Raw genomic sequence first — 255,705 nt, 5'->3', positions numbered from 1 at the left:
TGCCATTCTCAAAACTGAAAATTTCAACAAGAGTTAAATGACATGAGGAGCTTTGGGGCTTTTGAAATGGACTCTCTTGGAGGAGGGATTTTATCATTTTATATTTGGTTTATGTATTTACTTTGGAAACATATTGGCATATGGCCAGGTGCTACAACTTTGAATGCGAGATAGAATTGCAAGCCACTATATTTCTACTCTTAGAACAACATTCACTCAGTCAATCAACTAATATTTATTGAAAACCTACTATGTGCCAAACATGTTTAAGACATTGAACATTTATCAGTGAACAAAGCAGACAAAGGGAACCTGTGCTCTCCAGGATCTTACATTCTCGTAATGAGTAATGGATTATAAACAATTATTGTGATAACAAGTAAGTTACATGGCATATTAAAAGACTCTAAGTACTATGAGCAAAGTGGGTCTCTATGAAGGGAATCAGATTGAAGGAAAGGAAAAGAGCAGGGAGTGGTTGCAATTTCAAATAGTGTGGTCAAGTAAACTCTCACTGAAAAGATGTGGGAAAGACATGGAGGAAAGAAGAGCATTCCAGGAAGGGAACAGCAAGTGCAAAACCGGGAGCCAAGAGCTTGCTGATGTACTTAAAGAACAGCAAGGGCTCAGCATAATGGAATGGAGTGAGTGAAAGGGAGCATACTGTCGATTAGGTAGGGCAGGGGTCAGCAAGCGACAGTGTGGCCTTTGTAAATGGAGGTATACTGGAACACAGCCATGCCTTTACATATTTTCTTTGACTGCTTCATGCTACAATTGCAGAGTCATGTAGTTGAGACAGAGACAACCTGGCCCAGAAAGACTAAAGTATTTACTGTCTGGCTCTTTATAGAAAACTTTTCTGACCCCTAGTGTATGTAGGGTCTTATAAGCTATTGTAGGAATGTTGGCTTTGGCTCTCAGAAAAATGAGGAGCCCTGGGAGGGATTGAGCAGAAGGGCAAACAGGATCTGACTTACGTTTTGAAAGGATCGTTATGGTGGCTGTGTTGGCAAATTTTAGAGAGGCCAGGGTGGGAGCAGGTAAGCCAGTTAGGACTGTGGTTCACAAGGTACACTGGAGTGCCCCCTGGACACCACAGCAAACTCACCAGGTGTAGCAGGGTATTTTAAATTTTTGAAGGATTTACAGCAGTACTTGACATCTGTTAGATACTGAGTCAGCTTCTACCTGGTGGGGAGTCCAAGTGTCAACATTAGGTCATGCTATATTCCTTTCAGTGTTGTCATATCTTTGTGAAGCTGGGTTTTTGACAGTAGCTCTAATAAAGAGCAAGCACAATTTGGAAATCAGCGTGGTTCAGGAAATGATGCTTGCAGTATCTGATTTAATTCCAAGATTTGAGATGTTGCACAGTGCCCGACAGTCACACATCAGCAAGTAACTGTGGTTGTTTGAAAGTACAATAAGAATATTTTTCTTTTAATTCATGTGTATTATTTTTTGAATGTCTACTTAGTTGTTGCGTCATTGTATTATTGTACAATGTATTGCTTCATTGGAGCATTTTCCTGAGGCTGCTCTAACAAAAGACCACAACTGGGTGGCTTAGAAAATGCAGAAATACATTTTTTTTATAGTTCTGGAGATGGGAAGTTTGAAATCAGTGTCACTGGGACAAATTAAGGTGTCAGCAGGACTACACCTTCTGGAGGCTCTTGGGGGAGATTTTGTTCCTTGCCTCTTCCAGCCTCTGCTGGCTGCGGGAAGTGCTTGGCTGGTGGCTTTGCCTCCATGGTCACATCACCTTCTCCTCTTCTGTCTGCATCAAATCTCCTTGTGCCTCCATTTGATAGGGACACATGGGTTGCATTTATGGCTCAGCTCACCCTGATAATCCGGGCTAACCTTCCCACCTGAAGACCCTTCATTTAATCACTTATGCAGAGACTCTTTTCTGAAAAAAATAGTAATATTTACAGATTTCAGGGGTTAGCACCTGATCTCTTTGGCTGGCCATTATCCAGCCTACTACAGGCATCAATATTTATTAAATTGTTGGCACCAAACTACTTAATAAATGGGACTATTGTTTTTTATTTTATTTTATTTTTGCCTAGAGGTAAGATACCAAGTGTTGTGTAAATCTACAAAGTTTGGGAAACTCTGAGCTAGGAGGCCATCCCAGTAATCCAGGCAGGAAATGATGGAGACTTGGTCTGGATTGGAAATGGAGGAAAGCGGTCAAAAGTGGACAAGTTTTTGATACAGCTTGAAGGTAAGGCAGATGGAATTTGCTGATGTTCTGGATGTGTGGTTGGGGGAGAGAGGAGTCCAAGAATTTCAAAGGTTCCTGGACTGAGCAACTGGAAAAATGGTATTACCATGAATGGAGATGAAGGAAACTGTGTATGGACCAGTTTTTTGTATTGTGTGTGTGTGTGTGTGTCTGGGGAGGAGGCAGATGGGAGATGCTGTTTTGTGCATGTTTAGAAAAGAAGACAAAGAGAGAGGAATGAAGAAAGGAAAAGGTACACACATTCCTGACCAGCGGCTGTGTACAGACTCTCCACCTGCCCCCAGGCTTGGTCCACCTCTCGCGGTGGCCAAATGGCCCTCCGCCCACAAGCCGTTTAGGTTGCTGTGTTTTGCCTCATTATTAAAAAATGGTCTGAGCCAATAGAGACGTGAGGTGCCATATTAGACAGGAGACCCACGACGTCTTGTCTGGCCCCTCCTTCCCACACAGAGGGGACACTATGAGGGTGGGGCAAATGGGGCTCTGCGGCTCTGCTTTGGGGAACTGATAATTCAGGGCCCCTAAATTTAAAAAATAATTATCGAAGGATGGAGCAGAATTTAAAAAAGATAGAGGCAGAGACATAGTTTTAAAATTTCCCCAAACCCTCTCATGGAAATAAACCAATCCAAACCAAACGCCCATGGGTAGCATTTACCTTGAAACTAGAAACCCCGAAGTAAGCGGGTGGAGCAGACAACCACCACCTGGCATAGGCCTGCCTGTCCTTAGCATCTGCACCAGAGGAAGTGTCAGTCAGGAGGAAGCATCTGATGGACATGAGGGCAGTAGCCCTTCAAAATACCAGCAGTAGTCACCGGAGAGCACTGTTGCCAAGTTGAGATAGCAGCTGAGACTGGAAGGGGTTTTTCCCAACCACAACCTGAGTCAGTACAAGGGGCCATGGAGAGAGTGTAAAGGACTGGAGCAGTCTAGGGCCTCTATACCTTGACACTGAGCACTAGAGCTCCTTTCCACACAGAGGGGATACTGCTGGGGGGAACTACAGACTACAAAGTGAAAATGTCCTGATAAAGTCGGGGAGAGGGAGAGAGCCAGGAAACCTCAGAAGGCAAGCCCCATGCTCCTGAATACCACTAAAGTTCTATGAAGTTAGAAAAGGGGCCCTTAACTTCAACTCCTTTTCTACATGCATTAAAACTGATTTTACCTAAAAATACATAACTGGGTTGAGATCAAATCCCTTACAAAGGAGCAGAATAGATTTTCTCCACCCATGATACAGGTGGGAAAAGACAGGCCCACAAAACAGATCAAAACTGCTATTTCAAAATGAGCTAAAAGACCTGAGGAAAAACATTGCAAGAGATGAAAGGACATGGGGGAGGAGGGAATGGGAAGTTGTTATTTAAAGGGGATGGCATTTCTGTTTGGAATGATGAAAAGTTCTGTAAATTCTGGTAAAATCTGCTCATGGGTGTTTGATTTCAGTTGACCTATTTCCATGACAGGGTTTGGGGAGATTCAAAAACTGTCCTACTCCCTCCATCTTTCTGAAGTCCTGCTCAGTCTTTTGACATTATTATTATTATTATTAATCCTCACCCGAGGATATTTTTTCCAGTGCTTTTCAGAGAGAGGGAGAGAGAGAGGGAGGGAGAGAGAGGGAGAGAAACATTGATGTGAGAGGGACACATTGATTGGCTGCCTCCCTCATGTGTCCGACTGGGGCCTGGAGCTAGGGATCGAGCCTGCAACTGAGGTGTGTGCCCTTGGCTGGAATCGAACCTGGGACACTTCAGTCCACAAGCCAACACTCTAACCACTGAGCAAAACAGCCTAGGGCTGACATAATTATTTTTAATTTGATGGTAGTGATGGTTTCATAATGTCGTGAATGTACTAAATGTGACTGAATTGTACAATTTAAAACTGTTAAAATGGTAAATTCTGTATTATCATCTTACCATAATAAAGATAAAAGAACAACATAAATAAGAATTATTTGAGATGATCAAACTCGGGACAGAATTAATAATAATAGAAAAAAAATGTCAGAACTCTTGAAGACTAAATTAATATAATACAAGAGTGCATTAGTGGGCCTGATGCACAGATATTGAGAAAGTGGTGATTTACCCAGTAGGGTGGGCCTCCTACTGCAGCAGTTCACTTGACCTCTGTTATCAGCTGCCCTAAGGATAACTCTAAACCCTTGCTATTTATCTGATAGATTCCCCTGATTTGTACTCACCTTCCTTAACAACAATCCTACCTGGTGAAGGCAACCCAAACCTTTTGGAAATGTGTCCAGAATATGTTTTCTAAAATAGTTACCTGGTGGTCATGAGACATAAGGCCAGCCTCCACGAGAGACATTTTCCATTTCTCCTGGCCAACCTAAACTCATCTTCTGCCATCTTCCTCTATTCAAATTTTACCCTTTTAACCTTAACCTCAGACCCTGCTTCTTACTTCTGCCATTTCCCCCCCTCCTGTTTCTTTTAATAAACCCATAACATCTCTCCCCTTTGGGCCTTTCTAGCCATAGACAAAATTCGTTCCTTTTTCCTCAGTCTTACACCTTGTCCCTCATTCACCCAACTTCCAATTCTTTTGCCCTCATGAGGCTTTTGATCCCCACCCCACCAAAGAAAAACTAGTTAACAGCATCTCAAACCTCAAAAGGCTTCTTTATTATTCATCTACTAATTCTATTGCATTTATTTATTCATTTTTAAGCTTTAAAACATATCAGAATAGAGAAATTTACATCTATCTATGGGAAAATAGCTGGTATCTAGAGTGCCACCAATATTACTAGCATCTCTTATTTTGCATAGCCGTAGTATAGAGAAATCTCCATTTCTTTTTCCCTCTCGATGAAATACTGCACTTTCCCCAAAGAGGTGTATTTGGCAGCATTCTCCCGCTCTAGTTGAGCCTTCCTCTTCATGGCCTCTCGCTCTGGCCTCTGCTCATTTGTAATGGGCATTGACATGACTGGCCCAAGAACATCGGGTTTCCTCCATGGAAGGGGTTGGCGGGCAAAATCCTGGAGTAGATATTGGTTTGGAGGCTTGGGTGGGGTCCAGGGCTTGGTCACAGCAGGGCGAACAGGCTCCCGCTGGAAAGAAGCGCAAGTTGACGTTTTGTAGGGTGCAGGCCGAGAAGCAGCAGACTGAGGGACACTAGGCCAGTTAGGGTTGGTCCAACCTGGTCTGGCTGGGTTGGTTGAAATTTGCTGTGCTGGTCTGGCAGGACCTGTCAAAGATGCAGGAGTTGGCTGGGATGAATTGGCTGCAGTAGGTTGAGCAGAATTAGAACCAGGCTGGGCAATGTTGGTCAAACCTGGTTGGGCTGGGTTCATCAAAATGGGCTGAGCTGGTCTTGCAGGACCTGTTAAAGATGCAGGAGTTGGCTGAGATGAATTAACTGCAGTGGGTTGAGCAGAGTTAGAACCAGGCTGGGCAAGGTTGGTCAAACCTGGTTGGACTGGGTTGGTTGAAATTGGCCGAGCTGGTCTGGCAGGACCTGTCAAAGATGCAGGAGTTGGCTGGGATGAATTGACTGCAGTAGGTTGAGCTGAGTTAGAACCAGGCTGGCCAGGGTTGGTTGAAATTGGCAGAGATGGTCTGGCAGGATCTGTCATCGATGCAGGAGTTGCCTGGTACGAATTAACTGCAGTAGGTTGAGCTGAATTAGAACCAGGCTGGGCAGAGTTAGCCACAGCAGGCCGACGTGCCAGAGGCTGTGCCCTGCGAGGAACAGGTCGAGCTTGAGGCTTGTCCAAGGTTGGGAAAACCAAAGGTACCAACTTGACCTTCCCAGGAGGTGGCAGCTCATACTCAGATGGAGATGAGCACTCTTTTTCAGCACTGCTCTCCACTTTCTGGCGTTTGACTTGAGTTTTCTCAGGACCTTTGCCCTCATGAGGGGTATCCAGCCATCGTTTCATAGCTAAGGATGGTTGGGAGCCTTTGGGGTTGCTTGAGTTCCCCAAGGTCCGAGAGGAAGAGAGTTCAGTTTTCTTATCAGTCTTCTTCCCCAGTGCATGAAAAACCTGCACAGACTCCAGCATGTGCATACCTAGGGAGCTCCGAGGCTTTTTGAAGTTCTCTTGGGTCAGCTCAGGTTGATTTTTCTTCCTCTTCATCTTGGGAATGGTTGGCTTCTCCTCTGCTTTGGCTTTGTTCCCTGACTGCTTACTCTCTCCAGCTTTCTTGGAGTTGTTTTCTTTGGTTCTTCTGGTCTTTTCCTGCCCATGGCTCTTAGTTTTGCTGATCTTACTGGGGGCAGCTTTCTGAGGTTTGCTGTTAGAAAGCTTGGCTGTGTTCTCAGGAGCCCTGTCACTGGCTGCAGCATTGCAAACAGCCACTTCTCCCAGGAACATGCAGTCTGGGCTCTCAGGCTTGATTTTGGCCTTAGGAGCACCACTGATTGGCTCAGAGGCTTTATGTTTGTTCTTCTCAGTTTGATCAGAGGGAGCCTTTATGCCACTTGACTTTTTCTGCACCTCGTTCAACTGGATGGGTCTGGTGTCTTTGGTTTTGATCACCTTGGGACCTTTGGATTGATCGAGGTCATCCAAGGAATTTAAGACCTGTGGGAGTTGAATATCCTCCACCAGTGTAGCGATGTCTGCAAAACCATCATTAGATTCAGTCCCATTCTCAAGTGTGCCTTGGCCCTTAAGACTCAGGCTCTTCTTTCCCAGACCAGCATTTTCACAACCAGGCTGCTCCTCTTGGCCAAGGGGATCAATGCAGGCCAGGAGCTGGTGAATATCAGGGATTTCTAAAGGGAGTAGTGGAGGATCTTGGTTTTCTGTTGGGATCTGGTAGGCATCCAGAGGCTCTGAAAGCACAGTTTTAATATCATCCAAATTCTTATTTTCTTTCATTTCCTGACTTGGAGCTGGAGGCAGTGCCAGGAAAATACTAGGACTCTGGACTGGAGCTGCCGTTGCAATGTCCCCAAACTCAGGTGGTGGGATACTCTCAAGGATCTGAATATTGCTGCTGCTGCAGGACTTGGGGAATTCTGGAGTCTGTGGGAGACAGAATGTTTGGCTTGAAGGTTGCAATCCCAGGGAAGTCTCCATCCCCAGGGAAGTCTCCGTCACTACAAAGGAATCAAGGGGAAGTCAGTCAGTCCCTGGTTAGTAAGGTGCTCTTGTGTCGCTAGCAATGCAGCGATCATGCACCTTCCAACAATGGGAAAGGCATTCCTACTAGCTCATCTGAAGGATCATGGGCAGTGCCCTGTGCTAGGAGATAGGAGGCAACTGTTCTAGTTCTCACTGGTGATCATCTGATGTCATTTTCATGGTATTCTTTGTATTTCACAAGGTTGTGGTAAGTCAAATAAAAAGTAAAAGTGATTTTTTAAATGCTCCACAAGTCTAGCATTGTTCTTACCGAATCTTTCTAATTCTCCCCACTTTCCTGAGGGAAGAACAACACTTCACACACACCAGGGCCTAGGAGAAGGAATGGAGCTCTTCCTGCTGGAATCAATAAGCAAGGACAGATTCTTAGCCTGCTTGCTTTGGGCAAGATCTTGGAACACAAGGTCTTAAACCCTGGTGTAAACTAAGGACGTGAGGGAAAGTTAAACTGGCACTGTCACAATAAGAGTTTGAAATTCCTTCCAAGGAGAATAAGGCAGTAAATCAGGGAAGGGAGTTCATTACTGTATGGTAGGACAGAGGGACTAGTCAGGTAGGGCAATGAAAAGTGTGGGATCCCTCAGCATGCTCTTGGGGTTCTCACACATGCAGCATACATGGCTGTTATAGTGTCTGCCTTTCCACCTCTATTAAGTTCTCACAAAGTCTGAAAATGGAGAGCACTGACTGTGGGCAGTAGTTATAGGGTCACAGGACTTAAATCTTATGTGTGTGTGGACTTGCCACTTCCAGGTGTAGGTTGACCCCATATTTGAATGCTGACCCTATTTCTCTTCCCTCTTGCTGTTGGTACTCACCTTGAAAACTGGTGTCTGTGATGGGCTGAGCAGGCACAGAATAGTAAATTGCAGAGGTCGAGGCTGGTGGCATCACATTTGTGGGCTGGACCTCCTTTAGCACCATGACCATTTCTGGTTGAGGGGCAGAGGCCCTGCTCTCTGTGTAAGACATAGAGCCATAGGATTGCAGGTAGGGACCCCGCTCTCCAGAGAGCAGAGGCCTCAGTGTGCCTTGATTATAGTAATACACCTGACTTCCTTCCTGGTAGGGAAGTGACAGGCTATGTCCCTGATTTGGAATCTGAGATGGTGCCCCCTGAACAAGGCTGGCAGAAAGGGATGGATACAGAGGGACCATGTTACCAGCATCTGTGGTTTTACTGTACTGGGATGCCATAGACATGGAAGAAACAGCTGTGTCCTGGTCAATGACAGTCACAGCGAAGTCTCTGAGTGACGACGACTTCTTTTCAGTGCCTCCTGTGAGAGCCCACTCCAAAAGACCAGGATTGGAAGCAGCCGAAGTGGAAATCTGGCTCTGGCCAGTCACTCCAGACAACATAGTTGTGCTAGAATGTTGGTAAAGGTAGGCACTGCCCATTAGTGGTTGGAAAGAGGTGCCAGAAGCTCGTGGTAGTAGCCATGCTGAACTGACGGCTGGAGCAGAGACTCTGGAGAAATTGCAGACGCTTCCTGCTAGGGAGGTTGCATTGCTCACTGCAGGCAGAGAGAGCTGCAGAGACTTTGAAGCTCCAAGTAAAGGTGGATTTTGGAAATTCTCTGTAAGGGACAAAGAGGGTGATGAAGAACTCAGAGGTTGAAAACCACTCACTATGTTTATAGAATTGCATTAACTTAAGATTGGTACTATCAGAAAGTCTCTAATACCAATACTCACTGAAGTATCAGAAATCAGTGTATGCTGGTTGTAAGTGCTGGAACAGTTTTTTACTTTTGTGTATGAACTGCTTGTGCTCCCAACTTGGGCAAAACTGTGCAGAAGACTCAAGTGGTGTGGTTCATACATTGCTCTCTAGGCTAGAAGCTATCGCTCCCTGCCTTATGTTTCCCTTGAGCCTGCACTAGTATTGATTTCTATGCTCTTCCTTAGAATTGAAGCATTTTAGAACCAGGATTCTTTAGGGAAACCTCTGTTCTAACATTCTTATTTTATGAGTGAGGAAACAGACTCAGAGAGGTCAGATAGACCTGTTCAAGTTCTCCCATTCTGTCAGTATTATTTCCAGGTTACAAAACCTAAGCATCCTGACTTTCTTGCCAGGGCTCTGCTCTGAGCATTATTCTGCCCCAAACTGGGAGCAGTAGAGCTTCTAATATAGGGGTCCTTTTGTCCATGAGAAAACAGTACAGCTCTTGCCTTTGTAATCTTCAAGACCCCATGTTGCCTGCACAGTTCACATGCTGTTCCCTCGAACTCGCACATGGTTCAGTGCAGGTGCTAAATTTAAAGGGTCATTCTTACTCTTGAAGCCTGGTTTCTGATCCTACCTCTAAATGACTATCTGAGAGAGAGTTTCTCCAGAAGTGCTTTTTGAAAGAAAAACATTATTTAAACTCTTTGAGCTTTGGGTTACTCATCTATAAAGTTGTTTATAATAATAACAATAATAATTCATATATGAATAAATGATATATTACATATACTTTATATGGAAGAAGATGAAAGTTCTGGAAAGATGAAGAGAAAAATCATGAACAACATATCTCAGAACTGCAAGGAAATACATAGACATTAATGAAAATTGAGGCATTGTAGCAAGGATCAAAACGTAATAAACTGGCCAATGAATGAAGTTCTATTTCACACATGCAGTGTTATAAGAATGAATTTTGCCTATTCTATTTTTGTGAATACTATAACCAAAAACAACCCACAATACACGGTGATTTCGAATGAATTCCTAGCAATACATATGAACAGAGAAGCTATATCAGTAAAAACTGCATAAAAAGCCATAAACGTGGATGTATAGGGAACCCCAAAATATATAGACAGATATTTCAGTAAAAATATAAAGCAGAGAGCAAAATATATGTAAAGGAATTCCATTATTCTGCTCATTCATGTTCTTCTGAATATTACCCAGCAAGTAACATATTAAGTCTAGTAGAAATACAGATTTCGGTTAATATAACCACATAACAAACAGTGAAGAACACTAAAAAAGTATCCTGAAAGTTTATATATTTATCTTAAAGCCTAAATTACATTCTTCAACATCCAGGGAAATGTTGTACCCAAAGCCCTAAAAAGCATCATTGCTGGAATCCAATTAAAAAATGTTTACTGTAGAGACCTCACAAAATTGTTTTTAAGTCAATTTGAAGTTAGAGATCTGGGGCTTCACTTTTCCTTTTTCTCCTTCGGTAGTGAAGCTCTAAAAGGAGATGATGGCTGCTTCTCAGTGCTCTCTGTGTTCGGGAGAAAATAACTAAAGATGACGAGCAGCTTTGACTTGGAACATACTTGTCACCCAAAGGGATTAGTCTTTCTGATTCAAGTTAGGATATGCCACTTTTTAAATTTTTATTTTTAATAGAGAAAGCATCTACATAGTTCAAAAGTCCAAATCAAGTGAAACACTGAATATTCTGTTTTCCTCCTGTCCCCTAGATAACCACCTTTATTAGTTTCTTGTTTATAGAAAACATTTCTAAAATACATTTTTAAATGTTTATACTTAAAAGTGTCAAGTGCCACCCATGTTCAGAGAGGCAATAGAAAAACAGAGACAATTGAATATGACTTTTTTGATAAGCTGCTTTGCCTAGTGATACCCCGTTCTGGCCTTACTTTCCTTTCTAGGCTATTAATGTAAGCATTTGCTAAAACCAATGTTATTATGCCCTACTCTGAGCACATTTCACCCTGCGCTTTCTGTTTCAATTTAAAATCTTTGGTTCCCTTCAACATTCTATTGCAAACTACCTTTTTTGCTCTTGAGAGCTCTTCCATGCTCTCCTCCTCATTCTTAGAGTTTCCCCTCCTTCATGCTTAGGTTTCTCCCTCCCTCTTGGTTTCTGTTGGCCTGTGCTGATGAAAACAATCCTAAACTTTCTTACACTGAAATACTTTTCCCCCAGTAGTCCAGTACTCTCCTTCCTCTCTCCCTATTTTCTCAGTTCACCTAGTGTGGATAGAAAACTCCAAAAACACGTGAATATTACTTTTTGAACAGCACTAAACTTAAAATCCTAATGTTGAAACATTAGTGGCAGGAGACTGTGTATATGTATAGCTAGTTTTCTACGTCACCTAGGTTTTCTCTGTTTCTGTTGAAACACTCTCCAGAAGTCTTGATTTCATTTTCTATATGGGTGTCCTTTAAGACTCAATATTAGAAAAGAAAGGGATTAGAGAGAACAACCAATCTGACATCCTAATGTAACAGGAAAAAACAGGTTTTGTGAGAGAGTCAGTGACTTGTCCAAAGTCACACAGGTAGTAAATGTCAAAATCAAAACTGAAATGAGGCATCCAGATTTCTAGATCAATGCTTTTCCCCGCTGTTCTATGCTGTTTTGACTCTACTGATAAATTTAGGGGCAAACAATATGTAATGAAAACCCTTAAGGGTCCCTTTCCTTACCTGACATGGTCAGAGAAGAGGAAGTATCAACTGTAGATGCAAGCGATGAGGGTGTCTGAGTGGCTGGAGCCAGAAAGCGCATGTGTCCAGTAGGGAAGGATACTGGTCACACTGGTCACTGGTCACTGGTCAGTTGTGATGATCCAAATTTATTTACAGACACTCCATGGAAACCCCAGATTCTAACTGGTGGTGGCAGGTTTGGTGGGAGATTGATGTCACAAAGCAGGCAGTTTAAAGGGATGAGAGAGCCAATAGGGAGGTCAGGTTCCCAAGAAGAAGGCAGGATAGGATGGAGGGAGCAGTTGGGGAGCTAAACCATCACCTAAATGGTTGAGTTCTGGAGACAGATGTGCTAATTGACAACACAGATATGATAGTCTCACTTTCCCCAGGCCCTTGTGTTAGGGAAATAATCTCAGTGTTTATTATGGTCATTAGTTAATATAATTAGCTAGTGGTTACTTATATTCTCTAGATTATATCATAGAACATGTATATTTATCATTATATGTACTGTTAATATCCTAAGAGAGAAGGGAAAGGGACATCTAGGTTGCACAATTACAGTTGTGAATCATATCCGCCCACCTGATTAGGGAATTTACTGCAGCCTCTGGGGAGCAAGGGAAGGGATTACAAAGCTCTTTTGGGGATTTGGCTAGAGGGTAAGGTGAAGCCTGGTGAGTGCCCAATGTGGAGAATGAGGCGGCCCAAGGCTCTTCTCTTTTAGCTCTCCTTGGACCCCACCTGCCTTGGGCTGGGCTGGCCTGGGCCAGGCTGGACTTGAGCTCTCTTCTCTGTTTTTTCCTTCTTCATTGCAAGCATGGTCTCTAGACAAGCTTTGATCTTGCATTCTTACACTCATGGGTGTTACTTGCTGTCCACTTCCAGCAGCAGGGGTCTTCTTTTCAGTGTCTGGTGTTTCCCAAAACAGACTCTTCCCATTAGAAGCAAATACCAAGGAGCTGGGAGCCAGCTGACTGCAAACCTTTCCTGTTCCAGTGTTTGGTTGCAGTTGGTCTGCCCATAACTTGCTACCTCTGCTTCCAGGGCCACATAGGCATGCTGCCGTCCTGCTCTTTCATATATGAGGGGCAGTCACCATATTATCCTTTTTCCTTCTCACATAACATGTATCCAGCGTGGCAGTTACTGCAGCCTCCTCCCCCGTTGCAAACAGCCACTGTAGAATTTTTGGCCTCAGAGTTCTCTGCCTGCTGTACTTGGGTGAAAGGCCAGGAAAAATGAAAAGGCGAATAGTTAGAGAAAGACAGGACATTCATGGAGAGCCAGGAATAGATAAGAATTAATAAATAATACAAGAATACAAGGATAATCCCTGTTTCATGTACTCACAACTGTAAACCTACATTTGCCCCACTGGTATATGGATTAAGCTGGTTTTATGGAGGAAATCTGTGCATCTAATCATTTTTCTTGATGGTAAGCTTTTAGGGGTGCCCAGATCAGTCTTCCTGGAGCCTTTTTAGTGCCAGTGAGTAGGAAGTGTATGACACAAGATGCCAAGAGCCCATAAGAGGGCAGCTCATAGATGGAATCTCCAAAGAGACATATTTCATTTATAGGCCCACTTTTCCTTTTATGAGATACGAGTTTTTCCAAAGATGGGGGATGATGCTTATCTGAGAAGAAACACAGTGAGTGGTGTTGCAGTTAGAGATATGGCTTAAACTTTTAAATTTTTTTCAAGGTTCCCCCCTAAGCTTCATATCTCAGATCACCAACTTCCATGATACTAGTATGTAACCTGAGGCTAACAGTATATGTTAAATATCTGCAAGCCAGACCAGTCTCTTTTCTTTCTGTGTTCCCATGGAAATCAAAAGAATCCATAGCTACTGCAGGATAAGATGGGTGGTGCAAGACTGAGGAAAGTGTGGTAAGATGAATTCTGGTAGTAGTAAAATGATTACATGTTGAAATACTCAGTTCCAACGTTCAATTCTATCTAGACAAACCTTTTATTAGGCCCTTCCTGGCTCTCAGCCTCTATAACTATTTTCTCTCCATAGTTCCAGCCATTTAACTATAGCTTTTGGGTTCAGCATCATCTTAACCGCTAAAAGAATATCAAATGCAGGGGGAGGAACATAAAGAAGTTTAGTCTGACAGTCTGAAACTTATCATCAAGCTCTATCCTGACCTAAAGTCCTCTTTTTGTAGTCAGGGTATTGTCTTGTCCCATAGATCCACTTCCTGCATTTTGTACCCATTGGGATAAGTAGGACTTTTATTGATGAAACATACCCAGTCCATGTATCCCTGGATGCTTTGTTACTGTCACTTTAATTTAAAGGCTGGAATCCCTCAAACCCCTGCCTGGTACTTGGGACTTTCCCAAATACTGCTAGATATTACGTTGTCAACTACTTAGCTGTCTGGGTGCTCCAAATATCCTTTGCTCCTATGTTCTCCATTCCAGTGTACTGCATACCTATTGATGCATTATTTCACCTCATGTGGGATTCACTCCCATCCAAAGGCTTTATTCTTTGCTAGTTCCCATACTTTCTGGAAACCCTATTGAGCCTAGGTCTGGATTTTCTTGTATCAGCTATTAACTGAGTTTGTTCCCACCTCAAGCTTGTGTCTTTTAGTGAATTGAAATTACAAGACCAATGTTGTTTTTCTAGTTTCTGATAGATATATGTCACATTTTGTATATTGTCAATCTATGGATATTTGTACCAATAATACTTTTTGGCCACTACATTCTTATTGTATATATTTTTAATAAATTGCAAATGAATATGTTATGCTTTGGTACCAAATTTGAACGTGGCTAATTGTACATTTGCAAACTGTGCTGTGCTAATTTACATATCTTTTTCAAATAGCAATTTACTAATATTAACCTATTTTTAATTATGTGGAAATTTTCAGAATTGTAAATGCTGGTGGATATAAACTTGGTTAGAATATGATTTTCCCAGAAATGTTAAAACTAGTGATCTTTTTACCCATTCATTCATTCATTCATTCATTCATTCATTCATTCATTCATTCATTCAATAACTCACCCTTCTGATTCTCAGTTTACCGAGACCTCCAATGGTTGTGAACATTAGTAACAGTCTATGTAAGGTACTTTTAGAAACTAGAAACTAAAAACTAAAAAAGCAAAATACGTTTGCTCTTTTAATTATCTACAATTTAACCTGGAATTTGGTATTTTAATCTGCCTTCAGACCTACTCTAGGACATGCAGTCCTTTGCTGTTTTACTCGTAGCTGAATTGAAGAGTTTTCTAACCGATCAGACCTCTATGCCTGATAGTGTGTGGAAATCTTAGATTTGAGCTCCACTCTCGTCTCTCAGTTATTTTTTTGGCACTAAAAAAAATGTAAATACATACTTCCAAGCCCCTTATAGGAACCCAATAAAAATTTCACCGTGAGAGTATAGGTTAACACAATATTTTTCGAGAGTAATTAAAAAGTGTCCTTCAAAATTTTAAGTTTGCATATCCTTTATACCAGAAATTCTACTTATAGGAATTTGATATGGTTGTATACATGTTTATGATGTTCACATTGCAGCCTACCTGTAATAGAGAAGAAAAAGCTGCAACCAACCGGAAGTCCATCAGTATTGGTCTGGTTATATAAATAATGGTGCATGCTATCAGAGAAATACTATGCAGCCATTAAAAACAATAGAACTGATGTACACATAAAATTAGTGGGAAAATTATAAAATTTTGTAGCTATATTGTAGAATATATATAGTATGCTTTTTTTCTATAAAATAAAGGACATCCATATATGTACAAAAATTTTTTATATACACTGTACAATAAGTGTGAATGGAAGCACTTGGAAAATATCTGGGCGGGCCTCACTAGGCACCGGGGGAGTGGGACTTAACCCTTCATTCCTCGTGCTGTGGTGTTGAACTCTGCAGGGCATGTGCGTGAACTAATGGCCCTGTGCTACCGGCCGCCAGCTGAGGGGGGCGCCGTAGCACTAGAGTCCTGTTCCCTGATCGCGCTTTTCAGTCAGCCCGCCGGTGACGTCATCACCACGGGCGGCGGCGCGTGCGCATTAGCAAGGAGCCGGGTGGGAGGTGGAGCTGCGTAGGCTGCTGTGTAGGATTCTCGGGTGGAGGAGCTTGTTTTGGCTCCCGCAGAGTTGGAATGGCTGCTTTGGCGCTCTTAGCGTTGGGTGGGCGGTGTTTCGGGGCGCACATGAGCCAATGGCACCGTGCCCGCGGCGGCTGGGGCCGGGGACGCATCCTTTCTGGGCGTTCGTCGGCCGGGAGGAAGGGCGGGAGCCCCATCCCGGTAAAGGTAACCTGCCTTGGCCCCCGGGCGTGGCCCTTGCTAGTCTTAGCTCCAAGGCCTGGGCTTGCTCTCCTAGTCTCTGCGGGTCCGCGGAGCCGCGCCCTGGGCCCCTCCGCCCCTTGCTGTCAGGCACCGACCCTCTCGGTGCTCCGCCCACAGGAGCAGAGGGGGACTGTCCGTGCTCTTATGCTTTCGCCCATCCTTTTATTTTTATTTATTTATTTTAATATATCTTTATTGATTTCAGAGAGGAAAGGAGAGGGGGAGAGAGAGAAACATCAATGATGAGAGAGTTGTCATTGACCGGCTGCCTCCTGCACGCCCCCTACTGGGGATCGAGCCCGCAACCCGCGCATGTGCCCTGACCGGGAATCGAACCACCTTCGCCTGGATCCTAGGTCTACGCTCAACCGCTGAGCCACGCCCAGCTAGGCTATTTTTATTTTTTAAATATTTGTTTATCTTACTGATTTTTAGACATTAGAAAGGGGGATAGAGAAAGAGGGAGAGAGAACCATTTATTGGTTGCCTACGCACGAACCCTTACCGGAGATCGAACCTTAGACCCAGGCCTGCGCCTGGGCCCAACTTGAACCTGCCACCCCCCTTCTGCTGCAGGACACCACGCTCTCCAACCAACTGAGCCACACCGGTCAGGGCTTCTCCCATCCTTTTAAAAGGGAGGCTCTGACCATGGCTCCTGGAGTAAAATGCAGAGGGCCTGCTTTTTAACATGGGACTTCAGTTTTGGGGACCTATTAATTACCAAAATAGTCTCCCTTCCTGAATTAGTGTTATTTTGGCACAGGAGTAAAAAAACCTACCAGTACCTTTGAACTTTTAACCAAAAAAGTTGCTTTGACTTGTTTCCAGGAATGACAAAGGACATACTGTTGCTTCCTAACAGACCTCATTTGAGAGATCTTTTTCTGTAAGTCCAAATGATTAATGTTGAGACTTTGCTTATATGTGCAGTGAACACTTTTATTCCTCCAGACCTTCCTTTCCTCCACCTGCTACCTCATTAAGTCCCCTTCATTTTATCTCCCAAAAATATTTTGAATCAATTTCTCTCTGTCAGCAGCCTAATACAGAACTTGCCTGATCGATTGCAGTTAGGTCCTCACTAGTGTACGTATATCCATCCACTCTTGTTTCCTTTCAATCCATTCTTCACATAAGAAATCCTTTTAGTAGGCAAATTAGAACATTGCTCATAAACATCACTCAGAAACATTGTTTCAAGAGTAAAAAACTCTTTACCATGACCTTTAAGACGCTACCCTGTCTAGCATCTGGTCTGCTTCTCCAGCCTCAACTTACGCCACTTTTCCCCTCACTTTCTATGCTTCAGATACACTGAATCTACCTTAGTTAATTCTAACTCATCTGACAGAAGTCAGCCAAATACTACTTTTCACTGTGACGCCTAGCATTATTCAGTGAAGTTCACAGTCCCTTTTCTATCAGGTTTTCTTTTTACAATATGAACTCTAAGTTCCCAACTGATCGAATTTGATGGCATCAGTTGTATGGGGACTATAAATAATTGTGAAGTGAAAGAATTGAGTTTAAACTGTGTCAGTTGACAAGTATGTATATGCCACCATAGTATTTAGGGTGGGGCTAGGTTTCATCAGGGATACAGAAGTTCTGGCCATCTCTGGTGTTAGATATGCCTCATTTGTTGAGACCTTTGCATTGTTTTGTTGCCTTGTATCTGTTTTCAAGATGGGGAAACAGGAAGAAGGGAAGGACAGGGAACTAGGCAGGGTTGAATAAGTGGAGCAGCAAAATGCTAAGCAAAGAGTAAAGGGGATGGAGGAATCTTTAGTCTGTGCAAGGGAAAAGGCTCTGAAAATTTGGCTAACAAAAAATGTATTAACAGGCGAAAAATCTCCCAGTTGGACAGAGGATGCCTGGGACTCATTTCATTGCTTGCAATGATCATTTGAGAAAGGTAAGCAAAAATTAATTCAATATTCTTTCAGAAATCTGAATTCAACGTGTAGAATACTGATTCTCAATCCTGTCACACTCCATTTTCTTTTTTTTATAGCACATACTTTGTATTTCACCCTTTGCTATCCTGAAATCAAATTCATAGATAAAGCAACCTACCTCCATACTTGATTTTAAAGGAAAAAATGAGGGTAATGCTCTATATTACAAATTATTATTTATATTATAAATAAAATATTTGTAATAATATAATATAAATATTATTTACATTATATATTATTTCTATTACAAATAAAATATTATTTATATTACAAATAAAATTTGTAATAAAGTAATGTATATTTGTATTTCAATATTTAAATATTTAGGCATGACTATACTAGAAATGAAGAAATAGTCATTTACTTGCACCTTGCATACAAAAAACTGCAAATGCTGACTCACTTAGGTGGGTCATATTGCCTCAGTGGTAGGAGTTTCCATGACAGTAAACAGCTCTTAGCAGATTTTCAAATAAAACCCAGTTCATTCTTTATTTGGTTAATAAGGTGATTACTGTCCTGGAAAATTCACTGTACATTAAAACTGCAAAAAACCCTGTGTGTGTGTTTGTGAAGTGGAGTTAGTTTCTAAGGCTTAGGTAATTGTGAAAAGTTTCTTCACCTATATGACTGTTGAGTAGGACGTTCAAGAGCTATTCAGGTATGAGACCCACTTGTAGGACTGTTCTCTGAATTGGACAAGATGTCTAGCATCCGTGACTCGACCCACTAAATGCCAGTAGAGACCTTTGTTCCCATCATCACAACCAAAAAATGCCCTGGGTCAGCAAGTTTAGGATTTCAGCATGGAAATTCTGAAAATTGTTTTTGTTTGACCTAAGAAAGGAATAGGTGGGGAAAGCATTTGACCTATATAAAAAAGTTGAGAAGAGATTCCATGTCCCATTAACTGCTTAGCATAGCACGGATTAGTATCAGTAAAAGCTCACTTTGAATGCATTGGGAATTTATTTAATTTGTGACTGATAGGTAGGGGTTTCTTTTTTGACTACTATGTCATTTCTCTGCATCTCTGGACTTAAATATTAGTTATTTCATAAAGATAAACATAGGGTTCTTATTCACATCCACCAACATGAAGGATAGTGTTAGACATGATAAATACTTAACAAATCTTTGTTGAGTGAACGGAGTCCCCACCCATATTTGCAATTACCATGGATTTTCTCCTATATTCCTCATCCTCTCTGCAGTTTTTCTAACTCCTCAAGTCCCTACTCTGTGGCCTCTACAAGTGGATTCCTTGCCTAAAAGTACATCAGCAGGAGAGAAAACGAGAAGACTCGTTAGTTTCCTTTCCTCCACTTGCCTCTCAAGTTTTCTAAGTTGTCTCTTTTGCTGCTATACCTCTGGAACACACAGATGGATCACGTGGGAGGTGTTAATTATTTTTAGTTGCAGAGGAAGCCAAACACCTTTGTTTGCTTAATAAACTATTTCAGCATCATGACACGAAAAGCCTCGGTAGATATTTGATGAATTCTTGGGCAACTTGGCTTCATTTTGAAAGCCTCTTTCTTTGAAAATTTGTATCAGAATGTCTTATACTGCGTGTGGTAGTTATTTTATCTGTTCACTTTTATATGTGAACAACATGTTGAACCTGACCTTAATGAAATGCTCTAACTCAGCTACTCCCTGTCTGTGTCTAATTAGCTCAGCCAAGTTGCTACCTTTCATCTAAGTGATGGCTCATGCAGTTTTTCTTTGCCTGCCACATTTAACACAGATACAAGAGTTGTTGCTAAAAGGCTCGTCCTGGGGAACTGTTCCCCACGATACATCAGGAAGGCTCACTTGTAAGGAAATTGGAGCAAGACAGCTGGTGAGGCAAAAAAGAACAAGCAGTGGCAGGTATGGGGATCCAGCTAGTCTAGGGTTTCTAAGGAGTTCTTTGGAAGCAGTTTCTGAGGAGGACATTGCCAGCAGAAGTGCCATCATATAAACACTGCCACCTTCAAATACTTTTCTTTACCGGACTATTCCCTCTGTCCCCTTCCCCTTCTATTTCAGTTATCAGCGTGGCTTGTTAAAAACTAGGCTTCATTTGCTATCTTGTGTCTCATTTTTTCTTCAACACACTATAGTTCTGGCTTCTGTTCAAATCACACCATTGAAAGTCTTCTGGCTGAAGGGACCAGCAACTCCCTTTTTAAAAGGTCTTAGTGTAGTCCGGCTGGTGTGGCTCAGCGGTTGAGCACTGACCTATGATCCAGGAGATCACGGTTTGATTCCTGGTCAGGGCACATGCCTGGGTTGCCAGCTCGATCCCCAGTGTGGGGAGTGCAGAAGGCAGCCGATCAATGACTCTCATCATTAATGTTTCTATTTCTTTCTCCTTCTCCCTCCCTCCCTTCCTCCTTTTTTTTTAAAAAATATATCTTTATTGATTTCAGAGAGAGGGAGAGAGAGAGAGATAGAAACATCACTGATGAGAGAGTTATTGATCGAGCCCACAACCTGGGCATGTGCCCTGACTGGGAATCGAACCCCGATCACCTGGATTCTAGGTCGACACTCAAAGGCTGAGCCACGCCCAGCCGGGCCCTCCCTCCTTTTGAAAACAATAAAGTTATATTTGAGAAAAAAAAAAAGTATAAAAATAAAAGGTCCTAGTGTTCTATTTAAGCTTTTAAAATTTATTTTTATTTAAAAACTCATATGAGTAGTTTAATATTCAAATAGTTCTACCAAGATTACCATGAAAAAGAATAGTCCTCACCTACCACACAGCAGTTTTCTGAGCTGCTACTGAAGGGTGAGATGATCAGAAGTGTGTAGTAGTCAGTTCCCATGGTGGGGAGCCTTGATTAATGGGACACAAAATTCAGGAGGAGCCTGCCAGGCTAATTCCCCCTCCTTTTCCCCTTCTGTGGGCTACTCTCAGGCACGGGTTTTCCTTTCCAGCCTTCCAGAGGAAGTCCAGCCAGCTGAGTGAACACACAGGCCAAACCAGCCCTGTGCCTCGGTTCCAGCTCCATGTGAAGTCCGCCAGTGAGGTGATCCATTGTGTCTAAATGCTTTGCATCTTTCCTTGCTTCACTTTCCTGCTTTCCTCACCTGCATCTCCCGAGTAAACCACCAGCACTTTAATACTTGCTTCAGGCTCTGATTTCCAGAGGTTTTGTTAATCTGTCAGAGTCATAGTTCTGAGTCATAGCTCTTTCCTGATTTGACATTGAGATGCTACACATATTTACACCTTTTAGGAATTCAGAAATGTCAGTTACATCCACGGTAGCAGTTTTTTAAGAAGTACAGGTTATTTGCCCCACCACGTGTATATGGAGTAAGCTGTTATAGTTGAGAGTTAAGTAGTTGAGAAAGAAGCAACCTGGCCCACAAAGACTAAAGTATTTACTGTCTGTCTCTTTATAGAAAACTTTTCTGACCCCTAGTGTATGTAGGGTCTTATAAGCTATTGTAGGAATGTTGGCTTTGGCTCTCAGAAAAATGAGGAGCCCTGGGAGGGACTGAGCAGAAGGGCAAACAGGATCTGACTTACGTTTTGAAAGGATCGTTATGGTGGCTGTGTTGGCAAATTTTAGAGAGGCCAGGGTGGGAGCAGGTAAGCCAGTTAGGACTGTGGTTCACAAGGTACACTGGAGTGCCCCCTGGACACCACAGCAAACTCACCAGGTGTAGCAGGGTATTTTAAATTTTTGAAGGATTTACAGCAGTACTTGACATCTGTTAGATACTGAGTCAGCTTCTACCTGGTGGGGAGTCCAAGTGTCAACATTAGGTCATGCTATATTCCTTTCAGTGTTGTCATATCTTTGTGAAGCTGGGTTTTTGACAGTAGCTCTAATAAAGAGCAAGCACAATTTGGAAATCAGCGTGGTTCAGGAAATGATGCTTGCAGTGTCTGATTTAATTCCAAGATTTGAGATGTTGCACAGTGCCCGACAGTCACACATCAGCAAGTAACTGTGGTTGTTTGAAAGTACAATAAGAATATTTTTCTTTTAATTCATGTGTATTATTTTTTGAATGTCTACTTAGTTGTTGCGTCATTGTATTATTGTACAATGTATTGCTTCATTGGAGCATTTTCCTGAGGCTGTTCTAACAAAAGACCACAACTGGGTGGCTTAGAAAATGCAGAAATACATTTTTTTTATAGTTCTGGAGATGGGAAGTTTGAAATCAGTGTCACTGGGACAAATTAAGGTGTCAGCAGGACTACACCTTCTGGAGGCTCTTGAGGGAGGTTTTGTTCCATGCCTCTTCCAGCCTCTGCTGGCTGCGGGAAGTGCTTGGCTGGTGGCTTTGCCTCCATGGTCACATCACCTTCTCCTCTTCTGTCTGCATCAAATCTCCTTGTGCCTCCATTTGATAGGGACACATGGGTTGCATTTATGGCTCAGCTCACCCTGATAATCCGGGCTAACCTTCCCACCTGAAGACCCTTCATTTAATCACTTATGCAGAGACCCTTTTCTGAAAAAAATAGTAATATTTACAGATTTCAGGGGTTAGCACCTGATCTCTTTGGCTGGCCATTATCCAGCCTACTACAGGCATCAATATTTATTAAATTGTTGGCACCAAACTACTTAATAAATGGGACTATTGTTTTTTATTTTATTTTATTTTTGCCTAGAGGTAAGATACCAAGTGTTGTGTGAATCTACAAGTTTGGGAAATTCTGAGCTAGGAGGCTGTTCCAGTAATCCAGGCAGGAAATGATGGAGACTTGGTCTGGATTGGAAATGGAGGAAAGCGGTCAAAAGTGGACAAATTTTTGATACAATTTGAAGGTAAGGCAGATGGAATTTGCTGATGTTCTGGATGTGTGGTTGGGGGAGAGAGGAGTCCAAGGATTTCAAAGGTTCCTGGACTGAGTAACTAGAAAAATTGTATTACCATGAATGGAGATGAAGGAAACTGTGTATGGACCAGTTTTTTGTATTGTGTGTGTGTGTGTGTGTGTGTGTGTGTGTGTGTGTGTGTGTGTGTGTGTGTGTGTCTGGGGAGGAGGCAGATGGGAGATGCTGTTTTGTGCATGTTTAGAAAAGAAGACAAAAAGAGAGGAATGAAGAAAGGAAAAGGTACACACATATCTGACCAGCGGCTGTGTACAGACCCTCCACCTGCCCCCAAGCTTGGTCCTCCTCTCAGGGTGGCCAGATGGCGCTCTGCCCCCGAGCTGGTTAGGTCGCTGTGCTTTGTCTCCTTATTCAAAATGGTCGGAGCCAATAGAGACGTGAGGTGCTGTGTTGGACAGGAGACCCACAAAGCCTTGTCTGGCGGGTTAGACAGTGGTGATGGTTGCATGAGTTTGTGAATGTACTAAATGTCACTGAATTTACAGTTTAAAACAGTGAATTTTATAGTATGTAAAGTATATCTCAAAAACCTTTTTATAATGCAAATCACTAATTTACCCATGATGGTGATTCCCATCTCTCTCCTTCCCTATTCCATTCTCTTTCATGCCCCCCCACTCTCCCCCACCCTCACTTCCTCCAGCATCTTCCCCCCCCCCCAGGCCTTCCAAGGAGCCCCTTTGAACTGACTCCTGCATCCTACAGCTGTTCCAGTGATGACCCAGTGCACACATGATCCTGTTGCTCTTGCTCGTGGGAATGGACTCTTCCAATGGATTTTTCTCATGGGCTTGGCTTGATGGCGGTGTTTAGACAAGGTAGCACACATGGCCCTGGTCATGGAGGAGGCCCTGACTGGCCCCTTAAGTTAATACTTATAACGGCTTCTCCTCAAGTTTGATGTCATCTACAACTAACCTCCAGGTGCTGTGCTCTGAAAGCCAGGCTGGCCACCTAGAGACACTTGCAAATACTGAGGACTTCGGAGACAGACCTCCAATTGAGACTTTCCTCCACCACATGCAGTGTGACCTCAGCACATTGCTGAACCTCAGGACTGAAGTGGCTCAGTGATACTCGCCTTGTGTGATGTTGTAATGTTGTGAGGTTAAATGAAGTAATGCATTAGTGGACCTGGTTCATAGGTGTTGAGTAAATGGTGATTTAAATCCCACGCCCTTGTCTGGGTAGGCCCCCTACTGCAGCAGTTCACTTGACTAGGCCCCTGTTATCAGCTGCCCTCAGGATAACTTTAAACCCTTGTCAGTCGTCTGGTAGATTCCCCTGATTTGTACTCACCTTCCCCAACTACAATCCTACCTGGTGAAGGCAACCCAAACCTTTTGGAATCTGTTTTCTAAAATAGTTACCTGGTGGTCATGAGACATAAGACCAGCCTCCACGAGAGACATTTTCCATTTTCCCTTTGGGCCTTTCTAGCCATAGACAAAATTCCTTCCTTTTTCCTCAGTCTTACACCTTGTCCCTCATTCACCCAACTTCCAATTTCTTGTTTTCATGCAGCTTCTGATCCCCACCCCACCAAAGAAAAACCACAGTTAACAGCATCTCAAACCTCAAAAGGCTTCTTTATTATTCATCTATTAATTCTATTACATTTATTTATTCATTTTTATTAAGCTTTAAAACATATCAGAATAGAGAAATTTATATCTATGGGAAAACAGCAGGTATCCAGAGTGGCACCAACAATCCCAGCATCTCTTATATTGCATAGTCGCAGTATCAAGAAATTTCCATTTCTTTTTCCCTCTCAGTGAAAGACTGCGCTTTCTCCAAAGAGCATTTGGCAGAATTCTCACACTGTAGTTGAGCCTTTCTCTTTATGGTCTCCTGCTCTGACCTCTGCTCGTTTGTGATGAGTGTTGACATGACTGGCCCAGGAACATCGGGTTTCCTCCATGGAGGGGGTTTGTGGGCAAAATCTTGGAGTAGATACTGGTTTTGAGGCTTGGGTGAAGTCCAGGGCTTGGTCACAGCCATGCGAAAAGGTTCCCACTGGAAAGAAGTGCAAGTAGATGTTTTGTAGGGTGGAGGCCTAGAAGCAGCGGACTGAGGGTCACTAGACCCGTTAGGGTTGGTCCAACCTGGTCAGGTTGGGTTGGTTGAAATTTGCTGAGCTGGTCTGGCAGGACCTGTCAAAGATGCAAGAGCTGGCTGGGATAAATTTACTGTAGTATGTTGAGCTGACTTAGAACTGGGCTAGGCGGGGTTGGTTGAAATTGGCCGAGCTGGTCTGGCAGGACCTGTCAAAGATGCAGGAGTTGGCTGGGATGAATTGACTGCAGTAGGTTGAGCTGAGTTAGAACCAGGTCAGGCAGGGTTGGTTGAAATTGGCCGAGCTGGTCTGACAGGACCCTGTCATAGATGCAGGAGTTGGCTGTGATGAATTTACTGCTGTAGGTTGGGCTGAGTTAGAACCAGACTGGGCAGGGTTATCCACAGCAGGCCAACATGATGCCATACTGTGGCCTGTGAGGAACAGGTCGAGCTTGAGGCTTGTCCAAGGTTGGGAAAACCAAAGGTATCACCTTGACCTTCCCAGGAGGTGGCAGCTCATACTCAGATGGAGATGAACACTCTTTTTCAGCACTGCTCTCCACTTTTTGGCGTTTGACTTGAGTTTTCTCAGGACCTTTGCCCTCACGAGGGGTATCCAGCCATCGTTCCATAGCTAGGGGTAGCTGGGGGCCTTTGGGGTTGCTTGAGTTCCCCAAGGTCCGAGGGGAAGAGAGTTCAGTTTTCTTATCAGTCTTCTTCCCCAGTGCATGAAAAACCTGCACAGACTCCAGCATGTGCATACCTAGGGAGCTCCGAGGCTTTTTGAAGGTCTCTTGGGTCAGCTCAGGTTGATTTTTCTTCCTCTTCATCTTGGGAATGGTTGGCTTCTCCTCTGCTTTGGCTTTGTTCCCTGACTGCTTACTCTCTCCAGCTTTCTTGGAGTCGTTTTCTTTGGTTCTTCTGGTCTTTTCCTGCCCATGGCTCTTAGTTTTGCTGATCTTACTGGGGGCAGCTTTCTGAGGTTTGCTGTTAGAAAGCTTAGCCGTGTTCTCAGGAGCCCTGTCACTGGCTGCAGCATTGCAAACAGCCACTTCTCCCAGGAACATGCAGTCTGGGCTCTCAGGCTTGATTTTGGCCTTAGGAGCACCACTGATTGGCTCAGAGGCTTTATGTTTGTTCTTCCCAGCTTGATCAGAGGGAGCCTTTATGCCACTTGACTTTTTCTGCACCTCGTTCAACTGGATGGGTCTGGTGTCTTTGGTTTTGATCACCTTGGGACCTTTGGATTGATCGAGGTCATCCAAGGAATTTAAGACCTGTGGGAGTTGAATATCCTCCACCAGTGTAGTGATGTCTGCAAAACCATCATTAGATTCAGTCCCATTCTCAAGGGTGCCTTGGTCCTTAAGACTCAGGCTCTTCTTTCCCAGACCAGCATTTTCACAGCCAGGCTGCTGCTCCTCTTGGCCAGGGGGATCAATGCAGGCCAGGAGCTGGTGAATATCAGGGATTTCTAAAGGGAGTAGTGGAGGACCTTGGTTTTCTGTTGGGATCTGGTAGGCATCCAGAGGCTTTGAAAGCATAGTTTTAATATCATCCAAATTCCTGTTCTCTTTCATTTCCTGACTTGGAGCTGGAGGCAGTGCCAGGAAAATACTAGGACTCTGGACTGGAGCTGCCATTGCAATGTCCCCAAGCTCAGGTGGTGGGATACTCTCAAGGATCTGAATATTGCTGCTGCTGCAGGACTTGGGGAATTCTGGAGTCTTTGGGAGACAGAATGTTTGGCTTGAAGGTTGCAATCCCAGGGAAGTCTCCATCCCCAGGGAGGTCTCCATCACTACAAAGGAATCAAGGGGAAGTCAGTCAGTCCCTGGTTAGTAAGGTGCCCTTGTGTCGCTAGCAATGCAGCGATCATGCACCTTCCAACAATGGGAAAGGCATTCCTACTAGCCCATCTGAAGGATCATGGGCAGTGCCCTGTGCTAGGAGATAGGAGGCAACTGTTCTAGTTCTCACTGGTGATCATCTGATGTAATTTTCAGGGTATTCTTTGTATTTCACAAGGTTGTGGTAAGTCAAATAAAAAGTAAAAGTGATTTTTTAAACATTTCACAAGGCTAGCATTGTTCATACGGAATCCTCCTAATTCTCCCCACTTTCCTGAGGGAAGAAGAACACTTCACACACACCAGGGCCTAGGAGAAGGAATGGAGCTCTTCCTGCTGGAATCAATAAGCAAGGACAGATTCTTAGCCTGCTTGCTTTGGGCAAGATCTTGGAACACAAGGTCTTAAACCCTGGTGTAAACTAAGGACGTGAGGGAAAGTTAAACTGGCACTGTCACAATAAGAGTTTGAAATTCCTTCCAAGGAGAATAAGGCAGTAAATCAGGGAAGGGAGTTCATTACTGTGTGGTAGTCTAGGGGGACTAATCAGACAGAGCACTGAAAAGTGTGGGATCCCTCAGCATGCTCTTGGGGTTCTCACACATGCAGCATACATGGCTGTTATAGTGTCTGCCTTTCCACCTCTATTAAGTTCTCACAAAGTCTGAAAATGGAGAGCACTGATTGTGGGCAGTAGTTATAGGGTCACAGGACTTAAATCTTATGTGTGTGTGGACTTACCACTTCCAGGTGTAGGTTGACCCCATATTTGAATGCTGACCCTATTTCTCTTCCCTCTTGCTGTTGGTACTCACCTTGAAAACTGGTGTCTGTGATGGGCTGAGCAGGCACAGAGTAGTAAATTGCAGAGGTCGAGGCTGGTGGCATCACATTTGTGGGCTGGACCTCCTTTAGCACCATGACCATTTCTGGTTGAGGGGCAGAGGCCCTGCTCTCTGTGTGAGACATAGAGCCATAGGATTGCAGGTAGGGACCCCGCTCTCCAGGGAGCAGAGGCCTCAGTGTGCCTTGATTATAGTAATACACCTGACTTCCTTCCTGGTAGGGAAGTGACAGGCTATGTCCCTGATTTGGAATCTGAGATGGTGCCCCCTGAACAAGGCTGGCAGAAAAGGATGGATACAGAGGGACCATGTTACCAGCATCTGAGGTTTTACTGTACTGGGATGTCATAGACATGGAAGAAACAGCTGTGTCCTGGTCAGTGACAGTCACAGTGAAGTCTCTGAGTGATGATGACTTCTTTTCAGTGCCTCCTGTGAGAGCCCACTCCAAAAGACCAGGATTGGAAGCAGCCGAAGTGGAGATCTGGCTCTGGCCAGTCACTCCAGACAACATAGTTGTGCTAGAATGTTGGTAAAGGTAGGCACTGCCCATTAGTGGTTGGAAAGACACTGGAGAAATTGCAGACACTTTCTGCTAGGGAGGCTGCATTGCTCACTGCAGGCAGAGAGAGCTGCAGAGACTCTGAAGCTCCAAGTAAAGGTGGATTTTGGAAATTCTCTGTAGGGGACAAAGAGGGTGATGAAGAACTCAGAGGTTGAAAACCTTACTCACTATGTTTATAGAATTGCATTAACTTAAGATTGGTCCTATCAGAAAGCCTCTAATACCGATACTCACTGAAGTATAAGAAATCAGTGTATGCTGGTTGTAAGTGCTGGAACAATTTGCTACTCTCATGTATGAACTGCTTGTGCTCCCAACTTGGGCGAAACTGTGCTTAAGGCCCAAGTGGTGTGGTGCATACATTGCTCTCTAGGCTAGAAGCTATCGCTCCCTGCCTTATGTTTCCCTTGAGCCTGCACTAGTATTGATTTCTATGCTCTTCCTTAGAATTGAAGCATTTTAGAACCAGGATTCTTTAGGGAAACCTCTGTTCTAACATTCTTATTTTATGAGTGAGGAAACAGACTCAGAGAGGTCAGATAGACCTGTTCAAGTTCTCCCATTCTGTCAGTATTATTTCCAGGTTACAAAACCTAAGCATCCTGACTTTCTTGCCAGGGCTCTGCTCTGAGCATTATTCTGCCCCAAACTGGGAGCAGTAGAGCTTCTAATATAGGGGTTCTATTGTTCATGAGAAAACAGTACAGCTTTTGCCTTTGTAATCTTCAAGACCCCATGTTGCCTGCACAGTTCACATGCTGTTCCCTCGAACTCGCACATGGTTCAGTGCAGGTGCTAAATTTAAAGGGTCATTCTTACTCTTGAAGCCTGGTTTCTGATCCTACCTCTAAATGACTATCTGAGAGAGAGTTTCTCAAGAAGTGCTTTTTGAAAGAAACACATTATTTAAACTCTTTGAGCTTTTGGTAACTGATCTATAAAGTTGTTACAATAACAGTTATAATTTTTACATGAATAAATGATATATTACATATACTTAATATGGGACAAGATTGAAGTTCTGGAAAGATAAAGAGAAAAGTCATGAACGACGTATCTCAGAACTGCAAGGAAATATATAGACATTAATGAAAATTGAGGCATGTAGCAAGCATCAAAACATAATGGACTAATGAGTGAAGTTCTATTTCACACATGCAGTATTATAAGAGTGAATTTTGCCTATTCTATTTTCGTGAATACTATTAACCAAAAACAGCCCACAATACACGGTGATTTTGAATGAATTCCTAGCAATACATGTGAACAGAGAAACTATATCAGTAAAAACTGCATAAAAAGCCATAAACGTGGATGTATAGGGAGCCCCAAAATATATAGACAAATATTTCAGTAAAATTGATATAAAGCAGAGAGCAAAATATATGTAAAGGAATTCCATTATTCTGCTCATTCATGTTCTTCTGAATATTATCCAGCAAGTAACATATTAAGTCTAGTAGAAATACAGATTTCGGTTAATATAACCACATAACAAACAGTGAAGAACACTAAAAAAGTATCCTGAAAGTTTGTATATTTATCTTAAAGCCTAGATTATAATCTTCAACATCCAGGGAAGGGTTGTACCCAAAGCCCTAAAAAGCATCATTGCTGGAATCCAATTAAAAAATGTTTACTGTAGAGATCCCACAAAATTGTTTTTAGGTCAACTTGAAGTTAGAGATCTGGGGCTTCACTTTTCTTTTTTATCCTTTGGTAGCGAAGCTCTAAAAGGAGATGATGTCTGCTTCTCAGTGCTCTCTGTGTTCAGGAGAAAATAATTAAAGATGACAAGCAGCTTTGACTTGGAACATACTTGTCACCCAAAGGAATTAGTCTTTCTGATTCAAGTTAGGATATGCCACTTTTTAAATTTTTATTTTTAATAGAGAAAGCATCTACATAGTTCAAAAGTCCAAATCAAGTGAAACACTGAATATTCTGTTTTCCTCCTGTCCCCTAGATAACCACCTTTATTAGTTTCTTGTTTATAGAAAACATTTCTAAAATACATTTTTAAATGTTTATACTCAAAAGTGTCAAGTGCCGCCCATGTTCAGAGAGGCAGTAGAAAAACAGACAACTGAATATGACTTTTTTGATATGCTGCTTTGCCTAGTGATACCCTGTTCTGGCCTTACTTTCCTTTCTAGGCTATTAATGTAAGCATTTGCTAAAACCAATGTTATTATGCCCTACTCTGAGCAGATTTCACCCTGCGCTTTCTGCTTTAATTTAAAATCTTCATTCCATTGCAAACTACCTTTTTTGCTCTTGAGAGCTCTTCCATGCTCTCCTCTTCATTCTTAGAGTTTCCCCTCCTTCATGCTTAGGTTTCTCCCTCCCTCTTGGTTCCTGTTGGCCTGTGCTGATGAAAACAATCCTAAACTTTCTTACATTGAAATACTTGTCCCCCTATAGTCCAGTACTCTCCTTCCTCTCTCCCTATTAGTTCACCTAGTGTGGATAGAAAACTCCAAAAACACGTGAATATTACTTTTTGAACAGCACTAAACTTAAAATCCTCATGTTGAAACATTAGTGGCGGGAGACTGTGTATATGTATAGCTAGTTTTCTACGTCACCTAGGTTTTCTCTGTTTCTGTTGAAACACTCTCCAAAAGTCTTGATTTCATTTTCTATATGGGTGTCCTTTAAGACTCAATATTAGAAAAGAAAGGGATTAGAGAGAACAACCAATCTGACATCCTAATGTAACAGGAAAAAACAGGTTTTGTGAGAGAGTCAGTGACTTGTCCAAAGTCACACAGGTAGTAAATGTCAAAATCAAAACTGAAATGAGGCATCCAGATTTCTAGATCAATGCTTTTCCCCGCTGTTCTATGCTATTTTGACTCTACTGATAAATTTAGGGGCAAACAATATGTAATGAAAACCCTTAAGGGTCCCTTTCCTTACCTGACATGGTCAGAGAAGAGGAAGTATCAACTGTAGATGCAAGCGATGAGGGTGTCTGAGTGGCTGGAGCCAGAAAGCGCATGTGTCCAGTAGGGAAGGATACTGGTCACACTGGTCACTGGTCACTGGTCAGTTGTGATGATCCAAATTTATTTACAGACACTCCATGGAAACCCCAGATTCTAACTGGTGGTGGCAGGTTTGGTGGGAGATTGATGTCACAAAGCAGGCAGTTTAAAGGGATGAGAGAGCCAATAGGGAGGTCAGGTTCCCAAGAAGAAGGCAGGATAGGATGGAGGGAGCAGTTGGGGAGCTAAACCATCACCTAAATGGTTGAGTTCTGGAGACAGATGTGCTAATTGACAACACAGATATGATAGTCTCACTTTCCCCAGGCCCTTGTGTTAGGGAAATAATCTCAGTGTTTATTATGGTCATTAGTTAATATAATTAGCTAGTGGTTACTTATATTCTCTAGATTATATCGTAGAACATGTATATTTATCATTATATGTACTGTTAATATCCTAAGAGAGAAGGGAAAGGGACATCTAGGTTGCACAATTACAGTTGTGAATCATATCCGCCCACCTGATTAGGGAATTTACTGCAGCCTCTGGGGAGCAAGGGAAGGGATTACAAAGCTCTTTTGGGGATTTGGCTAGAGGGTAAGGTGAAGCCTGGTGAGTGCCCAATGTGGAGAATGAGGCGGCCCAAGGCTCTTCTCTTTTAGCTCTCCTTGGACCCCGCCTGCCTTGGGCTGGGCTGGCCTGGGCCAGGCTGGACTTGAGCTCTCTTCTCTGGTTTTTTTCTTCTTTGTTGCAGGCATGGTCTCTAGACAAGCTTTGATCTTGCATTCTTACACTCATGGGTGTTACTTGCTGTCCACTTCCAGCAGCAGGGGTCTTCTTTTCAGTGTCTGGTGTTTCCCAAAACAGACTCTTCCCATTAGAAGCAAATACCAAGGAGCTGGGAGCCAGCTGACTGCAAACCTTTCCTGTTCCAGTGTTTGGTTGCAGTTGTTGTGCCCATAACTTGCAACCTCTGGTTCCAGGGCCACATAGGCATGCTGCCGTCCTGCTCTTTTATATATGAGGGGCAGTCACCATATTATCCTTTTTCCTTCTCACATAACGTGTATCCAGTGTGGCAGTTACTGCAGCCTCCTCCCCCGTTGCAAACAGCCACTAGAATTTTCGGCCTGTAGAGTTCTCTGCCTGCCGTACTTGGGTGAAATGCCAGGGAAAAATGAAAAGGCGAATAGTTAGAGAAAGACAGGGCATTCATGGAGTGTAGAGACAGACAAGGTGAATGTGTACAGGATAAAGGAGATTCATGGGGACTTTTTAGTTTCTGTGAGAAAGAAGTTGACACATTTTGGTTGCATTGTGCATTAACAACAGATATATATATATATATACACACACACACACACATATATATACACACACATGTGTGTATATATATATATATGTGTGTGTGTATATATATTTACATTAGGTTGTGCAGCAACTGCCATGAATTCTGTTCCCTAAAGGGAATAATCTTAAATATAGTTTTCACTTTATGTATTACCTTATTTATATCATTCATTGGTGTGTGTTTTTTAGAATATTGATTGTTTTTATGCTCTGTATCAATGCTCTGGTTCTGTCCACATGTTTTTTCCTAGTTGTATCATTAAAAATTCTACCATTGCAAGTCATATTGCATGTTTTTCTTTTGCTGACTTTATTTACATAAAGCATCATTAACTTGACTTGATGGATTTTGTGGAGAAACTTAAAAGTGGTGTGTGAAAAAGGCATTGTGATGAGTTACACTGTGCAGCCAAGCATAAGGAACAGATAGATGTGTGCACTCAGCCCGACTTGGCCTGTGTTGCCTTTTTTTGCCCCCTGGTTAGTGCTTTTTCCACTAATCACTCTTGTGACGGTGAGTTATGGCTGAGTTGCTAATGACTTATACAGGGTGGATCAAAAGTAAGTGTACAGTTCGTATGGAAAATACTACGCAACTAATAAATATTAATACAAAAATCTGTATTTCATGTACTCACAACTGTAAACCTACATTTGCCCCACCGGTATATGGATTAAGCTGGTCTTGGGGAGGAAATCTATGCACCTAATCATTTTTCTTGATGTTAAGCTTTTAGGGGTGCCTAGATCAATCTTTCTGGGGGCTTTTTAATGCCAGTGAGTAGGAAGTGTATGACATAAGATGCCAAGAGCCCACAAGAGGGTAACCCATAGATGGGATCTCCAAAGGGACATTTTATTTATAGGCCTACTTTTCCTTTTATGAGATATGAGTTTTTCCAAAGATGGAGGATGATGCTTATCTGAGAAGAAACATACTGAGTGGTGTTGCAGTTAGAGATATGGCTTAAACTTTTAAATTTTTTTCAAGGTTTTTTCCCTAAGCTTCATACCTCAGATCACCAACTTCCGTGATACTAGTATGTAACCTGAGGCTAACAGTATATACTAAATATCTACAAGCCAGACCAGTCTTTTTTTTTAATTTTATTTTTCTGTTTTCCCATGGAAATCAAAAGAATCCATAGCTACTGCAGGTTAGGATGGTTGGTGTAAGATTGGGGGAAGTGTGGAGATGTTACTGGGGCGACGAGGAGACCTAGGTTCTTGTCTTTTTGAGGGAAAGATTTCAATCAAGAGACAAAGTGTAGAAAGCAAGCAAGAATTTATTGACCGCAGCAAAAACATACTCAGGACAGTGAAACAAGGACCATTGCTCCCGTTGCAATTCTCATGGAGTCCCTTAGAGGTTAGGGGATACAAGCCTGTGGGGGAAGTAGAGGGGAAAGGGAATGACATGGGTGTGCTCTGTGTAGGGACAGAGGGCTGGGATCTTCATTTTCAGGGGTTTTAAAGACTGGGCGTTTAGGGAAGGTCTTAGGGGAAAGTCAATAGAATAATCATCAGCTCTATGTTGATGTACCAAAATGAGATTTATTTTACCAAATAATACCAAAGTATTCTCTTAATTTGTCAGTCTTTGGGTGTGGTTGGCAAATGGCACATAATTGGGTTTCTGTTATCTGTCTCCCTGAGTAGGGTGATTTAAGCTATTTACTATCTGGTTGGGGAGAAGTGAAAACCATATACTCTTAAGTATCCTTGGTTTAGGGAAGATAGAATTTACTAGGTGGCTGCAAACTGCTGTTTAATTATCTGTCTTAGTTTCCCCTATCCACTTGTCCTGGAATTTTCTTTCTCCTTCTTCTTGGCTTCTTGCTATGCTATAACAGATAAATTCTGGTAGCAGTAAAATATTTACATGTTAAAATATTCAATTCCAACATTCAATTCTATCTAGACAAACCCTTAATTAGGCCTTTCCTGGTTCTCAGCCTCTGTAACTATTTTCTCTCCATAGTTCCAGCCATTTAACTGTAGCTTTTGGGCTCAGCATCATCTTAACCGCTAAAAGAATCCTAAATGCAGGGGGAGGAACATAAAGTTTAGTCTGACAGTCTGAAACTTATCATCAAGCTCTATCCTGACCTAAAGTCCTCTTTTTGTAGTCAGGGTATTGTCTTGTCCCATAGATCCACTTCCTGCATTTTGTACCCACTGGGATAAGTAGGACTTTTCTTGATGAAACATACCCAGTCCATCTACCCCTGGACTCTTTGTTACTCCTGATTTTTAAATTTAATTAAAGACTGAAGTCCTCAAATCCCTACCTGGTACTTGGGTCCCTACCAGATACTGCTAGATTTTATACTGTCAACTACTTAGCTGTTTGGTGCTCCAAATATCCTTTGCTCCTATGTTTCCCATTCCAGTGTACTGCATACCTATTAATGCATCATTTCACCTCATGTTGGATTCACTCCCATCCAAAGGCCTACTCTTTGCTAGGTCCCATACTTTCTGGAAACCGTTTTAGCACCAAATTTGAATGTGGCTAACTGTATGTTTGCAAACTGTACTGTGCTAACTTACATATCTTTTTCAAATAGCAATTTACTAATATTAACCTATTTTTAATTATGTGGAAATTTTCAGAATCGTAAGTGCTTGTGGATATAAACTTGGTTAGAATATGATTGTCCCAGAAATGTTAAAACTAATGATCTTTTAGCCCGGCTGGTGTGGCTCAGTGGCTGATTTGTCGATCCATGACCAGGAGGTCATGGTTTGATTCCTGGTTAGGGCACATGCCCAGGTTTTGGGCTGGATCCCCAGTACGGGGTGTGCAGGAGGCAGCTGATCAATGACTCTCTCTCATCATTGATGTTTCTATCTCTCTCTCTCTCTCCCTTCCTTGCTCTCTGAAATCAATAAAAACATTTTTAAAAAAACTAGTGATCTTCTTACTAGTGATCTTCATTCATTCATTCATTCATTCAATAACTGACCTTTCTGATCCTCAGTTGACCTAAATCTCAAATGGTTATGAAGATTAGTAACAGTGTATATAAGGTACTTTTGGAAATTAGAAACTAAAAAGTAAAAAACCCAAAAAACTTGTTGTTATAATTACCTACAGTTTAATCTGAAATTTGGTATTCTAATCTGCCTTCAGACCTACTCTAGGACATTGCTGTTATTTTCTGTTTCACTTACAGCAGAACTGAGATTTTTCTAACATACGGATCTCTACGCATGATAGTGTATGGAAATGTTAAGACTTGAGCTCTACTCTTGTCTCTCAGTTATTTTTTGTCATTTAAAAAAATGTCAATACATACTTCCTGGTACATGATAGGAACCCAATAAAAGTTTCATTGTGAGTGGGAGCATAGGTTAACACTATTTTTGGAGGGTAATTAAAAATTACCTTTCAAAATTTTAAGTTTGCATATCCTTCATACCAGAAATTCTACTTATAGGAATTTGATATGGTTGTATACATGTTTATGATGTTCACATTGCAGCCTGCCTGTAATGGAGGAGAAAAAGCTGCAACCAACCATCAGTCCATCAGTATTGGCTTGGTTATATAAATAATGGTGCATGCTAACAGAGAAATACTATGCAGCCATTAAAAACAATAGAACGGATGTTCATTTAAATTGGAAAAATTATAATATTTTTGTAGGTATATTGTAGACTATATAGTATGTTGATTTTGTATAAAATGGAGAATATCCACATTTGAACAAATATTTATATACACTGTACAATAAGTGTGAATGGAAGCACTTGGAAAATATCTGGGCGGGCCTCACTAGGCACCGGGGGAGTGGGACTTAACCCTTCATTCCTCGTGCTGTGGTGAACTCTGCAGGGCATGTGCGTGAACTCATGGCCCTGTGCTACCGGCCGCCAGCTGAGGGGGGCGCCACAGCACTAGAGTCCTGTTCCCTGATCGCGCTTTTCAGTCAGCCCGCCGGTGACGTCATCACCACGGGCGGCGGCGCGTGCGCATTAGCAAGGAGCCGGGTGGGAGGTGGAGCTGCGTAGGCTGCTGTGTAGGAGCTTCCGGTGCAGCATCTCGTTTTGGCTCCGACGGAGTTGCACTGGCTACTTTGGCGCTTTTGGCATTGGGTGAGCGGTATCTTCGGACCCACATGAGCCAATGGCACCGTGCCCGCGGCGGCTGGGGCCGGGGACACGGCTTTTCTGGACGTTCGTCGGCCAAGAAGAGGGGTGGGAACCAAATCCCGGAAAGGTAACCTGCCTGGGCGCCTGGGCGTGGCCCTTGCTCGTCTCTTCCCCTCGGCTCGGGCTTCCTCTCGGGTCGCGCTGCTGAGCGGGGTCGCGGAGCTGTGGGCCGGCCCGCGCCTCGCGGGGAGGCCCGACCCTCTCGGTGCTCCGCCCCCGGGAGCAGGGAGGGACGGTCTGTGCTTTTCTGATTTCTTCCATCCTTTTAAAAGCGGGGCTCTGGCCGTCGTCGCTCGGGTCAAATGCGGAGGGACATGATGGGTCTGTCAGTTTTGGGGGCCCATTACTAAAATAGAGTCCCCCTTAATCACAGAAGTTGTGGTATTTTGACACAGAAAATGTTAATAACAAGTACCAAGTTTGAGTGGAAAACACCACCAGTACCGCTGAACTTTTAACTGAAAAAGTTGGTTTTTTATTGTTTCCAGGAAAGACAAAGGACATACTGTTGCTTCCTCACAAGTCTCATTCGAGAGATATTTTTCTGTAGGTTCGAATGATTAATGTTGAGACTTTGCTTATATGTGCAGTGAACACTTTTATTCCTCCAGACCTTCCTTTCTTCCACCTGCTATCTCATCAAGTCCCCTTCATTTTATCTCCCGAAAATATTTTGAATCAGTTTCTCTCTGTCAGCAGCCTAATACAGAACTTGCCTGATGCATTGCAGTTAGGTCCTCACTAGTGTACCTATATCCATCTACTCTTGTTTCCTTCCAATCCATTCTTCACATAAATCTTTTTAGTAGGCAAATTGGAACATTGCTCATAAACATCGCTCAAAAACTTATCAAAAATAAAAACAAACTTTTTACCTTGGCCTTTAAGACTGTCCTTTCTAGATTCCAGTCTGCTTCTCTAGCCCCAACTTGTGCCACGTTTCCCTCACTTTCTATGCTTCAGATACACTGAATCAACCTTAGTTAATTCTAACTCATCTGACAAGTCAGCTCAAATATTACTTTTCACGGTGACGCCTAGCACTACTAAGTAAAGTTCACAGTCCCCTTTCTATCAAGATTTCTTTTTACAATATGAACTCTAAGTTCCCTACTCATCGAATTTGATGGCATCAGTTGTATGAGGACTAAAAATGAACTGTGAAGTGAAAGAATTGAGTTTAAACTATTTCAGTCAACATGTATCTATTAATGGCACCTTAATATTTAGGGTGGGGCTAAATTTTATCAAGGATACAGAAGTTCTGGCCATCTCTGGTGTTAGATATGCCTCATTTGTTGAGACCTTTGCAGTGTTCTGCTGCCTTGTATCTGTTTTCAAGATGGGGAAACAGGAAGAAGGGAAGGACAGGGAACTAGGCAGGGTTGAATAAGTGGAGCAGCAGGGAGAAAGGCTAAGAGAATTTGGCTAACAAAAATGTATTAACAGGTGGCAAGACTATCTCCCAGTTGGACAGAGGATGCCTGGAACTCGTTTTATTGCTTTCAAAGTTCCTTTGAAAAAGGTAAGCAAAAATTAATTCATTATTCTTTCCAAAATCTGAATTCGCCGTGTAGAACACTGATTCTCACTCCTGTTACACTCCATTTTCTCTTTTTATTGCACATACTTTGTCTTTCACCTTTTACTATCCTGAAATAAAATTCATAGATAAGTACAGCCTACTTCCATATTTAATTTTAAAGAAAAAAAATCAGTGTAATGCTCTAACTGTAATACAAGGAATAAATAAAAGAATTTATAATTAAGTAATGTGTATTCACATTTCAATATGTAAATGTTTAGGCATGACTATACTAGAAATTAAGAAATAGTTTTAGTTACTTGCACCATGAATGCAAAAACTGCAAATGCAGACTGACTTAGATGGGTCATATTGCCTCAGAGGTAGGACTTTTCATGACAGTGATCAGTTCTTATCAGATTTCCAAATAAAAACCAAGTTCATTCTTCACTTGGTTAATAAGGTGATTACTATCCTGGAAAATTGAATATACATTAAAACTGCAAAAAACAATTTTTGTGGGGAAAGCATTTGACCTATATAAGAAAGGTGTGAAGAGATTCCATGTCTCATTAAACTGCCCACCATAGCATGGATTGGCATCAGAAAGTGTTCACTTTATTATTTATTTATTTATTTATAATTTATTTATTTTTAGAAAAAGTCCACTTTAAACATGTTGGGAGTTTATTTAATTTGTGACTCATAGGTCAGGGTTCCTTTTTCACCTATTGTGTCATCTCTTCATCTGTGTACTTAAAAATTAGTTATTTCATAAAGATAAACATACGGTTCTTATTCACATCCACCAACACGAAGCATAGTGTGACATATAATAAATACTTAGCAAATCTTTGTTGAATGAATGGATGGACTCCCCTTTCATATTTGCAGCTACTGTGAATTTTCTCCCTGTATTCTTCTTCCTTTCTGCAGTTTTTCTAACTCCTCTAGTTCCTACTCCATGGCCTCTAAAAGTAGACTCCTGAGGTTTTACAAGGTTCTCTGCTTAGCCCCTTGCCTAAAAGTACATCAGCAAGAGAAAAAAAACAGGAGGACTCTTTAGTTTGCTTTTCTCCACACATCCACAAATCTTTCCTTTATGATGTCATTATAAAAAGCTTCTTCTAGCTTTGTATACTTGCGATTTCATTCAGTGTTGGGATTGATAAGACACCACAAAGCTGTATAACCACTCCCAATGTAGTACCTATTCATTCAGTAGAATTAGGGAGATGGATTATCCCTGTGTGGAAGTCAGATGTGACATTGGTTTCCTGTGTGTTTATGGAAGTCACCCAAGGAAAAGTCACCTCCATACTTGACAGTCATTTGTTAAGCACACTGGAATATAAAATAGAATATGTTAAGTGTCAAATGCCATGCAGGAAATACCTAGGATTTCAAAACTGGGAGAAATGATAACAGGGTTAATCAAGGAGGGCCTCCTAAAGGATTGTGACTTACTTATTTATCGAAAATTAGTTACTGTTCAGATTGCTGGAGATGATCATTTATCCATCAGCTTAAAGTGTTCAAGAGACTGGAGAAATTGTATGCCTTGTTGTAATTAATTTAGTCTTTAAAACTTTTATAGTATTATGTGGAAGACTCTACATCATAAATATGTTTAATCTTCCTAAGTTCATTCATAAACTTAACATTATCTCAAATGGGCTGAATCTAAAACTCAGAAAAATAAACTTAAATAGCCAGGAACATTCTGAAAAAGAACAATGTTGAAATGGAATCTTCTAGCCCTACTAGTAATTAAGCCACATTAAAAGTGTTGCTGGAGTATGGGACGTTTTTAGAATAGTGAAATTACTCTTTGTGATGCTATAAGGGTAAATACATGTCACTATAAATTGGTCAAAACCCAGCTCTGGTCAGGTGGCTCAGTTGGTTGAAGTATTGTCCGTGTACAACATACCTAGGTTTTGGATTCAATCCCTGGTCAGGGGCACATAGGGGAGGCAGCTGATTGATGCTTCTCTCACGTTGCTATTCCTCCCTCCCTCCCTCCCTCCCTCCCTCCCTCCCTCCCTCCCTCCCTCCCTCCCTCTCTCCCTCCCTTTCTCCCTCTCTCCCTCTTCCTGTCCCTTCTTCCCTCCCTCCCTCTCTCTAAACATATCTTCCGGTATTTAAAAAAATCGGTCAAAACCCATAGAATTACAATGCAAAGAGTGACTCATAACGTAAACTGTGGACTTTTAATTGATAATGATGTGCCAGTGTTGGTTCACTGATTCTAACAAATGTACCACACTGGTATGGAATGTTGATGTTTGGAAAGGCTGTGTGTGGTGAAGCAGAGAGGGTATAAGTGAGAAATCTCTACTTTTTGCTCAGTTTTAGTGTGAACCTAAGAGTGCTCTAAAAACTAGTGTATTACCCTGACTGGTATGGTTCAGTGGTTAGAGCGTTGGCCCAAGCACCAAAGGATCTTGGGTTAAATTCCCGGCCCCAGTCAGGAGGGGCAAGAGACAACCCATCCATGTGTCTTTCTCACCTCAATGTTTCTCTTTCTCCCCCCCTCTTCCCCCCCACCCTTCTCCCTCTGTCCCTCCCACTCTCTAAAAATCAATGGAAAAATATCTTCGGGTATGGATTAACAAATAATTAAAAAATAAACTAAAACTAAAACCCCCCCAGAAAACCTAATGTATTTATTTAAAAGCAAAACAAAACAAAAATATACCTGTGTTATTGGCACTTGAATAACCAATAAGGCCCGTGGAACAGAGTACACAAATAAGCCAAATACATAAAGACTACTTAGCAATTACAGGCATTCTCCACATATATACACATTTAAGAAGTATTATAAGTGCCCTTTTATAGGCACTTCACTTGGAGCTGGAGATACCATGGGGCAAAGTTGACGTGGCTTGCCTTTTGGGAGTTTACAGTCTGGTTAGGAGACCAATGTGAAACAAACACAAGTAGATATATAGACATGAACTTATTTTCTTACCTCCAGTCTGTCTGCAAGAAAGGATTGTAATATTGCTTGTAAACTGCAGAAAAGTGAAAACTTTCCTTTGAATCTTATTGTATGTCTGCAGCACGGGGCTTGAATAAATGGCTAATATAAGAAAGGATTTTAAACACACCTTTTTTGTTTATTATTTCATTCTCTCTGACAGAGTTTTGAAGGGAGACTTGCTCCAGAAGAACGCTTTTCCCCCTTGGATCTTTTTAACAAAATCCAAGAACAGAAGGAAGAACTTGGACTAATTATTGATTTAACATATACTCACCGCTATTATAAACCAGAGGTAAATGGAAATCTTAATTGAAAAGAACCTTCTTTCGGATACTATAATATTCATAGTAGTTAGTAGTTATCACATGCTAATATGAATCCATGACTTGTTTTATGGGTAACAATTGAAAAGGGGAACCAAGTGGTTTCCTTAATTTAACATTTCTAATTGCTGTCTCAGAATGAAAGACGTGAATTAAACTCTATTTGTCAGTAGGCTGTGTATGTGCTTAAGAAATTCTATAAGTTTCCATGTTCTATATTTTGAAAATGTAGTAGACTCTTAGGAAGAATAGTAGTAGCCTAAAAGAAAAGAAAGAAATATTCATTATGTCTTTGCCTTTATTTTCAGCAGTTGCCTGAGCAAATGTAAGCATTACAGTAAAAGACAAGTTGTTCTCAAAGTTGTATGCTTTTCCTATAATCTTTCAATGTAATACAGAAACCCGTATGTTCTGTTGGCCCATGTGGCATATCAGTGGGAAAGAATTATCTTCCTTCTGATCAGTTCCATCGCCTTGGGAAATATTAAAACCTGATTTTTGTTAATCCTTGTGTAGCAATTAGCCACATACCTTAACTTAGTTAATCTGCCCAACAGTCCTCAGCTAATGTGGTAGTAGTACTGATATCTCCTACTGAGTGCTTACTCTTCACTAAGCTCAGAGAATAAATGATACAATTACTAACTTTACAGATATGAAACAGGCTCAGAAAAGAAAGAATTAAAACTTGAATTCAGTTTTTCCTCTTTTTTTGTGAAAAAATATACATAATATTTATCATTTTAACCATTCACAAACATTAAATACATTCACAATGTGTGTAACCATTACCACTGTCAATAACCAGAACTTTTTCATCATCCTCAATGAAAGCACTAACGATTAAACAGTAACAACCTAATTTCCTCTCCCCTCAGCCCTAGCTCGCTCGGTCTTCTATTTTCTGTCTCTATGAATTTGCCTGTTCTAGGTACCTCATATAAATGTTCATACATTTGTCTTTCTTTCTCGATTATTTCACTAAACATAATGTTTCCAAGGTTCATCCATGGTATAGCATGTTACAAAATGGCATTCCTTTCTTATGGCTGAATAATCATGAGTGTATATACTATATTTTATTTATTCATCTATTGGCAGACACTTGGACTGTTTCCACCTTTGGTTATTGTGGACTATGCTGCTATGAACATGGGTGCACAAATATTTGTTCAAATCCTGCTTTCAATTCTTTTAGATATATATAGGTAGGAGTGGAGTTGTTAGATCACATGGTAGTTCTATGTTTATCCTTTGAGAATCTGCCGACTATTTTCCACAGTGTCGTCTTGTTTTGAAACAATTATCATAAATTTTAAACATATATAGTAGTAAACATAATACTGTGGGTGTTTGTTGTCCACCCATAAATTCACTCAGCTTTTGTATTTATCAACGGATACGATGTTTCATCTATACTTCTACCTGTTTCTCTCCATTCCATATTATTTTGAAGTAGATCCCAGATATATCATTTTACCTTGTACATTTTTGGTATGTATATGTATATTTAAAATATAGGACTTTATTCCTTAATATCATTTTTTAATATTAAATATCTAATCAGCATGCAGATTTGCAGTTGTCTTCTCAATCTCATTAAAAAATTGTTTTTAAGGTTTGAGTTAGAGCCAAATAAGGTCCACACTTTGCATTTGATTGTAGGTCTCTGAAGTCTTATTTAATCTATAGGTTCTCCCTCCATATCTCTCTTACTTTTCTTTAATTTCCCTCCTTGAATTTTATTTTTTGGAGAAACTAGGTAGTTTGTCTCACATGATTTTGATGATTGTGTCCCCACGTGTTGTTAACATAATCTTCAGTCCTTTTTTTAAAAAATTGTAGTTGGACCTAGAGGTTTGATCAGATCCAGGCTTGGTTTTTTATTTTTGTTTTAATTCTTTGCAAGACAGTTTCATAGGTGGTGATGTGTTCTTCCATGGAGACATATAAGTGATTGCCTCTTCCTGTAATAGTAGCAGTCACTGATGATTGATACCTAAATCCATTAATTCACTTGGGACTTCAAAAATGCTGAATTGTCTTGTTCTTTTTTCATTTATTAGTTGGGTATATTTTTAACAAAAGCTTTCCCCTCATCAGCTATTTGGTTGCCCAGTTGTAGAGGCATGATTCTTTCCTTTTTTTTTAACAGTTTTCAAAATAATGAATTGATTCACCAATATCCTCCAGTGATGACTAGTTAGATTTTATTTGTTTGTTTGTTTCATTAGGGACTCCATTATAGTTATTCTTATTGCGGCACAAACTGAGGTCCTATCTTTGGCTAGTAGGAGCTTCTCAATGTGGCCCCTGACATGTCATGATGATAGGACATCAGTTCATTTACTTTTTCAGTTGGTCACATTTAGGAAATGTGTTTGTATGGTTGTTTTTTTGGATTATAACTTTGGATCAATTTTTTATTTTTTATTTTATTTTTAAATTTGATTTTTGTTTAAAATATTACAGATGTCCCTTTTTCTCCCCAATGACCCGTTCCACCCCGTCCCATCCCCCTCCCCAGTCCCTCTCCCCACCATTGTCCGTGATCTTGGGTTGTGCATATACACACATAAATTCTTTGGTTACTCTCCCCCTCCACCGACCCGCCCTCCTCCATCCCTCTGACATTCGTCAGTCTCATCTATGCTTCCATGTCATTGAATCTATTCTGTTCATTAGTTTATTAAGTTCTTTAGATTCCACGTATAAGCGAGATCATGTGATGTTTGTCTTTCTCTGCCTGGCTTATTTCACTTAGCATAATATTCTCCAGGTCCTTCCATACTGTCCCAAAGGGTACGAGATTCTTCTTTACAGCTGCGTAGTATTCCATGGTGTGAATGTCCCACAGCTTTTTTATCCACTCATCTACTGATGGGCACTTGGGCTGTTTCCAGATCTTAGCTATTGTAAACTGTGCTGCTATGAACATTGGGGTACATACATTCTTTCTGATTAGTGTTTTGTTTTTGTTTTTTTAAATACGTTTTTATTGATTTTAGAGAGAGAGAGGAAGGGAGACAGAGAAAGAAAAACATTGATTAGCTGCCTCCTGCATGCCCACTACTGGGGATCGAGCCCGTAATCCAGGCATGTGCTCTGACCAGGAATTGAACTGATGACCTTTATATAAAATATGTCACAGGTTCATACTGATACTTTTCTGTTACATTCAGAAGTACAGAATTTTCATTTAACTTTTTCTGGCTTTTATCAATATCTACTTTCTCCCACCAAGTTCTCAACAGTACCTGAAATTTGCTCTATTTCACAATTGAATTCCAAGTTCTTCTGACTCTATTAAACTTAAATCTCTTGAGCATTTTTAAATAGAAATAAATTCTGACTTTGTAAACTCAAAAAAAAACACAAAAAACTTAAATCACAGCTGCTTTATGGCCCTTGAAATGTAAAATATTAGGTAGAATTATTTATGCAATTTTTAGTTATACATGCATTCATTCACATGAGTTTTGCATACCTGTTGACTAATGAAAATCAAGTGATGCTTCTTGGTTGAAGCAGCTTTGGAAAAAATGGCTCTTTTATCAGAATTACTAATATGCTAAGTTTATTACCTCTTGGTTTATATTTTGGCTCTTCTAATTAATTTTTAATTCTTTCCCTGCAAATGAAATAATATACATTTTAATGGTTTTTCCTTATAGGACTTACCAGAAACTATTCCTTACTTAAAAATTTATACAGTTGGGCATCAGGTGCCTGATGACGACACTATTTTAAAATTCAAACGTGCTGTTAATGGGTTTTTGAAAGAAAATAAAGATAATGGTGAGTTCTTTTTTTTCTTACCTGAACTTCGGTGTTCATTTTGAATTAGGTTGGGGATTTTTAATATTTTTAACAGTTCCTACATTAGGCCTATTGTATATGATAATGTGGACATATCAGATGGTGGTAATAGCGTAAGATGTATGTTCTTTTAAGGTTACAAATAAATAATTTCATTTGGAAAGTGTAGTGAGAAATATGAACTGAACTAGCTTATCTCTCTCTTTTTTTTTTTTTTAGGTGTTTGAATGGGAAATATATAATAAAATTAATATGTTCTTTTGTGTTATTTATTGGTTAAGAGGTGAGTGGTGGGTGGAAGAAAACATTAGAATCTCTACATCTTAGAGTGGGTAAAAGAGAAAACAGAAGGCAAAGGTTTAGAGTGAGACAGACCCCCTACAAGCAAATAAAACGGAGTGGACTAGTGGGATTGCATCCTTCTCATTTGTACTTAAAATATTTCTGTTGTTTCTCCACTTTGGGCACAAGTAAAAAAGGTCATGACCACCTCTTATTCTTAGTTTTAAACAGGAAGAACTTAAAAAGGCCTGTGTTGTTGTTTTTTCCTGCTTTAAGATCTACTTTACTCTGTTTGGAAGCAGATCTCAATAGTGTCTCAATTTTAAAGAATCAGTTGCCTTTTTCTGGTATCTAGCTATCAGAAGGAACATGGTGTTTGCCACATTTTAAGACTGAGGTTTCTTTTTTCCTTGGAAAGCCACACACCCATAGGACAAAGTGTTCATTTTGTCCACTTTATTAAGTAAATCTGACATGTAGCAAATATATATGTTTATATGTATTTATATATATAAACGGAGTAGAGAAGAAAGAATAGAGATGGGTATGGGAAAATAGAGGATGGGAAGAGAGAGAGAGATGGGATCAGTGGGTTTTAAGATACATTTTCAAACTTACCTGATTGCTTAATGTAGGCATTAGTTCTTAAATATCTTAAGCCCTGGTCACAGATCTCCCCTATACTTTAAATCTTGAGAGACTGGACTTTTCCTGTGATAACCACAGCATCTACAGAGGAGGTAAAATTATCTTATTTGTATAAACTGTACTCAAAGAAACATTACCTCTTAAGGTGTTAGGGTGAAGCTGCTGGCCTACTCACTGTGTCCAGGCTCCTTTGTGTGGAACTGTTACACAGTGTTCTATCTGTTCCTGTGAGAGCCAGAAGATCCATATGAGTGCATGAGAACATGTTTGTAAACCTTGATCATGCACACGTTACACCAAGTGTAGTGTGCTGTTTAGGCTCACCCATGTTGGTGGTCTGCTTGCGTGGTGCTGACATCACTGTGTCCCGCAGTGCTCCCTGCCATAGTGGTCTCCATACCTGGCTTACAGTCCATTTGTCTACCTGTGCTGTAAGCCCCTCCCACAAATACCAGGCTCACTAATGAGGGGGAGATCCTACACAACCCAGTCCCTAGACCTGGTGGACTCAGAAAATAAATTGATTCAGTAAACACTTGAGAGCCTTTTGGGTTTATTGTTAGGGTACGGGGATTTATTTATTTAGTATTTCTTTTTTAACCCTTACTTGAGGATATTTTTTCCATTGCTTTTCAGAGAAAGTGGAAGGGGGAGGGGAGAGAGAAAGAGAAAGAAACAGAAACATTGATGTGAGAGAGACACATTGTTTGGTTGCCTGCTGCACGTGCCCAACCAGGGCCAGGATCGAGCCTGGAACCGAGGTACATGCCCTTGGCTGGAATCGAACCTGAAACCCTTCAGTCTGCGGGCCAGTACTCTTAACCACTGAGCCAAACTAGTTAGTGCTAGGGTATGGGGATTTAGAGGTGAATAGTAGTTCTTGTTTTTCTTTAACTCCCTTTTTCAATAGTTAAATTATTTGCTGATGAACATTCTATATTAAGACAAATGAGTTTGTCTCAGTGGAGTTTTACTGTAAGTACCTGACCAGGCCTTCCCCAGTTTACACTATTGCGTCTAATTGGGGCTATGCGGAATTTCCCAGGACAATGAATTTTGACTTTGTATTAGATCATCCTTTATAGTATGTTGCTGAAAAAACACCCATTTCTCTTCACAGTTATTTATTTTCAGGTAGTGATAGTGTGGTAACTAATAAATGTTACTCTTCAGAAAATTGTATCACTTTGTTTTTAGGGTATTTATTTAACTCTACATTCCCTGCTTTATAGACAGACTTATTGGTGTCCACTGTACCCATGGTTTAAACAGGACTGGCTACCTCATCTGCAGGTGAGTTGCCAACCCCAAGAGGCAGACCATGTCTAAGTTATTTTATTTAAATAGTAATATAAACTATTTGTAAAAATGCAATCAGTATAGAAATGTATGAAGTAGAAAGCAATCTTGCCCCCACCCAGAGATTACCACCAGTAATAATTTAGTATATGTTTTTGCAGACTTTAAAACTGCAGATACAAGCATATACGTGTAATTTAATGGTATCATATTTAGACATTCTGTTTTATAATTTAATAATGGTGGACATCTTCCTATGAAAGTATTTGGAGACCTCATTTTTTTTTAAAAGGCTGCCTTTGCTTACTCATAGACATAAGAATCAGAAGATTTTGGTATTATACAACATTGAAATAATGAACATTCCTCTATGAACATCTTTGAAAGTATATGCTATTGTCTCAGAGATAATTTCACTCAGAATGGAATTTCTGAATCAAAAAGTTTATGCCCTTATGCTCTTTTGTGAATGTTGCTACAGTGTACTGATTTGTGTTGTTTATTCAAAGAATATTTATTGAGCACCTGTTACATGTAAGCACTCTGCTGGCAAAAAGACTTGTGAGGCTTTGTGAGCAAAGAGACTTGGCCTGTGCTTTGTGGATCCTAACAGTCTAGAGAGGGAGTAGCTATTCAAGTATCACACAAATGCATACAGAATTACAACTTTGACAAGTGCCAAGAAGGAGAGGGACATGGGATTAAGAGAGCATATTAATAGGGAGAATTTAACCTCATCATGGAGATTAGAGAAGTTTTTCATGGAGAGGTTTGTTCTGATATCTGAAGGAATAGCGGGTCTTAACAAGATAGGGGCATCGGGGAGAGAATTCTGGGCAATGAGTTTGGAACAGTAAAGGAACAGTAAAGTCCCTGTAACAGGAAAGCATATGCTGTGTTGGAGGAACTGGCCAGGGAAGCTAGGCCGTGGGGGAAATAGGGCATTAAAATAGAACTGGAAGACTGGGTAGGAGCTAGATCATGCAAGCCTATGTTTAAGGTTTTAGACTTTATCTTAAGAGTAATAGAAAATCATTGAACTCTTTCTTTGAGGGTTAGTGTAGAATATAATTAATTTGCATTTCAACCTAACATTTTGGTACTGAGTGGAGGATACACTTCAGGGGCACTGCGTGGAAGCAAGTAGACAGGTTAGGAGGCTTTTGTAGAAATTGAGGCATAAAGGTGGCTTGGTCCAAGGTATGGTGGTCATTTTGGTGAAAAGATGTGGATATATTCTAGAGATATGTAGTAATATTGTTAGGATTGGTGGTAGGTTGAAAATGAGGGTAAGAAAGAATTTGCTGGCAGTGATGGTGACTCCTAAGTTTCTGGCCCATACAATTGATTAAATAATATTTTTTAGATATAATATTAATATTTCCCCCCCAATTTGTCTTTCGCTTTTTGTTGATTCCTGGTAAATACTCTGTCATACTTGTATTTTATTGGATACCTTTTTAACATCTGCCAGTTTGGTTCTGTATTTTCTGTTCTTTTATTAAGTAATTAAGTTGTTGTATTAATGTAAGTAATTTTATTAATAGGTTTTCTAAAGTTGGCTCATGCTTGCATCCTTGGAATAAAGCCTTTTTGTGGTCATGGTATATCGTTCTTTAATAATTACTGGATTAGATGTGCTGATATTTCTTAGGATTTTTATATCTATATTTGTAAGTGAAATTGCACCTTTTCTGAAAAATCTTTATTTTTATTTTTATATATAAATGACTCAAAGTATGTTGTTTTGTTAGATATTTGATTGATGTGGAAGGCATGAGGCCAGATGATGCCATTGAATGTAAGTATGAGGTTATCACTGTTTTTCCCTTTTTATAAAAGTTGGAGGTGGAAATGTAGATGAATTTCTCAAATTTTGGAAAAAAATGTTTGTAATTCATTTGTTCTGACATAAGATAGTTTTTTGCCAAAAGTGTATTCAGGGATGTATCTGGAAATATTGAGATATAACAGCCTGAATAATTAGTCAGTGGATTTCAGCTCTGATTTGCTTTCTCTGGAAAAGATTTGCTTTTTGTACAGTTATTTCTAACAGTTATTCCACTCCTCAGTATTCAATAGATGCCGAGGACATTGCATAGAAAGACAAAACTACATTGAAGACCTTCAGAATGGTCCCATCAGAAGGTAAGTTGCATTTTACATGTGAAATTTGTAGTTAGGGAGATCTCTTTTTATGTCATCAAGTTACACATAACCCATTCTTCTTGTAGCTTGTTTACTTGCTCAGGGAAACCTAAACCAATAGCAATGGAGGGGAGGATAGGATTGTGATTTTCATGGGCCAAAATATAGACACTAAATTGGCTACTAAATATGGAGACCAGTAATGTATGTAAAAAACATTCTCTTTGAGGGATCGGAATTCCAGTGTATCCAGATCAAGTGGTTTTGAATACTCACCATATATGATGGAACCAGTCCACACCTCTAATAATGCTGTTCACCAAGGACCTAGGAATAACGTGCATTGGACCCGTTACCCAACACCTTCTCGGCATTTCCACACCCAGACCCAAGATTTACAGCAGTCAGTAAGGTATCTCTGCTTTCCCTTTTTCTAGACTTGAAATAGAAGTGAAGAGTATTATAAATTAATGCAAACACATTATAATAATGGTGAGGAATTGACGTTTTCTTGCTGATCAGTGTTAACTAGGAGGTATTGTTTCTTCATATTTTGCATTTAGGGCTGAAAAATCAAGTATAGGATGGAGAATTGGTGAGTCTTCAGAGGCATTTGGGAAAGGGACTTAGAAATTTTCATTGTTTCTAAACTTAGTTTAAGCCAACAATTTGATGTGACTATGAAAAAGGATCTTGCATTCCTTGGCTATGTTAATGGTGGTATCATTTTCAGAATAAGGAAGGTTGTTATTTAAAGAGATAAGCACAAATTATAGGGAAAATAGTAAAAATTCCAGTAGAGAAATTTGCAAAGGATTTGAAGAGATAAATCACAAAAGTATTTTCACTTGGGAAATAGGAAAAAACCTCAGGACAGTTAAAATAGCAAGGTTCTGTTCTTGCCTATTAATGTTTTTTGATAAAGAAGTCCAGTGGTTGTTAGGCTGAACCTGGATTTTCATTCTTGGTCTGCCCTTCACTAGCTGTGTGATCTTGGGTAAGATTTTTAAATTTCTATTTTTTCATTAACTAGATGGGAATTTTAATAATACCTACCTCAGAGGGATTGTTGTAGACTACTACATGAAGTAAAAATGTGCTTTAGCACATTATAAACACTTTCAAGATGATGTTAGCATTTTTATTTTTTAATTTTTTAATATATCGTCCTTGATTTCAGAGAGGAAGGGAGAGGGAGAGAGAGAGAGAAACATCAATGATGAGAGAGTCATTGATAGGCTGCCTTCTGCACGCCCCCGACTGGAGATCGAACCTGCACCCCAGGCATGTGCCCTGACCGGAAATTGAACCAAGATCTCCTGGATCCTAGATCAATACTCAGCTGCTGAGCCACGCCCGGCTGGGGGATGTTAACATCTTTAGAAGATGTAAACCTTTTTTTAAAATGTTGCTTGCATCCTGGCTGGTGTGACTCAGTTGGTTGAGCATTGTCCTGTGCACAGAAAAGTCGCTGGTTCAATTCCCAGTCAGGAGCACATGCCCAGGTTGTAGGTTTGAACCCTGGACAGGGTGCATATGGGATGCAACCAACCAATGTTTCTCTCTCACATCTATGTTTTCTGTCTGTCTCCCTCCTTTTCTCTCTCAAATTCAATTAAAACAAAAATTTTAAATGTTGCTTGTTTTGCCAGTGGCACTGAAAATTGGTATAGCCCCTTTTGAAAAATAATTTTAATAGCCATAAAAAATGCTCTACCTGATAATTCCACGCTGAGACTAAGGAGATACTTCAAAATATGGAAAAAGTTATTTTCACTTCATCATTCAGCACATTTCTCAAACCTCCCTGCTACATATCAGACACTTGACTAGGTACTCAGAACACAGTAGAATATGTTCTGAGATGTTAATCCCAGCGTTATTTATTGTAGTGAAAAAATAGATAGTTTACATTTCTGACAGTGAAGAATATCTAGGTAAATCATGTCCATATTACGACATCTTTTAAAGCCATGGAAAGTGATAGCTCACTTATGATAAGTGTAAATTAAACAGTAAAAAAAAAAAAAAAAAATGGTAGGGGAAAAAGATCAAAAAGGAAATATTAACCAGTCAGATTAGATTAGGTAGGATGGAGAGTCAGGGGGACGGGGTATTTTTTATTTTCTCAAATTTCAAATTTTCTTTTGTGTGATTATATTAGATTTACTGATCTTGTTTTTGAGACAAATTTAAATCTTAATTTTCTAGATTTGTTGTATGTACTATGGTTAGAGTTTCTATACTTTATAGTTAATTTATATATGTATTTATTTATAAAGTGAAAGCAGTTTTATGTTTTCAAAAATAAATAGCTTGTTTTATTTTATGTCAGCCTGCCAGACTTGGAAAGAAAGTATTTGATTAGAATAGTACGGGCTTTTTATCTCTATAGAAAAAGGTGGAAAGGCTCCTGGGAAACTATTGAGTGCTGAGACATTATGGTAGGTAATTTAACTGTATAAAGAGATAAGAAATCCAAAGTTAAGCAATTTGACTGCTAAGGTCACACAGGTAGAAAACAGATCCATGTATTATTTTACAAAGCTTATATATTTTATTAAAACTAATAATAGTTTATTACTTTTTGTTTTGTTTAAGAAAATTTTCACAGAATCAGAACGTTTACCAGAGAGGCCATAACCCTCCTCCTGGTCCCCCCGGAGAGGACTATTCACAAAGAAGGTACTCTTGGAATGTACAGCCAAATGCCAGTCAAGTAGTGCAGAATCAAAGGTGGTGTCCTGGCACTTACTATGGACTATCCTATCCAGCCTATTATGGGTGGACCCAATGACGCAAACCTACCCTGGAAATCTACTTGGAGACAGCAGGACTGAAGACTGTTGGAGTGACTTTTTATAAGATCAGGTCAAATGAGATTTATAATCTATTTTTTTTCTCCCTTAAGTTCAAACATAAGGAAAAATTATATTAATACTTAGCTCTTTCCTGTTAAATTTGCAGTATTTGCAATAGTGAAGGAAATAATCTGTTGTTCCAGTCTTAAAATTTTTAAAAGGAAGATGTTATTTTAGAACTGATAAAGTAATAAAGAACATCCTTTGTACATAATTTTTAAAGATTCTATGTTTTCTATGCATTTCCTTTTGACTAGATTTGTGTTATGAATGTGTATGTACAAAAATTTCTAGCTATGTTCTATTGTGTCATGTTCTATTATTGACCCAATTATTAACAATATATATATATATATTTTTTTTTTTTTTTCTTTACCTCTAACTGTTCAAGATTTCTATTAAAATCTACCTAGGAGACAATCTCTTTGGAACCTACTCACTATTTGTAATTAGTGGTGGTATCTTTGTGGTTAGACATTTCTTTCTTTGGCATTCTATTGTGGGATTTGACCACCTTCCTTGCACTGAATTGTCAGGTATGCCATCTAACACAGGACTGGATAAACATTTAAGGATTGATTGTCAATTGGGCAAGAGAATGATGAACCAGAATGCTGGGTAATTTACCTGACAGGGTAATTGTTACCAACTGCGTAGAACTACTCAGAAAACTTTCGTAGACTATAAAGTTTGCTTAATGAACAGAATAGGATATGACATTTAAAGTCTGGGAAATCTGAGAAGACTTTCATGGCTCCTTACATTTTTGCTTCTTTGTTGAATATAAATGGAATATAACTTGCTGGAATCTTTCTCCACTTGCCTCTCACAGTGCAGTAGTGCCTTGACCTTCAAATTTTCTAAGTTGTCTCTTTTGCTGCTATACCTCTAGAACACACAGATGGATCATGTGAGAGGTGTTAGTTTTAGTTGCAGAGGAAGCCAAACACCTTTGTTTGCTTAATAAAGTATTTCAGCATCATAACACCAAAAGCCTCGGTAGATATTTGATGAATTCTTGGGCAACTTGGCTTCATTTTGAAAGCCTCTTTCTTTGAAAATTTGTATCAGAATGTCTTATACTGCATGTGATAATTAGTTTATCTGTTCACTTTTATATGTGAACAACATGTTGAACCTGACCTTAATGAAATGCTCTAACTCAGCTACTCCCTGTCTGTGTCTAATTAGCTCAGCCAAGTTGCTACCCTTCATCTAAGTGATGGCTCATGCAGTTTTTCTTTGCCTGCTACATTTAACACAGATACAAGAGTTGTTGCTAAAAGGCTTGTCCTGGGGAACTGTTCCCCACAATACATCAGGAAGGCTCACTTGTAAGGAAATTGGAGCAAGACAGCTGGTGAGGCAAAAAAGAACAAGCAGTGGCAGGTATGGGGATCCAGCTAGCCTAGGGTTTCTAAGGAGTTCTTTGGAAGCAGTTTCTGAGGAGGACATTGCCAGCAGAAGTGCCATCATATAAACACTGCCACCTTCAAATACTTTTCTTTACCGGACTATTCCCTCTGTCCCCTTCCCCTTCTATTTCAGTTATCAGCATGGCTTGTTAAAAACTAGGCTCCATTTGCTATCTTGTGTCTCATCTTTTCTTCAACACTATAGTTCTGGCTTCTGCTCAGATCACACCATTGAAAGTCTTCTGGCTAAAGGGACCAGCAACTCCCTTTTTAAAAGGTCTTAGTGTAGTCCAGCTGGTGTCGCTCAGTGGTTGAGCATTCATCTATGATCCAGGAGATCACGGTTTGATTTCTGGTCAGGGCACATGCCCGGGTTGCCAGCTCGATCCCCAGTGTGGGGAGTGCAGAAGGCAGCCAATCAATGACTCTCATCATTAATGTTTCTCTCTCTCTCTCCCTCTCCCTTCCTCCCTTTGAGGTCAATAAAGTTATATTTAAATAGATATATAAATATAAAAATAAAAGTGTTCTATTTAAGCTTTAAAATTTATTTTTATTTAAAAACTCATGAGTAGTTTAATATTCAAATAGTTCCACCAAGATTACCATGAAAAAGAATAGTCCTCACCCACCACACAGCAGTTTTCTGAGCTGCTACTGAAGGGTGAGATGATCAGAAGTGTGTAGTAGTCAGTTCCCATGGTGGGGAGCCTTGATTAATGGGACACAAAATTCAGGAGGAGCCTGCCAGGCTAATTCCCCCTCCTTTTCCCCTTCTGTGGGCTACTCTCAGGCACGGGTTTTCCTTTCCAGCCTTCCAGAGAAAGTCCAGCCAGCTGAGTGAACACACAGGCCAAACCAGCCCTGTGCCTCGGCTCCAGCTCCATGTGAAGTCCGCCAGTGAGGTGATCCATTGTGTCTAAATGCTTTGCATCTTTCCTTGCTTCCCTTTCCTGCTTTCCTCACCTGCATCTCCTGAGTAAACCAACAACACTTTAATACTTGCTTCAGGCTCTGCTTTCCAGAGGTTTTGTTAATAAATCTGGCAGAGTCAAAGTTCTGAGCCATAGCTCTTTCCTGATTTGACATTGAGATGCTACACATATTTTTACCTTTTAGGAATTCAGAAATGTCAGTTACATCCACGGTAACAGTTTTTCAAGAAGTACAGGTTATTTTCACATGACATGGGAATAGTTTTTGGAGTCTGGGTGTCTTCCATGACCTCTTTGTTCAGATAACACTTCTATGGTTAGATTCACTTCAACAGATTGGGACAGTTATGCTTATGTGTGCAAGTCGTCGTATTGCAGAGAACAAGGTTGATATTCTTAGGAAAGTTCTCAGTTAACTCTTCAGATCAGTTTTTGAATTTTATGATGCATAATCTTTATTCTGCAGCTGTAGGTAAAAGGATCATCTTTACCTCTGAGATGACTTTTTGAAAAACAGTAAATTTCATCTTTTTTTAGTGTACAGTTCTATGAGTTTTGACAAATGCATTCAGTTTTGTAATGACAAGAACAGTTTTATCACCACCCTCCCACCCCTTCACCAAAAATTCCCTCAAGTCACTTTGTAACCAACTGCTCCCACCAAGCCCAGACCCTGGCAACAACCAATCTGTTTTCTGTCCCTGTAGTTTTGCCATTTCTAGGATGTCATGTAAGTGGAATCAGGCAGTATATGTAGCCTTTTGAATGTGACTTCTTTCATTTACTATAATGCTTTTGAGATTCATGCATGTTGCCAAGTGGATCACTAGATCATACCCTTTAATGCTGAGTTAGTATTCTGTTGTATGGATGTACCACAGTTTGTTTATCCATCTACCAGTTGAAGGATTGGATTGTTTCCAGTTTACTTTTAACAAAGATGCTATAAACATTTGTGTACAGATTTTTTACGAACATATATGTTTATTTTCCTTGGGATGGGATTGCTGCTATGGGATAAGTGTGTGTTTAATTCTATAAGAAACTGCCAAACTTTTCCAAATGGCTGTACCATCAATAAGGTAAGAGTTCCAGTTACATCCTCACCAGTACAGCACTGTCTTTTTCTTTTATTTTAGCTAATCTAATACAGATGTTGTGTTGCCTCATTGTGATTTTTAAAACAGCTTTAGAAATATAATTGGCATACAGTACACTGTACATTTTAAAAGTGTACAGTTTGATATATTTGACATGTATACATCCATGAGATCATTACCACAGTTAAGATAGAACATATCTATTACCCCAAAGTTCCCTTGTGCCCCTTTGTAATTCCTCTTTTCTACTCCAGGCCCCTTACCCAGGCAACCACTGATCTGCTTTCTGTCACTATATATTCATTTTATTTAAGTAGAACCATACAGCATGTTCTATTTTTATGTCTGGCTTTTTTCATTCAGCATAATTATTTTGAGATTCATCCATGTTATTGTATGTAGCAACAGTTGATCCTTTTGACTGCCAAGTTAGTCCATTGTATGGATATACAATTTGTTTATCCATTCACATGAATATTTGGGTTGTGTTCAGCTTTTGGTGCTTATAAACAAGCTGCTATGAACTGAGATGACTTTTTAAAAATAAATTTGTAATTTCTAGAGTTTTGTAGAAATGGGACATACAGTAACATAATTTTAGATTCTTGTGATTTTTCTTTTTTTGCTGAGCATGGTTTTAGATTGACCTATGTTGCAAGTATTGTTGCAAGTACCAATAGTTCATTCTTTTCTATTACTGAGTAGCATTTCATTGTATGAATTTACCATAATTTGTTTATCCATTCATGTGTTGTTGGGCATTGGGTTTTCATTTTTGGCTATCATGAGTAAATTTGTTATAAACATTTATGTGTATACCTTTGTGTGGATACATATTTTCACTTCTGGATAAAATAACAGGATGTAATTCCTGGGTACAGTAAGTGTATTTTATAATTTTTATTAAATATAATTTTTAAAGAAACTGCCAAACTCTTTTCTAAAGTGGTTATATTCAGACCAGCAATATATGAGGGTTCCAGTTCCACATGTTGTACACTTAATATTATCAGTCTTTTAAGTCTTAGTCATCATATAGGTATAGTAGTATCTTCTGTTTTTAATTTGCATTTCCCTTATGGCTAATGATTTTGAGCATCTTTTCATGTGTTTATTGACCTTTCATATATCTTTTGTGACGTGTCTGTCCAAATGTCACCCATTCTTAATTAGGTTGTCTCTTATTTTTGAGTTGTAGTTCTTTATATAATCTGCATACTAGACTTTTGTCAATACTTTTTCCAATTAAATATATTCCCATTGTGTTCAAGCCACACAGTTATCTTTGCTATTCCTTAACTAGGCTAAGGCCTTATATGTCTTAGAGCCTTTGAATTCTCTTTGTTGCCTGGAATGCTGCTCTCCAGTCACTGTTCAAATGGCCCTTTTGGTGAGATACTTCTTAAACATCTGATTTAAAAGAGGCATTCCCCCCTTTTCTCTATTTTCTCTCCATAGCACATATCCATAGGACAGCTATATTTGTTGTTTACCTGTCTTCCAGTGTAAAGGATAGTATTGAACAAGATGAGCCCCAACCATAAAGAACATGGAAAATACAGCCTGTTTTTGTTGTGTGTTTTTTACCTCCTCTCTTGGAGGCTGATACATTCAGGGATGACAAACCAAATTTCTGAGCCTGGTAGATGAAGTTGATTTCATTAATGTAGTCACAATCTCTTCTTACCCAAAGCAAACCTCCCAGCGTGGTCCCCTTTAGGAGATCCTCCCTAAATGATCGTATTGAGACCAGGAAGGAAACTGAGTCCCGCAAGGAAACTGAGTCCCGCTTGCTCCCAAAAAGCACTGCTGAATCTCCGACCAGCGGAGACAAATGTAGAGCTCATCTTGGCCAATGCCTTTGAACAGAAGGAAAGTGAGGACGTCTCGTCCAAAGCTCAACAAGGGTTAGGGGACAAGGCTGAAACTTGCACCCACACCTCAGCTTCCGACCCACGGATCGTTTCAGGCCCCTCACCGGAAGCGACCGACGGAGCCTCGGCTCTCCTTCGCGTCCGCGACAAGCCTTAAGCTGAGGGAAAAGGATCTGCGGGAGGAAGAGGTGAAGCCCGGAACCTTTCTCCCGCGGGGATCGGAAAGAAGCTGCGGACTCGGGGAGGGCGGAACTGGGCTCCGCTGAGGCCGCGCTTCCGGAAGTTGAGGGTTTTGTTTCGAGGGGAAGGTCTTCTGGGACGGACGGCGGCGGTGGCGTGAATCCTCCGAGCGCTGGAGTGGGCCGGGCAGCTGGAAGCGGGCGGGCTGGCGGCGGGTGAGCGGGAGGGTCCGTGCCGGGCTTCTGACACCCGATCTTTTTGAGATGACGCCTGGGGCTCCCTCCACCCGGGTTTATCAAACTCCTCCCGAGGCCAGGCCCTGGGGGTGCAGCACGGAAGTGATAGGCTCGGCCTCCAAGGAGTGTTCAGCCTAGGATGCTGACGCTGCCGCTTCTCTGAAGCTGTGACGAGGCTGAGAGGAGCTCGCGCAGCAGGGACCCAGCCCCGGGGCCCTGGGCGCTCTGGTAACTGCACTGGCAACTGGGAGTGAAGAGAGGGACGAATTGAGTCAGGGGCACGCCCTGCCCAGAGGGCAGAGGGGGGAGAAAGCTGGGAGACTTGACGCTGCGAAGGCCGTTGGGGCTGCTGCGTGGTCTGGGAGGGGAGCGCTGGGAAGCAGCGGGGGAGGAAGGGCCCAGGTCTTAGAATCTGGACCGCCTTGACCTGAAGTTGGGGCCTGTCACAAGAGCAGCGGAAGGACAAGATTTGGTTTACATTTTGAAAGGATCACTTTGCGGGTAGAGGTTGGATTTGTGAGGCGACCATCCCTAGGAGGCCATAGCTGTAGAAGAGAAATGTTGGTCTAGGTTGGTGGCAGCGGGTATGGGAGAGAAGTGGACTGGCCAAAGTGATATTTAAGAGGTAAAGTTGGCCCTGGTCGGGTGACTCAGTTGAGTGGAGGGTACTCCGGTGCACCAAAAGGTGGTGGGTTCGTCTCCTGTCAGGGCACATACCCAGGTTGGGGGTTCGTTCTCCCCGTCTGGGCCCGTGCAGGAGGCTAGAACCTATGGATGTTTCTCTCACATGCTTCTCTCTCTCTCTCTCTCTCTCTCTCTCTCTCTCTCTCTCTCTCTCTCTCTCTCTCTCTCTCTCTCTCTCTCTCTCTGTCTTTCTCCCTCCCTCTCTCCCTCTCTCCCTCTCTCCCTCTCTCCCTCTCTCCCTCTCTCCCTCTCTCCCTTCCCTTCTTGTCTAAAACTCAATAAACATCCTTGGGTGAGGATTTTTAAAAAAGAGGTAAAATTGCCAAGACTTTATGCATTAGACATGAGATTTAAGTGATATGATTCTAAGTTTCTGGCCTAAGTGAGTGAATTATATAAAACAAAACTATTTTGATGTGTGCTGGGGGTTCCTTTTCCCTAGTTTAAAAACTAAAACCACAAAAAAGGTTTTTTCCTCCATGATTATAAGTACTCAGTATGTTTTGTGTACTCTGTAGAAAACTGAGGACATACACAAAAATTTTTTATACAGGACAGTAAAAAATTACCTATGATCTGACTACCAAGATGGCCATATTTTAGTGTGCTTCCTTCATGTTTTTGTTTGCTGCCCGCACCTTTTTTTATAATTGGGAATATATTTGTTATATCTTTCTGTATCTACTTTTTCTCCATTGAACATTATCATGACAATAAACATTGAACCGGTATGTGTGAGAACATTATTTACAGATTTTTTTTTTCTGATTGTAACAGAAAAAGTCAGCTATAATTCCATCAAGTCAGAGATAACTTTTTGGTGTATTTTCCTTTAAATTTTTTTTGTTTGTTCCTGTGTGTCTGTGTACCTTTTAAAAATCCCCTCGATTTATACACTAAATTTTATGTTTTGTTTTCCAATCAGATATTTTTATTTAATGTTATTTATTGTTATTTTCACACATCTTTAACTACTCTTCAAGACTACAGTTTTTAATGATTTTTTAGTCACAACCAGTCCTCTCTTACTAGCTAATAGGTTTTCAACTTTTTACTGTTCGAATGAGAGGGACACCTTATTACATAAATTCTCAGATTTCTAATTTATTCCTTGAGAAAGAGTTCTAGAAATGGAACCTACCAGATAGAAAGATGAAGTGAACCTATCGAATTGCCTCATCCAAATATTTCATTAACACTTTGATTGAAATTGTTTTAAAGATCAAATTTTTGCAATGCTTTGTTTTTCCGTCTAAGGTTATAGTTATGTCTCTCTAGTTATTCAAGTTGTCTCTTATGTGTTTTTTATGTCTATATATACTTTGTCCTTTATCCTTGTTAAACTATGCCTAAGAAACATATGCCTTTGTTTAATCAGAGGGCACATTTATTTAATAAATGATTAAATTCCATGTGTGAAATGACTCTCTTTGAATTGTGTCATACTTTTTTTCTAAAATTATTTCTTCCTTATTATGTGTGTCTAGGTTCTGCTAAAATACAGATAAAATGGTGAGATCAGAAAGTTAAAAAACTGAGCAGAAGTGAAGTTTTGTTAATACTATAAGTAACCTGTGGTCTAAAGAATTCCGTATATTCTGTTCCTAGTTGTCTGTTGGGGAAGCTGCCCCTCAGCCATGCATCTGAGCTTGCCTCATTTCCACAACCAGGGGATTGGGCAGGAACCTAGATCTTTTCTCAAGTAAAGGAAGCTACAAAAAGCTCAGCAGAGTTAGGGAGATAACATCTTACGAGGATGCCAAATGTGCTTTTGGGATGGATTTTTCTAGTTTAACAGTTTTATTAAAGCTATTTTAATTTATTTGTTAGCGAAGATGTTTGTTATGAATTATAATGGTAACCTTTAAACAGAAGTTTTTTGGTCTTTTTGGTTTTATGCAATAGAATCCTGCTTATCTATGAAATGCAGTCAACACATCAGCTGGACCTATTTCCCGAATGCACGGTGACCCTTCTGTTATTTAAAGATGTAAAAAATGCTGGAGACTTGAGAAAAAAGGCCATGGAAGGTACCATTGATGGTTCATTAATAAACCCTACAGTGGTGAGTACAAATGAGAATGCGTGAGATATACGGGGCATTTAAGAATACATTAACTTTTCATGATGTTATAGGTTAGCCTAAAATTGTCTTCAAAGTTCTTGTCCAAGGTGTGGAATGGAGTCAGATTTGGACAACCTTGAATTTAACAGTGAGTAAAAGCTGAAGTTTCAGGCCCTGTACTACGAGATAGGAAAGGTGTGCTCTGGCTTCCTAATGGCAGATTTCTGGATCTCCATTTCTCATCTGAACTAGAAAAATCTCTGCAAAGGAGGCATTGCATAGTGCTGACGAGCACATACTGTGGAATCCTGTTGCCAGGACTTAATCCCAACTCTGCCAATTATTAGGACTTTGCACAAATGGTAGCCAACCTTTATATAGTGTTTACTCTGTTCCTGGCATTGTTCTAAGTGCTTTCCATGTACTAACTTCACAGCAACTCTATGAAGTAAGTACTATGATTACCTACATCTAACAGATAAAACACTAAGGAATTTGCCTGAGTTCCCTCCTTGGTAAGTGACAGAGCTGGCATTCAAACCCAGAGATTTGCTGCCTTCATTTCCTCCTTCTGGCCCGTGAATAAGAATACTGATTCTTAGGGCAGTTTTAAGAATTAGACAAAATAATACAAGTATAAAATGTTTAGAATATGACCTTTCCCATGATATTAGCCCTTGACAAATGTTGTTTTTAAATTTTTTACTATTTAAGTTTTTTGCAGCTTTAAGATTCTATGATAATTCTGAACACCCAGGTCCTTGAGATAGCAATTTTGAAAATATAGTCCGTAAGAACTGTAATGAAGTAAAACAACCTGACCTTGGACTTACCATGGGATAGGACCTGCATCTTCAGAGTACTCCAGACTCTGTGTGTAATTCTTTTTGTTCTCTTTGGTAGATCGTCGATCCATTTCAGATACTTGTGGCAGCAAATAAAGCAGTTCACCTCTACAGACTGGGAAAAATGAAGACAAGAACTCTGTCTACTGAAATTATTTTCAACCTGTCCCCAAATAACAATGTAATTAATATGGCTTTTACTTATTTTACTTCTGTTGACCTTGTCATGATAACATGTGTGTGTTCCCCACTGTTGAGTTAGAGGCTAGATTTCTGTAAGTCTGTTGTTAGTAACAAACCAAAATAATAGTGAAGAGAGGTATGGACAGAGAGTTGAGGTTTAGCACTGCCTCTTACTAGAAAAATAAGCTTTGAACTCACTTCACTTCTAAGGAAATGAAAGTTTTGCTAAATTAAGTGACAGTAGTTTTATCTATATAGGGTCAGGAAGATCCCTCTAAGCGATATCTAAATCTAAGTGATAAAACAGTAGGCGTGGATGTTTGTGTGTCATTGTACACATCTTTTATTCTCCCTGTAAACCCCTTGAGGATAGAACCCATGTCTTTTCCATATACCAGAAGCCTGCAGGTACCTAGAACAGCCCTTAACACAAGCTTATTCCCACACTCAGTGCATAGGAAGAGTTTGTGGTTTGAGAAACTGATATTAGCCAAAGTTATTGAGCTAAAGACATGCCACATGTGGCACATAACAAAAAATACTGAAATTTTGCTGATGAGGTTTTAGTATTACTACTACTATTAATAACACAACCAGTACTAATACCATCAAAAGAAAATTTAGGAAACCTGTGGTATGGTTTAAAATGCAGATGTTTGAGATATTTATAAAATGTATGGTAATAGAATTCCCCAGTGCCTGGAGGGAAAAATTACCAGATAATTATTGTTTCTTTGAGATCATTTGAAATCAAGAAACTATTCAATAAACATCTGTTGAGTTTGTCTCTTTTCCAATGACAGTTCTAGGAACAAAAGAAACAAATATGTTCCTGAGGAAGGCAGATGAACAAGACAGAAGTTCAAATGCCCTAAGATAAATGACACAATGGGAATAATGATTCACATCTGGGGGAACAGCAAAGAACAGTTTATTCTGTATGGAGGAGGTGCAGTGGGGAGTGACATTTGATAGCACTTTGAAGGATGTGGGCACTCCAGGCAGAGAACAAAGTGTGAACACAGGCAAAGAAGTATGAAATGATAGGATTTCCAAACGGTCCAGCCTGGCTGGAGGCAGGATGCATGGCTGAGCGTCACTGCGGCCGGAAGAAGGGTGGTTTGTGTGCCCCGCCAAGAAGTCTGAGCTTGATTCCACTGGATGAGGCGCACCTTTGAGCAGAGAGTACGGTAGAGGCAGAACTGGTAGGGAAGGGGTTACTGAAGGTAAAAACTAGTCAGAGAGAACCCTCAGAATATGAAAGTGACCTGAGCAGGGAAGAAAGCAGGTGGGGAGATGCTTCAGATCTAGAAACCAGTTTTATTTTCCTTTTTCCCCCCTCAGATTTCAGAGGCTTTGAAAAAATTCGGTATTTCAGCAAATGACACTTCAATTCTAATTGTTTACATTGAAGATGGAGAAAAACAAATAGATCAAGAAGACCTAATATCTCAGGTAGAAGGTCATCAAGTTTCTCTGAAAAACCTTCCTGAAATAACACATATTACAGAAGTCAAAAAGGTTCGTAAGTACACATTTGTAGAATGCGAGAGGTGAGGAGTGGTACCAGGGCTGTTTGCCGTTGCTCACCTGTGCTGCTGTGTTTCTGAACCTGTTTCTAGTCCTCACCCGAGGATATATTTATTGATTTATTTATTTTTTAATTTTTTTCTTTTTTTTAGTAAGGGGGGAGAGAGAGAGAAACATCAATGTGAGAAACATTGATCAGTTACCCCCTGAATGCACCCCTAACCAGGGATCGAACCCGCAACCTTTTTGGTGCATGGGACAACGCTCCAACCAACTGAGCCACTTGGCCGGGGCATTTGTTTGAACTTTTAAGAAAGGTTAATATAATTAAAAATTACTTGAAAAGTAATTCTAGATGCAAAGAATTGGAAGATGCAGGTTTATGTAAAATATAATTAGAAACTTAGTTGATAAAAGCATTCTCTAATTAAGAAAAAATAGATAACTTTAAATGGTAAGCTTACATAGTATATTTGTAATATAAAATAAATAAATTTAGTGTGAAGCTAGTACCTAGATGTATTCTTTTAAAACTAGTACAAATTTGGTTTCTATGTTTAGTGCAATTTAAAAGGCACTTTTGACATAAGTGATGAATTGCTGTCTACTTTGCATATTTTAATCGCGTTTTTGTAATTTCATACCATTATCCCAATAATTGAATGATAAATGATTTTACTTACTCATATTTATATTATAAAAGTTAGTAGTGCGGAGTTATATTAGTATGTTATAATTTGTCTTTTATTTTTATAGATATATAAACTATCTTCACAAGAAGAAAGTATTGGGACATTATTGGATGCTGTCATTTGTAGAATGTCAACAAAAGATGTTTTGTGAGCCCAGCCAGCATGGCTCAGCAGTTGAGCATCGACCTACGATCCAGGAGATGGAGGTTCAGTTCCCAGTCAGGGCACATGCCCGGGTTACAGGCTCAGTCTCCAGCAAGGGGGTGTGCAGGAGGCAGCCGATCCATGACTCTGTCTCATCATTGACATTTCTCTCTCTCTCTCCCTCTCCCTTCCTTTCTCTGAAATCAATAAAATGTATATTTAAAATATATATATACATTTAAAAAAGATGTTTTGTGAAATGATAGAAATAGTAAACATTTTCAACATTTATAAAAAAAATTGGTTTTCCTTTTTTGATTATAAAATTTATATATGTTCATTATAGAAAAACACAATGGTATAACAAAGGGAGGGAACCTTCTAATCCTACCTGTTAATATTTTAAAAGATAATCACTATTAGTATTATTTGTTATTTTCTTCCAATCTCCTATTTCCATTCAAATATATATTTTTTTATATAATTGGAATAGTAATTACAAACATTTCCTGGATGTCTACAGAGTACTAGGTTTTGCCTTAGTGATTTTACATGCACTAGCTTTTTTTTAAAGTCTTTATTGTTGAGAGTATTACAGGTGTCCCATTTTCCCCCCTAGTTGACCCCCTCCACTTCGCTCCCACCCCCTCCCCAGGCCTTCACCCCGTTTATTGACTGTGTCTATGGGTTATGCATATATTATGCACTAGCTCTTATCCCTGCCCTTACCCTGGATACTCCAGCACCACCCTTCCAAAACCTCCTGGTTCTGTTTTACACATGAGAATTTAGTTCATTCTCGTAGCACTTTATGGGATAGATGCTGTTATTACCCCCATTTTACACATGGCCACTAAAAGATCATGGTAACTTGCCCAAGGTCTTACCGCTTGTGTAAAATCATGGTTTATAAATGGTTTGGGATTTTTTTTCTCACTTTATGTTTTGATTGTGTCAGTCAAGGTAGACTAGGTCAGGGGTCAGCAGACCTTTCTGTGAAGGGCCAGACAGTAAATATTTACGGCCTGTGGTCTCTGTTGCATCTATTCACCTCTTGCTGTTGTGCAGGAGCATCCACAGACAGTACATAAGCAATGAGCATGGCTGTTTTCCAGTAAAACTTTATGTACAGAAATAAGAGATGGGCAGGGTGACTGAGGGCTGTCGTTTGTGGTGTTCTGGATTAGATTAGGCTGCAATTCCGGTCCCTGAAGCTCATTGGCAAAGGTTTCTTGCTCACTCAACACAGCCAGTGTGAGTCAGTAGGAAGACTTGCAGTGACTTAGGAACCCAGCCTGCTGAAGGCTTCATCGTTTGTGCTCCGTGGATCACTGCCGCTAAAAGGAACACTGACTTACAAGGCGGCTCTCAAAGCTTCCACATACCACTTATCTCATGTTCCACTGTCCAAAGCCAGTCATGGCCATGCGAACTTCAAAAGGGGTGGAGAAATGTGATCGTGCCGTGTGTTAGAAAGTGGAGAGGTAGGAATACTTAGGGAACGAACTAGTGATTTTCCCCACGATCATAAAAAGGAAGGGACAGAAGCACATTTCCTGCCTGCACTGTGCTAAGCACTTCATAAGTGCTACCTCGTTAAGTCCTCATTACAATCCTGAGAGATTTTACCAGCGAGGAACCAGACTTGGTCTCTCAAGTCTACTTCAAAAAATGTCAAGTGTACAAAACAATTGCAAATATTATTTGAAAGTACTTGCAGACCTTGTTGCACTCACCCTACTTTGTGTTTGTCCTGGCTCTTAGTCTCCTTTAATCTAGAACAATTCGTTAAAAAAATAAAGGGGGTGAGGTTTTTTTAAGAGCACTCTAGATGTCTTTCAAAATTCCACAGTCAGGAGTTGTTCATGATTGAGTCAGTTCAAATATTTTTGGGGATAATAGATTGATTTTGTGACCTTCCTGCTGCATGTCATCAAAGGGTACATGTCAGTCAGCCCCCACATCGGTGATACGAAGTTTGATCCCTTGGTTCAGGAGGTACCACAGACCCCTCCATTATAAACTCATGTGTCCCCTGAAGCTAAGAGAGTTGACCCTTCCCCCAAAGCTCAATTTAACCCTGTGGTCAGGGTTAAATTGCAGATCTGCGAGACCCCAGATGCTGTGCTCCCAATGACTTCATCGCACCGCCTCTCCCAGGCCCTCACAAACACGTTCGTTTTATCCATGTGTAACATACACACGTGATTCCATTATTACACATTTGTGTTGCTTTCAAATTTTCTCCTCCCTTTTGCGAGTGTTGGTGCACGTTTCTCTTTCTTTAGGACAGCTTCCCTGAAGTGGAATTACTGGGGAAGAGACATGTGTTCCTTAATGGCTTTTAACACCAGAAAGGTGCCATTTTGCACTCCCAGTAGCTGAGTACAAGCGTGGCGATCTCTGCAACGCCTCTTAACTTTTAAGCATTTTTGACATTTTGAGATGCTGGCCTACTAGTGAAGCAGAAATCTCATGCTCATTAGTTTGCATGTCATGAAGAGCGGTTTTACAGGTTTCTGTAACTACAGTGTTTTCAGCTCGTTCTAACAGGAAGAAACAAACAAAGCAACGCTATTTCCTGGGAAAGAAGTGAACATAAGCTCCCCGAGACTTTCAGAGAAAGTCCTTTTCAGCCAAGTCAGGAACAGTGTCCTTTACACTAAACTGGTGGCTCCAGAGCCCAGTGCTCCACCAGCAAAAGCACCTGTAGTTAGAGCCTTCGGTGCTGGGAGGGAAGGGATGCAGTTTGGTAGACCACATGGTTTTGTTACCAGGAAACCCTGGTGGGGTTTGGGCTGCCTGTGGCTGTGTCCAATTCAGGGGAGGCAGGGTTGAATCATACAAGGTGTTTATTGAGAAGGCGGCCAACCAAGAAGACAGGGCGCATACGAGCATCCAGAACCTGTCTTAAGGAGTGGCCTGAGAGATCGGGTTACATAGGGAAATGGGGCAAACTGAGGCTGGGGATGGGATGCAGCTACGTGCCATCCTGGAAGTTCGCAGGCGTCACTTTTGTTCTTGGTCATCTGGTGATGTCTCGATAAGGTGATATCTTAACTCATTGTTCAGAGCTGCATCACCTCCTTAATTGCTTTGTCTGGGATCCAGGGGAGTGTATAGGCCCAAAGGCCTAGGAGAAAGAAACTTAAGGAAAAAAGAAACTTAAACCCCTGCTCACATAAGTATATGTGTTCTACAATTTTATAAGTAATATAATTATATTTCAGATTTATTCAGGTGCTCAATCTTTGGAAATTATAAGTGCCGCTATCAGTTTGGGTCCTAAATCAAGGATTGCATATTAAAGCAAAAAGCTGGGTTTCTCCCCCAGGCTCTGGAATGAGGTGGGAAGTGGGTTCTGTTGCCCAGGTGATCACTGTTGTTCCACATCTCCCCAATTTTGAGCTGAATCACCTCAGGGGAAGGGTCTTTAATCCCCCATCCACTACCCCCAACACACACTCAAAACTACAAGGACTCTCATAAGCCCTGTGCCTTCTTTTTAGGTTGTTCCAGAGCCTGCTAACCCCCTCTTCATGCCCTAATTCCTGGCATCACAGAGGTGGCCGGAAGCCATCCCATCCTTGCTGCTTGACACAGTCCTTCCAGGAGGAGACATCTGCACAGCCAGTGCTCCATGGGACTTGGTGTATATGGCAGATCCCTCTTCCTATGCTTGTTCCCCTTTTAACGCTCTGTGTCCTTACCCGAGTCACTGCACCAGAAAAGGGCATTGCCCTAGCTGGAAACTTCTTCCTAGCAGGGGATTCGTATGGGACTGGAAAAGACAATGATTCAGTAAAAGCCCCAAGCATTGCAAAAATATCCTGTGTCGCTTAAGGAATTCAGACTCAGACTGTCAGCAGAAGAGTTAGGACTTGTTAGGCCCACTGCCCCGGGGGCCTTCCCACCAGGGAAGAGGCCTGCGTTGGGGCCCCTGCTGGCTCGGAGGGGCAGGGCCATCTACAGGGAGGCCACCAGTGAGTTCCCACAAGGAATGCATTACTGGGGATGTTTATAGTAATGGAAAACTCTGGGAATCCCCACAAGGAGATTATTTCCACCTACACCTGAACCCTTGTCATACACGGGATATTACAACGAGGACGGACACTGCATAGTTAATTACAAAGGCAAACATACAAAACATCCCGAGCTTCTTAGAAAGGCTAAGAAGCCTTTAGATGCTTGGTGCCTGTTAGATGAGAAGGTGAAAAAGGCTTTGCACGGACAACTTCGAAAATGCGGGTGTAAATCAGGCAGGCAGTTCCCTCATCAACGGGCTGCTTCGGGGAGTGTCAGGGAGAGACTCCGAGTAGGCGCCAGGCGGTAGTTATTTCCCTTTTAGCTATATGGTAGAGCAATAAATTAGTAACTTTAGAATAGAAATAACAAACTAGAGATTAACCTGTAGGCTAGCGTATAGAAATATAAATAATAGATGAGACTAAAATCCACATAGCTGAACAGAGATAAATTCTTTAGCAAAGGTCAGATAGAAGGTATAAACATTAACTGTGAAGGGTTAAGACAGAAACCAGAGCAACCCATCATGTTACGTTGTTTAACCAGCAATAAAATCAAGTAGTATAAAGAGAGTTGTAACAAGGCAATAAAGAGAGAAGCTGATTGTCCTCATGCTCTGAACGCTGTCTCTGTGTCGTTCATTCTTCGCCGATGCTGTCCACACCTTTGGGGACCCCATGACCCCTGGGGCTGGACCCTGGCAAGAGGTGACTGAGATCAGGCTCCCTGCCCTGACATGACCCAGCTCCTTGATACTGAGATTGATGATTAACAAAAGCCCAGGAACCAGCCAATGAGGTGGCCTCCAGGGCCTGGTCCCCAGAGGTAGAGCAGGCCCTGCACAGTCTTCCTGGACGCCAGTCAGATGCTGAGGGAGGAGGCCAGGCTGAGGCCACCCTGGACATTCGAGGCTTTTGTGGTCGCAGGTGAGAGCACGCGGGTGGAAGGACAGCGCTCTGAGGGAGGCCTGGAGCCCGGACCCTCCTCTGGCTCTCAGGGCAGGACCAGCTTTGGTGTTTGGCTCTTATGCCACCTCAGCAGCCTAAACATTTGCAACCAAGGGGGAAGGAGCCTTCGCTGAAACCTGTGCTTGGGAACACAGGCTTCCTGCAAAGTGCCGACCCTGCAGAGGGACCAAGGGTAGGGGACACATGCTCTGGCTGCTGCACGGTGTCGTCAATGTACCGAGGAGCTGAGAGGAGAGCCTGGAAAAGGGGAAGAGGGTGGAGGGGGGTTACTGTATATACCAGAGCTTTGTGTATGTTGTTTTATCAGATTCTCAGAACAATCTCAGAAGGCATGTTTTGATTTTACCCTGTTGTACAGATGAAGAAATAAGCTCAGACGGGTGAACTGACATGCCCAAGGTCATACAGCTAGAAAGGAATGGAGCCAGGATCAATTGCAGGTCATTCTGACCCTGCACCTTGTCGCAGTGGCCGTGGCCCACTTCCTCAGGCAGCAGCAGAAAGACAAGCCCTTGGGGAGGGCTCTCTGGCTCCTGGGAGGTGGGAGACATGGGGGTTCTCACATGGCTTCCTCTGCCTTCCCCAGGACTGCCAGGAAGGGGTGCAGGGACACCCGGCTCTCTCTGGTGGACTTTGAGACTAAAGACTCACAAGCCTTAAATGGCTCCTTATCACATCCGCAAATACCAGGAGATCCACCGGCAATGGGTCCTGGGCTTGTTCACCCAGGGCATGATTGAGCACGCCCCCACCACCTTCCGCCACATCCTGAAGCTGCCACAAACACTTGTGCTCTTGCTTGGGGGGCCCCTTGCCCTGTTTCTGGTCTCTGGATCCTGGCTTCTGGCCCTCATGGCCGGCCTCGCCCTCCTGGCTGCCCTGAGGTTCCTTGCCAAATACCCCTGGACCGAGTATGTGGCCAACTGTTTGCGCACAGACATGCGTGACATCACCAAATCCTACTTCAGTGACAGTGGCTCCTGCTTCTGGGTGGCTGAGTGTGAGGGGCGGGTGGTGGGCACAGTGGGAGCTCTGCCCGTCAAGGAGCCCACCCTGCGGAAGCCGCAGCTGGAGCTGCTTCACTTAAGTGTGTCCTCGGAGCACCGGGGCCAGGGGATAGCAAAAGCCCTGGTCAGGACTGTCCTCCAGTTTGCACGAGACCAGGGCTACAGTGAAGTTGTCCTCAGCACCAGCAGCCTGCAGCACTCCGCCCTGGCCCTGTACCAGAATATGGGCTTCCAGAAGACCGGCCAATACTTCAATTCCATGATTAACAGGCTAATCGCTGTTCATATAGTTCAGTTAACCTACAGGTTCCCCTCTGCTCAAGTCTCCCAGGCACCAGGGCAGAGAGGGGACCTGTGATCTGTTTCCTTGTGGATTCATCAGGTCAGGGCAGGCTCTGCAGCAGTAACAAGCTAACCCCGAGTCTCACTGTGACAACCCAGTAAAAGCTTCTGTTTGTCAACATCCAAACCCCATGGGGATGGTGGTGGTTCTGCTCCACTTAGTCTGTTTCAGTTGCCACTATTGCATTCATCTAGTGACACAAGACTGTTGCATAAAATCAATCACAAAGAATAATGCATATTATTTAGCTCAAGCCTGTGGGTCAGCAATGTAGGTTGGGCTCGGCCAGACAGCTGGTTTGGTCTCGGCCTTGTTCACAGGTCCCGGGGTTGGCTGAAGTGACAGGGTGACTGGGCTCTCTTAGGTTCCAGCAGGCTTGCTCAGGCATGGTTCAAGGTAATTGCACATGAAGCAAAGTAAAGCAGAAACAAGGAAATGCATTTTCAAGTGTCTGCAGGTCTCACATCTGCTAACATCCCAGGCTCAGCGGGAAGAAAGGGACCTGCCTCTTCAGTGCTGCAGAGTTTCAGGAGAAAGGGACTTGGAGAGAAGTGTGGGGTGAATGCAGGTGAGAAGGGTTGGGCCCAGGGAGGCCATCAGCCTGCTCTGGCCCCAGTCGCTCAGCTGAAGGGGAAGAAGGCACCAGCGTCAGACAGTGGGATGCTGACTTGCAGGCCAGACCTAGAAGTCCTGCCACCCACATGCCACTGGCTGGGACCCAGTCACATGGCCCAACATGCCTGAAGGGAGGTTGGGAAATTCGTGTCCTGGAAGAGACAATGGGATTGGCACGTCTCCCAGATCTGCCACACCTGGGAGCCTGCCTCTGTCCCCAAATGCTCAGAGACTCCAGGTTTTCATGGGCACCTCACTCAGGCCTCACACCTTCATCTAGTGAGGTGGGGCCACGTGCACCCTTCCCAGCCGGCTCATCACCAGCTCAGCTGCCCCACATGTTTTGTTGCCCAGGACCATGGCCCTCAGCTTTGTCCCTCCATTTCAGTATTTTCCTGCCCGGCCTCTGAGGTCTCCCACAGTCCCCTCTGCCAGCCCATCTTCCCCCTTCAGGCCTGCGCCTTGAACATTCCCCTCACGCTTCGTGGAAAACTCGACCTTCCCAACCACCTGTGAATCGGTGCCCACACTCTAGCTTTTAAATCAAACTTCTGTGCCCCCTGGTGGTGCTCCAGCTTTGATATGTAGAGGTGGGGTCTGGGGCCCTTCCTCCCTGAGGGGCAGGAAGAGGCAGGACCTGCCCCCATCAGCTTTCCTGGGCCCAGTCAGGTGGCCCCACAGGAGGAGGTCCCACATGGGCACCACTGGTGCTGGAGACCAGGGAGTCGGTCCACGGTGAATCCGATGCTTTGAAAGGTTTTTAAAGGAACAATTAAATGGCTTTACTGAACCCAGACAGACATGGTCCCTGTCCTCCAGGGGCTTCCAGGCAGGAGCCGACTGAGAGACTGAGGGGCAAGGGGAGATACATGGGCATAAGTGGGGGGCTGAGGGAATTACTGGCAACATGGCAGGACATCCAAAGGGCACCTACCCCCCTATTGGTGCAGGCTCCCCAGAGGGGCCAGGGCTCTGCTCCTGAAAAACAAAATCAGGAATGAGAGTGCCCATCACCTGCTCCAGTCCCCTGCACACACTGCCCAGCCACACTGAGTTGCTCTAGTTCTTTCAGTAAATGGAAGTTCTTGCCCTGACTGGGTGGCTCAGTTGGTTGGAGCGTTTGTCTGCTTCGGTTGAGGATTTGATCCCTGGTCAGTGCACTTACCTGAGGCAACCATAATCAATATCTCTCATACTGACGTTTCTCTCTCCCTCTCTCAAATCAATAAATATATCCTCAGGTGAGGAAAATAAATAAATAAATAAATAAATAAATAAATAAATAAATAAATAAATAAAGCTCTCTTTGTGCTTGAGGCCTTCGCACATGCTGTTCCCTCTGTCCGGAACCTTCTCCTTCAACCTCTCCTCCGCCCATCCTCTATGTTCGATTCCTACACTTTTCAGCTGAGTGGCAGGGGTAATTGGGTTGGGGAGGCAACCTTCGAGCAGAGAGGAAGCAGTTCATCTACCTCTATTCTGGCAGATACAGCTATTTAGTGCCTGCTAATCAAAGGGTAGTCCCCAGACCAGCAGCAGGATATTGCCTGGAAGCTTGTTCAAAATCAGTGTAAATATGGAGGTTATTGTGCTCACAAGGTAATGTTAGCACCTTTGCATTAATCCCTGACAGTTTTCTTCTAAATGCAGCATGGCACCAGCCTCCCATGGGCCTCCGCTCCACCTTAGGCAGAGGAAGGCAGGGTCTCCTTTTGGTCCAACCTCCCTACTGCCTAGCTGGCCCAGTGATGGGGCTGATGTGGTCTAACAGCAGGAACAGAGGCCAGCCCACCCAGGCTGGTTACTCCTTGGCCCATCTTCCCCAGACCAAATCCACACTGCCAATGGAGTCTTTTTTAAAATTTTATTTTTCTATTACAGTTTTTTTTTAATATATCTTTACTGATTTCAGAGAGAGGAAGGGAGAGAGAGAGGAGAGAGAGACATCAATGATGAGAGTCATTGACCGGCTGCCTCCTGCAAGCCCCCTACTGGGGATGGAGCCCACAACCCGGGCATGTGCCCTGACCGGGAATCAAACCTTGATCTCCTGGATCCTAAGTCGATGCTCAACCCCTGAGCCACGCCTGGCCGGACCTATTACAGTTTACATTCAAAATGTTTTGTGTTAGTTTCAGGTATCCAGATAGTGGTTAGACAACCACATACTTTACAAAGTGATCCCCCTGATATTGCCAGTACCCATGTGACACCATACATAGTTATTACAATATTATTGACTATGTTCCGTATGCTGTACCTTACATCCTGTGACTATTTTGTGACTACCATTTGTACTTCTTAATCCCTTCACCTTTTTCACCCATCCCCTAACCCCCACCCCCTGTGACAACCATCAGCCTGTTTTCTGTATCTATGAGTCTGTTTCTATTTTGTTTGTTTATATTGTTCTTTAGATTCCACATATATGTGAAATCATATGGTATTTGTCTTTCTCTGTCTGACTTATTTCACTTAACATAATACCCTCTAGGTCTGTCCATGCTGTCACAAATAGTAAGGTTTCATTCTTTTTTATGGCCAAGTAATATTCCATTGTATATATGTGCCACGGCTTTTTTTTTTTTTAATCCTTACCTGAGGATATTTTTTCCTTTGCATTACAGAGAGTGTGGAAGGGGGGGGGGAGAGAGAGAGAGAGAGAGAGAGAGAGAGAGAAACATCAATTTAAGAGAGAGACATCAGTGTGAGAGAGACACATCGATTGGTTGTCACCTGCACGGGCTCTGACTGGGGCTGGGAATGGAGTCCCAAATAGAGGTACACGCCCTTGGCTGGAATTGAACCTGGGACCCTTCAATCCGCGGGCTGATGCTCTAACCACGGAGCAAAACTGGCTAGGGCTGTGCCACAGCTTTTTTTTTTTTTTTTTTTTTTTTTAATATATCTTTATTGATTACAGAGAGAGGAAGGGAGAGGGAGAGAGAGAGATAGAAACATCAATGATGAGAGAGTCATTGATCGGCTGCCTCCTGCGCGCCCCCTGCTGGGGATCGAACCTGCAACCCAGGCATGTGCCCTGACCGGGAATCGAACCTCAATCTCCTGGATCCCAGGTCAGTGCTCAACCGCTGAGCCACGCCGGCCGGGCTGCGCCACAGCTTTGTAAGCAGTTTTTTCCTGAAGGATCCATGTAAGGGGTCCAAAGCTGTGAGGTGAAGGCACCCGTGTTTGTGAACTGGAGGATGGTTGGGTCAAGATAGTGGCCTCAGGGTAACAGGGATTCAACTGTAGCTTCCGATGGAGGTACCAGATGTGACAGGTAAGACATTTTACTGTGGGATCGGAGACCAAAGCGTGGAAATTTCCAAGGAGATTATCAAGACCGTGTAGGGGGTTGGCAAGTGTTGCCAAGGGCGGAGGGGAATAGGGAACGATGACTTAGTGAGTGCAGGCTTCCTTTCGGGGTGATTAGCATGTTTTAAGACGTAATATAGGTCGCCGTACAACATAGTGAATGTACTAAACTCCACTGGACATTTTAAAATAATTTTATGCTAGTTTTTAAAAACCAGGAAAAAAAGAATATTAGGTGGCTCCTTAATTCATGAGGAGGGCAGAAAAGTTTGGAGAGAGCAGAGGTGTTGAGAGGTCTTTATCGGGAGAGGGGCTGCTGCGCCGAGCCTGCCCTTACCCAGCAAAGTGGGGAGCGAGGTGCCCTGTTTAGCCCCAAGCCCCCCCCCCCCCCATAGGAGCCGCCCTGAGGGCGCCCTCGTCTCTCTCTGCTGTGGAGCAAGAGCCCCGAGCCCGAGAAGCTGAGAGTCATAGTCGGTGCCTATGGGCCGAGGGAGGGTGTTGCTCTGTGTGTGTGCGTGCGTGCGTGCGTGCGTGTGTGTGTGTGTGTGCTGTGTGTAGAATTTCTTCTGAGCTGGGGCTGTGAGGTGGGGGATCCAGGGAAGGCAAAGTACAGACCTGTGGTTTGCGCAGGGCCCCTTTAGGGCAGGTGTGGGAGACTGAGTTTTCTAGACAGTAAAGAGAGAGGGCATGGGCCGTGATCATTTTAGAGGTCAGTGGCTGAACCCAGCTGGAAGAAAACCTAGAATGCAGATTCCAAACTTCCCTTCACCTTTCTTTAGCTGATATTTTGTTTAATTTGATGGGTGAGGTTTTATGTAATGGCAAGAGCCTCCCTTCCCCTTGACTTCTGCTCGGGTCTGGAAGGGCAGGGGAGCAGGAGACTGGAATTCTACCAGGCGACAAAAAGGAGTGAACACACTATTGATATGTGTGAGATGAATAAATCTCAAAATAATAAAAAATACATATATATATAATTACCTGCTTTAATCAAGTGCCTATGGACAGTAGATAAATAAAACAGTTTATCAAGGTACTTGTCCCTGTTAATGGTGAGTAGAATTAACTGTAGTAAGTTAACAGTTATTTATTAAGAAATAACAATTTGAGAAAAAAGAAGCAGCAACAATTTGATAGCGAAGAAGTCCTTGATGAGAAGTGCAAAGGCTTCGAGAAGGGAGTGGATACCAGATCCATCTGGTTGGGAGTGGTCAGAAGCCTTTGTGGAGAAGACGGCCCCACACTGGATCCCGAGGAAAGGCCAGAGCCTTAGTCACGTATCAGAATTAGGCCAAGTGTGGCCTGACTACTTACTGGTGTTAGGATGGGCTTGATGGGGCTCCAGGGATGAATCTTACACCAGGCAGAGCTGGTTTTCCTCACAGTGTTTTCCACTAACTCATCAAACGCTTGTCGGACACACCTGCCTGTGGGGTGAGCGTGTGGTGCTGAGAAAGCACACCAGCGGGCCTGGAGTCAGAGCTGCCCAGGCCTGAGTTCCCACCCTGCCAGGTGGGGTGGGCCTTGGGTAGGTTGTCTCAGCTTTCCGGGCCTCAGTTTCCCATTTGTAAAATGGGGACATTAATACCAACCTGAGCTCTTAAGCTGTTGTGAATATCAAATAGCATAGCATAGGCCCTGGGCGGTGGCTCAGTTGGTTGGGGATTGTCCCATGCACCAAAAGGTTGCGGGTTTGATCCCCAGTTAGGGCACATACCTAGGTTGCAGGGTCAATCCCTGGTCAAGTCATGTGCAGGAGGCATTGATGTCTTTCTCTCTTTCTCTCCTCTCAAAATAAAAAAATAAAATAAAATAGAAAAATCTCTTTCTCACAGTGCCGGGCATCTAACCTCCCAGGGAATGCCAGCTCTCTCTGCCCTGTGCGTCCCAGGCAGTGGTACTGAGGCAGACAATAAACTAAGACAAGAGTCCTTGGTGGAAAAGTAAAATAGTGCAGCTATTTTGGACAACAGTTTGGCAGTTCCTCAAAATGTCAAACATAGTTACCCTATGACCCTCCAATTCCACTCCTAGGTATTACCAAAAGAATTGAAAACAGGTGTTCACACAGCTGCTTGCACATGGAAATGTTCATCGCAGCAGTATCCACAAGAGCCAAAAGGTGAAAGCACCCCAAATGTCCATCAGGGGGTGAGGGGATAAACAAAAGCTGTCTCTCGTACAACCGAATACTATCTTCCATAAAAGGCAGTGAAGCACTGACACGTGGTACAACATGGGCGAACCTTGAAAACGCAAAGAGAAAGAAGCTGAACGTAAAATTCACACAGTGCACGATTCCATTCGTGTGAAACATCCAGGACAGGTCAGTCCTTAGACACAAAGCAGATGGGCGGCTGCCCGGTGCTGGGGAGGAGGGAGACTGGGAGTAACTGTGCACTGGGCAAGAGGTTTCCCTCCGGGGCGGTGAAAATGCTTCGGAACTAGATAGAGGTGGCGGTTGCACATCGTGAATGTACTAAACGCCAGTGAATTGTACATAATTAAGATGGTTAATTAAAGAAATACAATAATAGAATAAAATAACACACCTGTCTTGCCCTTAGGAGTCCACGTATTAACTGCGCCCCTCCAGACTCTAGAGGCAGCTGAGGCCGAGCCAGGCAGGCACCCAAGCCTCAGTTTCAATGTCTGACGGCGGAGCCAGGAGCCTGGAGCGCGCTGAGGCTTCCAGGCCTCACCCCTTCGCAGAGAATCAGTCACCCCAAGTCCTCTCGCCGGCGGTAACTGCTGCCAGCATTTGCTGTCACCACTCAGGCCTTCTCTCTGCTCGCGCGTGTGTATATATTCTTTTTCAGTTAAATTAGTCCAAAAAATGAATGAAGACATGCTGTTATATAACCTTTTATTGTTGGCACTGTACTTGGACGATATTTTCGTGTCGATACATCCTGATCGTGAATGTTGGTGGCTGTGAGGAACGGTGGAAAAAGCCTGAATGTCAACCGAGGCCGCAGGGTTTGCAGGAGGCTGCAGAAGCCTGGTGAGGGCGCAGGCTTCAAAGGTGGGGGCAGGGACAGCACAGACCTTTGTCCCTTCAGCTGACCACTGGGGTTAATATTAGACTCACGAGGAATAATCCACTGTACTTTGTTCTCTTTTGATTTCCAGTTCAAATTTTGCTCAACATGGAAATGTTTAAATAAAATATTAAAAGCGTACAGAAAACAATGTGACAAATGCCCATGGACTCAAGACCCAGACTTCACGTTAATGAAACTCTACCCTGTGCCTTTTCTGGTGCCAAGCCCCGCAGCCTTGGCAGTCTCCATCGGCGGGCTGGCTTCCAGCTGCCAGCTGTGGTTTCCGAATAGGAAGGCTGTGATGGCACCTTTAGGGGCAGCCACGACCTTTCTCTCCAGTCTGGACTTTCTCCAGCGTCCTCCTAGAAGCTCTTGCTAAAGCCCTGGCTGTCATCTCTGACCCCACCCTCGCCCTCATTCCCATTCGGATTGTTACTAACTCCTGCCATTTCTTCGCCCAAAGCGCACCCCCAGGAAGCCAGGCCTCACCATCTCCGTCACCCCACTCCTGTCCAAGACACCACTTTCTCTCGCAAGGTGTCTGCTAGCCCAGACGGCTCCTTTGTGAATATAAAATATGTGAACTAGGCATCCCCTTCATGCAAACACAGCCCACTGGATGAACAGTTAGTTGGGCAGCGATTCCTTTGAGCAAATAAGAAAAGGGTGTGTTTTCTTTGACCAGACTCAGCTCCGTGCCAGAGCTCATGGCGTGGTAAGTGGAGTAAGGCTCCACTTAGGTTCCACCTGCCCTCCTTGCCCAGGTGCTCTTGCACAGCGAACAACCTGCCTATCTGTACCTGGGGGCCCCTTTTCGCCTGAACCACGGCACTAGGCTCGGGGGTTGGGTACAGGGTGGGCGTGATGTTGGGGGATATCTCCTTCCATTCTTGTGTTAACCTAAAAAGAAAAGTCCAAAGTGAAAGGCAACAAACATTTATTTGATATCAGAAGAGAATGGTTATTCTGGAAGAGCCCATTCAGCAGAAGCCCAAATAGTGTTCCAGTTAGGAGACAAAGGCAAGGGCTGTTTATGAGAAAGGGAAGGGGAGCAATTACATCATAGAAGGAAGACGTTTCTGTGGGTGCAGATAAACTAACAGCGATGCTAAATCTGAACAATGTTTTTAGTTTTCAGTGAGGTAGCGTCAGTCCAGCAGCCATAATACCTGCTTTCTTGTTATCTTTGCAAACAATTCTTCAGGACCCAATGTTGCCTTAGATCCAGTGAAAAGCTAGTTTCTCCTGTTTTAACTTTCCAAAGAGCTGAGGCATGAGACATGCAAGGCAGTTCCTCTGGGGTGGCAGCTGCAACTCTGTTTTAAAGCGGCTCCATTTAGGCCCTGGCCAGGTGCTCAGCTGGTTAGAGCATCATCCTGATAGACCAAGGTTGTAAGTTCGATCCACGGTCAGGGCACACACAAGAATCAACCAATGAATGCATAAATAAGTGAACAACATGTTGATCTCTCTCTCTCTCCCCCCACTCCTCCTTCTCTCTAAAATCAATTAAAAATAAAGTGGCTCCATTTATATTATTTTTTTACATTTTCCCCCTTTTGATCAAGATCTTCCCTTGAAAGCATTGCCGATCAACCATACAAAAGCAACACTGATCAGTTATTAAAAGTGTCATTGGTCTTCCATTGTCAGGATGGCTCATTTTGGGTCTGTCATGCTCTGGTCGGTCCCTCGCCACCAGGAAGGCTCATTCCTGGTATGTCATGCCCCACGTAAGAGGAAAAGAGGTTGTATTTTTTCTTAAGCTTTAGGCCACATTTGAGCAACAAGAAAGCCAGAACAGAGGAAGGCGTTCCTGCCATGTTTCTTTAAGGGCAAACATCTGCAGTTTCCTGAGGTTTTTCATATGAAGTCGCAGAGGCCTTTGTGATTATCTCAGAACATAGAGCAACCATTATCAGAGTGGTGTTTTTATAACATGGAGATATGCAAAACTAATAAAGTTTTATAATAACAAAATTGTCTATAATAGCAAACAAACTGTTCAGTTAAACTTGAAGAATAGATCTGACCCACCAAGAGACAATGCCTGACAATAGCCAGGTGAACGTATTAAAGAACTAGGAGATATTAGTGGGCACTGCATTTGGTTTGTGTCCAGATTTTATCTAGTTTCATCTTGATTTTTATCAGAGGTGTTTTATCCAAGTACGACAAGAGGTATTATCAACAGAGTAAACCCCACCTTACTTAGCTAGGATACAATCAAGAGCAACTTTATTGTCTAATATAATTTATGTAAGGGAATTAAAAGAAGGAGGAGAGAGAGAGAGGAAGGGATTGAGAACCTATTTGAAGAAATAATGAGTGAAAACTTCCCTAACCTAGTGAAGGAAAACGACATACAAGTCCAAAAAGTGCTGAGAGTCCAAAAAAGATGAACCCCAAGAGGCCCACACCAAGACACATCATAATTAAAATACAAAAGGTTGAAGACAAAGAGAGAATCTTAAAAGGTGCAAGAGAAAGACAGTTAGTTACCTACAAGGGAGCTCCCATAAAAGTGTCAGCTGATTTCTCAACAGAAACATTTCAGGCCAGAAGGGACTGGCACAAAATATTAAAAGTGATGAAAAGCAAGGACCTACAACCCAGCAAGGCTGTCATTTAAAACTGAAGGAGAAATAAAGAGCTTCACAGACAGGAAAAAGCTAAAGGAGTCTGTTCCTACCAAACCAGTCTTACAAGAAATGTTAAAGGGTCTTCTGTAAGGAGGAGGAGGGGGAGGAAGGAAAACACAGAGGAACATAGTTAAAAGAATAAAATGGCAATAAATACATATCTGTCAATAATCACTTTAAATATAAATGCTTTAAATGCTGCAGTCAAAAAGGTAGGTGATTAAATAAGAAAATATTTTGTCTCTTAGAAGCTTCTGCTTATCGATCAAAGAATGCTTTCCATTGTCACGGAAAGGTTTGAATTTCTCTCTTTATGAAATTGTTTAGGACAAACAACATAATAGACAAAGATGAAAAGGAAACAAAAGAGCATGCCCATCAGGGAAACCCCTGTAAGCTGCTCACCCCCATGGTAATTCTCACAAGTGTGAAATGCCCCTCCTGAGGGGGGATGGAGATTCTTTCACATACAGTAGCAAGCTCTTGTGGGATCCCAACACGTGCTGGCACCAGGACAATTGTCCCTGGGGCAATCGACACCTTCCTCCCCCTTGAGAGAAAAAACTCTCCCTTTGGGGAAACTCCTCCTGATCTCAAATCAAGGCATTGGACCTCAGCCAATAAAGGAGGGAGGCCTAAACCTAAGAGGGCTTCATAGTCAGGGAGGCAGCAGTCCATGGAAGTGGTTCCAGCAGGTGAGAGTCCATGAGGGTGACCCTAATTCTGAAACCAAATGTGTTAACCTAAAAATAAAAATCCAAAGTGAGTGGCAACAAGCATTTATTTGAGATTAAAAAAGAAGAATGGCCCCAGCAGGGTGGCTCAGTAGGTTGGAGCATTGTTCAGTACACCAACAAGGTTGCAGGTTTGATTCCCAGTCATGCTACTGATGAGGGGCAACCAATCCACGTTCCTCTCTCACATCAGTGTTTCTCCTTCTCTCTCTCACTCCCTTCCTTTCCCTCTAAAATCAATAGTCATATCCGCTGGTGAGGACTGAAAACAAAAGGAATAGTTATTTGGGAACCACTGATTCAAACAGAAACCCTAACAGTGTTCCAATTACGAGGCAAAGGCAAGAGGTATTTATGAGAAAGGCAAGGGGAACAATTACATCAATAGAAGGAAGGCGTTTCTATGGGTGCAGATAAACTAACATGATGACACTAATTCTGTACATTTAAAATTTTCAGTTTGGTCGACATCAGTCCAGTAATCATAACATCTGTTTTATTTTATCTTTGCAAACAGTTCTTTGGGACACAAAGTTGCTTTAGATTCAGTGCAAAGGTTATTTTGCCCTGTTTTAACCTTCCAAAGGCCTGAGGCATAAGACTTGCAAGGCACGTCCTTTGGGACGGCAGCTCCAGCTCCATTTGAAAGTGGCTCCGTTTATATCACTTTTTTATACCTGCCTCTTCCAATCCATTCTCCACTCATAGCCAGAGTCACACACACACACACACACACACACACACACACACACACACACACACACACACACACACACACACCGCACAGCCCTGGCTGTGTTACCCCCCAGCTGAAAGCATGTAAATGGCCTCCGGGGGCTCTTCGAATGGCGTCCAAGCCCTGAACCTGGAGGACAGGCTCTGCAGGGCCAGGCTCCTGCCGCCCTCGTGCTCCTTCCCGCGGGAGCCGCATTGGCCACCTTCCCTGAAAGCCTTGCCTTTGTCCCGCTCAGGGTCTTCCGCCTCTGCCACCTCCGCCTGAAAAGCTCCCCTTTACTCGCCTTGCTCAGGCCTACCTCTCCTTCAGGGCTTTGCCCCAGGGTCCCCCCGGGAGGCCCCGATAAACTCCCTCAGAGCAGCTGGCAGGTCTCCCGTCCAGCCCTCCTCGTGGCCGGGGAGGAGGCGGGTGGCTCCCCAAAGCCGAGAGCTCCTGAGGAGCTTCTGCCGTGGAAGACTCCATGGCCGGGCTCTCTGCTTCATCCCAGGTGCCCACGCGGGGCACGGCCCACATACTCATCAGGTAACATCCCGAGCAAAGGCTGATTCTAACTGCGATGCTGGCCTCAGGAAGCCACGGAAACATCAAGCCAGAAACTGCCCTGGTCTATAGGTGAGGCTCTGTGGGGGGAGGCCCCAGCTAAGTTTTTGGAAGGGAAGTATTCCATCTCGCCCCCCAGCAGACAGCATATGATTCCACAGAGAGGGAATTTACCTGTTTTGGTTTTGCCTGTTTTAGTTACTGGTATATCTCAGTGCAAAATATTTAACAGCCGCCCCGTGCAGGATCTGATCAATGACCAGAGCACATACAGGCTGCTCTCTGGAGACGGTGCCCGTCAGCTCTGTGTCAGCATAGCTCAGGCTGACAAGGATGCCTGGGTACAGTAGGTGCATCTTACATAATAGTATTGTGAATGAGAGGAAGGAAGGAAGGAAGGAAGGAAGGAAGGAAGGAAGGAAGGAAGGAAGGAAGGAAGGAAGGAAGGAAGGAAGGAAGGAAGGGAGGGAGGGAGGGAGGGAGGGAGGGAGGGAGGGAGGGAGGAAAGAACGTAGGTGGAACAAGGTAAGTAAGTGCAGAGAACTGCAAATGATCAATTCTTCTCAGACCAGGTAAAGTCGAGGCAGGGAGAAGACCAGTTGTGAAGGCCCCTGTGTGCCCAGCAGGGGACTGGGACTCTGGCCTCGATGACAGGGCAGAGGGTAAGGGCTGTGTGCCCAGGCTCTGTGTGGAAGGGCTGAGGGTGAAATTTAGAGAGCAAGCAGGTGCCAGGAGGCAGATGCTCTGGGCCTGAGCCCTCATGGGAGGAGGGGGTGTAGACAGACCCCAAGTGGGAGGACCCCTAAGATTTTCTAGACCCTGCTTCCCCCAGCTCTGGGCTAATTACCTGTGATTACAAAAGTGAGTGGAGAACAGGCTCCCTGCCCTGACATGACCCAGCTCCTTGATACTGAGGTTGATGATTAACAAAAGCCCAGGAACCAGCCAATGAGGTGGCCTCCAGGGCCTGGTCCCCAGAGGTAGAGCAGGCCCTGCACAGTCTTCCTGGACGCCAGTCAGATGCTGAGGGAGGAGGCCAGGCTGAGGCCACCCTGGACATTCGAGGCTTTTGTGGTCGCAGGTGAGAGCACGCGGGTGGAAGGACAGCGCTCTGAGGGAGGCCTGGAGCCCGGACCCTCCTCTGGCTCTCAGGGCAGGACCAGCTTTGGTGTTTGGCTCTTATGCCACCTCAGCAGCCTAAACATTTGCAACCAAGGGGGAAGGAGCCTTCGCTGAAACCTGTGCTTGGGAACACAGGCTTCCTGCAAAGTGCCGACCCTGCAGAGGGACCAAGGGTAGGGGACACATGCTCTGGCTGCTGCACGGTGTCGTCAATGTACCGAGGAGCTGAGAGGAGAGCCTGGAAAAGGGGAAGAGGGTGGAGGGGGGTTACTGTATATACCAGAGCTTTGTGTGTGTTGTTTTATCAGATTCTCAGAACAATCTCAGAAGGCATGTTTTGATTTTACCCTGTTGTACAGATGAAGAAATAAGCTCAGACGGGTGAACTGACATGCCCAAGGTCATACAGCTAGAAAGGAATGGAGCCAGGATCAATTGCAGGTCATTCTGACCCTGCACCTTGTCGCAGTGGCCGTGGCCCACTTCCTCAGGCAGCAGCAGAAAGACAAGCCCTTGGGGAGGGCTCTCTGGCTCCTGGGAGGTGGGAGACATGGGGGTTCTCACATGGCTTCCTCTCTCTTCCCCAGGACTGCCAGGAAGGGGTGCAGGGACACCTGGCTCTCTCTGGTGGACATCAACACTCAGACTCACAAGCCTTAAATGGCTCCTTATCACATCCGCAAATACCAGGAGATCCACCGGCAATGGGTCCTGGGCTTGTTCTACAAGGGCGCAGTCGAGCATGTCTCCACCACCTTCCGCCACATCCTGAAGCTGCCACGAACACTTGTGCTCTTGCTTGGGGGGCCCCTTGCCCTGTTTCTGGTCTCTGGATCCTGGCTTCTGGCCCTCATGGCCGGCCTCGCCCTCCTGGCTGCCCTGAGGTTCCTTGCCAAATACCCCTGGACCGAGTATGTGGCCAACTGTTTGCGCACAGACATGCGTGACATCACCAAATCCTACTTCAGTGACAGTGGCTCCTGCTTCTGGGTGGCTGAGTGTGAGGGGCGGGTGGTGGGCACAGTGGGAGCTCTGCCCGTCAAGGAGCCCATCCTGAGGAAGCCGCAGCTGGAGCTGCTTCACTTAAGTGTGTCCTCGGAGCACCGGGGCCAGGGGATAGCAAAAGCCCTGGTCAGGACTGTCCTTCAGTTTGCGCGAGACCAGGGCTACAGTGAAGTTGTCCTCAGCACCAGCAGCCTGCAGCACTCCGCCCTGGCCCTGTACCAGAATATGGGCTTCCAGAAGACGGGCGAGCACTTCTATTCCAAAAGCTGGATGCTCATCGCTGTTCCTGCATTTGAATTAACCTACCAGTTCCCCTCTGCTCAGGTCTCCTAGGCACCAGGGCAGAGAGGGGACCTGTGATCTGTTTCCTTGTGGATTCATCAGGTCAGGGCAGGCTCTGCAGCAGTAACAAGCTAACCCCGAGTCTCACTGTGACAACCCAGTAAAAGCTTCTGTTTGTCAACATCCAAACCCCATGGAGATGGTGGTGGTTCTGCTCCACTTAGTCTGTTTCAGTTGCCACTATTGCATTCATCTAGTGACACAAGACTGTTGCATAAAATCAATCACAAAGAATAATGCATATTATTTAGCTCAAGCCTGTGGGTCAGCAATGTAGGTTGGGCTCGGCCAGACAGCTGGTTTGGTCTCGGCCTTGTTCACAGGTCCCGGGGTTGGCTGAAGTGACAGGGTGACTGGGCTCTCTTAGGTTCCAGCAGGCTTGCTCAGGCATGGTTCAGGCATGAAGCAAAGTAAAGCAGAAACAAGGAAATGCATTTTCAAGTGTCTGCAGGTCTCACATCTGCTAACATCCCAGGCTCAGCGGGAAGAAAGGGACCTGCCTCTTCAGTGCTGCAGAGTTTCAGGAGAAAGGGACTTGGAGAGAAGTGTGGGGTGAATGCAGGTGAGAAGGGTTGGGCCCAGGGAGGCCATCAGCCTGCTCTGGCCCCAGTCGCTCAGCTGAAGGGGAAGAAGGCACCAGCGTCAGACAGTGGGATGCTGACTTGCAGGCCAGACCTAGAAGTCCTGCCACCCACATGCCACTGGCTGGGACCCAGTCACATGGCCCAACATGCCTGAAGGGAGGTTGGGAAATTCGTGTCCTGGAAGAGACAATGGGATTGGCACGTCTCCCAGATCTGCCACACCTGGGAGCCTGCCTCTGTCCCCAAATGCTCAGAGACTCCAGGTTTTCATGGGCACCTCACTCAGGCCTCACACCTTCATCTAGTGAGGTGGGGCCACGTGCACCCTTCCCAGCCGGCTCATCACCAGCTCAGCTGCCCACACGTTTTGTTGCCCAGGACCATGGCCCTCAGCTTTGTCCCTTCATTTCAGTATTTTCCTGCCCGGCCTCTGAGGTCTCCCACAGTCCCCTCTGCCAGCCCATCTTCCCCCTTCAGGCCTGCGCCTTGAACATTCCCCTCACGCTTCGTGGAAAACTCGACCTTCCCAACCACCTGTGAATCGGTGCCCACACTCTAGCTTTTAAATCAAACTTCTGTGCCCCCTGGTGGTGCTCCAGCTTTGATATGTAGAGGTGGGGTCTGGGGCCCTTCCTCCCTGAGGGGCAGGAAGAGGCAGGACCTGCCCCCATCAGCTTTCCTGGGCCCAGTCAGGTGGCCCCACAGGAGGAGGTCCCACATGGGCACCACTGGTGCTGGAGACCAGGGAGTCGGTCCACGGTGAATCCGATGCTTTGAAAGGTTTTTAAAGGAACAATTAAATGGCTTTACTGAACCTAGACAGACATGGTCCCTGTCCTCCAGGGGCTTCCAGGCAGGAGCCGACTGAGAGACTGAGGGGCAAGGGGAGATACATGGGCATAAGTGGGGGGCTGAGGGAATTACTGGCAACATGGCAGGACATCCAAAGGGCACCTACCCCTCTATTGGTGGGGGCTCCCCAGAGGGGCCAGGGCTCTGCTCCTGAAAAACAAAATCAGGAATGAGAGTGCCCATCACCTGCTCCAGTCCCCTGCACACACTGCCCAGCCACACTGAGTTGCTCTAGTTCTTTAAGTAGACGAATGCCCTCTTTCTGCTTGAGGCTTTCGCACATGCTGTTCCCCGTCGGGAACATTCTCCTTCAACCTCTCCTCTGCCCATCCTTTCTTCAGCTGCTCCACGCTTCAGCTGAGTTACAAGGATTATTGTGTTGGAATGATAATTTCAGAGCAGACAGTTTTACATGGTGAATGCACTAAATGCCACCAAATTGTACATTTTCAAATAATTTATGCGAAATTCAACTTCAAAAAATGGAAGAGTTTAGATGGTTCTAAAACCCCAAAGAGCAGACAAAAAGCTAAAGAGAGCAAAGGTGTTGAGAGGTCTTTATTGGGAGAGGTGCTGCTGGGCCAAGCCTGCCCTTTCCCAGCAAAGTGGGGAGCGAGGTGCCCTGTTTAGCCCCAAGCCCCCCCCCCCAGGAGCCGCCCTGAGGGCACCAGCGTCTCTCTCTGCTGTGGAGCAAGAGCCCCGAGCCCGAGGAAGCTGAGAGTCATAGTCGGTGCCTGTGGGCCAGGACCTTTGGCAGAGGGAGGGTGTTGCTGTGTGTGTGTGTGTGTGTGTGTGTGTGTGTGTGTGTGTGTGTGTGTGTGTGCTGGGTGTAGAGTTTCTTCTGAGCTGGGGCTGTGAGGTGGGGGATCCAGGGAAGGCAACGTACAGACCTGTGGTTTGCGCAGGGCCCCTTTAGGGCAGGTGTGGGAGACTGAGTTTTCTAGACAGTAAAAAGAGAGGGCATGGGCCGTGATCATTTTAGAGGTCAGTGGCTGAACCCAGCTGGAAGAAAACCTAGAATGCAGATTCCAAAATTCCCTTCCCCTCTCTTTAGCTAATAAATAATTTGTTCAATTTGAAGGCCAATGTTTTATTCTGAACTTGGTAAAAATCATGGACATTAAGGTTAAACTAGACTTTTTTTTTGCCTCTGCCTGGCACACAGATGGGTGCCCACGTGAGCAGTGGGTTCATCCAGGCAGGGCTGCCAGCCTGTGCCACTCAGCCTACCTGCCTGCCCTAATGCCTCATCTTTTCTTTCTCCTTATATCTTTTTATTGTGATACAATATACATGAAATTTACCATTTTAACAATTTTTAAATGTATAGTTTAGTAGCATTAACTACATTCACTGTGTTGTTTTTCACCACTATCTATATCCAGAACTTTTCAACACCTGCAACAAAAACTCTGTACCCATTAAGCAATAGCTCTCCATTCCTCAGCCTTCCCACTCCCTGGAAACCACCATCCCACTTTCTGTCTCTAACAATTTGCCTACTCCAGGAACCTCAGCCATACACTGTTTGTCCTCTTGTGTCTGGCTTATTTCATTTAGCATAATGTTCTGGAGGTTCATCATGTTGTGGCATGTGTCAGAATTTCATTAACCTTTGAGGGGTCAGTGGTATTCTGTTGTATGTATATATCACATTTTGTTTCTTCATTCATCTGCTGATGGACATTCGAGTTGTTTCCACCTTAATTTTTTTTTAAAATATGTCTTTATTGATTTCAGAGAGAGAAAGGGAGAGGGAGAGAGAGAGAAACAGTAATGAGAGTCATTGGTTGGCTGCGTCCTGCACTGCCCCCTGCTGGGGATGGAGCCCACAACTCGGACATGTGCCCTGATCCATGATCTCCTGGATCATAGGTCGATGCTCAACCACTGAGCTGTGCCGGGGGAGTTGTATCCACCTTTTGATAGGAGTTAATTTATTTTTTAAACCATCCAGGCAAAAAAATTTAAGTTGAAATAGGGACATAGTTAATTTGTAATTAGGAGTCATCATGCCACAGTTGGGGAGCAGTGATCATGAATAACTTTTTGGCATGTATTACAGGTTTTTTTGTAAACCTCACAGTTACCTTCTGGAAAAAAATCAATGTGAAAATGTTCAGATTTGTACACGGGGGATAACTGAATTTAGATTTTTCTATATATGAGTCGTGTTATAAGACGTTTATTTTAGGAACAACTGCAGGAAGTACAGACTTGTGACCAGGCGGCAGACAGGTTTTTAAATGAGTAGCTAACTGGACAAAATGGTAAGACATCTACTTTGAGCATTAGAGGAAACTGAACAGGGCTGCTGCCACGTGGGCCAAACCACCTAAAGCTAGGGTTACAGGACCATCAGGAAGAGCAGGGCCTGAGGGTTACTCTCTCCAGCCCACATCTCCCCCTTGGGGGAACCTGAACTCAGTGGAGTGTGAACCAGGGACAGAGACATCGGTTGCTTGAAGCAACAGCCCAATGACGTAGAGAAGCATCCGTGGGGAAAAGTGAAACCCCCATGGCTTGTGGGTCTAGGAAACACGAAGCCAGAGCAGCCAGTGGGGGTGCTGGGATGGACCCCTGACACTCCCAGAAGCCTGGGGTTCAAGGGACCTGTGCTTGGTAGGAAGGCCGACGCCAGCGGGGCCCTCGCCATGGGCTGTTCTGAGAGAAAGGCGGGTGGGAAAGAGGAGGAGGTCTGTTGTCTGTTGGGTGCAACATGGGGGTTCCCTTTCCTTCAACCATTGAAGACATGGGGGTGGTTTCTCCTTGGAAGCACCAAGAGACAGTTGGTGCCTTGATAATGTTGGTAAGTTTAACTGCCTGGTGAGAGACAGACAGAAGGGTGCGCAGGTCACACAAACCAACCTTTTTCTCCAACTGCTCTTCTATGCAGCATGACCTCATGACCTTTATTTTCTTTCCGATCGCTCACTTTTATTATTACTATTTTTTAATCTTCACCATAAGATTAGAAATATTGATACATATGAAACAACCTTACATAAATTGTAATGCATAATAAAATGCCCATGAACCAAACTGAAGGCTAGAAAGGCGCCGTTTTTGATATCTGTGTCTCTTCCTCAACTCCATCGTCCTCAAGAGGTAACCACTGTTCTGAGTTTTTTAAAAACCACCTATCTTTCTATCAGCCTATCGTCTTAAACCGCATGTCCTTACATGTCCCTAAGAAATATGCTGACCTTCGCTTGTTTTTGAACTTTATAATGGTGTCATAGTTTTATTCTATGATTTGCATTTTCTACTCAACATTGTTTCTAAGATTCGCGGAGGTTGGTGTGCATGGCTGTTTCTTTTCTTTCCTGCCTGGAATTCCAGGGTGCAAATGTGCCACTTTTCAGTTATGCATCCTCTTGTCAAAGGACATGTCCAGTTCTTCGCTGTCGTGAAGGCGGGGCTTGAGCCTTCCCGGGCTGGCAACAGGTGTCCCCTTCCCCCAGAGCGCGCTCAGCATTGCCGGCGGTGGAGGGAATGACATTCACTTGATCCACACCCTTGGCAATGCTTCATGTCAGACTTAAATTTTTGTGCCAATCCAGTGAGTGTAAGAAAGTATTTTTATTCTGCTAATAATGTGCATTCCCCTAATTAATAAAGTTGAGCAATTTACCATATATTTACAGCCCAGTTGTTGTTTGTTCTGTGAAATTGCCTGCTCATTTTTTCCCCCCTCACCGGAGGATATTTTTTCTGTTGATTTTTAGAGAGAGTGGAAGAGGTGGGGGGAGAGAGAGAGAGAGGGAGAGAAACATCGATGTGAGAGAGAGAATGGATGGGTTGCCTCCCGCAGGCACCCCAACTGGGCAGGGGATCGAGCCTGCAACCCAGGTACATGCCTTTGACTGAGAATCAAACCTGCGACCCTTTGGTGAGCAAGCTGTCACTCTAACCACTGAGCCACACCAGCCAGGGTATGCCTGCTCAGGTTTGGTTTTGTTTTTTAGCCCATCTTCCTGTAGATTGTGCCTTTATTTTTAAAAATGGACTCACTGGAGTTCTTTATATATTTTGGCTACAAATCCTTTGTTGGTTACATGTGTTGCAATTACCTTCTCCCATTTGTGCCTTGTGTTTTTACGGCCTTTATGGTGTCCTTTGATAAAAATTTTACATTTTATCAATCTTTTCTTTATGGTTTGAACTTTTTATGTGCCTTAAGACATTAAGTTCTTGAAGATACTCTCCTACATTTACTTTTAATGTTTTCATTAACATTAATGTTTTGCCTTTCAGATTCAAGTCTTTGTTTTTAAAGCTTTTTTAATCTTTGTCAAAAATACATACATAGCTACCTACTTTAAAGGGTCAGAGTTGTACGGATTTGTGCGTGAAAGAGCAGCCCTCACAGTCCCCCATGTGCACTCACACCCGTCTGTGTAACGGGCTCCTGTGGCTCCTTCCTGATTGTGCAGTTTTGCCACCAGGAGACTGAAGCCATGTCTGCACCACACGCGCATCCTCCCTGTCCCCAGCTGCCCAGAGCCGTGCGACGGCCACCCGGGGAGCATCAGGGCACTGTCCAAGCTAAGCTGCGCAGTAAAACAGGGTCACTTACCCTCGCTCGCAGATGTCCGTTTGGTGTCCTTTCCCTTGGAACCTTTAATCATCTTATTGGTTGTTTAGTTTTCTATGTATTTATCACTTATTCAAACCCAAATTCTATCAGACGTTTCTACATATGGTGACATGCAGGCGCGTCACGTGACCTATCAATCAGCCCTCCCTGGTCCTTCCCAGCCTTTGGCCCCTCCGCCTGGACCCATCCCGCTCTGCGTGCCAGTCACCAAGCCCATATTGGGTTAACCGGGTGCCCGCAGTGTGCTAGGCCCCGGCAAAAGCAGTTATGATTCTTGCCCTCACGGAGCTACTGTCTGATGGTAGATTCAGGAAACAGAGGGTTTTCCTTCCTGTTTTCTGGGGCTGGGAACCGATGCCTGTTTTTCATTACGATGGCCCTGGCCCTGTGTCTCCTGAGTACGAGGGCTGCTTTCCAGGCTCCTCCCTGGCCAAGGCGCTCAGCCTGCGAGTTAGGGGCTGACAGTGTGAACTATGTGGACGTTTTCCCACTTTTTCTCAGCTGGACAGTCTCGTGTATTGAAGTTAGGGTAGGCAGTTTTTTAACCCACTGGCCCCATGGTTAGCTGAGGTTCTGGACTTAGATTCTGAAGTGATGCTGTCTTGTGTGGGGAGCAATGGCAAGGCTGGGTGAGCACTGTGAGGAGAGTGGGCCAGGGATCCTAGAAATATGTGAACCTGGCCATGCCTCCTCGGGGACATGCTGGACCCAAACCCCAGGCAGAAGTCTAGAAAGCCGGGCTGACCTCTGAGGGGCTCTATTTTCTCTAAGTTCAGGGCACAGCCTCAGATTTCACCTGTGCAGCAAGACCACCCAGAGTAATGGTACCTGCATCAGAGCGGGAGGGAGCGAAGAAAAGGAGGGAGAGTTTACTCCAAGGTATGAGGAAGGGTTGGCTTGAGCTACTGGGTATTTTCAGGCCAACTACGCCTCTCTGAGGTAGAAGAGGGGCAGATAGGACTAGAGCTGTAGTCTTGTACCTATCTGTTGTTAGGCTAATCATATATGGAAAATAACCCAGGGTTGGAGGAAGTGGAGTTTCCTAGATCAGGATCTTCCTTAGATCAGGGGGTTGTGGGGATGGGGAAGCTGTGAGATGAGCCAAGAGTGCCCCCTAGACGTCGATAAAGTTAGTTTTGCTTTTATTCAGCACCCACCAGAATTCAGGAGAATTTAGTGAGAAACTGGGAAAGGGCTATAAAAAAGGGTTCACAGCCAGTCAAAATAAAACACTGTAGGTTAAAATCACCGAGCTCCCAAGCAGGTAAAGATGAAGACCACGTGGACAGTTCAGCTTTGCCTACCTTTCTAGCAACTGGCCAGCACAATCATTTGAGACACAAAATGCATTGTGATTTATAGTTAAAAAACACTCTGCCTTCCCTACGCACTCCCTCAGCCCACACCGCATGTGCTGATGGTCACTGGAGGCCTTTGTCGGGGTGAGTGGGCAGAAACAGAGGCTGCCCTTAGGGAAGAGGAGTGGCTGAGGAGGCTGGAGCCTCACCTCCAGGAGAAAGGAGGGCAGTGGGTTCTCAGGTTGGGTGTGAACTAGCTCTAGGAAGAAGCAATTCGAGAGTGAGTCCTCAAACTGATTGACGAATCTCAGAAAGAAGGCAGGGGTGGGTGGGTGGGGAGAGATTAACCTAAAAACTTATATGCATATGTGCATAACCTATGGACAATAGTGTGGTGAAGGGGTGCAGGGGGAGGGGATCAATGGGGGGAAAAAGGGGACACGTGCAACACTTTCAACAATAAAGATGAAAAAAAAAAAGTGAATCCCAAGACAGATCTGAACCAGGAGCCTGGGTTTCTTGCATCTGTGCAAGGACAACAACAAAACACACACACAACAGGATCAAGACCCTGACAGGCATGGGATGGGAAAGGCCACTTCAGAGCAAGGTCCTGGAGTGGTCGCTGGGGTATACGGGGCTGGTGGAGAGCGGGGGCAGATTAGCTTCATGCCACACGGTGACAGCACAAGGTGGTAAACTGTGGCTTCTGCCAAGTGCTGACTGAGCCGATGTGGGCAGAGCAGGGAACCCACCCTGAGCTCTCGGCCAGAACAGATTCTGGGAGAACCTAGGATTACCCGTGAGGCCGATGCTTACATTCTGCAAGCAGCACTCAGCCCAGGAAAACTGCATTGTGAGAACTCTCAGCACCGCCCCCCCCATGCTGTGCTTTGACCCTGTGTGCCTGGGGCTGGTGGCCTGGGAAAACACTGTTATAATGTGAAAGCAAGTCCGTATATTTCCTGTTTTAGATGAATCTTCCCCAGGATACCCATGGTGGCATTCCCAAGGTGTGTTCTGGCTGGGGCTAGGAGGAAGGGGCTGCCAGCTGCCGCCTGTGGCTTCCCAGACCCTGAACCTAAATGCTCTGGGAAGGTGCTAGGATGACACAGCCCAGGTGTAGAGAATCACACTCACTGTTTCCAAGAGGACTCCATCCTGCCTGTTGTTTCCTTGCAGACCCAGGTTTCCAGACAATTAACACTTTCTGTCTGTATTCTGAGTAACAACTTTCCACAACACATGTAAATAGTCACAGCATTTAAGAGCTAAAAGGGGGCATAGACATATTAATGCTCTCATTTTACAGGTAAACTAGCCCAAAGTGGCTAATTGCCCTGCCCAGCACTACAGGGCAGAGCTAGGCATAGTTCTCATACATGCACCATCGGTGCTTTTCTCTAAGCATTCTTCACAGAGCTCCTGGGTTAAGAGGGAGCCTAGGTTGCACCATTTGAAAGCTTTGAGCTGTGCTTTCTGGCAGGGTCTGCCTTTTTTTTTAATTCACCCAAGGATATTTTTTTCCATTGGTTTTCAGAGAGGGTGGAAGGGGGAAGAGAGAGAAACATCAATGTGAGTTGATTAGTTACCTCCCACTCTTGCCCAACTGGGGTGGAGCCTGCAGCTGAATTACCTGCCCCTGTCTGGAACTGAACCCGCGACTCTTCAGTTGGAGGGCCAGTGCTCTAACCACTGAGCAAAACTGGCCAGGGCAGGGCCTGCTCTTTGACACAGCCTCTCAAGAAGCCTTCTAGGGAAGCAGATGGCCCCTATGGCCCTGATGGAGCTTCACTGAACTTAGAATAAGGCTACTTAGCACCTTCCCTGACTCAACTTTGGGCTTTAGCTTTAATTCAAGGTCACAAGGTTAAGTGCTTTCTGCACATTATCACATATATTAACTCCTGCTTTTCAGAGGTGGTTTTCCAGATTATAAACACTGGTTCCACGTGAGATGATAAATGCTCTGAGGCTTCAATCCTGCAAACAAGAGGGGGTGGGGAACACTTACCAAAGGCTGGTGGCCTTTCTCCTGGCCTACAAAGTCAGCCCCTGGGGCAGTTGCGATGAGACTAAGGGGACTTCTAGACCTGAGAGGGCCATGTCTGCCAGGAGTCTCTGGGTATGCCCAGTGGGTACCCTAACCAGACACCCTCTCCACAAAGCCCATGACAGGGCTCTTGCTATGTCATGCTGTGTTTCAAAAGAAAAGCCACATGTCACCCTCACAGCCCATTCTCTTGACTGACCCTTTTAGATTGAGGCTTCCCATGTACTTTAGGGGAGACACTGTATAGCCCCCTGCACAGGTCCAGCTCCAGACAGGAAAGAAATGACCCTCTGTGGCTTGTTTTACGATAAGCCAATAAGAATATTTTTTAAAAGTTATTTATTTTCTAAAAGTATAAAAACACATACAAAAAGGGACTAACTGGATAGAATTAAGAAATAATATCGTTATAACAAACACCCCTGTGGCCAAGGCCATTGTAGAGTAAGTATTGCTCCCAAACCATTAATAATCTTACGCACCACTCTGCCCAGGACTTTTGAGAAGGTTACTACTTTTAAATTACACATGGACAAAGAGTTAGTTTTATTAAACCTGACTCAAAAAGAGTAAGGACTGTGCTTCTTCAGGTTGATAAAATAGAATTCCAAGGCTCTGAATAATCTTATGTCAGTCCCAGGGAACTTTTCTCCCCAAGAGTTGATTGGTCACTTTCTGTGGAAGAAAAAACAGGAAGGAAAGAAGTTAGCAACTCTTGCCATTAGAGGCAGACAGGCGGTCCTAACCTCGGATATGTCACTGAAGAGACCAGTGTGGTTCACCTAAATCTTGTTTACCTTCCCCAGTGACAGAAACTATGGTAACTATACAAAAAGTACTTCCTGAAGTGTTTAGGAAAGATGATCTATAATCAATATCTATTATTTCTATATAGATAAAGATACTCTATAATCCTGATAGACTAATCCACCCAGCAGATCACAAACACATAAGCATAGTGAGAGGCCTGATGTAGTGCCTGGGGCCTCCCCACCTAAGGGGGCCCAACCTGAGCTCTGGAGTGTGTTCCAGAAGCAGTTTTCCAATTCCATATTGGTCAGGTATGAACCTGTCTTTTGGGGTGAAGTGAGGGGGTTGGGAAGGAACCCAGGACAGTGAAGGATGTAGACCTTGAAGGACCTTAGCCCATTTCATTTCTCAGGAATGAACTGCTAGTAAGTCCCCCAGCCTGCAAGGTTCTGGGACCTGCAGCACCACTGGTTCCACGGGAGAGATGGGCAGGAAATGGTGCCCAGTTGGAGGCTCTGGCTCCCCAAGCTGCAAACTCTCAAGCTATACTCAGACATTTTCCAGTTTATTTAAAAGTTTGAGAGGTATAAAACTACCACCTGGGACTTTAGAATAAAAACCCAACAATTCTACTAGATCTGTCCATTTCTACCATGACATTCATCTAAGCTGATCCCTAAGGATGACATTTGGTTTCCTTCCAAATGTATGCCTGGAAGGGGCCTTTTTTAGATTTGCTTTTTTATTCCTCGATTTGAAATTTAGTGATAGGTGCCTTTATAGCCTCCACATTTCAGCAGTGGCGCAAAGCACTACGAGCTTAACTTCGCTCCCCAAACGTAGTTAATTCAAGCAGGTCAGATGTGTTTCTCTGTTCTTCTTCCTTCTGATAAACCTGATCAATCCTGCTCTGGGACAGACTGACCTTTTTATACAGCTGGGCTCGCAACCGGTATGACTTATATTCCAATCTCCTCTTTTCCTCTTCTCTCTTTTTCTGTATTTCTGGAAGCTGCTCATAAATCCTTAGAAATGGCACCAGTGGAAAAACAGAAAGCAGTGAGGTTATCAGACCACAGAGGCAGGTGATGTCTTCTTACCAATGCCCCTAAGCTCTACGCTCTCAAGGTAGCCAGTTGCTCAGACAGGCCTTGTGCCTGTTGTGTGTCCAGCTTCCTCTCAGACACTTGGACACAAAGAACTCTGGCCTGGGGTGTTTATGATCTGGAAGGGGAGACAGATAAATAAAAACACAATAAAATCCTGCTAACAGTGGCTACTTCTGGGAAAGGAGTGGGATAAAGGGGCAAAGATAAACTGCTTTTCACTCTACATATCTTCAATAGAGATAATGAACATGTATTACTATTATATTTTTAAACATAAGGGAAATAATGGGAAAAAAGTACAATAATAGTCATATCTCCACAAGGCTACACAATATTACAGGAAAAGAAACTTATTCTGAGTGAAGTAGGTCAGGGAGGGCCAGAGAGATTAGGCTTGAGGTAGGTCTTGAAAAATAGGAGCAGAAAGAGGATGGGAGGAGATGAAATCACAATCTCAAAGAGATAGCTGCACCCCCATACTCACTGCAGCATTATTTACAGTAGGGAAGACAAGGAAACAACCTAAGTATCCATAAATGGATGAATAAATAAAATGTGATACACACATACACATTTATAAAAATATATAATGGAATATCATTCAGCCACAAAAACAAGGACTTTTCCATTTGCAACAACATGGACTTTGAGAGCAATATGCTAAGTGAAATAAGTCAGAGAAAGACAAAGCTGTGTGATTTCACTTATGTGTGGAATTTTAAAACATCAGAGTCAGAAACAGAGAACAGAATGATGGTTGCCAGGAGCTGAGGGATGGGGCAATGTACAAGCTTACAGTTATAAGATGAAAAAGTTCCCGGGATCTAATGTCCTGCAAAGTGACTATAGTTAATAATACTGTACTGTATACTTGAAAGTTGTTATGAGAATAGACCTTTAATGTTCTCAGCATAATGACAACAACAACAATAAAATGGTAATTATGTGAAGTAAAGAATGTTAACTAACCTTATTGTGGTAAACATTTTCAATATATTTGTGTGTCAAAACATCACATTATACACCTTAAACTTACACAATGTTATAGGTCAATTAGATATCAGTAAGCTAGAAAAAAATGGTCACTACCAGAGAAGGGATAATAAAGGCCACTGGAAAAGTTATCCCAAGAACATGTGGTATGAAGGGAAAACCTGCTTGGACCAGGAAAGGTTGTAATCCAGGGTGGAAAGCTGGGAGCCAGACTAATCAGAGTAGCCAGAAAGAACATTTTATAAATGGCTCCTTGAAAGCAATTATTAACATATTATTGCAGAAAAATACACTATACATTATTGGAACTGTCTGTTCATCTGCTCACAGTCTAAGTCAATTATCTTTCATCTCTGGTACCTGGTCCAGTGCCTGGCACGTACAGCAATAAGTTCTATATGCATTATTAGATTAGTGAAATGACTTCACTTAAAGGACATATTGGAAGAAATGAGTCAAGTTCTCTCTTCTCCAAATCCTTTCTTCTCACCAGAAACCTTTAAATATCTTTGGTAGAGGTTGGTGATGAGAGATGATAAGTAACAGAGATGCAGAGATACAAATCTTCCAGATGATACAATTGAAGGAGGACTGGATGGGGAGCCCAATGCCAGGCTCTCACCCCTGCTCTGGTGCTGACTTGCTGGGCTACTTCTCTCTCGGTTGCAGTTTCCTAACAATTAAGGGTGGACTAGATGCTTTGTAAGATAACATTCAATTCTATGATTCTCAAAAGGAAGTAGATGGCTTCTATGTAAAGGGGCCATACCAGAAATAAAACTGAATAGAAGCACTCTAATGAAAACGTATCAGTTTAAAACCTGAGTCTTCCCAGAGATGGGTACTCAATCTACTTCTACAACTTCTATGTTTTGAAGCACTGACACCTTACAGAAGATACATCTCTTCCCATAGACAAAGCTTCACAGTCCCTTACAGCAAGGGCTCCTCTTACTGAGGTGAGAGTGTAATTAGCTGTCACACAATGAACACTGTGTAATTTCCCCTAATTAAATTTTGTGATGGAAAAAGCAATGGTTTTCAAATTTTTTGGACTAAGGAACCCTTTATATTCTTAAAACTTGAGGCCAATTTTGGTCAATGTAGATTTTATCTATTGATATTTACTGTATTAGACATTAAAACTAAATACTTAAGAAGTATTTAATTCTTAATTCATTTAAAAATAAAAATAATAAGCCTGTTACATGCTAACAAATATAAGAAATGTTTTCCAAAACTAAAATATTTTAGTAAGAGTGGTACTGTTTTACATATTTTGCAAATCTTTTAATGTCTGGTTTAATAGAAGACAGCTAGGTTCTTACATTTGCTTCTGTATTATGTCTGTTGTTATATACTGCCCTGGTTAAAGGATACATTTTTAAAAATCCCGTTTACACTCCTATATAGTTGGACAAGAGAGGAGTATTTTAATATTATTTTCAGATAATTGTTGATTTTCTTGATACTACACCAAAACTTGTCAAGTGGTAGTTTCTTAACAAGTAGTTGCAATGTGGAATCTAAAACCATATTAATGAACTTTTATACTCTTACATAAACAGAGGACATCAGATTATCTTGCACTTTGAATATATCATCTATCCATGCCTGATTCTGTAACAATGCAACAGGCATTGGGAGAATCCTGGTCCAATGACTTATGCAGATCTTTCAAATGCTGACATATTTACTTATATACAAACATTGTATTTGTTAATGTCACTGCGATAAAAAGTCTTAGTACTGCGAGATAGTCAAGCTTAGAGTGGTAGACCAAGTTTTCTAGAATTCTGTTCTTTGCTTGAAAGCTCAAATGTTCTCTTTGGCAGTAAATACTGTCAGCTGTTTTCCTTGAAGTGACAGGCTCACTTCTTCATTTTCAGGAAAAAGTCTGTCATATATCATACTCGGAATAATCAATTTGTCTTTCTTTCAAGTAAAAGCTTGTGTTCTCTGAGAAAGGCAGCTACTTCAGCTTGCTCCATAAACCTTGGTGTAAGTGCTCTTCCTTGAACCAGTCATCGATCTTGTATTCAGCAAGTGCTTTGCGTGTACTCCCCTTACACCACTGGTATGTGGCTATAAAGAATACAGAGCCTTCTAGACCAGCACAGTCTGGTGCCACGGTCTCAAATAGTGTTAAGGCACCAGCAGTTTTACTCCTCTCCCATTACTTTTGCATCATCAGTGCAAATGGCAACATAGTGAAAAAGACACATAATAGCCTAGTATTTATTTTGAGATTTATTTTGACCTGGCAAATCCCCTGCAAGGGTCTCAGCAACTTCCAGAGGTCCACAACCACATTTGGAGAACTACTTGATTAAAGCATCCCTGTGAATTACCTATAAGGGTTTACTAAATTGAGAGTAAAAACACAATTTCAAGAGGAATGCTTTAATCACATAAAAGACACTGTTTCCAAGCACTATGCTAACTATAAAACTGTTATTATTTAAGGAGGTAGCTAATGAACCCCTAAAAGGTAACTCTTAACTTAGTCATTCCATGGCATTCTCATGATCAATATATGCATATCTCTAGTTAACGAATAACTAAAGCGTGTAATGACACAAAATTCAAAAAGTATCAAAAGGCAAAAAATCAGTCTTTCTCCCACCTCTGTACCCCAGGCACTCAGTTCTTTCTCCTAAAGGTAACCACTAATACCAGTTTTTTGGGTATCCTTTCAGAGATATTTTATACATAAAAAGTATTTGCATCTATAGAAGCACAAATACTTCTTTTTAGACTATAAATAGTGGCAGTGTACACATGCCTCTGAACCTGATTTTTTTTAAAGCTTAACTTAATGTATCTTGGAGAGTATTCCATTATTTCTCATTGTATTGAATAAATTCCTAGAAACAGGATGGCCTAGATAAAGAATAAGGCCCTGAATAAATATTTATTTCAAAATATTCTTTATTTATATTCAGGTTTGTAATACAGATGAGCCTAAGGCATGCAAATTAGTGAGAGTTCTTTGTATCTTCTGTAGATGAGTCATCCATACCATGATCTGCTACCTATTTTTCTTCTTTTTAGTGCCAAAACTGAGAAACTACCTTCATAACTAATATTCTTATACTGGGTTTTTTTTCAGAGATTAAAAAAAAAAGTTATTGTTGATTTCAGAGAGAGGAAGGGAGAGACAGAAACACTTATTTGAGAGAAACATCAATCGGCTACCTCCCGCACACGCTCCACTGGGGATGGAGCTGCAACCTGGGCATGTGCCTGACTGGGAATTGAACTGGTGACCTCCTGTTACACGGGATGACGTTCAGCCAACTGAGCCACACTGGCCGCGCTGTTATAATGTTTTAACTTGAGCAGAATGTCTTTATTCTGAGGGCGAGCCAGAGCTCATGATCATTTGCTGGCCTGATTTGTACTTTTCTAATTACTCTTATTCTTTTGGCCTTACCGTTTAGACCTCTGAATCATTTCCTTCTTTCCAACAGGCCTGTACTTCTGGGCAGCCAGGAAGCCTAAGCAAGAGAAGAAAGCATTTTCAGTGAATAGTGACTTAATAAGGAAGGGTGTGGTGTGCAAGTGTTGTGTGAGAGAGCTGCTAGGACTTTGTGGCCCTACTGTGAGCTAACAGTGCTAGGTGGTCACCAATGGCAAAGGCCAAGGCCAGGGTTAAACTATGATGACTGTGACAGCAGCCTAAGTCTCCTGAAGACACAACACTCTGTGGCACAGACTAGACTGTGAACTGAAACACTGCCCAATTTATAGGTAATGTGATGAAACATTAGGTAGTACTTCATAGTTTTCACAGCTTCCATATATTATTTTATTGATCTTACACCCAGCATAGCCAGCCCACCTGGGTTCAAATCCCAGCTTAGTATGTACTTAATTTCTATTTGCCTTTGTTTTCTCATCTCTAAAATAGGGATATTAATAGTATCTACTTCAAGAGGTGTTGTAAGCATTCAATTTGAACAATATCTGGGTAAAACGTAAGGGTTACGTAACTATTATTATTATTACTACTACCACTACTACTATTATTGCTGCTGCTACTATTACTACTATTATTATTGCGACCACCCTATGAAGTAGACAAGCCTGGAATCAGACCCATTTTTAATGAAAAAAACATACTACTACTTTTAGAACCAACTTGCTCATGGATACAGAGCTTGTTTATAAAAACACCATTTTCACCGCGCACTCTCGTTTCTAAGATGCAGTGACAGGGCAAGAGTAACTGGCCTTATTTGGATCATGCAAGTACTAAGAGCTAAACTGGGTAGGTTCTGCACCTTGGGAGATGTAAGTCTTAGCAAACAAAAAGTCACCGTCTGCCCATGTAACTGGCCTGGAGTTGAGAAATGCTCCCAGCAAGCAGCAGACCTTGGCCTCTCTACCCATTAACAGGAAAGTGAACAGAGTGTACCTCTCTTAGGGAGCGGGTGCCCAGGGTCCCCCAGGCCCTGCCACTCGCTTGCGGCGTTGAACAGTGCCTCCCGCTCACTCTGCAACACGTTCTGCAGCTTCCTCTCCTGGACTATCAGCTTCAGGCGTTTCATTCGCTCCCCAGAGCGGGAGATGAAGTCAGGTCTGTGAAGCTGAAGTGATTCCTGAGGAGGAGAAAAAGCCCCCACCCTCACATTAACGATGCAGTCTGCTCTCCAAGGGCCTAGAAAAACAGTACTTGAGAATAGATTTAAAAAGCCTGTTTCTAAGCATATTTTCTGCTCTCTAGAAAATATCTCAAGCTGAAGAAGAATCTAAGGACTGTGTGGGGAGCTCCAGCAGGGAATCAGAGGGATCAAAGAAATGCCTTTGGAATAAGGCAAGAACTAAGGCTGCGGCAACCACCACCCTCCCACATAGGGCAGCACCTGGCTCCTGTGCTGTCCTAACTTTCCCTTCAAACAAATACAGGGCGGGGCAAGTGGGGTTACAGTTGTGAGTACGCAAAATAGTTCATTCGTGAATCGTTATTTATCAACTACTGTATTCTTTTCCATAGGAACAACTGTAAACCTACTTTTGCCCCACCCTGTACATCATTAAATAACATTTCCTTTAGCAACCAAGGAACATGTAAAGAAGAGATCTGGCACCTTTTAAAGCCTGTGTTAAACAGCAATAGGAGTTAAGAGGAACAGATATGAGGCTGATGCCAACAGGAGGCCTCTAGAGCACATGCAGGTGTCTACAAACCCAATTGGCAGTGTCACGATGTCCTCCCTTTTGCCTTGTCCCCAGACATGGAGGGTGATGCATGATTTAAAATGCTAACAGAGTAAAGCAGCCTTTGATTAATGATGAGAGTGAGAACAGATGAATTATGGAGGTGCCAGAAATGAGGGTCACATGACTGTATTTCTGAAGGCTAAGTCACAGATTTAACTTCTTTGTATCTCACCCTTTCTTCCCCCTTAAACACAGGGCTAAAATTAACTCAATGTCATTGTACCTGTAAAGTTGCTTTCACCAATGGCTTCAGTGGACTTCTGCCTGGGCCTGCTAGTGACCCGTGGCTGTCCATGTGCTGACCCTGACAGTTCTGTTCTCGTAGTGGCTCCCTCCAGGGTTTGGTGTTGGTTATTGGTGCAAACCAGGAGATAGCAGGGCCATGATGCTTGAGCAGGTTTTCCTTCTTAGGACCAGACTTCACATTTTCCACAGGAACAAACCATGAAACTCCTACAGGAAATATTGTTAGGTAAAAGTCTGCTTAAGTGCAGGTATGACTCTGTAACTGTAGTGCTAGATAAATATTTTAAAATATACCTTTATTGTAATTTCAGAGAGAGGAAAGGAGAGAGATAGATAGAAACGTCGATGATGAGTCATGGATCAGCTGCCTCCTGCACGCCCCCGACTGGGGATCGAGCCCACAACCTGGGCATGTGCCTTGACAGGGAATCGAACCACAATTTCCTGAATACTAGGTCAATGCTCAACTGCTGAGCCACGCCCGGCAAGGCAGTGCTAGATACTTTTAAAGTTTGTTTTTCTTGACATGGTGGTGCTGGGGGTGGAGATGGGGTCTATAGAGTCATTTAGAAAAAAGAATCTGAGCATTGGAAGAGACCTAAAATTCACTAGTCTTTCTGCTACAAGACCAGGAATTAGACACTGACCTTCACAGCAACTCTGCTTGTTCTTCCTTAACTTTTTGTCCCCAAGATAACTGGTGAGGAGCCTTTTTTCTTCTACTTTTTCTTCTGCCCATGAAGTCATATCACTGTCCTCTTCCACTCTAGCCTCGCTAGAAGTTGGAGTTGGGAAAATCACCCCAACATCTCGAGTGTGTTTTTTGACACCGTTCACAATCTCCAAGTTACCTGAGGGAAAAGATCACAGATGTCTCTGGGAGCAGTCTTGAGACTTATTCGGCAGGTAGTATATTCAAATCACTAAATGAAAAGTTTTTAAGGCTTAAAAGATGCCTTTGCTGGGTGGGCTGCAGGTATGTGAGGGGGGGAGAGGAAGGCAGGAAAGGTGGGGGGAGAGAGAGCGAGAGAGAGGAGGAGGAAGAGGAGGGAGGGGAGAGGAGAGAGGAGGAAGGAGGGAAAGAGAAGGTTTTTATTTCGAAGGCAGTTTAGATACTAGAGGGAAAGAACTACTAACATATATTCAATGGGTAAAGGATTTCAGTTCTGATCCCAAGTGAGAAAGACAGTAAATGCTTGCAGACCTCCTGGCAGTCACCCAGGCAAGGAAGAGGTTGACAGGTGTAAAGGCAAGACTTGAAGGGGGGGGGATCAAGGTGGAAGTTTACTTTTGTTTCATAAAATCAAAAGAAATGGAAAGACATAAAATGAAAAGCCTCCTTCCACTCCTGTTCTCCATTCACTCAGATTACAACCCCCATGACTCCAGAGAATTTTTGTGCACATTCAAGCAATTCTCTGCCTTCCTTCATTTTTTAAATACATGTAGTAGCATGCCATACACTGTTCTGTGCCTTGCCTTTTCTATTTAATTACATGTCTTAGAGATCTTGCCATATTGGTAGAGAGAGACCTTTGTCATCCTAAGTAGGATTTCATTATATAGATATATAGTAATTTATTTAACCATTTGGCTACTGATGGACATCTAAGTTGAATTTTATTTTCTGCTATAATAAACAGTACTTTGATTAACTATGTGGTTAATTCTACACACTTGTCATTTTGCACATATGCACAATATATCTATAGGTTAAATTCCAAAAGTAAAAGTGCTGGGTAAAAGTAATTTTGATAGAAACTGCCAAATTGCCTGTCATAGGGGCTGTCCTTCCAACTTATATGCCCACTAGAATGTATGAGGATACCTGTTTCCTTACACTCTTGCCCACAAACTTGCTATCAAGCTTAGATTTTTGCCAGTCTGAGGTTAATAATAGCATTTGAATATAGTGTTAATCGTCATTTAGTATGGTGCTGAGTATCTTATCATGTTTAAGAGCTACTTGTATTCTGATGGAAAGAAATGTTCAAATTCAGGTAATTTACCTGCTTGTACGCCCTTGTTTAACATATGTACATTTTGCTTGTCGCAAAGGGTAGAGTCTGAGCTCCAGAAACTACTGGTAGGAGGTGAAATAGAGTCAGAAGAAATCATATGGTTTACCACCTAGAAAAAACAAGAGAGACCCTGTTATCATTACCTGCAGTCATTGGCACAATTCCCCACAGAATAAGAAAACAAAGTCACCAAGAACAGCCCTTTCTTATCGAGTTCAAATTTGTTGAGATGAAGTTGCCAGGAAGCTTGTGACAATGTGAACATGTTACCATATAATTTATGACAGGGAGGAGAAAGCTGTTGTATTTGAATAAGGGCCTGAGCTGTTTCCTGAAAGACAACAAACAAACAAACAAACAAAAACAAAAAACTGGGTATATTCCTAGGACTTAAAAACACTGAGGATGCTGGCCCCAAATTTGCTTGGCCAGTCTTCAGAATGAAATTCTGACTGGACACCTGCATAAGTTTTGATGAGAGATAGAGGGCTGGGTATAATTAATGAGTGTGATAAGTTGCAGTGCTTTCTAATAAGATCAGACTCAGATACTTACACAAGGGTAAATGCCACAGAGCTGAAAGGTCGCCTAAGTAGTCCTGAATGAGTACTGCAAAAAGCACTTAAAAGCCCAAAAGGCCTTTTTAGTTACCTTCAGAGCAAGGAGAACAATAAAGGTTAGGAAAGTTCATGGGTTTAAGGGGATGTGGGTGACAAAGAAATTATCAAGCTATAGTTGAACAAATATAGTACAAAAGAGTATTTCTTAAATTTACCTATTGTAACAATCCCCTGGGGGAGGGGCCCTGACCCAGAACAATGAGTTGGAATCTCATGAGGAGGGATATGAACATCTGTATTTTAAATAAATGCCAGGTGCTTATCTCCTTAAGCAAGTTTGGTACGGGTAAACTGAAAACTAAGTCAGGAAAGGAAATTGAAGGTATCTGCTCCCTCGGACTAGACAAACTAAACTATATTCTAGGGACTTCAGGAAACTTAGCAACAGAATCCTGGAGGAGGTGAGCTATGTTAGATGTCTAGGGACAGGAAATGTTTTAATTTTCAAAAAGATATGCATTGCAAGTTGGTGGGTTTGACACTAGTGACCTGAAATATTTTAGAATGGATCACCAATCTGATAATTAGAAGCACCTGGAGGTCAAAGATTAGCAAATTTCAGCAGGACTCTATAAGGCAGGCAGAACAAGCTCTGCCAGGTTAGCCTTGTTTTTCCTAGTAGACATGGACACTAACTAGAAGACCAAAAGGATGTGTAGTAGATTATTTGATTTGAATAAAATGTCAAAAATTCTCATGACATCTTTGAGGGCAAGATGGAGTTATATAGGTTGAATGATAAGTTGGTACAACCATAATTATTTGCATTGTTCTTATCCAAATATTATTGTCAACACAGTGAGAGGCCTTTACTGAATGATGTATCTTGCACTCAACAACAAATATTTACTAAGCACTTACTATGTGCCAGTCACTTGTTTTGCTCTGGCTACTCCTTCTTAACGTTTTATGTGTCAATGTCTTAGAGATATAGGAAGCAGATTTCCCCTACAATGCACATCTGGAAGGGCCTAAATGGCTGTCACAATCCCAAATAACAACAGGAATGATAGGCCAAATCAAACAAGGGATACTTGTAAAGCCCCACACATTAGGCAGGAGGAATGGCAGAAACTTGGATGCACTAGTAGAAAAAGCTCTGAGTTTGGAGTCCAAGGCCTAAGCCAGTCTCAAATCTTCCCTGTACTGTTTCTACTTGAGTAAGCCATAACCTCTCTATGCCAGCTTCCCATCTAGAAAGGGAACACCTGCATTTCTGAAATTACTGAAGTGTTAAAAAGAACAAATGCTTTAGATTATAAACTGTAAAAAACTAATATAAAACCATGAGATTATTATTATGTTAAAAAAATAAAATGTACAAGTACAGGAAGGGTGGTGTGGAAGATGTGACTGACCAATACATCACATCTTTTCTGTAGCTGCAAAAGAAAAAAGAAAAAAAGAAAAAGCACTTTAGTTACTGAAATAGATTGACTTTTCAAGATAGATTATAAGTACAAAAAACAAAGTATGCTGCCATTTTTGTGAAAAAGGATATAAAACATATGCAGGTATTTGCTTTTTAATATGTAAAATACCTGTGAAAGAAAAGAACCCAGGTTGGAAAGGGAGAGGTAAAACTGTTTTTATTTGCAGATGAAATGATCCTATCTGTAGAAAATATGAAGGAATCCATAAGGAGGTACTAGAACTAACATATGTTTAGCCAGATTGCAGAATATAAGATCAATAAGATAAAAAAAATTCATTGTGTTGCTATATTCTAGCAAAGCGTAATCTGAAATAAAATTAAAGGAACAATTCCATTCATAATATCATCAAAAGGAATAAAATATTTAGGAATAAACTTAACAGAAGTACAAGGTTTGTACTCTGAATACAAATGATTGATGGGAGAAATTAAAGATCTAAATAAATAGGAATTCCACATATGTAATTTAAAAGTAGGCAAAAGATTGAATAGACATTTTACCAAAGAGATATGAGTGACCAATAAGCATATGAAAAGATGTTCAATATCATCAGTCATTAGGAAAATGCAAATTAAAACCACAATGAGATATCACTTCATACCTACTAGGATAGTTATAATAAAAAGCATGGACAATACTAAGTGTTGACAAGGAAGCAGAGAAATTGGAACCCCTCACATACTGCTGGTGGGAATGTAAAAATGGTACAGCCACTTTGGAAAACACTTCGGCATCATCTTAAAAATTAAACATAAACTTAAATATTATCCAGCAATTTCACTCATATAAATGAAAATATATGTTCACACAAAAACGTTTATACAAACATACATAGCACATTATTTACATTACCCCCAAAAATTAAACAACCCAAATATCTAACAACTGGTAATTGGATAAACAAAGTGTGGCATATCCATATAATGGAACAGTAATCACCAGTAAAAAAGAACTACTGATACAAACTACAACACGGATGAACCTTGAAAACGTGCTACGCAAAAGCAGCCAGATGCAAAAGACTACGTTACATGACTATATTTGTATGAAATGTCCAGAAAAGGCACAGGCAGGTTAGAAATTGGGGCTGTAATGCTAATTGGCTGCAAACAGGTATAAGGTACCTTTTTGGGGTGACAGAAATGTTCTAAAACTGAATTGTGGTAATAACTGCACAACTCTCTAAATTTACTAAAAATGACTGTACACTTGAAATGGATGACTTTTATGTTATGTAAATTATACTTTAATAAAGCTGTTTAAAAATCTCTGTAATGATATGGAAGAACATGTAACATTGAGTGACTCTGGAAAAGAGCTGGGTGCCTGGAAAACAGGAGTGGGAAGGGCACTCTATCAAATACTCTTATACATTTTTTATTTTGTACTAGTGTAATAAGTGAGAATAAACTAAACCTTACAGAGAAGAGTGTAGCAATAAAGGTCTAAAGGCTCTGGTGAGTTCAATAGGAGCAAAATATGTTAGGCCATAGAAATGTTCTAGGCACAGAAAGGAAGGTGATAAATCTGCCCAACATGCTCTCACCATTCGAAGTATAGCACGCTTAGTTCAGACAGACATGTTTAAAAATAGGATACTGACAAACGTAATAGAACCAGGAAAGCTGCCAACTTAGAAAAGGGGAGGAGAAAGTATGACTTGAAAGGAATGGTTCAGAGTGAAGACCAGAAAGAAAAACAAACACATTTCAGGGAAGGAAGAGGAGACCCAAGAGACAGGTTAGACCTATTTTCTGTGCCTTCAGAGTGCAAAACTGGGAACAGAGCCAGGATATCAATGCAGGCAGATTTTGGATCTTTGCAAATTACCACCTTTGATAAGCAGAGCTTTGAGCAAATGGGATGAGCTGCCCACGAGCAGTGAGTGGTATAGCTATTGAAGCAGCGGCTGGAGCACCTTGTGTTACGGATGAAGCAAAAGTGTTAATGATGGTCCTTTCCAAGCCTGAGTCTGAACCTCCTGAACTTCCAAAGTACATACCCAGTCATGATACGCACCACTGGTGTGGGAAAAAAAAAAAGGTTTACATCTGATTAAATGAAAAGCCTTCGTATGTGTGTTCCCATTTCTATGTCAAGTTTCTGATTAATTCCTGCCTAGAAAAAGGTTAATACTTAAAAACAAAAAATAGTCTAAAAATAAATTTCCGTTCAACAAAATGTATCTAGTTAGCCCTCCAGAATGCTGAAAATAAAAAGTACAAAACCAAGTGTTTTCAAGGAAGTGGAGAAATTGGAACCTCATACATTGCTGTGGGAATGTAAAATGGTGACAATACTTTGGATAAGTCTAGTAGTTCCTCAAACGGTTAAACAAGAGTTATACAGGGTATCCCCCAAAAAAGTATACACACTCAACAGCTGATAGTTCAATTACAGTCTTTGATAACTGGTGTTTCTTTTCAGTTTTAGCCCATTGAAATTAATAATTATTGCAAGTGTGTACACATTTTTTTGTGACACTCTATGTATCACCCAGCAGATAACCACTCCGAGGGATATGCACAAAAAAACTTGTACATGAATGTTCACAGATGCTTTGTTAATAGCCAAAAAGTGAAAGAAATTCAAATGTCCACCAACCAATGGCTGGATAAATAAAATGTGGTATAGTCATACAATGGAATGGCATTATTTGGTAATAAAAAGGAATTAATACATGCTACAATGCAGATGAAACTTGAAAGCATTATGTGAAAGAAGCCTGTCACAAAAGATCACATATTGTATGATTCCATTTATATAAAATGTCTAGAGTAAGAAAATCTATAGACAGAAAGTAGATTAGTAACAAAGCTGGGGGCTGGGGCAGAGGTGGGAAGTTGGCGGAAATGAAGAATGACTGCTTATGTGCAAAGGGTGATTTTTTGGGAGTGTCAAGAATGTTTTAAAATTAGACTAGAGGGATGGTGCACAATTCTGTGGGTACACTAAGACCCATTAAATTGTATACTTTAAATATGTAAATTTTACGGCATGTGGAAGATCTCAAAGAAGTTGTAAAAATATACTTATTCATGTATGGCCAAATGAAATACACGTTGATTATGAAGCCTTATTTGGAGGAAAAAGCTTCTCATGCTTTATGGTTCTGCATCTCCTGTGTTACTGAATCAAGGACATGAGAACAACAGGTGATCAACAGTGTCATTTTCACATAATAAAGAACAGACATTCCTAACAAAAATGTGGGTGCTGAACGTTGTGGGTACAATGAAACATTATACACACTTTATGGTTAGGGCCAAGTGCAAACTATCAGAATCATGCAATCATACCACGTTTACTTCCACAGATTCATAATAATCACAACCCACAGGCCTCCATTGTGCCTGATGTTAGTGCAGAGAACCCACCACGGGATAGAACAGCATTTGTGCTGAGTTATTTAGAGATGCTGTCAGTAAACCACAAGAGTCCACTTTCCTTGGTCTATAGGAAAGGCTCAGGCATCTCCTCTAATGATGTCAACATCCCTCAGGGCCCGGGATTTGCCAGGTGTGGGTCATCAGCCCGCTCAGTTTTCTGCAAGGGGGCTTACACAGAAAGATTTAAGTGACTACAAGTCAACTGACATTATCAGCTACCATGGTTTGAGTTTTCTGTTGTAGAGTCTTGAGAGGAGATACATGCTGGCTGGCTGCTTGTTTTAACTTCTCTTATTATGAGCGCAAACTCACCTGCTGATGCCTTATTCCACACTGGGAAAAGAAAGTAACTGCCACCACCTCAGAGATGTTTAAGGCTTTTGTAGTATGTTTTAGTTTAACTAAAATCTAGGTGAGACTCATTCCCATACTTGCTGATCAGAGACACCATCGGATCCAGAAGAAAAAAAATTTTCAATTAAAAATTTACTTTTTAGATGGAATAGGAAAATATATCTAATATAGGAAAAAAGGCCATGTTTTCTTACATGACCTATATGGCTATTCTTCATGTAGAAAGATTGTTACTGGTGATCATCTGGTAGTCAGGTGTCTGCAAGGAGATGCTTTGTTTTGGACCAGAGATACACTCAAGTTTAGGACCAGAGAGACACAATGATAAGATAGTCTGAGTCAAAATTAGAAATACATGCAAAGGCATCAAAAGACACTTTTTGTAAGAAGTTTTCAGTTGGCAACTGTAATTTCAATAAAACTTACTAACCAGTAAAGGGTGACACAATCACAAAGTACCTGTCCCAAAAATATCATTTTAACCTAGTTTCAATTCCTAGAGACAAGATTAAAGTTTAAAAAGCAGGAACTCAGGTGATAACTCTTATTCACCTTTAGAAAAGCAGAACTGGTCATTTATTTCTGCAAGTATGGTAAGTAGCAATTATGAAAAAACTCCCCAGAAAATTAAAAAAGCTCCTTAGAAATTTTCTTTTGTTACACGAATAAGTAAAGATTACAGAGATGGAATGATTCTGAATGCCAAAATTCAGAGTATGGTCACAAGACTGGATGGTTAAATTAGAACTGAGGTTAAAGAAACTAACAGGATAGTCAAATTTCCCAGAAATCTGGGGTAGAAAAGAAAATGAAGCAAGTTCTCAATTAACACATGGAAAAAAACAGGTTAATATTTATGAAGATGATCACCTTTATATAATGACTCTAAAATCTTTATTTCACTCATTATATACCCATGAAATCAGATATATCTATGTTATTTTCACTTGTATGTTCTGATCTAACTTCAGATTTAATAAATGAAATGGCTATTTTGGTCAGAGGTAAGTTTCTTCTTTAAATCTCCCCATTCTGATAAGGTGTTCACATATTATTTCAGTTATTTTGAGCAGAAATTTCAAAAGGACCATGATTAGAGTCCATTTGATTAGAGTCCAGCTTAACGAAATAATATTGGATTTTTATAATTTACGAATACCACTTTATTTAAAAGCCTCTATTGACAACTGAACACAAAAATCATACCTATACACAGAAAAATAAATTCCATATGGATTAGGGGTTTAAGAGTGTTGCTCTCTACCTTAAAAAAGTATTAAAAAACAGGAGAATTAAAAAAAAAATCTTGAGTTGCAATCTTTCTTAGCACAGAACAAAGAAATAAAGAAGTTGAGTATATAACAGTACTACAGGCATACCTCACTTTATTGTGCTTTGCTTTATCGAACTTTGCAGATGCTGGGTTTTTTTTACAAATTGAAGGTTTCTAGCAACTCCCACTTCAAGCAAGTCTATCGGTGCCACTTTTCCAATAGCATTTGTTCACTTCATGTCTGTGTCATATTTTGGTTATTCTTGCAATACTTCAAACTTTTTCATTATTATTAAATTCTGTTATGGTGATCTGTGACCAGTGATCTGATGTTACCATTGGAATTGTTTTGGGATACCATATAAGATGGCAAACTTAACTGATAGGTGTTATGTGTGTTCTGAGTGCTCCATTCACCAGCAGTACCCCCATCTCCCCCTCTCCTTGGGTCTCCCTATTCCCTGACACAATACTGAAATTAGGCCAATTAATAACCCTACAATGGCCTCTAGCATTCAAGTGAGAGTTGCAGATCTCTCACTTTAAATCAAAAGCTAGAATTAAGTTTAGTGAGGAAAGGCATGTTGAAGCTGAGATAGGCTGAAAACTAGGTCTCTAGGACCAGTTAAGTTGTGAATGCAAAGAAAAAGCTCTTGAAATTAAAAGTGCTACTCCAGTGAACATACGAATGTTAAGAAAGCAAAATAGCCTTGTTGCTGATATGGAGAAAGTTTTTCTGGATAGGTTACCTCAGCTGCAACATTCCTTTAAGCCAAAACCTAAGCCAGAGCAAGGCTCCAACTCTCTTCAATTCTGTGAAGGCAGAGAAAGGTGATAAAGTTGCAGAAGAAAAGTTTGAAGCTAGCAGAGGTTGGTTCATGAGAGTTAGCGAAAGAAGCCATCTTCATAACATAAAAGTGCAAGGTCAAACAGCAAGTGTTGATTTAGAAGCTGAGAAAAATTATCCAGATCTAGCTAAGAAAATCAATGAAGGTGGCTATGCTAAACAACAGATTTGCAATATAGACAAAAGAGCATTATATTGGAAGAAGATATTACCTAAGCCTTTCACAGCTAAAGAGGTCAATTTCTGGCTTCAAAGCTTCAAAAGACAGGCTGATTCTCGTTAGGGGCTAATGCAACTGCTGACTTTAAGTTGAAGACAATGAGCTCAAAAAACCCTCGGGACTTTTAAGAGTTATGCTAAATCTACTCTGCCTATGCTCTATAAATGGAACAACAAAGCCTGGATGATAGCACATCTGTTTACAACATGGTTTACTAAAAACTTTTTAAGCCAACTGTTGAGACCTAAGCTCAGGAAAAAAGATACCTTTTAAAATAATACTGCTTACTGACAATGCACCTGGTCACCAAAGAGCTCTGATGGAGATGTACAATGAGGTTAATGTTTTCGTGCCTGCTAACACAACATCCATTCTGCAGTCCATAGACCAAGGAGTAATTTTGACTTTAATAATGTCTAATTCTTAAAGAAATACATTTAGTAAAGCTATAGATTACACAGACAGTGATTCTTCTGATGGATCGGGGTAAATGAAAACCTTCTGGAAAGATTCATCATTCTAGATGCCATTAAGAATATCTGACTTATGGAAAGGTCAAAATATCAATATTAACAGGAGTTAGGAAGAAGCTGATTCCAAAATTCATGAACAACTTAGGGGATCAAGAATTCAGTGGAGGAAATAACTACAGATATGGTGGGAAAAGCAAGAGAACTAGCATTAGATGTGAAGCCTGAAGATGTGACTAAATTGCTGCAATCTAATGATAAAACTTTAACCGATGAAGATATGCTTCTTATGGATGAGCAAAGAAAGGTTTCTTGAGATGGAATAGACTCCTTGGTGAAGATGCTGTGAAGACTGTTGAAATGACAACAAAGGATTTAAAATATTACATAAACTTTGTTGATAAAAGCAACAGCAGGGTTTGAGGATTGACTACAATTCTGAAAGTTCTACTGTGGGTAAAACGTCAATCATTGTTGTCTTTTTTTAAAAAAAAAAAATGTCTTTATTGATTTCAGAGAGAGGCAGGGAGAGGGAGAGAGAGAAACATCAATGCTGAGAGAGTCATTAATCGGCTGCCCCCGCACGCCCCTTACTGGGGATCGAGCCCGCAATCTGGACATATGCCGTGACTGGAAATCGAATCTCGATCTCCTAAATCATAGGTCAATGCTCAAATGCTGAGCCATGCCAGCCAGGCTCATTGTTGTCTTATTTTAAGAAATTGCTAGGGTCATTCTAACCTTCAGCAACCACTACCCCGATCAGTCAGCAACCATCAACATCGAGGCAAGACCCTCCATCAGCGAAAAGATTAGGATTTGCTGAATACTCAGATGATGGTTAGCATTTTTTAGTGATCAAATATTTTTAAATTAAGTCATGTACATTGTATTTTTAGACATAATGCTTTTGCACAATTAGTAGACTACAATATAAACATAACCTTTACATGCACTGGGAAACCGAAAAATTCATGACTTTCTTTATTTTGATATTTGCTTTATTGTAGTTGTCTGGAACTGAACCTACAATATTCCTGAGGTATGCCTGTATTATGATATTAATACATTATAATTAATGCTTAAAAATTAATAGGAAAAAATCTTCAGAGAAGTATGGACAGAGTAAACAAGGTAATTCTCAAAATAAGAAATGTAATGACAATCCTTGAAACCTAATATTAAAAAATGGCAATTTAAAGCAATGAGCTTTTTCACACATCAGATTAGCAAATATTAGATTTTTTTAAAAATCCTCACCTGAGGATATGTTTATTGATTTTATTTTACTTTATTTTTTGTTAACCCTCACCTGAGGATTACTTTTCCCATTGATTTTTTTTTTTTTTAAGAGAGTGTGGGAGGGAGGAAGGAAGGGAGAGACAGAGAAAAATTGACAAGAGACACACATTGGTTGGTTGCCTCCCACACGCTTCCTGACCAGGCCGGGAATCGAACTTGGGACCCTCTACTGCATGGGCTGATGCTCTGACCACTCAGCCACGCTAGCCAGGGCTGTTTACTGATTTTAGAGAGAGGGGAAGAGGGAGAGAAACATCAATGTGAGAGAGAAACATTGATAGGTCACCTCCCATACGCACCTGGACGAGAGATCTAACTCACAACCTGGGCACAGTGGAAAACAGTTTGGCAGCTCCTCAATAAGCCAAACACAGAATCACCACGACTCAGTATTTCCACTCCTAGATATATACTCAAAAGGCCTGTTTATGGGTATTCAAAAAAACACTTGTGCACAAATGTTCATATCAGCTCTACTCATAATAGCTAAAAGGTGGAAACAATCCAAATGTCCATGAATGGATGAATGGATAAGTAAAATGTGGTATATACATGCAAAGAAATACTGATACATGCTAGGACATGGATGAACCCCCAAAACATTAAGCTAAAGGGAAAGAAAGCTGACACAAAGGTCACATATTGTATGATTCCATTTATATGAAATAACCAGAACAGGCAAGCTCACAGAAACAGGAAAGTTAAGTGGTTGTCAGGGACTGTAGGGAAGAGGGAGTAGAGATTGCTTAATGCATATGAAGTTTCCACTGGGGTGATGAAAAGTTAAGCTAGATAGTGGTGATGGCTATAAAACACTGTGAATGTACTCAGTGCCACTAAACTGTACACTTTAAGATGATTAAAATGATAAACTTTGTTATGTGTATGTATTTTACTACACACACAAAAATCCCTCTACCCGGATCCTTTTCCCTATCTCCTCTATGGAACAAAAAGCCTTACTCTGTGCCATTCCCAATTATTTTTACTTAAAAAATAAAGTCATATTGTACTATTTATTTATGTAATCACTGTCATTTAATACCTACCAAACCTCAATTATAATATTTATGGTAAACTGGCTGTCTTGTGTCTTCTTTTGTCTAGACTATCAGTCTCTAAATTATGTGATCATGTGGTCCTACAGATAAAATACACACACACACATATATATATTTAATCCTCACCTGAGGATATTTTTCTGACTGATTTGAGAGAGAGAGAAACATTGATAGGTTGCCTTCCTTCTGCACCCTGACTGGGGGTCAAACCAGCAATCTAGGTATGTGCCTAATGGGGAGTTGAATCCACAGCCTTTTTGGTGTATGGATGATGCTCAACCAACTGAGCCACCCAGCCAGGCAATATTTTTGAGCATAAATTACCAAAGTTGATATTTAAAGGGTTGGCAAAAGTAGAGTTACATTTGTGAGTACATGAAACAGTTCATTCTTGTATTATTATTATTTATTGTATTTTCTGTATGAACTGTAACCCTTCTTTTGCCCCACCCTGTATTTATAACTATAAATTATATATTACTACTGCACTCATATAGTATAAACATATATAAAATATATTTTAAAAGTTTGAGAAAAATGTAAATCTAATATTTTCCTTTCTATACTCCAAAAAACCATTTTGCAAACATCACTCTTTGTAGAGCACTTCTCTAGATACCCTAAATTTTATTCTTGGGTTAAAGTACTTATATTTGTTGACCCCTTGAAAACTGCCTTTACTGAGCTCCGTAATAAGGTCATTAGCCTTACAGGCATTGCTATTGAACCTACTGTAAGGATGCTGCTGAGGACTCTGTTACACTGTGGTGCCTTCTTTATGAGGAAAGATGAGTAAATTTCTCTTAGGTCTTAGTACCAGATATATGTAATGCTTTTGAAAATTCATATTTATATTATAGACTCGTGACTGATTACAAAATTCTAGGAACACTAACTGGTAGAAAACAAAGCAAAATTTGTGGCTTACAACCATACCTACAAGGTATATCTTATCTCCCCTCTAGCATCAACTTTTCTTCCCATAACTCATAATTCTTCATTTATTTATTTTTAAAAGTCATGTTGTACCTCACCCCTCTCTGGCTTCCATAATTTTCTTTCATTCAAATTCTTCATTTACTTTTAAAAAATCATATGGTAGTGTGTGTGTGTGTGTGTTTAAAAGCAACTCAACATTTCTTGAAAGACAGGTAGAAATGAATAAACAAAAAACAAGCAAAAAACCCCCAGGCAATATTGTTCAGAATGGAGGTCTTTCTAAACTCAAGCCTCCCCTGTGCCAGGGATATGCTTTGCAAATTCTGAAGCAGTCAGCAGCAAAGCCCTTCAACCAAAGGATAATTTGTAAATGAATGTTGATGAAAAGAATGACAACTCACAAGAGCACTGTACTACACTTTCTCACTCTTTTCCAGTTGGTAAGGAATATTATAGTGAGGAAAGGGCAAATGGCTTTTTTTCACCTGTGTGCAAAGCTTAACTAAGAAGTCCATGAAAAAGGCAGTCACACTGCCAGATGCAATTTGTAGCCATGTACCTGGATGCGTTTCCTTCTGGTGTGTTCAGAAGTCATTTGGGGATAACATGTACTCAGTGCTTTCTTCTTGTTCTTGCTCCGCTTCTCAATGTATCTCCTCTGATGGTTGGTGATGCTACTGTATAATTTAATTCGCCTGGGTGACAAACAAACTCTTTCATGGCCAAAAGCCTGGATCAATCGGGCAGTGTCAATGGTGGAAATAGAGCTGCTCCTCTCATGCAAAGTCACTTCTTTATCTGTTTGGGTCAATATATCTGATTCCACAGGAGAAGTTGTGGTGGACAGGATGTTGGTGGCAGTATCTGTGAGCAGCTCACTGTCCTCTGAGGGTCTAGAATCTGAAGAAGTATTGTTTATATAAGGAAAATCTGGCTGTTTTCTCAGAATATATTTATCAAATTTAACCTGTTCAATTTTAATCTGATTGGACCTGCCAGCTTGATGAGTAGAAAGCACCTTGCTTTTTTTAAGCTCGCCTATGTTTTTATGGCATTTCTCCAAGCTTTTATACCGCTTCTTTTTCTGAAGCTTGTTTCTCTGCTGTTGCTGTCCACCACTCCATTCCTTAGCATCTTGCTGCCCTCTGCTATGATCCTGTGTACCTTCTGAGGGCCGAAGAGAATGTGTGATGGGATTCTGAAGAAGTTTAGCTAAACGATCAAGTCGCTCCACCAAGGATAGTTCTTTCCCACCACTGAACCCTAGAGGTTTCTGTTGCTTCTGACGCTCTTGATACTTATTCCAGAGAGCATTCAAACTTGTAATATGCTGAGTTGTGGGCTCTGGGGTGACCTTAAGATCTTTCTTTTGATCATTAACTTGTCTGTCACATTTTGCATAATCTCCAGCTTGATTTTTAGTAGGATGAATCACTTCTTTGTTTTTCAAGTTCACATTGATACTGAGGCTCTCTATACTGGCATAATCTGTCTTAGTCTTTTCTTCATTTTGATAAGGGGGAGGAAGAGAAGTATGTTGTTTGTCTGGATTATGCTGAAAGAAATCTTTCCAAGAATGTCTCATGAAAACACTTCTCCCTAAGGATTCGTGGCTAAAATCTCCATCACTTGGTAGGTGCACTGGGTGATGAAAGTAAAACTTGGCTGACCTGAACACAGAATGGGTAGTATTTTCAAATTCTGAATGACATCTGGACTCTGAAAAGGAGAGAAAAAAAAAGATTTTGGAGGACTTTCAAAATATTTTCATTCCCTTTAGAAATCATATTCACACTTAATTCTTTAGATATAGAAGAAAAGAACAGTTTATATATAAAGTTTCAGAAAATTCACCGCCTAAACAAAGGATTCATGCCTTGTGCTTAGTGGCCAGACTGGTATGGTAAACATTTAAGAGGCTCAGGGTCAGAAGACCTGGATTCTGGGAGGGACTCTGCCACAAACTGGCTGTGTGACCTCAAGAAATGTACTTTAGTCCTCTGGACTGTAACAGTAGCTGCTTTGTATTAACTGCTTGCTATGTGTGGGCTATTATATGTGCCCTATATCTTTTTCCCCCCTTTTTATTCAATCATGTTGATAAAACTGAGAGACAGGTATTATTAGCCCCTCTTTCAGCTAAGAAACCTGAGAATTCATTTTCATCATCAGTAACTAAATGTGCGGGATAAAAAAGAAAAACTCTTTGTATGTTCTAGAGCCTCTTAAAATTCCTTTCTGTGAGCCATCTTTACATTTTTTCCCTCCAATTTTGTTTCTTGTGGTAAAATATACCTAATACAAAATTTACCATCCTCTAAATTCACTTTTGACAGTCATTATTCTATGTCAAAATGGGCATTTTTAGATGTAATAACATCTTACAATCATAAACCAAAACTGTACATAGTAATATAGAATCAATATATATTTTTGGAGTTCCAAGTCATGGGTAGAAACAAAGACGTATACATGCATGCAACAAGTAACACTTGTAACTATGGGATCCCTTTCACCTACAGTATAGATTAGTGGCAACTAGAGTTTTCATTAAATACTCTGGGAATCGTTAAGGCAATTTCCCTAAAATATAATAAGACACATGAAATCTGCTTTTATGTCCAAGTATAAAAAGACAATCTGCCCTGGTCAGGTAGCTCTGTTGGTTACAGCATTGCCCCAATTCCCCAAGGTTGTGAGTTTGATACCCGTTCAGGGCACATATAAGAATCAACCAATGAATACATAAGTAAGCGGCACAACAAATCAGTGTTTCTTCCTCTCTAAAATCTCTCTCTCTCTCTCTATATATATATCAACATATTTATATATATATTCACCTGTTGATGGACATTTGGGTTTTAATATCTTGATTAACTTGAATAATGCTGAGAAGAATGTAAGTGTGTACCTATCTATAAGATCTGCTTTGATTTTTTTAGATATATACCCAGAAGTGGAATTGGTAGATTATATGCTTAATTCTATTTTTTTATTTTTTAAGGAACCTCCACACTATTTTCCACAATGGCTGCACCCTTTTATATTCCTACCAACAGTACACAATGGTTCCAATCTCTCTGCATCCTTGCCTACAATTGTTATTTTGTTCTGACAGTGGCCATCATAATCGGTGTGAAGTGGTATCTCATTGTGGTTTTAAGAGGCATTTCTCTGATGATGAGTGATACTGAGCATCTCTTCATGTGCTTATTTGTCATTCATATATCTTCTTTGGAGAACTGTCTATTCAAATCCTTTGCCCATTTTTAAATTGGGTTTCTCTGTTGTTGAATTATAAAGGTTCCATATATAATCTGGATATTAAGCACTTACCATGATTTACAAATATTTTCTCCCATTTCACAGGTTGCCTTTTCACTCTATTGACTGTCCTTTGATGCAGTTTTTAATTTGGTGTAGTATAACTTATTTTTTATTTTTTTATTTTGTTGCTTGTGCTTTTGGTGTCATATCCAAGAAATCACTGCCAAATCCAAGGCCATGGAGCTTTCCCCCTATGACTTCTGCTAACAGTTTCATAATTTTAGCTCTTATGTTTAGATCTTTAATTCATTTTGAGTTAAATGTGGTAAAAGGTAAGCATCCAACTTCATTCTTTTGCACATGGATATCCAGTTTTCCAACACCACTTGCTGAAGAGAATGTTTTTTCCCCACTATGCAGTTTTGGCACCCTTGTGGAAAATCATTTATCTTATACATTCTTGATGTGATCAGCTGTACCTGCACTATTTTGAAAATACAAGATGGATAGATTATAGCTCCTTGACTCCTTTCTTTCCTTATTTGGGTACTGTGCTATCTTCCTCTAAGAGGTAAAGTTTGACAGCCAGGTAGTAATGGCTTGTGTACTCAATGCCTTTCTTTTGTTAAGACTTAAAAGGGGCCATGAGTAAACATAAATAGATATGGTCTTGGCTCTCTTTTACTGTAATTTTTTAAAAGTTTCTATTAAGGTTCTTTCTTTGTTAGTCTTCTGGAATACCTTTAGGTTTTCCCCTGTGTCAGTACTGAGACATGATACTTCACTTGTAATACTATCTGCCTTAGGTATTTATTTATAATCTTGTTTCTAAGTTGCCAATATCTTTTCCCAGAAGTAACAATTATTTTACAAATCAATATGTACATCCAAACAAAGTAGCACTGAAGTTCACATAAGAAAGTGAAAAAAGAAAAAATGGATCTGTTTAAATCATGAGGTTATATTCTCATCAGAATGAAAAGAGAACAGACATAGCACTCCCAACCCTCCCACACACACATCCCAATCCCATTACCTTCAATATCTATCTGCAAGGATTCCTTATCTTCTGACCAGGCTTCCTTAGGAAATGTCCTCTGACTATGGATCTCCTCCTTCTGTTGAATGGCTTTAGTGTCTGGTAGGTGTTTAATCTTTGGGCCTTGTAGTTGAGCTGACAGCTCTGCAGCAACTGCATCACTGGAACCTAAGAGAGGGCAATTAATACCCTATCCAGACAGGAAGTTGACAAAAAATATTTTAAAATACTTCTCCAGCATCTACTATGAAGGGCATTATTATTGGTGTTGAAGAAAAAATAAAAAGATCAATCAAGAATGTGTTTAGAAACTGTTGCTCTACATTGGAGTTAAAAAAAATGTATAGCCCGGCCGGGTGTAGCTCAGCGGTTGAGCACTGACCTAGGATCCAGGCGATCGGGGTTCGATTCCCGGTCAGGGCACATGCCCGGGTTGTGGGTTCGATCAATGACTCTCTCATCATTGATGTTTCTATCTGTCTCTCCCTCTCCCTTCCTCTCTCTGAAATCAATAAAAATATATTTAAAAAAAAATAAAAAATGTATAAAAATAGACATCATACAAAATAAAAGAATTACACCATAAGAGAAAGATAAAGAAGTATAAGCACTCAAAGGAAAGTTAACTAAGCTTGGTATTAAAAGATAGCTGAGCTGGAATACAGACTGAAATGGAAAGAGGAAGGCCATTTTAGGCAGAGGTGACTATATTAGAAAAGAACGGAGTCAGGAAAGCAACTGAACATCTAAGAAATAGAGCAAATATATAGTTTGACTACAGAATTTATAAAGAAGAGAGATAAAATTGGCTTTTGAAAAGCTGTTTTGGAGCTGATTCTATTGTTCTGAAAGACTACGCTAAAAGTTAAGATTTTATTCTTAAGGGCAATGAAAACTTTTTGATTAGTAGAGTAACATCATCAAAACTGCTTTTGGAATATTCAAAAGGGGGATAAATTTTTGAAGTGTTGACCAGAATATAATATAAATTTGAAAAAAAAGTAATACACAATTAAAGAGCATAATACACAATTATCCTCCAAAAGATATATTTCTGTTTACATGGTAGCAGACTGCAAGGTGTCGTCTGAAATCCAGTTTCCTTTTTCCTCTAAAACAGAACCCCAACATAGCTGGGCATATAGTTACCAGAATAAAGATATTTCCCAGACTCTGTGGCAACATAGCTTGGTGTGACGATGTGACTAAGTGTGTCCAGTAGGATCGAAGGGGAACAGTACATGTAACTACTGAGAAGTATTTTAAAGAAGGAATATGCTTTTTTCTTTTCCTTTCTTCCTTTCTGCTGGCTGAAATGTGAGCCAGATGGCTACAGCATGAGAATGGAGGCTAACAATGTTAAAGCAACAGGAGAGAAAGAGCTTTGTGCCCTGATACTCTGAAGTACCAAGTCACCCCTGGATGTCTATCTCTGGATTTTTACAAGAAAGAGAGACAATTTCCTGCCTTCTTTAAGCCAATGTTATTTTGTTGTTTTCATCTCTCAGAGCCAAAACTCAACCTAACTTAAACACACTATAGGCATTTTTAATCAGCATAGTCCCACTGAAGAAAATTAACTGGATAGGTAGTTAAGAAGGTAAACAAGCTAAACTCCTAAAGCACACAGACTTATATAAACAATGGTGTCAGAAAGTCAGCATTTCGTGGCACTGAATGTTTTTAAAAAGTCCATTAAGTGAATTTCTGTCAATGAAATTAATTTGTGTACTACATTCACAAAGTTCTCCAGAAATGTATCAAAGAGCTTTAAAAATGTTTCATTAAACACTTGGTTTTATACCTGTCAACGTATAACAAAAATTACAGCTAGTATCTTACTTCACATATGAGCAAGATGAAAGAGCAAGAAGAGAATAGAGAATACTGTTCTATCTATTCTCATTTTAGAAGGCCAGAAGAAAATAATATGCAGATAATCCAGTTCAGCTACCTCCAGTGTCTTTCTGCAAGACTTCCATTTCTTTAGCTTGGGCAGGCTTAGTCACTGCCTTTTTACTGTAGATCTCCTTTTTCTGGTTTTTGTCTGAGAGGTTCTCATTTCCAGTGATAAGAACTTGAACCTGAGCATCTGAAATAACGATATCATTTGACACCACAGAGAAAGAAAAGATAATAAACACACATGGCAAGTAACCCTATCTGCCCCACAACCCCCCAAAGACAAAACCCCAAACCTCATTATATATATCAGAAAAAAAGCACCTCTTGGGCCCCACCATGTAAAATCTGTGACAGTTATGTTGGATTTATGACATAAATTGGAAAGCTTTCCTTATTTTTCTTTGTACAACAATGGTTCAAATGAAGTATCACTAAAATCTGTTCCTTGTGGTTTGATACAACAATGAAGAAAAAAAACTAGATCAGGTATCTTTTTCAAAGTAGAAAAGTATAGTTGAACAACCCTTTCAAGTTCTTTTGCCTACTTAAAGTTTTTATTACTTATAGAGCCAATTTTGATATTTCATATAATCCTAGAAAAGCATTTATATCATGGACAGTTTATATATAGTACTCATATAACTTTAAAAATCTTCTTAAGTCACATCCTTTTAAACTTGTCTAACCCTTTCTGTTTCTGTTTTCCTTGGTCATACTTGATAGAGATTTAGCTATTTTATTTGTCTTTTAAAATCAGCTCTTGATTTTTTATATGAGAAAAAATAGTGCAAAGTAATATGTTAGTAAATACATTAAAAAATCACCAATACAACGAAGATAAAGCATTTGTTAATAATGGTTACATGTTTTTACATTGGGTTGACAAGAAATTCATTTGCTATCTCTAAGTATGAATATTTCTCAACAAAAAAAATCAGAAAGTCAATAGAGATTATTAAACATAACATAATGAACACCAGTATGTCTTAAAAAATAAAATATTACTGAATAATGATTATAATGATTCTGTGTATAAAGCCTCAATGAGGCCATTCTCTTTTCAGTAGCAACCTTTATACTGAATTTAGAGTTTATCAATGTCAAGGATGTTTTTATTTTATTTACTATATTGTATAAATTAATTAACAATATACAGGATTGTTTTGCATGTCTTTAAACTTTATATAAATGGTATAATACTCTATGTAGCTTTAAGCAGCATGCCTTTTTCACTCAATATTATGATTTGGGGATTTATTCACACTAATATATGTGGCTCTAATGAATTGATTCTCTATTGTCTCTTTGGAACACATTTCTGATGTTGAACCTTTTGGGCCAATCTTGAATTTTCTTTTTTTCCCCCTTTCTTTCCCTTCTTTTTATGTTCTATTTTCTAAGAGATTTTCTCACTTTTATATTCCATCCCTTCAACTGAAACATTTACTTCTGATATATTTTATGAGTTCATTTAGCTATTTTACACAGGTCACTATTTCTTCAGGCAAGCATCTCCCCCTATCTTTCACAATCCTTTAAGGTAAGAGGTTCTGAGACTGAACTTTTCCCATGGTGAAATGGCTGCATAGGATTAAGTTGGGAGGACTTTTCCTTAGGATGCAAAGTTTAAATGAAGAACAACAATAATAGTATTAGTAGACACCCATAACAGGTGGGAGGTTATAGAGGTCCCTTAGGTAACAGAGCCCAACTTTATTTCAAACACATCATCCTTACCAAATGCAGCCTAAGAGTGAGTTATAGTTGGTGAGTACTTTGTGCAGACTTCTGAAAGTGTTCCCTTATTCTATCACTTTGTTCCCTGCCAAATTTTCCATATCCTCCCCATCCTCAATTGTTTGTCACAGGGTTATCTACGTCTACCAAATTGCCACTAGTTTGTATCTTCTGACAGATAAACTCATCAGGTAATTTAATCAAGATTTTCTATGGATTCTAGTCTCTAAAACATACTTGACTGGTTATATTTTATTTCAAAAATCGCAACATATTTTATTTTCCATAGTAAAAATAAAGTTTACAGGTTTCAAAAATCTGTGAAGTATTTAAAAAGATTTTATAAATATTTTACCTTTTTCTATATCCCCAATAAAATAGCTAACAGTGTGTATAACAAAGCAGAAAAAGATAAAGACTGAATAGTATTCTCATTTAGGATGAATAGGGCACACAAAATATATAAAGCCAATCCAGTTACCTGTATTATCTTTCTGAATGTTTTTTCCCCCCTTTAATAAGGATGCCTTAGATACTGCCCTCTTACTGTAGATCCCCTCTTTATGTTTAATATTAACAGTGAATTCTAGGTCATCGTCTCTAGTGCCTAGCACCTGAGCCGGGAAATCTGGAGCAATGGCATCATTGGATCCTAAGAAAAATGGAAAAGTAGTACAATTAACACAAATATAGGCATGAAGCTGAAGAAAGACAAAAATTTACCTCTTAAACCACTTCAAAAAAAAAAAAGCACTACAATGGGAGTGTTGTACAGTAATCAGAAGCTAACGAAAGTGTCAGACACTTACAATAAATTGCAATACAAGGTTAAGAAGCAAATGACATTAAGAGGAGACATATAAAGTAGACTAATTCAGGAAGGAGACAATTTCCAGCTCAGGAAGGTTTTCACAGGAAGGTGAAAAAAAATTGTACCTTGGGAAATAAGTAGGCTGTTTGAAAAACACAGAGGAAGGAATAAAGACATTTTAGGCAGAGGTTATAGCATTAGTAGACAAGGAGGCAGGAAAGCCAAGAGTACGTAAGAACAGCAGACACATTTGTGCTCTGGCTAGATTATAGAATACATTAAAGAGAGTGGTGTGAAATATTAAAAAATAACTGTTTGGGACAAAATTCAGCAGGACATGGAATCCCAAGCCAAAGAATGTAAATTTTATTGTAAGTGAAATGCAACATTGTTAAGATTTTTTAAATAAAGAGAAATATAATCAGCTATGTTTTAGGAAGATTAATCTAACAATACAAGAGACAAAACACCGAAAGGAACCTTTTATGTAATAATAAATACACAAATTGAAACTAATTTTATTTTTTTTTTAATTTTAATGTTCTATTCCTACTGATAAAAGTTTATCTATGCCACATATAAGCAGCAAAAGAACATCTGTGGACATGTAAGAGTTTGTAGTAACTTTAGAATTATCATCTACAAAAATGTGTTTTCTTTCAAATCTGGAATTCTGTACTTCACGCATTTTCTGAGCACATAAAATGAATATGCAATAAAAGCTGGGTAAGTATCAGTATCATCAGTACAATACAAATATTAATAAGCCATGAAGAATTTTTCAAGACAGATTGCAAAGACCCTACTAAACCTTACTGGCCATAGTACCAATTATATTTGGATCTTCTCAGTTTCCGTGGTATCACTTTCTCTGGTTTGCATCCTACCTCTGTGGCAAATCCCTCATATCTTTTCTCCTACCAAATCTCTCACTGTCATAGTTCCACAAGGGGTCAAAATTGAGCTTTCTTCAAATCCTGGGTGCCCAAATCCTGGGTGAAATCACAGATTACCGATGTATGGAACACTACCTATATGCTGATGAGCAACAAATATATATCTCTAAGTGGAACCTTTCTTCCGAGCTTCGGATTCTAGCATTCAAGACAGAGCCAGCCCTTACAGCATCTTTTGAAGAAATTAGAATAACAGTCCCTTCCTTAGTTACAAAAATACTGTTATTATATACTATGGTATAATACAAACAACTATACATGGGGGTCACTCTCCTCACAACTACTTCCAGATAAACAGCAAACACACTCTGGCAGCAGCACACACATGCACACTCTTACTACGACCTTTCATTCTCCGAGAGAATGTCAGGTTCAGTCAGGTGGGGAACAATTAAGTTCCTGAGAGCAGCGAGTAGATGAGCAAGAGAATCAGTCTCAGTGGTGCTGAGAGGCAGCTGAAAGACAGTAGAGCCACATACATGTATGTATGCCAATGCGTGTACCTGTACTTATTTCTTGCGTCTGTACACAGCTATCGGATGTGTAAGTTTGAGGCAGGAAGAGAGTTAACAATATTGCTCCAAATTTCTAAGGAGATCTGGAACCTTCATGCCCACTATGCGTTTTCATAAAACAGCAGCATGTATTTATGATGCAAATAGCGCCATCTTCTCTGTGGTGCCCTTGCATAAACCTCAACATCTGCAAACTGACTGTCCACATTCAGTTGCACATTTAACAACTCTATGTGACTGTGGAACAGGAATCGCATTTTAATATGTCCAAAGCAGGTATTTCGATCGTTTTCAAACCTGCTTCTTCTTCAGACTCTGCATCTCAGTAAAGGGCGCCTCTCTCCCCACCCAGTTGCTTGCTCCTCCTGGACATGAGAGCATCTTTCTCGCCTCCTCACCCGCCACCGTAACCTACCACCAAGTCTGGGAGGAACTATTTCCTAAAAGTAAGCTGACGGTACGCACTTCTTTCCGTCTGTACGCCATCACTCTAATCCCACATACTCCCATCTCTGGCACTGACACTGCATCAGCCTTCCAGCGAACTGGTGCCCTCACTTCCACTTCTTGACCCTCCCCCACTATGGCTCCCAGTCTTCCCACCTACAAGCCATTCCCCAGGGTAAATTTTACAAATGTAAATCAAACCACAGCTGCCTACCAGAATAAAATTCAAGTGCTTCAATATGGTTTTACAAGACCCTGCATGATCTTGGACCTACCTTTACTTAACCATATCTAGCTGCCACCCTGCTCTACCTACCCTGCCTTTTTCTCAACTGTCAAGTGCATTAAACTCTCCTGCTTCAGTAGCTTTGGCCATACTGTTGCTCCCTCTGGCCCAAACACTCTCACTCTCCACTCTGCCTTCCTAACTCACCTTTATCATCCAGGTCTCGGCTCAAATGTTTCTTCTTCCTTTGGAAAATTCTTCATGAGCTCCTAAAACTAAACTGGGTCCTCTTATTATTCTCTTAGGACTCTTTAATTTCTTAATACTCATCATTTGTAATGTACTTATTTGTGGTCTATTTGTTTAATCTCTCTCCACTTTAACATACACTCCAGGATCATAGGGGCCATGTGGTGGTGTTTTTAAAATATGGAACGCTTCACGAATTTGGGTGTCATCTTTGTGCAGGGGCCATGTTAATCTTCTCTGTATTGTTTCAATTTTAGTATATGTGCTGCCGAAGTGAGCATGGGGCCATGTTTATTTTCCACACCCCTGTAAAAATAGCACCTAGCACACAGTATCTGCCAGGAACACAATAAGAGCTTTAAAACCGTTTGATTGAAAAAAACAAATGAACATAAGCTGAAAGCTTTCTGTCACCTTAAAAAAAAATAAAAATCAACCTGGTTACCTTAGAAAATTCAGTGAAGTATGCAGAAAATAATTAAAAAACAAACAAAACACACACAAAAAACAACCAAATTTTGGTTATATATCTTTCTAAGTGAATATATTCTGGGATCACAATGCATAGTCTCCTATCTTTTTATTCACTCAAGTAGAGATACATTTTAAAAGGAATTTAGAGTTTAAAGTCAGAATATAAGTTAAAACATCATGCAGAGCCTGGGTTATGGGCTTAATCCCCAGTTGGGGATGCGCAAGAGGCAGCCGATCAATGACTCTCTCATCACTGATGTATCTCCCTCTCTCTCTCTCCCTCTCTCTGAAATTAATAAAGACATATTTTAAAAAAATAAAAACAACAATTATATGTTTATGTAATTTTTTCCTTTCATTCTAACTCAAAATCTTTTTCTAGTATGTATGTCAGTCTCTTTCTACTGATCTTTGCCTGGATCGCATAACTTTCAATCTTCATACTGTGTTCCCGTTTTCAGGAGACTTAAGATTTCCTCCATTCAGGCTTTGATATTACTTTTGTTCACACTGTTCTGCTTTCTTCTTCAGCTATAGATATAATTCTTGGTTTGGTTTACTAAATAGCTGTGATTCTTATGTTTCTCGTCTTCTTTTTCCTCTGTATTTTTGGAGAATTTCTCAAGTTTGTACTCATCACCACTTCAATTTCCTTCACATTAAGTTTACTCTTTATTGCCTGCAAAATGTATTTTAAATCTGCTTCCAAATCTTTACATTTTCAGGCAGTCTTTCCTTCATTTGTTCATTCCTGCTGCTTTTTTTTTGAATTGAGATATAATTCACAAAACACTTAAATAAGTATGTAATTCAGTAGTTCTTAGTACAATCACAGCCAGCACTGCTATCTAATTACAGAACATTTTTGTTACCTCAAAAAAACCCCTGTACAAGTTTAGCATATACTTCCCATTTCCCCCTCACCCACAACTCCTGGCAACCAGTAATCTACTTTCTATCTACATGAACTTGCTTATTCTGCACATTTCATATAATGGAATTATTTTTGCTACTGGTTTGAATTACTTTTCATGTTTTGTTTTCTTTTTAATTCTGTGTTTTTCTTTTTGTATTTAGGACTCTGTTACTAGGTGCATGTATATTTATGTGTTTTACCTTCTTGATAATGGACTGACTCTTTTATCACTATAAAGTGACTTGTCTTTAGTAATAATTTTTGCTTTAAAGTCTTTTACTGTTTATGAATGTTACTGGTCCTAATAAGTAAATTCTAACACCTGTTTCTTTGGGATGTTGTTACCTTTGCTTGTCTGTATTTTTTTTAAAGGATTTTATGGGGTCAATTGTTTATTCATTCTCAATTAAGGAGAAACCTATTTGGCCCAAATATTTGCTAACAGTAACTTGTCCTTGGCCCCAAACTCTAATTGGATCATTCGCATATCCATAGATGCACAACACATTAATAGACAATGACTATTAGAACAATGCCTAGGCTTTCATCTAGAGTAACTCTACTGGTCTGAGAGAGGATTGTTTTCTATTCTCAACTCCCTTATTCTCAGAATAGATGGAGAACATGAAAAACTACAATCTCAAGTATATACAGTTACTAGATCTCTTATCTTACTGATATATTTAGTACCTTATTTACAGGAGCATTATTTCTCAGGATACAATGTACCATCCCACTTGAGTCATTTTCTCCTCCCATCACTGCCCATTTTTTCTCAAAGATAATGTCTCGAGCCAGGCATGGCTCAGTGGTTAAGCATTGACCTATGAACCTGGAGGTCCTGGTTCGATTCCCAGTCAGGGCACGTGCATGGGTTTTGGGCTCAATTCCCAGTAGAGGGCATGCAGGAGGCAGCCAATCAATGATTCTCTCATCACTGATGTTTTTCTCTCTCTCCCTCTCCCTTCCTCTCTCTGAAATCAATAAAAACATTTTTAAAAAGTTAATGTCTCCAACTAGATGGTATAGTTATGGATGTGAATGGATAGCTGGACACCAGAGGCCTCAAAAAGTACTGGGAAAACTGATCAGATTTCTGTTGATACAGACATTCTGACTTCTGAAGTAGAGGCTCAAAGTGATAGACCAAAAAATGTCCTGCCTACAATCAATTAAGCGATCTTGTTTTATTTCTGGTAGCCATTAAGTGTGTTTTTAAAATCAGAGACCAGCAAGTAATGGACATTTCTTTCAAGTTCTGGTTAAAGGCTTAATAATCAATTTTAATATTTGGTAGTATGAGCATTTATGTAGTCCTTTTTCAGTGGTATCATAGTGGGAAATTAGAAACAGTTATACCAGGGGCTTTAAGTCAATTACCATTAGGTACTAGTTGTGTCCTCTCAAAATTAACAAGACAAAACAAAACAAATCTGTCTAAGCCCGGCCAGTGTGGCTCAGTGGGTTGAGCGTAATGCCATGCACCAAAAGGTAATCAGTTCAACTACCAGTCAGGGCACATGCCCTGGTTGCAGGCTTGATCCCCAATAGGGGGCATTCAGGAGGCAGCCAACTGATTTTTCTCTCTCTCTCCCACTCTCCTTTCCCTTCCTCTCTCTGAAATCAATAAAAAAATATATTTTTTTAAAAAACATGCCTAAGACCAAAACAATTTCTCCTTTCTATGTAATTTCTACAAATATAAAGATGTCTACTGACAAATCATGAAGAAACAGTTTATATCTAAACTGAACCAAGTCATCTTCTGTGGACCACTCAAAATGTTATACCATCAATCAAAACCCCACAACACACCAACTATCCATCCTTATTTTAAAGTCACCAGAGGAAACATTTTCTAAATCCTCAGTTGCCCTGGAGTAATCTCACAGGAGTGCTGCAGGATATTTTAAAGATCTATGGAAAGAACAATGATATCTGCTATCTGGTATACACTACACAAACTACTACCTCAAGGTCAAGTTTCAATATTAGACAGAACTATACTCCTTTCAATGCTATGGTATCTTTACAAACCTGAATTTATTACAGTTTCTGTAATAAAAGCAGGAAATAGGGTGTTGTGTCCAAGTTCATCTCAAGATTTGAGAAGGTATACAGTGCCCTAGCAGCTGCACATATCTCATTAGTAACTGTGGTTATTTATGAATGAAGTATTTTCTTTCTTTCTTTAAAAAATATTTATTTATTTCAGAGAGAGGGAGGGAGAGGAAAAGAGAGAGATAGAAACATCAGTGATGAGAGTGTCATTTATCGGCTGCCTCCTGCATGTTCCCCGCTGGGGATCGAGCCCGCAAGTCGGGCATGTGCCCTGACAGGGAACTGAACCTTGATCTCCAGGATCCTAGGTCAATGCTCAACTGTTGAGCTACGCCTGGCAGGGCTGAAGTATTTTCTTTCAAAAAACAAAACCAAAAAGAAATACCTAACATTTTTGTTTATAGGTAATATTTTAATTAAGTTGTTTTATTAGATCAAAACAAGTATTTGTGTCCTAATAACTTACTAGCTATTTGAAAAAATGCTTCTTATAATTATATGCGTTCCACATAATGAGGGAAAAAAATCGCTGAAGCATTAAGGGCTCTGCGAGCAAACTTGGAAAACTCTGACCTAGACAGAGTCTACTAACCCAAACAATTGTCCATGCAATTTTCTTCATCAAATATTTATTAAATGTTTAAGTATACATAATATATATGACCAAATAACTCACCTATCTGAACCAAAGATTAAGGCATGAAAAGCTCCATTATTTCACTGAAACATTAAATAGCACTGAAATTTTATGTCATTTCATAATTAACCAGCTAATCCACAAATAAAATTTCAAAAGGTAAAATTTTAAATAATTCTGTATAATACCTGAGTGTGAGCTCTCAATGGTGGTGTCTGATGTGGAATCCAGAGATGAAGGAAAATGACTAAGTTGTGGAACATAGTACATCTTCGTACTACCAGAAGGCTTATACGGCAACAATGAAGGCTGAGCTAAGGAGATAAATATCAGAACAATTACTAAGAAAACATTTACTATTTCAATGAACAAATACTGAGTGCCTTCAAGTGCCAGGCAGTGTTCAAGATTTTGGGGATATATCAGTGAACTACAAAGAAAAGTACCTCTGCCTTAAGAGAAAGGAGATATATGGTAAATAAGCAACATACAAAAATAAGTAAATTATCTAGTATTTTAATAAATTATAAGTGACATGAAGAAAATAATTAGAAAATGATGAGGGAGACTAGGAGTACTGGAGAAATTGGGGCAGGATGCAGGCCTAGTAAAGTCTCAGACTGTTTAGGAATACTTATACCATTCTATCAGGCAAAAAACAAAACCCAGAAAAGCAAAAATAAAACCTACGACAAAAACACAACACACACACAAATCCCAAAAAATCCTAGCCAACGAGAACCTGGCTAAAGTTAAAAGAAATAAAACTTTTGTAGAGGAAAGAATTTAAACAACAGAAAAATAAGCTATAGCCTTCACTTTTATTTGGACATTGCTATAATCATTATTGCTAGAATACTGATTTTTTATTAATTTTGTTCTTTTACCAGTGTACACAAAGCTTGACAGTGATGGTTAAATTTACCATTTATTTAAAAGTTTGCGCCTGGCCTGTGTGTGGCTAAGTGGTTCAGTGTCCACCCATGAACCAGGAAATCACGGTTCAATTCCCAGTTGGGGCAAATGGCCAGGTTTTGGGCTCAATCCCTAGTAGGGGGCATGCAGGAGGCAGCCGACCAATGACACTCTCTCATCACTGATATTTCTAACTCCTTCTCCCTTCCTCTCTCTGAAATCAATAAAAAAACATACATATATATTTTAAAAAGGTTGTGGAAAATGAATAACAACAATTGGGCAGAAAGAATTACAACGGACCCAGATCAAGAGTGGTTATGATATGGAGAATTCTGAGGAAGATAAGTGGCTTTTTAAAATTTTCATCAAATTTATGTTTGGATGAAATAGTCTTCAGGTTACTTTGTACTGCCTGTCTATAGAGGAAGAAGTGACTACACAGCAAATAATGGTTGCTTTTGGGAAAGAAAAAACTAGCAAGGATTAAAGAAAATTCAACTATAAATTTCTTCAAAAAATTTAAAAATAGAACCAAATATAAACATATAGTAAATTATTCTGAATTTATTAATTTCAAATTAGTGGGCATAATCATGTGTTGAGCATACTATTCTTTGTACTTTAAAATGTTTTCACACAGCCCGACTGGCATGGCTAATGGGTTGAGCATTGACCTATGATCCAGGAGATCAAGGTTCTATTACCGGTCAGGGCACATGCCTGAGTTGTGGGCTCGATCCCCAATAGGAGACAGACAATCAATGACTCTCTCATCTTGATGTTTCTCTCTCTCTCCCCTTCTCCTTTTCTCTCTCTAAAATCAATAAGGACATATTTTAAAAAAATAAAATAAAATGTTTTCACACTGCCCTAGCTTGTTTGGCTCAGTGGTTAGAGCGTTGGCCCATAGACTGAAGGGTCCTGGGTTTGATTCTGGTCAAGAGCATGTACCTCAGCCGCAGGCTCGATCCCCAGTCCCGATTAGGGTGTGTGAGGGAGGCACCAGTCAATGTGTCTCTCTCACATTGATGTTTCACTCTCTCTCTCTCTCCCCCCTTCCGCTCTCTCTGAAAAGCAATGGAAAAAATATCCTCCGGTGAGGATTTAAAAAAAAAAGTTTTCACACCAAAAAAAAAAAAAAAAATCATAACAATTTTACTTTTAAATTCATAGTATTAAAAATATTTAAACCAAATAATATTAATACTTTGACGGAATCCTTTCTGCTCTACTGGTGTGGTCCAGTGGTTGAGCGCCGACCTATGAACCAGGAAATGACGGCTTAATTCCAGGTCAGGGCACATGCCCGGGTTGCGGCCTCGATCCCCAGTAGGGGGCATGCAGGAGGCAGCCAATTGATTATTGTCTCTCATCACTGATGTTTCTATCTCTCCCTTTCTATTCCTCTCTCTGAAATCAATAGTAAATTAATTAACTAATTAACTAAAATAAAGTAAAAAATAAAGGAGTCCTTTTTCCCAGGTGCCTGTATGTAAGGTAAAAACCCTAAATTGTGGCCTCTATATAGATTAATCCATTTGATATGAACAGTGGTTTAAAACACACTTTTACAGTTGGGTTTCCCCTTTTGTGCTTCTAACACCACCATGAGAACAACATACTGTAGGGTAGCTATTGTCCCATTGCCTGGGTTTCAAAACAAGGCAAGTGGAACAGAATCAAATCATTTCTGCTGCCTGTAGCCACACTCCAACTGACACACAAACAAACCAGTGAGTGAGATAAGCAAATGTTTGTTGTTATAAAGCACTGAGATTTTTGAGACTGTTGTTACACAGTAGTATCACTGTGGCAATAGGTAACTGACACATAAAGGTGTTCTTTGTAATATTTATTAAACTGTACAATTTGGGAGTTTCCTTTTATTTCACAATAAAAATGCACAAGAAGTATAACCATCTTAAATAAATGTACTTATTTAAATTCAATTCAATACAATTTAAATGCTGAACCAAGCAATCTTTTTATATACATTTAGGCATATCCTTTCTGTATCTACAGATGGATAAACTTTTTGCATAAGTAGAAAAATTTTAAATAGATTTGTGTAAACTATTAAATACTTTAAAATTAGTAATCTAAAGTTTCCATTCTCATATGGGAGAAGAATGGAAACTTAATGGTTAATTTTCCTCTTATAAAAAGAAAATAACTTACTCTGATTTTGAATGTTATACAGTATAAGCACTGTTGAAATATCACTGTCACAATAATAGCGTAGCACTCTGAATGTAGACCTTATGGTACAGATGGCTAGCTGCTCACCAAAATCCATCTCTTCACCATGGAAAACACAGCTAAACTATTCTTAGCCTATAAAAGGTAATTTGGACCACTTCAGGCCTAGCCCATAAAAACTTCCCACATGCACTCTTTCATGGTTTCTGTCCCTTCCAGTTGACTGTGATACTGAATTCGAGGTAATCACGAGTTCCATGTTTCAAAGACAGCAGGGCTACAGCCAACCTGGGTCACTGGTCACTGTTTTATGATATTTTATTTACACTATTACATATATTTGTATCTACTTATTATGGTATATAACATTTACTATAAGAAAAAATGCCAATAATTCACCTGCCCATCTAAAATCAGACCTCTGTAGTTTTTAAGTTTTTATGAATTATTTGCATTCTTAGTACAAGCAGCATGAGTTAAAAATATGTTAACCACAAGCAGCATGAGTTCCATATATGTTAACTCCACTAGAAATTAAGGTAAAAACATAATAAATCATTCTCTTTATAGCTATGTAAATAAAAATTGGATATAATCATGTGGCTCCTAATGCTTACAAGTAAAATTAGGTTTTCTGACTAGAAAAACACAATCACAAATTTCTAAGATAATTACACATAAAAGTAGGAATCGGACCTAAAATGCAATCACATTCTCTTACCTTCATTTGTGTCACGAGGAACAGTAATCTGTTGGACTGAAGACAATGAAGCATACTTGACAGGAGCTTTACCCAGCTTCTGGGAACTGGGTTCTGGAATTTCACGTCCAAGATCTTTAGCATTAATAAAAATCTCAGATGAAAACATAGTTTTTCCTGGACTCTCTGTTGTAATCTGAGTGACTGCATCAGATGATAATTTTTCAGAGAAGGCAGAAAATAGGGGCTTAATCTCCTTCAGTGATCTGAACAAATAAGAGAAAGGACACACAGCAGGTCACATTCTTGTCTTATAAAATACCATAATATCTTTCCAAAAGTGGCTTCAAGGAATATTTCAGTAGTTTCAAGGAATGTTTTGTGTAGACACACCAAATGGTTATTTCTGTAATGACCTTCGCTTTCTTAGATACTTACTACAATGCAATCATGCATGAGTTTACTTTTGTTTTAAAATCTACTTTTTAATTTGGAATGCTATTACATAATTTAGCTGAGGAAAGAGTTCTTTTCAGTTCAAGTGAAAACACATTCAACCATTTTTTTTTTTTTTTTAAATTACTGGAGGTCCACTATAAATTAGGGGACTGTACTAAATACAGAGAGTATACAAAGATAAACAAGAAACAAAGCCTTCCCTCAAGGAGTTTATATGTCAATGGGGGAACCAGAAATTTTCAATGTTGTAATCATGTATTAAGATTATAGAGAACTCATATTAAAACAGCGTAAATAAATGACTGAATAAACAAATAGGAGATAAAAGACAAATGTTGCTTACAGAAGAATTTCAAATAATATGCAGATACCACCATCACCCACCCCAGCCCAAGGAGGTGAAGCTTAATCTCTCCTCCCCTTGAGTACAGATGGAACTTAGTGACAGGATTCCAAAGAATAGAATATAAAAAGGGAGAAATAGTAACTTTACTATGGAGAAACCTGGCAAACACTATGTTATTTATCCAAATGATAAAGGTACACATCACCAGTGATGTCATGTGAATGTCACATGCTCTCTGCTATGATGTGATGAGAAGGGTGTTTCACTTCTGTGGTATTCTTTGCCAAAACCCCATAACCCTAGTCTAATCATGAGAAAAGCACCAGCCAAACCCAGATTGAGGGACATTCAACAAAATATCTGACTAGTATTCCTCAAGCAAGCAATGAGGAACTATCATAGACCAGAGGAGGCTAAGGTACATGACAACAAACTAAACTGAAAGTGATATACTGGATTGGGTCCAAGAACAAAAAAAGGTCATTAATGGAAAAACAGGTGAAATTCAAATAGTCTGGAGTTTAGTTAACAGTAATGTACAAATGTAGGCTTCTCAATTTTGACAAACATACTATGTTAATGTAAGATGTTAACAACAGAAAAAACTTGGAGAGTACAGGAAACTCTATTATATTTATTTATATCTTTTCTGTAAATCTAAAATTACTCAAAAAATAAAGTTTACTTTTAAAAAATGGAGTAATTGTATTATATTGAATGAGTATCTATAATATATCACAAGACCAAAAGAATTTTTGAATTTCTACCTTCTGCCTACTACTTACTAATTGAAAAAAACAATCATGAGAAAAGAAACAGGCCAATGACTCTTACAAATATAGAAGCAAAAATCCTAAACGAAATATTACAAAACCAAATGTGTGTGTGCACGTGTGCACAAATTCCTACCAAGGTTTACCCCAGGAATGCAAAGTGAATTATTATTCAAAAATCAATGTGACTCACCCCACCAATAAAATAAGAAGATGCATATGATCATATTGATTAGGTCAGATAAAGTATTTGATAACATTTAATAACCAGGTGTGATAAAAATTTGTGGCAAAGGGAAACTACAAAAAACTTTTAGAGGATCTACCCTACTTACTGTGAAATGTGGAGAATGTTCTTTGTGAGATTAGGAACAAAATAAGGATGCCCACTCTTACCATTTCTATTGAACATTTTAGTAGTCTTAAATGGTGTCAGCAGTTAAAACAGGAAAAAGAAGAGATATTAGGATAAGAAAGGAAGAAATAATACCATCACTTTTCATATTTGATATAATTTTGATAGAAAATCCAAAACAATCTATAGATAAGTTATTAGAATATGAGGTTTTAGAAACGCTGCCAGATATGAAACCAAATTTTTAAAAATACACTACTTTTCAGTATCAGAAGTTTAAAAATTGAAAGCTAAAAAATACATCACATGTACTATTATCAAAAACATAAAATACCTAATAATAAGTATAATAAAAGATATAAGCACTCTAAGTAAAATACTATTAATATATCATAGAGAGAAATTAAAGGTGATCTAAAATAGGATCCGCTTTCAGGTAAGATGTAGGTAGCCACAGGCCATCATTCCTGCTGTAACAAGTTGAATAAATTATAAAAATCATACTAGAAAAATCAGAGAGCTATGGGAACAATCAGGGAACAATATCAACTATTATGCTAGAGAAGCATCTTAGAAATTATGGGCAGGGGCTTGGTCTAGGTAGATATACTCCACTGGATAGGAGAAATCATCAGAGTTTTTGATGAACCCATGGGCTGGCATAATAGAGTGAAATCTAGCAGAATGCCAAACTGATTTTCCCCACAGGACATTTCCTTAGTGTTAGGGAAGTATTGGAGGATGGGTAACTGAGCCATAAAAGCAGAGTGAAATCTCCTGCACAGTCATGGCACTACTAACAAACCAAGTCCCACTAGATAGAGGGGCCTATGATAAACATCAGGCCTCCTTTTCACATTTGCCAGATTTTGAACCTGGATAAGGCAGGAAGCTAAATAACTAATGCTTGAGGGGGAGAACTTTCAAGGTAAGGAATTTCGACCTACAAGACTAGCAATAAAAAAACACACCAGGGTGCCACCCTCAAGAAGGGGGCTGAGTAAGAAAACAGTGAAATCACTTGTAATCTTCTGAGTGCTTATGAGACAAATTGCCACTGAGAAAATGTAACCACAAAAATATATAGCTGGTTTCCCTTTACAGTTGCCACATTTTAAAGTTGAGAGTCTAAAGAGCTGAATTCAAATATCTGAAAGACTGAACTGTGTATCTCACTATATTTAATTATTGAAGAATCAAAGACTTGTCGCCCTAAAGCAAAAATCCAAACAAATCATTAACAATCATAGGCAGAATGAGTCAACTAAAGATCCAACCCAGCTCTGATCTAGTAAAATTCCTGAAGTGATTAACAGAGAAAAGGGAAAATCTTCTCTGTTGCAAAGTAATAACATTTTCATTCTCTATGATTTTTTTAATTCACAATGTTTAGCATACAAGCAAAAATTATAAAATCTGTGAAGCAGAAGAAAGTGAAAATTGAGAGGAAAAAAAGAGAAAAGTTGATTTACAGGAGATTCAGATACTGAAATTAGCACAGAAGGATTTTAAAATAATTATTAATATATTAAGAGAACAAAAGATGAGGATAATAGATAAAAACATAAAGAAATCTCAACAGAAAATTGGAATCTATTTGAAAAATAAAATACAAATAAATAAAAGAAGAGCACTGATCTCCAGCAGACCTCAGGAAATACCAAAATAAATTTTTTTAGGTTGAAGTAAAATGATCCAACAAAGTACAGAATTGCCAAAAATAATGAAGAGCACTTAATAATGTGTAGCATATACATGCACATATGCACACATACATACACACAACTTTATATATATGTATGTTATCCTACATTTCACATATAATGGAATAAAAAAGCAATGATAATGTCATTTGGGAATTTACAAATATGTAGAACAGTGGAGAATACTGACAGACACCACTTTAGCCAAGTGATCAAGGTTAATGTCACCAGGAATGCGTATTAATATGATGTGCTCCCTGATGAGATGCATTAAAAATGCCTAACCTTAATCTAATCTTAAGACATCAAACAGTCTAATGGAAAGACTTTCACCAAAATAACTAATCAATTCTCTTCAAAGTGTCATGGTCATAAAAAACAAGGAAAGACTGAGAAACTGCCACAGATTGGAGGAGACTAAGGAGATGACAACTAAAATACAAGGTGGGATCTTAGATTGGATCTGAAACAGAGAAGGTTCATTTGTGGAAAAACGAAGTGAAATCCAAATCAATCTCTACTTTAGTTATAATTTTATATGAAGGATAATTTCTTAGTTTTCGTGAATGTTTTATGGACTGATGTCTCTAGCTAACAGCCACATAAGCAAGCTTGGAAGCATATCCTCTCAGTCAAGCACAGCTGAGATGAGACCACAGCTATAGCCAATACCTTGCTTGCAACCTTGTGAAGGACCCTGAGCCAGAAGCACCCAGCTAAGCCATGTCTGGATTTTAGACCCACAGAAACTTTGGGATAATATTCATTGTTTTAAGCTGCTATATTTCAGGGTAATATGTTACACATCAATAGATAATACAGAAACTCTACTATTTTTTGTAACTCCTCTTTAAGTTGAATATTATCTCAAAATAAAAGTTTAAAAATATTTAATACTTGCACATTGTGTATATACAAACACACAAAATCATGCCTTGCTTCACGATGAAAATACATTCTGAGAAATGCATCTGTAGGCAATTTCATCGTCGTATGAATATCAAAGAATGCACTTACACAAGCCTAGGTGGTAAAGCCTAATACACACCTACACTCTATGGTACAGCTTATTGCTCCTGGGCTATAAGCCTGTACAGTATGTTACTATATTTAATACTGTAGGCAACTATACCAAAATGCTAAGTATCTGTGTGTCTAAACATATCTAAATATAGAAAAGGTACAGTGAAAATATGGTATAAAAGATTTTAAATAGTATACCTGTACAGGGCACTTACTATGAATGAAGCTTGTAGGACTAGAATTAGCTCTGGGTGAGCCAGTGAGTGAATGTGAAGGCCTAGAATATTACTGAACACTACTGTAGACTTTATACTTAAGTATACTACTGTATACTTAAACTACACTAAATTTATTTTAAAAACCACCTTTTTTCAATAAATTAACCGTAGCTTACTGTAACTTTTTTATTTTACAAACTTTTTATTTTAAAATTTGATTCTTTTGTAATAACACAGCTTAAAAAACACACTGTACAGCTGTACAAAAATATTTTTCTTCATATCCTTATTCTATTTAAAAATTTTGAAATATTTTTTACTTTTTAAACCTTTTTTGTCAAAAACTAAGACACAAACACACATATTAGCCTAGGTCCACACAGGGTCAGAATCATCAATATTATTGTCTTCCATCTTTACATCTTGTCCCACTGGAAGGTCTTCGGGGGCAGTAACACACATGGAGCTGTCATCTCCTATGATAATGAGGCCTTCCTCTGGAACAACTCTTTAAGGACCTGCCTGAGGCCCTTCTTGAGGTGTCACTCTTTTCAGAAACATGTCCATGGTGGTTTGCTTGGTTGTTTCTTTTTTATCATAGATTTACTTGTAAGTAGATAATGCACCATGAACATTCCTATTAATGAAAACCCTTCAGTGTTGGGGTTCATGTTTTTAAAAAATTTTAAGGAGCTTGTTGATGTCTGCAAAAGCTTCTACTAAACCCTTCACTGAATTTTCTCGGGTGTTCCTCTTCTTTTTCTCCTGCCTCTCCTTCTGCTATGCATTCCTGTTCCAGTTCCTCAGGAGCCGCCCTAGGAGCTCTCCATCGTCATCCTCACCCACCCAAGTTACAGCTGTTTGTCATCTCAACCACAACCTTGTTGATTTTTGCAACCTATTCAACTTTGGCAAATCCTTTCGAGTCATAGATGTCATTAGGCAATAAAAATTTTTCAGCTCCATTATAATCTTATGGGACCGTTGTCATATATGCGATCCATCACTGACCTAAATATTGTTATGTGGTGGATAACTGTATATACGCACAAATAAATGTGTTATGTGTATATACAGTTTGAATTATTTATGAACTCCGGAGTCAGACACACCATGGTTCAAATGACACCTCCAACACTTAATGATCATGTGATCTGAGGCAAAACATTTAATTTCTGTAACTATTAGGCTTTTAAAATCTATAAATTGAAGTAATACTATCTATCTCTGATTATACTGAACAAAAAAATAATATAGGTAACCACTACAATGCCTGGCATTTAGTACATTCTGGACAAATGGCATTACTATTAGTTCATATTTATAATCACACATAATTTTCTCACCCAAGAAACTCAGCTACAATAACCAGGCATTTTATCATTTTGATGAGTTTAAGTATTGTATATAAACTTGTCAATCTCCTCATTTCTAAACATTTTTCAAAAAAAAAAATCAATATTGATTTCTACAACATCCTACTATTTGTAACATTGAAACTAGACATTCACCTTGTTTGTTTTACCCCAATTCAATTCTCAATCACTAACTTTTAGAGCTACAAGGAACATTTAAGATTTTTAACCCTTGCCCTTCTACCACCATCCACATATGAGTGCCAAAGGACATGTCCAAGAAGATAGTTGGTAGAAGAGCTGGAAGTGGGTATCATGTCATGAACAAACTCTTGTTTTAATTAAACAGACTGTATCTGAATGCCCTATCTGCTGCTTACAAACAGCATTATGAGACAATGCTGTTTGCTGACAAAGTAGCAAGTCTATGTCTCAGTTTCCCGGAGGGTAAATATGGATACCACCACCTACCTCATAGGATTATCATGAGTATTAAATGAGATAAGTCCCTCATTGCCAAGAATACCACATATGGATGTTGAAAACACATTTTTCCCCCTTCCTCCTTTCCAAGATCAGTGCTCTCCACTAATGATATGCTGCCTTCTCAACTATAAACTGGAAACATTAAATGCACAGGGTAGTTCTGTTTAGCCATTACAGAATGTTATGAGTCTCCTATAAGAGACTAATGTAAAATTGAATTAATGACAGTCTTAAAACTAGGCTGAATAATATAAATCTAATGCATTTATCCCTGAACTGGTTTTCCTTTCCTATAATACATTGTGAAGTAGGACACCACATCAGGGAGCACATTATGTTGATATGCATTACTGGTGATGTTAACCTTAATTACTTGGCTGAAGTGATGTCTGCCAGAATTCTCTACTGGAAAGTTACCTTTTTACATTGTAAATACTAAATATTTGAGAGGAATCATAAAATGGAAACAAAAAGAGAGGGAGAAAGGAGAGAGAGCATGTGCAGGAGAGTGAGCATGTGCATGCATCCCCTCCCAAAGCCTGGTCTTGAGCATTTCAACACAATAAATAAGGAATTGGTAACCTGTGCCAACTGCATGAACAAAGATTCTTCTCAAAGTAATTCAATGTTTTAAATACTTGAAGCCAAGTCTTGTTAAAAGCCCTTTGAAAGTATAAACACATTACTTTCAGATGTTCTCTCTTAATTTGATATTTATCTCTTGAAAGACTTCTAGCAGGTGAGTCAGATAAAATCTCCCCTAAGAGAATCATACTGCTTTCCCCCCAGAAACCTACATTTGCTTAAATATTTAAAACCCTTTATGACAAATTCCATCAGCTTGCTTGTCATCACGAGACTCACCGATCTGCAGATATTGGAGTCCCTTCTGGATTGGAATATTCTTCCAAATCTGAAAAGTTCACTTGTGTTTGCCTTGAGGTTACTATCTGGCTATTCTGAAAAGGTATGGTTTTCAAGTCCTGAGTAATAGTATTACTATCTGGAAGAGACTGTATGACTTGAAAGTCCGGTGAAGATTTAGGTCCTAGAGAACCTTGATCATGTGCTACAGGTTTACTGGTCAGTAATTTGGAGGTTGGTTCCACTGATCTTGAAGATATAGTTTGTAGGTCAGAGTTAAACTCACTATTCATCCTTGTTTTAGAAGCCGGATCCAATGAAAGAAATCTTTTATCTAAGGTTCCACTATCCAACTTGGAGGGAGTCTTGGGAGAAAGAGTTATACGAACACAAGAAAGTGCTTTTCTATTTGAAGGTGGAGTAGATGGAGATGTTACTAATGTATATTGATCTGGGGCTAATTTGGAGACCACATTATTGAATTTAGTTTCAACATTTATATTAGAAATGTGTGATTTAGGTTTATGTTGATTGTTTTCTACTACAGAATCCTGACCTTGAGGAAGGGGGGAATATTGTTTTCTCACGAGGTGATCTACATCTGGGGCTTTGCTTTGTTCAAACAGCTGACGCTGTTCAAGAAAAATGGAAGAAGGAAGGTCTGACACTACATAATCCTGACCTTGAGGGAGGGGAAAGTGGTTTTCTCTCATCTGATGATCTACCTGTGGGGTTTTGTTTTGTTCAAAGATTTCTCGTTTTTCAAGAAAAATGTGACAAGGAAGATTTGGAGCTACATAATGCTGATGTTGAGGAGGGGGAGAATGATGTTTTCTTACATATTGATCTGCATGTGGGACTTTATTCTGTTCAAAGAGCTCTTGTTGTTCAAGAAACATGGGCGGAGGATTTGGAGTTACAGTTACATTCTTCTCTTTTACTCCTAGTGTGGAACTTGCTCTGCCCAAGTTAATAAGGTTATGATTATCAGATAAATTAACTTCCTTGAATTTGCTACAATGTGTACTGGTACTGGGCTCAGAATTACTGCCTTTAAAATCTGATCTTTCTAAGGGTTTCTCTTCTCGGTGGGAATGTTCAACAGATAATTTTTCGCCTTGTCTACTACTTTCTGCTAAAATAGTCACAGCTTTATCTGGTGAATGACTAATGATTTTAAATGATGAAGGGGAAGAGGTTTCCTGTCTTAGATCTCTAAGAGGACTTTGCTCTTCAGTGAAATGAGAATTAAATACCCCTACAGATGCTCCAGTACACTGGCTATCTTCAGTAACACCAACCTTAAGAACAGAGGAATCTGAAAAGCATTTAGAATGTCGGTGAGATGAAAAAGTGATGGAGGTAGTAAACTTTTTCATGGATTCTGGGGACAGCCTTTGTGGTGAAGAATGACAATCCATTTCTTCAGGTGGCACACAAGTAGGTTCTACTAATTCTGACAGCCAAGGGTTCATATTTTCACGGAATGGCATTTGAAAACCCTTGCTAATTTTGAAGTCATCAGCTGAAAAGTTTTGAATTGGGGAATGACTTTGTAACTGCAAGGAATTCCAAACTTTGAAATGGGTGTTGCTCTGGTCTAGTGATTTAGAAAGGTTGATGTGCCTGGTTTTCCATGGTGATGGTCTCCGTTGTCCTCTAATGATTTCTAAGGGTTCAGCTGATCTGAAGACACAGGGATGGCTGTCCAACTGTGGCTGTTTAGCAGTTAGGGTCCTGAAACATCCTTTTTCATGGCTCTCAATAATAATATGACTACACACAGCTTCTGGCTTGCATCCTATTCCTCGTGGACTCTGTAAACCCTAGAAAATATAAACAAGGCCTTACTTGAAGTAGTCCAAATAGTTATACAAAAATCACTTTGTTGATGTTTTACAATAAAACAGGAAAGAACACAAGACAGCCAACTATAGAATAAAATGGCCCATGATAACTACAACCACGCAGTTAATTTCTTCTAAAAATTTTTCATTGAAGTAACAAAAGCAAATACTGTTGTCCTCCAGTATTCTCACCTTTTTTCTTTTAGTAACAGCAGTCCCATACCCCAGCATTATCTGGTCACAGGGCCACCAAGCTGCATACATTTCCAGTTTCTTTTGAAGCCAGGTGTGACCATATGACTAGGTTTAGGCCAATGGAGCAAAAGCATTTAAGGACAAAATCTGCTTCCTGTCCTTAAAAAATCAAGTTCTTGACCTCTAAGTTCGACCTACTACCACTATCACTACTATCACCATTACTATTGCCAATTGAAATAGGTGATGTCTAAAACAACCTTGAAGCCATGTAAAAGGATGGCTCAGCTGCCCACCCAGCTTAGGTCCTTGGATAACCTCAAGGAGCTTGCTCCTGCTCCTACCCTGGACTATCACATAAAAGAAAAATAAAATTCTACCATATTTGAGCTATTGTATTTTTGGGTTTCTTTGTTACAGAAGCTTAGCCTACATCCTAATATTTTACCACTTAGAATAGGAAAAAGAACTAATACTTCCTTCCTGGTTAAGATTAGTGCCTAATACTACCATAAATATAAATTTTCTTTGAGATTTCTGTGTTTTACCTATAAAGTCATAACTTGGCACTCTACTTGATGATATAGCCACATCTGGTTTCATATAAAAATATTTTAAAATATGCTGCCACTTCTGACATAGTGGAGATGTGCTTTGCCCTATACTACCTGCTAAGTCCAGCTATAAATCCTGAACATTATACATAAAACAAACAAGAAGAATCTGAAAAATGTAGAAAAGGCAGCAGACTGGCGGGACATTGGGGCCTGAGGAATGACATGGTAGTGAGAACCCTGGGTTTTCTTTTTACCTCATATATCCCAGATTTGGATCTGAAGAAGCCAGCAACCCAGGAACGAAGGGCACAGACAAACACTCTAACAAAAAACCTACTCTCATTAGCCCCAGTAAAGGTGAAGTCTAACAAGACAGAAAATTTTGCCCTGGCTAGTGGCTCAGTTGGCTGAGTGTTGTCCCGTACACAAAAAAGGTTGTGGGTTCAGTCCCTGGTTGGGGCACATAATGGGAGACAACAGATCGATGCTTCTCTCTCTCTCTCAAATAAATAAAAAACACACATATCCTTGAGTAAGAATTAAAAAAAGACAAAACTTTTAGACAAAAACTGATCTATTTCAGCCAACCACTACAGAAAAAAAATGTGGCGAAAGTCTAAGTGAGGAGCATAGACTTCTACCCTTGCAAAACTATAATGAAGCACCCTCAAGCCAAGATTATGGTATTAGAAATGACTAAGTAAGAGCCTAGGACTTATTTTTACCCCTGCTGGCTGGTACGAAGCTACTCCTCCCTGTGGTGTCAGTGGAAACCACATAGGAAGACCAGACTTCCATTTTCACTCAGCAGTAATGAGGTGCCCCAATCCTTCCCAGCTACCAAATGGAAAATATTTGCAAATCTATATCCAATAGAAGACTTATATCCAACATACAAGCATGAAAAGATGTTCAACATCAGAATAATAAAGAAAACTCAAATTAAAACCACAATGAGATATCACTACAAACCTATCAGAATGGCTAAAATAAAAAAATAGAGAAAATACAAAATGCAGGTGAGGAGTAATGGACTCATTCACACATTACTGGTGGGAATGTAAAATGGTACAACCACCCTAGAAAATGGTGTGGCAGTTTCTCAAAAAACTAAACATACAACTACCATATGACCAAGCAATAGCACTTCTGGGAATTTACCTCACAAAAACAAAGACTTACATTCACCAAAAACCTGCACATGTTTATAGCAGTTTTATTTGTAACAGCCCCTAACTGGAAAACAAACAAGATGTCATTCAATAGGTGCATATTTAAACAAACTGTTACATCCATACCATGGAACACTACACAGTAATAACAAGGAACAGACTATTGATACACTCAACAACTCAAATATTACCCAGAAAATTATGCTCAGTGAAAAATGCCAATACCAAAGGGTTACATACTACAAGATTTCATTTATATGACATTCTTGCAATGCCAAAATTATAAAAATAGAGACAAGATTTGTTGGTAGCCAGTGAAGTGTCTGGACATGGTCCACGTCGCCTGAGGGTCTGCAGTCAAGGACTCAACCCTCCCCACTATTACCCTTGAGGAGGTTTGCTATCTGAGATAAGGAAAATCAAGGTCTGGACTCACCCAGAAGGCAATTTACTCTGAAAGAGTGTTTATGCAGCCTTGAAGGAACTACTTTGTATCACACTCACCTCATTACCAATTGTTTGTCACTTACTATACAATAAAGGCATTGAAGCCATTTGGGGCTGGTCCTTGCCAGAGGGCAGTTCTCCTGATCCCATAACTTTGTCTGTCTCTTTCATTCCCACCACTCGAACTCAGGTTTGTTTGTTTCTCAGGCTGGTTCCTGACAAAGATTAATGGTTCTATTCCTGGTCAAGGGCACATACCTGAGTTGCAGGTTTGATCCCTGCCCCAAGTCAGGGTGCGTGCAGGAGGCAATCAATCAATGTGTCTCTCACATCGATGTTTCTCTCTCTCTCCCCTTCTCCCTCCCTCCCACTCTCTCTAAAACTAAATGGAAAAATATCCTCAGGTGAGGATTCACAATAACAACAAAAAAATACCTACCTTAACCTTATCCATGGGCTTTATTTTCTTGGCTGCACCCCAACAAATGAGGGGATGGTTACGAACAGAATTTCAAACTATCATTTATCTATTGATGTTCTTGATTGGCATTTTTGCTTTACTCAAATGTTCCCAGGGTTTAGGTGACCAAAACCCTGCCAGTGGCTGTTAATATCTCTGCCATCTAGACAGTGCCCTTGATTTTCCCCAAGGACTAATGCCTAGGCATCACAGGGTCAATTGTGATGAGAAAACAGCTATTTTGAATTGCTGCCTAGGCATTTTACAGTATGACAATCCTGCTTACACCCAGAGTATAGACAGTTAGATAAGGCCCTGAGTTTAGGATTCCTGCGAGAATTTCCCTCTTTGTTTCTTCTAGGGCATCTTTGAAACTAAGCACTTAGAGTTGAGCCTGTGAAAAGTCAGCAACCTCCACATCAACACCTTATAAGTAATAAGTGCTAACCTGCTCTCTATCTTCTGCTCATGACCTGTCCTTCCCCCAGCTCAATGCACCCTACTCAGGCTTCTGAGATTTGTAAGTAATAACTCTTGTGATTTTACTTCCTTTGTGTGAGTGTATTAAAACTGTGCCTTCAATTAAAATGACCCCGGAGGTTTTCAATTCCCCAAAGTGGGAGCTCTGATGCTGCGAAAGCTACCTGCCTACCCCATGTGGGTGGCATGTGCCTACTCATTCAAGAGGTCATAATCTGCATATTTTTAATACAAAACACCAACTACAGGCTCCACAACACAGCATACTACAAAGCAAAACAATTATCTCAAGAGACAGAGGAAGCATAAAACCAGATACGGCAGGAATGTTGGAATTACCAGACAAGAAATTTAAAATAACTGATTAATATGCTAAGGGCTCTAATGGATGAAGTGAACAGCATGCAAGAACACAAACACAATGTAAGCAGAGAAATGAAAATCCTAAGAAAGAATGAAAAAAGAAATACTAGAGATCATAAACAGTGTAAAAGAAATGAAGAATGCTTTGATACGCTCTTTAGTAGACTGCACATGGCCAAGGCAAGAATCTTTAGCTTCAAGACAGCTCAACAGAAACCTCCGAAACTAAAAAGGAAAAAGGAAAAAAAAAAAAACCCAGACCAAAATATCAAAGGACTTTAGGACAAGATATTAATACATTAGCAACAGAAATACCAAAAAGAGAAGAAACAGAACTATTTGAAAAGAAAACAATAATGAAGAACTTCCCCAAATTAATGTCAGACACCAAAATACCAATCCAGGAATTTCAAAGAACACCTAGCAGGATATATGACCAAAAAAAAACAAACAAAACACACCTACAAAACCAGGAAAGCTACACCTAGATATAACATTCTCAAAGTAAATCAAAGATAAAGAAAAAAATCCCAAAAGAAAACACACTCTATCTACAGAGAAGCAAAGAATTACATCTGACTTCTCTGCAGAAATCATGTAAGCAAGGAGAATAAAGTATTTAAAGTGTTGAGAGAAAAACCCCCCACCAACTTTGAATTCTATACCTTATGAAACTACCCTTCAAACTGAAGGAGAAATAAGACTTTCTCAGACAATCTAAAATTGAGGGAACTTGTGCCAGCAGACCTGCCACGCAACAAATGTTAACAGAAGAACTTTACAGAGAAAAATGTAGGTAAAAAAACAAACAGATCTACATAAAGAAAGCATCAAAGAAAGAATAAGTTAAGGTAAAAAAACAAAACTTTTTTCTTATACTGAATTGATCTAACAAAAAATAGTTTGAAATATTGCTATGCATGCGTGTGTGTTTGTAATGATTGACAGAAATGACACGACAGGAAGGAAGAATTAGGATTATTCTATTAGAAGGTACTCACACTACCTGTGAAGTAGTACAGTGTTATTTGAAATTGATGTAGTAAGTATATGATACCAATTCTAGGGCAACCGCTAAAAATGTAAAAAATACATCTATACATCTATAACTGATATGCTAAGAAAAGAGAGAAAATGTAATCATAAAATGCTCAACTTCAAACCACAAAAGGCAGAAAGAGTGGTAGACGAAAACAGAAACAAAGCATAAGGGCAACAAGTAGAAAACAATAATGAATGTGGAAGATACTAACCCACTATATCAATAATTGCTTTAAAAGTCAATTGTCTAAGCCCTTGGCAGGTGGCTCAGTTGATTGAAGCATCATCCTATACACCAGAAGGTTGTGGGTTAGATTTCTGGTCAGGGCACATACCTTGGTTGTGGGTTCAATACCCGATCAAAGAGTGTATGGGAGGCGACCTATCGATATTTCTCTCCCCCCGCCAAAATCAATAGAAACATAACCTTTGGTGAGGATTAAAAAAAAGAACAAGTCATACTAGAAAAAATGTATTCATAATCACTGAGATAACAGATTGAAGAAAGTCAAATATAAAATGGCAAATGGTGAAGTACCCACCCCACTTGTGAGAAACATCTTATTCAAAGTTTTAGAATTGAGCTTTCCAAGATGGCAGCAGATTAAGTGGAAGCTACACTGACACTCTTCCAGGACCAAACTGGAATTACAACTAAAATACAGAAAAACCATCCTGAATAATCAACTGAAGACTAGCTGGAGAGAAACCTCATAACCAAGGACAAAAAGTGGAGACTGCACAGAGGTTGGTAGGGAGTGCAGAGGCGAGAAAGGGATGGCTAAGCTCCTACAGGCAGTAGCTGAAGTCCCAGAGGGATATTTCAGCTGTGGGGAGGTTCCCACTGAAATCTCTGGAGTCTAAACCCCAAGCTGGGCACCCAGCCCAAAGCACCAGAACTGAGAAAGGGGCCCACATAGCATCTGGCTGTGAAAAGCAGTGGGGTTGTCTGCCAGGGAGAGATGGCTAGAAATGTAGGCACCCTCTTAAAGGGCAAACCCACAAAGTTTCGTGTGCTGCTGCTCACATTGGGCTCCAGCAGAGAGAGAGCAGAATGGACTAGAGCTGTGTGAGGAGAATCCAGAGTTGTGGGCTCTGGAGATAGAGCTCAGAGATCACCGGTCTGGATTCCTGTGCTGAGTCATTTCCCCATAAGGCAGGGATATCTTTCTCAGGCAGACATTTACCATCCAAGCAGTTTTTGCCTGGGGGGTAAGCAACTGTCCCACCCGTTGAAAACTTCTCACCACCCTGTGGAGATTACGGATTGCTGTGGTCTACAGGCTGAGGCTTTTTAAGAAACTAAATAACAATCAGCTTCTGAGTTCTTTGAGTCTTTGCCTGATCTGCTTCTGAACCCAGGGCTCGGAAAAGCAGACCTTGTTGCATATCTTGGTCCTTTCCAAATGCACCAAGCCCCGGAAGAGGGAGCCACAAGACATAGATTGCGAAAAGCTTCAAACAGGGTTCTCAAAACCAGTCACAAACAGCGTATGACATTGGTCTGTACCAAAGACTATCCAGAAGTTTGGGAGTCCTGGCAGATCTACCTAATACATAAAAACAAACCCAAATAGGCAGACAAAATTGGGAAACAAAAAAACAAGCCCCAAATGAAGGACAAGAGAATTCTCCAGAAGAAGAGAGAAGTGAAATGGAGATAAGCAATCTATCAGATATAGAGTTCAGAATACTTATCATAAGGATGCTCAACAGCATGAGAGAAGATATGGAAACCATGAAGGAAATTAAGAATGACATAGTAGAAATTAAAAAAATACACTGAAAGGAATAAAGAGCAGATTAGGGGAAGCTGAGGATCAGATCAGCAACTTACAAGACAAGGTAGAAAAAAATCCCTTAATCAGAGAACCAAAAAGAAAAAACAATTAAAAAACAGGAGGACAGCTTAAGGGAGCTGCAGGACAACATGAAATGTAACAATATTCGCATCATAGGAATGCCAGGAGAGGCCGAAAGTAAGCAAGGGTTAGAGAACCTGTTTGAAGAAATAATGGCAGAAAACTTCCCTAACCTGGTCAAGGGAAAAGTCACACAAGTTCAGGTGAGTCCCAAGCAAGGAGAACCCAAAGAGGCCCATACCCAGACACATCATCCTTAAAATGCCAAAAATTCAAGACAAAGAGAGAATCTTAAAGGCAAAAAGAAAAAAGCAATTTGTTACATACAAAGGAGCTCCCATAAGGCTGTCAGCTGACTTCTCATCAGAAACTCTACAAGCCAGAAGGGAATGGCATGAAGTATTCAAGGTAATGCAAAACAAGGATCTAAAACCAAGACTACACGATCCAGCAAGGCTATCATTCAAAATAGATGGTGAAATAAAGAGCTTCCCAGACAAAAAAAGGCTAAAGGAATTTATTGCCACCAAACCAGCATTGCAAGAAATGTTAAAGGAACTGCTGTAATAAGAAGTTAAAATAGAGAAACATAAGCATAAAGAATTAAAATGGCAATAATAATAACCTTAAATGTAAATGGATTAAATACTCCAATCAAAAGACATAGGGTAGCTGAATGGATAAGAAAATATGACCCAAATATATGCTGTCTACAAGAGACTCACCTCAGAACAAAAGACAAAGACTCACACAGGCTGGGAAAAAACCAAATTGGAGGACTTTAAGGGAAAGATCGACAGCAATACAGTCATGGTAGGGGACTTCCACACCCCACTGACTTTATTAGATAGATATTCCAGACAAAAAAATCAACAAGGAAACAGTGACTGTAAATGACACCTGATCAGATGTATTTCATTGCCATTTACAGAACATTTCACCCCAAGCTTCAGAATATACATTTTCCTCAAGTGCACATGGGACATTTTCAAAGTTAGACCACATGTTAGGATACAAAACAAGTCCCTACGAGTTCAAGAAAACTGAAATTGTATCAAGCATCTTCTCTAACATTTACATCATGGAATACTATGCAGTTGTAAAAAAGAAGGATCCCTTACCCTTTGAGACAGCATGGTGGGACCTGCAGAGTATTAAGCTAAGCAAAATAAGCCAGTCAGAAAAAGACAAATATCACATGATCTTACTCATATGTGGAATCTAATGAAAAATAAACCAATGAACAAAATAGATCCAGAGACATAGAAGCATGGAACAGATTGATAAATTTCAGAAGAAAAGCAGGGGTGGGTAGGTGGGAAGAGATTAACCTAAGAACTTATATGCATATATGCATAACCCCTGGACACAGACAATAGTGTGGTAAAGGCCTGGAAGGAGTGGGGGTTCAGAGTAGAGGGGATCAATGGGAGAAAAAGGGACATCTGTAACACTTTTGACAATAAAGATAAATTAAAACATTAAAAAAAAAAAGTTTTAGACTTTCCCCCAATGACCATGTCTTAGTAAACATTTTTATCAAATGTATGGACAAAAAGTTAATACATAAATGGCACAAAGCTAGAGAGATATTAAAATTGTTTTTTAATCCCTACCTGAGGATATTTTTTCCATTGCTTTTCAGAGAGAGTGAAAGGAGAAGAGAGAGGGGAAAAAGGGAAAGAGAGGGAGAGAGAGAAAGAGAGAGATAGAAGAACATTGATGTGAGACAGACACATCAATTGGTTGCGTCCCTCACGCATCCTGACCAGGGTGGGGACCAAGCCTGCAACCGAGAGATACATGACCTTGGCCAGAATCTAACCCAGGACCCGTCAATCCGCAGGCTGATGCTCTAACCACTGAGCCAAACCAGCTAGGGATATTTAATATAATAGGGATATTTAATATAATAGATGATCTAATTGAAATTAAAAATCATTCCAAGAGTCTTGAACATTAATATAAAACCAAGAAGAAGAAACACAGTACAACTGAAAAGAATTATATGTACAAGCAATGGGAACAGAAATCTGGTCAGCAATTTTAAAAGACCACTATAAATCATGGGTTGACTCCTGGTTGGGGCACATGCTTGGGTTTGGGCTCAACCCCCAGTGAAGTGCGTGCAGGAGCCAGCCGATCAATGACCCTCTCTCAGTATTGATGTTTCTCTCTCTCCCTCTCCCTTTCTCTCTCTGAGATCAATAAAAACTTTATTTAAAAAAAACCAAAAAAACACACACACAAAAAAACCCCACTGTGTTTAAGAAGAATACAAACTAGAGTCTGCCCAAAGAAAGGAAATTTGATTGTGGAGGCGGTCTCAAAACATCAGTATATGAAGATTAAAGAAACAAGGAAATACAGATCACTGGGAGAAATACGTACTTTTAAACAGAAGCAACAAATTATCCATTATTTGTTAATTTTGTTTTTCATAAGCATATATGTAAATGTAAAATCCAACCTAATTTATACTTTTAAAAACTTTTCCAAAATTGATATGTCAAATAACTATGTTATATCTCTGATGAACTATTTTCTAAGAAAATGTATGAATTAGACAATAAAGTCTACACATATGATAGCTATATTGACTTTAACAGGATTAATAATAACAGCCAAAATTTTTGAGCACTAATCAGATATCACACATTCTAATAAGCATTTTATAGACTTTATCTCATGCAAGCCATACCAAAACCCTTTAAGACAGGTATTATTACACTCTATTACTATTCATAATAGCAGACCAAATGTCCAACAACAAGAAAATGGATAAACAATGATCATTTCTCACACTGAATACTTAGAGAAATAAACTAAAACTATGTATAGCTACATAAAATCTCAAAAACCTAAGATTATATGAAAAACACAATTCTCGTAAGCATATATACCATGTTAATTCCACCTTTTATAGAGTTCAAAACTATACTGGCCCGGCCAGGCGTGGCTCAGCGGTTGAGCGTTAGCCTAGGATCCAGGAGATCACAGTTTGATTCCTTGTTAGGGCCCAGGCCCAGGTTTCAGGCTCAATCCCCAATGGGGGGCATGCAGGAGGCAGCCAATCAATGACTCTCTCATCACCGATCTTTCTATCTCTCTCTCCCTCTCCCTTCTTCTCTCTGAAATCAATAAAAATACATTTTAAAATAATAATAATAAAAGAAAACTATACGGAACAGCAAGAAAATCAATACATGTCAGGATAAGTAGTAGAAGAGTATGACTGGGAAAGGGAACACACAGAGCTTCAGTGTCATTTGGTAACATTCTATTTCTCAAGATGAATGGCTAATATACAGGAATTAATTTTACTTTATTCCTTATATACATTTTATATCTAGTTTCTATTCACGAAACGGTTTACAATAGAAGGAAAATAAGTACTATTAAAAAGAAAGTGATTTATACATAAGCTATTAAAAAGCTATCCTCTGTGTTCCTAAGCAGAGGATATACATCTGAAAATAGCTGGACTTGATCTGCGTCACAAGATATCACCCTCGAGAGAAAATAAGAGTGACAACAATATATTGATAAAACAAATCCTCTTATTTTCCAAAGGAGGTAAATTTTTTTCAATAGACGAATCTGGAATTAATCAAAACCTACAGAATCTAATCCTTAATCTTAACTTTTAAAGAAGACTCCTAACACTTTAAGCCAAATACTATCAGTGACTTAGCCAGTCATCAATGCCCAGGTAAGAGATCCAAATTCTATTACCCTTTCTTTCACATTTTCTTTTTTCATTTCTAGATTTATTTCATACCTTGGACAAGTCAGCTCTCTCATGACTAAACAACTTTGCTTTGATTTCTTCTACTTTTCTCCGGTCATCTTCATTTAATTCTGAAAGGGAGTAGCCACACTCACGAGCCATATTAAACTTCAGATTCCAGGCTGGAAAGAAAGTATAAACACACTTGAGATAATACAATGCAAAAGTGATAATTTGTCAGTGATTATAAGAGCACAGAAGATCATTCTATCTAATTTATGCCTATCACATGCTTAGCAAAAAGTGTGTGCTCTAAACTATATGACAAACTATTAGAAGTTCTTGAGAGAGATCATTTCATTGGAGAGTTTTATTTTTTAAAACCACATTTTACAGATTTTTCTCCAAAAAGGCCACTTTAAATAGGGTATTTAATCATTTTTATCTTAATCTTCCTTCTAATCAGAACAGTCCCTTTGCCTTCTCCATTAGCTCCTGCTACAGTTACTGCCACTTCCACAAGAGCTGATATTTTAAAACAAACAAAACTTGGGAATTTTTTTGAGAATCAAAATATACTTAAGTGATAAAAGGAACGGTTTAGGTAGTTGATCTCAAGGAAAGATTCCCAGGTAGGTCTAGCTTGCGTATAAGTTATCCTTCAAAATATATTCCCCACATTGTCCTAAAGATTTTTTTCTTTTTTAATGGAGTTCTACTATTAGAGATTAAAAGGATTAACAAATATTCTGTTTCAGACCTCTAATCCAAGTTTTAGTATGAAATACTGTGATTAGTTTTTTCCAATGTCTACCTAAGATCTACTCCAAGAATGTTATTAGCAAAGGGGATGAAAAAGTATATGTAGTTTTATGATACAATGATTTAGAGCAGAGTAAACTGGGTTTTGTTTTCTATCTCCAAAATAAGGATACTATAATGGGAGGATTAGGGAAAACATGAGAGATTTGGGAGTTTGGAAACTCAAGCCATCTCCTTACTCTCCTCTCCTTCAGACATCAGAACTTACTTAAGACCCTAAACTCAGACTAGCACTATTAATACTATGATTTAGCTACATTATTGATTAAATGGGCTTATTCTGGATTGTAGTAGAAAATGCAATCATCCTAACAGTTCTACAAGAAAATAAATTTAGAACACCAAACACTTAACTTTAATTATTAAACTGCAATGTTTATAAGCTTCATCTGCCTTTATAACAATCAGTTCTTACCTCGTGCGCGTACCCGACATTCCTCTTCCTCTGCATTTCTGAGTATTTGTTTAGCATGATTCAATGAGGATTCACATTTCAGAAGGTTTTTCACATGTGCAGCCAATGAATCTACACTACTACCACCCCCATCATCACTCTCTGACACACCCTCTTCCTCTCTGCTCTCTGTCATGCTTGTCTTCGGTGAAGCATATGGAAATAAATTTAGAAGAACATCAGAAACTGACTCTAAGGAATTACTGTCCCAAGAGCAGGAACTTGCTTCACTACTTGAATCACTTTTTATGATAGTCATCATAGGGATAAGAATTTTATTCCCAAGGGTTCCACTATACCCTTCAGGTTCAGATCTCATTACAGATCTGGCTGCTTTATATTGCCTTAGGGTTTCGTCTAATGCCACTCTCGCTCTGCTTTCTGCTTCCTGTAGAGGACTTCTAACTGTAGTTGAACTAATAAACTCCCAATTTTCAATGCCTCTCTGGCATTTCAGATTTGACTGTGTGCTAGTATCTTTCTGAATATACTTGTTGTATGGATTCTCCTCTGTGAATGGCTGTCTCTGAGGCAAATCAACATTAGATTCATCAGTTGTAGGGGGTTCTTTGAAGCAAACAACCTTCTTAGATTGAATAAATGAAATATCATTAACATCTCTGAAAGGTACAAGGGGAGCAGGAAAATTGCATCGTTTCAGTGCTATATTTTCTGCCTCCATCAAAAGTGTCCGAATCTCTTTAAGAGTTTTAGAACCATTATCTGTATCCTGGAATTCCTCAGAGCTAATATCTTTAAAACCCGAAGGTTCTGCTTTATTTATTACAACTCTACCATCAGCTTGAGAATTTAAGGGCATATCGTTTGAGATAATACTAGAGTTAGAAGAGTCCAAATTATCTATTAGCCTTTGGACATGGTCTGAAACAAGTTTATGCTTCTCACTATGTGAATAAGTACCAGGGTGAACTGTTGATAACCCAGTAATCTGATCAGCTTGACCAAGACCACTTGAAAACTTCAGGGCATCTTTAGTTAGACGTCTATCTGGCAAATCCTGTTGATAGAATTTATTTGGTTTCTCCCTATGTGAAAAAAAACTAGGAGGAACTGATGGTAATACAGTTTTCTGGCCTGCTGGTACAGGAATCGTTGATATTGTCAGTACATCTTCAGTTAGAAGTTTGTCTGGCAATTCCTGTGGGTAGACAATATCAGATTTCTCTCTCTGTGAAGAGGAACTAGAAAGAGGTATTGGTACCCCAGAATTCATATCAGTTGATTCAGGAACAGATGAAATCTTTGAAATATCTTCACTATGAAGTCTACCTGGCAAATGCTGTTTAAAGAAAACACTGGGCTTTATTCTCTGAGAATAAGAATTACGAAAAACTGTCAGTAATGGAGTCTGCTGGTCGTCTGGTCCAATCACAGTTAAATTCTTGGGCTTCTCTTTATGTGAATAGGAAATAAGGGGAGCAGTTGGTAACTCAGTCTTCTGGTCACCCGGTAAAATCACAGTTGAAATCCTGGGTTTCTCTTTATGTGAGTAAGAACTAGAAGTTCCTGCTGGTATCTCAGTCTTCTGGTCAGCTGGTCCAGGAAGAGCAAAAACTTTTAAAGCTTCTTCAGTAGTATCTGGCAACTCCTGGTAAAAAATACTGCCCTTTTCTCTGTATGAGTAGGGACCTGAAGGAATTATTCGTATCCCAGTCTTCTGGTCGGTTGGTCCAGGAATAGCTGAAACTTCCAAAGTGTTTTCAGTAATATCTGGCAATTCCTTCTGGTAAGGGAAGATGGGGCCCTCTCTATGTGAATAGGAAGAGGGCACAATTTGTATACCGGTCTTCTGGTCAACTGCTCCAGGAACAACTAAAAGTTTTGAAGCATCTTCATTATGATCTGGCAACTCCTGCTGATAAGAAATGATGGGCTTCTCTCCAGGAGAGTAAGAAGTAGAGGTTACTACTGGTATGCCAGTTTTCTGGTCATCTGGTCCAGAAACCCCTAAAACTTTTAAGGCCTCTTTAGTGAGATCTTGCTCATAAGAGATGACGGGCTTTTCTCTATATGAATAAGAAATTGATGGTACTGTAGGTATCCCAGTCTTCTGGTCAGCTATTCCGGGAACACCTAACACTTTCAGAGCCTCTACAGATAGATGACTACCTGGCAACTCCTGTTGGTAAGAAATAATAGGCTTTTCTCTATGTGAGTAAGAAGCAGAGGCTAATGTTGATTTTCTGGTACTTTGGTCACCTGGTTCAGGAACAGCTGAAACTTTCAGAACCTCTACAGTTAGCCGACTATCTGGCACAGCCTGTTGATAGAAATTAATGGGCTTCTCTTTATTCGAGTAGGAAGTAGAGGTCACTACTGCTATTCCAGTATTCTGGTCACCTGGCTCAGGAACAGCTGTAACTTTCAGAGCCTCTTCAGTTAGCTGATCATCTGGCAAGGCCTGTGGGTAGAAAATAAAGGGCTTCTCTCTATGAGAGTAGGAAGGAGAGGAGACTGTAGGTAACCCAGTCTTCTGGTCAGTTGGTCCAGGAGAAGCTGAAACATTCAGAGCCTCTTCAGTTAGCTGACCATCTGGCAAGGACTGTGGGTAGAAAATAAAGGGCTTCTCTCTATGAGAGTAGGAAGGAGAGGAGATTGTAGGTAACCCAGTCTTCTGGTCAATTGGTCCAGGAGAAGCTGAAACATTCAGAGCCTCTTCAGTTAGCTGACCATCTGGCAAGGCCTGTGGGTAGAAAATAAAGGGCTTCTCTCTATGAGAGTAGGAAGGAGAGGAGATTGTAGGTAACCCAGTCTTCTGGTCAGTTGGTCCAGGAGAAGCTGAAACATTCAGAGCCTCTTCAGTTAGCTGACCATCTGGCAAGGCCTGTGGGTAGAAAATAAAGGGCTTCTCTCTATGAGAGTAGGAAGGAGAGGAGATTGTAGGTAACCCAGTCTTCTGGTCAACTGGTCCAGGAGAAGCTGAAACATTCAGAGCCTCTTCAGTTAGCTGACCATCTGGCAAGGACTGTGGGTAGAAAATAAAGGGCTTCTCTCTATGAGAGTAGGAAGGAGAGGAGATTGTAGGTAACCCAGTCTTCTGGTCAACTGGTCCAGGAGAAGCTGAAACATTCAGAGCCTCTTCAGTTAGCTGACCATCTGACAAGGACTGTGGGTAGAAAATAAAGGGCTTCTCTCTATGAGAGTAGGAAGGAGAGGAGACTGTAGGTAACCCAGTCTTCTGGTCAACTGGTCCAGGAGAAGCTGAAACATTCAGAGCCTCTTCTGTGAGATGTCTATCTGGTGAGGCCTGTGGGTAAAAAATAATGGACTTCCCTCCAAGTGAGTAGGAGCTTGGAGGTACTGTTGGTATCCCAGTCTTCTGATCACCTGTTCCAGGAACAGCTGAGACTTTCAGACCCTCTTCAGTTAGATGACTATCTGGCAACTCTTGGTAGAAAAGAATGGGCTTTTCTCTATGTGAGTAGGAAGTAGGAGGTTCTGATGGCAACGCAGTTTTCTGGTCAGCTGGTTCAGAAACAGTTGAAACTTTTAGAGCCTCTTCAAGTAGGTGACTATCTGGCAAGGCCTGTGATGAGATAATAATATGCTTCTCTCTAGGTGGATAGGAAGTAGAAGGTAATGTTGGTATCCCAGTCTTCTGGTCAGCTGGTCCAGAAATGATAGAAACTTTCAGGGCCTCTTCAGTGAGGTGAGTGTTTGGTAAGGCCTGTGGATAAAAAATAATGGGCTTCTCTCTATGTGAGTAGGAACTAGAAGGTTCTGATGGCAACCCAGTCTTCTGTTCAGCTAGCCCAGGAACAGCTATAACTTTTAGAGCCTCTTCAGGTAAATGACTGTCTGGCAAGCCCTGTGGGTAGGAAATAAAGGACTTCTCTCTATGTGAGTAAGAAGTAGAGGTTACTATTGGTATCCCAGTCTTCTGTTCAGTTGGTTCAGGAAGAATTAAAACTTTCTGAGCCTGTTCAGTTAAATGATTGTCTGGCAATCCCTGTTGGTAAAAAATATTGGGCTTCTCTTCAAATGAGTAGGCCCCAGAGGATCCTGATGGTATCCCAGTGTTCTGCTTAGCTGGTTCCAGAACAGATGAAACTTTTAGAGCCTCTTCAGTTAGATGACTATCTGGAAACTCCTGCTGGTAATAAACGATGGGTTTTTCTCCATGTGGGTAGGCACTAGATAGTACTGTTTGTATCCCAGTGTTCTGGTCAGCTGGTCCAGAAAGAAATGAAATTCTCTGAGCCTGTTCAGTTAGATGACTGTCTGGCAACTCCTGCTGATAGAAAAAACTCGTCTTCCCTGTAGGTGAGTGGGAAGTAGGGGGTGCTATTGGTATCCCAGTCTTCTGCTGAGCTAGTCCAGGGATAGCTGGAACTTTCTGAGCCTCTATAGTTAATTGGCTAACTGGCAACTCCTGTTGGTAGATAATATTGGGCTTCTCTCTATGTAAGTAAGAAGTAGAGGTTACTGTAGGTATCCCACTCTTCTGGTCAGCAAGTCCAGGAGCAGCTGAAACTTTCAGAGCTTGTTCAGTTAGATGACTATCTGGCAACTCCTGCTGATAGAAAAAACTGGTCTTCTCTCTAGGTGAGTAGGAAGCAGGGGGTGCTATTGGTATCCCAGTCTTCTGCTGAGCTAGTCCAGGGATAGCTGGAACTTTCTGAGCCTCTTTAGTTAAATGACTAACTGGCAACTCCTGTTGGTAGATAATATTGGGCTTCTCTCTATGTAAGTAAGAAGTAGAGGTTACTGTAGGTATCCCACTCTTCTGGTCAACAAGTCCAGGAGCAGCTGAAACTTTCAGAGCCTGTTCAGTTAAATGACTTTCTGGCAATGTCTGTTGATAAAAAATATGGGGCTTCTCTCCACGTGAGTAAGAAGTAGAGGTTCCTGTTGGTATCCCACTCTTCTGGTCAGTGAATCCAGAAACAGCTACAACTTGCTGAGACTGTTCAGTTAGATGACTCTCTGGCAATATTGGTTGATAAAAAATATGGCGCTTCTCTCCACGTGAGTAAGAAGTAGAGGTTCCTGTTGGTATTCCACTCTTCTGGTCAGTGAATCCAGAGACAGCTGCAACTTGCTGAGACTGTTCAGTTAGATGACTCTCCGGCAATTCTTGCTGGTAGAAAATACTGGGCTTCTCTCCACGTGAGTAAGAAGTAGAGGTTCCTGTCGGTATTCCAGTCTTCTGGTCAGCAAACCCAGAAACAGCTACAGCTTGTTGAGACTGTTCAGTTAGATGACTCTCTGGCAACTGTTGCTGGTAGAAAATATGAGGCTTCTCTCTATGTGAGTAAGTAGAGGATACAATTGGTATGCTTGTTTTCTGCTCAGTGGATCCAGGAGTAGCAGAAACTTTCAGAACCTTTTCAGTTAAATGACTTTCTGGCAATGTCTGTTGATAAAAAATATGGGGCTTCTCTCCACGTGAGTAAGAAGTAGAGGTTCCTGTTGGTAACCCACTCTTCTGGTCAGTGAATCCAGAGACAGCTACAACTTGCTGAGACTGTTCAGTTAGATGACTCTCTGGCAATTCTTGCTGGTAGAAAATACTGGGCTTCTCTCCATGTGAGTAAGAAGTAGAGGTTCCTGTTGGTATCCCAGTCTTCTGGTCAGCAAATCCAAAAGCAGCTGCCGCTTGTGGAGACTGTACAGTTAGATGACCCTCTGGCAATTCTTGCTGGTAGAAAATACTGGGCTTCTCTCTATGTGAGTAAGTAGAGGACACTATTGGTATGCCCGTTTTCTGCTCTGTTGATCCAGTAGCAGCAGAAACTTTCAGACTCTGTTCAGTTAGATGACTTTCTGGCAATATCTGTTGATAGGAAATATGGGGCTTCTCTCCAAGTGAGTATAAAGTAGAGGATACTGTTGGTGTCGCAGTTGATTGATCAGCTGGTCCAGGAACAAATGAAACTTTCAGCACCTGTTCAGTTAGATGACTGTCTGGCAGTGGTGGCTGAGAGAAAACGTGCTTTTCTCTTTGTGAATAGGAACTAGAAAGTACTGTTGTTTTCTCACTCTTCTGGTCAGCAGGTCCAAGAACAGCTGAAATTTTTGGAGCCTCTTCAGTTTGATTAGTATCTGGCAATGCCTGTTGGTAGAAAATACTGTGCTTCTCTCCAAGAAAGAAAGAACTTGGAGGGACTGTAGATATGTTGGTCTTCTGGTCAGCAGGTTCAGGAACCGCTGAAACTCTTAGAGACTCTTCAGTTAGATGACTTTCTCTCAACACCTGTGGGAAGAAATTATCTGGCTTCTCTCTTAGTGAGTAGGAACTAAAGGGTAATGTTGATATCCCAGTCTTCTCATCAGCTGGTTCAGCAGAGTCTAAAACTTTTAGTGTCTCTTCAGTTACATGACCATTTGCCAATATCTGTTGGTTGAGAGACTCAATATGCAGACCAACAGTATTCTCCACAGAAGACCTTACAGCCAAGTGAGAAAAGTCCTCAGAAGACAAGGGTAAATGAGATCCAATGTCTGATTCTCCAGAAGTGGTAGTGATGTCGGCTTTCAAATTGGATTGAGTAATTTTACTTATGACTCCTTTAGAAATATCTCCTAAAGAAAGATAAATTTGTTAATAGTATATATTTTTTGAATTGAAAAATACTTCTTGCCCTGGCTGGTGTGGCTCAGTTGGTTGGAGCACCGTCCCATACACCAAAAGGTCTCAGGTTTCTCAGGTTCGACTCCCTATCAGGGCACATACCCAGGTTGCAGGTTCAATCACTGGTCAGGGTGCATATGAGAGGCAATCGATGGATGTCTTTCTCTCTCTCTCTTCCCGCTCCTCCCTCTTCCTCTCTCTCTCTTAAAGCAATAAAAACATGTCCTTGGGTGAGGATTTTTTAAAAATACTGATTCCTAGGCCCCCATCAGAGAATGAGATTCCACTAGTGGGGGGGGGGGGTTTAAGCATTGGTATAAAAGAAAAAATATTTCTTTTATGCACTAAAAGAAAGCAAGCTTTCTTTCCTTCCTTGGGAATTTACACTCTAGAAAGGAATCCTAAGGAAACAGTCATCAAAGGACACAAATATTTACACTCAAAGATATTTATTACAAAGCCATTTAAAGCAGCAATCTAATGTGAAAATAAGTTAAATACTCAACAACAGAACTATAGATTAAAGATAGCAGTATAGCAATTTGATGAAATATTATGCAGACCTTTAGGTGATTTTTAAAGAATTTTCAATGTGCTGTGAAAATGCTGTCTACTCTGGGATTTGATTTCACACTACTTATAAGCTAACAAGTTAGCCTGTTACTGTGTCATGTATGCTAGCAGAAGTTTTGATACTCCTCAATTGAGACAAAATACATTATTCCATGGCATAGCAAAGGATCATCAGCTTATTTTCATGCATTTCCCCTCTCTCCCACATCCTACAAGGGCAATGCAATATGGCCCAGATGGATACTATGCATTCAGTGGGTTTAACTGACTCTGCTAATAAGTGTAGCCATAGTAAGATATGTTAGGTTTTTTTACATTATCACCCGAGGATATTTTTTCCATCACTTTTCAGAGAGAGTGGAAGGGGCGGGGGAGAGAGAGGGAGATACATCGATTGATTGCCTCCTGCACGAGTCCCGACCGGGGGCCAGGGATCAAGCCTGCAACCAAGGTACGTAACCTTGGATGAAACTGAACCCGGGACTCTTCAGTCCTTGAGCCAAAGCTCTAACCACTGAGCCAAACCGGCGGCTAGGGCAAGATATTTCTTTTTAACTATATGAAACTGTAAACCCTCTAAAGGTTACACTAAGAAGTTTAAACGTAATTCTATATGGCATAGGAAATTATTGACAGATATGATCAGAACTGTATTGCAGAAATACAGGTTCTAAATTGAAAAGGGAATACAAAAGTGTAAGCAGTACTGTCTCACTGAACTTTCTGCAACAATGGAAATGTGGTATATTTGTACTGTCAAATACAGTAATTCTAAATAAAAATAGTTCTAAATAGCAATGGGATGTAAATAACTGTAATAGAAATGGCAAGATTTGACAAGTAATGAGTTCAATCATTTGTTCACTCAAAAAAATAAATTGCATACTATAGGCCAGTCACTGTTCTAGATGCAGAATATAGTAGCAATAAATAAACAGACAAAGCTTACAATCTCATTCTGTCTCACAAAGCTTACATTCTATCAAAAAGAAACAGACAATAAGTAAATTGGTAAAACATATGGTAGCAAAATGATTGACATATTCAGCAAAAATTAGCTATACTTTACAGACAGGAAAATTAAATTTCAAAGGTAATGATATAGCAAGTGCTGGTCAATGTAAAGACCTTCTTTGACTAATTCAGTAGGTCTGGGGTGGGATATCAAATTCTGCATTTCTAACAAGCTCCTGGGTAATACCCAATACTATTGGTCCTTAGACCACATTTTGAGTAACAAACTTCTGTTTTCCTAGAGTTGTACAGTGAGTAAATGACAAAAACAGACAGTTTAGCTTTCTAATTATAACTGAAAATTCTGAACTCTTTTCACTATAACTGTCATTCTAAATCCACTGGTGAGCTTCAAATAAGGAGCTGAAAATACAGTAAGGACTGAATTATAAAGTAAAAAGGTAGAAATATCAAGTATTAACTTCAAGAAAACTAAAAGAAAAGGGAAGAATGTACAGTGCATTGCAACTTTAGAAGGATATGGGTTATGAAAATTTTTGAGAAAAAAAAAGCTCAAGAAATTAATAAATCAAAACAGATTAATAAACTGACCAACCAATGGGTCAAAAAATAAATAAAAAGAGAAACAAAAAATACCTCAAGACAACTGAAAATGGAAATAAAACATTCCAAAACTTATGTGAAGTTTATAGGGACAAATGCCTATATCAAGAAACAAGGAAAGTCTCAAATAACATAACTTTACATCTCAAAGAAATAGAAAAAGGATAAACAAAGCCCGAAGTTACCAGAAGGAAGGAAAGATCAGAGCAGAAATAAATGCCAAATAAAGACTGAAAAGGTCAATGAAACTAAGATACGATTTTTTAAAAGATAAACTATATTGACAAACCTTTGGCGAGACTCACCAAGAAAAAAAGAGACAGGACTCAATGAAAATCAGAAAGAAAAGCGGAGAGAAAATCCAAGATAAAGGCAGAGTAGGTAGAAGGTACACTCACCTCCTCCCAGGACCAAACTGAAATTACAGCTAAAATATAGAAAAATCAACCTGAATAGCCAACTGAAGACTCCTGAAGAGAAGTCTTATAACCAAGGATTTACAGAAGCTACATCGAGACTGGTAGGAAGAACAACGACAGGAAAAGGGCTGGCCCCACTCCCACCAGAGGTGGCTGAGATTCTGGAGGGATATCTCAGCAGCAAAGGCTCCCCTCAGGAGTATGGGGTTCAGACCCCACACCAAGCATAACACCCCAGAGCACCAGAACTGGGAAGAGGCACCTATATAACATATGACTATGAAAATCAGCTGGGATTCTGTCCGCCAGGGAGACAGGAATCTGCCAGAGACATAGACACCCTCTTCAAGTGCCAGCACACAGTCTTGTTCACAGCCATTCACCCTGGGTTCCAGTCAAGGGAGGGCGGAGGGGACTAGAGTTGTGTGAGGAGAGAATACGGTTGTGACTCTAGGAAAGAGCTGAAGGGACAGCTGCCAAGATCCCTGTACTGAGTCCCTTTCCCACACCACAGACGCCATCTTTCTTTGGTGGAGCACTCTCCTTTATATGGTACCAGTGTGGGAAAATGCAATAGCCACACTCAATGGACTCCCTGTCTCTCTACCCTGTCCAGCTTGCACCCTGTTGAGTCAGCTGCCTCACCGGGTGTAGAGGTCTAGGCAGACTCAGGGGGTATCAGTGACTGAGCTGTATGGCTCTGGGACAGAGACCATTCCTCCAACATTCCTATGAACCTGACCAGCATGTTCCTCTCACAGGAGATCTACTAGCCCCACCCTCCTGACTCCTGGTGGCCCCCCTACTGAGCTACGGCTCCTGTCAGAATCTGGGACAGACTGAGTTGCGTGGTTCTAGGGCAGGGACCATTTTTCTGTCACACACACCCGACTGATGCACAGCCTTCCGTTCACATGGCAAAATCTTGGTCTGTTTGGGCATGATAAATTCTGCCAGCCTCACTCTGATGATTTCCTGAGACCCCTTCCCCACAAAAAAAAATCTTCGGGCACTCGGAAAGGGGAAGGTAGACTTAGTATATCCTGGAACTTTTGTTGAGTGGCTTCAGACCCATCAATGGCAGATTGAACCTGTATCAATCTGGTAAACACCACTCACCCCTACCTGGTGACTCACAGAGAATCTACCTCAAGGAACCTGAGTATTGCCAGAGGCTCTTTCAGTCACTGAGCCTAACAGCAGGCCAGCAGGGAAAGGTAGGTGAAAATGGATCTCAGAGTGTCTTGGGCTTTTTGCTGACATGCTCTCAGGCTTGATGCTGGTTGAAGGCCAGCCTTGGTGCACAGCTTGGTCTTTCCCAAGGACACTAAGGCCCAGCAGAGGCAGTCACAAACAAACAAACTGTGGATCGCTTTGTAACTCCAAACAGTTTGCCCAGGGCCAGTCACAAGCAGCATCTAACAATGGTCTGCCCCAGAGTCCTTCCCAAGAGGTCCCAGAATAGACACAACCAGTGGCCAGCTTCAGACAACATCAGAGCAGGATCCAATTAGTGTCACAAGAGGCATATCCAAAGGGAGATCTTGGCAGGAACCAGATCCTGCTGAGGCAAATTCCGCTCCATGTGGTCAGCACCAGCACAGCAGCTCCTACACTATGGTCTGGGTTGATCCTCAGTCAGCCAGCCTAAGGGTTGACCCCACATGCAAACAGGCCAATAACCATCAAAACTCAATTACCACAGGAGAGCTCACATAACCCACACAGGGACATTCTTGGAACACCTAACTCAGGTGATCAAGGAGAATGGACCATTAGGTCCCACAATATACCTACTACATCATAAAGCCACCCTACCAGGACTGAAAGACATAGAAGATCTAGCCACTGCATAGACACAAACACAAAGATGCAGCCAAAAAAGAGAAGAAAAAGAAATATGCCCCAAATGAAAGATAGGAGAAATCTCCAGAAAAAGAGCTAAATGAAATAAAGGCAAGCAATTTACCAGATACAGAGTTTAAAAAAAAAATGGTTATAAGGATGCTCAAGGAACTTAGTGAGAATGTCAAGAAACTTAGTGAGAATTTCAACATCATGAAAAAGGACATAGAAACCATAAAAAAAAAAAAAGAACAGCCCAGCCAGTGTGGCTCAGTAGTTGAGCATCAACCTAGGATCCAGATCGTGGTTTGATTCCAGGTCAGGGCACATGCCCGGGTTGCGGGCTCAATCCCCAGTGGAGGGCGTGCTGGAGGCAGTCAATCAATGATTCTCATCATTGATGTTTCCATCTCTCTCTCCCTCCTCTCCCTTCCTCTCTCTAAAATCAATGAAGATATATATTTTTTTAAAAAGACGACAATATCTGAATTGAAGAATACACTAAAAGGAATAAACAGTACATTGGATGAAGCAGAGGATCAAATCAGCAATTTTGGAAGACAAGGTAACAAAAAAAACCCAATGAGAGCAGAAAAAAGAATTGTAAAAAATGAGGATAATTTAAAGGACCTTTGGGACGACATGAAGCATGACAACATCTGTATCACAGGGGTATCAAAGGGAGGGACAGAGAGCAAGGAATAGAAACCCTATGTGAAAAATTAATGGCTAAAAACTTCCCTAACCTGGTAAAAGGAAAAGACACACAAGTCTGGGGAGCACAGAGAGTACCAAACAGCATGAGCCTAAAGAGATACACACCAAGACACATCATAATTAAAATGGGAAAGGTTAAAGACAAAAAGAGAATCTTAAAAGTAGGAAGTGAAAGACTGTTAGTTGTCTGCAAGAAAGCTCCCATACTGTCAAGCTTTCTCAATAAAAACACTTCAGGCCAGAAGGGATCGTCATGAAATATTCAAAATGATGAAAAACAAGGACCTACAACCAAGACTATTTTCCCCAGCAAGACTATCATTTAAAATTGAGGGAAAAATAAAGAGCTTCCCAGAAAAGAAAAAGGCAAAGAAGTGCATTACCACCAAACCAGTATTACAAAAAATGTTAAAGGGTCTTCTGTAAGAAGAAAAGAGGAGCATACTTATAGAGAATAAAATTACAATAAATACGAACCTATCAATAATCACTTTAAATGGAAATGGCTTAAATGCTTCAATTAAAATACATAGGGTAGCTGAATGGACTAGAAACCACAACCCATATATATATTGTCTAAAAGAAACCCACCTCAGAATGAAAGACACACATAGACTAAAAGTAAAGAGATGGCAAAAAGATATTTTATGCAAATGTAAATGGGAAAAAAAGCTGGGGTAGCAATACTTATATTAGACAAAACAGACTTTAAAACAAAGGCTATATAGTAAGAAAACAAAAAAAAAAAGAAAACCAAAAAAACAGAAGAAACCAAGCACTACATAATAGTAAAGGGAGCAATCCAAAAAGAGGATATAACACTTGTAAACATTTATGCACCCAACACAGAAGCACCTAAATATATAAAGCAAGTCTTGATGGACATAAAGAAAGATATCGACAGTAATACAGTCATAGTAGGGGATTTTAATAGCAAACTGAAATCAGTGGATAGATCTTTCAGACAGAAATTCAACAAGTAAACAATGGTCTTAAGTGACACACTAGATAAGATGGAATTTAATTGATATTTTCAAAGCATTTCACCCGAAACAAGCAGAAGATACATTCTTTGCAAGCGTATGTGGAACATTTTCTAGGATAGACCCCATGTTAGGAAACAAAACAAGACTCAATAATTTAAAAAGACTGAAATGATATTAAGCATCTTCTTTGACCATAATGGTATGAAACAAGAAATCAATCACAGGGGAAAAAATCCTGAAAATTGCACAAAGACATGTAGGCTAAATAACATGTTACTAAACAATGAATGGGTTCACAATGAGATCAAGGAAGAAATCAAAAGATACCTTGAAACAAATGAAAATGAAAACACAACAACCCAAAATCTATGGAACACAGCAAAAGCAGTCCTAAGAGGAAAACTGATAGCATTACAGGCCAAATTCAAGAAATAAGAAAAATCTCAACCCTAGTCAGCTAGTTCAGTTGGTTAGAGCATCGTCCCAATACGCCAAGATTGTGGGTTTGATCTCTGATCATGGCACGTACAAGATGCAACAAATGAATGCATAAATAAATGGAACTACAAGTCAATGTCTCTCTCTCCCCTCCCTCTAAGTCAATGAACATGTCCTAGGTGAGGGTTTAGAAAAATAAATAAATAATAAGTAATACTGATATAGCATTAAACAACTTAAAATGTCACACTAGAAAATATTAACTTAATTCAATAAAAAGCATTAAAGTAGGAACAGAAGAACAAAAAAGATATAAAACCTATGGAAAACAAAAAGTACACCAGAAAATGTAAACCCAGTCTTCATCAGTAATGACATTAAATGTGAATGGGTTAAACAATCACATAAAAAGGAGATTATCAGTCTGCATTGAAAAAAATTCCAACTATTTACAAAAGATGCACTTCAGATTCAAAAATATAATTAGGTTGAAAATAAAGGGATACAAAAAGATATGTCATACAAACAGCAACCATAAGAGCTAGAGCAAATACACTAATAAAAGACAAAATAAAACTTTAAGACAAAAAATGTTACTAGAATTAAAGGTAAATTTATAACCAAAAAAAAAATTAATTCATCAGGAATGTAACATTATAAATTATAATACATAAACATAAATGCATTTAATATCATATCTCAAAATGTATTAAGTAAATCTGGTAGAAAAGAAGGGAGAAACAGACAATAATAATTGGAGACTTTAACACCTCACTTTCAAAAATGGAGAAAACAACCAGGCAGAGGATCAACAAAGATACAGAAGACTGGAACACTATAAATCAACTAGAACTAACAGATATGTATGTATAGAACACACCACCTAACAACAGCAGAATGCACATTCTTCTCAAGTGCAAACTGTACATTCTATAGGATTAACTATATGCTAGGACATAAAAAAAGCCCCAATAAAACTTAAAAACTGAAAACACACAAAGTATATGTTCTCCAAAATAAATGAAATGAGATCTCAATAACAAAAGGAAATTCATAATTACGTGAAATTAAACACACACTCCCAGATAACCGAGATGTCAACAAGAACAAAATATTACAATGGAAATTGGGCATTATTTTAGGTGAATTAAAACAAAAGGAAAACAAATCAAGGCATGCAGCTAAAGTAGTGCTTAGAAATTTATCTATGTAAACACTTGTATTAAAAAGAAAGAACTCAAGTCAATAACTTAACCTTTCACCTTAAGAAACAGTAAAAAGCTCAAACTAAAACTAAAGTGCAAGCATGGAAATAATAAAGACGAAAATGCAAATAAGTGAAATAGAGATTTAAAAGGTAGAGGGGAAAATTAGAAAAAGTAAAGAAACTAAACTTCATTTCTTTGAAAAGATCAACAAAAAAACTGACAAAAGTTAGCTAGACTCACACAAAAAAACACCAAAAAAAAAACCCCAGAGAGAACACTCTCCAATCACTAAAAGTAGTAATGAAAGAGAGAGAACTACTACTACCAGCCTTACAAAATAAAAAGGATTATATGGTAATACCACAAACAGTTATATGCCAACAAATTAAATAACCTATCTGGAATAGACAAATTCCATGAAAGATACAAATTATGAAAACTGATTCATGAAACATATAAATTCTCATAGACATATAGCAGATAAACAAATGACATTAATAAAGCTAACACCAATCTTTTACAAACTCTTCCAAAAACTAGAAGAGGAGAGAATACTTCCCAACTCAACCTAAGGCACTAGTATTACCCTGCGCCCAAAACCCAACAACAACAAATTACAAGGCATCTATTATAACTATAAACCAAAAACACCTCAAAAAAATTACTAGCAAAAGTAATCCAGCAACATCCAAAAAGGATTATACACCATAACCAAGTCACATATACAACCAAGAACTCAAGGTTGGCTCAACATATGAAAAGTTATTAATGATGCAGCATATGATTAGAATAAAGGACAAAAACCATAAGGTCATCATAGAAGATGCAGAAAAACATTTGACAAAATCTAACACCTTTACATGATAAATATGCTCTAAAAGCTCCAAATAAAAGGGAGCTTCCTCAACCTGATAAACAGCATCTATAAAAATCCCATGGCTAACATCATACTTAACGTTAAAAGACATGATACCTTCCCACAAAGACCAGGACAAGATAAAAGGTATTTGCTCTTGCCACTTCTATGCAACACTGTACTGGAAACTCTAATTGGGGCAACTGGGGAATGAAATATGTAAAAGGCATCCATACTGGAAACGAAAAAGAAAGACTATCTCTATTTGCAGATGACGTGGTCTTGTGTAGAAAAATGATAAGAAATCCACACAAAATAATTAGAAATACTAAACAAGTAGTTAAGCAATGTTGTAGGCTACGAAATTAACATACAAAAGAAATACAGTGTATTTCTACACAATGACAGTGAATATTCCAAAAGTGAAATTTAAAAAACAATTCATTTTACAATAACACCAAAAGATTAAAATATTTAGAATTAACAAAGTGCAAGATTTATACACTGAAAACTAAAAAATACTGTTAAAAGAAATAAAAAACTGTTAGGCAGGATAGATACTAAGGCAGGAGAGAGAGGTTATTATCACACCGAAGCAGTCCTGAAACCTCCCAGGACAAGATAATCAACAGTTAAACTGCAATGACAAGGGGGAACTTGAAACCCGGTATGCTAATCCTGATACCAGGGGAGAGAAACCTTGAAGCTTGCAACAAAAAGATGTAAAACCCTCAAAACCCCAATGGGTGGGGTGCTCAGACTAGCTGAGCTGTGACTTGTGCTTTATGCCAAGTGTATCTTTAATAAATTCACTTGCTTTACTTCAACACTGCTTTCTGCCACTCATCTAAATTCTTTCTCTGGAGCTCACAAGATACGAGGCGGGGAGAGTCTAGAGCCCTCTCTGACTTGGGCGGCTCTCTGGTAACAGAACAACTAAATATATGAAAAGACATTCCCTGTTTATAGACAAAATATTTATTATTAAGATGGCAAAACTAATCTACAGTTTCAATGCAATCTGACACCTGCTACAACATAGATAAACCTTGAAGACATTATTGTAAGTCAAATAAGCCAGTCACCAAAGACAAATACTGTAGGATTCCACTTATATGAGGTAGGTAGAGTTGTCAGAGATCATAGAGAAACAAAAAGTAAAATAGAGTAAAACTTCAATATAATGGACTAATTCAGGCGAAGGGGTATCTGTTAAAGCCGAAAATCCGTTATATAAAAAAGTAGGTTTTCTGAATGCATATGTTAAAAAGTTGACAAATTAGTTAGGTTGCCTGTTTTTACTTATGTAGACACATTTGTGTAATTAAAATGAAGTATGTATGAAAAGTTTAATTTCACAGTTTTCTATATTTATTACGGTACTTTTAAATTTCTACTGAATAGGTCTAGTAAAGGCATGCATTTACCAGTCACCACAAATAAACATATGCACACAGCTGGGGCATGGCTCAGCGCACATCGGAACAACAGGCACATCGGAACATGGAACATCGTCAGAACACCACCAGCAGGCATTAAAACTGTTGCAAAAAGTCATGCCAGGCAACAACAGAACCAATCACCGTGTGATGCAGTGTGATCATGTGCTAATCATTCGCTTAACATTGTTTACAAGTGGTGAGTCTTGGTTTTAAATACACAGTCTATAGCTGCAGATATGTAATATTTATGTCAGTGAAATTACTACAATGCTTTTTCCAACATGACCTATTTGCTAAAATTTGTTAAAAATAACAGTGAATCAATAATAAAAAAAATAACCTGTTAGCTTAATTATAAGCAAATCCTGGTTAAAAGCATTTTAAAATTAACAGGGTGTTAACTTTCACATATGACAGGTGGTCAGGAAATTTTGTTTGTTAAATCCGAAGTCCATTAAATCAAGGTCTACAAAATTGAGGTTTACTGTAGTAGTTGACTGGGGATAGGAAAGAATGGGAGTTACTATTTAATAGGTACAGAGTTTCAGTTTTAGAAGGTGAAAGATGGATGTCGGTGATATTTGCACAACAATGTGAATGTATTTAATATTGAATGTATTCTTAAAAATGGTTAAGATAGTAAATTTTATGTGTATTTTACCACTATGTAAAATATTAAATTTTTTTAAAAGAAGAAAATAGAAAAATTGCACTTCATCAAAATTAAAAACTGTTGTAATCAATACCACCAAGTAAGTGAACAACCCACAGAGTGGAAGAAAATTTTGCAAATAATTTATCTGATAAGGAACTTGTATCCAGAATATATAAAGAACTCTTAAACTTAATAATAAAATGAGCCCGGCTGGGCGTGGCTCAGCAGTTGAGCGTCAACCTAGGATCTAGGCGATCAGGGTTCGATTCCTGGTCAGGGCACATGCCGGGGTTGCGGGCTCGATGGATGACTCTCTCATCATTGATGTTTCTATCTCTCTCCCTCTCCTTTCCTATCTCTGAAATCAATAAAGATATATTTAAAAACAAAAAAACAACAACAAAAAAACCCCACAAGATATCACTTCACACCTACCAGAATGGCTATAATAAAAAAAGACAAAAAAATAACAAGTGTTGTTGAGGATGTGAAGAAACTGGAACCCTTATAATGCTGGTGAGAATGTAATATGGTACATACTCTTTGGAAAACTTTAACAGTTCTTCAAAATGTCAAACATTGTTAGCATGAACCAGCAATTCCACTCCTAAATATATACCAAAAAGAAAATATACATACACACAAAAACATGTACATAAATGTTCATAGCAGCATTATTCATAACAGCCAAAAAGTAGAAATGACCCAAATGTCCATCAGATAATGAATGGATAAACAAAACATGACATATCCACACAATGGGCTATAATCTGGCAATAAAAAGGAATGAGCACTGATGCATACTATAACATGGATAAATCTTAAAAACATACTCAGTGAAAGACACCAGACACAAAAGATCACATATTTTATGATTTCATTTATACAAAAATGTCCAGAATAAGCAAATTTATAAGCAGAGTGGATTAGTGTTGCCTAAGGCTGAGTGTGCTCAGGGAGGTATGGAGTGGGCAGTGACTGCTAACAGGTACAGGGTTTCCCTAGAGTACAGTGATGTTTGTACAACTCAGTGAATTGTAAAACTTAAATGAATGAATGGTATGGTATGTGAATTACATCTCAATAAGCCTGTTTTTAAAAAAGTAATGTTTGTATCCATCAGTAGATAAATAGATTAAAAAACTGTGGTACATTTATGCAACAGAATACTATGCAGCTATAAAAAAGAATGATCTCTTACCCTTTGAGACAGCATGGAAGGACCTAGACAGTATCATGCTATGTGAAATAAGCCAATCAGAGAAAGACAAGTATCACATGATATCACTTGTATGTGGAATCTAATGAACAAAATTAATTGATGAACAAAAAAGATCCAAAGACATTGAAGCATGCAACAGGCTGTCATATTTGGGGGGGGGGGGGGGGGCGCGCAAGGAGGAGATTCACCAATGAACTCATATGCATATATGCATAGCCCATGGACAGACAATAGTGTGGGGAAGGCCTGGGAAGGGGGCAAAGGGGGTCAATGGGGGGGGGGGGAAGGGACATCTGTAATACTTTCAACAATAAAGATAAATTAAATAATAATAATAAAAGCTAATGATTTAAATTTTCATTCTCAGTGTAATCATTTGTTGCCTAAAGCTCTAGATTAGCTGTTTTTATCATATATTTGTATTTGAACACTTTTTTAGAAAGAGGTTTTTCTTATCCCACATGTAAAAGAGTTTAGAAGTCACTACCATCTCACACAAAAAGAGCTGAACAAACTGAAAATCAACAACTCTTCTTCAACCCATCAGAGAAATGAGTTTACAAGGTAAACCACCATCCTGAAAACTGTAGATTCAGGTGAACACAGAGAATCAGAGATTATGGGGAGCAGAAGCCTCTGGAACCAGGAACTGGTAAGGAAAAATAAACTGTAATTGGCAAACTGCTAAAAGCCAAACAAACATGGACTCACTTTGGAGTTAAAAACTCCTGGGGCCCAGCCTTAGGGAAGGCCCCTAAATTTTACTTCTAGGAGACCACCAGGCTCTCAGGATGATGATGGAACAAAATTTGCCCTCATATTTATGGCAGGGGGAGGGAAAAAGTGACGATTTTTAAAGCCCCAAAGCCCTCTGGTCTCCATAACAATAGGCTGACCTCAAGGGAAACTAAATTACCAGAGCCTGACTTGATTTTATCAGAGCCTAACCAACCTGTAACAAGGGAAATACCCAACTCCAGGCCCCTTCTAGCCTTTCTGTTTCACCTAAGGAGGGGGAAAATGCTGAGAAGCACTTGCAACAGTAACAGCCTAAGGCAGGGGTGGGGAAAGTCCCGCTGCAGGCCATATAAGGCCCAAGAAATCATTTGGTCTGGCCCTGCCAAGGTAACCACTGGCAGGATTCTAAATTCAATAAATTAAGTTAAAAGTTTGACCAAATATAGCCGGCTAATTTTTAAGTTGATAATTTTGTATGGCCTGCGAAAGATGTTATAAATATCCAAATTGCCCTTGGCAGAAATAAGGTTCCCCACCCCTGGCCTAAGGAAAGAGGCTCACTAAAAGACCGAGACCTAATCATAGGGTTATTAAAATGAAATCTCTTCCCTCCACATATTACCACTACATAAATAGGGCTCTTGTATAAATTACAGAGGAAAGAATGCAAACAAGCCTATGACCCCGTTTAAGGAATCTTAAGGGAAACCAAAAGACAACATAGGAGAAAAAACAAGGGCACCAGAGACAATTTTAGCATCAGACACCACAGTTATAGCTAACTGTAATAGAGCCTAACTTCTAGCCAAATAAAACCTCACACCAAAGGCATATTTATTTACCTCAGTATTTTTACTTAGTACATCATGTCCAGTGTTCAACAAAAAATTACAAGGTGTGTTAGAAGGCAAAAAACAGTCTGAAAAGACAAAGCAAGAAATAGGACCTGACTCAGAAATGGCAGAGATTTTGGAATATCAGACCAGGTATTTCAAGTAACTATGATTAAATATGTTGAGCACTCTAATGGAAAAAATGGACAACATGCAAGAACAGATGAGTAATATAAGCAGAGAGATAAAAATTCTAAGGAAGATCAAAAGGAAAGTATAGAAACCAAAACATTATAACAGAAATGAAGGGTGCCTTCATTGATGGGTTCATCAGTAGGCTGCACATGCTGTGTTGAGGAACAAATCAGTGAGCTTTAAGGTAGGTCATTAGAAACTGCCCAAACTAAAATGTGAAGAGAGACAAAAAAAAGAAAAAAAAAAAGAACAGAATACCCAAGAATTTGGGGACAATTTCAAAGGATGTAAGGAGAGGGGGGTGAACAACAACCTGAGAATTCTTTACCAAGGTGTGCTATAATTTGTAAAAGTCACAAAACAACATTTTTAGATATGATGCCCTTCTCAAACCCTATGGCAGTTCTAAATTCATCTCTATGACTAAACCAGGTATGAGCTGGGACCCTTAGATAGTTCCGACATTAAAATTACTTGATAAAATTAGTATATTTGAGGCCACTCATTTCAAGTAAGCTTATCACTGAAATTCTGGTCCAGACAAAATGCAAATATTACCAGTCTCCTGTCCCCATATTCTATTCCTGCTGTTTTCTTACCTTGGTTCCTCCCACTACTTATTCCTTCCCTCCCTTCTTTCCTCTGTGCTCTTTGAAACCATTCTGCTATTTAATAAACAACCTTTCTCAAATTTTTCAGAGAATACTCTCTAACTTTTTGCCCTAAAAAACACTTGATTTTCCTCTTAATAATATTATTGACTATGCAGCCCTCTCCCATATACCATGACTCTGAAAACAAGGAGAGATAGATAGAAGATAGCATTTAACTACCTCTCACAATGATTTCCTTACCATATTTTCTATGTTCTTCAAATAAACAAAAGACATACAAATAAAACCTCCTTTCTTGAGGTTTAGGCCACACATAGCTTCAATACCATCCTCCATCTATCATGTTCTTACAACTCCAGTTGCTTCCATTCACTTTCTGGAGACTTCAAGGTACAAAGGCTTCCCTAAGCCCCAAATCCCACAAAAAAATCAGAAAATATTTAAAAATAGTTAATCAATCCAAAAAGCTAGCTTCAAAATCTCAATTTACTTTATCCCAGTGATCTTTATTTAACTTCTACTATTCAACCACCGCAGGGCCAAGCAGTGGATCTTACCCCCTTCAAACTGATGCACATTTAAATGTACTAACTAACTCTGACCAAAATTACTCATTCTTCTAGCTCTCTCAATAACTCATACCTACCTCATGAATTCAACTTCATAAATAAACCTCTGTCCCTTCATTTTCTCCCAGACTAACAACTCTCCTGACTTCTTTTCTTTCTCTATGCAGGCTGAAACCAACAGCTAACCAACTCTTCTCTCACATATTCCGTTGCCCTGCTATCCTTCCACCACACCCAAATCCCTAAACTAAGAATCAATCCTGTAATTAATCTTCTCCATTACTGAGTTTTAGTAGAGAGAAATCAGAGAGGCAACACAGGCTGACAACATTATAAAATCATTTCTAACCTCACCTGACTTCTCAGAACTACCTGCCAATCCTTTTGCTTGTCCTTAGCTCCATCTCCTATTCACTTCAACATAAATTCTGAGCCTTCACCCAAGCCACTCTCCTCTTATCTCCTAAAACCCCCACCTGCCCCCATCTCCTACAGCAAATAGATAACCTTGCTTTCCGCCTCAAAACTGAGCTTTCAATTCCCTCTCTACAAGCTTATTTGTATCCACTCTTGTCCTCTTGAGCTCCATTAATTTTTTTCCTTCAAGTCACAGAAAGGAATATAGAAACAAACTGACTCTAACTAAGACTTGTCCACGAAATTCAGTTCTAAACACTGAAGAATGCAATTAAATCAAATGGTTCATCTAATGAGACCTGTGCATTTATAAATACACTTAATCCAAAGTCAACATGACTGCAGGAATTCAAATATAAAAAATTAGCCACAGCTAAATATTTTTAACAAGCTAGCCATACGGACATTTAATATCACCTTTTCTACATACCTGATAAATGTTTGAGAGCCTTTGGCACAATCTCAGGAGATACTCTCAACATTCTGAGATCTGAAGAGTGAAACTCCAACTCTCTGGTTGGCTCATGAGGAACAAATGGAGGTAATACAGACGAAAAAGACTGATTAGAATGACCTACCTATGAAAAGAGATACAAAAGAAAGAAAATAGGATTAATTTTTGACATCAACTGCTGAAATACAAACCTCACTTTTATGAAAATAAATACTAGGCAGTTATACCAGTTCTTTAAGATTATATTGTCAATCCTCCTGAATTCATATACAGGTCATTTCTTGTTTGGTCAATTCCAAGAAGGCTCTACAAATTATTCTGAGGGTCTGTAAGTCTGCCTGTATAGAATATTATAGATATGAGGCCTAGAACTATTATATTACTCAGTTTTCTCCTTATAATAGCATGATCACTGCAGAATTTGAACTATGGTACAAGGATTTTTTTAAGAGGAAGAAGTGTGTTGTGGACAGGAAAAAGGAGGGAAGAGAAAACAGGAAGATTTCCAAGAAATCCACAAATGTTTAGAATAATAAAAGCATCAAAAACCTGTATCTGTGATCAGTTACCAAAAAACAAAAGTCCTCAAAGTTCTTGAAACAAAAGTAGTGGGAAATAAAAACTGATAGTGAAGTAAAGGTTAAATGCTGAAACAGAAGTTCCTAAAGTTTTATCAGATTACAAAGTTATCACTTTCATACCCACTGTTATTAGACTGAAAATTAGAATTAAACAATGCCTACTTTAGAATAAAGAAAATAAAACTAGCCTAACAGTTCTCTATATTAAAATCCTTTCTAAATTCAACAAATTATAAATAAAAAGTACATCACAATATCTTTGTTCATTTCCTCTTATCAACTATCTGAACCTAAGGGTATAAATATGGTTGCAACTCAAACTAATAGTTTTCCAATAACTACAATCTTATATTTGGAAAAACAGTAAAAGGAAAGTAACATTAAGTATACCACATATATTATCTAAGTGAATCTAATGACTAGCAGGATATAAGAGTATATTATAAGGAAGTGGGACCCAGGTTAGAGTTGACAGTTTCAGACAAAAGAAGGTGGGCAATAGGACCAGAGGAAGATTAAAGCCAAGGAATCCAAAAATCCAGGAAAATAAGCCTTGTATAAAAGAAACATTGAAACAATTTTTATAACACCCCAAAGTTATAATTTTCTAGTACACACACACAATAATAATGATATAAATAGAGAAAAAGGGAATGTAATAATACATAAGCATGTTGCTCATGTGGGAAGGAGACAGGTAGTTTCCTTTGGAAACACTGACTAGTTTGGACATTAAGTACCTCAGTATCCTTCCTGGGGAAACACAGATTCTTATCATTTTCAAGATACCTCTAAAGTCAAATCTTTCAGGAGCATCTAAAAATAAATATTTGAGCACTGTCAGGTAGCACAGTTGGTTAGAGCATTATCCTGATATGCCAAGGTTGCGGGTTCAATCCCCCATCAGGGCACATACAAGAATCAACCAATGAATACATAAATAAGTGGAACAACAAATTGATCTCTCTCTCCCTCCCTTACTCTCTCTAAAATCATAAATTAATTTTTAAAAATTAAAAATAAATAAAAATACTTGAATATTTCCAGGGCCTATTCCAAGGCTTGTACATTGAAGACCAGAGAGAGAAAAAGCACAAATCAATGTCTCCATGAGTGAGTCCAGTCTTTTTAACACTGTCCCAAAGGTTCTTGCTAGCAAAACTTAGATGAATTAAGATGCCTAGGATGAAAGGCCTGGAAGCACCAAAGGATGGCTTTTTCCAAGACACCATAGAACTAAATCTTATGGTCTACAAAATACAAACATTTCTTTTAGGCCACTCGCTAACAAATTAATGATATTCCTGCGTATCAGATGAAGATCAGATTATAAGTCACAAGTTGGTATTAGAGGACATAAACAGGCACTTTTATCCCCATTTTTCAACTAAAATATTTCTTTCCCTGCCCCACAGGAAATGACAAATGGAAAAACTTACAGGCCTTTCCTTGGATGGTAGGTGAAAAGCAGACTGCCAGGGCAGAGAGAAGTCACAGATCTCTAGATCATCAAGCAAATTTTCTAAATCTGCTAGCTCAATGTACTCCCCAGTCAAGTTACCTTGGTCACATATCTAGGAAATAGTAAAAAGTAAAATAACAATGCCATTTCCTGAAACAATACTGGAAAAGACCATATTTTCCCCAACTATCATTTTATTATGTCTCACCTCTTGTAGTTCAGTAGTTCTTTTACTGCATACAATGGCATTTTCATCTAGGCTACAGCATTCAGTATCATCACCCAGACTATAGATGTCAGATTCCGCTGTCCCCTGCAGGCCCTCTACAAAATAGGAGTCATTTTGCATAATTGTATATATCATAAAACTGGACTTGGCTCTCTTAAGCCCCGGAATTTCACCTAGGCCTATATGAGCTTTCAGCAATGTCTCCTGGGCAACTGTAATTAATGATGCATCACTGATCATTGGTAAAGCACCTTGTGACTTTGCATCATAAGCCACCAAGTTTGCTGAAAAGCTGCTTCCTACAGCTGTGAATGGACCATCAATGACATGACCAGAATTTACATTCTTACCCAAAATATAGTTTGAGGAATCTGCAACTTCTTCAAAGGTTTGCTGCTTTAAATCTTGCAAAAACAAAGAATCTGAAGTTGATCCTTCCAGTGGGTAAATAACGCTTGAAGATCCTGCCTTTTCTGCAAGGTCAAGAGCAGAAACAGACTTTATCTTCACAATAGGAAGAAATGGTTCATTATCTACATCACACTGAAATAAAGCTTACTGTGTTTTGCAAAGACCAATAACCTGGCTGTGAGATTTTTCACTTAAAGAAGCAGATGATTTAAACTCTGGAATAAAAGAAAATGGCTTAAAGACTATTTCCTGAGAAGCACTGGGGAGTGATTTTACATTAGGAAGCCAGTACAGGGAGCTAACATCATCATCTTTTTTATGCAACAATCGTTTTGAAGCTGCTGGTTCAAATACCTCAGGAGTAGAGTGATAGCGTGGATGACTAAGTTCATCGAAGAAAGAATTTTCATCATTGTAATTTAATAAGATCTGAATTTCTTGGTTCACTTTCTTGGCTGTCATTTGTTACACATTTACAGATGTCAGTCTGGATTTCATTTACTGTACTCTCTTTCTTGGAAGGCTCAATAGAGGCAATAACTGCCTTAAAGGCTACATTTGCAGTAGCATCAACATTTTCCCTCCAGCCTGGCCGGGCGTGGCTCAGTGGTAAAAGCGTCAACCTAGGATCCAGGCGATCAGGGTTCGATTCCCAGTCAGGGCACATGCTCGGGTTGCGGGCTGCAGCCAATCAATGACTCTCTCATCATTGATGTTTCTATCTCTCTCTCTCCCTCTCCCTTCCTCTCTCTGAAATCAATAAAGATATATTTAAAGAAAAAAACAAAAAAACATTTTCCCTCCAAAAGCAGCACTTGCCTTTTGGTTTCTTTCCTCTTGAAAATAAAGTTGTTCTGATGTCTCATCCAAGCTGGATGAAATAGTCTGAAGACGACCACCAGAAGTCGCTACCTTAGAGATATCATGTCCCCTAGAGAGTATATGTGTTTCTGAAACTTTTACAGAATTATCAGGAACTATAACATTCTCAATATACTCTATTTCTGAAGATCTGGGACACATCTCTGAAAATACTAAAGTACTGCTATTCTCCTTTAGTTCAAAACATTGAGACAATTCTTTCCCCAAATCTTCTTCATTTCCTTCAGAACACTCCAAAGAAACTATGTTTTGTTTCACCTCATTCTCAGCTGGAGCCCTTAAATAAACACTCTCAAAATAATGACTATCAGACATCAAGGGAATCTTTTCCCTATCCTTTCCAACAAGCAACGCAAGAAAAAATATGACATTTTACTATTCAAATGAGGAGCAACTACTGATCAGACATGTTTCTGGATGGTGTGAAGCTCCGTTTGCTCCATGGCATAAATGAAAAAGGGGCACTGAAATTATCACTTCCCTCAGGAATTTTATTTTTATCAATGGTATCAGATGAATTTGAGCAAGAATCTTGGTCCTTACTGGTTAAATATTTTTTTGACTGTTGTAAAGCTTCCTGTTTCCAATACTGCACATATGAACAAGAAGCATCAAAACTGTCACTTTCTCATCTGTAATGTTTTAAACAATAATAAAATTTAAAAAACAAAAAAACAAAAAACTGTCACTTTTTTTAGGAGTTACATATTCATCACTTGTATCAGATGAAGTTGAAAAAGAAAATTGATTTTTATCAGCTAAATTGGTTTCTGGCTCCTGTGTAACTTCTTGTATCTTCCATGACATATATGAACAAAGAGCACCATAACTATCAGAGTCTTTGGGGGTTTTCAGTTCATCAACTGTATCAGATGAAACAATCTCTTCTTTGGTTCCTTGTTCAGGATGTAAAAAAGAGCCCTGAGACTTAACAGCTGTACTCCCTGTAAGTGTGTACTGAGATACACTAAAGCGACTATTAACTAAGTCTGAAGCTACTTCTGAGGATGCCTGGAACAAAGCTTCACTAACTTCCACCAGTCGAGAAAATCCTTCAGTGTCTTCGGACTTACCAGGAATCCCCCTGAAAATATACAGTTAAAAATAAAAAGGTTACACATTTAAAACATTTATTTTTTTAAATACCAACATAAAAAAATACAAAACTGATACGTCACTGATATCAAGGTTATTTGAAAAATGTGTTGAAAAGCAAAGTTCTAATTTCAAATTCTTTTAAGGTGGCTAATGACTGAACAAGGCAGATGTTTTATAAACAGAAAGTATACTACCATCCTGTGACCCTGATATTTTCTCAGGCTCCTCTAAAACAGCATTACCAAATATATGAGTAATTTCATATTGTCAAAAAAAAAAAAAAGATCCTTTAAATAAAAAATCAAACTTTACTATTTAAAATGTTTAACTTATTCCCACCTACCATAATTTAAAATTCACTTAACCTGCATTAGTTATTTTACTCGTCATTTATTATGCTTTTGAAAACCACTTAAGAAGTGATCTACTCCCCACACACACAAAATACAACAGTAATCTAATCACTGGTTGACTATTGTGTACAAAATACTTTTCATAAAAGTAATTTTAAAGTAATACACAGCAGAAGGGCAGAGGTTTCTACTCATTAAACATCTAGTTTTTAATTTGTCTTTTTTTTTTTTAAGTTCTACAAAAGAAAAACTTATATTCTTGGATAATTTCAAATGTTTTGGAGAATTACAGACTTGTCTTCCACTATGACCATTCTAAAGGGTATTAAATTTGGAACAATTGTTAATTTGGACATGTCTGTTAGAAAAATCTTGTTATTTCACATTCACACATATAACGTAAGGAAAGATAATGAGGCTCATTCAATATATCAGCTGACCAAAATGAGAGTGCCGAACAAGTTAGTGACCATGAAACAAATGCTTTTTACAAAATGAGGTTGGGTGATGGAAGCAAAAGGGGAGATTTATAAAATGAAAAATCGTGTGCCTTCTAAACTAAAATATGCCTGAAATGCTAGAACATATTAGAAATTATTTTTAAATACACTACAGTAACCTGGCTCATTTTTACACATACATATGTTACTATGTCAAACTGATATGCATCATGTCTTAACTTAGGGACTTGCCACCTTCAGAGTGTGAGCTGAAACTATCTAACCCCTACCCTAAAGTCTCAACTTGAGCTAACGTAATTAATATTAGTAACAACTAAGAACAAGAAGAGCAAGAGTAGAAAAGTTACATGAAAATAAAAAAATAAATCATCTTACCTTAGAGGTGTAAAATCTAGTTCACTTTGGTGAAATATAGAATCAGGCCCAAACTCTTGGTCTTGTGTCAAACATGTCAGCAAAGGCAAATCCGGAGAAGCAAAGTTGTCTTGTATGACTGCAAAGTTTCAAATATGAAAATGTTGAAAATACTAAAAATTAACTGTTTGGTTCACTCATATAATACTTTAAAGAACCTAAACATGCCGCCATCTGGAAGTTTCTATAAACTTTAGTATGATGATATAATAGCAGCAGCAACTACCTGAGAAGGTCGAGACACTACACATACAATATTTCACTTAATCCTCATGACAACCTTGAAGGATGGGTAGTATTATACCCATCTTACAGGTGAGGAAACATGATTACAAAACTTAAGAAATATTAAGTAATTTGTCCACAATCAAATAGCCTAAGTGCCAGAGTGAGATCTGAACCTAAACACTAACTTTTTAGCAAGTGCTCTTACTGTTATGAGTGTTTCTTTCCATCAAAGTGTTGTCCATGGGTTCCTGGGCATCCCTAAGATGTTCTCAGAAAGTGACTAGGGTCAAAATTATATTCAAAATAATATTAAGGCCCCAGTTGGTTGGAGCGTCGTTTCATGCACCAAAAGGTTGCGAGTTTGATTCCTGACCAGGGCACATACCTACGTTGCGGGTTTGATCCCTGGTGGGGTACATACAGGAGGCAATGATCGATGTTTCTCTCTTACATCAGTGTTTCTCCCTCTCCCTTCCTCTCTCTCACAAAAAATTAATAAATCAATCATATCCTCGGGAGAGGATTAAAAATAATAATAAAAATATTAAGATATCATTTGCCACCCTGGTCATTTTGGCTCAGTGGTTAGAGCGTTGGCCCACAGACTAGGGGTCCTGGGTTTGATTCCAGCCAGGGCACATACCTCGGTTGCATGCTCAATCCCCAGCCCTGGTCATTCCAACATCGATATTTCTCTCTCCCTCCCTCTCTCTCTCTCCACCCCCTTCCACTCTCTCTGAAAAGCAATAGAAAAAAATATCCTCAGGTAAGGATTAAAAAAAAAAAAAGATATCATTTGCCTTATTCACTCTCATTCTCTCAGAAGTGGAATTTTCCAGATGCAACATGTATGATGCTGAATGTAGAAGCAAATATCAGAAACTACCTGTTTTCTATTAAGTCAGCCATTACAGAGATTTTTTTTTTTTTTTAAAGTAAAACAATGATACTCTTCTAAATAATTTTGTTTTGGAATATAGCTATTTTTCTTAAAAAACTTTGTAATTTATGTTAAATGCAATCAAGTTATTTTTAATGAGTTAATCGTTTTAAATTGGTGAGTTTTAATTTTTAATATGGGAAAAATACCAATAACCCACATTAAACAAAAGGTCTTTAGAGTCCTTAGTAACTTTAAAGTGTGTAAAGTAGTCCTGTGACCAAAAAGTTTGAGAACTACTGATTTAAAAGGAAAAAATTATTGTGAATTCCTAAATGCAAACCTAAATAATTCTTATTAGAATGCCCTTGATTATATACAAAGTATAAAGTCCTTATTCCTTATAATATTTATAGTACAAAACAAAAAAGTAAAGATTAACTGAAACAAATCTATACAACTAACAGCATCCTATTTAACATTAATTCGACTGGATGGGTGATATTTTGCTAAAACTAAATGGTTCTTCCAATATGCATAACTCTTGCTACAGTTTACTTTCTTGATTTCAGAATGCCTGTAATGCTGCACACCTTCCCTATCATAACCATCACACTCTTGTTTTAATCTTTGGTCTGCTTCCCACCTAGATTGAAAACTCCATGTTTGCTTTATTCATAGCTGGATCTTCAATGCCTAGCAAAATACCTGCTACGCTTAGCAGGCATTCAAAATAGAATTACTTATTATTTACTTACTGAATTAATTAATTAAAAATGAGAAGTCTTTACCACTGAGGACTAACTAGTATGATTCCTCTTTGGCCTTTGCTTAGAGACTCAGTCTTAAACCTTCATAACCTTAATTTTATAAGTTTCATAAGTCCGAGACACCTCTAAGAATCCTAAGGTTTTTTAACGAAGACTCCACATTTCCTTACATTTGGACAGTTGATAGCTTGGATCACTCTTTTTTGACATATCTAACTGTTACAGCACCGGTTTTCATTATGACATTTGCCATTAGCGAGACTAACATACCCCACAATGACTATAGTATTCATGCATAACAAAATAGCAACGATAAAATTTCCTCTGCCATCAGATCCAGGGATCTGCTCTAATAATTAAATATGTTCTACTTTTTCTATAGTAAATGAGAAGCTAGAGTTATAAAACTTTATGTTAGCAAAAATTTTAGAAGCCAGACACACAGTTTCCTACCAAAAGCTGAAATTATTTCATTAGAGAATTTTGCTTGACATTTTGCTGTGACATAAGCTCATTTAAAAAAAAAAAAAAATTTATTAATCTTTTCTTAGAGAGGAAAAGAGAGAGAGGGAGGGAGAAGGAGAGGGGGACAGAGAGAAACATCCAAGTGAGAGCGAAACATTAATCAGTTACCTCCTGAACCCCCCTTACTGAACACCCCTTACTGAAGACTGAGACCACACCTGGGCATCGAGCCAGAAACCCAGGCATGTGCTCTGACCAGAAATTGAACCAGCAACCTTTCAGTGCAGGGGACAACGTCCAACCAACTGAGCCACACAGGCCAGGGCTAAGCTCCTTTTTTTCGTTGTTATATAGCCTTTCCATTATTGAATGGCTCTAGTAGAAAGTTCTTTCTTATATCAAGTTTACAACAGCCTTATGTATCTCATTTTAACCTCTAGACTAGGAATTAGCAAATACTTTTATAAAAGGCCAGGAAGTAAATATTTTAGGCTTTGTTGCTCATATATAGTTTCTGTTGCATATACTTTTGTTGTTGTTTTTACAATCATTTTGAAAATGCAAAAACCACTTAGCTCGTAAAAAATCAGGCCTTGGCCTGTGGCCTGTAGTTTGCACACTCTTGCTGTAGACCATTAAAGTACTCATCATACACGATACTGTTATTTTCTGTTTACTGGATTGTCTTCCCAAAGAGATAGCTTTTATCTATATATTCCTAGCATCAAACACACAATAGACACTTAGCTATTTGTTAAATAAATGAATGAAAATGTTGCTTCCACTTTAGCATGACAGCCCTTCAAATACCTGATCATAGCAAAGCCTTCTCTTTCATCCACTATCATAGTCATCTCCTCCCATAAAGGAGCACTTATGTTGTCAACATCTTTCTTAAAATTAATAAATTTTAAATAAATTTAAAAATTAATAAAACCAAAATTGAAGTTGACTTTGACGATCCACATTACAGAATTCATTGGCACTAGTATTTTTATTTGGATAGCATTAGTTTATGCTTAAAAAGAACTTAAACTAACTCCTATTCAAGCTCCTCTAAAAAACTCTGACAACTTCCTGGTTGAACCCATTTCTCTGACAAAAGCTAATTCTAAAATGTGGTGGTTGTATTTTTTTTCAATTTCTGAAAACAAAATCTGAAGAAAGGAAGAATGAAGTAATATTTGTCTGAATTATGATTTAGGCATGGAAAAATTTAAATTACCATATTTGTTTAGCATTCTTATATATCTGCAATGATCCAAAGTAGTAACAGTACAATTTATTCTACCTCCTACTTTGATGATTTGAGAGGTACTTAAAGCATACCTTTTGTAAAGAGCTAATAAATCAGTTCCATATGCAGCAAAGCAGTAAGAGCTACCTTAAACAAATCATTTAACTTCTTTATCTAAATTTTTGTTTCTGAAAACTGAGAATAACAACATATGTGGTAACCAATTTTAAGAATCTAATGAGGTAAGCATGAACATTTGTTTTTTGTTTCTATTTTAAGGATTATGGAGTCAACATTGTCGAGTAGTCAAAGGATAATATATGGCTTACCCCAAGAAAAACTATCACAAATTCAGGACTGAGGAGGTGCACCTAGTAGAGAGGAAGTTACCAACTTTCTGCCTTCCGTGAGCAAAGAGTATGATAAAATGAGGAGCAACTCACATTAGCATAACTACACAAGCTAGTCTGTGCAGAAAACCAGGAATAAACTAATGTCTTTGAGTACATCTTTACAGAGCTCCTCAACTCAAGAAAGGATTTAAATGCAGGACTTGCACTCCCCCAAAAGTATTTTAAAAATGTTAGGTATTAATACTAGTTTAAAGGGGGTAAAAAAAGAGGTATTACCTATCAATGGAGAACAAAAGAGATCTCTGTTGTGTTCCTTTACTTGATTTTCTGATTGGGTCAATATACCTTCCTCCACAGAGGGGAAGTCTGTAACTTCTGTCCCTTCCTCTCTCACATTAAACCTGGTCTGGGTTGTATCCGAGGTGTGGGAAGAGTCGATTTCTTGAGGAAGAAAATGCCAAGATTCTGTTCTCTAAAATAATAATTTTGAAGGAAAACATACTAAGTTATTAACTGAATTAACATACATATTAACATTCAGATTAAAATATCCACTTCCTATTTGATAAAATCTCATCAAAGTTTATAAAAAGTAAAGCTTTCTGTTTTTTCCAATATCAACTATATTTTAGACCTTCTTCCCCTTATATCCATCTCTTAACAATTTGAATCTGCCAGTGATTCTTGAACAGTTAGTTCTCATCATTAAAACAATAAATCTGGGCCCAGCTGGCATGGCTCAGTGGTTGATCACTGACCTATGATCCATGAGATCACCGTTCAATTCCTGGTCAGGGCACATGCCCGGGTTCCAGGCTTAATTCCCAGTCAGGGGACATATAGGAGGCAGCCAATCAATGACTCTCTCTCATCAATGATGTTTCTATCTCTCTCTCCCTCTCCCTTCCTCTCTCTAAAATCAATAAAAAAACATACTTTAAAAACCAACAAGTTTGGTTCTACATGATGAAATCTTACAATTTAATTATAATAAAACTGAAAAAAGAATTCCAAACCTAAAACTTCAATGTTCTCTACATGTGACCACTTTACTGAATTCTTATTAACTATACCAGTATCTAGTGGACTCTTTGCTCCTGTCGATAACTTTATCATATCATCCATGAATAATGATACATTTGTCTCTTTCAAATCATGATTCAGCAATGCTTCTAAAAATATCTACGGGAAAGATCAGTTTTTCCTATTCCTAATTCATCATAGCAAGATATCTTATTAAAATACTAATAAAAATTAATAAGTACTAAGTAAATAAAAATAATACATAAACTAATAAAAACGAATAAAAATAACTAGAAAAATGAAACTTAAATGATATATAAGCCCAAAATACAAAATTTCTAGTTCTAAAAAACATAAAATCACTCTGTCGAAATGCTATAAAAGTTTCTAAACACTTCATCTCAATTCTTATACTAATCTCTGGAGAAACCAATAATAAGAAATTCATGGACTGGCACCAATCCACAGACCACATACTAAATAGTAATGTTGAATTAAAGGTGAATTAAATACTAATGATAACCAGTTTTACAAGGCATTTTTCTTCTAAATTTGGTATTGGTTAATAAGAATATTCTATCATACTATGAAAGTATTCTTTTATTTCATATTGTAATTTGATTAGGAATGAGCACTGAATCTGATCAAACTACATTATAGCATCTTTTCCCCCCAATTAAATCTGATAAAGAATAGCAATACATTTCTTCTTTTTAAATTTTTAATCTAGGTATTTATTTTATTAATTGTTGACACTATTACAATAAATTAATTTATACTGCAACATCACATTTCTTATTTGGTAGTGGTAGATCAAACTTTTAACCCTATTCACTAGCAGTCTTTAACATATATATATATATGTATATATATGTGTGTGTGTGTGTATATATATATATATATATATATATAGTTATACTAACATTAATCTGCATTTATGCCCTGGCTGGAGTGGCCCAGTGGTTAGAGCGCTAGCCCATGCACCGAAGGGTCTCACGTTGGATTCCCAGTCAAGGGCAGGTTGCAGATTTGATCCCCAGCCCGGGCTGGGAGTGTGTGGGAGGCAACCAATCGATGTTTCTCTCTCCTCCTCCTCCTCCTCCTCCTCCTCCCCCCCTCCGTCCCACCCTTCCACTCTCTCTAAAAAAAGAAATCAATGGAAAAAATATCCTCAGGTGAGGATTAACCAAAAAAAGGACCAAAAAAAAGATTAATCAGTATTTAATTTTTTTTTAATGTAACTTATTTAAACTGGAAAAAAAAAAAAGTTCACCCATTTCTCCCACCCCCAACCCCACCCACCCTGGAATCACCAACCTGTTCTCTGTATCTAAGGCTTAGTTGTTTGTTGTTGTAGATTCCACATATAAGAGATCATAAAGTATTTGTCTTTCCCCGTCCCATTTATTTCACTTAGCATAATGCCCTCAAATCCATCCATGTTGCCTCTAATGGCAAGATTTCATTCTTTTTACAGCTAAATAACATTCCATTGTATGTATATACCACATTTTCCTTACCTACTCATCCATCCATAGACACTTAGGATATTTCCATACCTTGACTATTGGAAATAATAACTGAAGTGAACAAGGGGTGCATATATTTTTTTGAGTTAGTGTTTTTACTTTCTATGGATAAATACCCAGAAGAGGAGTTGATAGACTATATGGTAGTGCTACTTTAATTTTTTTTTAAGTACCTCCACACTGTTGCGCATAGTAACCGTACAGATTTACACTCCCACCAACAGTGCACAAGGGTTTCCTTTTCTCCACATCCTTACCAACACTTCTTTTTGATAACAGCATTCTAACAGCTGTGAGATTCTATCTCATGGTTTTAATTTGTACTTCCCTGATAATTAATGATGTTGAGTACCTTTTCATGTACCTGTTGGCCACTTGCATGTCTTCTTTGGAAAAATGTCTATTCAGATCTTCTGCCCATTTTTTAATTGTTTGGATTTTGCTATTGAGTTGTATAAGTTACTTATATTTTGGATATTAACCCATTTTCGAATATATGATTTGCAAATATTTTCTCCAAGTCAGTGGGTTGCCTTTTCATTTTGTTGATGGTTTTCACTGCTATACAGAAGCTTTTAGATTCATGTAGTTCCACTTGTTTATCTTTGCTTTTGTTGCTCTTGCTTTTGGCATCAGACTAAAAAATTCATAGCCAAGGCCTATGTTGAAGAGCTTACTGCCTATGTTTTCTTCTAGGAGTTGTGGTTTCAGATACTACATTCAAGTCCTTAACCCTTTTTGAGTTAATTTTTGTGTAGGGTGTAAGATAGGGGTCCAATTTTCCCAACACTGTTTATTAAAGAGATTGTCCTTTCCCCATTACATAGTCTTAGTTCCTTTGTTGAAATCAACTGACCATATATATGCATGGGTTTATTTCTGGGATCTCTATTCTGTTGCATTAACCTAGGGGTCTGTTTTTATGCCAATACCATACTGGCATAGGCTTGTAATAGTTTGAAATTAGGGAGTGTGATGCCTCCAGCTTTGTTCTTTCTCAAGCTTGCTTTTGCGATATGGGGTCTTTTGTGGTTCCACACAAATCTGGGGATTTTTTTTGTTCATTTCTATGAAAAACATGCCATTGGAAATTTTGATAGGGATTACAGTCAATCTGTAGATTACTTTTGGTAGTATGAACATTTTAACAATATTAAGTCTTCCAATCCATGAACACAGAATATTTTTCCGTTTCTTTGTGTCTTCAACTTTTTTCAGTAATGTCTTAAGAGTTTTCAGTGTACAGAGCTTTCACCTCCTTGATTAAATTTATTCCTAGGTGTTTTATTCTTTTTTATAAAATTGTAAATGGGATTCTATTCTTAATTCTTTTTCTGATAGTACATTATTAGTATAGAGAAATGCAACTGATTTTCCTGGCTAGGATTTCCAACTATGTTGAAAAAAGTGGCCAGAGTGGGCACCTTGTCAGCTGGCACCCCTGATCTTGGAGGAAAAGCTTTCAACTTTTCACCATTGAGTATGATGTTAGCTGTGGACTTGTCATATATTTCAGATATATGATTTGGTGCTTTATTCCACTGAGGTACATTCCCTCTATACCCACTTTGTTCTGAGTTTTTATCATAAATGGATGCTGAATATTGTCAAACGCTTTTTCTGCATTTACTGAAGTGATCACATAATTTTTATCCTTCATTTTGTTAATGTGATATATCACACTGACTGACCTGTGAATGCTGAAACATCCTTTCATTCCTGGAATACATCCCACTTGATCATGGTGTATGATCCTTTTGATGTATTGTTTAATTCGTTTTGCCAATATTTTGTTGAGAATTTTTGCATCTCTTTTTATCAGGGATATTGCCTATAATTTTCTCTTCTTGTGGCATCCTTGTCTGGTTTTGGTATCAAGGTACTGCTGGCCTCGTAAAATTAGTTTGGAAGAGTTCCCTCCTCTTCTATTTTTTGTAAGAGTTTGAGAATTGGCATTGAGAAGGTTTGGTAGAATTCACCAGTGAAGCCATCTGGTTGTGGACTTCTGTTTGTTAGAAGGTTTTGATTACTGACTCACTCTCTTAACTAGTAATTGATCTGTGCAGGTTTTCTATTTCATCTTCATTCAATCTTGGTAGGTTTTATGTTTCTAGAAAAATATCTAGGTTATCCAATCTGTTAGCATATAATTGTTTATAGCAGATTCTTATAATCCTTTGTATTTCTGTGGTATCAGTTGTAACATCTTTCATTTCTTTTTTTCAATTAAATCTGGTAAAGTACAGCAGTAAGCTTTTTTATATTGCAACATCTCCACAGTTGTTACTTGGTAGTAGTGGAACAGAATCTTAATCATATTTGCTAGCACAGACTTTAACATTTTTACCCATACATAGAGTGTTATAACAAGACTATAATTAATCAATCAGTATTTTAGAATGTTTTGATTTGTTTTCTAACCTTGTTCCATAACTTTGTTCCATTTATATTATACAAGGAAACTGAATTTTCCTTAAAAATATAAAGGATTTCATCAGTGAATCCATTTGGTCCAGAAACCTTTCTGATGGCTAGTACTAATACTACTTTCCCCATTTCTCCCCCAGCAGTACTAGTCTACCTCTATAAACTTTAATAGATTTGTATGAAGTCTATCTCATTAAGTGTTTTTGTCCTGACTGGATTTACTAGAAATATATCCTTTTTTTTCTATCTTGAATTTAACAATTTTATTATATTTTCTTAGTTATTTGTTCTTCTCTTTACCATTCTTCCTCTACTTGTAGTTTTTCTTTATCTAAAAATTTTGGTTAAATAATGAACTCATTTGATTTTACATTATTTATTTAAATAAAAAGATGGGAAGGTGACATTACATTGGTATAACCTACATACTTAGATATATAATGTACTGATTCTCATTATTTTATAGTCTATTACTGGAGTCTTCTTCCTTGACCAACACAAATGTTTTTAAAGAGAACATAGCCCTGGCTGGTGTGGCTCAGTTGGTTGGAGTGTCGTCCCATACACCAAAGGGTTGCGGATTCAATTCCCAGTCAAGGCACATACCAAGGTTGCAGGTTTGATCCCCAGTTGGGCACGTGCAGAAGGCAACCAATCTCTCCCCTCCCCCCAAAATCAGTATAAAAACCAAAAGCATACCCTCCAGTAAGGATTAAAAAAAAAGAGAGAATATAGATTTTATTTTTCATTCCCAAATGACTTAGAATCCATAAAAATAAGATGTATTACAATTAGAAAAATTTTCACAAACATTTTCACAAGACTTGTCATTGAAGAGCTATTTTCAGTACTTAAAATACACTAACCAAATGCTCTTTCAGTAAGTTTTTAAAAAAAGATAAACAACTATCCACTACCTAATATCAGTTATACCGAGAAAAGACTGGAGAGAAATATTCTAAAATATTAACATTACTCATCTATGGTGGGATTATGGAACAATAAACTTTTGACATTCCAAAATATCTCAGTCCCTTCTATGCTGGATAAGCTAGTCAAATCTATAACATCAACTTGCTATTAGAAACATGTTTTTACATTTTTAATACTTGAAAATAAAAGAAATCTGAGCATGATTATTTTAATTTTTTTTCATTTGAAAGCACTCCATTCTAAAGGGATTTCAAGCAGGGGAGTTCCAGTCATATTGTGACTCTCACTACAACAACATCTCTACCATGGTTTGAGCCTGGTCCCAGTTTATTACTCACTACTGATAAGAAAGGTATCTATTTGTTCTCCTGTTCATCCTGTGTCCTCCACAGATCACTTACTCTACTCTAGATCCTCAACTGCAATAATTCTTTAACCTCACGAAGACAACTACCCTACATTTACACTTTTTATAATTCCTTTCTTACTTGTATTTCCCTCTTTACCACTCTGAGAGATCACAGTCATCCTTATAATTACTATTTTGCAAACATTTTTAACTTTCTTGCCCTTTTCTCCAACTATTTGTCTGGCAAAAGCTCAGTTCTAGTTGAATCTTCTCCTCATCTGAATCCAAGCAGGCAGCGCACTGATGAAGAAAGCATAGGTTTAAAGGGGAAGACAAAGCAGCAAAGAAAACTGAAAGAGAATAAATAGCCAGAGGAGCAGAAAGAAAAGCAGAAGCCAAGAAATTATTTTTAAGAATTTATGCAATGGTTAACAGCATCAAATGCTATTTATTGCATGCACCTAAGATAAAGACAGAATATTGTTCACTCTATTCAGCTACATAAACGTTGTTGGTAACAGTTGCTCTCACAGACTTGACATCAGAACACAAAGTAGAGCCCTAGCGGTTTGGCTCAATGGTTAGAGCGTGGGTCCTCGGACTGAAGGGTTCAATTCCGGTCTAGGGCATGTACCTTGGTTGCAGGCTCGATCCCCAACCCCAGTCAGGGCGAGTGCAAGAGGCAACCAATTGATGTCTGTCTGTCTGTCTCTCTCTCCCCTCCTTCCACTCTCTCTGAAAAGCAATGGAAAAAATATCCTCGAGTGAAGATTTAAAACAGACAAACCACAAAGTAGATCAAGTAGAAGAACAACTAGATCCTAGCCAGTGATACAGGGCATATACAGTAGACCCTTGAACAACATCTGGGGATTAGGAGCACCAACCCCCCTGTGCAGTTGGAAATCTGCCATGGCTCCCGCAAAACTTAACTAACCTCAGTACCCACAGAGGACTGGCTCATGGATCCCCGTAGATACCAAAGTCCACAGATGGTCAAATCCCTAAGTAAAATGGCATAGACCAATGCATACAGTTAGCCCTCCGCACCCACGAAGTCCCAAACATGGATCAAAAATGGTACAGGTATTTATGAAAAAATTCCATGTATAAGTGAACCAACACAGTTCAAACCCGTTTTTCAACAGCAATCTGTATATTAAAAGGGAAAAAATACAGGTGATATGATTGTCTACAAAGAAAGTCCTAAAGAATCTACAAAAAAAGTTACTACTAGAACTAGTAAATGAGATTACCACGGTCACAGGATACAAGGTCAACATAAAGTCAATTATATTTGTATATGCTTGTGATGAACACGAGGAAATTGAAATTTTTTAAAATTCTCACTCAATTTTTATTGACTTTTGGAGAGAGAGGAAGGGAAAGAGAAAGAGAGAAACATCAATAGTTGCTTCCCACAGGTGCCCCAACTGGAGATTGAACTCTCAACCTAGGTATAGGCCATGACCAGGAATCAAACCTGCAACCTTTTGGTGTACAGAACGACGTTTAAACCAACTGAGCCACCCAGCCAGAGCAAAAAATTGAAATTTTAAAAAATACCGGTAAATCTAACAAAATGTGTATTAAGTTTGGTACACTAAAGACAACAAAACACTCATGAAGAAATTAAAGATCTAGCCCTGCTCATGTGGCTCAGTTGGTTGGGTATTGTCCCATGCATCGAAAGGTTGCTGTTGGATTACAGGTTGTGAGTTCAATCCCCAGTGGGGGGCGTGCAGATAATCACCCTTAAATATTTAACCATTATAAGTAAGGCCTTATTTTTCCTCCAACAAATATATATGAGCTTTTTTCCTATCTGCTCATAATTTTTCCATTTCTACTAAGTTTATGATTATGTTCTAAAGCAGTGGTTCTCAAAGTGTGATCTGAGGTTCCCTGGGGATCCCCTTTTCTAACTACATTTGTGAGCCTGCTTTTTCTAAGTACATTTCTATGTATGGCCAGATTTTCTTTACATGCTTCAACCAAAACAATATATCCCAAAGGACAAATGCAGAAGCAGATAGGAGAATCTAGTTGTGATGGTTAATTTTATGTGTCAACTTGACTGGACCATAGGGTGCCCAGATATCTGGCTAAACATTATAGTGGGCGTGTCTGTGAGTGTGTGTCTGGATGAGATTAACATTTGATCCACAGACTGAGTAAAGCAGACTGCCATTTACAATGTGGGCAGGCCTCATCCAATCCATTAAAGGCCTGAATAGAACAAAAAGCTGAGTAACAGAGAATTCCTTCTCTCTAACTAATGGTCTTTGAGCTGGGACATTGGCTCCCTCTGCCTTTGGACTTGGACTCAGAATGAACATAAAATATCAGCTGGCCTGGTCCTCAGGCCTTTAGACTCAGACTGTAACTATACTATCAGCTCTCCTGAGTCACCAAGTCACAGATATTGGGAGTTCTCAGCCTCCATGATTACATGAGCATATATATATATATATACCTTTCTTCCTTCTTCCCCCTTCCCTTCCCTTCTTCCCTTCCCTTCTTCCTTTCCCTTCCCTTCCCTTCCCTTCCCTTCCCTTCCCTTCCCTTCCCTTCCCTTCCCTTCCCTTCCCTTTCTTTCCATATATATAGTATATATATGTCTCCCACTGGTTCTATTTTTCTAATAGACCATCTGTTTCCTATTAAGTCTGACATTAAAGAAATATGTAAAAATGTAAAACAATGTCACTCTTCCAACTAATTTTGTTTGTTTGGGAAAATAGTCATTTTTCACTTTAAAATACATTATTTATGTTAATATATAATGGGTTTGGTATTTTAAAATAAATATTTTTAAGTGCTTTAATTTTTACTAAGCTAAATATCAATATAGATAACCCATATAAACAAAGCTTTTTAAAATACTTTTGAAGACTGTAAAGGAGTCCTGAGACCAAAAAAAAAAGAAGTCCTGTTCTATATAATTAAGGTTGCCAAAGATATCTTAGAGAAATGGAATATTAAAGTAATTCACCTCTTTCCATTCTTCACAGCTAAGAATTTCTCATGCTGCGTACCAAAAGAAAGTTTGCCAGTTACATAAGACATACCTGATCATCCCCAGAACCCCACTGAGCTGTTTTTTCCAAAGAGACCACATTAAAATCAGAAATCTGTGTACTACTATTGTCTTGATATGATGACTGTTGCCATACATGACTGGTCAATGGAACAACCTGAAAATCAAAAGCAGATTTAAATAGAGTAGTAACAAAATCTAACACTTAGATTATATTTCTCAATTTATAAAACATTTTCATATATATAACATTTCAACATCACAATCACTATTCAAATTATTATCTTCACTTAAAAATAAGGAAGCATGAATTTATGGTTGTCCTGTTAGGACTCAACATGCTTTCCAATAAACCATAGCAGTTCCTTAACTTCCTATAACCTCAGAGGTAAAAGAAGGAAGCAGAAACAAGCAAATTATATGTTTAAAATCTTAATGTTTGAGACACCTAAGAAATTAGCTCTAATAATGACTAAAATAAAAGACAGGTTCACTTGTGAAATTGGCTTGAAACAGGGCTCTCCCACTTGTAGAAGACAGCAATAAAAGCAGTGACTGCTGCCTAAGGCTAAAACAATGCAAATGAAAAAGATCACAGGCACCAGGCAGCATGGCTCTGTGGTTGAGCACTGACCTATGATCCAGGAGATCAAAGTTCAATTCCTGGGACAGTGCATGTATTGGGGTTTTGGGCTCAATCCCCAGCAGGGAGCAAGCAGATTCTCTCTCATCATTCATGTTTCTATCTTTTCCTCTCTCTGAAATCAATAAAAATATATTTTTAAAGAAAAAGATCAGAGGCAATCGAACAAAAATGAACGAGGTCAAGTCACTCACTGGTTCAGGGGCTGGCTGTTAAGATTTTACCCAATATCCCTGAAGTACAAAAACCCAAAGCTGCCAATATTAGACTTCCTCCTAAAGAAGCAGATATAAGGAGCAAGGCAGAGACAACCACAAAATACCAGGTAGAGATGGGTGTGCCAAAAAACAAAACAAAACACCCCTGCTAAAAATGAGATTACAAACTATACTTTCAAAAGACATTTTTATTTACTGAATAGATCTTCCAGACAAAAAAATCAACAAGGAAACAGTAACTGTCAATGACACATTAAATCAGATGGATTTAATTGACATTTATAAAACATTTCACCCCAAAGCTACAGAATATACATTCTCCTCAAGTGCACATGGGACATTCTCAAAGATAGACCACCTGTTAGAACACAAAGCAAGTCTCTACAAGTTGCAGGCTTGATCCCCAGTAGGGGGCGTGCAGGAGGCAGCCAATCAATGACTCATTATTGATGTTTCCATCTCTCCCTTTCTCTCTCTGAAATCAGTAAATATATATATATATACACATATATACACACACACACACACACACACACACATATATATATATTAAAAAAAAGAAGATTGAAATGATATCAAGCATCTTCTCCAACATTTACACCATGGAATACTATGCAGGATCCCTTACCCTTTGGGAGAGCACAGTGGGACCTGGAGAGTATTACGCTAAGTGAAATAAGCCAGTCAGAGAAAGACAAATATCACATGATCTTACTCATATGTGGAATTTAATGAACAAAATAAACCAATGAACAAAATATATCCAGAGACATAGAAGCATGGAACAGACTGATGAATCTCAAGCAAAGGCAGGGGTGGGGAGATGGGGAGAGATTAACCTAAGAACTTATATGCATATATGCATAACCCCTGGACACAGACAATGGTGTGGTGAAGGCCTGGAGCAGGTGGAGTGCAGGGTAGAGGGGATTAATGGGGGGAAAAGGGGACATTTGTAATACTTTCAACAATAAAAATGAATTAAAACATTTTTTAAAAAGATTTTTAAAATAAGAATATCACAGATTCTCAAAGAGATAAAGAAGACACAATGTCCATAAAAAAAGGAAGCTGCTCTAAAGCAGCTACTGTTGTGATAACTTGGTTATTATTTAACAGGAAAGGAAAAAAGGGAAAACTAAATATAGGGATGTCATTTACACAGCTTTGACAAAAGGCTGCATTTAATATTCTCCAAGTCTATTCCTGCTGATTAAGGGGGAAGGGACTAGACAAAGGCAGTTTAGACACATGCCCACTAAGGTCTGAGTAATGTGGGAAAATGCTTGCCCATCAATCACACCTGGAAACAGGTAATTGGACAGGATAGGCGTGGTCACTGCAAGAGTACAAAATCTAAATATATAAACTTCTAGACAAAGGAGCCACTGTCTTGGCTCCAGGGCACCAGGCCCTTATGGGACTCCAGCTGCAGGGGGTTGTGCTCCCGTGTGCACAGAGCCCACGGCCATGTTGGGCTCCACATGTGGACTAAAGGAGGATTTAGTCTGAATGCTGAACACCCGACTACAAACATGGAATGGAAACTCTGGACACTGGCCCTGTTTCTCACTTTGCTAAACTCCCAGCTGCACCTTTTCCAGGACTGACTTAAGGAGCAGGGGACTTTGGAACCCAAAAAATGTAACTCCATGCAAATAAAGCCTACTTCCACATACCATCCTTCCATGGGGGCTTCTGAAAATGCTTCTTTCAGTGGGACCCCAAGAGCCTCACTCCCACTCATGTCTGGGAAGTCTGGCCCTTTCATTCCTCCAGTATCACTGAGTCAAAAAGATGAATGCTAATAAAATATTAACGACAAATGAGAAAGTGCCTCTGAAGGAAACCCGTCATTAGATATTTTTCCTGAGTTAAAACACTGCTACTATACTAACATTTTTATAGAGCACTTACAACAAGGTGGTTTTGGTCATAGAAAGACCAGTTTAATTGAAAACCTATTCAATAAATAAAGAAAAAGAAGAGAGATTCCTAAGATATCAAGTCTTCCAAGAGGTTTTTCTCAAACTATAGAGCACCATGGAGCATACACACATTGCTTAATGGCAATTCGTAAGAGAGAAAGAATAAAAAACAAAGAAAGCTGTTTTGTGAACTAATTTTGGCAATGTAAAGTTCCTAAATATATAACAATACAGCCAATGTTTTGGCACGGCTAGTTTTCTTTAAGCCCTCCAGAAAAGAATGCAAAAGTAAAAATTCAAAATGGCTATTCACTGCAATTAAATAATGCTGGGCGTGGAGCATGAGGAGTCTTGCCTTTGAAAACAGTTGATTCACAATAGCTTACAAGAGAGGGTTCAATTCATCAGAATATTTGTAGAAAACTAATGATATATGAAGAAACTAGCACTTTGATAATTAACCCAATGTATGAGAAAAAGAACACTCCTCCTCACTTTATCAGCTGAAAGAAAACCCAAAGTTAAAATTAAATGTTAAATGTTCTTACTAAAAAATGAACTTCCCAGAACTCCTGATTTTTATTATCTACCTGATTGTTTAGGCTTCATCAAAGAATTAATTTCTAAATATGTATGTTTTATCAGCTTTCCCACAGTTGCCTCTGAATAGTAGGGTTACCCAAATACTTGACAGAGGATTCTTAAATTAAGTGCTTCAAAACTAAGGAGGTGTCATCAGCAATTCTCTGAGATTAAATACCTTTGGATATAAATTAAGTTTTAGAGTCCTTCCCTGAGCCAGTTTTTAATATTAAAAGTTAATGGACTTCTGTCCAGTTGCTTAATTACCTGGAGCATCGTCCCATACACTAAAAGGTTGTGGGTTCAACCCTGAGTCAGGACACATGCAGGAGGCAACCGATCGATGTCTGTCTGTCTCTCTCTCTCCCTTCCTCTCTGCTTAAAAATCAATAAAAACATATTCTCCGGTTGAGGACTAAACATTTAAACAAGTTAATAGACTTCCAACTATATGCTGTATAGAAGAGAAATAGTTTAGATCTAAAGACACATATTGGCTGAAAGTGAAAGGACAGAAAAGAATTTCATGCAAAGGGTAGCCAAAAGAGGACAGCAGTATCTATGCTAGTATCAGACAGAAAGACTTTATTTTTATTTTTTTAAATACAATTTTACTTTCTTTTATATGTTTTTATTGATTTTTTTAGAGACGGAGAAAGGGAAAGGGATAGAGACACATCCGGGATAGAGACACATCCATGAGAGAGACACACAGGTTGTCTGCCTCCTGTGCAGCCCCTACTGGGGATCAAGCCTGCAACCCAGGCACGTGCCCCAAACCAGGAATCGAACTGGTGACCTCCTGGTTCATGAGCTGACACTTAACCACTGAGCAACATCGGCCAGGCCAGACAAAAAGACTTTAAATCAATAACTGTTACAAGAGACAGAGAAGGACATTATAACAAAAGGTTCAATTCACCAAGAAGGTATAACAAGTATTTATGCACCAAACCTCAGAGCTCCTAAATTAAATCAATGAGGCAAAGTTTGAAAGAACAGAAGAGAAAAATACACAAATACACATAAACACATTATTAAGAGACTTCAATACCCCACTTTCAATAATGGATAGAACAATCAGGAGAACAAGGAGATAAGAGGAACTGAACAACTCTATAGACTGCTGCACCGAACAGAAATATACAGAACACTCCACCCAACAACAGCAGAATATACATTTCTCTAGTATACATGAAACATCCTTCAGGAAAGAATACATAAGGCACAAAGCAAATCTTTTTCTTTTTTTTAAAAATATATCTTTATTGATTTCAGAGAGAGGAAAGGAGAGGGAGAGGGAGAGAAACATCAATGATGAGAGAGTCGCTGATCTGCTGCCTCCTGCACGCCCCCTACTGGGGATCGAGTCCGCAACCCAGGCATGTGCCCTGACCGCGAATCAAACCCCAATCTCCTGGATCCTAGGTCAATGCTCAACCGCTGAGCCACACCAGCCCAGCAACACAAAGCAAGTCTTATCAAATTCAAGAAGATTGAAATCATACACACTATCTCTTCTAATCAAATGGAATGAAACTAGATATCAATAGCACAAGAAAAACTGGAAATCCCATACCAATATACTCTTAGAAAAACAATGGGTCAAATAAGAAGTCACAAGGGAAACGAGAAAATTCTTTGACACAATGAAAATTTAAAAATACCAAAACTTATGGGATGCAACAAAGGCAAAGATAACAGGAAGTTTATGGCTAGCTCTAAGGGTATATACATGTTTTTTAAATAAGCAAGATCAGCCCTGGCCAGTGTGGCTCAGTTGGCTGGAGCATCGTCCATACAACAGAAGGTAGGTTCGAATGTGCCAGTCAGGGAACATCTCCAGTTGGGGTGCGTGCGGGAGCCAGCTGACTGATGTTTCTCTCTCTTGCTCTCTCTCTCAAATAAATTTTTTAAAAAATTAAAAATGAATAAGTAAAATAAGCAAGATCACAAATTCACAACCTATAACATACATCAAGGAACTAGAAGAAAAACAAACTAAACCTAAAGCAGGAAGAAGGAAGAAAATAATAAAGATCAGGACACAAATAAACAAAATAGTGAGTAGGAGAAAATTAAACTGAATTTTTAATATCAATAAAACTGACAACCCCTTAGCTAGACTAGGAAAAAATATTCAAAAATATATATTCAAATAAAAATCAGAAATGAAAGAGAGAATATTACAATCAATACCACAAAAATAAGAGAGAGTACTATGAATGTTACACCAAACAAGAGAGCCAAGAAAAAAATTCATAATTCCTAGAAACACACAACCTACCAAGATTGAATCATGAATAGAAAAATCTGAATAAACCTATAACTAGAGAGATTAAATCAGTAACAAAAAAAACCTCCCAGTACAGAAAATCCAAAGACCAGATGGCTTTACTCCACAATCCTACCAAACATTTAAAGAAATAACACCAATTCTCATGACACTTAAAAAAACTGAAGAAACACTTCCTAACTTATTCTATGAGGCCAGATTATCCTGATACAGACAGCCAGATGCAGATACTACAAGAAAAAAACAACAAAAAACACTATAGACCACTATCCCCCTAATAGATAATGATGCAAAAGTCCTCAACAAAATACTAGCACACAGAATTCACAGCACATTATAAAGATTATACAACATGATCAAGTGAGATTTAAACCTGGAATTCAGATAGTTCAACATATAAAAATATGGAAAAATTAACATTGTTAAAATGTCAATAGTACCAAAAGCCATCTATAGATTCAGTTCTTTTGGATATATACCCAGAAGCGGGATCATATGGTAGTCCTATTTTTAATTACCTGAGTAACCTTCGTACTGTTTTTCATGGTGGTTGCACCATTTTTTTTTTTTTAAATATATCTTTATTGATTTCAGAGAGAGGAAAGGAGAGGGAGAGAGATAGAAACATCAATGATGAGAGAGTCATTGATCGGCTACAGCCCGAAACCCGGGCATGTGCCCTGACCAGGAATTGAACCCCGATCGCCTGGATCCTAGGTCAACGCTCAACCGCTGAGCCACGCCCAGCCTGGAGGTTGCACCATTTTATATCCTACCAATAAGGGTTCCAATTTTTCAATATCCTGGCCAACAATTATTATTATTACTATTATTATTATTATTGGCCATCCCGATTAGTGTAAGGTGATATCTAAATGTACTTTTGATTTGCATTTCTCTGCTGATTAGTGATGTTAAGCATCTTTTCATGTGCTTATTGGCCATTTGTGTATCTTTGGAGAAATGTCTACTTAAGTTCTTTGCCCATTTGTTAATCTGATTATGTTTATTTTTTGTTACTGAGTTTTAGGAGTTATCTATATATTCTGAATGTTACTCCTTATCAGACATATGATTTGCAAATATTTCCCCCCATTGGGTGGGTTGCCTTTTTACTGTTAGCAGTGTCTTCTGATATTCAAATTTTAAAATTTTTCATGAAATCCAATTTGTCTGTTGTTTTGTTTGTTTTTGTTGCCCATGACTTTGGTATCATAGCTAAGAAATCATTGCCAAACCTACTGTCACGTAGTTTTTGCCCTATGTTTTCTTCTAAGAGTTTATAATTTTGCGTCTTACATTTAGGTCTTTGATCGATTTTGAGTTAATTTTTGTATATGGTGTTAGAAAATAGTCTAACTTCATTCTTTTGTATGTGGATATCCAATTTTTCCTGCACCATTTGTTGAAAAGACTATCCTTTCCCATTGAACGGTCTTGGCACCCTTGTCAAAAATCATTTGACCATCTATGTGAGGGTTTATTTCTGGGCTCTATATTCTATTTCATTGGTATATTTCAGCAATTTGCAACCCGTGTGCTGCAAGAATTTTTAAAACATGCAATACCTGACTATTTAGTCAGGGGCACTGACCTCTCTTCTCGTAGATTGTCAAACAAAAAAATGACAACGGCCAACACAACTACAGCTGTCCAGTATGAGTGAATCAAAATTATACCTATTTTTTTTTGTCAGATCTGCAAAAAATACATATTTTTGGTGTGCCATAGAATTTTAGTAATTAATTTATGTGTGCCATGAGATGAAAAAGGTTCCTCCACACTGTTTTCCATAGTGGCTGCACCAGTTGATCAACTGATTTTCGACAAGGGTGCTAAAACTTATCAGTTGGGAAAGAAGAGCCTCTTCAACAAATGGTGTTGGGACAAGTAGGTAGCCACGTACAAAAAAATGAAATTGAACTCTTTCCTCACACCACATACAACAATTAGCTCAACATGGTGAACACACAATACAATATACAGATAATGTATTGTAGAATTGTATACCTGAAACCTATACAATTTTATTAACCCGTCACCCCAATAAATTCAATAAATAAGTAAATAAAGTAATTGTTGATAAAAAAAAAATTAACTCAAAATTGATCAAAGACCTATATGTAAGAGCAATAACTTGTAAAAACTCTTAGAGAAAACATAAGGGGAAATCTTCATGATTTCACATTTGGCAATAGGTTCTAAAATATGACACCAAAAGTATGAGCAACAAAAGAAAAAAAGATAAATTGAACTTCACATTCTTGAACACTATGAAGAATCTAGGTTGTGGGCTCGATCCCCAGTAGGGGGCATGCAAGAGGCAGCAGATCAACGACTCTCATCACTGATGTCTATTTCTCCCTCTCTCTGGAATCAATAAAAACACAGTATTTAAATAAATAAAAAATTGTGAAGTGTCAATAAATTTGGAGATAGGGGACAGGTTCACCAAGGTTCCTTAACATCCAGCACAATGCATGGCCAGTGGTGAATGCTCAATGAATTAAAGGCCCACTGGAATATTTACCAGGCAAAACAACTAGTATTCTTTAATGCTCAACAGTCCATAGCATCACTGACCAACAGAACCTTCTGTGATGATGAAACTATTCTATTATCTGCATTGTCCAATAGGGCAGCCACTAGTCAAGTGTGGCTACTGAGCACTTGAAAAACGATTAGTACATACAACAGAGGCACTGACCTTTTTACTTGCTTTTTAACTAATTAAGATTTAAAGAGCCACATGTGGCTAGTGACTAGTGGACTGAACACAGCACAGGTCTATCTATAAAGTCTTTCCCCTGTCTTTCCAATTTTTGTACTTTTGTCGTTTCACTCTGTTCATATCTCGTCTAAGGGCAGTCCTAAACAATAAACCCTTGGCTTCCTTTTTGTCCCCACAATGTACGCGTTGTAGAGGACAGAAACTTAATGATAGCTTGATGTCCGAATTGTATAGCAAACCTTTTTTACTCTCTGAAAAGTAATCAATTAAATGCAAGTATTTTCAAAATGATCTTCAGGAGCCGACCATAATAACAGCTCGCTCTTCACTGCAAGTTACCTTGAGCTTTACTTTTCCAGGCTGGAGCTGCGGCAAAAGCCTCCAACGTTTCTAAGCCCCTCCTACCTCCTGGGGTTCCCTTTATTGCTACAAACCAGGGTCCAGAGAAGCACAATCCACGAGGAGTCCCTAAAGACTACTCGTGCAATGTACATAACACACTGCTCCCTCGGGGGAGTCCTGCACTCAGGTAAATTAATCTCCTAATTGTCTTCCCAACAAGATACTCCATGGGCAACCAGCACTCCGACACCGTCCTTTTCCCCCTCCTTCGGGGCAGGATAAGCCCCACCTCCTCCCAAAAGCTTTCCTTAACTACACAAGCTGGGGATACTGGCTCCTTTGACCGTCTGGTGTAATTCAAAAGGCCCGGGACCCACCGAGGGGGAGAAACAACAGAGGTCTCTGCCAGAAAGAACGGGAGACTGTAGTAGTCAGCCAGAACCAGAGCAAGAGTCAAGATAGCTTTTACAAGCCTCTAAAAGCGCGATTATGTGTCAAGCACGGTGACAGGCAGCACGCAGGAGGCAGCAGGGTCGGAGAGCTGGCAGAGCGCTCAGGGGCAACCGGTCACCCTGCCCCGACGGCGGCCCACACCTCTCCCCCGCCAGGCCCACCTTCTCCGGGCCGGGCCGCTCGCCCTCGGCGTAGCGGTGCTTCGGCAGCGACGGCGGAGGCAAAGTCCCGCTGGGGTGCGCCTGCAGCCAGGCCTTGGCCTCGTCGTCGTCCTCCTCGTCGGTACTCTCCCGAAGCTGGCTCTCGTAGTTCAAGTCCGTGTCCAGTTCCCGCCGCTCCTCTTCCTCCACATCCTCCACCATCACCACCTCGTCCTCACCCGAGTTCTCCGCCTCCTTCTCCTCCTCTTCCTCTCCCTCCTCCCCCTCCTCCTCCTCCTCCTCGAGCTCGCCCGGCCACGGCAGGTCCTCAGGCTCCATATTGGCGTCTCGCTCTCCAAGGCTGAGGAGGAGGGGGAGAGGGGAGGAGGGGGGGGAGGGGGAGAGAGCTGACTGGCGGTTGCGGCCTCACGCAGGCGCAAAGACCGCCGCCGCCTCGCGCCCGGCGCCGCGCCGAGCGGACGGGGCGGGGCCAGGAATGAGCGCGGGTGTTGCTAAGGACGCCCCGCGGGGGCCGGCGGGAAGGCCCGAGAAGGGGGAGGGGGGCGACAGGTAACGTCACCGCCGGTTCCCCGTCACCGTCTGGCGTCTTGATCACTGTATTGTAAGCTCACAATAAACCCGGACTGGGCTACTCTCACCGGAGGGGAGAATTTAGTCCTCGGCTGGGCTGGGTCAGGACTGAATTTTGCCTCTGCTGGGAGGTGAGATCAGACCCTAGGATAAAACTAGGACAATCAAACTTGCAAATTATTAATTTTTAAAGGTGGAGCGCCCACGGTCTAACAGGTTGTATGATGGGCACTTGAACCTGACAAGGGCAGTAGAGGGGTTAAGTAAGGAGCGGGTACTGGTATCAGAAAGATGCGAGTTTGAATCTAACATCGCCTCGCCACTTAGAAGTGGTGTGACTGACCCTCTAGCAAATGAGCATAATAGGATGGTCGTGATAATCAAAGGAAATAACCAACTTGAAGGACTTAGGGGTAGGTATTATTCGTTGACTGTTATACAGTAGCTCATTAAATGTTTGCATTATTGTGAGACAAGTATTGCTATCATTTTATATTTAAAGAAAATAGGCTCAGTAAATAACTTGCCCAAAGCCTCTTTCCTAGTAAGTGGCTGGCTGAGTTAATACCACTTACAGAAGATCCCAGGTCTTCTGTAAGTCCAGTAATTGCCCAGACCTATCAGCTAATAAAGGATAAAAGAGCAAATATTTATTCTGATAGAACATGTGTTTTTGTGTTAGTCAATGACTTTGAAATGCTTTGGAAATAAAGATTTCCTGATCATTTCAAGAACCCCTGTAAAATGAATGGCAAATTAAAGAATCTTTAGGTGCTTTGCTATTACTAAGGAGAGGGCCATAATTAAAGTGGAATCCAGCAAATATTCTTCATGGTATTACCCACAATAGCACAGATAAATTGGCAATGATACTGAACCAACATTGGTGGGGTAATTTTAGGGGTATTGCCACGGATATACATCCTATCCTCCAAATGACTCGATCCTGGCAAAACTATAAAGTAGAATGTGAACTGGAGCCCAAAGTCTCAGGAGTCCTTTGAACACTTCTCAGTGAACTATGAGTACAGTTGACCCTTGAAGACAAAGGTTTGAACTGTGCAGGTCCACTTATATGCTGATGTTTTTCAATAAATACTGTAAATGTATTTTCTCTTATCATTTTCTTAAGTTTCTTTTTTCTAGCTTACTTTAGTGTAAGTATTCAGCATATAATCCATATAGCATGCAAAATATGTGTTAATCCTGTATTATTGGTAAGGCTTCTGGTCAACAGTAGGCTATTAGTAGTTAAATTTTGGGGAGGTCAAAAGTTATACACAGATTTTCAACTGTGCAGGGTGGTGGTGCGGGGGCATGTCTTCTGCTCTTTGCCTTATGGTTGAACTTCAAAAACCCAGTTAAGATTTCCTTCTTCTATAATAGACAGCTTTTTGCTCTCCTTGCCACATGTCTAATGTGGCACAGGCCTGAGAGGCTGCTCAGACTGGACCTGCCCACTTAATGGGGCAGAAAAGATTGACCCAAAGGAAGGAAAGACATTGAAGCTAGAAAACAAAACCAAAAGAGAATTGATAAAATCAGAGAGGATGGTGAGTGATTCAGGTGAAGGCATTACTCTCAGATAGAAGTATGGGGATTTTTCATAAAGCAGAGGAAAGATAGGTGCCAATAAAGATCCTTTACTCAGGCGAGTGTGTTAACAAGTTGATTGAATTCATGTTTCCTGATTTTTATTCATGTTAAAGTGTGGTCCACAGAGTACCTTAATCAGAATTACCTGAGGCATATATTATTTTGTGAAGAATCCCAGCTCTCATCTCCCAGAAAATAAGATTTGGGAAGTCTGAGTTAGCATGCAGGATCTGATCTTTAATACCATACCACCCCAAGTAATGATGAGGCACAGTAATGATTGAGAAACATTCCTTTCTTTTTTCTTTCAAATATCAAGGACAATACAGTTCTTCCTCATCTACTGCAGAAAGTCATCCCTCTCCCTGCCACCTACTAGCCAGGGCATGGACATGTCACCTAGATTCACACAAAGTCCCATCTGTGACTTTGACTCTTAAGGGGTAAAGCAGGAACAGTTCAGAACTTTGTTACTCAAAGCATATTCTAGATACCAGTAGCATCACCCCAGAGCTTGTTAGAAATGCAGAATCTTAGGCTCCACTCAGACCTACTTAATCTGCATTTTAATTGATTTTTAGAGAGAGAGAGAGAAACATCGATGTGATAGAGAAACATCGATTGGTTGGCCCCTGCCCTTTTGCTGTACGGGATGAGGCTCCAACCAAATGAGCCATACTGGCCAGGGCCTGCATTTTAACAAGATCCCCAGATGATTCATAGGCACATTAAAGTTAGAAAAGTACTGTTTTATTTATTTATTTTTTAAAATATATCTTTATTGATTTCAGAGAGAGGAAAGGAGAGGGAGAGAGAGATAGAAACATCAATGACGTGAGAGTCATTGATCAAGCGCATAGCCCGGGCGTGTGCCCTGACCGGGAATCAAACCCCGATTGCCTGGATCCTAGGTCGATGCTCGACCCCTGAGCCACACCTGGCTGGGCAAAAAGTACTGGTTTAGAATACATTCATAGTGATGGAGTTTCGAGTCCAGCAGTAGCAACAGCCAATGGAACAAGCAGAAATATTCTCACCAACTGGTTGGTTGGTGTTTTTTTTAAGAGACAGAGAAAGAGAAATATCAATTTGTTTTTCCACTTATTTATGCATTCATTGACTCTTGTATGTGCCCTGACCAGAGATCAAACCCACAACTTTGCTCTATTGGGACAATGCTCTAACCAACTGAGCTACCTGGCCAGATCACCAACTGGTTCTTATGGCATGGCCTTAGTCATGGGTCCTGCTCCCCAGCCTTCCTTGGTTCTTGCCTTTCTTGGTCAGTTATTCACACTTAATGCTGTGTGGCAAGAAATCACAAAATCTCAGTGACCTGTAATAAAAAAACACTATCGCTTGCTTTTGCACCAGCTGGTTGCCTGGGGACATCTGTTTCAGGCTACAGTGTATGAGTTGGCTGGGGTTACTTGACTCCACCCTGTCTTTTATTATTCTGGGACCAGCAGGTTACCCAAAGAATGCTGCTTCCATGATAGAGGTAGGAAGCTCCAGAGGTGAGTAGAAACACAAATGCCTCTTAAGGCCACAGGCACTTCCTCCCACAATTCATTGGCCAAAGCAAATCACCTGGGCCACTGAGCCATTAAAAAAAGAATGAAATTTTACCATTTGAAACAGCATGGACATACTAAGTGAAGTATGTCAGTCAGACAGACAAATACCAAATGATTTCACTTATATGTGGAATCTAAAGAACAAATAAACAATTAAAACAGACTCATATATACAGGAAGTATCTGATAGTTACCAGAAGGGAGGAGGGTTTGGGGGCTGGGTGAAAAAGGTGAAGGGATTAAGAAGTATATTTTGGTAATTTCAAATTAGTCATGGGGATATAAAATGTAGCATAGGGAATATAGTCAATAATATTGCAATAACTATGTTTGGTGTCAGGTGGGTACTGGAAATACCGGGGTGAACACTTTGTAAAGTATATGACTGTCTAACCACTATGTTGTACACCCAAAACTAATACAAAATAATATTGAATGTAAACAATAATTGGGAAAAAGCCTAAAGAAAAATAAAGCATTTAATCCTTTCCTGACTGAAGTTAAAAAAAAATCACATGGGCCAATCCAACATAATATTTCTCCCATGGAGGTTGATATTGATCGAGGAGAGGGAATAAATTTACTGAATGATAAGCCTAACATAGATACCACTCCTTTTCCAAGCCTAGTTTCCAGCTTTCCCACTGGTTCTAGGAGCCCTACAATATACGTCTAGTACAATGTTGCCAAAGCTAGCCAGAGTCCACGTCTGTTGACTGAAACCAAAAACCTTCACTGATCCACAGGAGGAAGTCTAAGCCAAAAGGAAGGAAAGGTGTAGCCCTGGGATGCAGCCAGTGGACTTGGAGAAGCAGCGCTCAGAGACTAAGTGCACAAAATGGTTAGATGGCATGAAGAAATTGGAGGTTTTGACTGGAGACCAAAATATTGACATTTAAGAGGCCCTGGGTGTGGTTACAAGAGTGAGTTCCTGAAACAGGTTTCCCCATGTGGTTATTAAAAACCCCTAGGATGGAGGGAGCAGTTGGGATCTTGCTCCCCTGCATATGTCATTGGTTTGGCTCAAATAAACTCTTATAAAAAAAAAATTTTTTTAAACCTAGGAGGGAGACAAGAGCTGAATTAGAGAGAAGGTGAGTCAGATAAGCGACAAGGGGTGCCCTATGGATATCAAAGGGACCAGAGGGAAGGAAAGACTAAGGTATTTTTAAATCTCAGGCACTATATGGGTATTTTACAATGATTGCCTCCTCTAATCTTCATGACAATTTTGGCAAAGCATTTTACAGATGAAACCAATGCTCAGATAAGTAATTTGTGCAGTATAACCAGCCAGTCAGAGGTAATGCAGCCCTGGCCAGGTGGCGCAGTTGGTTGGAGCATTGTCCCATACACCAAAAGACTGTGGGTTCCGTTCCGGGTCAGGGCACACACCTGGGTTGCAGGTTCTATCCACTGTCGGGGCACATGTGGGAGACAAATGAATGACGTTTCACACTGATGTTTCTCTCTCTAAAAATAATCAAGAAACATCTCCTCAGGTAAAGATTGATAAAAAACTGGTGCAACATGGCTTCAAGCCCAGTCTGTCTGCTTATCCAGTCTATGCTACTCCCCACCGAACCATACAGAGCAGCAGCTCCCAGTGGGGCCGTAGGAGCAGGCACAGCCCAAGTCCTTGCCCTGCGTTAAGTGGAACATGAGAAACTGTCAACCTTTCTTGCAGATGCTACAAGGACAGCTGTGCCCTCAGGCGCAAACAGGGTGTCAGTTAAGGGCAGGATGAAAGGCTATGAGGGCAGGGAAGGTTGTCTACAATTGTAGGACAGGTTTGGAGGTAGAAGGTCAGGTCCACAGTGTAGGACAAGCCAAAGAAGCCTGGCAAAAAATATGTAAATGAAAGCCCCGAAGTGAGAGGAAATGGGAGTAGCTTGCAGTTTTGAATGTGGCTGAAAATGAAGAAACTTAGAGGTATGGAACTAGTTGCCATCATAGACCATTCTTTATAAGAGCACAAGAGTGATCCCATTAAATCATTAATCTGAGCATTTCATATCTCTATTCAAAACCCCACAAGGGCTTTCAACCTCACTCAGAATGAAATCCAAAGTCTTAACCATGGCCTATAAGAGCCTACATGATCTGGCTCCAGTTCTAAACTCTTGCCCATCTCTCTTGCTCTCCTCACTCCAGCCACCTTGACCTCCTTACGGTTCCACAAGATGCAAAGCCTCTCCCACCTTAGTGCCCGCGAACCTGCTGTTCCTATTGCCTGGAACACACTTCCAGAGTCACTGCTCACATTATCAGAGAGGCCTTCTCTGATAACCCAATACACCCACCCCCTTACCCATGCTTTATTTTTCTTCTTAGTATTTATCACCACCCAACATTTATTTGTTTATTGTCTGTCTCCCCCTACTAGGACGCAAGCTCCACGAAAGAAACAGGTTTTTTTTTTGCATACCACTACATGCCTACTGCCTGAAACCATGTTGGGCATATAAGGAGGTGGTTGGTAAACATTATTGAATAAACTTGGCTGGGCAAAAGATTGCGAATAGAACTTCAGAATAAACTTGGTTTCACTGGGGCTGATAAAGATTGCCTACTGGGGAACCTTTAATTTCCTTTCCCAGCTGGCTGCTGGGGGCATTAGATAAGAGGAAAGTGAAGTGTACTTCAGGTGCTCGAGTAGGTGGAGAGGAAGCTGATTAAAACTTGCAGTTGAATCCTGGTGGTAAACTTTCCCTTAGAATAAGTCATTTCCATTGATGGTTAGTAGCTTCATTTTTATAATGCTTTTATAATCAGAAAAAAAAACTTATTGAACTTAATATGTGGCATACAAAGAGAAATTTTTGTTTTATATATGTGTGTGTGTATGTATAAAATAAATTTAGTAAATGATAAACCAATGAGGACAACATGAAATATGCACTAAGTTTCTATTCCTGTGAGTACAAAATTAGCGTCTCAACTTACTGATCCATCCTAAGGGTTGCTCCCGTATTACTGGCTCACAGCTTGATGCTGTTATCAGCAATTGGGTACTAAAAAGTGGTGGTAGCTGTGTGAAATTTAGTGAAGGGAAGTCCATATTGTTGAGTTCATACATAGTACCCATCTCTGCCACTAGGACTGCTCTTTGTTCAAGTATCCAGCACACTCTGAAGTGTATTCTAGGCACCTGCTACTCAATTCTATAGAACTTTGCTGTTTCTTCATTGGGTTCCAAGAAGTATTAGTTTTCTCTCCCCCAATATTAATTGGGGTCTCACCGCCTTATCTTGGCCTGATGACCAATTCCAAATACCCCATAATTCTTCAAGGATCTTTTCCTTGGGACACACTCTCAGGTACAATTTCTGTTCCAATTGGTGTTCTTTGGTAATAAACAATAGAAATAACTCTGGTCAACTTCTTTTTTTTTTAATCCTCACTCCAGGATATTTTCTCCACTGCTTTTTCAGAGAAAGTGGATGGGAGAGCGTGAGAGACACATTGATTGATTGCCTCCCACATGCACCCCGACCGGGGCTGGGGTTCGAGCCTGCAACTGAGATACATGCCCTTGGTTGGAATCCAACCCAGGACCCTTCAATCTTTGGGTCGATACTCTAACCATTTAGCCAAACCAGCTATGGCTTCATTTTAAAAATAAATTTATTGGAGCCTGGCTGGGTAGCTCACTGGGTTAGAGCGCTGTCCCAAACACCAAGGTTGTGGGTTCAACCCCTGGTCAGGGCACATACAAGAATCAACTAATGAATGCATAAAAAAGTGGAACAACAAATTGATGTTTCTCTTCCTCTCTCTCTCCCTTCCTCTCTAAAATAAATAAATAAATAAATAAATAAATAAATAAATAAATAAAATTTTAAATAATACAAAGTATTAGCAAGGATATGGAACAACTGTAAATCTCATATTTTAAAAAAACTAAAAAAAATATTCGTAAATGGGGATAAATGGTGACAGAAAGAGACTAGACTTTGGATGGTGAACACACAATGCAATGTCAGATGATGTATTGTAGAATTGTATACTTGAAACCTATATAATTTTATTGACCAATGTAACCCCAATGAACTCAATAAAAAGAAATTTATTGGGAAAATATAGTCTAGCTCCATACTATGTGAATCAGAATTACCCCGTCAACTCGAAGAATTGTGAAAGGTAACAAGTTGTTGTTGTTGTTGCTGTTTTAAGTCATTAAATTTTGAGGTGCTTTGTTATACAGCATCAGCTAACCAGAACATCCACCTTATATAGAATAGTAGAAGATACAGGGACAATTAAAATGTATAGCTCTAAATAGATATTTAATCACATATATGTACTTACATATGCATAATGTGAGGAAAGATAAGGTGGCTCCTAGAGTTCTCATTTCTGCAACTGGGCACAAGTTACACAGCACTGCTGTAATACTATATAACGTCCAGCTCACTTTCCCTTTCAGCCTGCATCTCAGCCAGCTCTCATCTTATCTATTAACTTTTTTTTTTATTGATTTTTTTTGAGAGAGAAACATCTATTTGTTTTTTTTACTTATTTATGCATTTATTGCTTGCTCCTTGTATGTACCCTGACCAGAGATCAAACCCCAAATCTTGGCATATTGGGATAACAATCTAACCAACTGAGCTACCTGGTCAGGGTCTTCTATTAACTTTTATTACCAGATATGTCATGCTTAATAAGTGTTCCAGAGGGTCACTTGTGTTCCAGGCATATTCTTCTCTTACTCTGTTTTTTAGCAGTGTTCCTACATCTCTTTGATAATAACATGTTCCCTTGATAATCCCCAGCCAAACAGTAACCTCCTTTTTGTTGTCGATCCAGGTGTGTAAGGAGCACAAAATGACAAGGTGACAGTTTCAGCTTTCAGTTCAGTAGAATCCTTGTTTTGTCCCATAGCGGGGGTATCAATTACTTGGCTACTAAGACCAAAGACTGAAGGAACAAGGAGCAGACTTGTTACAAGTGGGTCATTGGATATAATGTTAAAAAGTAACACCACCACTTTCAACCCTTTGATTCTCAGCATCATGTATCCTGACTGTAGAAGAGAGAGCCCTGCTTATTAGTTACTGCTTCACCCAGCCTCCTCCCCTGACTTCCTCCATTGTCTCCCAGCTGGTTCGGTAGCTGAGCTTAGTTGGCCACTTAGCCATTCCACAAGCTTAGCTGTTGCTGCGCGCTGAGGCACATGATAAGACCACTGATTTCTGTACGTGCCTGCTCATTGCCTCGCGTCCTCCTCAGCCAGAAACAGTGCTGTGCTGAATACCATGACCAGGAATAAGGCATCCAGTAATTTCAAGGACAGTGTTTGTAGCAGAAACGTGACAAGTAAGAGAGACAAATCCATATTTAGAATACATGTCTGTTCTAGCATGGGCACTACACTGGCAGGGATTCAATAAACTCAATCTGCCAGTAGGTGGCTGGCTGGTCTGCTCAGGTTATGTTACCATATTAGGTGCTAGCTGTTGTTTGTTTGTTTGTTTGTTTTGCCCCAGCTTTATTGAGATATAATTGACATATAATATTATGTAAATTTAAAGTGTATGACATCATAATGATTTGATGCATATATATATATATTATAAAATGATTACCACAATAAGGTCAGTACCTATCACCTCACATAATTTTACGTATCATTTTCTTTTCCCACTGATCCTTCAGTGCCCACTTAGGTTATTGCCATGTCTTGTCCAGTGTGAATAATGTTGCAGCAAACATGGGGGTTTCCTGAAAAGATATCTCTTCAAGATAGTGAGTTCATCTCTTTCAGATGTATAACCAGAAGTGGGATTTTTGGATCATATAGTGGTTCTCTTTTTAGATTACCATCTAGCCCTGCTGCCTATTGTAGTAGCCATCCATGCTCACCTTTCTCTGTTGGTTAAGTGCCATTCTATAGCCTCTGACACTCTAGATATGATGATCTCCATTGAAATTAAAGCATATTTCAGTAGCAGACTATCTCACCTCATCCCCAGCCTACAGAGGACAGCTACTATGTTTCCTTTTAAAAATATAGAGCTCTCCTCACCATTGTATTTTTCTACACCATAATAGAGTGTTCTTTGAGCTTTCTTGAGTGATTTAATTAAGAAAGGGGTGAGTGAGTGATAAATCCACTACAAAATACCAAAATACCAAAATCTTTAGATTTCTCTGTCATAACAAAGAGTGTCTGGTATCTCAGCTTTATGTAACATAAGTCACACCAGGTTTCAATCAACCAACCAACCAAGCAGTTAGATCCTCTAAAATTAAGTAAATTTAGGCCAATGTAAATCGTGTCCCTAATCTCTCGAACTCCATGTTCACATATATTATCCATGTCTTGTTGAAATAAATTAGCCAAATCTTGCAATTCTTTGGTTATGATTTGGCTTTGTAATTGGTCTCCTGGGACATGGAACTGTATAACTCCACTTATATGTGTGGATGTAATGAGAGTATGAGATAGAAGGGATATAAATAGAATTGGCATTCACTTGTAAGGAAACCGTCTCAGGTGAGGTCATAGAAAAGGCTACAACCAGGGCAGAAATAGGCATATCAGACAGAAGAGGGGAGGGGGCTTCTGCTATCAAGAGGGGCTCAGCGGGTTTGAAGTACTTGGTATTGGCCAGATCCTCCCATTTAGCTATTCCAACTCTCTCGGTACCACCCTTTCCCAATTTATGCCTTAACTTTTATTTAAAAGATTAGACAAGCCCTAGCCGGTCTGGCTTAGTGGTTAGAGCGTTGACACGCAGACTGAAGGGTCTCGGGTTCGATTCCCAGTCAAGGGCACATATGTCAGTTGCAGGCTCGATCCCTGTCCCCAGTTGGGGTGCGCTGTGGGAGGCAACCAATCAATGTGTGTGTCTCACATCGATGTTTCTCTCTCTCTTCCCCTTCCCTTCCACTCTCTCTTAAAAAATCAATGGAAAAAATATCCTCCAATGAGGATTAACAACAGTAAGAAGATTAGACAAGACTATGCGTTCAATCTGTGTTAATCCAACACTCTACTTAGCCATAAGGGACTACATAAACAGATTATTTTAAGGCAGTCTTAGGCACTCCCTGGTTCTCTAATTAGCCTTGAAGCCAGAATTTAATACTGAAGACTTTCATTTTCTTTAAGCGCAGTTAGAAATAGCCAGCTCAAGCCACAGTCTTTATATTCCTTATGCCCTTCACATGGTCTATCACAGCAGCAACTTTGATCACTAAGGCATTGTCTTTAATATGTACTTCACTGCAGGTAACCAAACATGATCGTTGAAGTAATTGCTCACCACTATGTACCATGATCCATGCCGGCAATTCATTCTCTGATGTTTTAAACAGACTGTCACAGCTTTCAGCTGCAACCAGGTGAGATATCCAACCCCACCTTCCCATTCCACTGAGGCAGTATTGCTTGCAGTCACAGCTGGTAGTAGTCAACATTATTTGTTTTAGTCAACAGAATCTACTCTGGCACGTTTTAATTTATTATAGAATATTGTCTTAAGAATTTCCAGGAAATTTCGGGTGATAATGCAGCCAGGAAAAACACCCAACTTCACCATGGATGATCCCAATGGAAATCCTGCTGCTCGCACCACCTCTTATAGACCTGTACGAGGCTGGGAACGAGACAGCGGGAAGGAACTCCCACACGGCTTTCCCCGGAGGAATCAAATGCTGCCCCCACATGTCGTATATGACCACTGCTCTTCTGACTTACTCATAGTATCTAATCCAGCGCAGCTGTATTAAGCAGTCTGGGGTTTTGTTTTAGCTTTCCACCCTCAATAACATGGTGGTTTCTGGGAAAGTGGCAGTGGCAGCATTGGCATAGTTTTTCCATCTCTACGGATCTCCACACAACAGCAGCAGCAGGATTAGCAAACCCAAAGCCCATGGAAAATATTTACAGGGGTTGCCAGATTTAACAAATAAAAATACAGGATGCCCAGTTAAATTTGAATTTCAGATAAATGATAATTTTTTAGTATAAGTGTGTCCCGAACAGCACGTGGAAATGGAAAGGCTAGACCTCCCCGGGGGAGAGCAGTGCCAGCAACCCCCAGAGAGCAAGCCGCCGACGCCTGAACACTGCCCCGCGGCGACAGGAGAGGGCGCTCTATGAAGTCAGAAACGCTGTCCTGAACTCCATCTTATTTTCAAGTCCTAAAAAACGAATTTCGCAGAAAGCTAAGAAACGGGATAATATCAAAGCCAAACATCACACAAAGTTATTATAAGAAAAAAATAGAAGAAGGAGAAGGAGAAGGTCCCAAAAGACAACAGAGGCACACCAAAGAGGCGTGGCCACGAAGCACATCAAAACCGCGGCCTACGACTTCCAAATGATTATCATTTTTTTAAATGATAGAAAACAAAGGGAAAAAACACGTAAAGCAGAACTGGAAAAACTCAGAAATGAGGCGACAGAGCTCAGTGAAGAACAAGATTCAAGTGGAAGAAAGAATCTCACAAATAAAGTCTAAACTGGACAGAGCACAAGAGCTGGGAAATGCAGCGGATAACACCTGGGGAGAAACAGAAGGCGGGGAAGGGAGGTTTTTAAATCAAAAAGAAATGCAGAGAGGAAAGGAGACCAAACGCATGGGTAGGAGGAATTCCTAAAGGAGAGACCCAAATCGGGGGGCGTGCGGCAGATGCTACATTCTATAAATTAAAAGTGAAACAAAACAAACAGCACCAAAACTTTTCCCGAAAATGAAAAAGATCTGAAACTGCACCGTGAAGAAGCATACCGCACAGCTGGTTTACTAACCCAGCGCCACCGACATCACGTATTCTACTAAAATCACTGCGCTTTAAAGAAAGAGAACATCTCTCTGTATATCTAGAAAAAAGAGCATGTGATTTTTAAGAAAAGAAACCAGATTATCATCGGAATTTTTTACCATGTTTTATACCAGAAAAAAAAAAAAAAAAAAGGAGTAATATAAGTCACTCAAGGAAAGGAAGTATGAAACAAAGATTTTATATCTCTCAAAATTAATTTTCAGATATAAAGCACATCTTCAGAAGATGATGGGGAACAAAGCCACAGAATATTATTCTCATGAGCCCTTCCTAGAATATCTATCAGAGAAAAAGCTTCGGACCACCAAATAGCTAGAGAGACATTGATACAAGGATGGGTGTTGGGCATTGAACACATAAGTACCGGTAAAACTATGAAAAAATGAGAGCTAAGAGACAGAATATTCTTTGTAATGGATATATACCCTGACAATGTAAATGTGGTACAACTATCTTCTTTATTTTTGCTTTTTAAAAACAGCTTTATTGAGATATAATTCACAGGCCATATAGTTCACCCATTTATTAGTTATTTATTTATTCATCTGTTAATATAACAAAAAATGGCAAGCAAGCAATGTGCGCCTCCTGTGGTCTTGCCATATAATAATCATAGTTTTGCCAGAGAGATCAAAGTTGTATCTGATCTATCAGAGGACAGAGGAACACAGTGAACTGCAGCAAGAGTATTCAGATAACAAAATCCAGGCTGTGAGAGACTTTACAGGTCAGAAGTCCTCTACACAAAAGAAAGGATGGAAGAGGAACCTACAGATTAAAAGATACTTGCATGATATATTTTTTAAAAGTGAAAGAATAAATTACAGTGTCTAGAAATGGACATTTGGATGATAAAACTTTTTTTAATTGATGAAAGTGGTCCCTATAAAAGTCAGGATGGTGGTTACTTATGGGAGGAGGGCATGTGTGAATGGGATGGGGTACATGGAAGGGGCTTCTGGACTGGCTGGCAGAGTTCTATTTTTTCTCTCTCATCTGGATGGTGCTAACCTTAAAACAATTCAATAAGTCATATGTTTTATTTGTGTGATATTCTGCAATGGTGTTTTATTTTATAATAAAAATATATTTTTTAAAAAGTCCAATACCTTAGTTGCATTCCAGACCAATTAAATCAAGTTCTCTGTAGGTGAGACCTAGACATCAGTATTCTTTAAAGTTCCCTGGTGATTCCAAAGTGCAGCCAAGTTTGAAAACCAGTGTGTAAGAGAAATGGCATTTCATTGTACTCAGTATGGGGGGCTTGGGTGCTCGTCCTCACTTAGCCACCAACACAGCTGTGTGACCTGGAGCAAGGATTTTAACCTCTCTGGACCACAGTGGCCAATGTGTTACATGGTGAAACAGTTTACTTACCTCAAACTGGGATTGGACAGGTTGGTTTTTAAAGTCCCTATGAGTTCTAAGGCCTGATCATCTAAATAAATAGTAATTGTATTAGAATGATTTAATTGTATAAAACTTTTAACAGTTATATATATGACCTGAGCACATTTATGCATTCATATAAAAAATCCATGTGTGTATGTATGTCATTCAGAATCTGGCATGAGAAAGAATTAACCGTATGTTGTTTAATGAAGGGATTTAATGGAAGAGCTATATACGGAGGTGTTGGCAGGGTTACTGTACTCAAAGACTCACAGCAGTGCAAAGCTATCTCTCCTACCCCCTCCCCAAGCCTGAAAAACAAGAGGAAGAAATGTGTTAATGGGGCCCAGCAAGAACTGGAGCTCTGGACAAGAAGCTGTTCTTGTAAATGACACAGCCACTCACACTGGATCCGTTAATTTGTATGGCTGTGTAGATGACTACACCACAGTGCATTCATTCATTCTCCTGTTGATAGATTTTTGTCCTCATAAATAACATTGCTCCTACAGCCAACATCATGCTCAATGGGCAAAAACTAAAACCATTTCCCATAAGAATAGGAACAAGACAGGGATGTCTGCTTTCACCACTCTTATTCGACATAGTACTAGAAGTCCTAGCCTCAGCGATCAGACAAGAAGAAAACATAAAAGGCATCCAAATTGGAAAGAAGGAAATAAAATTGTCATTTGCAGATGACATGATATTATACATAGAAAATCTTAAAGACTCCATCAAAAAACTACTAGATTTAATAAATGAAAAATAAATAAATAGATAGATAGATGATAGATAGATAGATAGATAGATAGATAGATAGATAGATAGATAGATAGATAGATAGATAGATAGATAAAAAGTTGCTAAAATATTCTGAACCTGCTTCTTGGTGAACATATACACATATTTCTGTTGGGTGTATACATAGGAGTGGAATTGCTAGGTCATACCTTATATTAATCTTCAGCATGGACTGCAAACTTTTCAAAGTGTGTGTACCAATTTACATTCTCACTAACAGTATATAAGAATTCCTCTTGCTATATAGTCTCATCAACACTTGCTGAAAAAGAAAAAGTGGGAGGAGCTACACAATCAGGTATAAACATTTATTATAAAACTATAGTAACTGAGACAGTATGGTCTGGGTGAAAAGATAGATAAGCCAATGCTGAAGAACAGAGTGTCCAGAAACTGTGCCACACATGTATGGATACGGAATTAATCACAAAGGTAGCATTGCAGAGAAATAGAAAAAAAGATAGTCTTTTCAGTAGATGGTATTGAGTCAATTGAATTTACCTACCCCCCAAAAGAAACTTGACTCCACCTCCCACCATACCCAAGAATCATTTCCAGATAGATTCCAGATCTAAATGCCAAAGTTGAAACAATAAAGATTTAGAAGAGAGCATCAGAGAATATCTTTGTGACCTTGGGGTAGGATAAAAATTTCTTGAACAGGACACAAAAACACTTAGCTAAGAAAGGTTAATAAATTGGATCTCATTAAGATTAGGGATTCTCATTCACTAAAGGACACCATAAAAAGTACAATAGTATATAAGCCACATACTGGCAAAGATTTTTGTAACACACTGTCTTAGTTCACACTGCAATAACAAAAATGCCATAGAGTGGGTGGCTCAAACAATAAACAGTTATTCCTCACAGTTCTGGAGAGCGGGAAGTCCATGATCAAGGTACCTGCAGATTCAGTGTGAGAGTCCGCTTCGTGGTTCACACACGGCTATTTTCTCGCTGTGTCCTCACATGGCAGAAGTGGAAAGAGAGCTCTTTGAGGTCTCTTTTTTAAAGGCATTAATCCCATTCTTGAAGGTTCCCCTCCCAATCACCTCCCGGAGTCCTTACTTCCTAATACCATTGAGAGTTCAGATTTCAACATATGAACTGCGGGCAAACAAACATTCAGGCCACAACACACATACAACTGACAAAGGGCAATTATTCAGATTATAGAAAGAACTCTTAGAATAAAAAATATAGCAACCCAAAGCAAAAATGATCAATAGACTTGAATAGGCACTCCACGTAAGGATTATCCAAATCCTTAATAACCGTATTAAGGGCACAGCCATATGCAAAATATGAGATATTATCTCACACCCACCAGCATGGCTAAAATTAAAATGACTGACAATATAGTGTTGGAGAGAATAGCAATGAGAACTCTCACACATATAAATTGATACAATCCCTTTGGAAGTGAAAATAAATTGAAAGTTGAAAATATGCTATGACTCAGTAATTCTACTCTTACTCCTACACTCCAGAAATGTATACATATGTGCTCCAAAAGACATGCAGGAGGATATTCACGAACAATATTTTTCTTAATAGACAAGAATGGAAACAACCCACCTGTCCATTATAATGAAGTCAATCAATAAATTAGGGTATACTCATGCAATGTGGTCTAGCATGCAGCAATGAATGTGAACAAACCAATGCTACATGAGTCAATCTCATGCTTACAATGTTGAGCAAAAGAAGCCATACACAAAATAATACATATCGTAGGATTTTGTGTACATAAAGTATAAAAACAGGCAATAATAATCTATGGTGCTAGATATCAGGATAGTGGTTAAAATTAAGGAAGAGAAAAAGGATAATTGTTGGGAAGTACACAGAGGGGCATCTGGGATGCTGGTATTGTTCTGTTTCTTCAGCTGGAAAGTGTTTCCTGGGTATATTTGTTCTTGACGGTTTATCAAACTATACACTTTCTGAATTTTTGTATGTATGTTATACCTCAATTACAATTTTATTAATGAAAAATATGCCTATACAACAATGTTCATCAATGCATTCTCCATAAAGTCATTGGATTCATCCATTATGGTAATTAGTTAAATACATTGGGGTACATTCATGAAATTAAATATTTTGTAGTCATTTAAAATAATGTCTATGGCCCTAGCCGGCGTGGCTCAGTTGTCTGGGCACCGTCCCGTGCACTGGAAGTTGCACATGTCTGATTGCAGGCTCAGTCTCTGGTCGGGGGAGTGCAGGAGGCAGCCAGTTCATGTTTTGCTCTCACATCAATGTTTCCTTCTCTCCCTCTCCCTCCCTTTTTCTCTAAAACTAAATAAAAATATATTTTAAAAAATAATGTCTATGGAAAACTTTCAGAACATCTTGCTAAGTGGAAAAAGCAGTTTACAAAATAGTATATTCAGTGCAAATACATTTGTTTTAAAAATGTACGGTGTGTGCATGTGGTTTTGGTGTGTGTGTGTATTCAAATAAAGTAATTGGAAGGATTCACTCCAAAATATTAATAATGATTATCTCTGAGTGGTGTTTTCACAGCTTTTGTTTTCTGCCTTTCTGAGTTCTTTGATTTTGCTACAATAACTATGTTCTACTTATGTTTAAAAAGTATTTTTTAAAAGAAAATCTATTCAGGGCTTTGTTGGCATTCCATTAAATATTCTTTTATATATTCCCTGATTCTATCAGAGTAATTTTGTATTCTCCCCATGGTATCTGAATTAGGCAAAATGGAAAAATCAATCTGCTAAGTAAAGTATTAAACTAAACATCTGAAATGGCTTCAGCTCGAGGTTTCCTGTTGTGTGATCTTGTTTCTCCCATCTGATCTCTCTGAACCTAATATTCCCTTCCTAGTGTCCTGCTGGAACTTGTATTTAAAATCATTCTGTTTCTCTGCACATTTTCTCAGTGTTCGGCTTTTTTTGCAATCTATAGCGTACAAAGCCATGAAATCTCCAGACCTAAACCAGAGTAGGTGGTTTGTTTTTAAAAAGTAATAATAATTCTACTATATGCCATGCATGAAGTGCCTACTATTTGTCAGACACAGGGCTAAATGCTCAACATTAAGTAATCCTTTTAACCCTAAAAAGTAGATGTCTTTATATCTATTTTACAGATGAAAACACTCAAACTCAAATAGGTTCAGTAACTTGGCCAAGGTCACCTGTTTAGTAAGTAGCAAAGCCAAGATTCAAAGGCCGGGAAGGGCCATGCAGGAGGGCGGGCCTGTAAAACTGTCCAGGATAGAGACTTGTGTAATAAGTACCATGAGCCTTCGATACCCAAGGTTGCTTTCCTACAGAAATCTAATATTGGGACAATGAGAGTGAAAATGTCAGGAATGAATCACTGGGAGAATGTGGCAATCTCCAGGAGTCTCTGGTTGTCTTTGACACTGGAGACCCCACTCCACATCAAGGCCTCTTTCTTGGTAAGTGTGCCCACCACCTGGCTGGACAGAACAAGATCCTGAAAACTCTCCCTTGAATCACCAGGCCCCCATTCCCCTGGGCTGGTCGAGGGGAAGCCCTTAGCAGGCAGTGAGAGGACTGTCTGGAATACATGACTACTGAGATGTCAGTTTGGGTAGATGTATGAAGCTATCATGCAGAGGACACTCAAGATGCTGACCAAAATAATGCCAGAAAATGTCCAAGGCTGTGCCTAAATAGCTAGGCATCATGGCAAAGCCAAAATGGCGATGGTAATCTTCCAATCATTGCTTTCCCAGCTACGAGTTGGAAGTACCCCCAGAGATGCAGCCACATAAATGAAGGTATTTTAGTTGGAGGTGAAGAGCTAGGACTCAGAGTCCTAAGGTAGTGGTTCTCAAACTTGAGTTTGCATCAGAAGCACATGGAGGCCTTGTTAAAACACAGTTTGCTAAACTCCATCCCCAGAATTTCTGATCCAGTAGATCTGGGGTGGGGCCCAATCATCTGCATTTTAGCAATTCCCAGGTGATGCTGAAGCAGCTAGTCCAGGGCCACATTTTGAGAATCATCGGCCTAAGAAACTTGTAGAGCAGATCACATTAGGTTGTAATAGCAGCCCTTTCCTTTATGGTCAGAGTGAGGAGGGAGGTTTTAGGGGTGCTAGGCTGGATCAGACTGGGCAGAGAAATGCTGGGACAGTGTGGTATCATCAAAACCAAGTAACAGGCCCATTTCAAGGAGGAATAAAGTGAGAAGTCATGTAAGAAGAAAAGGCAAGGTCCATTGGATTCAGCATCCTGGAGGTCATCAGTGATCTTGGGGAGAAGAGTTTCACTGGAGTGGTGGGACAGAAGCATGGCTGCCATGGTTTCTGAATGAAATGACTGGTAATAGTGATTATAGATAACTCTTTCAAATAACCTGTCTATGGAATGGTGGAAAGTTATCAAATGGTAACCAGAGAGGATTGGCTTGAGGGAGTGCTGAAGGAAACGTGCTGTGAGTGAAGACACTGAGGATACAGGGAAGAAAGGAGAGAACAAATCCCTGAGAAATGAGGTGGATTCTAAGCCTCGTGGAGGGAGGCAGGAGGGGAGACAGGACAGCTCAAGAGAGGCTTTAGTGTGTAGGTGATTGGGAAAGAAGTTGAGAGAGTTCTTGCCTAATGGCCTCAATTTTCACAGTGAAATATACAAGTTCTTAGGTGCGAGGGAGTAAATGTGGGGGGATCTGAGGAAAGCAAAGAGGTTAGGTTCACTGCTAGAAAAATGGGAAAAGGCGTAATTTCTGACATACAGAAGGTTAAATGAGCAGTTATGGGGGCTGAGATGAAATTGAAGACTATGATTGGAAATCAATAAAATTAAAGTGATGGTACGAGGATGCTGATTTCATCGGGAGAAAATGGAGTGGACAAGGGACCCAGGGTCAGACTGTGGCCTAGATGGGAATATGTGGAGCTGCATCACAGTTGGGGCCAGATTCTAAAGCCAGCACTCGAGGTGTAAATTTCATGAGGTCAAACTTACCTTAGGCAATGCCTTAAACCATCCTTAAACTAAAGTTTGCATTGACATCCTGGCATATTGTTTTTCAGTAAGAACTACATAGCCAACATTTGCCTAGAACTCTGTCTTTGGTTGAGCAGCATTTGAACTGATTGGCATGTGTTTAGAGGCCATATTGACAAAGAGAGGGCATGCTCTTTAAATACTAGAATCACAGTGTTGGCAGAGAGAAGCTCTTACAGTAAGAGGTACAAGGGAACTGAGGTCAACCTATGAGACAGCAGAGTCATGGCTCCCTCCTCTTTCTCTCTCTTGGGCACACACATTGAAAGGAAAGGCAGTGAAGCAACTATGCTATTTAAATTGTTCCTTGTTTCCTTTTTTCATTCTCTCTCTCCCCTCAGCCTATAGAACCAAATTTAAATTAGTTAAAAACATGAAGGATGTGATTCCACTATTTTGGGAAAAAGAGAATGACTGAGCTTAAATAATTACAAGCTGTGGTCTGTGTGAATCATGAGAGTTTGATTTCAAGGGTTCAGATGGTTGATAAAGCAAAAAACAAGTATCCAAATAGCTATCATTATCAATCAATGGGCTGCCTTCAGAAATCTCGATTTCAAGCATCTTTTCCCCTGACAATCACCCATCCTTTTAGTCTGCTAATTCTAGTGCCCCAACTTGAGGCAAGTCTTTGAACTACTGGGATCTGCAATCCAGTGACTCTGACCCTCCCTCAGTCTCCTTTCCTTTTTCTTATCATGTTCTGTACCCAGACTCCTCCTAATGGTTCTACACAGGTTCATTTGCAAACAATCTTAATTCCCTGACCCTCTCTTCTGCTGCACTCGCCTGAATTATTCCTATCACCTGGTCAAGCTCAACTATCTGCCCACTCATGTACCCAAGGACTTGGACATTATTGTTCAACCTGTTCCTTCCTAGTGTTTCCTGTCTTACCATTCAGACTGGTTTCATTTAAATTCATGATTGCAAGTCTAAAGTGGGGTTGCAAATCCATAAACCTGGTAGTCCTACATTTTTCTGCTGAGATGGGTGTGCTTCTCCTAGAAAAGTCTCTTTTAAAGTTTCTCCTATTGCCTTAAACTTCCAGCATCCTTTCCACCCCCTTTCTCAGCTGAAGACCTCACATAAAATGTGATAGATAGAAATATTCTCACCTTCCCATCTCCAGATTTGCTGCCTGCTATCTATATGTATGCGCTGTCTTCCTTCCTCTCACAGTGGATGGATCCCCAACCCTACCTAAGTTCAACTCTTCCATTGATACTTTGAATTCTATTACCTTTTGCCTTAAAATCTTGTTCCTGAAACTGTTCTCTTGATCTTTCCCATCATTAATTTCTTCTCCTCTTCTGAATCATTCCCATTGGTTTACAAATATGTCTTAGGAGCTCTCATCATTAAAAAACCCACCCTTGTCCCTACATCTTTCTCCAATGATTGTCCCATCTCTTTGTCTCTTTCCACAGCAAAACTTCTCAATTTGCCTATACTCACCCTTACCAACCCTTCACCTGCTATTCCGTCTTTATACCTGTTACGTCTGGCTCTTATTTCATTCCTCCATCCACTGAAACTGATTTTAATCCAGGCCACCAGTGACCTCCCTGTAGCCATATCCTGTGGCCACTTCAGTATTTTCATGTTATTCAACCTCTTAGCAACATTCAACACATATAACCATTCCTTCCTTCTGGGTTATCAGGATGCTACAATCTCTTGCTTTCCCATCAACCTCTCTGGCTACCTTTTCTCTGTCCTTTGGTTGCTCCTGCTCTCTGTCCAACAGCTAAATGTTGGTATACTCTCATGCTCAATCCGGGTCCTCTTCTCTCTTCACATACTCTATAGAGAGTTCATCCAATTTCATGACTTTAAATGTGATGCTCCAATGGTTCCCAAAATTATATTATGTTTCTGGCTCTCCTTCAAGCCCCAGGCTTATATAGCTAATTGCCAGCTTGACATATCACTCAGATATCTAATAGGAAGCTAAAACTTAACATGGCTAAAACAGAACGTTTTATTCTTTATCATATCCCCAACCTGTTCCTTGCAGTGTTTTCTGTCTCCAAAAATACTCCTGCCATCCAGGGTGTACTAATTTTCTATTGCTACATAACCTATTACTACTAACTTAGTGGCTTAAAACAATGCTCATTTATTACCACACAAGTTCTGTAGTTCAGACATCTGGGCACAACTTAGCTAGATTGTCTGCCTCACAAGAATCCAGATGTCAGTTGAGGCTGCGATCTCAATAGAGGCCTGACTGGGGAAGGATCCACTGCCAAACTCCCTTAGGTGCTGAAAGAACTTATTTCCTTATAGCTGCAGAACTGAGGGCTTCAGTTTCTGCTGAAAGCTGCCCTCAGCTGCAAGAAGTTACCCACAGTCCCTTGCCATATGGGCTTTTTTAACACAGCTGCTTCTTTCATGGCAGCTTGCTTCTTCAAAGCCAAGGAAGGGAGTCTCTTTGTGTGACTCGGCTAACAAGATGGAATTTTATATGATATAGGTAATCATGAATGTCACATCCCGTCATCTGCCACATTCTATTGGTTAGAAGCAAGTTACAGGTCCTGCCCACACTCAAGGGAGGGGATTATAAAAACTGTGGACACCAGGAGGCAGAAATCATGGGAGCCACCTTAGAGTCTGTCCTCTCCATGAAGTGAGTTGTAGCTATTTCTTTCTTGTCTTCCTGATGTCCAATAGGCAATTACTGATCAAATACCCACACGCTCACAATCACATATATTTCCCAAGGACAAATGCTAATTTCTTATTTTATTTATTTTTATATTGAATTTTTGAAGTGACATTGGTTAATGAAATTATATAGGTTTCAGGTGTACAATTCTATTGTACATCATCTGTATATTATACTGTGTGTTCACCATCCCAAGTCAAGTCTCCTTCCATCCAAATGCTAATTTCTTGTAGATAGCTCGGTCTAAATTGATATTGCAGAAGAAAAAACCTTTCTTAGTGCCACATAAATTTAATAACAAGGGGCAGAGTGACTGAAATTATGCAGAACAGTGTAAGTCTCTCGTGTTCCTCTTACTCCCTCAATCTTTCTCCACTCCCTTCAAACCCTAGTGTTCTGGGCCCAAGATCAGAGCACACTATTAAGCTACATATCTCTTAATAATTACTGTTTAGTCCCACAAAGAACTGTCTTTGGGATTGTCCTTTTTCTTAACCCTCAGACAAATTAAATTAATAGCCAAGGCCTATCCTTTCTCTGTTCTCCGACAGTGAAAGAGAGGGTGAGAAAAGGTGTTTCCTCTTCAAACTACACAACCAATTCTCTCTTGATTGACGCTTTAGATCATTTTTATTTCCTTTTCTAAATCTGTACTTGGTTCTGTCATAAGTGTTTTGCTACTTTGATCCACTTTTAGAGGTAGGTGAATTGTAAGAAATTAACTAAAAATAAATAAATATCTAGATTCATAACTTCCCTGAGTCTTAGATGCTCAGGTTGGGGAAAAACTGAAGTGAGATTATTAAGGGATTGATGGATAGTGAAAATCAATGAATTGAGACCTCAGTGTGGTTAAGAATTGCTGGAATGGGTTACTAGAACAAGCACATTGCATACACCCTGGCCGAGTGGCTCAGTTGGTTGGAGCATTGTCCTGCACACCAAAAGGTTGCGGGTTCGATTCCCTTCAAGGGTACATACCTAGGTTGAGGGTTCAATCCCCAGTTGGGGCATGTGCAAGAGGCAACCGAATGATGTTTTTCTCTCTCTCTCTTCCTTTCTCTCTCTCTGAAAATCAATAAAAAAAATTGCCCTGGCCAGTGTGGTTCAGTTGGTTGAGTATCATCCCTGTGCACCGGAATGGTTGCCGGTTAGATGCCTGGTCAGGGCACATGCCCAGGCTGTGGGCTCAATACCAGGTAGGGGGTGTGCAGGAAGATGGGTGTTTCACTCTCACATAGATGTTTCTTTCTCTCTCTCCTTCTCCCTTCCTCTCTCTAAAAATCAATAAACTATTCCTTTTTTTTAATCAAATCAAATAATTTTTTTTTTTTAAAAAAAGAAAGAGATGCATGAAATCCAGATATTGGAGGTGTGCAGAAACCAATGGTGACAAATGTTTAGACACTTGACCTTTGACCTGTCATTGGTTACTAACTTTTATCATTCTTGTGACAAAGGAAGTTTCTCAAACTTTTGGTTTTACTGATTATCTTCATTTTGTTCCAGATACACTGATGACCAAGGCAAACTTTCTCTGGGATGTGTGCTTCAAAGGAAAGAGTCTTCAGAGAAAGGGTTTATGGGGGACCTGTGGTTCTTCCTGGCTCACCTTTCCAAAGGAAGGAATTTGGAAGCGAGCCTAATAGTCATGCAGTTGCTTTTCTCCTACAGCATCATGCAGCTTCCCACTTCTCACATATCGGCTCTGCAGTAGTGCTGGCACTGAAAACGTTTAGAATCATTATCATGGTTTCATAGGCACCTCTTACTGGGTCCCTTGGACAATTCAGGAGAAAGTGCCTGGAGAAAAATTAGAGCTCTAATTATGGATTGGCCTGCTGAGATAATGCTTGCAGGCACACTTTCTATGATTAAATCCAAGGCACACCATGGGAAGGAGGTATTTCTGTTTTTGCCCCTTTGAAAGTGGCGTTTCTGTCAGTAAATTATCTGCCCCAGCAGATCCTCTTTGAGTTCAGCAAAACTACATCATGAGGAGTGTTTTACCTGAAAATTACTCAGCTTAAGATAACATAAAAATGAAGTTATGGTACTAATTGCAATCACGCTAATGAAGTTTGCATTTCCTCAGCAAGCACAGGCACAGCAGATAGCCCCTGGAAACAAGAGTTTTCTCTCCAAAATCTACTCCTCTTACCGCTGAAAAAATCACCCCTTACTTTAGTTCTGAGCCCAACATGGTCTGGATTGACTTACCCCATTACCTCTTTGAAAGCCATGACTTATTTTTATAAAAATAAATTAATGTTCCTTATTTTTAAATCCAAGGGATATATATATAAAAGCAACAAATCACCTAACATTGCACATTTGGTGAACATCACTCTATATACATTTCTATGCATATGTGTAGGTTTTTAATAATAGTTTTATGAGATATAATTCACAGGCCTTAAAAGTGACCATTTAAAGTACACAAATTCAGTCATTTTTAGTATTTTCACAGAATTTTGCAATCATCACCACTATCAAATTTGAGAACATTTTTATCACCCCAAAAAGAAACTCAATACCTGGGGATTGCAGGGAGGTAGAAGAATGTATAGAGGGGATAAATGGTGATGGAAGGAGACTTGACTTGGTGAACACACAATACAATATACAGATGATGTATCATAGAATTGTACACCTGAAACCTATATAATTTTATGAACTAATCTCACCCCAACAAATTCAATAAAAAAATAAAAAATTAATTAAAAAAATAAACCCAATACCTATTAGCAATCACTTCCCTTTTCCCTACATCCCCAGCCCCTCGCAATCATTAATCTACTTTCTGTCTCTATGGATTTGCCTATTCTGGACATACCATATAAATGAAATCATACAATATATGTTCTTCTATGACGTGCTGCTTTTCACTTGGCTATCATGAATTGATGGGTCATATGGTAACTCTATGTTTAATTTTTTAAATTGTAAAATATACATAACATTTATCATTTTAATTATTTTTAAATGTACAGTTGAAAGTTAACCCTGTACCACTTCATATAAAATATAGACAATGTATAGGTCCATTTAGTACCCCGTCACCACTGATCTATATAATACAGGGAAAGCACAGTCAACCCCAAGATAACCCAGATGGTGGAATTCCAACCCCAAGATAACCCAGAAATTCCACTTGCAGGTTCTACCCAAGAAAAATGAAAACATATGCACACACAAAAAGCTGTACCTGAGTATTTATAGCAGCAACATTCATGATAGCCAAAAGGTAGAAACTGCCCAAATGTCCCCCACTGATGAATGGGTAAACACAATTTGGTATATATCTATACATTGGAAAATTGCTTGGCAACAAAAAGAAATGAAATATTGATACATGGATGGATGGATGAGCCTTGAAAACATTATGCTAAGTAAAAAAAGTCACAAAAGATCACATACTGTATGATATTAATATATATTCACGGTGCTTGGGCACATCTAGTCTCTTGCTTCTACATGCTACATAGTCTTTCCTGGGGTTTATCCACTGCATTTTACTTATCCAATTCCCCAAAGATCATTACTTAGATTCTCCCAAATCCCTGTAAAGAGCATTGAAATCTCCAGATATGCCCTCCTTATGGGTCTATGAGAGAATTTCTTTGCAATTTATGTGCAGGGTAGGATTACTATACCACAAATTATAGTATTACTCTGTAAAATGTCCATATTTGTCTATATTAGAAGTCAACAAACTGTAGTCCATGCTTCAGATTTGTCCATCCGCATTTTTTTGTGTGTAAATTAAGTTACTGGAACACATCTATTTATTTATTGTATTATCTGTGGCTATTTTTGTGCTACAATTGTACAGTTGAGTAGTTAAGACAGACACCATCTGGCCTGCAAAGCCAAAAATATTTGGTATCTGATTCTTTACAAAAAGTAGTCTGTATGATATTAATACTATGGAATTTTTTTAAGGCTTCCTTTGTAGTCTAGAATATGATAAACTTTTGTAAATATTACATTATACTAAAAAATAATATATTCTCTGTTTAGTGTAGAGTTCTATACTGAGCAGCTGGATATTATTAATGATATTCAGACTTTCTATATCTGGACTTAGTGTTTGTTTGCTGATCTACCAATTACTAGTTAATATCTCTGATGAAACTGATAATCTATTTCAGCGTTGTCAGTTGTCATTTTATGTATCTCGAGGCTATGTTGCTACATACATGTTCATGGTGGCTGCATGTCTCTGCTCTGTGCTTCCTTTTCCCAGCATATAACTACCCTTTGTCTCTGATTTTTTTCCAGATAGAAAGATTGCTACCCAGCTTTCTTTCTGTTCACATTGTTTTCATCTTTAATTTTCAACCTATTATTTTTACTTTATTTTCAGAGTGTCTCATGTGCATAGCATATTGTTGGATCTTGTTTTATTTTTATCTTATTTGAGAGTTTCTAGATTTTAATTGGTACATTTTACATACTTATATTTTTTTAACTGTCTGGGACTTATTTTATATTTTCTATGCATTGTACTTCACTTAGTTTCATTTATCTCCTTTCCTGCTTCCCAAGGATAGATAAAATGTAATGCTTTTTATTTTTGTTATGTTACTTTGTTTGACACTTATGTTTGTTACTTCTGTTAATGTATTTAATTTATCAACATATTACCCTCAAAAAAAAGTAATAACTTTAACATACTTTTCTGTCCCTCATAATTGTGACAAATTTGATATTGTCTATAAAATTTGTTCCAGGTGGTTATAGAAACGCTTTGTCTCTTTTTTCCCCTTGGTCATTAAGGTTTTAGATAATGACAACATTTGCATTGCTGTTTAATCACCTTTACATGTCCAGTGTACCTGGCAGCATCCTCTTGGTTTCTTTCTCTTTTTATTTGAACACTTCTCCCAAGAGCCTTTCCAAGGTATTCTTTATGTGGTAACCTCCTGAGGCCTTTTGTGCCTGAGAACATCTTTATTATAGTCTTATATTTAGATGATAACAGATGCATAAAAAATTGTGGAAATGGAGTTATTTTTTAACATGCTAAAATTATTACTCTATTGACTTTTTGGATCCACTTTTCTGTTTAAACAAATGATGTCAATATTGTCCTTGTACCTTTGTAGGTCATCTATTCTGGAAATTATTTGTCTTTGATGTTTCTGGAAGATCTTAGAATTTTCTTTCTCTTTAACATTCTTAAATTGTACTATAAAGTATATAAATGTGATTTTTTTCCTGATCTACCTGGTTTGACATGAAATGAGACTTTTCAATTCTGGGAACATTATAATCATTATAATTTCAAACACAACTTTCCATTAATTTTATTCTTTTCTTGTTCTGAGACTCCTGCTGTCAGGATGTTACCATCTTTGTTTCCATTGTTTATATCGCTTAGCTTGTATTTTAGATGTTACATTTCCTGCTACCTTCAGGAAGAGTTTCTTTTCTTTTCTTTTCTTTTTTAATATATCTTTATTGATTTCAGAGAGTGAGGAAGGGGGGGGAAAGAGAGAGAGAGAGAGAGAGAGAGAAACATCAATGATGAGAGAGTCATTGATCGGCTGCCTCCTGCACACCCCTGACTGGGGATCGAGCCCGCAGCCCGGGCATGTGCCCTGACCGGGAATCGAACCCTGATCGCCTGGATCCTAGGTCAATGCTCAACTGCTGAGCCATGCCTGGCAAGGCAGGAAGAGTTTCTTAATGTGATCTTTTGACTCACTGATTTATTCTTTGGATGAATCCATCCTGCTATGTATCCCATCTATTATTTCAACTGTTATGTTTTTTATGCCTAATGTTTTCATTTTATTCTTTGTAATAATTTCTTTTTATTCATATTATTCAATAACCTCTCTTATTTTTTCTCAGTCTTTCTTTCCGCATCTCTTCTCCTTCTTTCATTGGGAATAATAATTTTATTATCATTAAAAATAATAACTTCGCCTCAACTTTTTAAATGCTGTTAGTGAAGAAAGAATGACAAAGGCCTCAGGGAAAATGAGCATGATCTTTTATCTCAAGCGAAACTGTTGTTAAGCACAGAGGCAACAAACAGCTTCTAACTTAAAAACAATTCTGAGAATTCTTATGAGTCCAAATGGCAGATTCTATCAGAGAGTGAACTTAGGCCTACCAAGAGATGAATGGAAAAGCTGCAACAAAAGAACTGGCAGAAAACATTGGATTTATATTACTATAAACCAACATAAAACACATGCAGTTACTACAATGAAAGAACAGATTACAAGTGATCCAGAAACTATCTAACTTACAAAAATTCAGATGGGAAGAGGGTATAAAGGGTTAGATAAGTTATAAAGACATTGTGGTATAAATGTGTTTTTCATCTCTAATAGCTTGGGCTACAAAGCTACCAAATCAAGTGAGAGAAGTATATTTAAGAGTACAAACTGTAAGAAAATAAGATTATAAATTAAAATTAGGTGGGGGAAGAAAAAGAGTAGAGGAAAAGGGAAGAAATTATAAATATTCTGATTTCACTATTGCTCATAGTGAGGAATCAACATACTCCATTTTAAGAAATAGAAGATTAAGATAGTTACATAAATATCAAAAGGACAATAAATAATAAGTATTGGTGAGGATGTGAAAAGGGATCCCTTGCACACTGTTGGTGAGAATATAAATTGGTGCAGCCACCACAAAAAACAATATGGAAGTTCTTAAAAGATTAAAAATAGAACCACCGTATGATCCATTAATACCACTTATGGGAATACATCCAAAGGAAATGAAATTACTGTCTCGAGGAGATATCTGCACCCCCATGTTTTTACAGCATTATTCACAATAGCCAAGACAGGGACACAACCTGAGTGTCCATCCATGGATGAATGGGTAAGGAAAATGAGTGGATAAAGCAAACGCATATATATGCAACAGAATATTATTCAGCCACAAGAAAAGAGAAAGTCTGCCATTTGTGGCAACATAGATGGACCTTGAGGGAATTATGCTAAGCAAAGTCAGACAGAGAGAACAAAGACTGGATGATCTCATTTGTATGTGGAATTTAAAAAAACTGAACTCACAGATACAGAAAACAGACTGGTGATTGCCAGAGGCAGGAATATAGGGGGTGGTTGAGATGGATGAAGGTGGTCAAAAGGTAAAAACTTTCATTTATAAGGTAAGTAAGTCCTGGGGATATAATATACAGCATGGTGACTATTGTTGACAATACTGTATTATATATTTGAAAGTTGCTAACGGAGTAGATCTTAAAAGTTCTCATCACACAAAAAATAATGCGTAACTATGTGTGGTGAGGGATGTTAATTAAACTTATTCTGGTGTATATATATATATATATATATATATATATATGTAATCATTATGTTATACACCCAAAATGAATACAATGTTATATGTCAATATATCTAAATTGTTTAAAAAGATAGTTTCATAAAATTATAAAGCTAAAAACTAGAATAAAATATAAAATTTCCAAATTATTAAAAGAACAACACTCAAAACAAAGCAAACTACTGGGAAAAATCTGAATAATATTGGTGGTTGTATCAATCACAATGTCCTGGTTGTGATAAGGTACTAGAGTTATGCAAAACATTACACGAGATTTACTTGTAAAGGGGACACGTGATTTCTCTGTAATTTTTTCTTATGAGTGCATGTGAATCTATAATTATCTTAATGACATTGCAATGAAAAAGAAAACAAAGCAAACACATAGCAAAATATTTTTAAGGCTCAAAACCATAAAGTATAAAAACAAAATATTACAGAGACAGAGCCAAACGCATCATTTTAATGTAAATGAGGAAACTGTAGCTATTAAGACAAAAAGACTTTCAGATAGGTTCACAAAGCCAAAGTCAACTGTATGCCACCTTCTAGAGACACACCTAAAACAAATTAGCATTCATACTTCTTCCCATTCCCTGACTTTTAGTATGTTATTTTATTTTTCATTGTCCAAGTTTACAGCATATACATTTTGTTCTATAACCTGTTTTTTCAGTGTTTATTCCTAGCTCTATGTCTAAATTGTTATTGCAAGTAACACTTCCAAACATCATTTGTAGTTCTTTATTTTGATTCTCTTCTTGATTCTGTTTCTATCATTAGCATATTTTTTTCAAGAAAGGCTTATATAACAGCAACAACCAAATGACAGCGGTGTAAAACCCTTTAACATTGGTTCAGCCCTAGCTATGCGCTGAGAACTGTGCCCAGATACTTCAAATTATCTCACTCAGCCCTCAATGCAATCCTATGGCTTGAAGCTATTATTATCTCTATTTTATAGTTTCTTATTCCTTAAATACAGTAATTTTGCTCTCTTCTAGCTTCTGTATCCAAAATTACACACAGCGCCCCACTCCCTCCCCCCCCCAGCATTTAAATTCTATCCTCAAGAATGTAGAAGGTTATTATGCTAGAGACAATGACGTCATTTGAACTTAGCAAACAAAAGACCCCACCATCCTTAGGAGGCAGTGAGAAATTAAAAATAATAGCAAAATTTGTTCTATCTCATTTGAGAGTTCCACAGAATAAGCCCTGAAATGGGACCCTCCATTTACCACACTGTGAAAGGAGAGTTTGGGGAGATGGCTCAGGACTGGAAGATAAGTGTTTTCATTACATGGGTAGGATGTAAGTGTAGCCAAAGGAAGAATCATACCAGAACTCAAGGTTGTGTGAGAAATGAACAAGGATTGCTTTATCTGAAGTTATAATTCTGAAAGAAAATGCTGAAAAAATATTGTTTTAAAAGTTGTTGGTTATTGGTGTCCAGGCCAGTGTGGCTCGGTTGGTTGAACTTTTCCCCATGCACTGAGAGGACACCTGTTCAATTTCTGGTGGGGCACATGCGTGGCTTTTGGGCTCAATCCCCAGTGGGGGGCATGTGGGAGGCAGCCAATAGATGTTTTTTCTCTCTCTCCCCTTTTCCCTTAAAAAAAAATTGTTGATTATTAGAATAATCCCCAAATGCTAGAGGTTATATACATCCCTAGTTGTGATAGTAAAGAAAGAGGGACAAAACTCATATGTATGAATTACAATATTCTCAGTTAATTGCAAATTTCTGTACTGCTTCCAGAATATTTGAAGACTGAATAATTACCTACTCCTTTCCTTTTCTTTAAAATGCTAAGTATGGCAAATTTCTTCCACTTACTCATCGCCACCTCTCACTATTGTAAGTGGGTGTTTAGGGAGTACTTAAATTTATTATTCACTCAATAGGTTGAAGAATACTGGAATTATGATAGACTAGACGAGGAATGGACATCACCTGGAAACTGAAGTCTCCAAAATTAACTAGCATATCTGAAAATGAAAGCAGTAAAGCACGGTGATTGAAAACAATGGGCTTGGGAGCCACATGTTCAGGTTCAAATGCTAGCTCTGCATACAACCCGTGTGCCCTAAGAGGGTCAAATGAGTTAATGCAAGTCAAGTACTTAGAAAAATACCTGACATGCACTACATGCTGAGAAAAAAATTCAATGATCCCATGCTTTCATCTCAAGGAGCTGAACATGACTTCGTATTGGTTCCCCAGGGAGCATTTAGTGTTATCCAATTAGTGGTGTGGAGCAGACACTTAAATATGTAACCATGCTGCCTCCAACATTCAAGGGTGTCCTTGAAACGTTGGTCTTCTCTGTGCTGAGGCACAAAATGAAGCAACCTGCCTTTCATTTTGGATGGAACATCCCAACATGTGCCAGGTCTCTGCATACTCCTCCATCCAGAACTTTCTCTAAAGCAGAAGACACGTACTTTCACAGGATTATCCCATCGCTCTACTCCCTTCACGCGAATCTTAACAAAATACCCAGTGTACTTGTGGATCTCAGTTCTCCAAAGCCTTTGGTATAATGCCACCGTTCTTGCAAAGCAGCCTGCTGTCCTTTGGGATGAAGGTGGAGTCAGGGACACTGCAGGGCTCCAGCTCCCCATTTGGTTTTGGGGGCTTCCAGGCTCTGCTCCTGACTCATCAGCTACCTGACCTTTCCGCCTCTGGTTTAGTAGTTCTGTTTGTGAAATGGAGCAAGGTTGCTATGTGGAAGGACGACCAGAAAACGGATGGGGAAAGCCGGCAGCGTGGCTCAGCGGTTGAGCTTTGACCTATGAACCAGGAGGTCACAGTTTGATTCCCAGTCAGGGCACATGCCCAGGTTGTGGGCTTGATCCCCAGTGGGGAGCACGAAGGAGGCAGCTGATCAATGACTCTCATTATTGATGTTTCTCTCTCTCTCTCTCTCCCCCTTCCTCTCTGAAATCAATAAAAACACATTTTTTTTTAAAAGAGGATGGGGGAAGACCTGGAATAAGTGAAGAGTCATAACCATACGGATATCAGTGGTGGCAAAGAATGACAAAAGTCTTGGATGACAGCTATGGCACTAACAGGGTCTATGCTGTACTTAAAAACCTGTGTTCTCAGCAGACTGAATCTGTTTTCATTCCATTTTTGAAAGTGGCAGTGGGGGTGGGGGTGGGGGTGGTAAGGAACAACCAAACAGACTGAAAAAGAAATCATCTTACTCCCTTCTGTATGCAGCTTCTAGGACTCACTCAAGTGGTAAGACATCCTATTTCAAAGAAGAGAAATGCTTTTCATTACTTGGCAATAAGCTGGGTTGGCAATTTATTAGCATCTATTTTCAACATCCCAGGCCTCTCCTGTAATGACAGGAGAGGCTGATCAACATTTGTGGAGAAACATTTAAGAACTTTCAGAAATGTGTGTTTTCTGTACCAGAGCACTGGCAATCCGGAGATGCAATGACGACTTTGAAATCTGGGTTTCGGAATTCCTTTGAAACCGGTCCAGCTCGTCAGTGCCTGTGCAAAGCATATGGCTGAAGGCAGCAATGCCGAGAGAAACCCGCGGAGGCACAGCCCCGTCTCCCCCTTGCTATTCGTCCACTATGCGCTCTCTGGGCCATTGGCAAGAAATCTGTAAATGCCAATGCGAGGCGTTTCTGGTGCGTTTTTATAGCAGGCAACATTATTGTTTTTCCTCCTCTAAAAAATATTTTGGCAAGATACCTGAGACTCTCGAACGAGCCGCCAAATTTCAGTCGGATTCCAGATGGTTGAGATTCCGGCTCCTGATGCCCTGATGTCTCCCCCTCCCTCCTCTCTCAGATATTTTCATTCGTGTTCTCCTCAGAGATAAATATTTTTATGTCAACCAGCCCCAATAGTGGTCGCTATTGAACGGTTCTGAACTGCCCTTGAGGTGAATGAGCTCAAGCATACAGGCTTAGGACATCCAGCCTTCGAGTCGCCCCTTTCCCTGCGCCCCTTGCCCCTTTGGGCAGCCTCCTGCCCCCCCTTCCTCTGAGGCATCCTGTGCAGACCTGACCTACTAATGCTCCCCCTCTTCGCCCATTTAACTGGCTGGTCCCCAATAGGGTGAGGTGTGAGCTTCTCCGTGGGGACTAAACAAGAGAACATGTAACGTGGTCGGCAAATGCCCGTACATGGTCATTGTTTCACGGGCATTTAGCTATTGTCCTTGTTATTATCATCTAACTTTATTTCCGATGGTAGGTGTCTGTCTCCCCCTCTGGTCTGTCAGCTCCTCAAGAGCAGGGTCTACATCTTTGTCATCTCTGGTTCCTGATTCCTAACACAGTAGGTAACAACATATTCTGCTCAAAGGGTTTTTGTTTGTTTAAGTGGGGCTATTGAAGGATTATGTCCTAAATCAAAGGTGCTGCTTTAATAGGGGAAACTTCAGTTATGTGTAACGCAGGGATATTTCTACTACTTTAAGAATATGTCTATTTTTTCCTCCTAAGAAAGGGAATACCACATTATTAGTCCTTTCTGAGGGGGGAGGAGTTGCTCAAAGCCAAGGACATTCCTGAGCCACATTTTACTGGCGGGGACAGTGACTGGATTTTATAACAGGTGAGGGTTTGAACTCCACACTTTCTTTCACTCTCTGCCTCCACGCAGCTCAGGTTCGGCTGTCCCTCTGGTCAACTCCTCTGTTCTGTCTTCCCTGCTGGGCCTGCAGGAGGGAGGGGAGTGTGCAGGCTCTGCAGGCTCAGTTATCCTCAGTTCAGAGGAAAGGGCATAGGAAGCCCCTCCTAGACTTTCCCAACTAAGCCCAAAGAAACCAGCTTCTGGCAGGTGACATCTACTTGTGCTCTATTAATAATGCAACGCTGTGTTTCCCACTTCTGTGCACAGCTGAAGGAAGCCTAAAATGGATAAGGTGCACGCGCTATGATCCAGGCACCCACATCCCACATCAAATCGAAACAGGGAACATGTGGGATAGACCTGGCCATCCTCACAAGCACTTCAAGAGCGCGTGACTCATGCCAGGGACCGTAGAAAGCATGGCAACATTCCGAGAGGGTTCTTGAGATGGGCCAAAACAAAGGAGTTTTTCATGTTACCTTCTACTCTTTTGTTCCGATTAAATCAATTATGATGAGCCCATATGGCTTCTACAGAAAACCAACATTGCTTTCTTTCAATCAAAAAGACCACGATTGAAAGAAAACAGAGGAATTAGCCTGGCTTGGCAGCAGTGAAGAGGAGCCAGGCCAGGAAACCAACTTGCTCTTCTTTCTCCTTTGAGTCCTACTGCAAGTCTCCTTCCTTCCACATTCTGCTTCCCCTTCACTGAGCCACACTATCCTCTCCCCAGCAACCCTTCCATTTGTGAATAAAAAGTCCTTGGCTTCTTGCCCAGCTCTGCTTCCAAATCACCAGCCTTGTTCCTTACCTAGTGCCTTCAGAGGGAGTGTGGCCCTGCTGACACCTCGATTTCAGACTTCTGGCCTCCAGAACTGTGCGACAATAAATCCCTGTTGTTCTGAGCCACCCAGTTTGGTACTTTGTTATAGGAGCCCTAGGAAACTAATACAGTATTAAATGATCCCAAGATTTAAGACTGTGGCCAAATATTCTGCTGTGTGCTGATACACCTTAGATGTATACATTTCTGTGTCATTTATTGTAATATAACAAATTGCCCCAAAACTTGGCAGCTTAAAACTTCAAAAAACATTTATTATCTCATACAATTTCTATGGGTCAGGAATTCAGGAGCAGCTTAAGTGGGTGATTCTGACCTGGTAAAAGTCTCATGAAATTAAAGTCACCATGTTGGCCTGAAAGCCTGACTGAGGCTGCAGGATCCATTTCCCTCTAGAACATCACCATTGATGTGACTGCACTCTAGGATCTCCCAGTTCTGCATATCTCTCAGTTTGGTATTCTAGATCCTTCCAGAAGATAAGATACAATTGACCCAACCTGGCCCAAGGCAATTACTTGCCTTGGGGAAAATTTGAAGAACACAGATCTGGTTACTCGGCTGCCCTGCTATGATTTGGGGGCAGCTCTCAGGCAAAGAGCAATCGTAGGCTGAGTACCACCCAGAGAGCTCCCCACCACAGGGCCCATCATCAGATAGCACACCATCTCATTGGAGCTCTGGCCTGCAGAGGGCCAACCCAAACATTTGCTCATGCTTACAGTCTTCCTTATGTTACTCTGTTCTTATGTCCTGCAACATATTGACCAGAAAGAAAATAATCTTTCCAGGGGCCAGCCATGACGATACCCAAAGCCCAGAGGATAATGCTAAATATGTCCTTACTTTTCACTTAATATAGCCCTTCAGTGCAGACTGAATCAGCCTTAGGTGGGAAGTCCCAAATTCCCTCTTCTAACCTCCCTCTTTTCTTTCTACTCCACTGCTCCCACCTACCCCACCCTGCTCCCACCCTTAAACTACCCCAAGCTTCGGACTCTGGGTTCCATCTAATAGAGCCCCTTGTGGTCAATGTCTTAGAGATCGCATTCTCTTGGTGGCAGATGGAGCCTCCTTATAACACTTTAAGTCTGCATAACTTTAGGTCTTGAATGTTCTCCAGAGCAAAACATCTATAAGACAAACAGGCCTTTTTCCTACTAATTCAAATCATCTCCCAGAATTCATTTTAATTCTAAAAGACCCCTCCCAACAAGGGTAAAGATGAACTTTACCCTTCAAAGGGGATCCACAACATGTATCATTCTTTTGATCTTCTCTGCAAGTCTGGGTATGTGTCTTATGACTCCTACTTGTGTCTGTAACTGTGAAACACAGATACAAACTCAGTGCTGGGAGGAGTGACTAATGGCAGCATGTGTCCATGAGCCTAGAAGGAGAATGTCACTCAGCGGCTATTCCACCCCATGGCAGAGGCTGAGAGAAAAAAGCTAAGCAGTTTTGGAGAGGAGGTGGGCAGGGAGTGGGGATCTCTTAGTCAGTTGCCCTGGTCCTATCCTAAAGAAAGAATTTCTAGAATGTGACAAAGGAAGTTATATCCAAATTGATGGGTGATGGCTTCAAGATGAATAATATCTCAGCTATATTTGAGGTATAAATATAGAAAATTATGCTACAAGAAGCAGAATCTGAGCTTTATTCTCTGCCAAGTGAGGCCATTTAAGGATACTTTAAATGGTAAGCCTGCAAAGCTGGTTTGCCCTATTACTGACAAGAGGGACAGATGAGAAGGTGATATAACAGGACAGGGCCCTGACTCCAAATCTGATTTGAGTTTACCATTGAAAGTCACCTTGGGATCTGGCTGGTGTGGCTCAGTTGGTTGGAGCGTCGTCCTGCACACGGAAAGGTCCCAGGCTCAATTCCCAGTCAGGGCCCATACCCAGGTTGCTGGTTTGATCCCGGTCAGGGCATGTACAGGAAACAACTGATCTATCACATCGATGTTTCCTTCTCTCTTTCTCTCTCTCTCTCCCCCTTCCTCTCTCTCTAAAATCAATAGAAAGAAAGAAGGAGGGGAGGGGAGGGGAGGGGAGGGGAGGGGAGGGGAGGGGAGGGGAGGGGAGGGGAGGGAAGAAAGTCACCTTGCGTGAGAAAAGGTTAAGGGGTGGGGTGGGGGAATGGCATAGCTAGATGTGGGTTACTGACAAGAGCCTAGTTTTGTTTTGAGTGGCGATTTTGTGGGTTCTTACTACATTATTAAATTAATTTTTTGAAGTAAGTTATAAATGAGGAGGGGTGAAACAAGAGTCAGTAAGCCCTCAGCAACTCCCATGTTCTTATCTTTTAAATGGAATTTTTTTAAATGTCTAGAAAATATGAGATTCACAGAAAAGTAAACATCTCTATAATCCTATCATGTTTTGGATGTGGAAATTATAAATGTCTCTTCCACCACATTCCAAATCCTGGCGGTCTCAGTAGGTCTGAGGTGGGTACTTCCCAACATAAAATGGCAATATAATAGGGAGATCTTCAGCTTTCTCAACTCCCTCCATCCACTTGGTAAAAATTTCCCTTTGAAATCTTCCAAGTGTTTACACACATATAGTTGCCATGGTGTTAGTCTAAGTGATGATCAAAGTGCGGTGAATGGACCCAGAATCTGAAACTCCCACGGGCTTGCAAGATAAGAATGATTAGGAAGGACTGGAGCAGTAGTTATTAAATAAATACACAAATGTAAAGAAGGCCACTGTCATTCAATTCAAACTATGTAAATATATGTATGTATACACACACACACACACACATATATATAAAGGGTATTTAATGGGTAGTGAGTAAACTGTGGCCAAGAATAGTCGGTATCCCTCTGGCAAGTCATCTGGACAAATGTGCATTGTGTCTAATGTGCACCAAGCCCCGGGCTGGCTGCTGAAAGGGCTGCAAAGATGAACCAGAGCCGGTGGCTGCCCTCAGGAGTTTGGAGTCTTATAAGGGAGATAGGCATCTACACAAATAGCTATCTTACATAAAAATGCAGAATTTGACCAAGACTTTAAAAAGAGCGACAACAAACATACAGTGAGGAAGAGCAAGGACTAGTCTGTTTGAGAATTTGAGTCACCTTGTGCTGGGGCCTGGAGAAAAAGCCAGGGCGAGCCTCATTGGAGACGTCTGTGAGTGAGGGGCTTGGGGAAGAGATAGGGATACCATATGCTTGAAGGTTTAGAAAGGGTGAGTGAGTCCGGCTGGTGTGGCTCAGCGGTTGAGCATCGACCTATGATCCAGGAGATCAAGGTTTGATTCCAGGTCAGGGCACATGCTTGGGTTGTTTGATACCCAGCAGGGGGCATGCAGGAGGCAGCCAATCAATGACTCTCTCTCAACATTGATGTTTCTTTGTCTCTCTCCCTCTCTCTGAAATCAATAAAAACATTTTAAAAAGAATACAATCTCTATTCCTCAGATTCTTCACCTGTAAAATGTGGACAATAAAATCACCTACCTCTTAGACCTGTGATGAGCAGGAAATGAGCTGACAAACATGAATTGCTAGCACATAATTAGTAGTCATCGATGTTAGCCAGGATTATTCTCTAGCCAATTGACCTGAGTGCCCATTCTATCTCTATCCCCACTGAGTTTTTGAAAAGTCCGTTCCATTTTAATCCAGGGCCAATTCATTCAGTTGGTCAAAACGTGACTACTGAAGCCAGTGGATTTGGAGTTCAGTCTCTCTGAATCCATGAATGCTTCTTCTACATCAAAGACGGAGCAGCCCTCCAGCTCAAACCCCCACTCTGGCGGGGAGCAGCCATTGTAAAGCTGGTACCACGTAGGAGAAAGGGCCGGGCAGGGACCGCATCCCCCCACATTGAACAATCTGTTCGGACCTCACCGTTCATCATTCTTTAATTTTCTAAAATAAGAAGAGAGACTATTTTCAATCACAGGTTTCAGTCCCTCTTCTTTCCACCCACCTTTCCATCTTCTCCAGCCATTCCTTGAAGTTAACACCCCAAAGAAGGGGCTCCTGTTGCTCTGGAGAAAGGCTCAGTCTCTGACAACACATGAGACCTGAGGCTCTTGAAGGCGGCAGAACCTCCAGGCAGCTGGGAGCTCGGAGGCAAAGGTGCTGGCAGCCTGCAGCCTGTATAAAGGGACGCCAGGAAGAGGGCTGTTTCCGGGGCGAGCCAACACAGCCACTCAGGAAGGGGGCAACCCAGGACTTAGCAGCAGCGTAACTGAAGACAGCCAGGCTCACCTCTCCCCCCGCCCCAGCCCAGCGCCAGCTCGTGCCCCAGGGGCTGCTGCTTGGGTGGGCTCACTGCTGGCGCCCAACAGCCGGGCGGATCCTGCTTACAGGTGTCTCCCAGACAGACCTGGGAGGCCGAATCTTCCACGATGGTGGGCGTTTGGGGCTCAACAGCAGGGCTCCAGTAGTGGAAATAACAGCAGCCCGGCGAAGAGAAAGACAACACAGAAGTGCTGTCCGGGACAGCGAGTGAGCCCAGACGCTCCCGTTTGGAGACGGACCGTGTGTGCTTGCAATAACTGATTCTTCCCTCAATCACTGTCACTGCAACAAAACCACCACAAGGGCAATGGCAGATTAAACAAGAGAAGTTAAGGAACGCATTGCTGACAGGATGGGATACGAAGATATAGCTGGTTCCTGGGGCCTCACAACAACTTGCCCGCCAAATTCCCAGACCATTTTCTACCTTGACTGTGTGGCGGCAAATTGACCTCTACAAGAAGCAGCTCAGTGGACTCCGCTCTCTCCTCACCAGGATGATGACTCGGTAGTGATGGCCAAAGGACCAGAGGGGCATGGGGGGGTGGGTAGCCAAAGAGATGGGACCTCCAAAGGCACGATGTGCAGGGATACCAGCGGCAGCCCCGAAAGGTAATCCTGACCACACAGGCCTTTGAAGAGGGATCCCTGCTGTCTAGGGCCAGAGCCCACCTCCAACTGAACTCCAGTCACTTTTCCCCCTTATCTTATCAAAGATATATTTGATTTAGTAGACATTTGTCTCAGTGCTATTTGAACATATTTTGCTGTCTTTATGAGGATTATTTTAACTGTTCCTTTTCTAGCCTCATCTTTCTATTTTATTGTTTTCTTTCTAATTTTCAGGCTTCTATTTTTAACTTCTATTATTTCCCCTTACTTTCACACCCTCTGTATTAAGTTTTATTCTTTTAAAATACATATATTGATTTCAGGGAGGGGGGAGAGAGAGAGAGGGAGAGAGAGAGAGAGAGAAACATCAATGATGATGAGAGTCATTGATCGGCTGCCTCCTGCAGGCCCCTTGCTGGGGATTGAGCCCAAAACCCCGGCATGTGCCCTGACCGGGAATCCAACGGCGACTCCTGGATCCTAGGTTGATGCTCAACTGCTGAGCCACGCCAGCTGGGCTTAAATTTTATTCTTAAATGCACTCTTATTGTTTAACATTTTTAAACAAGGAGTTAAGTGCAGAAATCCCTCCCCACACATTTCCCCAGGGTTAAGCACTCTTAACAGTGAAATATACTTTTACCATATTCTAAATTCCTTATATGTTTAGGTTGGGTTTTTTTTTTCTTTTTTTTTCTTCTTTTTTTACTATTCCACTGATCTGCCTGGGTATCCTTGTTCTAGCATTGTTATTTTAATAGGTTTTGATATTTAATAGAGCATTAGTCATAACTTTTAAAATTCTCTTGATTATTTTATATGATTCCAAACACACTATAGAATTTGTCAAATTGCACCCCAATTCCTAAAAAACCCCGCACCTTATTGTTAATTTTAAAATTCATGGGTACATTTCCAGACTCCCTAGTCTGTTACATTTCTCTATTACTTAGGATAAACTATGCTATTTACTTTAGATTTATAACTTGTCCTGATAATAAGCAACATGAGTCCCGCCCCCCTCCAATCCTTATTCTTTTCAAAAAGCATCTTAACTGTTCTTGGTTCTTCACATTTTCATAAATATCTCATAATCTACTTGTCAAGAACGACCATAAAAATATTTTGTTTGTTTACATATCAATGAATTTGGGGAATTCTGCTATCTTAAAATTTCTTTATTTTCTTTTTCTTTTTTTTTTCTTTTTTAATATATCTTTATTGATTTCAGAGAGAGGAAGGGAGAGGGAGAGAGAGATAGAAACATCAATCATGAAAGAGTCATTGATCGGCTGCAGCCCGCAACCTGGGCATGTACCTTGACCGAGAATCGAACCCTGATCGCCTGGATCCTAGGTCGACGCTCAACCGCTGAGCCACGCCCAACCGGGCTTTCTTAATTTTCAATATGTGAAAATGATGCATCTCTCCATTTAATTAAATCTTTGCATAATATCTTTCAATAAAATGTCATCAGTTTCTCTGCAAAGATTTTACTTTTTGTTATATTTATACTTCAGTACTTTGTTTTTTAAAAAAATGTATTTTATTGATTTCAGAGAGAGGAAGGGAGAGAGAGAGAGACAGAAACAGCAATGATGAGAGACATTGATCGGCTGCCTCCTGCACGCCCCCTACTGAGGATCGAGCCCGCAACCCGGGCATGTGCCCTGACTGGGAATCTAACCAAGATCTCCTGGATCCTAGGTTAATGCTTACCTGCTAAGCCACGCCAACCGGGAGTACTTCGTATTTTTGTTGTTTGGGGGAAATGATTTAATTTTTAAAATTCTGTTTTGTTTTTTTTTTCCTTTTACATTTCCTTTTAAGGCCATGCTTTCTCCAGGAAGGGCCCACCAATAACTGAGTACAGAGAGGGCACTCAGGAACTGGTCGTTTCTTCCCAGTGCAAGGTTCTTCTCATGGGCAATTTTTGCTCTAGAACTTGTCACTGGGAGACTGAAACTTTGTCAGATATGCAGGCTGAGACTCTCCTGCCCAATCTTGCTTTCATCTCTCACATGTGTTACTCCCAAATATACCTTTTGTACCCCTAACTACATCTTAATGTCTGCTTCACAGAGAAACCACTGACACTGACATATTGACATATTTATAATACATATTGAGTCTTTCCATCAAAAAAACACATTTCCCCACTTATTTTATTTTCAATACCCTTTAGGAAAACTTTTATAGTTTTCTTCATATTCATCTGACATATTCTTGAGTTTATTACTAGATTTTTTCAAAAGTTTTCTTTTTGCTTAAATAAATTTGATCTTTTGTTCATACTTTTAAAAATATATTTTAAAGCTTAGCTCATAAGAATTTCTAATTGTTATATCTTTTCACTGTCATTTATTTCTAAATTACTTTCCTTTTGACATCCTCAAAACAAACGAACAAACATAAAAGCAAACAACAATAACAAAAACCTACTTCCACCATAGGAGAGTGGATAAACGAACTGTGGCATATTCAAACATTGGCACATTAGTCAGGGATTTTTAAAAAAAGAATACGAATGCATGCAAAACATGGAATGAATTAATCTTAAAGACAGTGTGTTGACACAAAACAGTACCTATGGAATTACTCCATGTATATGATGTTTCAAGACCAGGTAAAACTAATCCAAAGGGATAGAACTGAAAAGTGGTTACCTCAAAGCCACCCTGTCCTTCCCACAGTCACATGCATCACACTTTCTGTAGTAATTTGTTGAAATGGCAGGTATGTTAAGTCCTCAATAAATATCTAGATGAAAATAAATGAACCAAGGAGAGCAAGGATTAGAAGGAAGAAAGCTACTCATAAAATTCAGCTCATGGTGACCAATCCCACCTCCATATGAGGAGGTGCCCAGAAAGCACAGGGAACACATTTGGGGATGGGGGGGGGGTAGCAGCTATTTCTTGGCTGGATAGATTGCTTCTCACATCACCTTTCATTGCTGTAGTAAGTGCTTGTGCTTCAACTGCCTAATGTGTTAATTCTAGCTCTTAATCCTCAGACTGTGGGTAGAGCAAATAACAAGCCTCCGTTTCACAGGTGAGAAAATGCAAGCACAGAAAGGATTGGTAATTTGTTCAAGGTCACAGAACAAGCTAATAGCAGAGGTTGGGTAGAATAGGTTTCCCTTGCTGGAGATCAGTACTCCACAATGGATTCTCTAGGACCCTGAAGGCCACGTGTCCCTGGTTTGGCCTTTATGGGAACTGGTGTTTAGAAGTCCCACTGAAGTTCCTTTCATCCCCTCCCTACCCTGTAACAGATGCCTGCTGTATAGCATTGATAAAGCCAGTTCTGTTCTGGGCCCCTGCTTGCTACTGCCTGGGCAGGGGACCCCTGGAGCCCTCCCCGTCATGCCCTGACTTAGTAAAGGTCCCCGCTGGAGTCTTCACATTGCACACTGCATGAATGTGTGGGACATACCGGTTGCCAAGCCGAATATGGCTCCAGATTATTCTAGGAAACAAATACATTGTTTTTCTCTGGATTGCAGGAATTGCTAATTAGGGGTTTTTATTTTGGGCTGTGTTCCTTGGAGCTAGCAGACAGATGGAATAGGCAACTTGCTCAAGGGGCATTATTTAGCAGAGGGAACTATCCATTTCTGCCCCTGTTATGAGAACATGCCAGAGCCCATTGCTACCTGGCTCCTGCCCTCAGGGCTCGAGGTTGAGGCCTCTTAGAAGGCTTCCTGGTTCCCAGTTGTTTCCTCTTCTCTGAGTGGCCCTCAAAACACAATCAAAAGCCCCCCTGTGGTCTTATCAGCTATATATTGTCCTGCCCCTAGCTAGATAATTGTACTAGGGAGGATAGCAGAGGTCTTTGCTACCTGGAATTTGAGAACAAGAATCTATTTATCACAGCATGGTGACATAAAAAACATAGAATCTGCTAGTGGCCAAGTTTTCAGTCATCAGTGAGAGGAAAGAGAAAGAGCTGAGAACATCTGGAAAACTCTTAGGCCCTGGTCCCACTAGCTCCTGAGGGGGTCCCAACCCCTTGCAGGCTGGTTGTCTGACACTCCCTTGGATTCTGTGAGCTGGTAAGTTTCATATATATTTGGGGTGGGAATCTGAACTAATTCAGGTTGCATTTCTGTCACTTGCAACCATAAGTCTAGCCTGATGTTTAAGGGACACACAGAGGCCGAACTGTGGATAAACTGCCTGGGTATTGTGGAGTTATGTTGTCAGATCCCAGTACACTGACCAATCTACTTCAAAGGACTTTAAAAGGAACTATTGCAAGAAGGGGAGGAGAAAAGATGAAAGACAGTGAGATGAGCTCAGGTGAGAGAAAACAGGAGGCCAGGGAGAAGAGAAGTATGCCAGGTAAGTTTAGCAGGCTTGGTTTTTATTGCAGTTCTGTTCTAGAGCTATAGGCCTCTTTGTCTACTCCCTTAGCCTCTTTTTCACTTTCTCAATTCACAAACTGAAGATCAGTGATCTGAACACTATGACCTAATCAAATAAAAGCATCAAGATCCAAGTCCATTATTGCCCACAAAGGGAACACCAGGCTTAGATAACAAAGGGGTGATGGGAGGGAGGCCCGTGCCCAGTGCCAGGATGGGTAGAGCCGTGGAGAAGTGGTTGTGTCCATCCCCCTGCCCCTGACCCTCCTAGAATCCGTTCTAGTCATGCTTCTTCTGTGATCATCTACCTCTCAACTCTGTCCAATGCGAACCTTGTCCAGGGCGGGATGTAGAACAGAAGACATGGGAAAGAATAACCTCCTTCTTTCCTGTGCGAAAACAGCTTAGAAGCTGTCTCGGAAGAATCTAAGAAGCTTTTCCTAAACGGTTTGAAGCCACTACATTCTCCTTCTTTCCACCTCCCCGATGACCCAAACTAGAAGCAACAAAAGCAGCGAGGGCCCAGAAGCTGTCACATCCATACCCCCAGGCCAGCCTGTGCCAGAACAGCCTCATGTCCAGGGCCCATGACAGGATGACTCCCACTCAGGGGTCTTTGGGTGACGCATTAGGCCCCTAGGTCAGGGAAAAGGAAATGCCAAGGCCCTGTGAAAAGATTCTTGTCCTCACTGATAATTTTTACAATGTGAGTTAAAATATCACTGGAATACCTATTTCTGCTTACCAGTTGGCTCTCATATGTACTGTCTAGCCCCAGAACTGGAACAATCTTTTTAGAAAAAGGTTTGACAATGTAGATTATAATTTTAAATGTTGTATCTTTGACCTAGGAATTCCACTTTTTGGAATCTAAACTATGGTCATGCTGTAGATTCAATTCCTGGCACCATCATTTAGTAACCTTGTAAGGTTGGGCAAGTTTCTTAACCTCCCCATCTGTGAAATAGAGATACTAGTACTCAAGTTGCTGTGAGGGGTAAGTGGTGAGTATATATAAAGCTCTCAAGCCCAGAACAGAGTCTGGCACACTCAAAAATAAGTGGAAATATGGGACTTTGGAATATCTTGTACTGAGCCATTAAAATTTCACAGTCTCAGAAGATTCTCCCTCTTTTCTAAGTTGATTTTATTAACCATCTTTGGGAAAATGGTGTGTGCCCGACCAAGTCATTAGCACGGAGGTTGTGAAGATGGCCTGCTCTCAAAGAGTTCAGAGAATACTAGTGAAACACATCCAGTCATGTGCCAAATGCCCTCATTCCAATACCATGCCAAGAGTGGGCAGCAAGGAATGGAACAACGGCTGAAGGAATATATCAGGTCTTAGCTGTGCCAGCCAGAATGGGCACTGCATTGCACATGAACATTTTATCCCAAACGAAGCAAAAGCTTCACAGAGCTCTGTCTTCCAACCTGCCAGTGTAATAAGCATATTATAGAAACTTCCTCCTCTTTCTTGAAGAATTCGGTGTGTACACAGTCAAAATGAAATGGAAATTTTAAAATACCTTGTATTGGGGGAAAAAGCTCTCAATACCTCTTAAATAGTGCCCACAGTAAGTGGTATATAAATGTTAGCTAGCATACTGTATTATTATTACTCCCATCAGTGCACCAAGTACACATAAAAGGCTATGCACAACAAGATTCTTTATAATAGTGAAAATCAGGAAACTATCAAGTTAAAAAATTATGTATATCTACATAATGGGATACTCCGGGGCAATTGTTAACAATACTATAGATTAGGCTGTACCATGATTAGGGGGAAAGAAAAACCATTCAAGGTGTAATGTTAATTACAAGAGTATGTATAGCATGCTACCGTTGGGATAAATAATGAAGATGACAATGATGCTACAGTTGAAAAGATGAATGTTGAAAGAATGTGCATGGGGAAAAAAATCTGTAGAAATCAACCTGAAAGTATTTAAATGTGTATATCTAGGTATAGAATTGAGAAAGATATTTTCTTTTTTTTGCCTTATAAATTTAACATATTTGCCTTACTCCAATAAGCCTATATTACTTTTGTAGGCATTTAAAAAATAACAATAAGAACTTGAACCACAAACTGATGTCTGGCCATGGGCAGGGAAGAGGGAGGGGACAGGGAAGGACAGGGTCCCTTTCCTCAGGGACAGATGATCAGGCTCTTTCTGTCCTAGGGGTCCGTGAAGCCTAGGGGTACTGCAGGGGCCTTGGGAAGGGGAGCCATGTACTGCAGTTGGAGGCAATTTACGTCTCTGCTGCAGCCGTGTCCTTGTTCCTTGTTACTTTGATGGCTGGATTCTGCCTCTGTCCCTGCTCTTAAATCCTTCAGGAAGAGAAAAAAAGGGGGGGGGGGATGGGAGAGAAGAAGAATGGAGAGGAAAGGGGGAGAGAGGAGAGGCAGAGAGGAAAGAGAAGCGGAGAGATGCTGTGCTCCTGCATCTCCATGGCCTCAGGAACAGGGATGTGGAACTGCTCCCCTGCTCTGTCAGGAGTCGCCATGGAGACTGAGTGCTGGCCTCTTCATGATTAATACTCGGAGGCAGCTGTCTTCTTGGAGTCTTTTAAAATACATACACTATTATTTGAACACAATGATATTTAGAGCAGAAAGATCAAGGTGGGGAGGGGGAGGGGCAGTAGCTTTACCAGAAGGGAGGTTTCCTGATCTCTCTCCTCTCCTCCCTCCCTGGATCCAGAGCTTCCAGCCTCATCCACTGTGGCATCAGGACCTGCAGGGCCCTTGCAGAGCCTGGCACAGGGCTGTGCTCAATGAACACTTGATGAATGAATTTGTTTATTCATTAATTCATTCACTAATTGTTCAATGCTTGTCTAGAAAGTAAACTCTCCTTCCCCCACCTTTTGTTATGGAAATTAGAAATGTTCTCTCACCCCACACCCCAAGGTGAGCACACACACACACACACACACACACACCAACAACAACACCATCACCACCACCACCACCAATAACAACTTTCACACTGACTTCCAGGGACCTAGTATGTACTCAGCATGTGTCTGATGTGACCCACAGTGTTGCTATCCATGGCAGTCATTCCAGGGAATTCTTGCAGGAATGGACACCAGCCAGATCAAGTTTGCACATCCTACCCTACTTGAAAAGCTAGAGGAAGACCCTCCATCTAAAAATCATCTTAGAGTGAATCTTTTTGCAAAATGAATATCTTTTCCTAAAATATCTTGCGAACTAGGCTAGCCTGGGCTTGAGTCTCAGTCCCACCACTGAATAGAAGTATGGCCACGAGCATGTTATTTAACCTTTTCCAGTCTGTTTCCTTATCTGTGAAACAGGTCTCCAATTCCTTCCTCTATAGAGCTTTTGTGATGATTAAGTTATATGTTTGCAAAGTGCTCAATGTATGTAATTTCCCTTTTTTCCACTGTGTAAGTATTTGAAGGGTGAATTAAAGTGGCGCTCATAGGTCTGTGTTCCTCTCTCTTCCACCTCTTCCAATAACCTTTATCTTATCTGGGCCCAGAATTGCTTTTTAAGCTGTTTAAATTAGGGGGTAAGAGGGGTTGTGCTGGGAAGGACTAAAAAATGTCCATTCCCCCTTTATATTTCCTCCTCAAGGAACCAAATGCAGATACAACTGCCCTTCACAGGTAACCATCCGTGTATGAGAGAGTGTGTGTGTGTGTCCACTGAGAGTGGTGCAGATATTGGGGCGTG

General features: G+C 40.1%; 6 protein-coding genes, 1 long non-coding RNA gene, 1 other non-coding gene and 1 pseudogene across 9 annotated transcripts; 5 read left to right on the top strand and 4 right to left on the bottom strand.

Annotated features, from left to right (window-relative positions):
• Positions 1-5,051: 5,051 nt before the first annotated feature.
• On the bottom strand, positions 5,052-11,884 carry LOC107529200 (uncharacterized protein C2orf78-like). Its single transcript, XM_016202492.2, has 4 exons — positions 11,803-11,884; positions 8,210-8,971; positions 5,924-7,345; positions 5,052-5,545 (listed from the first exon to the last, which is right to left on the bottom strand). Exons 1-4 carry the CDS (start codon positions 11,882-11,884, stop codon positions 5,052-5,054), a joined length of 2,760 nt encoding a protein of 919 aa, XP_016057978.2.
• Positions 11,885-16,040: 4,156 nt separating this feature from the next.
• On the top strand, positions 16,041-23,546 carry LOC107529228 (uncharacterized). Its single transcript, XR_001602440.2, has 4 exons — positions 16,041-16,114; positions 16,982-17,039; positions 17,997-18,068; positions 22,739-23,546. It is a non-coding gene; the product is annotated as an uncharacterized LOC107529228 (long non-coding RNA).
• A 1,874-nt stretch (positions 23,547-25,420) lies between these two features.
• Positions 25,421-31,289, bottom strand: LOC107529201 (uncharacterized protein C2orf78 pseudogene; annotated as a pseudogene).
• Positions 31,290-36,661: 5,372 nt separating this feature from the next.
• Positions 36,662-57,055, top strand: DUSP11 (dual specificity phosphatase 11). Its single transcript, XM_016202582.2, has 9 exons — positions 36,662-36,853; positions 38,236-38,311; positions 41,461-41,592; positions 45,298-45,421; positions 47,605-47,665; positions 49,426-49,472; positions 49,744-49,819; positions 50,049-50,231; positions 52,421-57,055. Exons 1-9 carry the CDS (start codon positions 36,753-36,755, stop codon positions 52,614-52,616), a joined length of 996 nt encoding a protein of 331 aa, XP_016058068.1. The 5' UTR covers positions 36,662-36,752; the 3' UTR covers positions 52,617-57,055.
• A 1,325-nt stretch (positions 57,056-58,380) lies between these two features.
• Positions 58,381-64,730, top strand: TPRKB (TP53RK binding protein). The gene is made up of 5 exons (XM_016202518.2): positions 58,381-58,399; positions 61,010-61,169; positions 62,073-62,195; positions 63,542-63,718; positions 64,484-64,730. Exons 2-5 carry the CDS (start codon positions 61,029-61,031, stop codon positions 64,568-64,570), a joined length of 528 nt encoding a protein of 175 aa, XP_016058004.1. The 5' UTR covers positions 58,381-58,399; positions 61,010-61,028; the 3' UTR covers positions 64,571-64,730.
• A 5,417-nt stretch (positions 64,731-70,147) lies between these two features.
• Positions 70,148-70,925, top strand: LOC107529202 (N-acetyltransferase 8B-like). The gene has a single exon (XM_016202495.2). It carries the CDS (start codon positions 70,221-70,223, stop codon positions 70,923-70,925), a length of 705 nt encoding a protein of 234 aa, XP_016057981.2. The 5' UTR covers positions 70,148-70,220.
• A 13,396-nt stretch (positions 70,926-84,321) lies between these two features.
• On the top strand, positions 84,322-84,999 carry LOC107529203 (N-acetyltransferase 8-like). The gene has a single exon (XM_016202496.2). It carries the CDS (start codon positions 84,322-84,324, stop codon positions 84,997-84,999), a length of 678 nt encoding a protein of 225 aa, XP_016057982.2.
• Positions 85,000-94,706: 9,707 nt separating this feature from the next.
• Positions 94,707-207,871, bottom strand: ALMS1 (ALMS1 centrosome and basal body associated protein). Of its 2 annotated transcripts, XM_016202583.2 has the most exons (25): positions 207,554-207,871; positions 198,231-198,356; positions 189,175-189,370; positions 184,927-185,044; positions 183,713-183,723; positions 181,697-181,819; positions 181,326-181,441; positions 181,095-181,229; positions 179,051-179,198; positions 156,682-163,266; positions 155,496-155,626; positions 143,291-145,116; positions 135,730-135,974; positions 132,080-132,205; positions 125,081-125,251; positions 122,912-123,049; positions 120,955-121,125; positions 117,211-118,370; positions 104,729-104,849; positions 103,367-103,570; positions 102,697-102,926; positions 101,668-101,851; positions 100,684-100,747; positions 96,071-96,170; positions 94,707-95,070 (listed from the first exon to the last, which is right to left on the bottom strand). In XM_016202583.2, the coding sequence occupies exons 1-25, from the start codon at positions 207,869-207,871 to the stop codon at positions 95,026-95,028; spliced, it is 12,792 nt and encodes a 4,263-aa protein (XP_016058069.2). In that variant the 3' UTR covers positions 94,707-95,025. The 2 variants fall into 2 exon arrangements, with proteins under 2 accessions (XP_016058069.2, XP_016058070.2); XM_016202584.2 differs by lacking the exon at positions 94,707-95,070 and having other exon boundaries at positions 96,102-96,369.
• Positions 127,978-128,084, bottom strand: LOC148091662 (U6 spliceosomal RNA). Its single transcript, XR_015715584.1, has one exon. It is a non-coding gene; the product is annotated as a U6 spliceosomal RNA (small nuclear RNA).
• Positions 207,872-255,705: the final 47,834 nt, after the last annotated feature.

Source organism: Miniopterus natalensis, chromosome 13 (genome assembly GCF_054644295.1).
Source record: "Miniopterus natalensis isolate mMinNat1 chromosome 13, mMinNat1.hap1, whole genome shotgun sequence".
In the NCBI taxonomy this organism is placed as follows: Eukaryota; Metazoa; Chordata; class Mammalia; order Chiroptera; family Miniopteridae; genus Miniopterus; species Miniopterus natalensis.
This window is presented reverse-complemented; position numbering and strand designations above follow the sequence as displayed.

Coding starts and splice junctions, on each gene's coding strand:
- DUSP11 (XM_016202582.2), top strand. CDS start 36,753: ATGAGCCAATGGCACCGTGCCCGCGGCGGCTGGGGCCGGGGACACGGC. Junction 41,593..45,297: donor ACCGCTATTATAAACCAGAG/GTAAATGGAAAT, acceptor TTTTCCTTATAG/GACTTACCAGAAACTATTCC. Junction 49,473..49,743: donor GCCAGATGATGCCATTGAAT/GTAAGTATGAGG, acceptor TCCACTCCTCAG/TATTCAATAGATGCCGAGGA.
- LOC107529202 (XM_016202495.2), top strand. CDS start 70,221: ATGGCTCCTTATCACATCCGCAAATACCAGGAGATCCACCGGCAATGG.
- LOC107529203 (XM_016202496.2), top strand. CDS start 84,322: ATGGCTCCTTATCACATCCGCAAATACCAGGAGATCCACCGGCAATGG.
- ALMS1 (XM_016202583.2), bottom strand. CDS start 207,871: ATGGAGCCTGAGGACCTGCCGTGGCCGGGCGAGCTCGAGGAGGAGGAG. Junction 179,199..181,094: donor TACCATCCAAGGAAAGGCCT/GTAAGTTTTTCC, acceptor CTCTTTTCATAG/GTAGGTCATTCTAATCAGTC. Junction 123,050..125,080: donor CATTCAGAAAGATAATACAG/GTAACTGGATTG, acceptor TCGTTATTTCAG/ATGCTCAGGTTCAAGTTCTT.
- TPRKB (XM_016202518.2), top strand. CDS start 61,029: ATGCAGTCAACACATCAGCTGGACCTATTTCCCGAATGCACGGTGACC. Junction 61,170..62,072: donor CATTAATAAACCCTACAGTG/GTGAGTACAAAT, acceptor TCTCTTTGGTAG/ATCGTCGATCCATTTCAGAT. Junction 62,196..63,541: donor ACCTGTCCCCAAATAACAAT/GTAATTAATATG, acceptor TTCCCCCCTCAG/ATTTCAGAGGCTTTGAAAAA.
- LOC107529200 (XM_016202492.2), bottom strand. CDS start 11,884: ATGCGCTTTCTGGCTCCAGCCACTCAGACACCCTCATCGCTTGCATCT. Junction 8,972..11,802: donor CTCTTCTCTGACCATGTCAG/GTAAGGAAAGGG, acceptor TGTCCCTTACAG/AGAATTTCCAAAATCCACCT. Junction 7,346..8,209: donor CACAGACACCAGTTTTCAAG/GTGAGTACCAAC, acceptor ATTCCTTTGTAG/TGACGGAGACTTCCCTGGGG.